Source organism: Callionymus lyra, chromosome 10, assembly GCF_982586985.1.
Source record: "Callionymus lyra chromosome 10, fCalLyr1.hap1.1, whole genome shotgun sequence".
In the NCBI taxonomy this organism is placed as follows: domain Eukaryota; kingdom Metazoa; phylum Chordata; class Actinopteri; order Syngnathiformes; family Callionymidae; genus Callionymus; species Callionymus lyra.
In genome coordinates this window covers 9,050,011-9,323,550 of record NC_141827.1, presented here as the reverse complement: position 1 = coordinate 9,323,550, position 273,540 = coordinate 9,050,011, and the positions used below count along the sequence as shown (strand labels likewise).

Sequence of the window (273,540 nt, the reverse complement as noted above, 5' to 3'; positions counted from 1 at the left end):
CAGGTGAAAAAAACAAAGACAGAAGCAACTTTACGCCATAATTGATTTATTGTATTTTCATATTGATGAAAATATTGACTTGTGACCAAAAAAAAAGTTTTATTTTTAGCCTCTGCAAACAAGGCTGCGTTCAATAAATGATTCAAATGACTTTTTGAATAAAGACGGTTAGTGTTTCTACTCAGAACATGTCGCTGTGAAGACGTTCATGCAGACGCTGGGAAGACTTGAACCCTGTGTGTGTGTGTGTGTGGGTGTGTGTGTGTGTGTGTGTGTGTCTGTGTGTGTGTGTCGGCAATCAAGATTTAATCAGCACATTTAATTAATGAGGATTTTCTGCTTGTTGGACACAACTCGTCTTCACTAAGTGAAAATGTGAAGGACTTACGCAGGATTTTCTTTTTCTCTCACTGGACCGACGGAAGAATCTCCAGTTTGACCGGGAATGAAAAGAGGAAACTTGTTTTTAAACACACATCATTGTGAGGACTAGAGGACTAGAGCGACGCTAAACTAATAATAAGCATCTAGTTTGTATTAAAAATAAATAAAATTAACTTGCAAAAGCTGCCAAAATGCATCTGAAAATATGTAATATTATATTTGAACAAAGATGATGATGGTCTTGAGTTTTAAGTGGTTCTGACTTTAAATTAAAAAGAAGAAAAAACACAAAAGAAAAGAGAACTTTTTTTGCGGAAAACATGTTTATCTGTAATAAAAATAATGATCTATATGTACATAGCATTATATTAAATGTCTATAAAGGGTTCAGTTAGACGCAAGGTTAAACAAGTTTGGAATTTATTTTTCAAAATAAGAGCGAACCTCTTGGACAACCATGACCTTGATGAGTGATTTACGGACAAACATAAAATGTTGAATTCTTTACGGCGTTGTTTTTTTCTGTGTAGCATCAATACATTGACTTGTATTTACAGAATAAAAATATCAAAGTTAAACAGACAAAAATGTCATATTAAACAAGAATAATGTGACTCGGTGAGTCTAATGAGGGAGAGCATCTGATTTTATTTTGAAACTTTCTTTTTGATTGTCCATCCTTAGTTCCACGGCGCCTGTTGCTCTGACAGTGCAATCACCACCTCGGCAGCAGAGCTTAAAGCCGCCTTTCCTGCAGCAACAGGCGCCCGATTATGATTGTCAGGTTTTTTGGTGTCTGAGCTCACTTTTTGTCGTTTTATCCAGTTGTGTGTTATTTCTTATCACCATCCTTTTTGTTTTTTTCACTCTCCTCATGTTTTTTCTTCGCAAGACTTGTGGTCGATTTGAGTTTCCTTTGGACAGTGATATGGACACTTAAGAATTGTGTTCTTTTTTAAAAATTAACTACTGTGATGAAACATTTTTTGGATTCTTTGTGTTGTTTGTGTTGTTTTGCATCTGCACTTGTGTCTGAACCTCACAGAGTTTCTACTTTGTATCATAATTTAGTTTATTAATAAATCTAACTGAGAATAAACTCACACATCATCTTCATACGATATGATCCGGAACACTCGACATGTCGGTGTGTGTGTGGAAACATTTGTGTTCATGTGTGAGTATTTGAGAAAGTGTGAGTCACGTCATGTTTTGGTGAATTTTCAAGAACGTCGGTGGAATCCTAAACGTAGCAGCTGTCAGTGACTTCAGCAGCGTAACCAGACTTCTGCGGCGTCTGAGCAGCGTCTTAAGACTGTCAGAGGACATTTGAGGATAAGAACTGAGAGTGCGTGTCCTTGTGTGTGTCTGTGTGTTAGTGTGTGCGTGCCAACTTGTATTTATATGCAACAAGGGCAGCTGTAATAACCACAACTAATTTGATATTCACTCTGCTACCTTGAGGGCTTCTGAGGGCTCCTTAGACACACACTCACACACACTCACCATTACACACTCACAACCTTACACACACACCCTTACACACACACACTCACACACACTCACCCTTACACACTCACCCTTACACACTCACAACCTTACACACACACCCTTACACACACACACTCACACACACTCACCCTTACACACTCACAACCTTACACACACACCATTACACACACACACTCACACACACTCACCCTTACACACTCACAACCTCACACACACACCCTTACACACACACACTCACACACACTCACCCTTACACACTCACAACCTTACACACACACCCTTACACACACACACTCACACACAGTCACCCTTACACACACACAACCTCACACACACACCCTTACACACACTCACACACACTCACCCTTACACACACACAACCTCACACACACACCCTTACACACACACACTCACACACACTCACCCTTACACACACACAACCTCACACACACACCCTTACACACAAACACACACACACACTCACCCTTACACACACACAACCTCACACACATACACCCACTCACCCTTACACACACACACTCACCCTTACACACTCACAACCTTACACACACACCCTTACACACACTCACACACACTCACCCTTACACAAACACAACCTCACACACACACCCTTACACACAAACACACACACACTCACCCTTACACCCACACAACCTCACACACATACACCCACTCACCCTTACACACACACACACACACACACACACACACACACACACACACACAACCTCACACACACAACCTCACACACTCACCCTTACACACACAACCTCACACACACACCCTTACACACACAACCTCACACACATACACACACCCTCACTCACACATACACACAACCGCACACACCCTCACACACACACACCATCATATACACGCAACCTCACACACACACACCCTCACACACACGTACACACAACCTCACACACACACATGTTCACACACCCTCACACACATACTTCCACATCTTCACCCACATACACACACACTCACTCACACACACACACACCCTTACCCACATACACACACCCTCACACCACACATACACACAACCGCACACACACACTCACACACACACCCTCACACACACATACACACATACACACATGCTCACACACCCTCACACACACACACACAAAACCTTACACAAACACCCTCACACACACCCACACCCGCTCTCACACCTGCACCCACATACACACACCCATATACACACACACTCACACACACTCACCCTTACACACTCACAACCTTACACACACACCCTTACACACACTCACACACACTCACACACACTCACAACCTTACACACACACCCTTACACACACTCACACACACTCACCCTTACACACACACAACCTCACACACACACCCTTACACACACACACTCACACACACTCACCCTTACACACACACAACCTCACACACACACCCTTACACACAAACACACACACACACTCACCCTTACACACACACAACCTCACACACATACACCCACTCACCCTTACACACACACACTCACCCTTACACACTCACAACCTTACACACACACCCTTACACACACTCACACACACTCACCCTTACACAAACACAACCTCACACACACACCCTTACACACAAACACACACACACTCACCCTTACACCCACACAACCTCACACACATACACCCTCTCACCCTTACACACACACACACACACACACACACACACACACACACACACACAACCTCACACACACAACCTCACACACTCACCCTTACACACACAACCTCACACACACACCCTTACACACACAACCTCACACACATACACACACCCTCACTCACACATACACACAACCGCACACACCCTCACACACACACACCATCATATACACGCAACCTCACACACACACACCCTCACACACACGTACACACAACCTCACACACACACATGTTCACACACCCTCACACACATACTTCCACATCTTCACCCACATACACACACACTCACTCACACACACACACACCCTTACCCACATACACACACCCTCACACCACACATACACACAACCGCACACACACACTCACACACACACCCTCACACACACATACACACATACACACATGCTCACACACCCTCACACACACACACACAAAACCTTACACAAACACCCTCACACACACCCACACCCGCTCTCACACCTGCACCCACATACACACACCCATATACACACATCCTCACATATATACACACCCTCACAATCATACCCACTTACACACACACAAACACACACAAACACACACAAACACACACACCCTCACAATCATACTCAGTTACACAAACACACACAAACGCTCACACCCTCACAATCATACCCACTTACACACACCCTCACACACACACCAACATACACCCACACACACACAACGCCACACAGACACACACACACACAACATCACAAACACACACACAACGTCACACACCTACCCTCACACACACACACACACACAACGTCACAGACACACACACAACGTCACACACCTACCCTCACACACAGACACACACACAACGTCACACAAACACAGACATAAACACACACACCCCGACAAAGACACACCTACACCCATATACACACACATGTGTCATTGGAGGATGTCCTTGAGCAACCTTGACTGATGTGTGTCTACAAGTGATTGTGGTTTCATTGGACTTAAGTTGTGCGACTACATCCGTGCATCATCTCGGTGACGTCGGCCATCTTGGTCTGAAGAGAAGCAACATGATCTCGTGGTCATGAAGGCGGAGCTTAAGTTCACCTGAGATCAGTCGTGACTCTATTTTTAGAGACTTTATTTATTTTCGATGTCATTTTATAATGTTTTTCCTTCAGATTCACGAAACCTTCGGACAAACATTTTTTAACGTCAACATGACTCGTGTCACAGAAGGAATCTTGTGAAGATTTAGATTCGAAGATGTTACACAATAGTGTCACATGACGAGGCGTTCGCTGACCTCCGAGGGTTCAGAGGTCAGCGGGGCCTGCGGCTGCTGCTGCTGCTCTCAGGTCACATGACGTCTCTTTACTTCTGTCCCTCTTTCGTTCTTTCACTCGTTCATTTCTGCCTCCACTTCCCTGCACATGTAGACATGCTGTTGCCATAGCAACCACAACATGCTCGACTTCACTTTTACCCTCAGCAACATTAGCATATGATGCGTTCACTTACTCTCGTCTTCTGCTCATGCTGCTCATCAACACTGCTGCTAGCCTGTGTCGGCGTGTGTGGGTGTGTGTGTGGGCGGGTGTGTGTGTGTGTGTTTGTGTGAGTTTGTGTGTGTCTGTGCGCCTGTGTGTTTATGTGTGTTTGTTGTGCGTCTGTGTGTGCGTTTCTGTGAGTCTTTGTGTCTGTGTGTGTGTGTGTTTGTGTGAATCTTTGTCTCTCTGTGGGTACGTGTGTTTGTTGTGCGTCTGTGTATGTTTGTGCGAGTCTTTGTTTCTGTGTGTCTGTTGTGTGTCTGTGTGTGTTTGTTTGAATCTGTGCATCTGTGTATGTTTGTGTGAGTCTTTGGGTCTCTGTGTCTATGTGTGTGTGTTTCTCTGAGTCTGTGTATGTTTGTGTGAGTTTTTGTGTGTGTGAGTCTTTGTGTCTCTGTGTGTACGTGTGTTTGTTGTGCGTCTGTGTGTGTTTGAGTCTGTGCTTCTTGTATGTTTGTGCAACTCTTTGTGTCTCTGTTTGTATGTGTGTGTTTTTTTGAGTTTGTGTATGTTTGTTTGAGTCTTTGTGTCTCTGTGTGTATGTGTGTTTGTTTCTCTGAGTCTGTGCGTCTGTGTATGTTTGTGTGAGTCTTTATGGCTGTGTGTGTTTGTCTGAGTCTGTGCATTGTGCATCTGTGTGTGTGTGTGTGTGTGTGTGTGTGTGTGTGTGTGTGTGTGTGTGTGTGTGTGTGTGTGTGTGTGTGTGTGTGTGTGTGTGTGTGTGTGTGTGTGTGTCTGTGTGGGTGTTTGTGTTCATAAGTCTGTGTGAGTGTATGTCTGTCTATTTAAACCTGTGTGTGCATTTGTGTCTCTGTGTGTACGTGTGTTTGTTGTTTGCTGTGTGTGTTTGAGTCTGTGCGTCTGTGTATGCTTATGTGAGTCTTTGGGTCTCTGTGTCTATGTGTGTGTGTTTCTCTGAGTCTGTGTAGGTTTGTGTGAGTCTTTGAGTCTCTGTGTCTATGTGTGTTTGTTTCTCTGAGTCTGTGTATGTTTGTGTGAGTGTTTGTGTGTGTGAGTCTTTGTGTCTCTGTGTGTATGTGTGTTTGTTGTGCGTCTGTGTGTGTTTGAGTCTGTGCTTCTTGTATGTTTGTGCAAGTCTTTGTGTCTCTGTTTGTATGTGTGTGTTTTTTTGAGTTTGTGTATGTTTGTTTGAGTCTTTGTGTCTCTGTGTGTACGTGTGTTTGTTGTGCGTCTGTGTGTGTTTGAGTCTGTGCTTCTTGTATGTTTGTGCGAGTCTTTGTGTCTCTGTGTGTATGTGTGTGTGTTTCTCTGAGTCTGTGCGTCTGTGTATGTTTGTGTGAGTCTTTATGTCTGTGTGTGTTAGTCTGAGTCTGTGCATCTGTGTGTGTGTGTGTGTGTGTTATGTGTCGGTGTGGGTGTTTGTGTTCATAAGTCTGTGTGAGTGAATGTCTGTCTATTTAAACCTGTGTGTGCATTTGTGAATCTGTGCGTAATGGTGTGTGTTTCTTGCTTGTGTGTGTTAGTGTTTCTGTCTTTGTGTGCTCGTTTGATTGTGTATTTGTGTGTGTACATGTGGTTGTGCGTGTGTGTGTGCGTGCAATTGTTCGCATGTGCCCGTCTCTGCTAGTGTCTGTGCTGCGTGTGCATGAGTGGCCCGGCGTTTGTGGTAGAGCAGTGCATGATGGGACGCCGGTCGATCACGTGGACGCTGCAGCAGACGTGCTAGAGGTTGGTCTTCATCTGAGGTTGGTCTGGTCCAGTCAAGTCTCTCACGACGGCTCAGAAGTTCCTCCTCAGAACGTCCATGGACCCAGACGACCTGAGCTCACACCTGGCGCTCCTCACGCTCCTCGTCCTCCTCTGACGAGAACCTGTCGCGGCGTTGACTTGACGACGTCCATTAGCATATCCCCGTCATTAGCGGCGTGATGAGCTCGGACCACCTGAGTGTCACAATGTCTCGGCATCATTAACAATGTCTCCCGGGATCGTCTCCGCCGCAGGAATTTAAATCAGCGTCGGTGTCAGTCCTCATCTTCTCTTTGGCCGGGAAAAAAACAAAAAACTTCTCTTCATTCTTTCGCTCTCCTCCGCTATCTGCCTTTTCATTCTCCCGACCTCCCCTCGTTTATCTACTTCCATACTTGACTCCGAGCAAATCTGTCATTTGGCGAACGACGACGACGGGGAGCGAGGGAGGAAATTGCTGGAAAGGAGAGCTGATGGTGACGCGATAGGAGCTCCTGAGTCCGAGTCCAGGAGTGACAGAAGTTCAGAGACGTTTACGCTCAATTATATGGAATATTATTCATCGTTTTGATTGATTTATAGTTTAAAAAAATGGTTTTAATATTTCGGAATTTTGTTCACCAGAGCTGTGTCTCAAATACTTCTCTTAGTATACTAGAAGTTAGTATGCATCAGGATAGTGTACGTACTAACTAGTATGCAAATTCTCCACAGATAGTATGTCTCAAATCAAACTCTGCTGCTACACACTAACAGGAAATGAGGCGACAGCTTCTTCTTCTACTACTATTTAACGATGATTTCAACCAGCTGTAGGAACACTATCGACACCTGCTGGCAGCTCGTTTTGCAAGTTTGGAAAAATAAATAAAGAAAAAATATGAGGAACAAAATATTGGCGAGAGATTTACGCTGGTATCAGCAGTGAAGGCGTCATCCTTTTACTTCTGCTGAAAATGCACCTGTAAGTATATATAATATATATATATATATATATATATATATATATATATATATATATATATATATATATGACGTAACTTCCGTTTACAACGTCACTAAGATGGCGGCTGTTTAGAGTAGATAGTGTCCATCAAACCATGCTCAGTTTTGTGAGCATTTTAGTACGACAATTTAGTGTGCATGGCGCACTAAATTTTGCATACTAAGAATTGAGACGCACTTACGCACTAAAAATACTAACTTTGAGTATGCGATTTGAGACACAGTACAAGTTGTTAATCCATGCATCAAACTAGCAGCGCGATAGCATTCTTTGGAACCGCCATTTTGTGCCCAGACTGCTGATACCGAGACAAAAACTAAGACCAGAGATGTGTCTCAAACCGCATACTTTCTCTTAGTGCACTGGTGGTTAGTATGCATCAGTTTAGTGTACATACTAACTAGTAACAAATTCTCCACAGATAGTATGTCTCGAATCAAACACTGCTGCTACGAACTAACAGGAAATGGCGCAACAGCTTCTTCTTCTACTACTATTTAACGATGAACAACCAGCTGTTGGAACACTATCGCCACCTGCTGGCAGAATGTTTGGCTTGGATCAAGAAATATGAGAAACAAAATATTGGCGAGATATTTAAGCTGGTATCAGCACCGAAGACGTGTCGTCCTCCTACTGCTGCTGCAAATGCACCTGTAAATATATATACTGTATATATATATATATATATATATATATATATATATATATATATATATATACAGAATATATGACGTAACTTCCGTTAACAACGTCAACATAACTAAGATGGAGTCGTTTAGGGTAGAAAGTGTCCATCAATCCATACTCCGTTCTGTGGGCGTTTTAGTGACAATTTAGTGTGCACGGAGCACTACATTTCGTATACTAGGGATTGAGACGCACTTATGCACTAAAAATACTAAGTTTGAGTACGCAAGTATGTGATTTGAGACACAGCTCAGGAAAAGTTGTCCAGTCGTCCCTTTGGATTTGGTGCCATCAGACCATAATCTAATCCCAGAGACCTGAACCCAAAGGGTCTGTGTTCTCCTCCGACCCACTGAGTAATGAAATATTGATGTTTGCGTGAAAACGGCCACTACTGGCCAAAGAAAGGAATGCTACGATGTGTCCAGAGATTCATGTGATGAAATGATTCAGTGAGTTTCTGGGCTGCAGAGCCTCCTTTATTCATGACCAGCTGTACCATCATCCGTCAGAACCGGGCCCCGAGGCTCTGGTGCAGAGAAGGAAATGCTGATATTAGCTTGAAGTCAAGGAGGCTTGTTCAACGTGAGCGATGGAAGGTCTCGGGTCGTTTCGTCACAGTTCCTGCAGGACGCTCGGGCGAGGACGGCGGGGAAGTGGCCAGGAACCCGACCCGAGGCCCGGAATGGGAAGTGGGTTTCACAGATGAGTGCGGGAGCAGATGTGACAGGTCAGCGCTCATCTCCGCTTCCGTCCGTCACGGCGTCCCTTTTGTGGATCAATCAAATCAGAAGCGTCTGGACCCAACCACGAGCCGCCGGAGCGAACGGGTGAATGTGAAGCCGTGCAGATGATCGCACGTCCAGAACCAGAAGACCCGATCGATAGTGACTCACTCGATGGAGAGACTGTTGTGGAGTCGCTGCTCCGTGAAGTTTGCACCGATCTTGACTGTGACAGATCGTTGTTGAGGGAAATACTTTAGATAAATGTTCAAACACATGGAACTGCTCACATGACACCCATCAATGATCACATGACACCCATCAATGATCACATGACACCCATCAATGATCACATGACACCCATCAATGATCACCTGACACCCATCAATGATCACATGACACCCATCAATGATCACATTACACACATCAATGATCACATGACACCCATCAATGATCACATGACACCCATTAATGATCACATGACACCCATCGATGATCACATAACACCCATCAATGATCACATGACACACATCAATGATTATATGACACCCATCAATGATCACATGACACCCATCAATGATCACCTGACACCCATCAATGATCACAAGACACCCATCAATGATCACATGACACCCATCAATGATCACATAACACCCATCAATGATCACATGACACACATCAATGATCACATGACACCCATCAATGATCACATGACACCCATCAATGATCACATAACACCCATCAATGATCACATGACACACATCAATGATCACATGACACCCATCAATGATCACATGACACCCATCAATGATCACATGACACCCATCAATGATCACATTACACTCATCAATGATCACATGACACACATCAATGATCACATGACACCCATCAATGATCACATGACACCCATCAATGATCACATAACACCCATCAATGATCACATGACACACATCAATGATCACATGACACCCATCAATGATCACATAACACACATCAATGATCACATGACACCCATCAATGATCACATGACACCCATCAATGATCACATGACACCCATCAATGATCACATGACACACATAATGTTCACACGCTGTAACTCATTAATCATCACATGAGATCAATAATGATCACATGACATACTGTTCATATGATAAACATCATGTTCACATGACATCTATAAATGATCACATGACACACATAATGTGCACATAATAGGTTCACACGCTGTAACTAAATCATCACAATGCAAAATAATGATCACATGACATACTTTACATAATGTTAATATGCTAAACATCATGTTCATATGACACTCATAAATGATCACATGACACATATAATATGCTCACATGATATAAATAAACACATGATGAAGATAGTTTTCATTTAATTAATACATGAATCACATGACATTAATAACACACACATATTAATAAATAAATGATCACATGACACAATGTGCACATTAGACATACATTTCCACATTATATAAATACATGATTACATGACATACATGCAAGGTCATGTGACTAACAGTTTAATCACATGACACACATAGTGTTCATATAATAAGCATTTTAATGACATGACACATAAAATGTGAACATAACACATAAATGTTCAAATGATGTAAATAAAAGATCACATAACATACATAATGTAAACATGATTAAAAAAATCCATGACATACATAATAATCATATGATAAACACATAATGTTCACATGACACGTAAATTGTGCACATTACATAAATAAACAATCGCATGACATACATGCACATGATACACAATGATTATATGACACACATCATCTTAATATACTACACACTTGAATCACAAAACACACACAATTTGCACATTACACATACATGTTCAAATGATTTAAAGCAAAGATCACATGACATACATAACATTAACATGATAGAAAAATAATTCCATGACATACATAATAATCATATGATAAACACATAACATGTTCACTTTACACATAACATGTTCACATGACATAAATAAACAATCGCATGACATACATACACAGGATACACAATGATAACATGACACACATCATCTTAATATACTACACACTTGAATCACATGACACACACAATGTGCACATAACACATAAATGTTCAAATGAGATGAACAAATGATCACATGACATACTTAATTATGATAAACACAATAATGACATGATACACACAATGTACACATGTTCATGACATGAATACATGATCACATGACATGTATAATGTTTTAATGATATGCATAATGATCACATGACTAACATAAATGATAAAATGTCATAAAAAAATGATTTAGATAAAGACAACATAATGTAACGTCAATAGTAAACGAACAAAAGAATATCATCCAAGTATGAAGTTCATTGTATTTTCCTCGAAACAGAAAAGTACCAGCGAGTATTTGTAAAAGTTCTTCCTGGTGAGGAGCGAGTACTGAAGGGAGTAATGAGGAGGAGGCGTTTTATAGTGTGTACTTAGGTTGTGAAACCGACTCTGACCCCTCCTGGCTCCAGAGATCACTTGTTAAAAACAACCCAAAACATTTTCTAATCCCATCGTTTCGAGCCCGTAACCACGGCAACCTGCACACGCAGTCGAAAAGAATCAGTGGGTTTGGATCACGAGTGAGGGGAGAGCGAAGCGTGACTGTGTTGGCGAAGAGTCAAGCACCGAGTAAGTGGAGGACGAAAGACTTTTTCCCTTTTTTAATAAAAAAAAAACAACAAACATGTCAGGTTTCGGAGTAAATGTCGCGTCAGGATGAAGATCGTATTACACGAACCAATCCGCCGCAGTCCCAAGTTATGACGCCGGCTTTCCAGGGTGGCCATCATTGTTTGGCAGCCGCGTAAAAGGGAAGAGATAAAAAGTAATTTCACAGACCATTAGACATGTTTGAAAAACGGGCGCTCGGGTCGACTCGCGGCTCGTGTCAGGCGACGGCGCCACCAGAACCTCCCTCAGAACCTTCCTCGGAGGAAGTCGGACCCGCGAGGAGGTTCTGGCGGCGCCGGCGGTCGACATCGTCTCACACGGACTTTCGGTGCGACTGCTCGGTGGAGCACTTCACGGGTTCTTTAGCCCCTCACCCCACCGTGTTTAGCTCCTTTATTGCTTGTCTTTCACACTCAAGCTCTCCCATAATCCTCTGCCCTCGGCTGTTCGCCTCCCACCGACGTCTTCGTCTCAAGGTCACAGTCATGAACCTCGCATGCAAATATTAGCCTCCAGGGTTCCCCTTTTTTTTTTCTTTTTTTTTTAATGGCCATACAGAAGCTTCCATTGGGCTGCAGCGTTTGTTCCACCGTTCCATCTCGGAGACGCAACATCTTCCCACTTTGTTGACGTCATTGGAGGAGTTGAAGAAGCTCGTGGAACATCGTGGTCGAGGTCATTACTTCACGCCCACACAGTCGTACATGGAGAACGAAAGCTGGGGGGAAAAAAAGGACAAGTGCAGAAAAGAATGATAGAATTGAGTTTGTTTCGTGAAGGTTCTCGTTCGTCCAGGTCATGGTCGTCAGAGTCTAGGAAGTTCTAGTTCCAGGAAATGTTGTCGTTTGTCAAGTTTCTTCCTTGGTACTAACACATTGGGCAAGTTTAGCTAATGATAAAAAGCTATGATGAAAAAAAAGTACAAATGGTTTAATTAGATGATTTAGTTATTTAAGTTATTTGCTATAATCTTGTCTTTTTCTTTACATCAGTTTCGTAATTATTATTGTTTTGTTAAAAATAATAATAATCAAATCATTTTCAACTTAAATAAAAAAAAATTCAACTATAATCAAAAGATATTATACGTTATGTATGTATAATTTAAAAAATGTAACTATAATCAAACAATTTTAAACGTTAATCAAACAATTTTCAACTGTAATTAAACCATTTTTAACTATAGTCAAACCATTTTTAAATAAAATCAAACGATTTTTTAACTGTAATCAAAAATAATTTAACTGAAATTAAACAATTTTCAACTATAATCAAACAATTGTATTTAAAATAAAACCATTTTCAACTGAAATTAAACAATTTTCAACTGTAATTTAATAATTTCTAACTATAATCAAACAATTTTCAACTTTAATCCAACAAATTTCAACTATAATCTAACAATTTTCAACTTTAATCCAACAATTTTCAAATTTAATCCAACAATTTTCAACTATAGCCAAACAATTTTAAACTGAAATCAAACAATTTTTTTATTTAATCAATTTTCAACTATAATCGAACAATTTTATCTAAAATAAAACAATTTTCAACCAAAATCAAACCATTTTCAACTGTAACTAAATGATTTCTAACATAAATAAATAAGAAATGCAACTTTAATTAAAGAATTTTCAACTGAAATAAAAATATTTTTAACTGTCATTTTTACTTCCTGAAATATTCATCTTCCTCATAATAATTCCAACATGTGGTGGAACATTTCTACACGATCATCCTGTAGATCAGGCTGTATTTTCTCAGTCCAAGGGACGTTCATTGGCTCCGGGGCCACACCAGACACCACAGATAAAACTAGATATGAGTAAATCTGAAGTTGAGGAGAACATTACGACCACAGTAACACATTTTCAACCACTAAACATGGCTATTTCTCTGAAATACTAGCTTAAGTATTCCGAGCAACTCTCACTCATTCCTCGGAATAGTCGGAGGGATCAGAACCAGGTCCTGACCCACATTACAGGTCCATCTCGGAGGAGTGAAGCTGTCTGACACTATCAAATACTGACAGAGGCGAGAAAGCTGCTGGTATCACTCTGTGCTCGGATACATCAGATAAACATGTCCTGAGGAGAAGATAGTGTTTGCACCGACGAGCAGGAGACAGATGATGCTGGAACACCTGTGGGACCAAATGAAGGAGATATCTATGGACGTCAATGTTTGCCATCAGACCTGGAATAGGATTTTTTTTACAGCATCAAAATCCGACTTTTAATTTTTTTAAAACATCAAATTTCAAGCATTGTTTTTTTGGAATTTTCTTCTGGAAAATCAGTGTAAAATTTATGGGGAAAAAAAATCTAATAAAAAAATTCACTATAAAAAATTAAATTAAATGCAAAAAATCGGGGATTTAATGTAAGAAAAGTCTGTGAATATCAACTTTGAATGATTTTTTACAAGATCAATATAAAATTGAAAAGTTTTTTGTCGTTTAAATAGTTAAACAGAATGATTTTTAACAATTTTACACCAATTTCTTCTTTACATTGAAACCAATGTATGGCAAAATAAACACAACAGTGCTTTAAATATGATGATTCTGATTTAACAATGAATTTTGGATTATGGCAACATTTTTTTTTGATGGTTTTGATTTTGATGCTGTAGAAATCACAAACAATCAAAAATGTAGAGGAAGTGAAATACTTGGATGTCGTTTTGGACCCTACAGTTAATTTTAAAACAAGTTAAAAAAGGTGCTGAAATGTAACATGGCCAACACTAACAAATCAGGAGCTCCTAATCCATGGAAGCATCAAAATGTTATTTTTATGCAATGATAATGTCACATTTTTTGTACTTCTTGTCTTCATGATCCGAAGCAAAACCCACAGTTTTAAACTCGCTTAGATCTTTTCACAGCCAGACCTTCAAAATCCTTGATCAAAAACCTTGGTGTTACCACCGTTTGCTTCATCCTTGAAAAACATCATTGACTACATCTGTGTTGACCTTGAACGTCTCAAAAGAAAAGTTTGATTTAGTCAGTAGACAAACCTATACATGTTTTTAATGTGAACCTCAATTTCAGGATAGGCTCCACCCCCTGTGACCCCAAATTTTCTTTTTGATTTTTTTTAATTGAAATTTTACTATATCTTGTTCTTAACTATATTTATAGGTGAATACTACACTATACTGAAAGAGTAAAGTGTCATGTTCCACTTTTATTTTGGTTTTATTTTGTAGCCTCACTTCCTCTTCCTGATTCCCCTGAACCGACGAACAGTCACAGCTGAGCCTCATCCCTGATCAAGACACACCTTCAACCGCCGGAGTTCTGACCTCAAACATGTTCCTGTGCTGGTAAATATTACTGTTTTGAACCTTTTGTATTTTTAACTTTTTAGCTTCAATGTCTTAGTGTTTCTCTTCTTTACTCATGACGGTTCCCACTTCTTTCCTCTTTTTTTCCTGTTTTATTCACTGGTTCTGTGGACGCCTTTGGTTTTTTTTGCATATGTAGAGATATTGGACTCTTTGTATTGCACTGATTTAACTTTTGTTATTTATTGTACTTTTCTATTGTGTCCGTTTATCAATCTCACTTGATACCGACTGTGACGCCGAACTCCAGCCAATCATGTGACACGCAGACGATCATGTGACCACGTAGAAGCACCATCTGTTCTATTTTGGTGTTTTTTATATTGAATTTAGACGTTTATTTTTGAGGTAATGGAATTTGATTTAGTAAATCCTTTTATTAAAACAAAAAAATTCGATATATAATTAATAAATTAGATAATTCAATTAAAAATGTATTTGTTATGACATAAAAACTGCATCCATCCCTAAATAAAACGACCATGTCATCCGACCCAGACTTGAATTCCGCTGCAGACGTTTCAATATCTGGACAAAACGGCGACTCTTGTCGAGCCTGGAAGGGAAACTGAAGGTTACGAGCAGGACTGGTGTTGGAGATGATGAGGTCGTGTGCGTCGCACACAGCATCACACACAGCTACACACACAGCTACACACACAGCTACACCATCTCTTTCGGCCGGAGGTGCTTCGGATGTTTGGATCCTTACATACGTTTGAAATGAGCGCCGGAGCTCCCTGGAGGTGAAGCTACACCGACTCACTGACGGTGTTCCATCTTCTGTGATGGACATGATCTGAGCTGTCAATGTCACAGTATATCAAGGTCATCGTTGTTTTATTGAAGTGCATTCATTGAACACACTTTTTACACATTTTATATAATGTTGACTCATCATGCTTTAACTTTGTCACTCTTTATTTATCGAGTCTTCCACTTATCCAGGGTCTGTTTAAATCTATATATATATATATATATATATATATCATCTATTTACCCAATGGTCATATTTGTGTTGCAATTAAAATTCTTTACTTTCTCTGTAGCTAAAGGAACAATAAAATCCCACGAGATCTTGGTGATGACTGAGGATGAGAGGATACTTGAATCAACTATAGTAGCTTTTTAAGCTGATGTTTGGACGTATTTTGGTTTGAAAACAAATGAAATCAGTTACGACTTCGTCAAGAGTCATGTGGTCTGTAAAGTATGCAACACCAGAGTCAAGTACTCGACAATACTACGAATATATATCGCAATATATTTGATCATTGTCCCTTAATCGTGATACCTATCATATATATATACATTATTGACTATTATTGTCGTTGTTCTCAGTTTTATCTTGATCTTTAAAGTATATACTTTATTGAATTTTGTTTTGTTTGTTTAAGCGCTTTGTGAACCTGGTCTGAAAAAGTGCAATATAAATACAAATGACTTACTTATAAAATGGATATCATGCATACATTTTTTTTTTTTTTTCCTGAATGCAAAAGTAAACCACTACAGTACGGATAGTTAAATATCATTGGAAAATGTTTAATGTCTCCCTTTTATTTTGGTTTAACAATCACCGTTTTCTCTCTCTTTAATCTCAGAGTTGGTGGACTTTTTTGTCATTTCCTGTGACATTGGACAATTTTTTATATATATATATATATATATATATATATATATATATATATATATATTCTGGACTCTTATGAGATTTAGAAAACTTGTTTTTCGCTCATTATGTTAATATTAAATTGTTCATTTATCAGATCATGACAAAATAAAAAGGGGAAAGTTAAACGTATGATTTACCTAAACTTCTTCTATTCTTGCTTTCCACTCTCCCTCATGTCCACTAAGAGTTTGTCTTTTTTTTTTTTAATTACAGGGACACATTTGTCCCTGTGTTGTGTTTATAACAATACATTTTTTCTGATCTTTACTCATCTGAACTCATCAGGGCTGGATAAATGAAGACCCCGGGGCCACACTGTGGGAGGAAACTCCAGGAAAAACAAATCAAGCAGAGACAAAAAAGACACACAAAAAGACAAACTTGAAAACATCCAAATACCTCCATACTGCTCGTCTATGACGTCCATCTTGTATTGAAGCCTGGACATGAGGAATTTTTGGAGTAATACAATTTAAAAAGTCTTTATTTTAAGCTTGTTTGTAGCAGAAGCTAAAGGCTAACATGCTACACAAACAGGAAACATCAAGTGTAGAGTAAACACTGGCTTTTTAGACGACGAGGACAAATACAAAGTGCGCGATTTGTTAACATTTCTACCTTTAACGAATAAGGATGACGCAAAAATAAAAAACATGGAACCTTGCGTATAACACCGTTTGACTAAAATTGACCACAAACTATTATCACCCTAAAAATAAACTCCAGTGCTGTTTCTCAAATCGCATACTTGCGTACTCAAACTTAGTATTTTTAGTGCGTAAGTGCATCTCAATTCTTATTATGCCATGCACACTAAATTGGCGTACTAAAACGCCCACAAAACTGAGCATGGTTCGATGGACACTAACCACCCTAAACGGCCGCCATCTTAGTGACGTTTTAAACAGAAGTTACGTAGTAAAAAAAATGCATATATATGTAAGTAAGTAAGTAATATTTATTTATATAGCGCTTTTCGAGACCAGGGTCACAAAGCGCTTAAACAATCAAAACAATACTCAAAAAAAAGTACATACTTTAAAGATCAAGATAATACTGAGAACAACACAGGAGTTCGAGAAATTCAAGGAAAAGCCCGAACAAATAAAAACATCTTAAGATGTTTCTTAAAGGAGTCAGTAGATCCATCAAGCGCAAAGAGAGAGGAAGATCGTTCCAAAGCTTAGGAGCAACAGCCTGAAAAGATTTCTCTCCTCTGGTCCTGAACCGTGTGCGTGGAACCATAAGTAGATTCTGATCCACAGACCTCAGAGCCCGAGCTGGGGTGTAAGGCTGGATCAGATCAGTGATGTAAGGAGGAGCCTGACCATGAATAGATCTGAAAGTAAGAACCAGAATTTTAAAGTTGATCCTGAAAGAAACTGGAAGCCAGTGAAGAGTTTTAAGGATCGGAGAAATGTGAGTTCTTCTACTAGAGCGAGTCAGAATTCTCGCTGCAGAGTTTTGTATCAACTGCAGACGAGACAACTCCTTCTTGTTAAGACATGAAAACAAACTGTTACAATAGTCCAGACGAGAAGAAACAAACGCATGGATTACAAGCTCCTGATCATGTTCCGACAACATTTTCCTAAGTTTAGAGATTTTTCTCAGTTGAAGGAAACAGTTTCTGGTCAGTTTTCTGCAGTGTTGATATACTTACAGGTGCATTTTCAGCAGCAGTAGGAGGATGACACGTCTTCGCTGCTGATACCAGCTTAAATATCTCGTGAATATTTTGATTCTCATATTTTTTCTTTCTTTCTTTTTCCAAACTTGCAAAACGTGCTGCCAGCAGGTGGCGATAGCGTTCCAACAGTTGGTTGCAACATCGTTAAATAGTAGTAGAAGAAGAAGCTGTCGCGTCATTTCCTGTTAGTGTGTAGCGACAGTGTTTTATTTGAGGCGTACTATCTGTTGAGAATTTTTTACTAGTTAGTACGTACACTATTCTGATGCATACTAACTTCTAGTATACTAAGAGAAGTATGCAATTTGAGACACAGCACATATCTGAAAAGGCATTTCTGTTCTCTTTCTGTATGAAATAGTCTATCATGTACTTCTTCTTTTTTGCCATACATTCAATTGTATTTATTGCACATCCATGACAACAGGGTCGCGTGTGAACGTCTCAATCCCGACCACGTTGGCTGTCGTCAGACATATGGTAAGTGGGAGTTGGCAGCTGCCGGCTAGACTTATGAATTCATGTGACACTTTCGGCACAAACAGCGAGGTTTGGTCCAACGTATTTCGGTCGCTGCTGCTCATTAACGGAGAGGACGTGCGGAGGTGGAGATCCATGAGACGAGTGACGGGAAATATGTATAACAAACACTTGTGACGGTGGATCAACCCACTCGCTCCACTTTCATGAGGACTGACGTGTTTTTAAAATATGTTTGGAAAGGTCTGAAGGATCAGGAGCAACATTTCACTCGCTCCACTCTTTCTACATGTTTCCTTCTCAACAACTGTTTTCTCAGGTTGATAATAGTTGATAAAACGTTTTTTTAAAGGGCCTTTATTAAAAAAGTAAAAATATTCAAATGAAAAACAGAACTGCAAGAAAATCATCATCGGTTGTCTATTTGAAATGGTAATGCTGACGTGTACTGTGGCTGGGAAGTGCTTAACCCTTGTGTTATCTCCGGGTCAATGTGACACATGTGACACTACAAACCCATTTGTTTCCAGGCCTTCGGGTCAACTTGACCCTGAGATAACACAAAAGGGTTAAGGATGAAAAACGAGCAATTATGCTGGAGCATCATCGACTATCTTAAGAAGAATGTTGCGTATTAGGGGCGTGTATCGCCAAGAATCTGGCGATACGATGGTTATTACGATGAAACGGCAATGATCAAATATATTGCAATATATTTGTAGTATTGTCCAGTACTTGACTCTGGTGTTGCAGTATTTACAGACCACATGACTCTTGACGAAGTCGTAACTACTTTCATTTGTTTTGAAACCAAAATATGTCCAAACACCGGCTTTAAAAGCTGCTGGAGGTTACAGTCTACTGACTGTATCCTCTCGTCCTCAGTCATCGCCAGGATCTCGATTTCATTGTTCCTTTAGTGACACAGGACGTAATGACTGCTGCCATCTATCGGCTGGAATTTTAATTGCAAAACAAAAATGAACATGGGTTAAATAAATGTGTATATGTGTTAGTTTTAAATAATATATATATAATTATTTTATTTATTATACTATTAACCAAAAGATGACTATTTTTAACACTTTGAGTATGATTTAAAAGTCAAATATTAAAAAAAAAAAGAAAAAATAGAATTATTTAATCGATATTGTTTTCAGATTTTTTTAAATGTATTTATTTAAAAGATAAAGTTCTGTAAAATATCGATACATAATGGTGCAGTATCGCTATATACTGTATCGCCATATCTTTATTTTCTTACACCCCTAGAAGAGAAACATTTTTTAAGATGGAGGTTTAGTCCTTCAGTTTCATAAGACACTATTGAAAATTAAAATACTTAAAAGATGTACATCATATTTAATAAGTATTAAATAAGAACATTTCCCATAATTTCCTTAAGCGTAAGACCCATAATGCACCTGTACTTACTCTTCCTTTTATTTTTAATGTCAAATGAATCTCAAAGAGATTAAAGCGTGAAAAAAGATCATCATAAAAGTGACACTGAGGTAGTTTTTCCTGCTGCCAGTGTGGAGTAAATAAAAGCTGGTGATGAAAGAAGCTGCAGTTTGTCCTCCTGCTGCTTCAGTTCCACTGCAGACTGATCAAATGAGAGGTGAAGCAGAGTCACGGCTGGATGAAGAGAACAGCAGGAGAGCAGACGAGCTCCAGGAAGTTGTGCAGATCAAGGGACAGTGAACGCATCTTGACAGCGATGGATGGAAGTCAGAAGGAGTGGATTCACTGAACTCTCGCTGACGACATATGGATCGATCGCGAGAACATGCATCCGCGTGAATCACCCATAAATAAATGCAGCTCAGAATGTGCCAAAGTCGTGGGTTCAATTCCAGTTTGACGCAACTCTTGGATAGAACTTTTCTACGTAGAGTTTTTGACTCTGCTTGAGTAGATTTTCCTGTAGTTTCCTCCCACAGTGTGGCCCCTTCAGGGCCTTCATTTATCAGATCAGAAAACATTTATTGTTATAAACACAACACAGGGATTTGTTGTGGTGGCATTACAGGATATAACCATGTAATAATACGATCAAAATAAATAAGAGCATTCACTAAAATATATAACATATTTAAATCAACAATATTTTAATAACTGTCAATTCTGTTTTCAGAATGAAACAAAAAAAAAAATTCATAACTGCTTTCATTTGTTTCAGAACCAAAATATGTCCAAACATCTGCTTAAAAGCTGCTAGAGTCCACTGTATCCTCTCGTCCTCAGTCATCGCCAGGACCTCGCAGAATTTGATTGTTCCTTTAGCTGCGGAGGACGTAATGACTTCTGCCATATAGCGGTCGATTTTTTAAATTACAACACAAAAATGAACATTGGGTAAATATGTGAATACACAGCGCTTCACCTTCACATATTTTAATAACTGTCGACTTTGTTTTGTTTATTTGTTTTCGAAAAGGAAACAATAAACAAGTCATAACTTTTTTAATTTGTTTTGAAACCAAAATATGTCCAAACATCAGCTTTAAAAGTTGCTGCGGTCCACTGTATCCTCTCATCCTCAGTCATCGCCAGGATCTCGCAGAATTTGATTGTTCCTTTAGCTGCGGAGGACGAGATGACTGCTGCCATCTAGCGGCCGGAATTTTAATTGCAACACAAAAAAAGAACACTGGTTAACTATGTGAATATACAGCGCTTCCCATATTTTAACAACTGTCGATTTTTTGTTTTATTAGTTTTCAAAAAGGAAACAAAAAAATAAGTCATAACTGCATTAATTTGTTCTGAAACCAAAATATGTCCAATCATCAGCTTTAAAAGCTGCTGGAATCACTGTATCCTCTCGTCCTCAGTCATCGCCAGGTTCTCGCAGATTTTAATTGTTCCTTTAGCTGCGGAGGATGTAATGACTGCTGCCATCTAGCTGCCGGAATTTGAATTGCAACACCAAAATGTACATTGGGTAAATATGTGAATACACAGCGCTTCACCTTCACATATTTTAATAACCATCGACTTTGTTTTGTTTATTTGTTTTCGAAAGGAAACAATAAACAAGTCGTAACTGTTCTTGTTTGTTTTGAAACCAAAATATGTCCAAACATCAGCTTCAAAAGCTGCTGGAGTCGACTGTATCCTCTCGTCCTCAGTCATCGCCAGAATCTCGCAAAATTTGACTGTTCCTTTAGCTGCGGAGGACGAGATGACTGCTGCCATCTAGCGGCCAGAATTTTAATTGCAACACAAAAAAAGAACACTGGTTAACTATATGAATATATACAGCGCTTCACATATTTTAACTGTTGATTTTTGTTTTATTAGTTTTCAAAAAGTAAACAAAACACAAGTGGTAACTGCTTTCATTTGTTTTGAACTAAAATAGGTTAAAAAAAAAGACATTTTAAACAAAAAAACAGGAATCATGGCGGTGATTTAAATCAGATATTAATGTTTTAAGAACATATATTAATACAAAAACCATTTGATCATTTGACTACTGTTGAAAAACAGTATTTAAATATTATTGCAAAAAAAAGGTTTGTACACATGTTTCATGGAAGTCTTGGAATTCAATTTAAATATTTTGAACTCAGACCCACTGTAACCTTTTTACTACTGGATTATTTTTACATCCCTAGGAATACGACATGTCACCGCAGGGGGGTTTAATCACAGACCTGCTGACACTCCTCTCCTCAGAGACCCCCCCAAACCCCCCCCCCTCACCTCCATGTGTTCCCACCTTTTATCTAAACCTCCACATGCACACTTTACTTCGCCGGCACTTTTCGTTTTGCAGCTCTAACAAGGGTCTGCTCCGGCGGCGAGGACGGGGGCCTCATATTTCCCAGCGAGGTCAGACGTTGTTTTTTTTTCATCATCGTTGACCTCAAGGCCTTTGCAAAGTGACGGGCAGCAAGGAGGCTCTCGCCTTGAGTGATGGCGCCCCCACAAACACACTTGGTTTAGAGCCGCGGAACTAAAGAGCGGCTGGGATCAGACGGCGCTCGGCGTGAAGACGCTTCTTGGACTTCACCTTTGATGTGACGCTGAGGAGGAGCGAGAGGAAATGAAAATGGACAGAGAACAAAAAAGAAGAGAGGAACAATGATAATCCTCTACTGGCCAGATTAAATTCAACATTGCCACAAAAAAAAAGGCTCTGGGGGTACAAAGTGGGATTCAGACCCTCGGTCGAGGAAGACGCTCGGTGTTACTTTGAGGTGTTCAAGACCGTCTTGACCTCTAGTGACCCCTGAAATCTTTGACCCTTTATCAGTAAAGCTGCACTCAAGCGTTAGAATAGCAGCGAATGTTTGAGCCACATTTAAGTCACTACTGATTATACTACTAATGATTCAGGCTTATCTTTTAGGGCCACATTTGAACTCTGGTGGTATTTTCACGACCCTCGTGAGGTCAAAAAATATATGAATTCTCCTAGTACTATTTTATGTATTTTTAATAAATAATATAATAAATATAGCAGGTTAAAGTGAAGGACTCAATACTTTTACTGATGTATTTTTCTTGTTAAATGAAAAAAATATATATATATTTGACATTTGTACATGTTTTGTCCACAATTCTTTGTTGTAATTCGGAAAATATGTATTTAAGTAATACTGTTTTCAAACAACATTTTATAAAGTTATAAAGTAATAATAGAGCAGTTATAGTAATGAGTAATGAGAAAACATAATGAAAAATTAAATAAATTTGAAAAAATGGACTTAAAAACAATGTAAATAACAAAATGAATTTAAGTGTTTTTATGTAATAAGTTAAAATGGTTGTTTAATTTTACAGGATTTAAATGTAAATCATTACATAATTATGGGAAAAGCATGATATATTTGATTTTGAGAAGCAAGAAATACTCAAACCGAAAAACAAAAAGCAAAGATTAAATGGATGAAAATACTTTTAGAGGTGAATCTGTAGCGACTTGTGAACAAGTAAGAAATACAATTGTCAGTTTACTCTAAAAGTGATGCATGAACAGTCAAAGAGCCGCTCGTTGCACTTCGTCCAGGTCTGATCCAGCAGGTATTTCAGCTGACGCAACATTTTTCTTTTTTCCTATTTTGTTCTCCGGATTCGTCCAGAAACACCGATGTTGATTGATGACCCTCAGCTGTCCGTCACAGTGAGTGGTCTCACTCCGGTACCATGTTTGGATAAACAACGTTCGCACAACCCGAGCTCATCCAGTCACACACTGCAAGACGGGAACCTATTGATCATCGTTTATATCCGTCTGTTCATACACAGACCTGGCTCTCCACGACTAACTGCAGCTCTGTTCTGGGACCTGGTGGTCCGGGGGGGGGGGGGGGGGGGGGGGGGGCGGCAGTGACGTGACAAGACAGGATAATGGCTGTTTGTATTTTTTTCCTTCTATTTTTAGCCGGCGTATGGATTTTGCCATTAATACTGTCGTGGCTCCCACATGAACCGCGTTGACAGGCAGCTAACCGCCTGAACCCGAGGTGTCCTTCGGTATTATCAGTCCTGCTCTTCAAAACTGTCCTCGTAGATAAATGTGCGACAGAATAAAAAAATTTGATTTTATATTTTACTGTACGGAGCTGCTCTCTTCGTGTTTATCATGAGCCAGTGGAGCCGTCGACATCAGAACCTGTTGGTTTACGTGGGTTTGAGAGAAGAACGGAGGAAGAAAGGAAAGTTCTAGACGTTGAATTCTGAAAGATGCTTTTAGTAATTGTAATTGTAATTGAAATGTTATCGTCAGAAAACGAGATCGAACTATATAAAATGATGATGAAGTTGTGCATGAAAGAGAATATTGAACTGTTTCATTTAGCATTTCAAATGTTGAAATTTATATTATTTTATTGAAATGTTGTTGTTTTTTAAGCAAGAATATATATATATATATATTTTTTTTCAATAATTATATTGTGTCTACACATTGAAAAGTAAACATTTTTTTAATTTATATATTCTTTATTAAAAAACTTTAATATTTTCAAACTGAATGATTTTGATATACTAATAACACTAATTAAAAATTAACTTTTTTTGTTTCCTATTAAATTCAATATAATATGGCCACACTAGTATGGCAACATTTCGATGTTGAATTTAAAACTTTTACGAATTTAAAATTTTTTAAATTAAAACAATGAGAATATCAAACTATGAAAATATTCAAAAGGTTTTCTCTCGGTCAAAGTGACCCGGTGGCCTGAAAACAAATTGTGAGGGAGGGCGTTCACCTTGACCCCGGGGCAAACACAAGGGATCCCTCAAACACATTTGTTTTCCAATCTCAGTCACTTTGACCTTGAGGTAAAACAAGGGTTAACCTCGGCAAATGAGAGGTTACGAGAGCGGAGTCCATTATAACGGAATAATGGCTTCACCTCTCCTTGCCCCGCTTTGTTTATACGACGAGTTACTTGGAGGTGGACACTTTGTGGTGACAACACCTTGTTGTTTGACCAATCACAGCAGAGTGGGCGGGGTTATGGTAAACAAGATTTGATCTCCAGAAAAACAGTGTTTTCAGTGCTTAAGCACATTTTCTATCGTAAATATTTTACACTGATGATACAATAGAGTCCAACATGTATTTAAGACACACTTAAATCAACACATTAGTAAAAACAAAACCAAAGATACATTTTTAAAAAATCAAAGTTTCTACTGGACCATATAAACGGCTGATATGTACGATAAGAACAAATCTTCAACGGTTCAATTACAACACAATCTTAGACCTGAAGTCCTTCCGTCGGTTCAGCAGCGAACAAACGTGATTATAAAAATGAAAAAGTAGCTCAGTTTGAAACAAGCGTATTATTATTATTTGTGTTTGTCTTCTATTTTGCCGCCGGACAGATTTAGCCACGATTACTGTGGCCCCTGAAGGGTAAACAACCATCAGAAAAACAAAAATACAACCACAGTGTTTGTGTAGTCATTCGCCCTTGGGGGGTGCGAGGGGGGGGGGGGGCACCGTACATTCTAATTGTATTACCCTGACACGAGGCACAGCAGCACCACAATCCCCCCCTTTTCTCTTTTTTTTTGGTTTCAAGAGGTTCCCGGGCGTCGTAAATCCTCCTCCGGAGCGATACCATCTCGCCTGTTCTTAAAAGATAATTCTGTTTCTTCTACAGGGAAAGGGACGCCGAGGTGTTTTGTTTTTTTGTGTTTTTTGAGAGGAGCCGGCGATTGTCAAAACTGCTTGAATTTCAACAGCGTTCACCCTTGAGGAATCTCAGGTCGTCCTTGTGAGAGCTTCCCCATCCCCTTCCCTCCCCGCACTCCTGCAGCCCTGTCTCCTCCCCTTCCCACACACACACACACACACACACACACACACACACACACACCCCTCTGCAGATCAGCGTATCGGCGGCTGGGATGGAGCGACAGTCCGGTCCGGTGTGTGGGATGCAGTACAAGTGTCTTCAGGAGAAGATGGAAACAACTACCTGTGATCCGCCCGCTGTCTCCGCAGCCCTTTAAGGTGTACCTCCCCCTCCTTTTTTTCTCACCCCCCCCCCCTCCACCACCACCACCACCACACATACTGCTGTAATATTGATGGGGGGAAAAAAAAAAACGGAGGGGAATTATTCTGGTCACGTTTTTTATTTTTTGGGGCTGACAGGCGGCCGTCCTGAAGGAGCTGCCGGAGTGGATCCACGGCACCTGCAGTGGGATGTTCAAGGGAATTTCCCACTTTGCAACTGGTAAGTTCAACACTTTCTCCCATCAGACCTTCGGTTCTTTTAACGGCTCGCTCGGGCTCCTCGACCAAAAAAAAACACGCTTCAATAGTTTATTCTGGAACGATCCGGTCCTGTGAATAGAACACGTGGAAACAATCGCTGGCATCTAGACTTGTCTTTGCCCGAAATAGCCCATTCTTTTCTCCCGTCGGTTGTTGATGTGCTGCTGTCACATGGGCGCGACACACGAGTGTAACCCCCCCCCCCCTCCACCCCCCTTTGATCATCTCAATAACGGGGTTCACCAAAAAAAAACTCATGCATTTCAAATCCTCCATTTTTTTTCCTCCAAGTTCACGCGTGTTTTTTAATCAGGGAATTAACATATCTGGTGAATTCTTCAGTCATTTACATGTGAATGGACAGATTGCGTGCCTGACTTCTGCTCAATGAAGGATTATAAATGACTTTTCTTCTCTTTCGCTCAATCGTGTTGTTTCTTTTTTTCGGGGCGACCGCGCTGCTCTCGTGTTTAATAAGATGCTAATGAAAGTAGCTCCACGATGGATTTTCTCCGCCGAGCGCCGGAGCGAAAACATCGTCAGTTCCCCCCCCCCTCCATCCTCGTGTCCCGTCAAAGTCACTCAACACCTTCCTGAGTTCTCCTCGCAGATTCATAGAGAGCGTTTGGACTCGAACAATTCGAAACATCTGCCGACGGTAAATCACTTTTAAGTCGTAACGTTAGCTCATAAATGGCGCGATGATGACAACATTTCGTCTCCCAGAATCAGCTGTTTTGATTGACAGCTGGCCGATCCGATGGGATCTTTGAGTGCTCCGACTCAATAGGTGGACCTTATGACGAAGAAAGTAGTCCATCGGTTAATTTCCTAACTTGTCGTCTGGACCTTCACGAAAGTTGTTTTCAGTGACTGTGTGGGGTCAATATAGATAGAAAATGTACTTATTTTATAACAACAAAATGTCAAGGTTAAAGATCAACAGATACAAGTGTTATATTTCAAAAAAAGAATGTGAATAGTGTGAAGTCTTTAAACTCTCTCTGGACAGAAAACATGTTTTATTCCGGCGTTAAAAGGAGTTTTTGAAGTTATAACTATATACAATTCTCTGCTGTTGAAATCTGGGCGAATGAGAGGCTACGAGAGTTTATATTGACGTAATAATGGGTTGACTCCTCCTCCAGCCAGCCAGTAATCCTGCCCCTGCTTTGTTTATACAACGAGTCCCTTGGAGGCGGTGACGGCCCGGGATTAATGACGCGTGGTGATAAACAATCAATGCTTGACCAGCCACAGCAGAGTGGGTGTGATTATTGTAAAGAAGATTTAATCTCCAGAAAGAGAGTTTAAGATAATTTTTTATGTAAATATTTCAATGAAAAGAGAGTTTTGTACAAACAGACACTGATGACACAATAGAGAAGTTTAAGACGCACTTAAATCAACAACAGCAAAAAAATAAATTTTTCACATTTCATTTTGCTGGCCATATAAAATCCATTTGTGGGCCATAATCTGCCCCCGGACCTTGCGTCAAACTGTCAAGTTCTGTCACGAGACAAAAGCAGGACGAGATAAAGAAACGAGGAACCTTGATCTTCTTAGATCAACATCTGAGGCTTGGAGACCTTCTGAGTGACCTTCAGGAAAGCAGTTTATCTATGAGTCGACGGGCACCGTTACACAATAATTACAGCATAATTGAGTCACAGGAAGTCGTTACACTGATGAACAGACTCAAACGTCTACAGCAATATGCGGTGGAAGAAAAAGATCACATGGGCTGTTAAAGTTCTCGTCGCGCTGCATTAATCACTTTTCTATTTTTAGATGGACAATTCTATAGTGTGGAGGGCTCATCCCGTCTTCTTCTAATCCCTAAAATTTAATTTTCTTTACACCGTAATCCTGCTTTTCGTTATTTCATTTTCGCCTTCAAATGAATCACGTATCAGATCATAGACGCTCGTAAAGAGACGTTCTTTAAATATATATGAACGATGGTAACACGTCACTGTTGACGGACGGAGAGAAAGTAGGAGGAAGAGGAGGAGGAAGAGATGGAGGGAAAATAAATCAGAAAAGCAAAGAGCGCAGATAAAAGAAAATGATGGTCAGAAAGATATGAAGATGAAGTAAAAGAGAAAAATGGGAGCAGAAGAAGAAGAAGAAGAAGAAGAAGAAGAAAACAGGAGGAGAAAGAAGGCAGAGCAACCAGAAAGAATGAGTTGAAAAGTGGTGGATCGAGAAAAAGAAGAGCTGGGAGAGGAGGAGGCTGAGGTCGAGGGAGCAGTGATGAAAAAGAAAAAAGATGGTGAGGAGGAGGATAAGAATTAGTTGTAGAAAAAAATATAAAAGTAAAAAGAGGGAGAAAATAAGGAAATGTTTAAGGGGAAGAAATGACAGAAGAAGATGAGAAAAAACAACAAGAAGAATAAAAAGAAGTAAAAGAAGAAGTGTAAGAGTGGGAAATGGTAGAAAGGGATGAGGGAAAGGAAGTGGAGGAAGAATAAGGAGAAGTAGTCAAGAAGAAGAATAAAAAGGAGGAACAGAAGACAACTTGTAAGAGGAAGAAAAAAGAGAAGAGGAAGATGAAAATAGAATTAGGGAGAAAAGGGACTAGTTGTGAAGAGATGAATAAAAAGGAGATAAAGAAGGAGTGATAGGTAAAACAAATGGAAGAGGGAGAGAGAAAATAGAAGTAGGATGAATAAGTAGAAGCGTAGGGGGAAGAAGAAAAGGAGAAGGAGGAGTAAAGAAGAAGAGTGAAGAGGAGGTGAAGAAGTGTAAGAGGAAGAGAAGAAGATGAGGGCATGGAAATGAAGAGATAGAACAGGTAAATAGAAGAAGAGGAGGAGAAGGAGGAGAGTGAGTAAAAGACATGGTAGATGAGGCAGAAGAAACTGAGGACGAGAAGGAAGAAAGGAAGAAGAAAAATTGTTTTGAAGCTCCTTGTTATGACTATTTTTCATCCTCTTACATACTTACATATGTTAGCATCACTACACAGCTACACAACTACACAATTGCACAACAACACAACTGCACTTAAGGTAACAGTGTTTTGCTCATGAGACGTAGAGAAGCAACTTTTGTGACTTGAATGGATTCATGAACATATACATTATTTTGATGTTATTTAATTAGCAAAATAGGCATTAGGATTAGCATAACGATTAGCAGTAGCATTAGCTCCAACTCCAGATCCTCTCTTTTTTCTTTCTTTCTTCCGAGTTCCCACACATGTGGGTCACGCGTGTTTCAGTCGGCGAGTATTTTTAGAGACGCTTTGAAGCCGTTTGTGGGAGAAAATGAAGTGTCAGCGTCAAACTCTGACGACTCCGGAGCTGGTGTTTGGTTTCATGAGCAGGAGCCGCGGTGATGGATGGCCGCGAGTCTGCTCGCTGTCACACACGCGTCACGTTTCAAGTGTGTATCCAAGAAAATATCGATCACACCTCACACACACACACACACACACACACACTTCACACACACGTGTTTCAAGAGCGACTCTTAGAATGTCATATTTATGGTCGTCGGGTCATCGACAAGGCCGATGTTTTTCAAAAAGTCATTTTGTTTATTCATTCTTATGTATTATTTATTCATTTTTTTCGGGATCATGTGGGAGAAAATGGAGGGAACTCGCTTTGGCACATAAATAGAAATGAAAGTCAGCTAAAAGTGCTTCAAATGCTCTATTTTTGTGACGATAACCTATTTTTTTCTGTAAATAAAGATTAAATTCTGACTCTGATCCGCCATTTTGAATCACCAGCTCCAGCGTCTTTACATGTGACTTCGGACACGACAGGAAGTTGCTATAAAAACCAACCGACCAATCGGGTGCGAGCAGCGCAAACGTCAACCAAATAGCGTTTGGTGTGAACGAACACTGCTGCGCCACATAATGGAATCGTAAATACTGACGCAGTGCATTATGGGACATTGTATATCATGGGTTAAGGAGTGCTTCGAAGTTATGCTACATGTATGCTTTAATATAGTTTGGGTCATAGGTGTCGTACATAAGTGTGTGTGTCCATGCTTTTTTGTGTGTGTATTGTGTGTATATTTGTGTGGTGCTTGTGTGTGAATGCTTGTGTGTGTGTGTGTGTTTGCGCTTGTGTGGTGCGTGTGTATGTATTTGAGTGTGTTTGTTTGTGTTGTGTTTTTGAATGCTTGCGTGTGTATTGTACAGGTGTACGTTGTGCATGGATGTGTGTGTGTACTTGTGTACTTGTGTAAGTGTGTAAGGGTCTGGATTCCATTCATCCTTCCTCACCGTCCACTCGTACAAAGTACACAACTTAAGCACGAGCTCTCAACGGGAAGTGGCAACATCTTCATCACAAAACATTTTATTGAGTTCAGTGAAGGATGTTGTGTGTGTAATGTGTAGTGTGTAGACAACAACGACCTGTTTGTTAAGTGTGTCTTTGTGAAGACGAGCCACAGGTCTTTTGTAACGATGCTTAGAAGGAAACTTTTTATACTCAGCAGTTTTCAGATCTTAATTTAATACAAAAATAGTTGTATTATTAGTAGTAGTATTATGTTGTCATTTTTCACTGGTTTAACTTGTCTGGGCTGGAGTCTGTCCCAGCTACTTGGGGCAATAGCTGGAGGACACAGGGGTGTTTCCGTGTGTGTGTTTTGGGTTGTGTGTGTGTCTGTGTTGTGCCCATGTGTTTTTGTGTTTTGTGTGAGCCTCTTTATGTTTGAAGCTTGTGTTTTTTGCATGTTTATATTTGTGTTTGCATGTTTGTGTGTGTTCTTGTGGGTTGTGCATGTTTGAATGAGTGTGCATTTGTGTGCCTTTATTCGATTTTTACGCTTTTGTGTGTGTGTGTGCTTTTGTTCATTTGCCAGTGTGTTTGTGTGCCTCTTTGCGTGTTGTGCCTGTGTATTTTGTGTTGTGTGTGCAAATTAATATGTGTTACTTTGTTTGTGCATGTGTGCGCGCTTGTGTGTCGTGTTGTGCCCATGTGTTGTGTGTGTGAGCCTCTTTGTGTTTGTAACTTGTGTTTTTTCATGTTTATGTGTTTGTGTGCATTTGTGTGTGCATGTTTATGTGTTTTTTGCGTTGTTTGTGTCTTTGTGGGTTGTGCATGTTTGAATGAGTGTGAAAATGCATACTAGTGTGAGTTTGTGTAACTCTATTTGATTTTTACGCTTGTGTATGTGTGCTTTCATTCATTTGCAAGTGTGTGTGGTGTGTGTGTGTGTTTTGTGTTTGTGCAAATTAATGTGTGTTACTTTGTTTGTGCATGTGTGCATGCTTGTGTGTCTCTGTCTCTGTTCTGCCCATGTGTTGTGTGTGTGAGCCTCTTTGTGTTTGTAGCTTGTGTGTTTTAAATGTCTATGTGTGTGTGTGTGCATTTGTGTGTGTTTTGCGTTGTGTGTGTCTTCGTGGGTTTACATGTTTGAATGAGTGTGCATCTGCATACGAGTGTGCGTTTGTGTGCCTCTATTTGATTTTTACGCTTGTGCGAGTGTGCTTTCATTCATTTGTGAATGTGTGTGCCTCTTTGTGTGTTGTGTTTGTGCAAATTAATTTGTGTTACTTTGTTTGTGCGTGCTTGTGTGTCTCTGTCTCTGTTCTGCCCATGTGTTGTGTGTGAGTCTCTTTGTGTTTGAAGCTTGTGAGTTTTACATGTTTACATTTGTGTGTGTTTTGCGTTGTGTGTGTGTTTTTGGGTTGTGCATGTTTGAGTGAGTGTGCATCTGCATACGAGTGTGAGTTTGTGTGCCTTTATTTGTGTAGTGCCTGTGTGTTTTGTGTTGTGTGTGCAAATTAATGTGTTTTTTTGTTTGTCTCTGTGTGTGTTGTGCCTGTGTGACAATGTGTTGTGCGTGTTTTTGCTCTTTTCCGTACTTGTGTGTATTCGTGTGTTTGTGTGTGCATGTATATTGTGAGGTCTCCGGACCCGGAGTACCCGGAGTAAACCCAGCGGAGAACACAGGTTTCTATCATTGTAACAAACTGTTGTTCGCGGTAAAGACGCAGAAGCTCAGAGAGACTCACCAGGACGCAGGAGATCAATGGCAGGACAATCAAGTGCGATAACGAGAAGCCGGAGCTAAAATCATCTTAATCGCTTCATCAGCTCGTATTGTTTCAAACTAAACAATTAAGCCATGATTGTCGTGTCCAGAAGGAAGCGTCTCTCGCCGTGATTGTGCCGCGTGATCAGCGGGTATTGAACGCCGGCGAGATGTTCCCAGAGAGAGACGTCAGAGCGTCTTGAAGGATGGTATCGACGGAGGGAGCTGCTGTCACACGGTGATGATGTCACACACCCGGCGGACACGTGCATCACACGGACGCCATGATCTGATGATAACTCACCTCTGGTTCGATGGAGATCCTCTTCCAACCCATCATTTTTTTAATCACTCGTTCAACCTTTTTTTTTTTCCACTTTATTCAACCGGTTATTTTAGTTTCTTTAGTCCTGCTGCTCTATGTTGACACTTATGGTGGATTCAGTTCGATTAATCGCGATTAAATAATGTTTCATTTAATCATCTCGTAAATATAGTTGTGACGGTGCCTCTGATTGGACGAGCCCCTCTTAGGTTTGAACCAATGGTTTCTTTCTCGTGGGACAAGAGTGTGAGGCCAGGGTTGGTGGACACAAACGCACAAAAGATCTTCTAGTTGATATGTTTTTTTCTTCCTTGAAGCCTCGAGCTGCTCGACATGAGAACAATCGTCACAGGAAATGTTGTATAAATGTCGTACGGAGCTGCTTTTAGACGAACTTGAGTCACGTAATGAGTTTCTGAGAAGAAGATGTTTGAGTGTGTTGTGCTAATGTGTGTGTATGTGTTGTGCTTATGTGTTTTGATTATATGTGTGTATGTGTTGTGCTTATGTGTATTGATTATATGTGTGTATGTGTTGTGCTTATGTGTTTTGATTATATGTGTGTATGTGTTGTGCTTATGTGTTTTGATTATATGTGTGTATGTGTTGTGCTTATGTGTTTTGATTATATGTGTGTATGTGTTGTGCTTATGTGTATTGATTATATGTGTGTATGTGTTTTGCTTATGTGTGTGTGTATGTGTTGTGCTTATGTGTATTGATTATATGTGTGTATGTGTTTTGATTATATGTGTGTATGTCTTTTGCTTATGTGTGTGTATGTGTTGTGCTTATAATTGTTGCTTATGTGTGTATGTGTTGTGCCTATGTGTGTTTGTGTTGGGGTTTTGTGTGCTTTGTATTTTGTTTTTTGGTGTTGCGCTTTTGTTTTTTTGCATTGTGTTTTTGTGTAGCGATTTTATTTTGTGTGTTTTGCTTAATGTTCGTTTGTGTGTTAACGTGTAGGCTTGGATGTTTTTTCATGCGTTTTGCATTGTGCGTCACTAAAGTTTTATCCATCCATCCGTCCGTCCGTCCATCCGTCCATCCGTCCATCCATCCATCCGTCCGTCCGTCCGTCCATCCTTCCATCCATCCATCCGTCCGTCCGTCCGTCCGTCCGTCCATCCTTCCATCCATCTGTCCGTCCGTCCGTCCGTCCGTCCATCCATCCATCCATCCATCCTTCCGTCCGTCCGTCCGTCCGTCCGTCCGTCCGTCCATCCATCCATCCATCCATCCATCCATCCATCCATCCATCCATCCATCCATCTAATGTGTGTCTGTGTGTGCTTGTGGCATTCTACATGCAATATGTGTGTTTTTTTGTATATGTGTGTTGCACATTGTTTGTGTGCGTTGTGTTTGTGTGCTTTGCATTGTGCGCGAATGTGCTCGTGTGTCACTTTTTCTGTGTGTTTGTGCATTGTTTGTGTGTGTGGGCATATGTGTGTGTGTTTGTGTGTGCATCAATAAAGTTGTATCCATCCATCCATGTTTGCTTGTAACTGGTGTAAGTGTGTGTATGTTTGCCTGTATGTTTGTGTGTGTGCATGCATGCTTATGTGTGTCTGTGTGTGCTTGTGGCATTTTGCATGCAATATGTGTATGTTTTTGTATGTGTGAACATGTCTAAATAATCTATCTCACTGCTAGTATCATGCCATCACATGATGGAGTCAACAGCTTGTAGCTCACACACAAATACATGGTCGTAGATGTACGTGGTGAGCGCGCGCCAGAGTGTGTAGGACGGCTCATCACAGAGATGCTTCATAATCATCAACGCACAACTCTTTACTGTCGTCCAACATCCATCTTTCTCTCCAGATCCTTCCATTTTGAAGTCCACCTCCTCACAGTCCACGGCTGGTGCAGCAGCAGCAGCGAGCATATGGAAGCAGGAGCGACGTGGGCTGCTGTGTGGGCGTGTGGACATCATGAGGTTCATGTTTGTTCATGTCGGTAAATCACCCTGACGATCGCTCCTCTGCCTTATGTAAGCGAGGAGGTTTATTTGCGTCGGAATCACAAAACTGTCGCCGCAGACGACGGAGACGTTGCGCTCGCCCGGGCCCGTGGCGTGTGTTGCCGGGAAGACGCCGGCGGCGCCGCTTCGCTCACCTGCTGTCGCCAGAATATAAGGCTTGGATTGATTGCGTCGCTGCGGACATCAGCGAGTGAGTCAGAGTCGCTGCTGCGTCCACGCTTCACGCCTCCAAATGCCATGATCCCTGTCTTTCTGAATATCACATCCCAGCGTCGGGATGTTGACGACGGTTTCTTTCTCGTCCTGACATTTTGACATTTTAACTGTTTGACAAGGAATCGATCAAAGTCGAGATGTTTTGTGTCCAGAGAGTGATGAGACGTCATCGGTTCACTCAGTCGAACATTTTTATATTAATATTTGATTCCGTTAAGTACATTCACAACTTTATTGAAACGACACGGTCACAGAAAACAACGGAAAATGAACCAATTCTCCACTTTCTTAGTCATAAGCTCCCTTTGACAAAGCAGCGAGCTGTCAATCAAAACAGCTGATCTGGTTTTTAAAAGATGGCTGGATATTAAACTAATTAAATGTTGTGAACAAGTAAAGTGAAGTTGTTGTTTTTTAAATGGAACGTTTAAATGCACGTTCTTCATTCCTTAAGCAAAGTTTTTTAAAGCGCCAGCCATTTGTTTTTATTGAATAATTGAATAAAGTAATTTGTACATGGAATGTGTTAATTGTTTTCAAATAATTTACTTTTAACATAATTTCCTTTACATATAGTTGTACATTTCTTGTTGCTATTCTTATTCCGATAATTCAAAAATACATTTTCCGAATTTAATTTTAACTTTTAACCCTTGTGTTATCTCTGGGTCAAGGTGACCCGAAGGCCCGAAAACCATTATTCCTGAGATAACACAAGGGTTAAATTAAAAAAAAATGGTGGCACTGTTATTCCAGAAGGTTTTATATTGGTTTTAAAGGCCCACCAAAATCTAAATTTTACAATTTTGGAACGTTTGTTAAATTGGAATCAGAATAACAAACTCTATGTGTAAAAAAGCAAATTATTAAAATGATTTAATTTTAAATGATTGAAGTCAATAATCCTCGAAAATAATTTAATATTTAAAAAAACATCAATTTTATTTAAGTACAAAATCGAATATCATCTAAATATTTTAAATGTTAAATTAAACCGGTGTCCGCGCCTCTCACCCGGAGTAGCTGGGATAGGTCACCCCCATTAACCCCACTACTACGACCTGATCATTTAGTGGTAGAAAATAGAGAATTACAGTAGAATTTTTGTTGTTTGTTTGTTTTTGAATAAACTATTATTGACTAATATAATAAATAGTTTACTGTGAATATTTATTTATAGGGGAAACAATTAAAACCACCCAAAATCAAGCTTTTCTTTTGTTCCTTCATGTAAAAACATTTTCTTTTTTAATAATGGTTTGAGATGCTTTGTGACCAGCGGAAAAAGACCGAATGCCGTTTTTAAAAGCTGCAGCTTTCTTCCCATCTGGAGTCAGGAGGGCTCAGAAACAAACACTTTCCAGCGAGTCTCAACAGTCTGCCAGATTTAATAAAAGGTTTCTGCTTCATTTCCCACCTGCTCCGCCGACAGCTCCGATGGTCTGGAAGTTACACGTGTTAGAACTCCTGTCGAGTGAGGGGCATCATTTTCTTTAACAAGTCCAGTGTCGGTTACAGGAGGATCTGTGTGTGTGTGTGTGCGTGTGCATTTGTGTGTGTGCGTGCATGTGCATATGTGTGTGTGTTCCTTTTTAATATAAAATGGTTTACTGACTTTAAATTTGACATTTTATCCTGTTAATATAAGTAAATTCTCAACTTTATTTACCAGGCACGGTCACAGAAAACAATGTTCAGGGAGGTCTGTCTTATTGGACCAGACCCCCCATTTGTGTTAGGAAACGAACCAATGGTACACTTTCTTTGTCATAAGATCCGCCCATTGAGTTGGAGCGCCTAAAGGTTGAATAGGTTCAGCCAGCTGTCAATCAAAACAGCTGATTGTTTGACATCTGGCCGGATTAATCTACCGTATTTTCCGCACTATAAGGCGCACTTAAAAGCCTTTCATTTTCTAAAAAGCAACAGTGCACCTTAGAATCCAGAGAGCCTTATATAGAATAGAATAGAATAGAAAATGTTTATTCATCCCCAGAGGGGAAACACACTTTTACAACAGCACAGTTGAAAAAAATAAAGTGCAAGGAAAAAATAAATAATAAAAGCGATAATAAAAAAAATAAAAAATATATATATATATATATACATACAGTATATATGAACATTACCTGGTGGGTGACTTGTTTACAAACAATTTCATGACTCTGTGCCGACTGAGCGACACGCAGGCGGGATGACGTCATTGCGTCATCACGGGGTGGGATTTACGACGCACTTCACATCATGCCGGTCGTCTATGGAGTGATGTTACTGCCACCGTTTTGAGCGAGTGTGTCTTGGTGGTTGTACACTCAAAATCACTCTGCTGCGCGCTCAACCAGTCATACACGTGCGTTCAACATGTCATATACGTGCGCTCTAGCTGTCATACACGCGCTCAACTTCACTGCTGCTCACTCAACATTTGTCTGCTCACAACACCAGTCTCACGCGCTGCTGCTTGAAGCCTTTTAAACAACATTTGAACATCGTTACAATGGTAGTGAACGGAGTTGTTAGAACACTTAATAAAGTTTGACTTTATCTGACTGTTTTGTTGACATTCCCTTTAGCACAGCTTTATCTAGTGGATGCACAACGTAACCCCAGTCAAACGTTTTACTGGATCTTTTATTCTATGCGCCTTATAATCTATTTATGAAAACACTACTAAAATAGGCCATTCACATTGAAGGTGCGCCTTATAATCCGGTGCCTAATAGTGCGGAAAATTCGGTAATTAAACGTTGTGCAGAACTGAGACCGTCCTGTGGGGAAAACATTTTACACACTTTACTGAGACGTTCATCTTCCTCGTAGTAGTTTCAAGATACGTGTGTTATGATCTTCATCAGATGTGTAGTTTACACAGCTTTTAAAGATTTTCAGGTAACTCTTTATTTCTTGCTCCCTGCAAAAGCAAACGGACATGAAAAGAAAAGATCTAAAAACAGTGTGTCCCTGCTGTTTCCCCCCTAAAATCTGGCTGACAGGCTGTCAACGAGCAGCCAGCAGAGAAAAATATCTCGGGCAGCAGGATCTGTAAAGTGTCAGCAGCACAAAACAACATGTTTTCATAAAACCTCCGTCAAGTCCGTGACAGCCGTCAGTTGGTCGCGCCCTGTGCTTGTTGATGATAAACTTGATGAATAAAGGAAGGGCTGCAGGAACAGAGGAATTATTTAGATGATGTTATTCTAAAAATGTTAAAAAACTTCAACATTGTTTAGTTCGAATGTGGCTCCTGAACATTCTCCGGTTCACACGACAAAGGACTGAGTGTTCGCAGCGACTCAAGTGTCTGATTGTGTCACTTATTCATAACTTACGCTGAATAATATTTATTAAGCTGCAACAAACAATAGCTTGTGACTGGGTGACATTTTAAAAACAGACACTTTCTTCGGTCTGAGCAAGAACCACTGAGCAGGAACCTTTCAATAGAACATTGCATTTCCTCAGGGGCCACATTTTCTCTTTGCGCTTGATGGATCTACTGACTCCTTTAAGAAACATCTTAAGACGTTTCTATTTGTTCAGGCTTTTCCTTGAATTTCTCGGACTCCTTTGTTGTTCTCAGTATTATCTTGATCTTTAGAGTATGTACTTTTTTGAGTATTGTTTTGATTGTTTAAGCGCTTTGTGACCCTGGTCTCGAAAAGCACTATATAAATAAATATTACTTACTTACTTACTTACTTACTTACATTTTAAACTGTGGCTGTTGTCACTGTTTAATAACTTTTGTTTCTGACACGACTGATGTCGGATAAACGCTTATTTAATGACTCAATCGTGAGAAAAATAAAGTTAACTGTAAAGAGAAAGCGCTAAACACAACATAGTAAACAAGCTAGGCCTGTTTATGTTTTTTTTTAACGCTCCAAACAAAAACAAACTAAATGTATTGCAGATCCTTCATCTTTGAAAGTCGGCCTAGCGTAATGTTGTTTTTGACGCCTGGAGGACTCACTCGAAAAGCGTCAATGCACTTTTGTGGTCATTTTTAAGAGACATAGTACAAGGAGTTACCTGGAAAGAAAATCTTATCTTTGATTTTTTGCATTTTATAATACAAATTCTATGTTATTAATACTTTATATTTACACAAGCGAGAATGTTGAGTGACAAAGGGAAGGAGAAAAGATTATAAATTCAGGTGAATTATGGATCTTCTACTTGCTGATTGGTTCTGGAAAATAATGTATATTAAATATGGTTTAAATAGCATCAAGAGTAGACATAGTCGACCCTATTTGTTGAAGGGGTATTCAGCCCCTTACAATAAAAAAAAAAGTAGTTTACATTCTTGAAAACAACCTCCAGTTTGTATTTAATATGGTTTATTCTCACAAAATTGGACAATTTCTTAATTTTCATGGGTGTCTTCTGCTGCCCCCTTTCCCTTGACTGAATAGAGTTGACCTTCACCCTTCAATATATATATACAGCTTATATTAATTTATATATGAAGAGCTGCAGATGATGAATAAGAGTATTTGTGGTTTCTCGCCTCGACTACTTAGATTGGCGTGGAGATTTGAATCGATACTGCAGCTTCAGCTCGAACACATGAAAACCATTAGTGGATTAAAGGCAGATCCTGAAGAATCGGGGGGTCCTGACATATAGAGGGGGGCCTATATAGAGAGGCTGAAATGTAAAGAGAAAAGTAAATAAAGCAGGTGATGGATCTGAAGTGGGGTGGATGAAAGCCATCAGGGCCACGGAGAAAACACATGTGTGCTTTTGTGTCGCGGATTATGTCGGAGTGGAACAAACAAAACCAGCAGGAACAGATAGGAAAGAAAGAACAACCATGTGAGGGATGAAGCGGAGAAAAGACGAGGGAGGGAGGGGTTTCTGAGAAGCTTCTCTTTTTCTGATTGCTTTGTCTTTTCTCTGCCACTGTCCGCGTATCATTGATCCATTCATCTTCATTACGTCTCCCAGTGAGAACTATTAACTGCTGCCACCCTCAGCATGCGATGTTGACAATCCCCCCACGGTCTCCCGGGCAGCCCGGCCACGTCTTTGACACGTCTTCTGCTGTCGTTGCACGGGATGAACAGCAGTTGACGTTTATATTGGGATGTGAAGGAATCAGTTACCAAAAAAAACAAACAGTTGCATCTGCTTTCCAGAAGCATCTTCATCACATCTTGAAACAAATCGGCTATAACGGCTTGGCTTTTGTTTTAAAATGTGTCTACAACTGAAACGGTTAGAAATATTGTTTTTTTTGCACACACACTCGGCTGCTCTTTCGTGTTCTCTCACCCCCGTAAATAGGTAGGTAGGTATGTATGAACAGTAGGTAGGTAGGCAGGTAGGTAGGTACGTAGGTAGGTAGGTACGTAGGTAGGTAGGTAGGTAGGTAGGTACGTAGGTAGGTAGATACGTAGGTAGGTAGATAGGTAGATAGGTAGGTAAGTTGGTAGGTTGGTAGGTAGGTACGTAGGTAGGTAGATACGTAGGTAGGTAGATAGGTAGATAGGTAGGTAGGTAGGTACGTAGGTAGGTAGGTAGGTACGTAGGTAGGCAGGCAGGTAGGCAGGCAGGCAGGCAGGCAGGCAGGCAGGCAGGCAGGCAGGTAGCTAGGACAGGCAGGTAGGACAGATGGATAGTACTTTATTAATTTCTTGAGAGGGTTTCATTGGGAAAAAAAGATTACAAACGTTGCACAGAGGCCGACACATACAGATCAATGAAAGGATTAAATAAGACTGTAAAGTGCAGTTCACACTAAAGTCGAATCAAAGTTGTTAACAGGAAGTGCTTAGTTTGATAATCTAACCTACATTGATTTCTAAGCCGGTGTATCTCTGTATCAATTCGCTTTAAATAATGTTTTGGCTGAGGATTCATGACACCAGGGTCAGGAACAGCTTGCAGATATTTGACAACATCCATCTGTTATCACACAAAACTGTTTCACCTGTTCCTCTTGTTTCCTGTGTTAATAGATTTTTCTTTTGTTTCTCTTTTTCAGATTTCCTAGCCGTCATCGGTGTTGTACGTCTGAAGGTCAGGGGAAGACAGAGCATGGTGTGGCATCGCTGCCTCTGTTGCTATGTGTGACGGAGCACGTTGGTGTCAATGGAGACCGAAGGCTATCGTGACCTCCTGGAGACCAGCGATGGTCAGGGGGTAAGCCTGCAAGATGGAGGGGGCGGGGGCGGGATGGAGGAGGGCTGGAGCACACCCTACCCGCTGGGATTCCAGATTTCTTTGACCACTGTGCTGATACTAGAGTTGGTTTTGGGTTTCAGTAGCAATCTGACTGTGCTCGTGCTATACTGTGCCCAGTCCAATTTGGTGGATTCTGTCAGCAACTTGGTCACAGTCAACCTTCATGTGCTGGACATATTAGTCTGTGTTCTCTGCCTGCCTCTGACAGTAGCTGTGATCTTGTTACCGGCTAATGGAAGTGGACTTGGCAGCCTTGCTACGCTGTGCTGCTTTCACGAGGCCTGCGTCACCTTCACAAGTGTGGCTACTGCGGTCAACGTACTGGTAATCAGTTTGGACAGATACGACATCTCGGTACGTCCAGCCAGTCGCCTCTTGACCCCTCGGCGGGCAGCACTACTCCTGGCAGCTGTGTGGGCCGTGTCCCTGGCCGTTTTCTTTCTGCCCTTTCTAGAGGGTGACTTCTTTTCATCGACTTCTGAGGAGAGTTGGGACGATGACCAGGAGGGACAGAATCATGACTCTGGCGTTACAACTGGAGCGACAGCCTATTTTTCTTCTTTATCTCCCACTTTTTTACCTTCTACATCTCCGTCGCCTGAATCCCACAACATTCCACCAGTGTGGCAGAACAGGACCCTCCTCTGCGTTGGCGGTCAGGGATATTATACAGGCCTGGCCATGTATTACCACTTGTTACTTCAAGTCCCATGCTTCTTTATCGCTGTCGTCGTCATGCTCTTCACGTACTCCAAGATTTTGCAGGCTCTCAATATCCGCATCGGCTCCCACATGATGAGAGGTTCTCGCAAAAAGGACTCCACATGCAGGATACGCTGTAAAAGGTGGAAGCGAAAGGACCTCACCTTGCCGACAGACATTGCTCCCTCCAACCAAAACCAGAGCCACCCTCCCCTGATGCCCCCCTCTACCCCGACGCCAACATCCGCCCCAGCCCTCTCCCCATTGCCACAGACAATGTCCGACAGCGGCGCGACCGTCACCACCGTCAGCACGGCAGCTACCACCCCAATCGCCACAACACCGGCTACTCCGGCGTCTCCAACCCCGGCATCAACCTCAAATCCCACCCACGCCACCTCACCCCTGCCAGCCTCCTCTATGGGAGTCCAAGCCTCCGTCTCTGCAATCATCGCCCTGAGGCGAGCCGTGCGACGCCACAGGGACCGGAGGGAACGTCAGCGCCGCGTCTTAAAAATGTCTCTCATCATCATATCCACCTTCCTGGGATGCTGGGCCCCCTTGTCAGCAGTAAATGTACTGATTCTGTGTTTGGGTCCGAGCGATGGCCTCGTGCGAATCCGCATGTGGTTTTTGGCAATGGCTTACGGAACTACCATATTCCATCCTCTCCTCTATGCTTTCACGAGACAGAAATTGCGACGGGCACTGAAAACACGTGTGAAGAAGCGGGTGGTGTCTCTCTTGCAGGTGGACCCCACTCCCAGCGGGGGTACGGTAATTCACAACTCCTGGGTGGACGGCGGGGGCAAGAGGAAGAGCCGCAAGCAGCGCGTGGAGGCGAGCGACGGCACCGATCGATGTCTCACCGAGGCGGTGAGGGAGTGAGAAGTGGTTCTTCGTTTTTTTGCCGACGATCTGGGATGCATTTAGCCGTAAATTGGAACACGAGGTTTATTCTCAAGTGTGAAGAAAATGACGAGAAGCAAATGTCACTACGAATCCCCGTGTCCTCTGCTTCCATGCAGATGTGACGACAGGTGAGTCCCGGGCTCCTATTAAAGCAGCTTTTCTGTACAAAGACCTTTATTATTCCACTTCCTGACACACTTTCCACGGATTGGAATCTACAAACTCATTAGCGGCGCAGCAGGATCGCCTCCGTATCCTACGGCCGGTAACGATAATGCGCCACACGTCCATAACAAATGTATACACAGCCGCTCCCGTGTGCACTTTAGTCTAGCATGTGCATGCCCGTATGCACAGACCACACTTCCCACAAGTGCGACTGGCCGGCACTATCGTCATCTCCTGTGAAAGCACATCCACGTCTACCTGCACAGATATTCTCAGCGTGAACTCTCTTGACTAGTTTGTATCGTCTTTTAGGTGTTAATTTACGGCCTTAATTGATTTAGTAATATATTCTTATGGTGCTGAATGTGCGTTTACAAGATGCGTCAGAAGAGGAAGCTTTCGCACACGTGTGTGTGTTTGCAAACCGACGATGATGATGATAGAAGAAGTTTACAGCATTTTTCAAAGAAGAAACTTTACCAGGAAGTAAACATTTCATCTTCTTGACTTGCAGGATCAGGTTGGAGAGCGAAGGGTTGGTTGGTTTTGCAGGAGAGGCTTTTTTTTTTTGGTGTGTGTGAGAAAGAAGATATATTTGTTGTTATAAATATGTGCAATAACTTTCAAGCAATGATCAAAGCAATGACCCGAGGATGTGAGCAAAGAGAATGTGAAACACAGAATTGTCGCTTTTTTTTTTTTCTATTTGTACTTGACGGAAGGGGGGAGACTTTTCGAATCGGCGAGTGACGGCCGAAAGCTGAAAAACGAAAGCGTTGTATCTATATGTAAAAAATACCTACTTCATCTTTTTAAACGGACGTAAAAAGGGCAATATTTTGTAAGGAACGACTCACTCGATGTTTTCACTGCAGGTCCACGACGAGTGTGGTTTCGCCTCAACACTGGCGAGGATGTGTGTCAGACACGCAGGGAACACCTCAGAGTAGGAACCACTTCTGGACGTTGAATCAATCCGTGTCTCTCTGTCTCCTCAGGGCGTCTCATGTCTCACCTGAAATCTTACCGTTCTTTACCAACGACTCACTGTTGTCCTTTTCAATGTTGTGTTCGGATTTACACCTCTAGATATTTACGCTACACTTTTTGTAACGACTCGAAATATACGCGGAGAGCTATTTTGGCCCCTGGGGCTCCTCGTCCTCGGCCCCCTTTTACACACTCCCCCGGAAAAACGGAAGTCGATATTTTCCCGTTTGTTCGTGTGCATTTTTTCAGGGATGTATATATTAACTTATGGTCTCGTTTGAATGTGAATTTAATTTATTCTCACTACATCTGCAGGACAGACGAACAGCCATCGTGACATTTGAGTTCATGTTACAAAGATGTGTGTAATCCTATTTGTGTGATCCGTGTATTCTGTAACGTACATGAACGACCCTGTGAATAGAGGAATATTAGCGCTGGCATAGCTTTATATAACGTGTTATTGTATAGAACAAGGATCTGTATTAAAAAGACACTTATCTCAGACGAACTCTCTTGGTGTTTGCTTGACCTCACAGGAAGTGAAGTGAGCGTTCAGTGTCGTAATTATTGTTTGTTTGATGAGCGTGAATAACAAAAGCACCTTTTTTTTTACACAGTTGGACTCACCACACTGAGAATACAAATATTCCCATTTTTATAACTATACAACTATAATCAAACAATTTTCAACTGTAATCAAACAATTTTCAACTATAATCAAACAATTTTCAACTATAATCAAACCATTTTCAACTGTAATCAAACAATTTTCAACTGAAATCAAACAATTTTCAACTTTAATCAAACAATTTCAACTAATCAAACAATTTTCAACTATAATCAACCATTTTTCAACTGTAATCAAACAATTTTAAACTATAATCAAACAATTTTCAACTGTAATCAAACAATTTTCAACTGAAATCAAACAATTTTCAACTATAATCAACATTTCTAAACTATAATCCAATAATTTTCAACTAAAAACAAACAATTTTTAACGATAATCAAACAGTTTTCAACTAATTACAAATTACAAATTATGGTATTTTCTTCATTTTTTATCAATGTTATACAATGTTATTTATGTGTTGGGTAAACATTATGTTTATAATATGAACAGTCTTTTATTTTTTTAAATAAAATAATATAAATAATAAAAATAAAAATAATGGGCACATCAAATTTCAGTCAAACTACTTTTTTGCACATTATATTGAGTAACTCGCATCAAAGTAAAACTCAACGCGCACAACATATCTATTTATAATTGATCTGGTTCAGTCTGGTTCTCGTGAGATCAGTTGAGCAAATCATCCTGAGTGTGTTTCTGCACTGAATCCCAAAGTGCATTCGTCTCCATCATCTTATCTCGTCCACCTTGTCTCTCATCTCCTCGTCCTTCTGCAGCTCATCTGCATCCTTCTCATCTTCTCCATCCCAACTCCGGCCTTCCACGGCAGCGTCTGGGAAGGAAGAAAAGTCACCTTGCAGGGAAGCAGGAGAACAAAAAAAAAGAAAAACCTGAGTGAAGAATAAATAGAGAGATAGATGTGGAGGAGAGCGTCGGGCGGAGAGATGGAAGCTGGCAGCGCTACAGTATGACTAATAGAAGGACAGCACTGCATCACTGCAGAACTTCATCGGGGGGGAGACAAACATGGAGACGATTGGCTGACGGGTGGGTGGTGTTGTATTGTTCGGGTTTAATCCGGAGCTGCCGTCGTAATCTGTGGGAAACACGAGTGATACTGGCTGAGACAGATGAAGGTTTCTGCTCGTGAACTCACTCAAATCAGGATCTTAGCTCCGTCCATGGTCTTTAAAACCCTCAATGACTTAAGTCACCTTTTTTTTTACCAGTGAAAATGTTTTATAATATGAATCGATATTGTATGAATATAACGCAACTTTATCTTATTGGCTTTATTATATGATTCAATTGTGTATTAGATTAATGCTGTTGTCGTTATGAAATACAAGAAATATAATAATGTCATTATTCTTAAGGATATTTAAATACAAATCAAATTACATCTAAATCTTTTTATTTTTTTAATATCCTTTTTATTATTATTATACATTGCATTTTTTGCAAAGTTTTCCCTTTTGTCTTTCTATTTTGCTTGGTGGCCCCGTACAGAAGTAACAGTTATATAACGTGGCCCCTGAGGGACCCACGAACGAATCAGTGGGTGGTTTTTACATGGATGTATGTAGAGATTAAATAAAATGAAACTCGCGTCTATTCTTATTCGTACTATAATTTAATTTGCCTTTCGGGACGATTTTGACCTTCCACTTATTTTAGACCCGCATCCAGCAGATTGACCAATCAGACGCAAGTAAACGACATCCTAATAGATAGATAGATGGATAGATAGATAGATAAATAGAGAGAGAGAGAGAGAGAGAGAGAGAGAGAGAGAGAGAAATGGATAGATAGAGAGATAGATAGATAGATAGATAGATAGATAGATAGATAGATAGATAGATAGATAGATAGATAGATAGATAGATAGATAGATAGATAGATAGATAGATAGATAGATAGATAGATAGATAGATAGATAGATAGATAGATAGATAGATAGATAGATAGATAGATAGATAGATAGATAGATAGATAGATAGATGGATAAGAAAAATGTATATTACAGCAAGTACACTGATTTAATATAAAAAAAACTCTAAAAAAAAAAAACAACAAGAAGAGATGTTTATAAACCAGTGAGTGAATGATGACGTTTATGGTTAAAGAATGAACCGCAGCCAATAATAAAACACGGCTGCGCTTCTACTGCCATCTAGTGGTGATACAGACACACGTCTGGGATTCTTGTTCGGGTAAAGTTGAATGACTTGCTGAGGTTTACGGTGTTTATTTTATTTTATTAAAGTAACTTCGCCATGTGACGTATATGACGTTTGATATTGATAACGTTTTGTATATTGAAAGGTCGACCATAGTCATTACATCTATCTTGCAGACACATGTATGTATGTGACTGACCCTGGTCTAGAAAGCTTTACAAATAACTATTACTAACTTAACTCAAATTTAAGACGTCTCAGTCGCGAACTATAAAATGATTATTTCCATGCCCAGATCTCATCCGCCGAAATAGCTCAGTTGGGAGAGCGTCAGACTGAAGATCTGAAGGTCCCTGGTTCGATCCCGGGTTTCGGCAGGTGACACATTTCTTTTCTCGACGATCAAAAGAAAGTCTTTACTTATTTTTTAAACACAAGTTTGTGTCTTTTTTATTTCTTATATTACTTACTATTATTAAGTTTTACAACTGACTTTTGAAAATAATAAATACGAATTTAAGGTTTGTTCTTTTCCTTTTTTTAATCGATTGACTACGTTTTATTCGTCATTAAAATAAACTGCCTACATTTACAAAACAGGACTTTATTACCAGCCAAATATATATTGAAAATATTTTAAAGGCTCATTGAACTGTATTGTTTGTGTATTTTCTCTATTCAAAATGGAAGCGATGTATTTTTACTGACCCTTTAAGGGTTATTTAATATAACTTCAAAAGAAAGTTGTGATTGATATATAATGACGGTACATAATAATAGATAATAATACAAATAAATTTCTTCTGTAAAATATCTCCAAATCTACTGCGATAGTATCATGTCAAGTGTCAAGTGGAATATTTCATCAACCTCTTAAAAGTTGTGTCACATGATATTTTTTAGTCTTTTTTTTATATATATTATAATCATAATGCTACTTAAATTTTCCCTCAAAAACAGATTTTAAGATACATTTTCCGCTATAGCCCTATTATTATTATTTTAATTAATTTACCATATTTTCAGCAGTTTGTAGTTTTGGTTGAAATCAATAAATAAATCATTATTTTTTAAATTATTTACTTCAACGAAAGCGGAATAGAACTGTTACGAAGTCGAATAAAATAAAAAAATATATATAATTTATTTCGTGACAAAACTTTTTTCCTGGAAGCGTTCACCGTCTTTACCGTAAGTTTAGCAATAGACGCGAAAATATTTTCTCTGTGCGGTCTCACGTGAAAGAAGTACATGGACATGTATTCGAAAAAAACAAAAAAAAAACAGAAAGACCAAGAATTCTACACGTCACTTCCGACATTTTCTTCACGGATTCTAAAGGACTCACGTCAACTTCCGGCTGTTCTCACCTGCAGCAGAGACAGGTAAGTAAGTAATATTGGTATAAAGGTGAGCTAATGCTAGCATATTAGCTTAGCACCTCTTAGCTCTTAGCTTAGCTTGTTATTTTCTTCAAAGTCTGACCAAACATCGTCTATCGTGTTTTTTTATGTTTAAATCAGTCATTCTCTACATACACGATATGATAGAGTTGTTTCTTTATTTTTTTTTAATTTACTTCTATCAAGAACATGTCAATTTGGAATAAAAGTTCCTTTAATAAAAAAAAAATATATATTTAAACGGTTTTATTTGATTTAAGTTATCTTGTGTGAACAGGTTGATCAAATCAATTTAAGAGAGTAGAATTCTTTATTATTTTTTTAAATGGAGTGATACAAGTCTTTTGTTATTATTTTTATTGAAGTTACTTTTTATATTAAAGTAGCTTTTATTTTCTATGAAAGTAATTTTATTTAATAGTAAAGACACATAGACATAATTATGCTTTTTGAAATATAATCCCAATTAAAATGGAATATTATAGTCCCTTTTTTAATTTGTATTCATTTAGAAAACTGATCCATCTTGAAAAGCTATTCATGAAAGCTATAAAAAAAAAAAGTTATTTCTTCCCTGCATGTATCCCAAACTCTCGTAAGGGGGCGCTCTTTGCCCAGTAATGAAGCGCTCACATATGTTGGGTGAAAGATGGTAAACAACTTCAGAGTTTATCAGACTAAGCCTCACCAAATGAAGGTGTTTATTTCAAGCATTCTGCTGTTTATTTGATCCCTTTTTGACCCTTTTTTTTTTTAATTGTCTTTTGACTTGATGGAGCAACATTTCCTGTTTATTTCCAATTTCAAGTCACATTTTCATGACTTTTTAGACAAGATTGTCAAATCCCTTTCAAGTTCAAGTTCTTTTATTGTCAAATATGCGTGTATCTTTTGTGTATCAACTATAGTAGGAACGGGCTTCTTCGTGCCCTTGATCCGTCACGTTCAGAAAAGAGTGTTTAGTGCCTCAACTCGGTGCGATGCTTTCTCACAACACTTGTTCAACTTTGCAGCTGTTCAACACATTCCTGAAGGCAAACTGTCCAGAAACAAGTGGCGTATCTGTGAGTCGTGTCAGCAGCCAAACTGATAATGACTGTAAGCAGTGCAGAGTACAGCTGACAACAGAGATAACGGGTGAAGTAGTGTGTGTGTGTGTTGTTTACAAGCAGTTTGAGATCATGCCTGTGTGGAACCTAACATTTAAATGATTCTTACGTTATATGGTAAACATCTGACTGCACTCACTAACCTAATGTTGACAGTGTTCACTTTAACTCAGAGCCATTATTTATTCACCTCACAGGCAGACTGCAGTGTTTGCATGAAAGCGAGAACATGCTTTGTTTTTGCAGAGCAGACACTCACGAATAGTCTCATTTCCTGTATTTACCGGCCCACTCCCACTTGCACTTCCTCCTCCCTCCACCAGCAGTGAATGCCCCTTTGTAGCCCCAGTAGTTCTCTCTTGTCATGGAGGACCATGGTGACATGAAAGCACAGGAAACTGAATTATTGTTACCTTTGTCGGACCAAGAGTTGTCCTTTGAAACGTTTCCAACTATGGAATAAGGTTGAGTTTTCACTTGTAGGTACTGGCATACTTGGATAAACCAATTAAAATCTACATTAACCTTGCATTGAACCATTAGCGCGTTAAAGATCAGACTGGTTTAAACCTGCGTTTGCTTCTTCTAAAAGATGAAGAACTGACAATCTAATAACGTTATTTATAGAAAAGGAGTTAGCTTTCTCTGCAATTTCACAACATAAACTTCCAACCACCTTCCTTTAGTCCAGTTTTTAGTCTCAAAAGAAATATTATTTGAAAACATGTTTGTGTTTATTCCATTAACCTAACTTTCCATCATCTTTTTGATCGCTTAAGTTTAATTCAGTCATTTTCCAAACAGCAAATCAGCTGTTTTTTTTATTGACAGCTGGCTAATCCAATTAAATCTTTTAGTGCTTTGACTGGGGAAAAAATATAAATATTGCGATATTGGCACGTGCAATATGCATATCCAAGTCATGTGCGATAATTTATAATTTTCGTCCGATCAGTGTCACGTTCTGTACTGTTCTGTTCTGTTGTCAATTTGTACTTCTATGTCTCGTTGTCGTTTACGTCTCGGTCTGTCTGTGAGCTGTGTGGCGCAGTTTGCTATGGTGTTTTTATAAGACTGCGAAACTTCCAAACAAGTGTAAACCTGTCCTTCTTCTCAGTATGCTAATGAGCTAAGTTATAAGCGTCAGGTCATTTATAAACTGTTATGTGTGTGTGTGTACAAGGAAGTGGATTTATTATTGATTTGGTGATATCGCGACACGCCGGCGGCTCCTCTCTGATGTCGCTCTGTTTCGGGAAACCGATGCAAGTCCCGCGAAACTGAACATTATAAGTTATGTTTTTCTCAGATCAAGTCGGCACCCAAACGCGAGAATAAAAGAAAGGGATTGAAGACACCGATATCGAATATCTTGACCTTTTAGATATATATTTTTTGAGTTTTGTTTTGATTGTTTTAGCGCTTTGTGACCCTGGTCTGGAAAAGCGCTCTATAAATATAAATTACTTAATACTTACTTATTTTCCAATATCGTGCAGCCCTAGCTAGGATTCAATGGGCGGAGCTTATAAGGAAAAAAAAGCAACCCATTGGTTGAGTTTATAACTTGTGGGGAGTCTTGTCCAATCAGTTGAAGCTTCACAAACATCATTATCTATGACCTTGTGCTGTCAATAAAGTTGTAAATGTACTTATATCTACAGAATTAAATATACAATTAAGAGAATCCCTCAAAATAAATAATGCTAACCAGTCCCAGAAGCTTAACTTTTTAAAAGAAAAAACAACTTTGTTGTCGTGATAAAAGGAGGCAGCGATTTCCATTCTACATATAGATGAGTCATGATGCAAGTATTCCCCCGACAGAAAGTAGAAGGCTGGAGTCGATGAGCGTTTTTCATTCTGCCAGCACACTTTCACGACCGCATACCACGGATGCCTCATCGTCAACGTTCCATTTCACGAGAGGCGCTAATACCCGGCGAGGATAGAGTTCATCTTTCTTCTGAAGTGACATTGCATAATCCTTTAGGACAGACTCTCGTCAAAGAAAATATCGCAACATTTGTTTTTCACAATAGCATAGAAATATTTAACAGCATTGTTTCAGTTTCTTTTATCCTTACGTATATTCACTTGATTTCTCTTGTATTTCCATGTATTTCCAGTTGTATTTAAGTATTGACAGTGCTGTGTCAGTTTCCATGCAATTCAATTACTTGAAAGAAACCCAATATACATTGTAATATATCGTAACATTGCCAACTGTATCGTGATAAGTATACACTAATCCTATAAGTATACTAATCTGACAATGAGATTCCATATGGTATATTCAACTCATGATACGCTATATTTCGATACACTTGCATACATTTCTCTTTTGGTTTAATCTAATTTGGTAAATCTTAAAACAAAAATATGTCCAAACTTCAAGTCAGATTCGACTGTATCCTCTCATCCTCAGTCGTCGCTGGAATCTTGCAAGATTTCAAAGTACAGGAAGTAACGTATTCTGGCCAAACTTTAATTGCAACACAAAATTGAACAAATGCTGGTAATGTTTGCACTTTACTTTAAATGATATACGTTTTTTATTTGACACAAACTTTATTTAAATATAAACCATGAAATAACTATGTAAAATAATAAGTAACGTGGTGAAAAAAGAGAGATAAACTATATCAAAAAGATGAATTAAAAAGGTTGGGGTTTTTGTTCAGATAAAGAGGGAAGACCCCAAAGTAATCTAACCTTAACCTGTTTAGTGTAACTGACTGACCATAACCCCACCTAAAAGTGGACGTCCTTCCATGACACCAGAACACAACAACGTAAAATAAAAAAACCTCTTCACTAATACTCAGATCAAGTCCAGAGCTTAAGAAGAAAGTTTATGATTCCTTTTCAAATCCTTCTCTTTAATGACCAGGCAGCATCTGCTTCATGTTTACAGATTCATTTCTATTTTTATTTTAGGGCCTTATTAGTTTAAGGCATATTTTGTGCAGGCTCGTGTGTCATTTCGGGAAAAAAAAGTTAACCCAATTAAACCAGGCCCGCCGTGTCGTTGATTGACAGCTGCGTAACAGGATCCCAGTGGGGGTACGTGCCGCCATAGTGACTCCTTACCAATGAGAACTTCTATATCGGGGTCAGAATTCCCATTGACCGGAGCGTTGGGAAGGATTATTAATAGTCCAGGAGTGAACCCTAGATGAGCATTGGGCTGGGGTGCGTCAGGGGTCGGCGTTTGCCGCGACCCCTGGATCAACATGTTCTCGTCGCCGCTGCATCCTCTCGCCTCGCTGCACAAACACCTGCAGGAGGAACGTCTGATGATAGGTGACTATTGTCTGGAGGAAGAAGTCTTATCTGGTCAGCAGAGTTGAGATGCTATAAACACTAGTTAAACCGACCAAAGTGCCCATCATCACACCTGTGTTTATGTTATTCTGCTGCCCTGGACGACAGGAAGATGACGAGTGCTGCGTCTGCACAAGTATATTTAGAAGACTTTTCTTTATGCTTATCTTGTTTAAGTACGAGTCCACTCGCTTTTATCTCGACTCCACTCCACCTGAGGGTGGTCGTAATGTTTCAGGCTTGTTGCTGGAGGGCGTTGATAAACATAAACATGATGACATCAGACTCCAGAGCTGCCCGAGGTTCTGACCCTGACTGTTTTCAACTGTAGGTAATACCCATTTTAATAGAGATACAATGATATTTCAGCCACGGAAGATCTACGAACCAAAGTGCATTTTTATAATATGTAGGAAGGAAAGGCTGTGCAAAAAAAAACATTTAAATATTGAAACTTTTTTTTTATAAATTAATACAATAATTTCTATATAAAAAAAAGGTTTAAAAATTATAATATTTCCAAAATAATGCTTGCATTTTTACCCATAAAGTTTGATATTACAATTCTAATAATTAATTTTTGTTTTTTTTTAATTGTTGATTACATATTTTGTTTAATTTAAAGCATTTTGAATAAAATAAGATGCTATATAAGTGCCAGTTTTAAATATTGAATTGAAAAGACTATAAATAAATATATAATAAATAATAAAAATATAAAATTAATAACTGGATAAATAATTTAACATAACTGGAATTTAAATCTGAAACTCTTTGTGTAAAAATGCATTCATTCAATTGGTAAATATTACATTAGTTTAAATTAGTTACTTTAACAAAATAGGAGATTCAATCTTTCAATATACATATTTAATTAGATTATTAAATAATGACTAATTCAATAATTGAATATAAAAGTTATTAAGTTGATGGCTCTGATATACTTCTATACGATCAGCAAAGAGGTGGAAACAAAAATACACCCTTGGTCTGTCAACACACGTATCACTGAGATCTATTCTATATTTATCCAATCATAGTTGAAAACAAATGCCATAAGTTTTTTTCTGCGTTGGTTTCAATTCCTTATCATTTATTTAAACATAAGCATCCATTCCAATACCAATTTTCCATGCTTTTCCTCAGTTATGTAGAAGTTACTGTCAACAACCACAGTGCATTATGTAATGTGAGTTCAAGCAGATGTTATTTGTTCAGAGAGTTTTCGACATCAGGAACCTTTGATACTCAATAACTGTCCTGGTGACGATTATATGATTCTTCACTCGGACAAACGACATGAAAAACCTTCTGGTTTCACGACCACAGCGACGTCAGGAGCATCAACGTATCTTGGTGTTCATGCTGACTGATGCCAAACCATGAATTCATTATTGTTGTCAATAAAGCTGCTCAGCTCTCTGGAACACAACTGATACATATGGTGACGCAGTCTGTGTGTGTGTGTGTGTCCACGATACACACACTTCAACATCGTGAAGATAACAAGAGCTACTTCACTCTCCAGCGTCGTCTCTGGTTTCACACGTGTTGTTCACGCATGAGGTCAGCGGACGAGCAGATTGTTTTTACTCGCGTGTTCATTGACCTCAAGGAAAGGTTCAAGAAACACTTGAGTGATGAGGAACTTGTTTTGTTCACACATTCGCCTACGAGCGTTTGGTGATAAAAAATCATTTTTATGGATGTGGCTTTTCTTCGTTGACACATCTCAGAACACGAGATGGAAACTGACACATCCTGGCCCGAGGCTTGAGACCTCATATGCGTGTCATGTGACACCAGGAGAATTCCCATGAGTACACTGGTTGATCACGTGGATGGAATGTTCCTAAAGAATACAGGTAGATATAATGATCCTGACAGGCTTAGATTTCCTCTCCTTTCACCGGCTCATTGACTTTGTTGAGGAATGATGTCGGCATGAACCGAGTCATATTAAACAGTTTTGTATCAGGTGAGAAAACTGAACAGAATTAGGATTAAAAAGATGATTATGTTTTAAAAGAAAACTCCATCACAGGATTAGCTTGATGTAAAGCAGTGTTTTAACAACCGAAAGTGACACCAGTCTGCCTATTGGTCGTATCTTTTCTTTGGAAATAAATCTTGAGTTACCTTATCTCAAAATGGTACCTTGGTCTCAAAATGTAGTACTCCAATAGCGACACTGAATCACAAAATACTTATGTATTAATTTAAGTTTGTGTTAAATAGATCTTGGACTCTATTGTATCATCTGTTTGTACAAAACTCTCTTTTCCTTGAAATATTGACATTAGAAAATGTACTTAAGCCCAGCCCACTGAAAACATTCTTTTTCTGGAGATGAAATCTTGTTTACCTTAACCACACCCACTCTGGTGTGATTGGTCAAACATTGAGGTTTGTCACCACACATCATCAATCCCTGAAGTCTCCACCTTCTAGGGACTCGTTGTATAAACAAAGTGGGGCGTGATAACAGCTGGCTGGAGGAGGAGAGAAGCCATTATTATGTCACAATGGACTTCGCTCTCGTAACCTCTCGTTCGCCCAGATTTCAGACGGGAGAGAACTTTATAAAGTAATAAGTTCAAAACATGGTCATGATGACTTACTGCATCTTGGAGAGAAAGACTTCAACATTTGAAACATGAGAGTACTACATTAAATAAGTAAATAAAGTTATTTTTTTATTTTTTCCTTTTTATATGTATGTTTCAGTATATTTTTAGACTGTGCATAGACTTGCATGCCTCTTTGTTTCTATCTATATTCTCGAGCTGCTGAACCGTGAATTTCTCTGTGAGATGAATAAAGTATCTATCTATCTATCTATCTATCTAAATTATTCAACTCATTATGTTGATAATAGTCGTGAAATAAACTAGTTGGCCATTCGTCATACGTGAAATATCATAGTTTCTTTTGTGTATTTTTGAGCGAATAAGTGATTATTGAACTATCCGTATCTGCAGAAGTAATTAGAATTAACCTTTCAACACAAACATATATTCTTCTTCAACATGTACATGGTAGAGCTTTAAACAATTTAAAGATCTCACTCTCGCTGGCCATGTGAAAACAAATTTACACATTTATTTGTATATATTATTTGTACTATTTGCTAGAAACACAACTTTTAAACAGAGATGGACACTGTCATGCATTTGTTGTATGTACTTTGATGTACTGTAAGACAGTTCTTTGATGCTTTATATTAAATATATATATATATATATATATATATATATATATTGAGAAAGTGGAAGCCAGGATGTGAGCGAAGCTTAATAAGTAAGTCAGTCATTTATATTTGTAGAGCGCTTTTCCAGACCAGGTCACTGTAGAAGTGTTAATACTCATATGGCTCTTTATCAGATCATAAAACACGTATTTGTGTAACTAACGCGCTCACAGCCTCAGTGCCAGAATGCAAGATTTTTAAAGAACCTTCACGTCTTCTAGAGCTTCAGCACGATTAAAAGGTTAAAAAGTTATCTAGTATTTTGTCTCTCAAAATGGATGTATTTGGTCTTTCTCAGCGTAGAGTTCCTTAAACAAAACAGCCTCAGCGTCAGCAGAGCTTGTTCAGCGCCTTTAAAAACATGCAGATGTCGTGAAATTCCCAGAAAACCTCCGTCAAGTAGGTGAAAGGTCTGTGTGGGAAGAGCCGGCAGTGCCGCTGACCCTGGTGATGCTTGTCGAGTTCAGATCACGAAATTCTCGGCCCACACAGTACAAATAATCAGGCCATAGATAAATGACTCGGTATATTGTCGTTTTTTTTTCATCAGTCTGCAAACAATCCTTGAGATCTTCAATCCCAACAGTGTGATATCGAAGTGAGGTTTCAAAGCGCTGTAGACGAGTTCACTCTCTTATGTAACACTTTTGAGAACTCACACAGCAGGCGGACGCGAGTGTACTTTTCACCCACTGATCGATGTCTTCGTCGGCCTAGTGTTGGTTGTTGAAATCGCAACAACAACTTCAGGCTCTCACGTTTTGAGCTCAGCTTTGACTCTTGAGATTTGCTGGCTTGTAAAACGGGTGTGAAGCGATACTGTTGTCGCACTCTGGAACTGGTGACCTGACAGAAACTGTTTCCCCACTTTTATCTAATTTGAAAACAATACAATATATATATTTATCATAGTCTTTCTTATCTATGACCTTGAAAGCATAGAGCCATATATTAATACAACATACTACATTTAGTATTGATAATACAAACTATACACTTTAATACTATTTGTTTTATGAAAGTAAGATTATCAGAGGATAATTAAGAAAACAGTGATTAAGTATAAATAATGAAAATGTGTCTTTTAATGTTAATATCAAGCTCATATAACTTACTATTGACCTCAACTTGTTATCTTCAGATTGAAAAAATGTTAAGTCATACATGAACGCTCTAATTACAGATTCTGTGATACAGAATAAATGGAATAGAATCACCTGCTAGCAAAATGTGTTTATTTTCTTGGGATTATTAATGTTTACAGCATCTTGCTTACTTTCCACTGCAACAATGGTCGTGTATATTACCTGTGACAGAGTATCGTACACCAGCGTACCGCAATTCTACCCTTTTAAATTTATATTTTATCATTATTATAGTTATTTTATGGTTAATATTTTTTAAAAGTGAGTAATATAATATGGATTTTAACTTACAATTAATTAGATGGCAGTAGTCATTACGTCCTCTGCAGCTAAAGGAACACCCGGCCATGACTGAGGACAAGAGGATACACAAGCTGATGTTTGGTTTCAAAACAATTGAAGCCAGTTATGACTTCATCAAGAGTCATGTGGTCTGTAAATTCTGCAACACAAAAGACTGGTACTTGGTCAATACTACAAATATACCTTGGTACCTGTAGTCCTCAAAATCATAATAATATCAAGTATTGTTTCCTGTATGGTGATATGTATCGTATCCACAGAATCTAATATTTAAATGTGATAAATACCATGAGAGAAACCAAATGTTTGGTCACTTGCAAACCTGTAAGGTTCCACTCCGACATCTTTCAGCGACGTTTCGCTCCTTATATTGGACTGATTCTTAGGTCGGTCCTTAAGATAGCCAACTATATTTAAACTGTTCCACTTAGAGGGATGTTCTATTATCCTCTGGCACACACTGTAGGTTATCCTCTCTCTATCCTGTTTTTAGTATCTTGATTGAAGCTTTCGCACGCCTCTTATCCACCGACCCACTTTTTCAAAGTCACCCGTTAAACAGAAACTTGCACTTGTTCGGAATCCTGCTTTCTTGGACTTACAACTCCCCTGCCATGATCCTGAAGTTTGAGTTTGTGTTGGCACCGGCGTGGGCTACGTAAACACTCTCACTCTCCGGCAGTGGCCAGTCATCTGCCCGGTGTTCTCGCCCAGTATGTGTTCTTGGCATAAAGGGCCCGAGTGACCTTTCCCTGCCTGCCAGCCCCCATCCCTTCCCTCTGTTTCATCTGGCGTCTACGTTGTTCTTTCTGTCCTCCTTTTGTCTGATCCCTCACTTGATCTGAGGGATTTACTTCTGCTCGTCGTGATGGTTGGCCGAAGGGTCAGTGTTACGCAACCCCGGGATTACGATCATACAAATCAAGTCAGACAGGCTGAAACTTCCCAGGCCAGAGGTGACAATCTGACACACATTCTCGCTGAATTTTCGCCAACTGTAAAGATCAACTCATGTAAGAACCCAACTCACCTGACTCACTCGCATGTTTTCAAATTTTGAATCTTCCTCTCCAAGATGCAGTTAGTCCGTCATCATGACCATGTTTTGAATTTACGACTTTATAAAGTTCTCCCCCATCTGAAATCTTGGCGAACAAGAGGTTACGAGAGTCCATTATGACGTAATAATGGCTTCACTCCTCCTCAAGCCAGCTATAATCAAGCCCTGCTTTGTTTATACAATGAGTTCCGGGATTAATGGCGCCCGGTGACAAACCTCAATATTTGACACAGCAGAATGGGTTGTGGTTATAATAAACAAGATTTAATCTCCAGTGTTTTCAGTGGGCGGAGCTTAAGCACATTTAATAAACGAGGGTTTTGTACAAACGGACACTGATGATACAATAGAGTCAGTTAAGATGTTGCATGGATTCTAATCCAGGGTAAGATCAGGTTCTGGGATTCTCATAAAACCTCTTTTGGGCATCAAGGCTCACTGGGTCCAGTTTCGTTTGGCAGCCAGAGTTAATAGAAAAATAGCGACAAAGACACTAGAGAAGGAAGAGAGTGAGCGTGAACTATCCATGCACCATAAATAAATCAGCCTTCATAACAACTATTGTAACTATATTGAAGTGTAGAGACAAGTTTATTTAAGGTGAGGAAAAGAACTGTGCAAAGGCTAATATTTGTGAACATAAAGAGTAATGGACGAAGAATGAGGAAGGTAAAGAGGAGAGTGCAGTCAGAGTGGATGCAACTGTCAGAGTCGATCTGACAGAAGAGTCTCAGCAAGAGTAAAAGACAGAATGTTTATTTTTGTATAATACTTTATTCAGGCAATTCACATACTTGATAATTTTACCTGATTATTTGTAAATTGTTTTGTTTAAACTCATACTTTCAGTTTGTCTGTCATCAGCTTTAGTTTAAACTTTAAAAAATATGAACTCCCATGTATTTATCTTATCGTTTACCCAGAAAAGAAACTTGTCAAGGTCATTTGACGTCCTCCTGCTCGTGCGACACACCCGTAACTTTATTGACTGCGTTTATCAGCAACTGCCGTCTTCCTGTTCGCTGGGCCGGACGTTCTTTTCTTCCCCTCGACGAATCATTAGAAATCGTGTTAAATCTCCTGTTTTTGTTTTCAAATAACTCGAATCTAATAATCATCTTAAATTAATAATTAAGGCCTTCATACATTATGTAACGTTCTCACTGTATTTTCCGCTCGTAACTCGATTCGGGGGCGACGTCGCCGGCGCTGATCTTATTAGACGAAGGTCGTCCAGTGGTGAGCGGTGATCTACGGCAGCTCGCACCGCAGCCATTAGCGCCGCCGTGCCGCAGCAGTAAAACACGGCCACGATCCAGACGTCGTGCCAGCCTTTGTCGGTCGTCACCATGACTGGATGTCTTTAGCACATTTCCAGTCGCCTCCGCCTCTCTAGCGGGATCTCACAGTGCCTGAGATCATTCTCTGTGGCTGGGAAACGCTTTGAACAGATCCAAGGACATCTTTATAATTATCATTTGTAAAACTTTATTATTTGGATTTTCACATTCAGTTTTAATAGACGTTTTTACCCCAATTATTGGTCTGTATAGAATTAAGTATCTCAGGATTTTTTTAAGTCAGGATTAGAGGCTGTAAGTCAATATCAATACATTTGAATATTGCAATATTTCTTTCACGATACTACTGTCTACTACTACTATCTCAATATTTAACAGCAATAGATTGATTTCTGTTTTGTGTTGGTGGGTTTTTAAATTAAAAATGTTTTACTTCTATCACAGTTATTTTATAGTTTATATTTCAATAAATAAAATAATAAAAATGTGTTTTTATTTACAACCAACATGCAAAATATAAATAAACATGACTTTTTTCTTGTTTTGCAAATAAACTAACGCTGGATTTTCAGCAGTCGTAACATCCTCCGTTACTAAAGGACATTAAAATCCAGTGAGATCCTGGCGATTAACTGAGGACGAGAGGATACAGTCCAATAGCCTTCAAAGCTGATGTTTGAACATATTTTAGTTTCAAAACAAACGAAAGCAGTTACGACTTCGTCGAGAGTCATGTGGTCTGTAAATCCTGCAACACCAGAGTCAAGTACTCGACAATACTACAAAAACATCTATGTTACTACGGTATCGCAATATGTCGTATCACGGCCACGGTAATATTAATCTTTTCACCACATCCTTTCCAAAACACACCCCTATTCATGACCACAAGTGGGTCAGTAAACAACTCGTCTGATATTTAGGTCAACATGTGTGTGTGTTATAAAATATTTAATCGTTATTGTGTACTTTTTGATTCTCTTAGTGTCTATCCCAGCTACTTTTGGGAAAAACATGACACCTATGGACAATTCAGTTTTTAATCAGCTTCTGAATGTTTTTGTACTGTCAGGGAGAAAACCAGAGTACCTGGAGTAAACCTTTCCTGCTGCTTTCCTGTGTCAAGTTTGAAAACTTTCTCACACAACCTCGGAATCAGTGGTACCAAATGATTCAATTGTTGCCATCAATGAAGTATTTTAAGGTGGTTAATTTCCAATCATTAAAAGTGTGATTAAGTATTCCTGATGCCTTCAATGAACGTGGTCGGAAAATCCCCGAATTGATCCTGTATGTTTCCCACGTTGGTTGTCGTGCCGCTGGAGAGCATCAGCACCACCAGCTCTGACGCTGCAGCACGAGCTTGGAAAATTCCACACTGCAGCAAAGAGGCGTCCGTCAGTGAGGGAGAGAGAGATTACAGACCGATGCTCCAGAAATGTGATCAATGATGTGGAGCCTGGTGTGGATGAGAAAGTCATCCCAGTGATGCAGGAAGTGATGGACATGTGTCGGTTTTATTAAGACTGACCAGCAAATAGAAATGGAGATGATTCATTTCTTCAGATTTATACACGGGAAAATTCATTTTGTGTGACATTCAGTCAAGCAAAGGACACCCTGGACCATGTACAGGGGATTTAAACAAGGAGAAAGAAGAGCAGCTCTTGGGGTCACCTCTGCGAAAAAAACGTGCCGACGCGCCTCACGTGAGGTGAAAATAAGCCTGGAAATGCTGCAGAACCTTCCACAGAGCTGACACCCACACTACAAACACTGCAACACTGGGTCAGTGCAGTGAGTCAGACTATCTGCAGGTTTGGTCTCAGGTTAGACCTGTTTATCAAACGTCTCCTGGAGAGACAACATGTCTGACACAGATGGAGGTCGATTATCTCCTTGTTGTTGGTCAGGCAAGATCTTGGCTCGGGGGCCACATACGGTCATTTGTATTTAATCATGGGTCCCCCACGAGGTTGGTGTTAATTCTTATTTGTGTTTTTATTTTTTTATCAATTTTGTTCTGGCTTATTGTTTATATATATATATATATATATATATATATATATACGTGAAAAGTATTTTTAACTGATCACTTAATCGCACCAAAATCGGTCACAGCGCTGTGTTTTGGGTTTTTTTGGCCCCAGGTAAATAAAGTAATACAAAAATACTCGTGGCAGGCTATTACCCACGAGCTTTGCGTGACTAACATCGGAAGGGTTTTCCACTTCATCTGCGTCAAGTTGCGGCGTAACTTTTAAAAGCATTAAGATAAGAAACCAGTGATAAAAGGCATTCACTTACTTTTTATTCATTGAATTATTTCATTCCCAGAACAAGTGCAATAACATGCTCGTCTCACTTCACCTCTTCAAAGCATTTTATTAGTTTAATCCAGGCATCCTTCTAACACTAAATCAGCTGTTTTGATTGACAGCTGGATGATCCAATGAAATCTGCTAGTGCTCTGACTCGATGGGCGGAGTTTATGACAGCAACCCATTTGTTCCATTAAGCTTCGCGGATGCTTTTAGTCCAGGGTCGGGGGTGCGCATGTTAATTATTAAGTTGTGTTTCGATACTTGAACAAAGACGCTCTTGTTACAAAAAAAACAACATTTTGCACATCACACAACTGAAATCGTCTTCTGGGTAAAATCTTAAAATAATAATAACGTTAACTAGGATACAAAAAAAACACATGGCAAAAATCTCTCATTTTGTTCAACTTGTTTGTGTCGAACCAGCTGCTGGATCCTAGGACACGTAACTGAAAACACTCTTGTTGACACAATGTCTGAATCTGAACCAGACGTTTCGAGGAATTCTAGGAAACTCAGGAACTTGGCAACTCTAAAACTTCACTTTCAATTGACTATAAACCTCACACCCCGACTTTTTATGGCGAACCGAGTGTGGAAAGTCCCGTCGTAGTATTCATGTTCACTTGTTGATCACAAGATAGTTGTTTAGGTAGATTTCTTTAAGTTCAATTTAGGATGAAATAGTGGTTATTTATTGGCCACTTCCGTTGTGTTGGCAGTAAATCTTCTGGGACATATTACCAGATCCTTCACCCCCTTTCACTCTGCAGGTCTGATATACTTGTGTTTCTACCCTGATGCTGATATCACTGTTATCTACTTTCTCCATGAGCAGCAGCAGCAGTCAATTTCCACTTAGAAGATCCAACCGCTGTGAGATATTGATGTTTCTACAACAGTGATAAGACCAATCAGAGAATCTTTGACTGACAAGAGCAGGTCATGTTTACCAGGAGAAGCAACTCCCTTCATCCTTTCTTCAACCTTTTCTCTTCTGACTTGAAAAAGAATGCTAATCTGTTTACTTTAGACTTGTAGTTACCTTCGGGCATAATACAATTCATTTTGTTTGAATCAGAGTAAAGGATTTTTTTGGAGCCAAAATCCCTGCAGCCATCAATGCTTAATTACGAATGGTTTGTAGCAATAAAGCTAAAATATGTATTTCTGCCAGTAAAACTGTGCTCATGTTTGATGGATATGTATGTGGCAAATAGAGTCATTAATGTAACCAGTCCAAATAGCATATTTTTGCAGAAAACACAATTTTGCAGCATTTAAAATATGCAGAACTTGTTGTGTTGTTGTCTTGTGAATTATATTTTCTTGGTGGTTACACACAGTGAACACAAGTGAAAACAAGGATCCATTATGTCAAGAGGTAAACATTAAACTCCTGGGTGGTTGTGTTAGGTTAGTCAAGTGTAAAAAATAATAGATTGACTTTGTTGCACTCGGCTTGTTTGTGGGAGATTGGTGTGATGGGTTTGATTGGACTTCAGTGTACCTTTAACCTTAAGAGTAAACAATGTTGGCTAATATCTTCTAAATTGAGTTCTATGTTTATTGTTTGTTTGTTTTTTTGTTTGTGTTTTTCTGTGTTTTGAATTATTTAATTTTTAATGATTACTATCCATTTTGAATGTTTAAACATTTGTTTGTTTTTTTTAAAAAGATGTTGTACAAATGATTCTTATATGTTGATGTATATGTGTGTGGAAATAAATGTCATAAATATAAAGTTGTAAAACATAACTATTAAGTACGCTACAGAATTTTCCATTCAAAAAATAACTTGAATTAGTTGTATAAAATACTAGAGACCAGACTGTGCAGCTTGTAATGCGCACCATCATACACGGTGACTGTGGTTCCAGCTAAAACACTTCAGGGGAAAGAAAATGTGGCAGGAAAACATGTGTAACAGTGTCAAGCTTTACTCTTTTTAAAAGAATACATTACAGAATAATTACATTAAACATAAGTGTGTTAAGGTTGAGGCAGATACACAATGTAATAGTACTTGACTATAAAACTAAACTAAAAACAATCATTTTGAATGAGTTATAGAATTTAAAAAGTAATAAAATAACAAGTCTTTTTGTGAGAAACCCTGTCATGTAAGAGCCTACACTGGTACATCAAGGAGGAACAAAGACATGATCCGTGTGAATCATTAATTGACGAAGTCAATTAATGCTTAAAACTAACCGTTCTAACAAACACTTTTCTCTCTGTTCTTGAGGATCCACTGTCACAAACCACTTCTAATGCGATCAAAACCATCCGACCCAGCAGTGGAACTGATAAACATCACTTTCTTTGTAATCCATAAATGGTAAAAGTCTGCTTTGTTTGCCTTCGGGCCTGAATCTCGTCGGAGCATGAAAGCGGAGGGTCTGTGTGAGCGCACGCTTGAATATGTGCGTGAAAATCATAATATTATGGCTCAACGCTCTGGCAGTCTTGAGCTGCATGTGACTTCCTTCGTAGCACGTGGAAGGGAGTGGTGTGTTTGTCCAAAAAAAGTGGGTCTCGTGCGCAGGCTCGGCCCGCCGGACTCGTGTGGGACTCATTACTCTTCCACCGTTAAACAGAACCAGCCGATAAGATACGACAGAACTCCCGGCTGTTGTGTTTGAGGCGAGATCTTTTTCTCTGCGTTTCTTCTAAAGCGGTGACAAAAGATCAACGTTTTAAAGTGACGTTGTTGATATGCGAGGTGGTGATGAGGTTCATCCGAAGATGATGTTTACTCGACCTCGTTCACCGTAAAGAAAGCTCCGGGGAAGATGTCAGAAAAAAAAAAAGCTTCTCATGTTTCATCCTGACAGAAAAACAACCTCGAATGCAACACGTCAGGCTCCGCCCACTTTAAGATACTGGCCAGCATTCTCTACTGCTCTCATGTTATGAAGCTTAACAACTCTTTAGCTTTTCAGATAGTTATAGTTTGAATGAATTGGCTACTAAAGACATTTTAAGAAATGTAGTTAAGCACTTTTCTGCTTTTTACTAAGTTGTGTATTGGCAAGAATCTGGTAAAAGGATATTTATCACAATACACAGGCAGCGATATGATATGTATTGAAACTAAAATATGTCCAAACGTCCGCTTTAAAAGCTGCTCCAGTCGACTGTATCCTCTAGTCCTCAGTCATCGCTCCTGCGGGATTTCATTGATCCATTGGTGTCGACGAGATCATGACTGCTGCCATCTGAGGGCAGATTCGGCGCCATGTGGTGCAGCCTACTCCCATCAGTATGTGTGAATGGCTGTCAAAGCGCTTTGTGACCCTGGTCTAGAAAGGCGCTATATAAATAGAGATTATTATTATTATTATTATTATTATTATCTATAGGCTGGAAGTCTAATTGCATACAAAAATGAGCTGCCTGATTTGCATGTTTAATGTAAATTAAAGAAAATTGATAAAGTGCCTTTGAATAACGACACAGGGAAAAAAAAATTAATAATATATGATAATAAATATCGCAACATTAAAGTGTATGGATGTTTTTTAAAACTACTTAATGTTTGTTTGCTTTCAAGTAACCATGTGTTCAAAACTTCATGGTAGATTTATCTCAGCTCGTATATGTCAGTCGCTCACAGGAAACCACGAGAACAGTCTGTTCCTCAGTCAGGCAGGTGCGAACGGGTAGTTGGCCTTAAAGAGAGTTAAAAACAAGCCCACATACAACAGCAGTATCTTGGATGGCGCGTTCCATGTATTGACAGCAAACCAGACTTACTGGACTAATGTGTTTTTATCTTATCGTAGATTTATTCATGTGGAAAAGTATTCAGGAACATGCGAGTCCTGTTGAAGTTGCCTGCCAGGTTTTCAGAACGTTATGACGGGTGGGAGAAGATTCGGGGCACAGAAAGGGGGTGTCACCCTGAAAGTGGTGCACGTGAGGCTCCGTTGGATTCAAATATAGGGTGAAACACGAAACGTATCTTGATTTGTGATTTGGCGCGTCATTAAAGTAGGTGAGATGAGTGTCGAAATACACTGACACCTAAATATAACCTGATCTCAAGCCATCACTTCACCTAATTCTGGTTCCAAAAAGAATAGTCCACGTCCAAGATGTACCGCGCTCATTTCTACACCAATTAACCTTAAATTACTCTCCCACGCTGCTTTCAAAGCGCTTCATCGTCGGCATGGCAACCGGCGCACGCACCAACTATCACTTGGTAGAATCTGGGCCTGAGATAAAAGTGAAAAACATAATTTTAAAGTAAGACCGGAAACCCGTCGATCAATGTTCTCCCACATATTGCCTCGCATTTCTGTCGCTCTGTTTACAAACAGAACCGCCAACCGGACTCGCTGCCAGCTGATTTTGGGACCTCAAAGTGGGTCAAGGTCCCCCCGCTTGTTATTGAGTGACAAGCTTTCAACGCCGATGGGGCGCCGATGCCTCCGACACTGTGCATCTGCAGCCGTGCACGTGTTGTTAGCTGGTGTGTGTAGCATTCTTGCGTTCATGACATACAGCGAGCATATAGTTGTTGTTGGCTCTGAGCCATAAAGCTGCTCAAGTTCTCAACTCTCAGCGCCGCACGTGATCCACGGGAACGACACGTTCCGAACCCACATTCTGCAGGCTCTGCCCCTCGAACTTCATTTTGCTAACATCCAGTAAATGGTTGGACCGGGGTCGTCTTTGCCCTGAAGACCATATGTCATTCAAACACAAACCCTCTGCGTGGTTTGTGTTGCAGTTTGATGGACTGTTCAGCGCCAGTGATGAACGCTAGACACGTGAGGTTTCTGTTGAGTAACTGTGATCTCGCTACAAAAAAAAGAGAAAGAAAAAACATATTGTTAAGACTAGCAGAAGTCGTTGTTGAGTTCTCTTCAATCGTGACTTGTGCTTTGCTAAAAGAAAATATGCATTTTACCCCAAAATTCTGGATCGTTTTTCCGAGAATTCAGGGACAATCTGACTTGTGTAGGCATGTACAGTTTAGCTGTTTTCAGTGACAAGTCTTGCCAAATGGCTATACTTTGTGAGGATTCCTTCGAGGTAGACCAGGAACAGAATCTTGATCGTGTCTGTAAGCTTAACGGTCAAAAGTCGTGACCAACTAAATAACTTCAATGCCTGAAAGTGTTAGTTAAGCAATTATTTTGAAGACGCAGTAATAAAAATAATGCAAGTCCACCAAAGGATTGGCACGAAAAACAGGGAAAGCATAAAACATCTGGTTGATCCAATTAAATCTTTAAGTACAATTTATATAGTCAGAATGCAACACTAATAGACTCAGGGACCGTGCGATTACAGTGTATAATTCTGAGTTTGGGGGCAGAATCAAAGTGAAAGTATGTTATTCTATTCAATGTTAATCTTTTTATCCTTTTTCATTTGAATCATTCTCTTTGCAATATTCCTTTTGACCTATGTTCTTTTATTTTGCCCTATGTTCTTTATACTTTTACTTTGTTTTGCACTTTGTTCTTGTCTTCATGAGGTCTGCTGTGAACTGAACCCAATTTCCCAAAGGAGATCTCCAGAGGGATTAATAGGTAGATAGATGGAACTTTATTGATCCCTCAAGAGATCTTCCTCTGGAAAAGTTTTTTCCAATTAGCACACAGCAATACAGACGATAATTCATAAAAATAAAAAAAGAAGTCCAGTCAACCAGACCTTCACAAACGTCGTTTTTTGTGACTATCTAGTCTCAATAAAGACCAGTTTAGGGCTAGAGTGGAATAGACCAGTGGCAAGACCTGTGATGTATATCAACCATAGTTAGTTTTGGGACTAATAGTACTTGTTTTGAACCTCCGAATGGGAAGACCTTTCTGGAAAAATCAGGACGGAAACATTTCCTCCTCACTGGCTGTCAGACGTGTCGAGAGAGCTTGTTAATGTTTTTTTTTAGATTGGACTGAAATTTCACCCAGGACAGGTCGCCGGCCCTTCATAGACCACCGCTGCTCATAACCAGACACACGCATAGAGACTTTATTTTAGTAATTATTTTAAACTTTGTAAGATTTGAGATTTCAGAAGAAACTATTGTGCCTGGAAATAACTCCAAGTATGTTCAAAGCCCATAAATAAGCTGTTTTATTTACAGTAATTCAAATTGATAAAGAGGTTTTATTGTAAAAAGGTACGTGTTGTGATCAACACGTGTCGCTTATTAAAGATAAAAATAGCTCCTTCTCTCTTTCCCTGATCGTATATTTTTCCTCTTTTCTCACTGTTGGCAGCTGATAACCCTCCATCTGAGAATCATAGTTCAGGCTCCCGGCTGATAGCTACCCACCGTTTATCGCTGGCGAGACTCGTGCTGATAAGGAAGCGTCTATTGTCATGAGTGACAAGTGTATTTATTATATTTGCTCACGTTTTACAATATGTGACGGTTGACCACCCCCAACATCCTTATTGCTCCGCATGATGAGAAATCGGAACTTCCGGATAGTAACGTTGCTGGAAAAGTCGTAAAGTATTACACGAAAAATATGTACCTTTTCACATCATATTATGAAAGTATATCCTAAGATATGACTCGACATTGATACATGAGAAATCACTGGAGTTTGGCCATTGACGTAAATGGGGGGAATAAAAAAAGAAATAATAAAACAAAATCTTATCTTATTGTTATATTTGAAGAATTCTAAACCAAAAAAAGGTGAAATCCAACATCGCATTTGGTGATATTGATGAATCTTAACCAAGAACTTTTAGAGAAATACACATTGGTTGTGTTTAAACGTTTTTATTATGGCCCCTTCAAACAAAAGGATGATGAAACTCTTTTGGTAATCTTGGATAATTTCCTTTTTTACAATCTCCGGGGAGATCTAGACGACAATAAAAGCTTTTGTTTTACGTTTTTACTGTCCAGTCGTTTTCCTCACGTGAACTCACGAGTCATGTTTCCTCTGTAAACAATGTGAAAGTGACGCGGCTGGACTGGTGCGATAAACTTGTCCTTGACTTAACGTTGTTTACTTGAGTGGCACTTTGTAAAAGAGGGGGTCCAGTCCAGGCTGTCAGCGCCTCGGTCACGTTTCCTGGAGCACATGGCTGGCAACGGGGCGACGATCACCACCTGATGGAGACCTTTTTCGGAAGGTGGCAATTTCAATGATACAACTGAGGCCGGAGCACTGATGTAGCCACGATGGCTAGCTGGACTGCTAGCTTGACTGTACTACTAGATAATCTGGGTCAAGCCTCTAAGAGTCCGGTGACGATTGAGACTCTTTAAGCTCTTGGGGCAAGTTGATCAGACGACACAGTTGTGCTTTTAGGTCACACGGCTTACAATCCAATGTAACCCCGGCGCCTGTTCTGAATAACATGGAATTCAAAGTTCATCAAATATCGCATATTTACGATGACAGCTGTCTTAAAAAAAAACCTCAGTTCACGATCACATGATAGCACATCTAAGAAAATGTTAAGCTAATTTGAAGCCAACATGACAGTAGTGCTCAGTGTGTGGACGTAAGACTTTTTTTTTCCACGGTCACATTTTGCACAATGTGCTCCAAGAGGATGTTGATCGTGCGACCCCGGCGTGTCTCTTCCGACTGAGGGCCCCGGGGCTGCAGAGCCCACGCTCTTTTGTCCAAAAGCATGAACCCATTAAAAGGGAGACCCAACTAATCTGACAGAACACTGACTCACCAGTGAGGCCACAGTGACTCAGCTAGAAGCTGAAATCACACTAATGAATAAGACAAGATAAAAAATGATTACAAAAAATGACAGTATATAGAATTAAGTAAGTCATTTATATTTATAGAGCGCTTTTCCAGACCAGGGTCACAAAGCAGAGATTGAAATGTTTCAATATATGTCTTTTGATTCATATTCTCAAAATTCTTGAATTTACAATAGAGGATAATTTTTAATTTATATTTGGTTTAGTGTATTTGAGTCAGTATTTGGGCGAACATAGAACTAGGAAACTTTGAAGAGATTATTGACTCACTGGTCTTTCAGAAGAACATGAGCAAACCTGTTAATTACGCTAAATAAAATGGACATGACTTTGTCTTAATTCAGAACATCGTGAAGTTTTGCTGCAGGATATATCGAAGAAATATTGATATTGGCACGTGCGATATGCATATTGAAAACATGTGTGATAATTTATCATTGCATATTGTATAAATCAACCATTTCTTAAATGCGCACTTCGACCAATCAGTGTCATGTTCTGTAAAGTTGTCAATTTGTACTTCTATGTCTCGTTGTTGTTTACGTCTCTGTCTGTCTGTGAGATGTGCAGCGCAGCTTGCGAGACTCGGTTGCTATGGCGATTCGTCTTGGCGACACGTCTTGCCGACACGCTGACTTGGAGCAGCTCAGTATACACGAAAGTTAATCTAACTTATGAGCTACTCCAACGCGAGTGATCCAGTCACTCATCTCTTTCAACCTCCTTTGCTTAAGCAACATATTTTCGGTACTTTTCATCTCGTCTCAGTTGTTTTCTTATAAGATCGTGAACTTCCAAATGAGTGTAAACTTGTCCGTCTTCTCCGTATGAAAATGAGCTAAGTTGTTAGCGTCAGGTGATTTATAAACTGTTATCTGTTTGTGTACAAGGAAGTTGATTCATTATTGATTTGGTGATATCGTGACATGCTGGCGGCTCCTCTCTGATGTCGCTCTGTTTCGCGGGAAACCGATGCAAGTCCCGCGAAACTGAGCGTTTTAAGTGATATTTTTCTCCGATCATGTCGGCACCGAAACGCGGAAATAAAATAAAGGGAAAAAACTCATTGTTTTTCTTCTCTAAACCCCCGGACCTCCCCTACAATACTCAAGTTTTCGTGTGGCAACTTTTTAGATGAAAGAAAAAAATATTGCATTAATATCGATATCGCACTTAAAGACACCAAAATCGCACATATTTCCAATATCGTGCAGCCCTATCGAGGAAGGTTAAAGCAATCATTTACTAACCGTGCCCTAGTGACAAACGTTATAGTCAGGATGGATGATTGCCAGACCCCATTTTAAATATCATCTGAGAAATTATGTTTAATGATTAATGTTTAATGTTTAAGTTTAACATTAAAAATGGTCGTGAATTGGTTCTTCTTTATTTTTATGATTTATACACTTCTAAATAATACTTTTAGGACACTGAAGTTTAGCCAGTGTTGGTACAGAAAGTGTCTGACATAAGGAAAGTGATACTTCCTGCTTGATGACATCACATCCTGTGGTTGTCAACTGATTTTAAAATGCTCTTTGTACGAGTGAAGTATTTGAGAGCACTTTGTACTACACATTAAACATTTATATTGACAAAAAGTGGTAGTAAATAACCGTTTTTTTCAAGCTACAATGTTTTACAGTATTGTGCTGTTTGTAAACACGATGTTCGACAACGTGCTTCCTCTGAAAGTTGTTAAAATGACAACATGTAATGTGTACCCGTTCACATGGTAACAAGAGGCTTCAAGAGTTCAATTGAAAGCATCTGGTGCGTCACCACAGTGCTGGGAAAAGTCAGTTCCGCATATTCTTTTGTTATAACACACTTTTCCCAGCAGACCACCAGACAGGCCCCACCTGTGTAAGTACAGCAGGAGAGAAGACTGGCTGAACTGTTCGAGGTCTGATCATTTAATCCTCCCCCGCTGAGGTCTGGGATCCCTTATTCATAATCCTTCTGTGGAACTGGAACATCAGAGATTAGCGGGGGAAAAAAAAGCGTCTACTAACCTCTTATGTGGTGAAACTAACCTGGAGTGTCTGACACAAATGTGCCACTCATCAGGTAGTCTGTCCTACATTTTGATAAATGAAACTTATTTCTATGGGCGGCATTTACCAGAAGATAGGAAAACGAAACTAGACTGGTTGAACCATGACCAGCCATCAGGTCATACTGACACAGCAATCTCTAGTTTATTACACTTGAGACCAAATATTAATTATTATATTTGTATGACCTGAATAATGACACTGATAAAGCTCCTTGTGGCGGGTTATGATTGAAGAAACCTCACATTTTAAAGATAATTCTGTTCCAAATGTTTAATTTCTCCCTTGTCTGAAATCTCAGCGAACAAGAGGTTACGAGAGTGGGGTCCATTATGGCGTAGTAATGGCGTCACTCCTCCTCCAGCCAGCTGTAATCACGCCCCGCTTCGTTTATACAATGAGTCCCTAGGAGGTGGAGACTTCCAGGATTGATGACGCACGGTGACAAACCTCCATGCTTGACCAATCACAGTAGAGTGGGTGTGGTTATCGGAAACAATATGTGATCTTCAGAAAAGTGTTTTCAGTGGACGTGGTTTAACACATTTTTTTGTACATATTTCAATGAAAATAGAGTTTTGTACAAATGCATACGAGTACAATAGAGTCACACATCTATTTAATACACACATAAATCAACACTTTAGTTGCCCTTGAATGCACAAGCCTGGTAGGAAAACTCAACTGTATCAGATGTGACGTATGGAGGTCATAATCACTCGCTGAAACACGAGTCTTACACCAAGTACTCACACAAACTGTATGCTGAGGATTATAGTTTCAAAGAGCTGTGTTTTGTCACATGAACCTACACATTTACTCCGGCTGTGGCGCTTATTTGTGTTCTTCAGTCATCTTACCCCTCCGGAGAAAACATCCCACATGGATACTTTACAATGTAGAGCGCCGGGTTTAGTTACACGTCCGTCATAGTCCGTTATTTAAGTACTGACCTCAAAAAATTGGAAACAGAATGTCATAAAACATGTATACACATGAGTGTGATACTTAATAAACCTGTTGTATTCGCCCGAAATGCCAGTAGCTGAACAAATAAACACATTTATTTAGGTATAATTTGATTATGATTTTGAAAATATTTTAACAGCAAGTATTTTAATACACAAAATATATCAAAACAACATAATAGGAGCTTATGGATACTAATTGTACAATGTACACAAGTTTCTACTGAAATGTAATATAATATAATAAAAAATAAAGAAAATAAAATATTGGTTTAGTTTATTTCATCTTGATTAAATATTTCCATATAATCATTTAAATTCACTTTGTTATTTTGACGAATATCGTTCAAAAATGTTTGTTTTTTTTAGTTGTTGATGGACATTCCTAAGTGTAACTTGTTTAAGTTTATTGATGACTTGTTTTTTACTTTTCTCCTTCAATTAATTACATTTTTTTGCATAATCATTTGAAAGGAAACTCAAATATATAGTAAAGTGACTTTATATTATATTTTCAAAAGGTAGAAATGTATTTAAAAATCTTTAGGGATATACTTCTCGGCTTTCCCCATTATATTCAATCTCTCGTTCTCTCTTCCTTCCTTTGTTCGGCTTCTTCGCCCTCACGACAGCAAATATTTAGGGGGTTTTTTTTCGGAAGTTTGACGTCTCACTCTTGCTATAGGTGATGGGCTGGTAGTCAATGGGCTTTTCTGAAAACTTCCCCAGCAAACCACTTAACAACATACCATAAAGAACAAACCATCCCCCAAAGAATCCTCAAGAGCATTCCTAAGGGAGGTACTGACCACTGCAGATACGCTAAAAGAGCTTTGGCTTTTGAAGGAAAGCAGGAAGCTTCCTGAAGGAGATAAAGATAAATCATTGGTGTATGAATCAGACACTTATATTGACAACACCGGAATTTGTTATGGTGTCATTACAGAGTAAAAATAATATAAAAATTAAACATAAAAATCAAATAAAAGGAGATAAATAAAAAACCCAAATTACACAATAGACATAAATAGAATGAACAAAATAAAAATAATAAAATACAACAAATTAAAATGACCATGAAATTGCATAGAAATAATTCATAAAAAAAAGAATATATAATGTGCATGTGTGATTCAAATTACTGTGCATCAATTTATCAGCATTTCATATTTTTATTTTCTGTTTTAAAAACATGATATTGATAAATATACAATCATGATTACATTTGCACAGTGATACTGCTTTTTTTAACAAACAAAAGTTATAAAAAAAAAAAAAAAAATAAGATGAAATAAACGTGATATTGTAAATGTAGAAATATTAACAATAATAAAAATGAATAAATAACGGAGAGAAGACATGAAATAATAACAATTGAACTCCTATATATACATTTAAATTCAAATATACAGTGTGTTGTGTAGAAGAAGTAAACATCTCCTCCACCTACAGTGTGTTGTGTAGAAGTAAACATCTCCTCCACCTACAGTGTGTTGTGTAGAAGTAAACATCTCCTCCACCTACAGTGTGTTGTGTAGAAGTAAACATCTCCTCCACCTACAGTGTGTTGTGTAGAAGTAAACATCTCCTCCACCTACAGTGTGTTGTGTAGAAGTAAACATCTCCTCCTACAGTGTGTTGTGTAGAAGTAAACATCTCCTCCTACAGTGTGTTGTGTAGAAGTAAACATCTCCTCCACCTACAGTGTGTTGTGTAGAAGAAGTAAACATCTCCTCCACCTACAGTGTGTTGTGTAGAAGAAGTAAACATCTCCTCCACCTACAGTGTGTAGAAGAAGTAAACATCTCCTCCACCTACAGTGTGTTGTGTAGAAGTAAACATCTCCTCCACCTACAGTGTGTTGTGTAGAAGTAAACATCTCCTCCACCTACAGTGTGTTGTGTAGAAGTAAACATCTCCTCCACCTACAGTGTGTTGTGTAGAAGAAGTAAACATCTCCTCCTACAGTGTGTTGTGTAGAAGTAAACATCTCCTCCACCTACAGTGTGTTGTGTAGAAGAAGTAAACATCTCCTCCACCTACAGTGTGTTGTGTAGAAGAAGTAAGCATCTCCTCCACCTACAGTGTGTTGTGTAGAAGAAGTAAACATCTCCTCCACCTACAGTGTGTTGTGTAGAAGTAAACATCTCCTCCACCTACAGTGTGTTGTGTAGAAGTAAACATCTCCTCCACCTACAGTGTGTTGTGTAGAAGAAGTAAACATCTCCTCCACCTATAGTGTGTTGTGTAGAAGAAGTAAACATCTCCTCCACCTACAGTTTGTTGTGTAGAAGAAGTAAACATCTCCTCCACCTACAGTGTGTTGTGTAGAAGAAGTAAACATCTCCTCCACCTACAGTGTGTTGTGTAGAAGAAGTAAACATCTCCTCCACCTACAGTGTGTTGTGTAGAAGAAGTAAACATCTCCTCCACCTATAGTGTGTTGTGTAGAAGAAGTAAACATCTCCTCCACCTACAGTGTGTTGTGTAGAAGAAGTAAACATCTCCTCCACCTACAGTGTGTTGTGTAGAAGAAGTAAACATCTCCTCCACCTATAGTGTGTTGTGTAGAAGAAGTAAACATCTCCTCCACCTACAGTGTGTTGTGTAGAAGAAGTAAACATCTCCTCCACCTACAGTGTGTTGTGTAGAAGAAGTAAACATCTCCTCCACCTACAGTGTGTTGTGCAGAAGAAGTAAACATCTCCTCCACCTACAGTGTGTTGTGTAGAAGAAGTAAACATCTCCTCCACCTACAGTGTGTTGTGTAGAAGAAGTAAACATCTCCTCCACCTACAGTGTGTTGTGCAGAAGAAGTAAACATCTCCTCCACCTACAGTGTGTTGTGCAGAAGAAGTAAACATCTCCTCCACCTACAGTGTGTTGTGTAGAAGAAGTAAACATCTCCTCCACCTACAGTGTGTTGTGTAGAAGAAGTAAACATCTCCTCCACCTACAGTGTGTTGTGCAGAAGAAGTAAACATCTCCTCCACCTACAGTGTGTTGTGCAGAAGAAGTAAACATCTCCTCCACCTACAGTGTGTTGTGTAGAAGAAGTAAACATCTCCTCCACCTACAGTGTGTTGTGTAGAAGAAGTAAACATCTCCTCCACCTACAGTGTGTTGTGTAGAAGAAGTAAACATCTCCTCCACCTACAGTGTGTTGTGTAGAAGAAGTAAACATCTCCTCCACCTACAGTGTGTTGTGTAGAAGAAGTAAACATCTCCTCCACCTACAGTGTGTTGTGTAGAAGAAGTAAACATCTCCTCCACCTATAGTGTCGCAAACGTACATCTCGTGCTGGTGCTGCTCACCCCTCCCCCTCCTCGTTCCTCTCCTTCCTCTTTGTTTGCATGATCCGCTTCAAGGTGCCGTGGCTCCTCCCAGCGACAGCGGAGCGTCCTCTGATTGGTCGCCGGGCCAGCGGAGGGGCGGAGCTCTCTGTCTGCTTCGCCTGTTTTTCTGCGCCGCTCGAGCTGCTCCAGCGTCAGTTTCCGTAAAGACCCCGAAGACGAACGACCTCGTTTCCTCCTTTTTCCTTAAAGAAAGGAAACATATATTTTATCTACTAATACACGTATAAACACGGAGTCTATTTGAACACGACGGGATTTGACGTGTGGTTTTGTTCAAGGGCAACGAGGATTTTTTTGAAGCTGCTTCCTGTTCAGCCTTTTGTTTTTTTTTTCGCTGCCGTGCAACAGCGCCCCCTGTGGCACGACAGGGACACAGGATAGGGAGCCACGCGAGTGGCCGAGCCTCCCGTCTGGTGTACGAGGTGGGTCCACCCAGCGCAGCTGTCCGATGCGGAGTGAGGATGAGTCCGGCTCTGGAGGCGCTCATGCAGGCGGACGGGACTCCGTACCCCGGTAAAGGAGTGATGCTGGAGCCGTTCGTGCACCAGGTGGGGGGGCACTCGTGCGTGCTGCGGTTCGGGGAGCAGACCATCTGCAAGCCGCTCATTCCCCGCGAGCACCAGTTCTACAAAAGTCTGCCCCCCGAGATGAGGAAGTTCACCCCCCAATATAAAGGTGAGAGGAACCCCTTTAATAAAAAAAAATGTCGTCTTCTTGTTGCGCATGCGCGGGGTTGTTTTGACGGGCTTTCAGTTTTTTTTCTCGTTCCCCATCATGGCTTCCTCTGACGTCATCATCGCGCTAGCTGCTGCATGCTAACGGTTCAGCGACTACAGAGATGAAATAAGTGCGAATAAAATTAAGGAAATCTTACCAAAAATATGTATTTACAACATAAATCCCACTTGTATTCATATATATGATTCTGTAATAATAAAAAAAACGAAGATTCTCAATACTTGATACGTTGATTTCCTCGAGCAAAAAGAAAATACTTGTAATTGTTTTTATTAAGATAAATATTCATGTTACTCTAAAACATATTGTAGTTTTAATAATGCCAATATAATTCGCTTCTTATACATGTTTTCATCAACCTCGGGAAATGTCAAATTCTGAAATCTAAAAAAAAATCTAACATTAGCAAATTTAAATGGGTCTTAAATACATTGTTTCTATATTATCATTTATTTTTATGTTTCTATCAAGCATTACTGTTATTCTTATATGAAGTAAGAGTACATCTAATCTAAAACAAGACCAATGTATGTTTTTATTTATTGTTTAAAAAAAAGATTGATTCGATCTTCACAAAAACGTCAGTTGTCAAATATATTTGGATGTTGCAAAATAAATAAAAAGGATAAACATTTGTGTAATATGTCGTCAACAAGCATATCCTTCATTTATCTTTATCTCTTGTCTTATCATGTGATTATGCAAGGTTAAGGTTTAGCAAATTGCTTTGACCCCCGCACAAGTTCATCTGTTACACATTTGCGAAAATAGTCCTCAATCGTACCATACTGAGGGATCAATAAAGTTCCATCTATCTTTTAATAGGTTTCTAGATGTAGATTCTTGGTAGTCATTTTGGGTTTCAGTGGAATCCACCCATGCCTGGTGCTTGAATGTCAAGATTAGCATTCAAATGATGGTTTCAGGTGTTGCCTTTAAAGAGAGCACAAGGCCTCTGGTAACCAAAATAAATAGGACAGGTAAGGGAAGTCGAGGTTGCCGATCTAGTTTCCGGGCGACCACGGAGGTTGGTGTGTTATAGGGACACGCATGTCGCATATGTACTGTATCAGGTTTTGGGGCTAAACTGGCTCCACCACAAACATTGTCGGCCCGGTACAAACTGATCCAGACATCGTGTGGCGACGCAAAGCGAGTGTCTGACCCCGAAGATATGCGGTACTATAAAAAGACCGTGGATGAGGGGGATAGACTTGTCACATTGGAAGAATCTCAGGGTCTCCTGCTCTTGCAAACCACCACACAATGTGAGGTTGGCTCGAGGTTAGTCATGATCTCATGTGGAAGGATTGCATATTTCTTCTGAATGTTTGAAGAACTTTGCACGTGGATTCTGACTTGAGTTAAATAAATAAATATAAGGGGTATTTTATTGCCAGCATACAAATAACTTCAATATTTGTTGAGTAAAAATACCTCTATTACATTAGGGATTGAAGAGGGATTTGCACTGTGCAGATAAAAGCAGTGACGGAACGTGGATGAGATTCTTTTAAGGCCTTTCGGTTTGACAACTTGAGACTCGCACATTCCCACGCACACCGTGTAGCGAGATGACGCCGCAGGTTTTCAGTGACCCGTAGTTTCCATCGGCTCGGGCCAGGAAGACTTTGTCCGAGACGATGACGTCAGCGCACACGCCGTCAGACACGTCTCAAGGTTTAAACGACGGCGTGGATCGATGATTACTCTTGATAGGGGATTTAATCTCCATTATTTTTATTAGGGGGTGTAGTCTCGGGCCTGTGTGTGTGTTCTTGGTGTGTGATAGTGAGTTTGGATGTGATCTAATCAACACTATTTGTGATCTTTTCAATCAGCTGATGTTTATTCTCAGTGTGCCCCTCCCCACACACACTACCTTCTAGGGGCTTTTACCAGACAGACAGGAGTGTGTGTGTGTACATGTGTGGTGGGGGTTGTCTTTACAGGCCTGCTCTAGTACATGACATAATGCACCGTTCCATTACACACTTTAGGTTACTCATTAAGCGCACACATAAACCCCCGGCACGAGGCCCGTATCTTGTTTGTTTTTTTCACTTTCACATAAACCTGCTCATATACTGGTTTGCAGCTGAAATATTTAAACATTAACTCAAGCAGTCATAACTTTCTGTCTAGAACTCCACGTGGATGTTGTCTAAGGGAGTGTATTGGCAAGAATCGGGCGTTATGATATGTATCACGATACAGGGGCAACAATATATTGTGAGGCTGTAGGAACAAAGATATATATGTGGTAGTCGAGTACTTTAATTGAATTTACAGACCAAGTGACTCTTGACGAAGTTGTAACTGGATTCATTTGTTTTGAAACCAAAATATGTCCAAACATCAGCTTTTAAAAGCTTCTGGGGTCCACTGTATCCTCTCATCCCCAGTCATCTCTGTGCTCTTGTAGTGTTTCATTATTCCTGACGTGCGGAGGAAGTAATGGCTGCTGCCATCTAGAGGCTAGGTGTTACATTTCAACACAAAAATAAACAAACATTGTGACTATTTTCATGGCAATTTTAATTAAAAAAAATCGATTAATTCCATTTTATTCACAATTTATTGAAATATTTACCACAAAAGTAAAATGGAAATCAATACAGTGCGGTTGAAAATCGATACAGTATCGTGGAAAACATTTTTTCAATCTTTAAGTTTATTGATTCGTTGTCTTACACCCTTCAAGTTCTCACAATTGGACATTTTCTGCCCAGACTTTCCTCTCCCCAACTACCTTATCTAGTTCTTCTAGGGTACCCGGGCGTTTAGATCAGGTTTGCATGTGATTGTGTTTTAACATTTAACCTGTTTATTTTTGCCCAGACGTCTCCACCACATTCCCTTCATGTTCTCAATGCCTCTTCCCAGGTGTCGTGTCGGTCAGTTTCGAGGAGGACGACGAGGGGAACCTGTGCCTCATCGCCTACCCACTCCACAGCGAGTCGGGCGACGCCGAAAACAAGGACCCCTCGTCCGACTGCGAGCCCAAGAGCAAGATGGTGAAGTGGAGCCACAAGAAGAACTCTTCCCTGCTGACGGAGAACGACAACTACAGCAAGGAAAGAAGTCGACAGAGTCGCAAAGAGGACAAGATCAAGAGGTAGGAACGCTTCGATCCCGATCCTAGCAGAACCGGCGCTGACGGCCGATTGTCGTTTGCAGCTACCGGGAGGAGATGCAGTCCCAGAAGCAGGCGGATGTTCTTTACTTGAGTCTGGAGAAGAGCAACATGGTGCCACAGATCAAACATAACCCCTGGAGTCTCAAATGTCACCAGCAGCATCTACAGAGGATGAAGGAGAACTCCAAGCACCGCAATCAATACAGTATCCTTTCCCTCGACGGGACGCTTTGAAATTTGGCTCGACTTGTGAATTTTTTTTTTCCATGGCGTCGTTGCGATTCTTAACCCAGCTCCCTCAGAATTCATCCTCCTGGAAAACTTGACGTGGCGCTACACGATGCCGTGCGTCCTCGACTTGAAGATGGGAACCCGGCAACATGGGGACGACGCGTCGGAGGAGAAGAAAGCCAACCAGATCCGCAAGTGTCAGCAGAGCACGTCCGCCTCCATCGGCGTGAGACTCTGTGGAATGCAGGTAAAGTGTTTTTACGACGAAGCGAAACGCGTCCGATCTCGTCACACTCAGGTGTTTATCATACGTTGGCTTTTTTTCCCCACAGGTGTACCAGTCCGACTCCGGCCAGCTGATGTTCATGAACAAGTACCACGGGCGCAAGTTGACGCTCGCCGGTTTCAAGGAGGCGCTCTACCAGTTCTTTCACGACGGCCGCCGCCTGCGCCAAGAGCTGCTCTCCCCGGTCCTGCGCCGGCTCCGGGAGATGCAGGCGGCCCTGGAGGCCTGCGAGTCCTACCGCTTCTACTCCAGCTCCCTCCTGATCATCTACGACGGAGACCCTCCCCGGACGCCCTCCAGACCCCGCCACCGGGGCGGGGAGGAGGGCGACGAAGACGAGCCGTCGGACGAGGACGAGGAGGAAGGGGGCGCGTACGGGTTCCCTCACGGCGTGGCCGGCGGCAGCAGCAACGGCGGGCGCTCCTCGCACGGCGCCGGCGAGGCGAGCGGCCCCGCCGTGGACCTGAGGATGATCGACTTTGCACACACCACCTGCCGCCACTACGGGGAGGACAGCGTGGTGCACGAGGGCCAGGACAGCGGCTTCATCTTCGGCCTCCAGAACCTGATCACCATCATTTCCGAGCTGGAGGATCACAGCACAGATTGACGTTGGACACGAGCCGCCGCCGGCTGATGCCGCACACGCCCTGGAGCTTTGGCTCCGTTTAAGGTGCTTCGTCCTTACAGAGGCGAGCCCTCCTTTGCTCGGAGGGTACCCCAGGCCGCCTCAGGTGTCGGTGAGGGGTCCGGCTAGCTCGGCCCCCCCTGACTCAGTTACCTGCCAGAGGACAGAGCTGATTGTGCCCACATTTGCACTTGATTTCAGTCTCAGACTTGACTCCTGAGCTCGTCGTTGACTGGGGTCATGAGATTAGTGGGTTGTTGACAAACACAGGGACTCTTGTAGCTTCCTCTCGCCCCCCCCACTCCCACCATCCTTCTCCGCAGAGGCCCCCCCCAGTGTGGCCCTACTGAGGTTCTCTCTGAGAGAGACGGGTCAAGATGACTGAAACTCAAGTGTGATGCTCGGAGCATGACATGGTGCTTTACCTTTCTGACAAACAACTTTTTTTCGGGGGTGGGATCGTCGGTGGACTCGAGCGCACAACAGTAGACTTTAGAAGCTGACCTTGTAGCATCTGAGATCTCTTAGTGATCCATTTGGTGTGTCCGATGTGCCACGTGGGGTGCGGAGTCTGCGACAGGAGAACCGATGATTCTGGGGGTTCAGAAGAAGGGAATCTTCTCTTTTTCTTTAGCAGTTGTTCCCCTTGTTGTACATCAAACCTTTCTTTGGGATATTGACCTTTTTGTTTTCTTACGTTTTTTCCTCTTATTTTCTTGTCATTCCTGATTTGTCGTATAAGAGAAGATATTGATTTAAAAACACTAGCAGGAGCCTCTATAAAGAATATTTATTTGAAAGGGTTTTGGAAAATGAAACATTCCTCGTGACCACTTTAAATGTTTGTTCCGATACTGAATTTGATTTATTTTTGTTATTACAACAACATTTGTGTACTTGTGTGTTCAGTGTCTTGAAAAATAAAGGCATTCATTTGTGGTAAAACATATTGTCCATTGCTTTATTTATGAGGTTCTACTCATCTTTTGATCTTTTTGGCCATTTTGGAAAAGGGGAAGATGATCTTGGAAACGATATTTTGCCTCCTATAAGTTCAACTGTACCTGGAGCACAACCGGAACATTTTCTGCTCATTAAAACGTCAGTCGTGACATTGTAGCAAGTAGACGATAATAATAAATTAATAAATATAATAATAAAACTCTACCCAGACCGATATGTTCTCAGTCCAGGAAGTGATGAGACTTTAGTACATTAACACCGTTGCTGTGTCTCAAATCGCATTCTAGCGTACTAAAAGTTAGTATTTTTAGTGCGTCTCAATTCTTAGTATGCGAAATTTAGTGCGCCATGCACACTAAATTGGCGTACTAACACGCCCACAATACTGAGCATGGTTCGATGGACACTAAACACACTAAACGGCCGCCATCTTAGTGACGTTTTAAACAGAAGTTACGTCATATATAAATGCATATATATTCATATACTTACAGGTGCATTTTCCGCAGCAGTAGGAGGATAAACACGTCTTCAGTGCTGATACCAGCTTAAATATCTCGCGATAATTTATATTCTCATATTTTTTCTTTATTTCTTTTTGCCAAACTTGCAAAACGTGCTGCCAGCAGGTGTCGATAGCGTTCAAACAGCTGGTTGAAACATCATTAAATAGAAGTAGAAGAAGAAGCTGTCATGTGATCTCCGGTTAGTGTGTAGCAGCAGTGTTTGATTTGAGACATACTATCTGTGGAGAATTTGCGTACTAGTTAGTATGTACACTAAACTGATGCATACTAACTTCTAGCATACTAAGAGTAGTATGCGATTTGAGACACAGCAATGTATTGACACCACACGGTCACAGAAACAATGTCTGTTGAATAGTCTTTTGAATTAAACTTTAACCTACGTTATTTTATCTTGTAACTTCACTTTACTTTTATAACTCATTTCCTGCCTGAAGCATCCGATCAAAATCATCTACGCAGATGAAATGGAAACCAATCCTATTTTAGCAATGCCAACCTTTGTGTCGTCTTCAGAGTACTAACATAAATAACAGCTTTATTTTATATAATTTGAGAAAATTTCAAAATTCATCGTTGTGTACTTTTACGCTCGAATAGTAAACAAACCTTTTTGGTGCCTTTTAATGTTGCAAATATCTTCCTTGGCTTTGTGTCGACCTCTTCCAAAAACTTTTTTTCGTTTGCGTCCTCGGTGAACCTTAACCTTAATTGAACAGAGTTGGATCAGGACAGAAAAATAAGATTAACCTTATCTCTATCCTGATCCAACAACACTGGACCTCAAGGACCTTTTATTTATTTCCACTTTCACCACATTAAGGAAGACGAGCCGCACCATCTTGTGGTGAAATCGCGACAAAACAATCATTTCAGGGATGTCGGCAAAAGACTTCTACAGCAGCTACCAAATGTTTGTTTTTTGTCAGTTCAACCTTTCATTTTTAATCCGTACCAGTCTCCCCCCAGTCTTCTGAAACTATAGAACAAATTGTGTGTTCAAGAGGTTTAAAAGAACCTCCACCGGGATACTTTTTGCCCGTTTACATAACTCCGGCAATCTTTCGCCAAACCAGGTTCTTGGCCAAGAGAATTCCCTGACTCAGGCTTTCCTGTTTGTATTATGGTTGGAAGGCGTAATCCAAGAGCTCGGCACACATCGCCGTCTGCGTCATCGATAATCTGTTTAACAGAGATTTCAAAGCCGGCCTTGGTTCCGGGGTGACATCGGCGACCGCCCCGCATAGTGCGGTGTCGGATTACACCCTAAGAAAAGAAAAACACGGAGAACCTCGACGCGTTACTCGGCCGGATCAGGGCGGGGAACCTTGGACGACCGAAGATAACTTCGTGTTCCTGTTTTTCAAGACTGTGTCTCTGAACACCACATGTCCACTGACGCGTCTTATGTAACAACGTTGTCCTCAGCATCAGTAATAATAGTGTCACGACACACCCCGACATGTGGTGAACCCCCATCTTGACTTTTATTTTGGACCCAGGACCTGACCTCAGAACTTGAACTGCAACTTCAGACGTCAATCAATATGTGTATTTCTTAATAGAACGTTTAATAAATAAAACGAAAACACTGTTCAAAATGAGTCATCTGTTAAGATTCCTTTGATCTACTGACAAAAGTTGATCAAAGTACTTCTAGTTTAAGTAAGTAAGTAAGTAAGTAATATTTATTTATATAGCGCTTTTCGAGACCAGGGTCACAAAGCGCTTAAACAATCAAAACAATACTACAAAAAAGTACATACTTTAAAGATCAAGATAATACTGAGAACAACACAGGAGTTCGAGAAATTCAAGGAAAAGCCTGAACAAATAGAAACGTCTTAAGATGTTTCTTAAAGGAGTCAGTAGATCATCAAGCGCAAAGAGAGAGGAAGATCGTTCCAAAGCTGAGGAGCAAGTGTATTTTTAATTACAATCCAAGAGTCTTCTGAGGTCCTCGATGCTACATAGCTGGTGTTGACAAGGTGAGGAATCCATGTCTTCATATGGTCGTCTACGGTCAGAGGTGTCACCGTTAAGGAACCTCTAGGAATCAGCGGGAGACCAGATGGATGACATATCTTCATAGTTCCCAGAACTAAGTGAGACGTTTCCACACTGATGTCCCTCACGATCTTCAACCCTATTCAGTCTTTTGACTCGACATACGTGTCGTTTAGAGGGAAATACATGAAGTAGTTTCAAGTTTAAGGCGAAGATTAAAGTCCCTTGTTATGAGCAAAACGGCTAAAACGAAGGAATTATTCTATTGGTCGGCGTGTAATCGTTCACTCATGACATTCATAGATGACTTTATGGACTTATTGGAAAATTAAAGCATAATTTGATTTACTGGAACATGTTGTTTTTCTAGAACAGCTTTCCTTCTCTAACTGAAATGTTTTTCTTCTTCTGTGTCGTCATCATCGTCTTTAAGTCTTAGTTTGACTATTATTCAACTCCTTCATTCCTTATCTACTTGTTCAGTTATCTGAGTTACAGGGAGAGCCTATCCCAGCTACCTAGGGTGAGAGTCTCTACAGTTCATTTCTATAACCTTTCTTTGATCAACACTTTTTGTTCTCCATCATTGGTGCTGTCGTTCAAAAGTATAGAAGTTGTTTTTTCAAACGCAACTCAAACTAAATATTTCTTAAAACTGGTCTTGACTCATCAGAAGGTATTTCTAAGTTTGTTCCATAGTTGATCTGACGTTTGTTTTTGCTCCAGGTCTGGAAACTTTGACGGGATTTAAATACACATTTGTTAGACAAATAAAGTTTTATTCAAAGAGGAACACAACACTTCCTTTCGTATCTGCCGATTGTCAATAACACTTTTACAGTTGAATCGATGGTGGAAATGTTGCGTGCGTGCTTGTGTGCGTGCGTGTAGAACACAGTTGTTTAATTCACGTTTTAAAAACACATTTTTAATTTATATCGAATTCAAGAAAATAGTACTTTATCCAAAAATGTTTTCGAATTGTAGTTGAAAACAGCAGATGAAAAGATATCAAAACAACAGATGAGACTTTACGATTCTTAATTTAGGTTTTTCAAAACCGCTGGATCGTTTCCTGTTTCCTGTTTTCAAAATAAGAGTTGTGTTCCCGCGTAGTACGCTGACTATGGTTGGAGCGGCTGCTCTTGACAATGACGTCATGTGGAGCCAAAGATAAGAATTGATCATTAATATTTACTTGAACCTGTTGTTTAAGTTGCTCACAAATCTTTAAAATTAAATTGATCATTTTGAGAATTCTTTTGTCTACTATTTAATATCCCATTTTATTAATTTAGTCACTCATCGCTACTTACATGATTATTTAAGGTTTTTCTGGTTAATAAAGTTATAATTATTCATTATTACCTCGTGCACATGTTGTTGTTGAGCCTCAGCTGTTCAGTTTATTTTCTAAATGTATTTAAACTTCAGCTCTGAAATCCTCTCGTACGCCTGCTCAGCACCTCCTGGAGCCGATGAGTTCCTGAGAGACGTCCCTCAGGAGCCTCGTCTCACGTATCCGTGGCGACGCTTATGTAACCATGAACTCTGCTCCTGGGATCAATAACTACACTCAGGTTGCTGCAGACACACACCAAACACACACATAGGTTTACTCGAACTAACTTGTCCTTAGATGTGAGAGTGTGTGTACACATTCGTGTGTCTGGTGACCTTTTCACCGTGTCCCCCGCCTCTCACCCCGAGGAGCTGGGACAGCCCTCCCTCCCTGTCTGCTGGTTGACCTTCTTTCCAGATAACCCAGATTCAAGCAGATATGGAACTAAATGGTTGCGTGACTCGGATGTTTGTTCCGCGTTAATTCGAGAAAGTGACTCTTTGTGTAGAAAATAACTTTCTTCCTCGCTCGTTGTTGCTGCTTCATGACCTTGATCACTTTTAGACTTAGAAGTTACATTCAACTGTATTAATGTTGTCTGTGAAATGTGTAATAATGTGTTTTATGTAAGAGTGTAGTTAAGAATGTCAAAACGCTTACTTAGTAACAAAGTAACAAACAATAAAAAAAACTACACACAAAAATACACAAACATATACCCACACACACCTACAGACAAACATACACACACCTACACAAACATAAACCCACACACACTTACAGACAAACACACACAAACATACACAAACTCACACAAACATATACCCACAAACACCTACACACAAACATTTTCACACCTACACAAACATAAACCCACACACACCTACAGACAAACATACACAAACACCTACACAAACATAAATCCACACACAAACATATACAAACACACACGCACACAAACATAAACCCACACACAAACATACACAAACACACACACACACAAACATATACCCACACAGAAACATACACAAACACACACACACACAAACATATGCCTACACACAGACATACACAAACACACACACACACAAACATATACCCACACAGAAACATACACAAACACACACACACAAACATATACCTACACACAGACATACACAAACACACACACACAAAAATATACCCACACACAAACATACACAAACACACACAAACAAACATATACCCACACACAAACATACACAAACACACACACACAAACATATACCCACACACAAACATACACAAACACACACACACACAAACATATACCTACACACAGACATACACAAACACACACAAACAAACATATACCCACACACAAACATACACAGACACACACACACACAATCATATACCCACACACAAACATACACAAACACACACACACACAACCATATACCCACACACAAACATACACAAACACACACACACACAAACATATACCCACACACAAACATACACAAACCCACACACACGCACAAACATATACCAGCACACAAACATACACAAACACACACACACACAAACATATACCCACACACAAACACACACACACACACACACACACAAACATATACCCACACACAAACATACACAAACACACAAACATATACCCACACACAAACATACACAAACACACACACACCTACACAAACATATACCCACACACAAACATACACAAACACACACACACCTACACATACATATACCCACACACAAACGTACACAAACACACACACACAAACATAAACCCACACACAAACATACACAAACACACACACACAAACATAAACCCACACACAAACAAACACAAACACACACACAAGCTAAAATACAGTTTACATGTATTCAAGTCTTCTAAGTCCTTCATGTGTAAAACTATAATGTAAATATAAAACATAAATGTTCAATATTGCGACGGCTCTGACTTCCATCTGGATCAAGCGACTCATAACTGGACGTACGTTGTTGTTGTTGCTCAAAGGTTCTGTGTCGGTTCAACTGCTGCCGATGAACTGACGGTTCTTCATTAACTCTCCAGAAACTGGACCATGTGCTGGTCTTTGGCCTGTTTATGTAACTCAGGTCAGGAACAGGCTGTTCCTCCCTTCGCCGCGGTGGATTATGGGAGATTAAATGCACCTATCCAGGTCCTCCAGACCTGACCTTTGACCTCTCAGGGACAGTAGAGTGTGTGCGACGGTAAAAAGATTCCCCTCAGCTGTTTCTCTCAGTGATCCAGTGATAAGAGCAGCTCGTCTCCTGCTGATCTCGTGACTTTTCTTCGTCATCTGCTAGTGAAGCAGAGACAAGAACAACCAACGTCACACAATCACGTTTTTGTCTGGAACATTAGTTGTATCTACAAATGTAACTTTCATATTTATTTTGGTAAAGTTTGAGCTAAAATAAAGATACTTTTTATTGTTTGTCATGTTGTTTTGTTTTCATAACAATTACATCACAAACAATATGAAGATAAGAAAACTTGATTGACTTCTGAGGAACAAACTATGTATATCTGTATATGTATATATATATATTATTCACAATTACTATCAAAATATTATCATAAATGTTATTTTAATTCATGTAAAGCACAAGTTTTCTTAATTATGTTTGTTCCAAGAGTTAAAGTGAGTAAGTAATATTTGTAGTATTGTCATATATTGAGATACTGTAGGTACAAGGATATATTTGTAGTATTGTCATATATTGAGATACTGCAGTAACAAGTATATATTTGTAGTATTGTCGTATATTGAGATACTGCAGTAATAAGTATATATTTGTAGGATTGTCGTATATCCCAATACTGTAGTAACAAGGATATATTTGTAGTAGTGTCATATACTGAGATACTGCTGTAACAAGTATATATTTGTAGTATTGTTGTATATAAAGATACTGCAGTAACAAGTATATATTTGTAGTATTCTCGTATATCGCAATACTGTAGTAACAAGTATATATTTGTAGTATTGTCGTATATTAAGATACTGCAGTAACAAGTATATATTTGTAGTATTGTCGTATATCGAAATACTGTAGTAACAAGTATATGTTTGTAGTATTGTCATATATTGAGATATGTAGTAACAAGTCTATATTTTCAGTATTGTCGTATATTGAGATACTGTAGTAACAAGTATATGTTTGTAGTATTGTCGTATATCGCAATACTGTAGTAACAAGGATATATTTTCAGTATTGTCGTATATTGAGATACTGTAGGTACAAGGATATATTTGTAGTATTGTCGTATATTGAGATACTGTAGGTACAAGGATATATTTGTAGTATTGTCTAATATTGAGATACTGTAGTAACAGGGATATATTTGTATTATTGTTGTATATTGAGATACTGTAGGTACAAGGATATATTTGTAGTATTGTTGTATATTGAGATACTGTAGTAACAAGGATATATTTGTAGTATTGTCGTATATTGAGATACTGTAGGTACAAGGATATATTTGTAGTATTATCATGTACAGTGATTCTGTAGTAACAAGGATATATTTATAGTATTGTCAAGTACTTGACTCTGGTGTTGAAGTATTTACAGACCACATGACTCTTGACGAAGTCGTAAAATATGTCCAAACATCAGCTTTCAAAGCTGCTGGAGTCGACTGTATCCTCTCGTCCTCAGTCATCACAGGGATCTTGCAAGATTTGAAAGAAGAAAACAAATGCTGTGAATATATGTACGATAATTGTAAATTAAAAAAATTGAATTATTTTATTTTGTGATCAAAACTAAATATGATGGACAAGCAGTGGTTCTACTCTCTCGAGTCTCTCCTGAGTGACGGAGGTCAGAGGTCGCAGTTGAGTTTCTTCTTCTATGCTGTGACCGGATGAGGGGCCATCAGGACAAAAGACAGCATTGAAAGAATTAAGAAAACAACAAAAAAATAAAAAATAAAAATAAATAAATAAATAAAAACATTAACAAATAAAGAATAAATGAGAAAATAAATCTAAATTTGCCAATAAAATATTTATAAATATTTGTTTAAAAAAAAAGAAGTGTTTTTATACGATCTCAAGATTAAATTTAATTATTTTTATTTTCACATCATCACATAGAGAAAGAAAAAGTCACTCTTATGTCAGAAGTGGAAGAAGAATGTTGTCGCTCTGGTGTCTTTGTTATTCACAGCTGAAGACAAATGGACCTTTAAGTCTGAGCGGAACATTCTCAGAACTGAGTCTCTTTCTTCCAGTGATCCGGCTCAGAGCTGGTGAAGACTGAGGTCTTTGTGTTCTGGTCCTTCACACCCGACTGTCAGATGCTGTCCTGACATCCTGTTGAAGTTTTCAAAAACACCAGCTGCTGTGATGAAGGACTTTCAACTGTTGCAGTACCGGCTGGTGAAGCTGTGGTTCTACTGGTCCGTCTACATTCTCAGGCTCAGATAAGTTCAGTTCGTGCTGGACCATGACAGTGACCTTGAGATTCTTACTGGAATACAAGTAGATTGATAAGATTCTTTCTACACGTGGACACACGTTCAGACTGAACGATCTTCGGTTCGCGACTTCCCTCTAGTGGCCGTTGACTGTCATTGTTTGTCTGTGACACATTCGTCTTAAATAAACAAACATTTCTTTTAAATCAATCTGTGAGTCATAATCCTGCACAAATATGGAGCAACTTTAAGAGGTTTTACCTGCAGAGACTTTCATTTCTTCCAGGATACGAGGAAGAAAACACAATATTTAAATCTGACTCGTAATAAATATTTTAGAGATTGAATAGAAGAAAGAAAATGTTGTGTAAAAAAATCACTTTAGAGATAAATAGAGGTTTATTGATGGCTTGATGGCTTGATGGATGGATGGATGGATGGATGGATGGATGGATGGATGGATGGATGGATGGATGGATGGATGGATGGATGGATGGATGGATGGATGGATGATGGATGGATGGGTGGATGGATGGATGGATGGATGGATGGATGGATGGATGGATGGATGGATGGATGGATGGATGGATGGATGGATGGATGGATGGATGGATGGATGGATGGATGGATGGATGGATGATGGATGGATGATGGATGGATGGATGATGGATGGATGGATGGATGGATGGATGGATGGATGGATGGATGGATGGATGGATGGATGGATGGATGGATGGATGGATGGATGAGTGGATGGATGGATGGATGGATGGATGGATGGATGGATGGATGGATGGATGGATGGATGGATGGATGGATGGATGGATGGATGGATGGATGGATGGATGGATGGATGGTTGGATGGATGGATGGATGGATGGATGGATGGATGGATGGATGGATGGATGGATGGATGGATGGATGGATGGATCGATGGATGGATGGATGGATGGTTGGATCGATGGATGGATCGATGGATGGATGGATGGATGGTTGGATGGATTAAATGTTTATAAACAAACAACTTAGAGAATATTTTCAAAACTTTATAAACAAACAAGAGAATATTTTCAAAAGGTCGTAAACAAACAAGAGAATATTTTCAAAAGGTCGTAAACAAACAAGAGAATATTTTCAAAAGGTCATAAACAAACAAGAGAATATTTTCAAAAGGTCATAAACAAACAAGAGAATATTTTCAAAAGGTCATAAACAAACAAGAGAATATTTTCAAAAGGTCGTAAACAAACAAGAGAATATTTTCAAAAGGTCGTAAACAAACAAGAGAATATTTTCAAAAGGTCATAAACAAACAAGAGAATATTTTCAAAAGGTCATAAACAAACAAGAGAACATAATAAATGTTCATAAACAAGCTCAAAGCTGACTTTCTGACCTTGACAAACTTTCACTCACCTTTGTGTAACATCCTTCTTTCATGAGAGGTCAGAGGTCACGGCCGCCGTCAGTCAACCGGAGCAAGTTCCACTTTAAACTCTCCCGTCGATCGATCATCATCGAACTTCCTTTTCCAATGCTGGGCCGTGATTGGTGGATGAGGAGGGGCACGGAGACCGACACTAAAACAAACAAACCGTGACCCGTCGAAGGCTCACTCAGTGTCAGCAGCTCTCTCTGCTCCAGCATGTCCTCCCTGAAGGAGCTCGTCCACGGTCTACCTCTGGACCCTCTGCCCACCAACCCGGGCCGAGACCCCGACCTGCCTCACGCTCCGGTGCGGACCCCCAACCTGACGGCGGACGAGGAGCGGGTGAGTCCGACTGTCGGTCACTTCATGTAGAACAAGACTCCAGACTATTAGTGTGGCTTTAATGTTCTGCAGGTCAATTGAATAAAGTTTTTTTTTTTATTAATTTAAGTTCTTTATAACTGTATATGAATATAAAAGACACACTAAAGAAAATATGTAATACATTATTTAATTAAAATACATGATAACCTGAAATAAAGTTCATATACTCTAATATTTATATACAATTAATGAATTGAAGTTACTTCCTGTTGTTACTGTTTAAAAACCTGCTAATAAAATGTGTAAAATATTATTTTTTAATAATAAGAAATTATATATGAAGATTTTTATTCAATGGTTGAATTTAACATTTCAAACGTTCAAACTTTTTTTAATTTAAAAAATAATCATTTTTAAGCATTAACCAAAATTAATTTAATGAAAAAAAAAGTAATATTTTCCAAATGAATGCATTTTTTTAAGACACAGTTTTATATCATAACTCCGATAATGAAAAATACATTTTCAAATGTATTTATTTTCACGTCAAGGACCCGAAGGCCTGAAAACAAACGTGTTTGTGGTATCCCTTGTGTTATCTCAGGGTCAAGGGGACCCGAGGGCCCGAAAACAAACGTGTTTGTGGTATCCCTTGTGTTATCTCAGGGTCAAGGTGACCCGAGGGCCCGAAAACAAACGTGTTTGTGGTATCCCTTGTGTTATCTCAGGGTCAAGGGGACCCGAGGGCCCAAAAACAAATGTGTTTGTGGTATCTCTTGTGAAATCTCAGGGTCAAGGTGACCCAAAGGCCCGGAAATAAATGTGTTTGTGGTATCCCTTGTGTTATCTCAGGGTCAAGGTGACTCGTAAGCCAGAAAATAAATATGTTTGTGGTATCCCTTGTGTTATCTCAGGGTCAAGTTGACAGAAAGGCCTGAAAAGAAATGTGTTTGTGGTATCCCTTGTGTTGTTTCTAGGTCAAGTTGACACAAAGGCATGACAATCAATGTGTTTGTGGTATCCCTTGTGTTGTCTCTAGGTCCAGGTGAACAACCTCCCTGGCTTCCATAAATACATATGCAGTGGTGGAGGTCATTCACTTTGACACAGAGACAACACAAGGAATGCCACAAACACATTTGCCTTCGGGTCACCTTGACCCTGAGCTAACACAAGAGTTAAAACCCACAACATTTAAATACAAAAATAAAAATAAAAACATTTTATAACCTTGATAAAAAAACTAAACTTATCTTTCGTCTTCTAGTTGGCGCTCAAGAATGCGCTCCGGTATTTCCCTCCTTCCCATCATGCAACGCTGGCACCAGAGTTTGCTCAAGAGCTGAGGCAGTACGGACACATCTACATGTATCGCTTCTGTCCCGCTCTACGGATGAGGTGAGACATGGATTCAACTTTAGCTAATATAGAGGGATTAATCTAATCTAATCTAATCTAATCTGATCTAATCTAATCTAACGTGTACTACTCCAGAGCGTATCCCATCCATGAGTATCCGAGTCGCTCGCGTCAGGCGGCCTCCATCATGCTGATGATCATGAACAATCTGGATCCCGACGTTGCTCAGGTGAGTCTGCAGAAGCTATGCTACGAGCTAACGGGGCTTTTTTTTAAATCAGCTGTTTTGATTGACAGCTGACTCAATGGGCGGAGCTAATGATAAAATAAATTGTTCTCTGTGACCGAGCGGTGTCGATAAAGTTGTAAACGTACTTAGATTAAGAAAGTCGGATTCTAAAGTCGAGGGTTGTGGTGTCAGTTCCCGCAGGAGCTGGTGACGTACGGCGGGAACGGTCAGGTGTTCAGTAACTGGGCTCAGGTGAGTCGGACTCACAGCAAGTGGTTGAAACTGTCGCGACAACCTCGTGATTGTGTGACTTCAGTTCCGCCTGGTGATGCGTTACCTGAGCCAGATGACGGAGGAGCAGACCCTGGTCATGTACAGCGGTCACCCCTTGGGCCTGTTCCCCAGCCTGCCCTCGTCCCCCCGCGCCATCATCACCAACGGAATGGTAGCTCCCGGCGTCACCGGCTCATCGATGATCTTCACCGACGTTTTTTGTCCACACAGGTGATTCCAAACTACTCGTCCAGGGAACAGTACGAGAAGATGTTCGCTCTGGGGACGTCCATGTAGGTTTCATAGTTTCATCCACATGTTCGGTGTCGTGATGTTGACGTGTCGTGACCACAGGTACGGTCAGATGACGGCGGGAAGCTACTGCTACATCGGCCCTCAGGGCATCGTTCACGGTACAATGGTACGACCCGTCATCGCAGTACTAATGGAGGTTTGATGGTGATCTACGGTGGCCCAGAAGTTACACACAGATGAACAAACGCTAAAACTAAATTATGATTTTGTTTAACACATTTACAGACTCTCAAGAAAACAATTTTTTTACATTTGTTTTAGAGAATGCTCATTTTGTGTCACTTTTCTGAGAATAGTTTACAAACTATTAAATGCATTTTCAAACAAAATTACAAAACATTAGGAAAAAATTATTAACAAAATCTGAAACCAAATTACAAAACATTAGGAAAGAAATTTGAGAAATTCTTGATGAGTTTACAAACACTGAGACAAATTTTAAATTTCCTGAAAACATTTGCAAAATTTGAGAAATATTTGCAATTTCCTGAAACACATTTACAAAATTTGAGAAATATTTACAATTTCCTGAAACACATTTGTAAAATTTGAGAAATATTTACAATTTACTGAAACACATTTGTAAAATTTTAGAAATATTTGCAATTTCCTGAAACACATTTACAAAATTTGAGAAATATTTACAATTTCCTGAAACACATTTGCAAAATTTGAGAAATATTTGCAATTTCCTGAAACACATTTACAAATTTTGAGAAATATTTACAATTTCCTGAAACACATTTACAAATTTTGAGAAATATTTACAATTTCCTGAAACACATTTACAAATTTTGAGACAAATTTACAGTTTACCGGGGGGAAAAAATCAAAATTTCCTGAAGGAATTTCCAAACTTCGAATTTGTTACAGGAAATTGTAAATCTTTCAAATTTTGCAAATGTGTTTCAGGCAAATTTTTAATTTGTCTCAGTGTTTGTAAATGCGTTTCAGGCAACTTTACATTTGTCTCAGAGTTTGTAAATGTCTTTCATGAAATTGTAAATTTTACTTGGGGTTTGTAAATGTGTTTCAGGACATTTATTATTTGTTTTAGAGTTTGTAAATGTGTTTCAGGAAATTGTTAATGTATCCTAGAGTTTGTAAATGTGTTTCAGGACATTTTTTATTTGTCTTGGAGTTTGTAAATGTGTTTCAGAAAATTGTAAATTTGTTTCAGAGTTCGTAAATGTGTTTCAGAAAATTGTAAATTTGTTTTAGAGTTTGCAACTTTGTTTTGCATTTCTGGGCCACCTTATGAAATGGTTAAATTTAACATTTTTATTTTTCATTTATTTTTCAAATGCTGCTGTTTTTTGAAGCATAGAATATAAATGTATTTTTGTTGTCACTGAGATGCTTCCATAAATCAACGTCCTCCATGTCTCAGCTGACCGTCTTGAACGCTGGCCGGAGGTACTTGGGCACCAGCGACCTCAGGGGTCGTGTGTTCGTGACCTCTGGCCTGGGCGGTATGAGCGGGGCACAGGCTAAAGCGGCTGTCATCGCCGGCTGTATCGGCGTGATCGCAGAGGTCAGGAGGTCACCTGCTCTACTGCAGTGGAAGCCGAGAGTCCACTGATGGTTCTGATGTGAGCAGGTGGACGAGGCTCCGCTCAGGAAGAGACACGAGCAGGGCTGGTTGATGGAGGTGACGGACAGTCTGGACCAGTGCGTCCAACGCATCAGGTGAAGCATCAATTATCATTAGCAGCTATTATTATTATTAATTAAAAATATTACATTTTTAAGTTAAACACATTTTTTATACATCACTCATGTCTAATTGAAGGATTTTTAACCACAATCAAACAATTTTCAACTGTAATCAAACCATTTTTAACTATAATCAAACATTTTTCAACTATAAACAAACAATTTTTTTCACTATAATCCAACAATTTTCAACTATAATCAAACAATTTTTAACTATAATCAAACAATTTTCAACTATAAACAAACAATTTTTTTCACTATAATCCAACAATTTTCAATTATAATCAAACAATTTTTTCACTATAATCCAACAATTTTCAACTATAATCAAACAATTTTCAACTATAATCAAACAATTTTCAACTATAATCAAACAATTTAAAATTATAATCAAACCATTTTCAATTATAATCAAACATTTTTCAACCATAATCAAACAATTTAAAATTATAATCAAACTATTTTCAACTATAATCAAACAATTTTTAACTATAAACAAACAATTTTTTTCACTATAATCCAACAATTTTCAATTATAATCAAACAATTTTTTCACTATAATCCAACAATTTTCAACTATAATCAAACAATTTTCAACTGTAATCAAACAATTTTCAACTATAATCAAACAATTTAAAATTATAATCAAACCATTTTCAACTATAATCAAACATTTTTCAACTATAATCAAACAATTTAAAATTATAATCAAACTATTTTCAACTATAATCAAACAATTTTTAACTATAAACAAACAATTTTTTTCACTATAATCCAACAATTTTCAACTATAATCAAACAATTTTTAACTATAATCAAACAATTTTCAACTATAAACAAACAATTTTTTTCACTATAATCCAACAATTTTCAATTATAATCAAACAATTTTTTCACTATAATCCAACAATTTTCAACTATAATCAAACAATTTTCAACTGTAATCAAACAATTTTCAACTATAAACAAACAATTTTTAACTATAAACAAACAATTTTCAACTATAATCCAACAATTTTCAACTATAATCAAACAATTTTTAACTATAATCAAACAATTTTCAACTATAAACAAACAATTTTCAACTATAATCAAACAATTTTCAACTATAAACAAACAATTTTTAACTATAAACAAACAATTTTCAACTATAATCCAACAATTTTCAACTATAATCAGACAATTTTCAACCATAAACAAACAATTTTTAACTATAATCAAACAATTTTCAACCATAAACAAACAATTTTTAACTATAAACAAACAATTTCCAACTGATATCGAACAATTTTCAAAACATATTTTAAAGAAAGGTTCAGAGGGAATAAAGTTGTTATCATTATTCATATTTTCTTAACTTCACGGAACAAAATATTTACTCTATACTCTAATTGTTGTTTATTGTTGATTTATAGTTGACGTCATTTATCTGTGTTTTAGTGTAAAGTTATTTATTTAACCTGCCATCACTGATCTGAACTTCAATTTATTCTATATCTCTTGTCTCTCAGAGAGAGCCGGAGGTCAAAGACTCCTCTAAGTCTGGGTTTCCATGGCAACATCGTCGACCTGTGGTGAGTGAACCAACACTCAACACTCAGGAATAGTTTCATCTCCAGTGTTGAGACTCGACGATCTCCCACCAGGGAGCGTCTGGTCCTGGAGTACGTCCGGACCGGGGAGCTGCTGGTGGACCTGGGTTCCGACCAGACCTCTCTTCACAACCCCTTCAACGGCGGCTACTATCCCGTTCAGCTCAGCTTCCGACAGGCCAACCAGCTCATGACCTCTGACCCCGGGCGATTCCGCACCGCGGTCCAGGACAGGTGACGACGAGCGAATGAAACGAAAGAGATGAACGAACGAACGAACGGTTGATCTTTGTTGACACTCACAGCCTCAAGAGACACATACAGGCCATAAACCAGCTGGCGGACATCGGGATGTTTTTCTGGGATTATGGGAACGCCTTCTTGCTGGAAGCTCAGCGAGCTGGTGGGTTACACACACACACACACACACACACACACACACATATAGATAAGTACACACTGAGGTCATTGTGTACCTCTGAGCAGGTGCAGAAGTCAACAAAGATGGCGGAGGAGCTACAGAGTTCCGCTACCCTTCCTACGTGCAGCACATCATGGGGTGAGATCCTCGTCATCTAGGGTATCAATAAAGTTTTATCCATCAGATGGGTGCGGCCACCATTAGATCCAACTTATTTTATACATTCATTTTGTATTGATATGTTGTAACTTCATTTTATAGTTTATTTTGAGTGTTTGAAAATGTTATATAAATAAAGTGCCTTTAAAATCGTCAATCGTTATTTCAACATTTTTAAATAAAGTTTTATTGAACGATGTGATCTTTTGTAGTTTTTTCCCCATTTTTCCGCTACAGTTTCCTGTCTTCTCCGCAGTGATATCTTCTCTCTGGGTTTCGGGCCGTTCCGGTGGGTGTGCACGTCCGGTGACCCCGCCGACCTGGAGGTGACCGACGACATCGCGGCGTCGGTGCTGGACGAGGTCGGGTCCCGGGCGAGCGACAAGATCCGACAGCAGTACGACGACAACATTCGCTGGATCAGGGAGGCCGGGAAACACAAGATGGTTGGTTTTTAATTCAATATTATATGATTCATGATATTTATTCATGATATAATGTCGTGTGGAAGTGTTTAATAGTTGAAGCTCACGTGGATGTTTGTTCCAGGTTGTTGGGTCTCAGGCCAGGATTCTCTACTCGGACCAGAAAGGAAGGGTCACCATAGCTCTGGCCATCAACAAGGCCATCGCAGACGGACGAGTTTCAGTGAGTCGACCGGTTTTGCGTCTGGTTTTCAGTGAGAATGAGGGGGAAAGGTTCTATTTGTGTTCAGGCTCCGGTGGTGATCAGCAGAGACCACCATGATGTCAGCGGCACCGACAGCCCCTTCAGAGAAACATCCAACATCTACGACGGCTCGGCTTTCTGTGCAGGTACAGTTGAGAAGATGCCTTCATGGACCGTAGTTAAAATAACTGTGTTCCATTTTTTTATTTTGGGGAGTGAAAAGAGTGGAACACAGAGTTTATAATGGATGGATGGATGGATGGATGGATGGATGGATGGATGGATGGATGGATGGATGGATGGATGATGGATGGATGGATGGATGGATGGCTAAATACCTAAATGGATGGATGGATGGATGGATGGATGGATGATGGATGGATGGATGGATGGATGGATGGATGGATGGATGGATGGATGGATGGATGGATGGATGGATGGATGGATGGATGGATGGATGGATGGATGGCTAAATACCTAAATGGATGGATGGATGGATGGATGGCTAAATACCTAAATGGATGGATGGATGGATGGATGGATGGATGGATGGATGGCTAAATACCTAAATGGATGGATGGATGGATGGATGGATGGATGGATGGATGGATGGATGGATGGATGGATGGATGGATGGATGGATGGATGGATGGATGGATGGATGGATGGATGGATGGATGGATGGATGGCTAAATACCTAAATGGATGGATGGATGGCTAAATACCTAAATGGATGGATGGATGGATGGATGGCTAAATACCTAAATGGATGGATGGATGGATGGATGGATGGATGGATGGATGGATGGATGGATGGATGGATGGATGGATGGATGGATGGATGGATGGATGGATGGATGGATGGATGGATGGATGGATTGTCAAAGCAGTTTACCAAAAATATCGACCATAGAAACATATTATAGACATACATTAAATATAAACAATATATAATAATAACAATAATTAATTCATAATAACAATAACAATAGGATAAAACAATGAAATACATATTATAAAATAAAAACAAGTCTCTTAACTGTATTCAACATGTATTTATATATTAGTTGTAAAACATAAAGTTGTTGTTTTAACCCTAAACTGCCGTGTCTTCTGGTTCCGGGACAGACATGGCGGTCCAGAACTTTGTGGGCGATGCGTTCAGGGGCGCGACGTGGGTCTCCCTGCACAACGGCGGAGGCGTCGGCTGGTAAACACACCTGTGACCCTCCTCACCTGTCCATGATATCACATGACCGGCTCCTCTCGTCTCCCCCCAGGGGTGAGGTGATGAACGGAGGCTTCGGTCTGTTGCTGGACGGTTCTGAGGAAGCAGCCAAGCGTGCGGCGCTCATGCTGAACTGGGACGTGTCCAACGGGGTGAGAGAGAGAACGAAGACATTTGAACGAAGTCCTGAATCCGACTCTTCTGGTCTCAGGTGGCTCGTCGCTGCTGGTCCGGAAACTCAAACGCTGACGAGACCATTCGCCGGACCATGGAGGAGAACCAGCAGCTGCAGGTCACGCTGCCGTTCCACGTCCAGGACCAGCTCCTCATAGACCGGGCTCTGAACCCATGATGAAACCAATAATGTTTATTAAAGTGGTTCATATAAAACTAACGTTTGAATACATTTAAATGTTTAATTAAATACATTAAATTCAATCTAAATCACATTAAAAAATAATCAACAAAAATGAAACCCCCTATAAAAGCGTAAACCCCGGGTTACTTAATGTAACCTCGGTTCTACGAATGAATGCATGGCTTCGCTAATGGTTTAGTCCTCTGGGCTGTGAGGACCGAGCATCAATGAAGTAGAACCTCCACTCTACCTTTCTTTTTTTCCTTTATTGGAGCTATCCAAGCTACCAAGGGCGAGAGGCAGGGGGGACACCCGGGTCGAGTCGACTCCTGTTACAAGGTTCCAAAATGCAGTTTGTGCACTCGATCGACTTGTCAATGTTTCTGGACCGTCGGGGAGAAAACCTGGAGTACCCTGAGTAAATCCATGCCAGCGTAAGGAGGACAAACTCTACTCCGAGCTGGAATTGAACCAACAACCCCTTCCATCACCTCCATATGCAAAGATTCAAGTCCTTCGCGGACAACATTAAATTGTGTTTAAATTTTATATGATTATAAAACGATGAATAAAAGAACATTCTTAAACAAATCTTTTCTCTTAATTTAATTGTTTTAAAGACTTAATTTAATGTTTTACAATTTAAATTCAAAAAATCAAATACTTTAAATTCAAAGAAAAGTGTTATTTTGCAATAAAATAATAAAAACACTGCGAGAAATATAAAACAAATACCTATACAAAAAAAGACAAACAAAATGAAAAAAAGATCTTTGAAAAAATATCTTTATCTTGTTGTATTTTTCAGGCCGCAAACATGAAGACAGAGGGCCATGTTTGGCCCCCAGGCCGGGGTCTGGTATATGATGACTATAGTGCATTTGTCGAATAAAGTTTTTTTTTTGTTTTTTTTGACTAAATTCTAAGAAATCAAAGAAGACTTTATTAACACTCTATTGTGTGGTTATTTACGCGTGCCTGTCCCTTTAAGAGCCGAGGGTGAGTCTGATCTGCTGCACTGTGACGTCAGCCTGGAGATGTTGCTCCAGCAGGACTGATCAAATAAAGACCAGACGGGATTCCAGAAGAACTTCCCCCCTCGTAGTCAGAGCCGCATGACGCTCGACGGGCTTCATTGTGGGCCGGATCTGGACTCTGGGGTCAGACCAGGATGCTGGCCAGAGCGACGCTAAGATGAATGACAACGGAGGAGAAGAAGAAGTGAAGCTCTGCAGCCTCGCTCAGCAGCAACTTCCTGTTTACAGTAAAGTGGACTTCAAGAGGAACGCCGTCACGGACGACTACCAGATCACCACGCAGGTTCTGGGCCTCGGCATCACCGGGCAGGTTCTGGAGTGTTTCTGCAAGAAGACCGGGGAAAAGTGTGCCCTGAAGGTCTGTGTGAGGAGGCTCTTGTCGGGTCAAAGGTCAGACAGCTAGCAAGTACAAAAGTGCAACTTGAGGGTTAAAGATGATCCATGGACTGCATCTCATAGACTTCACAGTCATACGACTATTATAATGTATTTATTTGATCTTTTTTGGGTTATTGTCGCCTTGTTTTTCTTTACTTACTTTTATGTTTTATGTTGTTTTTTTCAGTCTCAATATTCTTTTTTTAGCCAATTTAAGCCAGTACTCTTCCGAGTGCATACATACTGTACGCCCCAAATTAATTCACTTACTTTTCCTACGTTCAAAATATTTTTTAAATGACACAATATTGTGTTTTCAACACGTTTCCAAACACTGTAGCAGGTGATATATACTTACAAATTAGTGGTGGGTTTATGAAGCTTCATGAAACTTATTTTCCAGAGTTTTTTTGCCTTATACATGACACAAAAGTTTGACCATCTTTTGAATAATATGAGGCGCCATCTATTGTGTTTTGAGACTTCACGAAGCTTCATGAAGCTTCATTTCCAGAGTTCAAACTTAAAATGTAAACAGGAAAAATAAAGTGGGTTTTAATTCAATAGTTTTAACATCCATCGAAAATTATAATGTGCCAAATTTTGTGCTTCGAGACTTCACGAAGCTTCATGAAGCTTCATATTCATAGTTAAAAAGTAAGAATGTTTACGATGTAAAAAGTGATGTCAGGTTTAATCAAATACTTTTTACATCCATTGAAAGTTATACTAGGCCCCTCTAGTGGTGTTTGAGGCTTCATGAAGCTTCATATTCGTAGTTCAAAATTAAAATGTAAACGATGTAAAAATAATGTGAGTTTTAATTCAATGGTTTTCACATCCATCGGAAATTATAATGTGCCATATTTTGTACTTTGAGACTTCACGAAGCTTCATGAAGCTTCATATTCTGAGTTTAATATTAAAATGTTTACAATGTAAAAAGTGATGTGAGGTTTAATTTAATAGTTTTAACATCCATTGAAAATTATACCAGGCCCCTCTAGTGGTGTTTGAGGCTTCATGAAGCTTCATATTCAGAGTTCAAAATGAAACATTGTCAGAATTACATGAGGTTTAATTCAATAGTTTTTAACAGCTATCAAAGAATTAAGAGCGACATCTGGTCAGGCTTCACGAAGCTTCATGTGGCTCAATTTCCAGAGTTCAAATTTAAAATGTAAAGAATTAAAACAATGATGTGAGATTTAATTGAGTGTGTCGTCATTATTTTTCCTTTTCAAACAAGCAGGTAAAGGTTTGACGATTTAAATTATGGATTTAATTTTTGATCTGGTGCAGATTTTGTACGACACCGCTAAGGCCAGGCGTGAAGTGGAGCTGCACTGGAAGGTCTCCGGGGGTCCACATGTGGTCCGGATCCTCAGCCTTTACGAGAACACGCACCAAGGGAAGAAGTGGCTGCTGATCGTCATGGAGTGGTGAGTGTGTCGTTTACCAGTCTTTGCTGAACGTTATACTTTTATTTCGGACGCATCAAAATGTCACAGACAGGCATTATGTGTCGAGCCAAGATACAATGATTGACAGCAAAATGAGTTGATAAAACAGTATAAATCATGCACTTTTCGAGTATAGTATGAGTCTGAACTATTATGATTAATTTTATATTTTAACTATTGAGTCCTTGTTTCAAAAACAATAATTTGACTGTCATTGTTTAAGAAGCCAGTAGGTGGCGCTCGGGTATATGTCAGTTAATCAGGATACAATTGTTGACAGGTGTGATGAGAACTGGAACAGTTTTTGACCGTCATGTCTCTATACATTATTATAGGTATAAGTTTCTATTATGTTGACTTAATAAACTTTTAATACCTTTTGTTTATACTTCAGTTTTTAACAGCCCGGTCACCACTTCAACATTATTTGATTAGTTTTGGTTTTTATTGGAAGGAACACGTCAGTGGAACAATTTTTAAACAGACAATATCATTATGAAAACAAAATGCAGTGAGAAAAGGAAACCTATTATATAAATGCTTGTTTGTATTTTTTAGAATTTTTAATATGGGTTTTAATCTTGTATTGTAATGATAAGAACGTTTTATTTTTTCGTTTTTGTTTCGATTTTTGTTTCTTTGATTAAATTCTGCAATAATAAGATGTTTTTTATTCAGATTTAATTAAGATGTAGTCTCTTATTTTGTAGTTAATTTGAGAAATCAAATTAAGGAAATGATGTCACACATTTGAATATAACAGTTTTATTTATTGAGACCGTAATTGAGACACTTTGCTGACTTGATATATTGATTCCTAGCAATTATTAGCCACGAGTATTACTTCATCCATCACTTCAAAAATCCATGTGGTTCCATTAGTGCTAGGTTTGACTTCTCAGCGTCTTCTGAGCTTCGAAAACCGTCTTGTCTGTGGAAAAAACTGTCTCGGATGTCTTGTGTTGTCCAAGCATGGAGGGCGGGGAGCTGTTCTCTCGCATCCAGGCCCGCGGGAACCAGGCCTTCACCGAGCGAGGTGGGTCAGGGTCGGCTCCGAATGTGACTCAAAAATGTATCTCAAACGCTCGAACTCTTCGGTCAGAGGCGTCCGAGATCATGCGCGACATCGGCGCCGCCATAGAGTTCCTGCACCAGGTGGACATCGCTCACCGGGACATCAAGGTGAGGGCGAGCTAGAACCCCCGGTTCCAGAACGTCCCCCCTCGTCTCATTTGTTCCCCCGTCAGCCGGAGAACCTGCTCTACACGACCGGGGAGACGAACGCGACCCTCAAGCTGACCGACTTCGGGTTCGCCAAAGAGACGACTCAGCACAACTCGCTCCAGACGCCCTGTTTCACCCCGTATTACGCCGGTGAGTCCCCCGAGGTCAAAGTTCATTCAGAGAGTCCTCACCTGTCGTGTCGTTGTCCGTGTAGCGCCTGAGGTTCTGGGCCCGGAGAAATATGACAAGTCATGTGACATGTGGTCTCTCGGTGTGATCATGTACATCCTGTGAGTACTTGTCCGTCCACGGATGGGGTTAGCATGATGCTAGCTGCCGCTCTCTGCTTCAGGTTGTGCGGGTTTCCTCCGTTCTACTCCAAGACCGGGCAGGCCATCTCTCCGGGCATGAAGCAGAGGATCAGGATGGGTCAGTACGAGTTCCCTGACCGGGAGTGGGAGGACGTGTCGGAGGAAGGTGAAGAGAAACTAGTTGTGTATTATTGTCAAGAATAGTAAGTAAGTAAGTAAGTAATATTTATTTATATAGCGCTTTTCGAGACCAGGGTCACAAAGCGCTTTAACAATCAAAACAATACTCAAAACAGTACATACTTCAAAGATCAAGACAACACCGAGAACAACACAGGAGTTCGAGAAATTCAAGGAAAAGCCTGAACAAATAGAAACGTCTTAAGATGTTTCTTAAAGGAGTCAGTAGATCCATCAAGCGCAAAGAGAGAGGAAGATTGTTCCAAAGCTTAGGAGCAACAGCCTGAAAAGATTTCTCTCCTCTGGTCCTGAGCCGTGTGCGTGGAACCATAAGTAGATTCTGATCCACAGACCTCAGAGACCGAGCTGGGGTGTAAGGCTGGATCAGATCAGTGATGTAAGGAGGAGCCTGACCATGAATAGATCTGAAAGTAAGAATCTGGTGATACGTCGCATATCGCTAACGATACAATGTATTGCGATACTGTAGTCACAAGGATATATTTGTAGTATTATTGTAGTATTATCATATACAGTGATACTGTAGTAACAAGGATATATTTGTAGTATTGTCGAGTACTTGACTCTGGTGTTGCAGAATTTACAGACCTCATGATTCTTGACGAAGTCGTAACTGCTTTAATTTGTTTTTAAACCATAATATGTCCAAACATCAGCTTTAAAAGCTGCTGGAGTCGACTGCATCCTCTCGTCCTCAGTCATCAAGGACGTAATGACTTCTGCCATCTAGTGGGTAGATGTTAACAAATAAACAGAGTCATTACTTTCATGTTTATTTCAAAAATGAACATACACTTTGTTGAAATATAAAATAACTAATAATAATATATAGTGTATTGTTTTTTAAAAGCCCGCCACCAAAAACTTAAATGAATAAAATTTACAAAATGTAATTGATACAGTGCTGTTAAATATTGATGCCTGAAAAAATAAATGAATGTTCATGAATCGATATTACTTCAATGTTCTATTCACAAACAAACTCTAAATGAGCCGAAGGTGGTCTACGCCAAGTCTGGTTCTGCTTGAGGTTTCTGCCGAGACCCTTTTTTCTCTTTCGTAATATCTAGTTAAAACGGTAAGGTGTCTTTAGACAACTGTTATGATTTGATACTTGAATAGGTTTCCTTGGGTATTTTTATTTTACTTCTGACTTTTTGCTATAATTGAAAGAGGCTCAATGGTTTTTATTACTTCATAGTCGTGGATATTTTTAAGCAGTTTTCGTCTCATCTCTGCTTCAGCTAAACAGCTGATCGTTCGTTTACTGAAGACTGAACCCACTGAGAGAATGACGATCGTACAGTTCATGAACCATCCGTGGATCAGTGTAAGTCACACATGTCTTCTCTTCATACATCTTTGGTTGTATATCCGTATTTTCCAATGACTTGCTTGTCTTTTGAAAGATCTCCGAGCTTCGAAGGAGGTTCGAAATGTGTTTTTTTTTCTGATATGTATGTATTCGGTTGATTGACAAATGTTTTAATGTGTGTTACATAAAATGACATTTATTTTTTAGTTATTAAAGATTTTAATTTAAGTTTACATCAGCTTTAAAAAGGTGCTGGAGTCGACTGTATCCTCTCGTCCCCAGTCATCAAGGACGTAATGACTTCTGCCCTCTAGTGGGCGGATGTTAAGAAAATAAACAGAGTAATTACTTTCATGTTTATTTTTATTTTTTAAATCAATTTATTTTACATACACTTTATTGAAATATAAAATAACCCTAAAACCACTAATAATAATATAATATATAATGTAATATAGGAATAAGGTAATATTAGAGATCAGAGGTAAAGGCTCAACAGGGGTCTTCAGGGGTATAAGGCCCTCAGAGTCAAGGCCTGATGGAAAAGTTAAGGTGTGTGCGGAAGCTATAGAAAATAAAGTAATATCACTTATTGACCTAAGAGGGGCTGAAAATACACTTTACAGTACTGACGATGAAAATAGTATTGGCAGCAATGTGGTTGCTGGTTCACTTCCAGCTCTTGGTCCTTCATGACCTCCTGGTTGTGCTCTCTCTCCTCCACAGCAGTCCATGGTGGTTCCTCAGACTCCACTCCACACCTCCAGGGTTCTGACGGAAGAGAAGGAGCTGTGGGACGACGTGAAGGTGAGCCTCGCCTTTCCGTGTTTCGTCCACTAGGTGGCGCCTCAAACGACACCTGTTACTTCCAGGAGGAGATGACCAGCGCACTGGCCACCATGAGGGTGGACTATGACCAGGTGAAGATTAAGGACCTGGACACGTCCAACAACCCGCTGCTCAAGAGACGCAAGAGGCCTGCAGCAGCAGAAGCCGATCGCTCGAATAGTAACGCTGAGCTTTGTCTGGAATGAATTATATTAGATTCTCTTCAATCATATCAATTTATAAATCTTTTTGTCTTCCAGCCTCAGTATTACAGACAGGAATGTTTTCTCTAATTCACTTTACTAACATCTTTTACTGATTTTATTTTAATTTCCTGGTTTGTTACACATGAGAACAAAAAAAAGTAGTTTAAGCCATGAAAAAACTTCTTGGTTCGTACTCTGATTTCCTCTCGCAGTCCAAAAACATACTGCACTCTGAGGTGTGTTGTTCACGGTTGTGTTTCCTGTAACAGACTATGCGATATGTTCAGGGTGTCCTATGCCTCTCATCCCGAGTAGCTGGGATAGGCCCCGCCCGCTGTGAAGCGGTGGTGGAAAGTAATTAAAAATGGATGAGTTTGTCGTTTTGTTACGAGAGTTTATTCATTTGTTTTATAACAGGATAGACAGTTTCATATGAACCAAACTATAATAATGTCAAACAAGTGTAATGTTGCGATTTAAACCAGTAACTATTGGATTATTCCCGTCTCATATACTGCATATTCCGCTCAAAAGTGTACCGTTGCTGTTTTGTTTTTCTGTTCCTTATCAAGCCTTTATATTTGATTGTTTTTTTTTTGTTTTTTTTTATAGTTATGAACAATGAAAACGTTAAACAACTCTAACTTTCTTTGAAGCTTGTATGTCAGTTATCAGACTGAACTTCAATATTGAACCTTGAATTCAAAATGCATCTTCTTATAACTGAAACTATGAATTATGATATTGTTTATATGTAACACTGTGCATTAAAGTGGGCTGTTTAAAGGACATGACTCTTTCTTTTCCTACGAAACAATTGAATTGGTACGAGTGCAGGATCATCTATCCAAACACCATCCACTACTTGTTAACTATCTATCATCAGCTCTATTGCAGAACTTGCAGCGACTAGAATTTAAACATTATGAATTTGCACACAATTTACACATTTTAAATAGCAAAATATTAGATTTTAAAGAATGTTGTGTTCCAATTATATTCTTAGCCATCAAAATGAAAACTGTCAATCAGGGAATATTTTTGTTGATGTTGAAAATGATGAATAATAGACGATTCAAAATAATGTCATCAGGCCCACTAAGTTTTTGCATTAGGTTTTATTCTTTGTAATGTTAAATATATATTTTTTTTTATTTGTTTTTGGAAGTTTTTTTTATGAAGATTCAAGGATAGAGAAATGTCAGAAAAATCACCCGTGGCCCTTTTAAAAAAAATGTTTTATAGTAATAATAAAACGGACACAAATGTATATACAAATCATTTAAAAGTATTTAATAAACACATCAATCTACACGTGACAATTATTTCACATATCACAATTGAAGAGACTAGTTTGTGTCCAGGGGATCCGTAATGTTTACCTATAAATGGATAATAAAATCAATATTTATATAGTAAAAGATTAATACAAATATTTGGATTTATGTATCCAACATTTGTATTTCCTCAGATTATTAGTTATATATATTAGGTATTAACAAACCATGCATCCCTGTTTTTTAGCTACATTTTAAACAAAATATTTATGAAATACTATGAAATTAAATACACTTTATTGTTTTATTTCTGCCTCCTTCTTCCTGCAACACAGTGACGCGCACACGTCGCTGGAAGGCGGAAGTGCGCGTCCCCGCGATAATAACAGTGTGTGCCGCGCGCGCGCCTCCATTCATCGGCGCCCGTGTGTGTGTTTGTTGCTGCTCCGCCTCGAGACCCCCCTGGACCGAGACCCCCAACCCGCAGCATGAGGGGCTCCTGCCGGCCGAGGAACCCCCGGGACCGCACAGGTGAGGAGGCTCGACGCTCGACGCTCAAGTAAACAAGTCTGTGGCACGTAGACGTGCTCGCGCGGAGGCGGGACTGCGACACTTCTGAGCGAAAAACATGCTTTTATTTCAACACAAACGTGTTTTTTTTGTGTTTGTGTCGCTGTTGTTGTGTTTGTGCCTCGACGGCAGTGACATGTGTCGGGTGACAGTGTTGCCAAGTTACGACGGTAGCTTTAGCTTCAGATGCTACAACTTCCAGCGAACAAAACTGCTCGAGATTCCATTATTTTCTGCCGTAAATGTGCAACTTTGTGTCAGCTGTCAATCAAACGGCTGTGGAGGAGGTCAAGGTGCGAGGGTCAAGAGGTCACGACAGTACTGTGGAAGTGAGCGAGGAGAAATGTTCGGATTGTTGTGTAACAGTTTAGTGCAACTCTGCATAGAACTTGTTCAATGTATTTGTTTTTAAAAACCCTTTTCCTTCTTTTATTCATACTTTTTAGGGGTATTTATAAGAATATTTTTCAGAAATAAAGTTAGATATGTATGTGAGATCCTTAAAAAAAACTATTAAATAATTTTTATTTTATTTTTTTACAATGTGCACACATGATGAGTAAGATTTAGTGTTTGTTTCAAATATTCGGCAACACTTAAATCACGTTAAACCAGCACAATAGTGTGTTATAAGAGATATATAGATGTGTTATTTTTTATTTTTCAGTTGCAATTGATGGTCGAGTCGGTCTTTAATTTAATTTCAAATGGTATGTTGTAAAAGTATTTTTTTTTAAACTTACCAGAATCTGAAAGAACTGCTATAAAATGAGCTATTACTCACTTTTTGTGCATTTTATTTTCAATTTTGAAACATACTATTATCTTTACTGTAGAATCTTTAAATTATATATATAAATAATGACATTAAGATAATATCTCATTTCATATCGTTCATTTGTATCTGTTTTTTAAATATTTAACAACATATTAAGGTGCTTGTTTTTGTCCCTTCTTTTCTATCTATTAGCTTGACATCTGCATATAATTGCAATTTAGTGTTTATTGATGACTTTTATTTACATATTAAATCACTTGTTAAAAAACACACTTTATGTGCTGCTAAATATAACAACCGATAATTGTTAATTGATTGATTAAATATCTGTTTTGTAGCTTTTTTTTAAACGTGCATATATATCTAGTTTTAAAAGTAGCCATGTGCGTCACTCAGACATGCGGCAGACGGACAGGACATGGTGGCCGAGGATCCAAACATGTCCAGCAGGTCAGAGTCTCACATCCGAGTGTTTCCTCCACGAGAACATGAATAATAACAAGTCGTGTTTAAGGTAATAATAGCAGCTGCAAGAACCAGTTTGGCGACAGTGAAAACCATCACGAGGGAACATTGTTGTTGTGAACGTCTGGTCGTGTCGCAGACGAACTTCCTGTCTCGATATCAAGGTCTAGTTAATGTGGATCCCTCGGAGAGTTACCCTAGTTTCCCTCGGTCCACATACAGATCTCACTGCAGCAGGAGGAAACCAGTTTCAAATGGTCGCTCCGGGGTTTGTTTACAGAAGAGAAACAAGACTTGTTTTCTCCTCGGATGACGTCGTTTTGACTTCTTTATTGTGAGGATGAGGATGTTTTTCAGGTTGAGCTTCATCTGGAGCGTAGACAGAAATATCTCAATACGACTGTGATGCTGGTTCTTCTCTCTGCTCCGCCCTCCCCTCCTGGTTCTGCTCTCGATCTGGGGGAAAGTTCACCCGCTCGGCTGAGAATCTCATTAAAGGCTTCAGGCAGAACTGCAGCTTGTGTGTATCACTGTGGGTTTGTGTGTATCACTGTGGGTTTGTGTGTTTGCAGGGTTACTGTTTTTTTTTTTTTATCTTCTTCTTTTTTAAATCCATCAGACTAAAACGTATGAATGCTCGGTTCAGTGGGTGTGATGTTACTGGGTTTAGCGTTTAAAGACCTCGATCATCCTGTTTTTTAAACACCAGATCAAAAATAGAAACCGTCGGTGACATGGTGAATTTTCAGCCTTCCATTAGAAATGAAGTCATGAAAGATTGTCAACGTTTTTGTTTACCTAGTGTCAGAACTGTCTTATCTTCAATCGCCCACAATGCTCTTAAGCACCGCCCACTGAGGATACTTGGCTTTTCTGGAGGTGAAATCGTGTTTACCTTAACCACGCCCCCTCTGCTGTGATTGGTCAAACATCGAGGTGTGTCGCCGTGCGTCATTAATCCTGGTAGTCTCCTCCTCCAAGGGAATCGTTGTAGAAACAAAGCTGGGGTGGTGAAGCCCTCATTCAGTCATAATTGATTCTGCTCTTGTAACCTCTCGTTCGTCCAGATTTCAGACGGGGAAGAACTTTATAAAGTAAAAACTTGAAAACATGGTCATGATGAGGAACTTACTGCATCTTGGAGAGGAATACTTCATCATTTGAGTCAGTAGAGTTGTTTATCATAAGACATTTTTATTCCTGCAGGCTTTTCCTTGATTTTCTGAGACTCCTTTGTTGGTCTCGGTGGTGTCTTGACCTTTAAGTTTATATTTTATTGAGTATTGTTTTTGTGACCCTGGTCTGGAAAAGCACTTTACAAATATAAATGACTTACTTACTTATTTACGTACGTATTTACGTCATTTTGTTATCAATTGCACGTGCAGACTCTTGCAGTGCGGGTAGAGACGCTTCAGTTTTTACGACAGTTTAACACTGTTGCAATTACACTGTTTTGACAGCGGGGGAGCCAGAAACAAATGTGTTTGATCTGCCATAGTGTTGCTTTAAATGAAGAACATTTGTCAAAAATAGAGAATATCATTTAATGACGGTTCATCTAAGCTTCAAAGCTTCAAAGTGCTATCAAATACTCACATTTTCAGACTAGTTCTGGAGGCTGGTCACTCACCTGTACACATTAAAACACCGCTGAGACCTGTCAGTCATATTGACCTATGACCCCGCCTCCTCATGCAAGACGTTCAGTAATGCCTCCCAACATGTCGGTAGACTTCTGCTTCTGTGAGTGTCGACAAGGATCATGAATATAAGTTATGATGACACGCAGGAACAAGAAGAATTAGCCACGTTGATGCTAACAAATTCTGCTGATGTTAAGTGGTTTATGAAGTCTAGAACCTGAGCTGTGTCTCGAATCGCATACTTGCAGACCCAAGTTAGTATTTTTAGTGCAAAAGTGCATTTCAATTCTTAGTATGCGAAATTTAGTATGCCATGCACACACAGACGTAAACGGAAGTCACGTCATATATATATATATATATATATATATATGCATATACTTACAGGTGCATTTTCAGCAGCAGTAAAAGGATGAGACATCTTCGGTGCTGATACCAGCGTAAATATCTCGCAAATATTTTGTTTCTCATATTTTTTCTTTATTTCTTCTTCCAAAGTTGCAAAACGTGCTGCCAGCAGGTGTCGATAGCGCTTCAACAGCTGTGCTGTGTCTCAAATCGCATACTAATCTTAGTATGCATCAGTTTAGTATGCATACTAACTAGTACGCAAATTCTCCGCAGATAGTATGTCTCAAATCAAACCCTGAAGCTACACACTAACCGGAAATCACATGACAGCTTCTTCTTCTACTTCTATTTAACGATGTTTCAAGCAGCTGTTTGAACGCTATCGCCGCCACCTGCTGGCAGCATGTATTGCAACTTTGGAAAAAGAAATAAAGAAAAAATATGAGAATCTAAATAATCGCGAGATATTTAAGCTGGTATCAGCAGCAAAGACGTGTTTATCCTCCTACTGCTGCTGAAAATACACATTTAAGTATATATATATATAATATATATATAAGTATATGCATATATATGCATTTATATATGACGTAACTTCCGTTTAAAACGTCACTAAAATGGCGGCTGTTTAGTATGGTTAGTGTCCATCGAACCATGCTAGTTTTGTGGGCGTGTTAGTACGCCAATTTAGTGTGCATGGCGCACTAAATTTCGCATACTAAGAATTGAGACACACTAACGTACTAAAAATACTAACTTTTAGTACGCTAGTATGCGATTTGAGAAACAGCACTGGTTGCAACCATCGTCAAATAGTAGTAGAAGAAGAAGCTGTTCGAGTTCCGAAATAATTCGCTTATATACACATAACCAAAATATTTACTGAGGTGTTTATGAGCCGAACTACAGACTAGGTAGAATGAGTTATAGAAAGAAGAATATTCTCACATTTTTGTTATTTGAAAAAATAAATTATTTCTTAACTCGAATGTTTGTATTTCATTGTACAGTTGTGCGTTATTATTAGTAAAACAGCTTCAGTCAATCAGCAGCTTCGTCACATGTAGCGCGAACACTTCCTGTTGGTGTCAAAGTCACATGTATCGTCAGACCAGGAAATGAAAGAACGGAAAGTGATTATGTTGACGAAGATCGTCTTTTTGTCAATATACAGTAAATGTTTTATTTGTGTTAAAAAGTATCATGTTAACGTTCTGTTGACGTTTCTTTAGCCCATAAAAAATATTTTAAAGAGACGTTCGCATATGCAGCGGGTGACGTCGTAGGAAGTGGGGGGTCCGATATTGTAGGGGGGACCGAAATTGTACCTACACTGGTTAGTGTGTAGCGGCAGTATTTGATTAGAGACATACCATCTGTCGAGAATTTGTTACTAGTTAGTACGTACACTATCCTGTTGAATACTAACTTCTAGTATACTAAGAGACTTATGCGATTTGAGACACAGCTATGGACTGGGAGCTTGGATCAAGTAGTTCTCTAGTAGTATCTCAGGTTATTTACTAGAAGAGCAGCTGGTTTGACAAGTGACTTCGTCATCCGATCCAGATCTTAAATACTTCGAACGAGAGGAAGATCTCATACATATTTTACAGCTAATAAAATCGGGTTGGTTTCGTCTACAAAGAAACTGGTGAAGGGTTGGTGACGTGTGTGACTTGAGTGTGAATCATATTTGAACCGGTGTTGGATCGGTTCAGGTGTTGGATTCACTGGACTGGGCTGAGCCTCGCGGTGTCGCGGTGATGAGATTAGTCCTGCTGACATGTTGACTGACATGTTGGCTGATCTCCGGCTCTGCTCTTCCCTGGCACTCACTGACAGTGGGTTGAAGATGGAATCTGAGTTGAAATTCAAAATGTTAGTCTACAGCGACACCCGGTGGCAATAATGCATAATAAGAAAGGATTATGACGTCAGAATATATTATGTAATTCTTTAAACTCCAGCCTCACGTTGTTATCTGAAATCTTTTGAATACACAACCAATAGGAAACCACTAGTTTCAAACGTGAATCCACTTTAAAAAACGGTCTAAATACATTTTGTTCATCCTGTGGACTTTTAGATCTTAAATATACATGTTCTTTTTTTTTTAATGAGAAATGTATAGTTTTAACCAAAATTCAGTTTTTACATTTTTACTGTGTTATCTCTTATTTTCCCCGTGGAGCCCTTTGAGATGTAAAAACAAATAATTGTATTTGTATTATAAGTATTCATATTATAACATGTATGTGGATTGTGTAAAAAAAAAAAAGTGTTTCCTGAAGATTATGTAAGTAAGTAATTTTTATTTGTATAGCGCTTTTCCAGACCAGGGTCACAAAGTGCTTAAACAATCAAAACAATATTCAATAAAGTATATACTTTAAAGATCAAGATAAAACTGAGAACACAACAGGAGTTCCAGGAAATCAAGGAAAAGCCTGAACAAATAAAAACATCTTAAGATGTTTCTTGATTCCATCAAGCGCAAAGAGAGAGGAAGATCGTTCCATATGTAAGGCAAATTATTAAAAAGCAATACCCTTAATGAATATTAGAATAAACAGAGAAAACATTTAATTTAATATTATTTAATTTCATATCTCCTGATGATTAGTTCCATTAAAAAGAATTGTGTTAAAAGTGCATAATACACTTGATTTACTTTTGCTTTCATTTACTCGTTTGATTTAATATATATATATATATATATATATATATATATATATATATTCCTGTAGACGGGACAACAGACATGAGTACATTTATATATTATATTTCCTATGTTTGATTTGGATTATTTAGGTTTTTCAGAATCAGTTCAAATAAATATACTGTATATATATATTAATTATAACCTGAATGGGGACGTTTTTAATAATAAATAAGTTGATATGTTTGAATTATATACATAAAATAATTGAGGTGTTTTGATCGTTTGGTTATATCTGTAGTAGTTCAACGTTAAAGAATACGGATTTTTTTTTAAAATCCAAAATATACATTTGTTTGACAATAATTATTTAGAATGTTGTTGACAAATGAGGAAACGGTCCTAGTATATAATCCATAGCTGTCGGGTCTCGTGAGACCCCCACCATGAGACCCCCCTCCCCATGGTTCCTGGACGGGTGTTTGTTTTTGTCGCAGCACGTCTGCCACGTCTCGAGTCCTGCTCTCTGATTGGCTGCATCTCCAGCTGGCTGCTCTCTGATTGGCTGAGCGGCTTGTTTCACTCTCTGCCCATGTGCTCTGCATGTGAGTTTTATTATTCTGTCGCTGTCCGTTATCTTTCTCTTGCGCATCGCGCTGTCTTTACGGTAACCATTTTCATCATTTAAATAAGTTTACGTTTTTGTTTTTTTTATTTAATTTAGAGAAAATACCTATAAGGTAACAACGTGTTATGTATGTATTTTATTTTATATTATTTTATTAGTTTTTGGTTTTGACAGGTGAGTGACATTTGGGTCCAAAAACATGGTTTTCAGGGACCGTGTGGTGTCAATACTTAAGACGTATCTATCAAAAATCGTGTTTCCTTTATTTTCTACACACACAACATAATTATTGACGTCTTTAAAATAGTAAATTAATTCATATATAACACGTGATGCAGTGAAAAAAATGTGTAAAAAAATAAAAGATGCTTGTGGTGAGACAAAAAGTGAAAAACAAAAACAACCACAGCTATTTTAATCCACTAAAATAACACGCGAGGAACTAAAGTAGGAACAGAAATTATTTGTATTCTGTTTGTTTACGAGCTTCTCTCGCGCGCTGCGCACCCTCTCCAGTGGTTACGGTAAAAGGGAACGCGCTGCTTCTCAGCTGATGGCGCGACTGACGTCCTGAAGACTGACGTCCTGAAGACTGACGTCCTGAAGACTGACGTCCTGAAGAGCGTAAATACCGAGGACCAGCGTCTCTGCGACTCCAGAGCTCGGGGGGGTCTGGACGCGCCGGCAACCATGTTGGACCACGACGAGTGTTTGCTGGAACCCGGTCCCCGGGACCAGCTGACTCAGAACCCGCTCCGCAAGATCTGGATGTCGCGCAAAAACGGACACATCGCGCCGCGACGCGGTAAGATGCGGCAGAGACACGACTGACGACAAACGCATCTTTTTATTTTTATTTATATTTTATATTTTTAAATGGAAATGTTTCCGCGCGACACGTGATCCGGGGGTTTTGGACCCACTTGTCTGCACCGCGGGTTTTGCTGAGTCAAGCTTCGAACCTGCTGTTCAAAAAAACAAACCACATCCACTGCTTTTTACTCTCAACAAACACTAGCTTTAACTTTACATCCTTGTTTTTAAACATGTGTGTTAGAGGTTATTATGGTGTGTCCTTCATTCTCTGTTCATTATCGTTGAGTCAAACCGCTTTACAATTAAAATATATATATATTTAAATGTTTTTGCAGGCTTTTTTTTTTTTATTGTAAATTAATGGTCATTTATTTTTTCTGTCATTGTGTTTTTTATGTTGTTTTAGGATTACGTTTTCAAAAAACGTGTTTTTAATGACTCTCTTCAATGTTAGCAAGTGAAGGTTAAATAAGAAAGATATAGGATTATTTTTGGATATTATCTTCCTTCCTCTTTGCGCTTCAAGAAATATCTTAAGACGTTTTTATTTGTTCAGGCTTTTCCTTGATTTTCTGGAACTCCTGTGTTGTTCTCAGAATTATCTTGACCTTTAAAGTATATATTTTTTTGAATATTGTTTTGATTGTTTAAGCGCTTTGTGACCCTGGTCTGGAGAAGCGCTATATAAATACAAATTACTTACTTACTTACTTACAATACATTTAGTCTAAAATAAGGTCAAATGTGAAAAAAAGAGAAAAATATATATATTTGGTGAAGGTAGGAATGTATAAATAATGTAAATAACTATGTATTGCAATTTTTCGGTATATTTTTGAATGCAAATCGACATTCGACACCAATCTAATTTTGTTGTTTTTTTTGCTTTGAGATCATTTTTCAAACTGTAATTTAACTTCTGGACACTGGATATCAGCCGTCATAAAGTCCTCTGCAACTACAGGAACAATGAAATCCCTGGGTTGACTGAGGACGAGAGGATACAGTCGACTCCAGCAGCTTTTAAAGCTGATGTTTGGACATATTTTGGTTTCAAAACAAATGAAAGCAGTTACGGCTTTGTCGAGAGTCATGTGGTCTGTAAATTCTGCAACACCAGAGTCAAGTACTGGACAATACTACACATATATACGTGTTAGTACAGTATCACTATATATTGTATCGTGATATTGCCAGATTCTAGCCAATACACATTTACAATGTTGGATGTTGGTCATCATTTCTGCTGCTTTGGATGTTTTTTTAATATAAATATAATGGTTTAAGGTACATATTGATGAACTAAGACATATTGTTTAACCTTCACAGTCTGCACAACGAACTGTCCGACCCTCATCGTGACTGTGGGACTTCCCGCCCGAGGAAAGACCTACATCTCAAAGAAGCTGACCCGCTACTTGAACTGGATCGGCGTTCCAACCAAAGGTGAGTCATTCTCAGCCGCCGACATTTACTTCTACACCAGAGATATTCAACGTTTTTCCCACCATCGGTCGTCCTGCCAGAGTTCAACGTGGGCCAGTATCGCAGAGAGTGTGTGAAGATCTACAAATCCTTCGAGTTCTTCCGTCCAGATAACGAAGAAGGCCTCAAGATCAGACGGTGAGTGAATGTAAAATAATAATATGAGACGAACCAGAGCAAAGTGCAGGTGTTTTACTGCAATCGTTGTCCTTTATAAGGTCAGAGTCAAGAGTTATTTCAAGTGAAGAATCAAGCTGGTAATTATTTGCAAATATAATATAATTTGACAATCTTGTCACTGGAATTTGAATCCATTTAGAGTTAATTATCCATATTTGCTTCCTTTTTTTATCCTACTTTTAATATATAGCTTTTTTAAATATAAATATTTGTGTATTTCTTTATTTTAATGTGGTTTTCTAATACTTCATGTCCTCCATTTTCATTTATATTAAATAAAATCCTCTATATTTTAGATTGACTCTAATCCGAATCAATAATAGTTTCTTCTTTTTTTTTTTTGTAGCGTATTTTCCGCACTATAAGGCGCCACTTAAAAGCCTCTCATTTTGTAGACTGCTGCCATCTTGTGACTGGAATTTGTTTTGCGACACAAAAATGGACAAACGGTGAACTCGCATGTTAATTGTAAATTTAAAACATTAAATCATTTAAAAAACGAATCTATTTTTGAATAGCAATCAATACTGTTGAATATGAAAACAGTATCCTGAAGGAAAAACAAATCTAATGGTGTAAAGATATTTTCTCACACCTCCTGCTGTCGACAGTCACTGCGCCACCGCCGCTCTGAACGACGTCCGTCAGTACCTGAGCGTGGAAGGAGGACAGGTGGCGGTGAGTCCTTCGAATAATCTAAGAAGCCGACGAAGATGCTGACGCTTCTGTCGGTCTCAGGTGTTCGACGCCACAAACACGACGCGGGAAAGAAGGGGAACCATCGTCAAATTTGCAGAGCAAAATGGCTTCAAGGTGTGTTAGTGGATTTAATTAAAAAAAACAACTGACTTGATGAGCTGCCGTTTCTTGACTCCAGGTGTTCTTCGTGGAGTCGGTGTGCGAGGACCCGGATGTCATCGCGCAGAACATAGTCGTACGTTTATCTTTTATTATTTTCGTGTCAAAAGGAAGGATTTTTCTGACACTTTTTCTTTCTTTTGGCATCAGCAAGTGAAGTTAGGAAGTCCCGACTACATCCACTGCAACACGGAAGAGGCCGTCGACGACTTCATGAAGAGGATCAAGTGCTACGAGTCGTCTTACCAGCCACTGGATGAAGTCCTGGACCGGTAAACGTCCCCCCTCACTCCACCTAACCTCTCGTCGCTGAACCCCCCCCGTGTGTCCACCCTCTAGGGATCTGTCCTACATCAAGATCATGGACGTGGGCCGGCGATACCTGGTCAACAGAGTTCAAGACCACATCCAGAGTCGCATCGTTTACTACCTGATGAACATCCACATCAGCCCTCGCTCCATCTACCTGTCCCGCCACGGAGAGAGCGACCTCAACATCAAGGGGCGCATCGGCGGAGACGCCGGGCTGTCGGCGCGCGGCAAAGAGGTGCGTCCATAGAAGTAGACCTTTTCATTATATATTATGTCTCCGGATTAACCGGGACTGTTATGTTAATATGAGTATTGACTCCACACGGTCCCTGAAAAAGTGAGCTGCTTTCTCTGTCATAAGCTCCGCCCATTGAGTCTGAGCCCTGAAATATTTAATTGGATCAGCCAGCTGTCAATCAAAACAGCTGATTTGGCATTGGGAAGATGTTTGGATTGAACAAATAAGCGTTCCCATAAAACAATTGCTGTCTTTCCTCTGATTGTGTCAAGAGTAAAAGCCTCCATGAAGGCTTTTAGAAAAAACAACAAAACTGGCATAAAATAAAATGGAGATATTCTTCTCTGAACTTGAGTAAAATCCGTTAATTGACACTTTGGAACCACCAACGACAACTGTAGACCTTTGCCGTGCAGATCAACCCCTCATTTGTCGTCAACATCTTATAGAAACATTAGAAAATAGTCCCTTAAAATAAAGAGTTAATTGAAGGTTTTGATGTCTGCACCTCTAGTATGCCAAAAGCCTGAGGAAGTACATCCAAGACCAGAACATCCAAGACCTGAAAGTCTGGACCAGCCAGATGCAGAGGACCATCCAGACGGCCGAGTGTCTGGAGGTGCCGTACGAGCAGTGGAAGGCTCTCAACGAAATCGACGCAGTGAGTTGAGAAAAAAAACAAATGTTCCTGGTCTGTGACTCTGTAGACTTGAACGTGTCCTTGACTCCGGTGAAGGGCGTGTGCGAGGAGATGAGGTACGAGGAGATCCAGGAGCACTTCCCGCTGGAGTTCGCCCTCAGAGACCAAGACAAGTACAGATACAGATACCCCAAAGGAGAGGTGAGGATCTCGACTTCATCCCGAGTGTGTGTAACCGTGTGTTTGTGTGGGTCTGTAACCACGTGTGCGATCTCGTCCTCCAGTCGTACGAAGACCTGGTTCAGAGGCTGGAGCCGGTCATCATGGAGCTGGAGAGACAAGAGAATGTTCTGGTCGTCTGTCACCAGGCCGTGATGCGCTGCCTCCTCGCCTACTTCCTGGACAAGACTGCAGGTGAATTACACAATCCAGACCCTTGGACTGTATTAATGTGGCCCTTGTGAGGTCAAAGGTCATGCAGAAACTGTTTTTAATTCTATTACCCATTACTGTCTCTAAATATGTCTACAGGGTTTTTGTTTCAGGACTTTATTTCCACTTAAAAGACGTGAATATAGTGAAGATGTTTAGACTAAAAGTGATTTTATATTGTATTTAAAATGTAAAAAAGTTATTTAATAAACAATAAAATCATAATTTTAGAATATTTAGCTTGATTTTAATTCTTCACTTAACACTGTATATAAAAAGTGGCCCCTGATGAAGTTTAATTTCCAAACGCTACGATAAACCATCAATCAATGTCTGAACCATTGATCTGTGTTGTTAAATTTTGATCTAAATCAGGGATTGAACCCACAATCCTGGTGTTATTGGCGACACGCTCTTACCTGCTGGAAATGATCCTTATTTATGTTATAAATATGATATATAGGTCTTTGAAATTTGACATTTTAAATAAGATCCGTTGAAACTCGGGCCCCTGATTAGAATCTCACAATCTTAAGTTGACAAAAACCCTTGTGTCGTCTCTGGGTGAAGGTGACCTGAAGGCCCGAAAACAAATGTAATTGTTTAATCCCTTGTGTCGTCTCGGGTCAAGGTGAACGACCTCCCTTCTGGCTTCCAGAAGTTGAGTGGTGGAGGCCTTCGGGTCACCTTGACCCTAAGATAACACAAGGGTCAAAACAAAATTACACCCTTGTTACATATACGTTTCAACAGCAGATTTTATTTTCCTGAATACATTTATTTGAAAAATCACAGTCTCTCATGAAAGAGTGATGAAGGGTCTAAAGACAACGAAATAACTTCAGATTTGATGGTTTAAACGTGGCGGAGTTTTCTCTGTAGTTTTGTATCCGACACTAGAGGTTGTCAATCAAAATCTGAAGCGATAAGAAGCTATAAAACTTCCAAGAGAGGCTCAAACCGTCCCAGCTATCTCGGGTGAGTGTCAAGGGAGACCCTGGACAGGTCACCAGAGTATCATGACACACTGAGACTATATGTAACTTCATAAAATGGAGCCTTTGTTTCGTTTGCCTGATGAAGTTTGTTGTTCCACAGATGAGTTGCCTTATCTCAAGTGTCCGCTGCACACCGTGTTGAAACTGACGCCGCTGGCCTACGGTGGGTTTTTGCACTTTTGACCAAACATTATATTTCAACACTTCTTGTTGAGTTACCTAGTGATGCTGTGATGAAGCTTCACGAAGCAGTGTCATTATCTTCAGAGTCCACTAGATGGCGGTGTCTGCACTATTTTCCTTTTATTTTGAACAACTGTTCTAATGAAACATACTTTTTAAACTTATGGCGCCCCCTACTGACCTCTGGACAACATGACATTGTTTCATGAAGCTTCATCACCACATCCCTAGTGCATAGAGACCTTTTAATCTCAAGACTAAAACTTTTGTTGCCTTCATGTACGTCTGGATTGTCACTTTTCTCGCTTATATTGGTTTCTTGTTGTTGACCACAACCTGGTTAACCTCTTAACAACAACACTCTGTTAACTCTAGTAAAACTCACTGCAAATGACTTGTTCAACTCGGACATCAGCGTCTGGTTCTGAAACCGCTGGTCCGAAAGTAACACTCCGGCTCTCCTAGAACGCCGAGTTGTTCCTGGGTCAGACGGGAGACGTCGTCTCTCCAACATGTCCCGGGTCGGTCCCGGGGTCTCCTCCCAGTAGTACGAACTATGAACTACACACCAATATAACCGTGATCATGATATTGATATTCAGCAGCACTGTATTGATTGATTTTGATTTTATCATAGTTTTTTAACGGTTTATATTTCAATAAAGTTTGTATAAAACAAAACATTACTTATTTACAATGACTATGAAAATCAGAGTTTGTTAATTTTTGTGTCGCAATTAAACTTCCGGCCGATAGATGGCAGCAGTCGGTACGTCCTCCGCAGCTAAAGGAAGAATGAAATCCCGAGTGATCCCGGAGATGACTGAGGACGAGAGGATACAGTCGACTAAAGCAGATTTTAAAGCTGATGTTTGGACATATTTCTGTTTCAAAGCAAATGAAAGCAGTTACGACTTCTTCAAGAGTCATGTGGTCTGTAAATACTGCAACACCAGAGTCAAGTACTGGACAATACTACGAATATATACTTGTTACTACAGTATCGCGATATATCGTATTGTTGACCCTGTATCGTGATAAGTTTCTTATTGCCCATTTATATATATATTTTTCAACAGGAAGTGAAACTACTGGTCTGTGGTTCAGTCACACTTCTTTTTTCAAACTTGTTCTATTTCCTTCGCTCTCTTGCTTCAGCGATGCTTCCTGTTTTTCAGGGTGCAAAGTGGAGTCGGTGTACCTGGGCGTGGACGCCGTGAACACGCACAGGGAGCGACCCGGGGTAGGTGTCAGCCACTCGCTCGGACACGCCGCGAAAGACCCGTGAGCCTCGTCTCACGTCGGCAGAAACGATCGATTTCCGTCTGGAAAACTCTCAGGAAAAAAATAGTCGTGAAAAAAAAGCGTGTCGGTCGCAAGGAAGCCACGTCCGACCGGAGAAACGATTTCTGTCCGCTCAGCTCTTTCTGCGTTTCCAGGAAAAGGACGAGCGCGTCACATGACAGCGTCAAGTTTTTTTTTTAAGCTCCACTGAATGTCGAATGAAAACCATTTGTTTTTATATTTGAGTGTTTCTCACGTTTGTACTTCGAAACCAAAGTGGCCTCGTCTCACGCTGTCGCTCCAAATAAACGTTTCTTCTTCTTCACCGGGATCCCAATGCCTTAATTCTTCAGGTCCACTCCAGCGGAACTTTCTTTGAGTGGATTGATACCTTGAACCGATCATGAGCTGCGGTTTTTGGCGGCGAAATCTTCTCAATATCAAGTGGTCGTAATGTTATTGTCCGTGTTCTACCTATACTTTAGTTCAGACCTGGGTAATGGGTCATCATGGGGTCAAGATAATACTATGAAACTGATCATTTAGAAAGGTTTCTAACAATACTTTAACTAGTTCTACTCTACTTTTAACTTGTTCAATATCTTAATTTGAAGTCTTTATTCTCCTTTTTATTTATTTTATATTTCTCAAATTAAATATTAGATTATGGCACAACCTTTTTAAAATATATGAAACATTTATTTAGAATATTTAAATTAAATTAAATTATAAACAGTCAAGATTGGACTGAAGCTTCATTTAGAATTTACTTATTTTTAAGTTTTTAAATCATATTAGAAAGCTTTATGTGTCTCCTGCTTTAGTGGTTTCCTCCCACGCGTTGTCAAACTGTGTTTACGGACTGGCCAGCTTTCCAGGGTGTCCCGTGTTTATGGACCAAATGATCGACCCTATGGTGGCGGGACGAAGCGTCACGAAGTGTCATTTTCAAAGCTGCGGAGGTGGAACGTTTGGATTGACCATGAAAGCATGTAGTAATGTAGTCGCTCTAAGACTATAGCGCCATCTAGTGGGCTTTGAAAAAACGAGGCTTCATGAAGCTTCATCAAATGAATGACTTCGTCGTAATCTTAACTAAAGATAATTGGATTTCTGATAAGAAAACATCGGAATATTTAAAGTAATGGATCCACTGAATAAACTTTGTTCTTCATCAGCTCCAGGAAGTCAATTAATTTGTCCAAATAAACGATAATTAATAATCGGATTAATAATGTTGAATGTTTGCCCATAAACGGGTCAATATTTGACCTCAAATTTAATTAACTTTTTTTTATTTTCGCACACATTCTTCCACTCGCTCGTTCACGTTCTCTCTACGCTCTCGTTGCAGAACGTGCAGGTCCAGCGCAGCACCGAGGACGCTCTGCAGACGGTTCCGGATCACTTCTGATGTCACTTCCTGTCTGGACGACTCTCACTTAAAAAAACACTGTAAAGCACTTTGACCTGAGCCAACGTTCTTCGTGAAGCTTCGTTGTGAATGTAATGTACCCTCGTCGTAGCTCCGCCCCCCAAATCAGAGTTTAAAAAAAAAACAAAAAAATATTTTTCATTCGTGACTCCACTGTTACCATGGCAACCCTCAAAGTCACTAACTCTGTGTCCTCTATAATGTGTCTCTTTATTGCCTGTGATGTTCAGAAGAAGTTGGGTTTAAAAAAAAAAAAAAAGGAAGTTTTATGTTTACACGTCACTGTTACTTTTACATTCCAGAACTTTTTTAAAAACCAAAAAAAAAACATCTGTTTTTTCGTCTAACGATGGACGGTTCCTCGTTTGTTTGTCGGTGATTCTGTCCTGGAGATATTTAACTTCACTTCTGCGTCTTGACGGGTCCTGACGTTGTAAAGTTGCCTTTGATGAGAATCAATAAACCTTGAAAAGGTGCAGTTCTGTGTTTTTATGGTCTGGGAATGTGACGCACAACTGTCGTGTCGTGAGTTCGGTTTGTTTTCTTCGCTCTTTCTTTCTCTCTCTCTCTCTGGAAGACTTTGATCGGTCAAAGGAACAGTTGACACACAACACACACACAACAGTAACACACCAACACAGAGAACAACACAACATGTTCAGTCAATCAAAGGCAGTAGGTAAAAAAACCCCTCAAAATTTCCCAAGTTCTGTTTCCTTAAAAATCCATTTGAAAATATCTTTCGATAGTTTCCAGTAGATTTATCACAAGTTTTATTTTGTCATTTCTTGTTTATGTTAAAATGTTGGATTAAATTACCAAAAGAAATCATTTTGAGCTCAATATTCCAGTCACAGATGAGTAAAAATATCAAGTACGTCAAATAACATTTTCCTAAAATACTTCACACTTTGAATTCACCAGGACTTTTCTCTGCCTTCAAATAAGTTACGCACCAAATTTATTCTTTAATTTTTTACCGCTTTATCCCTTATGGGGGTCGTGGAGAGACTGGAGTCTATCCCAGTATCATAGGGCAAGAGGCAGGGGACACCCTGGACAGGACGCCAGTCTGTCATAGGACAGACAAAGACAGACAACCATTCACACACACACTCATACATATGGACAATTTCCCCAAGTTCTCGATCAACCTCTGCTTGTGTTTGGACTGTGGGAGGAAACCAGAGTTACCGGAGTAAACCCACAGAACACTGGGAGAACATACAAACTCCACAAAAAAAAATGACCAAAGAGTAACATCTTTACTAAACCTTTGATGAATTATTGTCTAAAAAACATTTCAGTGTGATTTTTTTCAGAGAAGAAGAATCAGATCACATTCCTTCTGGAGCTGACGCCGCATCACACTCACAAGAATCAACTTGTCATTTCTATTTTAGTAAAGTTTATCATGTTGATCTGAACTACATCAAATCTAACTTCATATGACACCCCAGGATCACACACACACACACACACATCAACACAACACGCTTCGTGTTCAGGCGGCAGTTAAAAAAAAGACGACAAGATCCAATCTTTACTTTCATCAGATTTAATTAAATGTATAATCTGACAACGGTGAGTCTAATCCGAAGGTAAGAATGTTTAAATGTGCACCAACGATCGCCTCAGAAAAGACCCTTAAATCCATTTCTTTCCATATATATTATATATCCTTTGAACAAAACCTCTCGTCAGAGTCCAATACAAAAACACAAACACACCAGCGGAAGAAACGATCACAATAATTCAAAGATGTTTGGAGTTCAACACCGACGATGTTGTACCTCATGGTCAGCGATCGCCTCCTCGACAGTAAACCGACACACTCTTGTCTTTGCTGCTCCTCTTGTTACGGCGCCGCCTGGTCACGGCGCTCCGGGTCGGGAGACGGAATGTCTTCCAGGATCTTTTTTAGAACTGCGGGAGTGAAAACGTGGTGTGAGTACTGAAGGTAAGGTAAGGTAAGGTAAAACTTTATTGATTATTGATATTGTTTTTTCCAATAGCCACAGAAAATACAGCAATTTTTCATAAAAAAATAAATCAAAATAAAATAAGAACAAGAACATAAAGAACAAGATGATACAATCTAAGTCTAAAGATAAAGATAAAGAACATAGATCAAAGAAGAACAACAAAGACAAAGGATACAAAGACTAACATTGAACAGAACATAATAATAATAATAATAATAATCTCTATTTATATAGCGCCTTTCTAGACCAGGGTCATCCAGATACTTTCACTCCACTCCTGCCCCCGAACTCAGAATTGTTACAATTTAATAGCCCGAGGAATGAATGAGTCCTTTGCTGTGTCTCAAATCGCATACTAGCGTACTAAAAGTTAGTATTTTTAGTGCGTTAGTGCGTCTCAATTCTTAGTATGCGAAATTTAGTGCGCCATGCACACTAAATTGGCGTACTAACACGCCCACAAAACTGAGCATGGTTCGATGGACACTAACCACACTAAACAGCCGCCATCTACGTCATATATATAATAATAATAATAATAATGATAATAATAATGTCTATTTATATAGCGCCTTTATAGACCAGGGTCACAAAGCGCTTTGACAGCCATTCACACATATACAGCATAAATGCATTTATATTCATATACTTACAGGTGCATTTTCAGCAGCAGTAGAAGGATAAACACGTCTTCGCTGCTGATACCAGCTTAAATATCTCGTGAATATTTCGATTCTCATATTTTTTCTTTATTTCTTTTTCCAAAGTTGCAAAACGTGCTGCCAGCAGGTGGCGATAGCGTTCAAACAGCTGGTTGCAACATCGTTAAATAGAAGTAGAAGAAGAAGCTGTCATGTGATCTCCGGTTAGTGTGTAGCAGCAGTGTTTGATTTGAGACATACTATCTGTGGAGATTTCTTACTAGTTAGTACGTACACTAAACTGATGCATACTAACTTCTAGTATACTAAGAGTAGTATGCCATTTGAGACACAGCACTTGAGTCTATTAGTGTTGCACCTGGGTAGGAGCATTCATGCTCTCATTCTGCTTCTCTGCTCACTGATGACAGTGTTCAGAGGATGACTGTCATCATCCATGATGGACAGTAGTTTGTTCAATGATCTCCTCTCAGCAACTGTCACCAGTGAGTCCAGCTTCAACCACAGAGTCCTCCTGATCAACCTGTCCCAACTGTTGACCTCCTCTTGGACACATTTCCACAACACGTGTAGGTTCAGACAGTGTCCGGTCAGCGAATACTGATGACGTCATCACCTGCAGGGACGTTTTGGATTTTTTTAAAACTTCAATTGAAGGTTTTTAAATGGATTTTCTTTTGTACTTTAATTTAAATCACTTTACTGGTGCTTGGTTCTGTTTTTCTACTGCTTTAGAATCCCTTATTTGTCCCGCGAGGGGAAATTCGGTAGTGCTTTTTACAGCCATTCACACATACTGATGGGAGTAGGCTGCACACCTGCGCCAAGTCTACCATCAGGAGCAGTTTGTGTGTTATATTTTTTGTTATTTTATTCTGTCTTGACAAAACAGCAACAAGCATATGTTGTGTTAAAACTTTTGATTCTGAAAAATCAATTCAATGATGTGTTCTGTTGCTTTTGTTGCGTAAAACTGTGTCTTATATTATTGTTTCTTATCTTTTACATATCTTCAAAGTTATTGTTGCTTTAAAAACATATTTTAAATATCTTAACTTTAAAAAATAAAAGTTATTATCGTCATTAAAATACCTTAAAGTCTCTTAAGGCACTGTTTTCTTAAGAGACTTTAAGATATTAAACATCTTTTAAAGTAAGTAAGTAAGTAATTTTTATTTGTATAGCGCTTTTCCAGACCAGGGTCACAAAGCGCTTAAACAATCAAAACAATATCCAATAAAGTATATATTTTAAAGATCAAGATAAAACTGATAACACAACAGGAGTTCCAGAAAATCAAGGTCTTAAAAACCTGTTTAATATCTTAATGTCATCACACTCACAAGGTTCACCTTTTCATTTATTTTGCGGCAACAATTTGAATCTAAAGTCAAACTTCATTCACAAATAAATAACGGTCATCGTCAAACTCTCGAGTAAATCCTCAGCCTGATGCGGCCCTCGGCCCATCTTGATGACATCATCACAAAGAGACTCTATTCGTCAAACTCCTCCAGAAATCAACTCAAACACTTGGATCGTGGACTCACGTTTTTGAGGAACTCTTCGGCGACGATGCGAGCTCTGGCGTTGACCGACAGCTTCATCTCACTGATCTCTTTGTCGATCTCCTCCATGAAGTGGATGACGAAGTCCACCAGCTTGTGTTTGTACATCTGCTCCGTGTGGAAGTTGGTGATGAGGAAGCTGATGTCGTAGCCCTGGTGACGGAGAGACGGAGGAGCATCGGGTGAATCCAGTCTCGTGATCGATGGACACACTTTGACGAGTTCTTCCTTCATTAAGACTCGAACAGAACATTCACTAACAAATTTTATCAGTGGCAACAGATATACATAACATATTGATTAAATTTAACATTTTTAATTGATTTTTATATTGAAATGTTGTTTTTTAAAGCACTGAATTATTTATCAAGTAATTGAATTCAATTATTTGTATATTTTCATAATGATTTCATGTTTTACTTTTATAGTTTGATATTCTTAATCCAATGATTCAATTAAACATTTTCTAAGTTTAATATTTTTGTAGCACTCTAATACTAAGGTAAGGTAAATTGTTTTAAGTTTATTTGTTTATTGTTTTATTGTTTGTATACTAACATTTTGTATTGAATTTAAAGTTCTACAAATAAAAAAAAAAATTATTTAGAATTATTGTATTTAGAAAAATCAAACTATGTGTAAAAGAACATCCATTAATTTAAACATCATTAAATTCAATTATTTAAAAAATGTAAACATTTCAAAATACAAAATAAATTACAATTATTCATTAAAACAAATGTAACTTGTGCATATAGAAAAAAAATCTACTTTTCATAAAATAAATGATTGAATTAAATTATTTTATAAATGAATAAAAATATATATCAATAAAATAATGAAATGCTTTAAAAGACACGACGACCTTTCCAAATTAAATTCAACCGTTCAATATTCTGATGTCACTAATAGACTTTGATACAATGACTCCAGGAGAAGAAAAACTTCGAGGTCTATTTGGGAATTGACCCGACAGCCTGGAGTCTCACTGACCTCCACCGGTTTTCTCCTCAGGATGAAGAAGTTCTCCGCTCTCATCATCATGAAACGCATGAACTTGTGACACAGGATCTTCTCGATCTCGTCGGCCTGAAGAGTGACGAGAAAGAAACAACGACTTGGTCAAACTTGGTTCCAAGGGTTCGACTCGACCCCGGCTCTCCAACGGACCTGCTTCACGGCGATGCTGACCCGGACCGAGTTGATGGAACCCTCGATCAGAACCTTCTCCTTGTCGTTTCGACTGACGATGACCGGCTGCAGGAGAAGCTCTTTGCTGCTCCTGTGAAGTGGACGAAGATCAACGGGATCAAGTCTCAACAGTCACGCGACCCTAGTGGCCGGTCGCCGTACCTCACTTCCACCTCCGGCTTGTTGTGTCGCTCCACCACTTGCGAGGAGAAGTTCTCCAGGCAAAGCGCCGCCTGCAGCGTGGCGCGCACGGCGTTGAGGTACGGACGCAGAGTCGCCGTCTGAGGGTTCGTGAAGAAAGTATCAGTTCGTGTCGAGGAATTCCTTCAGAGTCACAAGTCATTTACGACAAAAAAAAGTGACACGTATTCATGTCTGTGACACCAGAACTGAGATTCAACCCACGATACATAGATGTGTTTATTTGCCACTTCCTGTATATCAACCAATCAGTGGGTTTCACACTTGATCGTGCATCTGATCTGCTGTTCAACTGGTTGTCGTCACCACGACACAACACAACTGATGACGTAGAACACATTTATCAAGAACATCCAAACTTTCAGATTGATCAAGTAAACGTGCCACTGATCTCTGAAGTTCCAACTTGGAACAAAACTCCCTTGCAAAACATCTAACCAAGTAAAATGTTCAATGGAATCCATATTATATGATAAGTTCTACACTCATGTGTGAGTCTGACAAATACTTTTAAAATTGATCGAATCACACACTCATTTTTTGGACGCGTCGATTTCCTGGTCGAGTCCAACCGTCTATGTTCACTGAAATTTCACTTCCACTAATTTCACAAATTGAATCAATAAAAATAAACAGAAGCTGTGTTTTAGGACTCGTTTGCTGTATATGTAAACAAAATATGGCGTTTTTGTTTAATCTGGGCTATTAATTTGCTTCTTCTATGCATATTTTGATTGTTTTTTAATTGATCATTATTACATAATGAAACCTCTGTTTCTTAGTTTAAGCTTTTTTTGAATGGGGTAAATATCAAGTAAATTATGACATTTTGAAAGGTCACACCTGAAATATTGAAAATATTAGTATTACGGAGGTCGACCACAAACTAGTTTATTTCACCATCAATAACTTTCTTAATATTTATCAGAGGAAAGTTATGTTTATATCACTGGAAACAAGACCCGTGTGATAATAAAAGTTTTATAGAAATCCATTTATCTTTAAAAGTGTTACACACATGTCTACACTAGACAACAGAACATTACATCCCTGTAGTAAGTAAGTAAGTAAGTAATTTATATTTATATAGCGCTTTTCCAGACAAGGGTCACAAAGCGCTTAAACAATCAAAACAATATTCAATAAAGTACATACTTTAAAGATCAAGATAAAACTGATAACACAACAGGAGTTCCAGAAAATCAAGGAAAAGCCTGAACAAATAGAAACGTCTTAAAATATAAGATAATAAACCACTGTAGGTGGAAAAGATACATCAGCTGAATATAAAAAAAATCACATTTGCATTTACAGATAACTTTTACACAATATCAAAACACAAACGTAAGGTAATATCGAACCATATCTTTTCATCCTGAATGACAAGTCTGCACGTTTGGACATAAAAAATGATGTAATAACTTTACATCACAACGACAGCATCTCCAAGAATTATATACACCTTTCAATAGTTGTCCTTTATTATTAGACCTTAAAACAGCATTTGTTTATGGAAGTTCTAATCGTAATGTTTCATTCTGGCTCAAGTTAAACTACGATTTATTATTATTATTTATTTCATGTCGAGTGACGTTGATGTTTGACAGCTGTTACAACACCCAGTGGTTTTACATCATTTAATAGCTACAGGGCGGACATTCAAACTGAAAAATAACAAAGATGGAATAAACTGAATTTCTTAAAAGATGGAATTTACGGTAAATTTGGAGAAACACAGAAAGATGTGCAGCTAATATTAGCATGTATGCTAACTACCTGACTCGAAACACAACAAAACATAACGATGAACACGTAAGATTGAAAGATGACGATATTTAATTTTTAAATACTATGTTTTGCGTGGTATGTTGTAATAAATCAACTACACATCAGACTTGAGAGATTCTTCCTACCATTTCTGGTCTGGAGGCGGCGGCTGTAAAGCGGAAGTAGCCGGAGCGACGGTCGCCCAAACTTCCGGAAGTGGTTTCTCTGTCAAAGTAAAGACATCTCGGATCTGTTTGTCTTCTTCTTTGTCGTTAATAACGTTAATAAACTAATGATTTAAGAACACAATCAATGTATGCAGTATTTTAGTTCTTCAAATTCAAATTGCTGTAATATTATAACCCATTGGTTAAATATATATAAAAATATATATTGTGCAATCTACAATCCCGTTTTTCCTCGCGAGATCTCAGCCGTATCTGGGAGTGCAGTGTAGTTCACTGTATTGTGTTTACAGTGACACCTACTGGCGTTTATGTGTAACAATTATTATATATAGTGTTTCCGTCATTTTTTTGGAAAATAAAAATCGTTTTAACGTTAAAATGACGCAACCACCACATATATGGACGCACATTTTTGCCGTTGGACTTAAGAATATACATTTCTAACACTGAATTTCAACAGCATTGACTTTGAATTTGAAAACCCCTTAAATTATTATGTTCCCAGTCTGTTTAGCTATTTTAAATTCAGTGAAAAAAGATTCGGTTTCAATAAATTCAGCGTTAGAAATTCATATTCAAAGTCCAAGGGTACACATTTGCTTCCATAGATTAGTTTCTCTTTGCTATAAATTATTTCCACTATGTTTTATATGAGCAAAATAGAATCGAGTCATTCTATAGCATTACCGTTTGTTAAATTGCTTCAAAATGTGTTTAAAAAAAGTAATCTTTTTAGTTATTTAGACCAATTTCCCTATTTTCCATTTCAAACCAAAATATCTTTTAATTCAGATTATTAAAATTACGTTTTTGATAATATAGCAGCACATCATTGGTTTGCATTTTGGTTAGAAAGCAAACAAGTAGAAACATTTAAAAGCAAAATCCAGACATTTTCTTTAAACCAGCCCAAGAAAACAGCTTGAAAACTATTCCTACAAGAAATATAAATGTACACGTGATTATTTTAATTATCTTTTTAAAACTTTGTGGAGTGTAAAACAACTAAACGAGCTTAGATGGATTTAAAAATGTCCTCGTTAACCTCGACCAGCTTCTGTGAAAGAAAAACAGACGTGTTTCTATTCAAGATTTTCTTTTATTATCATTTGATGTCCCAATTTCCAGTCACAATATTATTGGCATTGCAGTGATTTTCTATAAGGAGAAGGAATAATACAGAGGCAGAAAAGTCGGATCCTTTGATCGAATGGAAAAAACAGAACATCCATTTCAGTTCAATCCCGTCGCCTTGACCATCTATACACTGTAATACACAATTTGTTAAAAATATTAAGTACTTAGCCAACCTGAGCTACAAGCAGATAGAGAGAAGAGCGATAACAAGGACAGATGACGGCGTGATGGAGGTGCATATTGTTGTGTCGGACGAAGGACAGGAACACACGGCAGAAATCCAAGCAGAATGATACAATAAAGGCAGATATTTAAGTTAAGTTGTTCACGGCTACACCGAAAAAACTGCGTCCGGAGTTTGCTTTCGTCTACATGGGAATATTTCTTCAGCAGTGTGAGGCAGTTTGAGCACACGTACTTGAAGGGAAAAGGCAATACAATCAAGAGTGTTTGGATTCTTCCAGGATGAGTGAGGAGGACTCGTTTGCTCGCCAGACGGCATGTTAGTCGCAGATGTTGCCCCAAAAACCAGTCACCCCTCTATGTGATAACACTCAAAGGCAAAAAAAGAAAAGTGCAACAACAGAAAAAAAAAAAAAAAAAAAAAAATCAGATTGGCTACAGAGAAAACACCAGCCAATTAAAATAGAAGCATATATATCTATATATTTGATTACACTTAGAATTTGTAGACAGAAAGAAAAACAACGCAACGCAAAGAGCCAAAATGTTAATTGGGATGCTGAACTTGGCCAACATGGAGCATCAACAAGTCCAGCAGATCACGTCTCAAGCCAGGAGGGACGTGACCTTCAGTTTTTTTTTTGTTTTTTGTTTTACACTAGTGGGTTGTGCACCAAGTGATTAGGGGGACACATCCATGTGTGACGCATGTGTGGAGGAAGCAATGATTGGCGTGAAGGAGGAAGACCGGAAAGGAAAGCGCTTTCCCTGGGGAGCGAGGTGCAGGTGGAGAACAGATGACGGGGGGGGGGGGTGAATCAGTTAGCCATGAGAGAGAGAGATGGTCCGAGTTGTCTCTTAGCAGCTGCAGCTTTCTGCCGATTGTTTCGCTCTGTCGTTCCTATCCAGTTTGATGGGCTCTGGGAATTCGTTATACAGCTCCACCTCCGTCTCCTGCGTCAAGACAATGTGTGTTAAGAGAGCGTTTATCACTCGCTCCGGTTTCAGGGGGGATGGAGAGACAACTCTACCTGTTTGAGGGCGTTGCGGGCAATCGTCTGGAACGCTTGTTCTACGTTGATGGCTTCCTTGGCGCTGGTCTCGAAGTAGGGAATGTTGTTCTTACTCTGACACCAAGCCTGGGCCCGTTTGGTGGTGACCTGCGAGGTGACGAGGACACAAGTGTTACCTTTAGTCTCAAACTCATCTGGAACCATTTTCTGATTTATTTACATTTTACATTTGACAAGGGTTCAACACTAGGGGCGTGAGATGAAAAAAACAATAAATTAAAATCAACACACGGATAAATATCAACACCAACATAACTGTATCAACGACGTTCATTTTGTTTTTAATCGTAGCTCTGTTGTGTTTTACATTTCAATAAAGTTTACAATAAATATGTATTTTTATTTACTATTAACATGAAATATTCATGTTACAAATATTGGTGTTGCAGTTACATTTCCAGTTTAAGGAACAATAAAATCCTGCGAGATCTGGGCGATTACTGAGGACAAGAGGATACACCTGACTTTGACTTTCAGTTTCATAAAATCAACAAAAAGGAGTTAAAAAAGTCATAAGATTGTTCCGAAAATTATGCAATTCTGTGTCAAAATAAAAACGAATGGTATTTTTTCTATCACAACATCATCATTGAAATCTTTGTCAAGGCGCAGTGAGAGAAAAACAAGATCTACTCAGTACTGTAAGCGAATTGAAGGAAACGGTGGATACAAAACACATTAGTGTTAGTTATTTCCCCCGAATTCTTTTAGACATTTAACATTGATTTAAACATTAAAATGTGATTGTCTTCACACCTTCACATACAGAAGTATGTCAGTGTTGTGTTTCAGGAGGAATTTGCTGTGTTGAGTATCTTGAGAACCAACTGTGTACAACAGCGTTCCAACAGAAATCAAAGTAGTTTTTGCTTAATTCTGGTCTTTTCATTGGTTCAGTTGTTTTAATATCGTATCAATAATGAAATAAATGGAATATGGTTTGATCACAGTTGGACATTCCACACGATGACCAGGGGTTTCATCTCTGCATACTTGACACCTACCTGTCTATTTTCCAAGTCGATCTTGTTGCCCAGCACCACAAACGGGAAGTTCTCTGGATCTCTGGGACTGGCCTGAATCAAGAACTCATCCCTCCAGCTGTCCAGGGTCTTGAACGTATTGGGAGCCGTCACGTCAAACACCAGCACGCAGCAGTCGGCGCCTCGGTAGAACGCCACGCCCAAGGACTGGAACCTCTCTTGGCCAGCCGTGTCCCAGATCTGCATCGCGACGGGGTGCAAGTGAGTGACGGCACATTGACGACCAGCCCCGGAGAAGACCTCTGATCTGTACTTCACCTGCATTGTTACGAGTCGGTCGTCCACCATCACCTCCTTGGTCAGGAAGTCTGCTCCTATTGTGGCTTTGTACTGGTTGCTGAACTTCTTGTTGACATACTGATTCATGAGGGAGGTTTTCCCCACTCTAAAGGTGGAAGCAGACAGAATTAGACACTGTTGCAGTACAGTCAGGGAATGAAGTTAGGAAGGAAACAAAAAGATCGAGGATCAGACAAAGTCACAACATTACGAAAATGTTTTATATGAGGCATGTTTATTTTATGGAATAATCTCAATTCATAAACAAGTGTTCACTATAATGAAGCACCTTTGTGTCTCCAATGACTGTCCAGTGTTTTAGAAAATGGACGAGTTCAATCCTGTGTATCAAACGGCGTAAGATTGACTCAGTATCTCAGTCAGTCCAACTTTTTCTTCTTCAAACTCTCACTAAAAAACAAATCCTGACCTTTATCCATTTTCTAGTGAAACATTGACCCAGTTACTGAAAGATAACATGTTTGGAAACGTCCTTTAAATCAGAGCGACTAACACTTTTCTGCATGTTAGCTATTTATGAAATATATTTATAGATGTATTGTGAAGCCATTATTATACAACACAATTAACCAGGTTCATTTTCTGCCTCTACTTTAATTGACTGAAAAAATCGTGACTAATTTGAGTCGATGAATCACAACACATAATGAGTTTAGTCAAGACACCTTCTAAAGATCCAATTAAGCCGTTTTAATTGCCAGCCGGCTGATCCAATAAAAACAATACTCTGACTCAATGAAAAAGAAGGCGTCCCACGGGTTGATTTTTTTATGTCTTTTGTGACGGTTTAGTGTCAATAAAGTTGTAAATGTACCTCCCTTAAGAGATTAAAATGCCAAAGTAAAATCTGAAACTGAGCAAGCTATACAAGAATGATTTTGGCAGTTATTGTCATAAAAAGTCAGATGTCATCTGATCCGTTGTTCTGAATTACAATCAATGACGGAATGGACAAAAGGCGGATTTCTATTTTTGTTATGTCATGTAATCTACACACTGCCCATCCTAATATAGTACATTGTAAATAGGAGGCAATATAATCCATCCTGATGTTGTAACGTATAAAACAAAAGAGTTTTATCATCGACCTTCTAGTTGTAAAACATTAAACGCCAAGTATGCAACATTTCTTTCAAAAAGAATATGCAAAATTCTGCTTTTTCTTTTAAACAGAATAAGGAACTTGAATTGTGCATCAGGCGAAGAGCAACTTTTACATAAGTCGATTTTAATGTTGGATAACGTAGAATTGTCAGTGAGCCCGAACACGCTCAGAGGGAAAAAATTAAAAACCTAATCTAGTTTAAAGCAAATATATATTTATGCATATATGGGGAAAATAACAGAGTTCAGACTCCTAAGTTGGTGTCATCTTCATCAGATGTTCTAAGTATTTATCAGAAATTATCTAAATAATTGAGCGTGACACTGAGGAGTTGCGGTTTTGTTCCCTTGATTAAGAAAAAGTGAAGTAGCATAACCACTTATGTACTCAGCTTAAATAAACAACTGCTTGTCAAGCAGGTTCGTTTCTGCAGATTGTGACCTCATACGATTGATCTGCCTCTGTGAAGACATTAAAGGTAACATGGAGGTATGATAGTGACTCACCCCGAATCTCCGAGGATGATGACCTTCAGGAGGACTTTCTTCCTGGACGTCATTCTTCCACAACTGTCAAGAGACAACCCTTAAAGCATTAGCAGGCACATGGAAGAAGCTAAGCAACAGGAGGTGCTACTGTTCATTGTCTAATAGAGTAAAAAGCATCACTTCTATGAGGAAAAAGTTGTTTATGCGACTTCATGCCACTGCCCCAATTATATTGGACTTCCATTCACTCCAGTCATGTGCTTTCCTAAGCGCTTGAACAAATCACGAGGATCACATCATTCCTCCTTCTCACTCATAAATCACAGGAAGCCACCTCGGCCAACTCCTCCTCTGACCCAACCCAGTGCAGAGAAGCCAAGACACTCGAAACGCTCGTCATGATTCCCATTAGTTACGCAAAACAAAACTCCAACGTGAACATCATTGTGTGTGTGTGTGTGTGTTCTTTAAATTCCTCATATCAAAGCAAAAATAAATAAAAATGTTCAACACATCAGCTGAGCCAGTGACGGTCAGTTTTCATGCCGGGAATGTTTCAACAGGGTAAAGGAACGTGACACAGAAGACGATTGCACAACAGTGATTAAGCAAAGCAAGTCATTTTTACGGTTTCGACATTGATGAACTTATTGTAAATGACTGTGAATCTAAAGTTGAATTGCTTTGAAACTGGAGCGAATGAAACCAGGAGAAGATGTCATCATTTCAGTATTAAGTATTAATAAAATAAAAAGTACATTTCTAAAATCGAAACAGAATTTAGATCAGACTAAAAGAGCCTAGCTTGTGGAGTATTTAATTTAGTTTTTCGGTGTATTTAATACTCAGATATATTCTCTGGCAAGGATTTATGGAAAATATCTAAATAATGGACCATCTGATTGCTTTAATAAAAACATGTATCGTTTTCTTCGAGTATTTGACTCAAAAGATCAAGAATAAAGGATATGATAGACAAACAAATAAAAAAAACACCAGCAACTACAAACCACAAAAGAACAGCTAAATAATTAATCTTCATAAATGTCTGGAAGACGCATTAAAAAAAAGCAGATACTAAACCATTATCCTAGGAAATGTCTTGAGTTTTAGTTTGATTTAGTTCAGCTAAATAGAAGATGGTGGTAGGTAAGCAGTTGCGGAGGATAACTATAAATTAAAAGAATAACAATGACGGCAATGACAATGACCTTTCTGGAAGTCAGCTGTGTTCAAGCTGTATGAATCATTGCTGGCAGTGAGGTTGACCAAACCTGTTTGACAATGTTTAAACGTCACATGGACTTGTTTCAACTTGGAAGTAAACATGTCGTTGATTATTAAGATATATTTGTGCGATGATGAGATGTGGTCCGGTAACCAAACTGTTTTTTTTAATGCGAAAACCCTCAGCAGGTGGAAAACACTTGAACAATGCTTGAACGGGACAAGTACTCTCAAGCGTCTGCTCGCTTGTAAAGTAGACTCGCTGACACGGAAACATGAACCCTGTCAAAGTGCGCTGGGATCAGCTGAGTCACATGACATCTGAAGAAAAGCCCATCGAAAAAGTGATATTTGACGTCCCCTAAGATACAGATTAGCTTTGAACCGAGTGAATGAAACTTGAAGAAGTCAGATGTTTACCAGCCTCCGTTGAGGTCTGACCTCAAGGAAAAGATTGAACTAGAAATACAATTTATAACTTAAATAACCTTAAGGTAAACATTTTGACAACAAAAATGTCCTCACAGGTGAGCTAAAGTAAAAAACCCAACATTAAGTGTCCTGCTCACATATTGACACACCACCTGTGAATGGGTTGTGTACAGCACACCCATAAACAAACTCAAGATTAAATAAAACTTTCGGTAACTTTGACAACATTCAAACAGATTTGACAACGTGTCACATTTTAGGCAATGAACCTGACCAAAGGTTACCTTCGGATTCAGTAGATAATAAATCTATCATCCAGCAATGAACCCCTCACATGATCGAAACCAAAATGAAACAAAAAGTAAACTATTGAACCAGTTGCATAAACAATTTTTATGTTCACTTTTAAAGATTATATTCTTATATTATATAAATTGTATTAACATCCTAATGTCTGGTGTTAACTGGCATCAACTCGTTTCCATTATATTACAATATAATCCCAATATATCACAACACACCCAAAGAAATTACGAAACATTGACACACAAAATATTATTGTTAAATCTTAACATGGTCTCCACTGTGAGATCATTCAATATATAGATAAATAGATAGATATAATATGTGGACGTTTATGCATTATCTTACACATTAGATCATGAATCTGACATTAAAATCATTATTGTGTGTTCCTCAGTGTTACAAACGTATTTAATAATATATATACTCTGGGATTTGGAGTGTAGGTCAGACACTTAAAACGTTCCTAGATCTTGGAGGAACCATATAGAAAAGGATCAACGTTGTTTCTGCGTATTAACACAGAAACAAAGATGTAGATTTATTTATTTAAACACTGTTATGTGACCCACTCTAGTTCCCTTCACAGACATTGATATGACGGATAAAAGCTAATCAATTAAATAAATTAATGATACTCGGTGTGATCGGGGCAGCCTAGTCTCACATCTAAATAGCCATCAAATGTAAAAACATGTTTTTCAAATCCCTCCTGAGAGTGCAGGACTGACCCGTCTGTGCTCCGGCCCAGTGCGGCTACAGAACGGCCTTGTTTTGCCAACTAGTTCCTCGTTAAAAAAAAAACCCATTGCGCCATTAGCATTCAAGTCACATCGGATCAATTCCCAACACATGCGTTAATAAAGACACATCCACGGTGATGTCATCCTTGCAACTTACTCTGAGGTGCGATCAAAGCAGGAGACTTGTTGACGCGAAGTGCCAGCGAGCTGTTATTGTTCGGCGGCTAACAAGGCGTTAGCACTCGGGGGTGCTAACACGGGAGCTAATGCTAATGTAGCACCGGCGGTTTTGATAATATTAAAAAAAAGGGGCGACCCTCTTAACAATTTCGGGGTTCTACGTTAACGATTAACAAAGCAATACGGTTCCTGACCTGGTCGTTAAATTTGGCACTTGAACGGAAGCCTTCCTTTTTTGCCAGCGAGTTGCCTACTGCTACCTTTTCTACCGAGCTTCCTCTTTCACTTCCTCCTCCACGGCGACGTCACCACGACGTCACATGCCGTGATTTTTATTTTTTTTATTTTTTTTATTTTTAACCTTCCACATATCTACAAATCTCTCATTTTACGTTTCCTGGAAGAAAAAATAAATAAATAAATAAAATAAGAACAAAGAGGCTTCGACTCCATTTGTTATGGGTCGCTTCATTGAAGAAACAACCATTTCTTAACAATTTATTCTTCTAGAAATATACATAATAAATAAAACATTATTAATATGCAATGATGGACATCAAATCTCCCCCTTTTTGTTTATGTTACACTGCCTTCATTACAGGCCTGAACATTTTTTTCAGAGAAAACATTTTTCTGGGTTACCGATGTGAACCACTAGGTGTCAGTGTTGCTTTGTCGTTAAAAGTTAGTCACGTGTGTCAAACCAAAGCCCAAAGGCCAACCCTGTCCGTTCAAGTAATTTTTTTTTAGTCCGAACTCAATTTGTAATGCATTTATATACTTTAATTATTGTAAACTCATTTTGTCAGTATGCATTTACACATATACTGTATCTATGGTTCATATACTATTGAACACAACTTTCTAATGCAATCATACACGACTAAAGAGATTAAAAAGGTACTGTATGTATGTGTGTATATATATATATATATATATATACAGTATTATTATATATTAATGGATGTATTTATCTATGTCAATGCTGTTGTTTTTCAGCATGTTTTTTGTACGTTATTTATTTTGTCTGTAATTTTGCTATTTCTATAAAGGTAAAAAATCAGAACCTGCTTTTGTAGCATGCATAGGAGTATATGTATGTATGTATGTATCTATCTTTAGCATGATGCTCTCCTCCCAAGAACTTCACAATTGTAGAGTTTATCCACGTTTTTCCCTTTTGCACGACTGAAATGCATCCAGAAGATGATGTTTAGAGCCACGCTGGTCATCAAATGGTCTGATCTTCTCCTGTTACAAACAGCTTTTATTCATGATTGTATATTCATCAAGCCCAGGCAGCGATCATATTTCTGAGTCTTCATCACGTGTCGTCCGATTGAACCTGCCGTCAAAATCCAAGATCACACAGAAGCATACACAGAAAAAATGTATTTATATATAAATAGAAGTCGTCCACATGTTTCATTCAATCTAGAATTGGCAACATTTGATGTGGTAATTTGCTTGTCTACACACGTGTTTCCAGAATCATCAATAGTCCAGTGTTGTATGACCAGATTAAATAAACTGTAGCAAACATTGCAAGTTCACACAAGTGTGGGACAAAACACAAAAGAAAAAAAGTTGATTCGATGTCGAGTTTCCTTGCATGAGGGTTCACAGTTTCTACCATTTGCCAAGTTTTCAAGAGTTTTTCGTTGTTGCAAAAGCCTGCGTGGTGCACAGAGATGCTGTGAAGTGGAAAGAAAACTTAAGGAAGGAAATAAACTGAGGATGAGGCTAGTCTAAGGCTGGCAAAGCAATTAATTCACACAAAGCCACAATTTTTTCCTCAAGGGTAACATCTTATACTTTCTTCATGTTGCCTCGATCACTTTTATTTCTAATTTAACAAGGTTTAACCAGTTTATTACACTGCCTTACATGAATATTATTTCGGCTTGTATATGATTGCGTCTTGTATAGGGCTAGTTTGGGTAGTTGTAAGTAAGTAAGTAAGTAAGTAATTGTTATTTCTAAAGCGCTTTTCTAGACCAGGGTCACAAAGTGCTTTAACAATCAAGAACAATACACAGTAAAAACTATATACAATAAAAGGCCAAGACACTTAAGACAAACAGAGGAGTCCCATAAAATCAGGGAAAAGTCTGCACAAATAAAAATGTCTTAAGATGTTTCTTGAAGGAGTCAGTAGATCATCAAACACAGAGAGAGATCGTTCCAAAGCTTAGGAGCAACAGTCTGGAAGGATTTCTCTCCTCTGGTCCTGAACCGTGTTCTGGAACCATCAGTAGATTCTGATCCACAGACCTCAGAGCCCGAGCTGGGGTGTAAGTCTGGATCAGATCACTGATGGAAGGTCTGACCATGAATAGATCTGAAAGTAAGAACCAGAATTTTAAATTTGATCCTGAAAGAAACTGACAGCCAGTGAAGAGTTTTAAGGATCGGAGAAATGTGAGTTCTTCTACTAGAGCGGGTCAGAATTCTTGCTGCAGAGTTTTGCATCAACTGCAGGCGAGACAGCTGCTTCTTGTTTAGTTGTAAAAAAGTTTATGATTCTTGACTTGTCAGTTTTTTTTTTAGATTTATGTTAAACTAAATGATACATCAAATCATGGATGCCTTTCAAAATTAATCACGCCAATCATTTGCATGCTGTGTTTATACATACACGTCGGTGAAATAACCAATATATTTACACCAATACATTTCCTACAGCTAAGTGTACAAACCCTGTCACCAGCAGATACAGTGGATCAGAAAAGAAACAAAACATTTTCAAAATCAAGACCGTGTGTGAGTGTGTTCCTCTCAGCCGCCGCTTCCTGTATGTTCTCATGCCCGTCATAACCTTAAATGAATCATGCAGATTATAATCCTCTGATTTCTCACAGGTGTCATAAATAGGTAAACACTGGACATAAATATGATTCTCTACAAATTAAAATTTAAAAAGCACAGAGTTGGCGATGATTAGTCGGTGGCACCGTCTTTGTCTCTTTTGAAATATTGCATTCGTGTCTGATGAGTAACCCCCGACATTCAGGGTCGAAGTGAAGAAGGCGAGGCATAAAGAGGTTCGGGGGTCAAAGCCAGAGTCATGGAATATCTGCTCCTGGGTGAGTATGTCCACAGCAGACGGTCCTAGTGTCAGCTAAGTGGAGGTGCCGCAGGGTGGGCAGGGGGCGCCATAGGTCGGAAGAGCCTCCATTAATGATCAGCACTGGAAGAAAAAATAAAGAATGACTCTTTAAATCACGTGATTACACTTTTTTTTTTTCAAATTCAATCCATGCTGCAGACTGATAGACATGTGTTCTAGTAAGATTATTTAAATGAAGTTGAGGCGATGTATGTGTTAAGAGCGACTATATTTAAATGTACATCCAATGTATGGTCACAACTTTAACATGTTTAGGTGACATCTGTATTATCAAAGTTTAACAAGCAGCTGAAATATCTGCGACAAATATTACTTTACAATATGCAGAAGGAAAACTCATCAACAAGAAGAAGAAGCTTACAGCAGTGTCCAAATAACATCTTTGATTAAAGAAAAAAAAAATCAAAATTGTATTTGCTTTTGACATACTTCCGAATTAAATAAACTATAAACTAGTACTCAAGCTGTAAATGAACCACATTTTTTCGTTGTGAATAATTTGAATTATAATTTCTCGTCATGAGTTGTTTGTTTGGACACTTTTTTGCCCGATTAATAATTTGTCGAGCGCTTTTATTTTGAAGGGACAATTTCCGGTTCCGCGGCGAATAATATAGTTTAATAGTTAATTTAGTGTCCAGCTGGAAGGAGCAGAGGTTTCACTAAAGATAGCGAGACTTGTGCTGTTAGTAACGTAAAACTTAATTTAATTAAATGAAATTGTTTTTTTCTTTCTTTTATCTTCAGCTCTTACGTTGTAGGTAAGTGTGTAAAATTTGAATTATTAAAATATCAATGTTAAATATTATTAAAGTTATGGACTATAATAACCCTTGAAAAATGTATGGTCAACCTCCTCCATTCTAATCAATTGGGGTCAATATTTAAGTGGTGACCTTTTTGTTAAACCCAATTGTTAAATCAAATTGATCAAACAGAATAAGATATATTTTTATGAGTGTAAACAAGCCAGAATTTGTAAAATAAAAATATAATATAATGTTGTTCTCACCAGCATACACAGAGACAAACACACACAGAGAAAAACACACAGACAGACACACACATTCAACAATCACATACCTTTTCTGCCATGACTGTTATGACATTAAAAAAATCACTAGACATACGTGTTATTTGTGAGATATACTATATATATATATATATATACACACCTGTATATATATATAGTTATATACTTATAACTTAAGTATAAATTGTTTAAATGTCAAATAATGGATACATTAAGAAAATTGAGGTTGTATTGAATTCAATTAGGAAGATATTTGGCAGACTAACAGGTAAATATATACATTATAATATAATGGGGGATCCAAAGAATATTTTACTCACCTAAGAGATTTTGCAAGGGAGTTTTGTCGAGTGAAAAATTGTCAAAAGTTGTCGGCTTATACTGCGGCGTATACTGTTATACTGCTGATGCATTGTGCCTGTGAGCTTCAATTCAATTCAATTCAATTTTATTTAAAGTGTCTTATCATAACAAAGTTATCTCAAGACACTATACAGTTGAAATAAGACTATAGTTGGTTAAGGAAAAATAGATCCGGAGAGGATCAGAGCTTGGTTCATGCAACAAAATAAAGATTTCTCACCTGTGCTTGGTGCCGCAGGTCCTAGCTCGGCAAGTCCGTTTCCCGGATTACTACAGCTTTTGTCACCAGCATGTCTGGGTGTTGTTGTTTGGCCTCCTGGATGGCCATGGCGAGCGCCTGTGGGCGGGAGCATCATTACAATGTGGGGTTTCAAACCATCACTAATGCTCATTTTAAGTTTCTCACTTGATGCTGGTCCACATCCTCGTCTCCTGTGATGATGATCCGCTTCTCAATCCGGGTCTCAGAGTAGCCTCCTTTAACGGTCTGATGGACAAGAGAGTGTTTATGAGTATTATGTGGCATGCCGAGAATGAACGCGTGGAGATGGATGACGGTGGTTAAAAGCTTCTTCCAGTTTAAGGTTACATGGGACCTGAGTCAATAATTGGAAAAAGTTTGACATTGTTGCATAAATAAATAAATTAACTTATTTATTTCGACTTTTTCAAACAAAAAATATGTAAATGATTGGTACATAAAAAATAACGAAAGGTAAATTAAACAAAACACAACAATTAAATAAAAAAAACACAGCAAAATTCTCTTGTTCAAAAAAAGGAGTAGAAAGAAGTAAAGCATCTTCTTTTCTTGTGTTTGTATATTTGTATAATTTGTTTTTGTCTGTGACATACAGAGAAATGCATATTTTTGGTTCTTTTTAATGATGTTAACATTATAAGCTCAATGTTAATAAATTACACACTAAAGCATGAAATATTAGATTCATTGCTCTTGTTAATTTGTGGGAAAAGTTATTTTAGCATTTAAGGTAAGGTAAGGTAAAGCTTTATTGATCCCTCAGGAGGTCTCCTTCAGGAAATTGTTTTTTTTCCAATAGCCAATACATACAGCAATTCTTTATAAAAAATCAAAAATAAATCAAAATAAAATAAGAACAAGAGATTTGTTGTCTTAATAAAACATTGCAGTCATTTTTCATGGTAATGAAAAACAAAAAACTGCTGATATTTCAGGAATACTTGTACCTTGGTGACTTGCGTCGTCGTGGCTGACGTGACGCTTTCTGTTGTGACGGTGAGCGGAGACACACAGGACTCTCTTCCTGTTGGGCTGGCTTTTATCTATCATAGAAATCTGTCATTGTGTGTACACACACACACACACATAGATACACACTCAGACACTTACAGGTGATCCGTTCTCTTTGATCGCAGCCTGTTGAGGACCGACCGCTCCAAAGTTCTGAAAGAAAAAAGAATCCAAGTACAAGAAAGATACTTTTAAGTGGGATTCAACATTTTAAAAAGAAGCAAATGCTCTGTAACCATAGTTTAAGGCAGGGGTGTCAAACTGGTCCAGAACAGGGCAGAGATGGTGCAGATTTTTGTCACAACCAGTCAAGCACACATGAGTTAATGAATCAGGGCCTCATGTACACTAGTTTGTGGATCTTCTACTAAAAAAGGTCGCACACTCATATCCACGTACAAAATATTCAGAGGTACATACTTAGTACCTCCCAATCAAGGTGGAATTAATCGTCGACTTGCTCGTCCGTTTCCACGCCCTCATTTACATATTTCAATCATATTTAAAGGAACCAGATTCCATGATTCCTTTCCTCATGATCAGAAAAAAATAACGAAAATTTAAACTGGATTGACATTCATTTCCAACATTTTTGACGTGGATCACTAATGAAATGTAAATAAGCGCAGACGAGCTCCGGTGTAAATGTTTAAATTTTACATTCAGGATTATTAACGCGAATACTTTATTAACAGAGATGATCAAGGGCTTATTTGAAACATCGTAAAATGGAGTTTTACAAGAATAAAACTGTAAATCAGTGACTTAAAGCACTGAGTAGTGATGATGATGATGATGATGATGATTAAAATGGTCTGATCGTCTGAGCTTCATATGTGTTGCGCAAATTCTTGCCACATATACAAAAATAAAGCATTTTGTTTACAAATAACAAAATAACAAAGTATGTGACGGTGTTTTTTAAGGGGATCGCTTCGATCGCATGAGGGAAACTTCAGCTGCTTTCATTCTGCAGCTTGACTTTGATCAAACTGACGTGATGTTGTTTGACAAGAACTCTCGTAGAGAAAGACTTGAAGCATCAGACGCTGATCATTTTGTTCGTTATATTATAAAAACAAGCTCATAATTCCTTTACATCTTTTCTGAATAGCGTGAAATGGCAGATTAATGTATAAAACAATCGATGTTGACTTAATAAATACAGATCATCCGTTTGGTGAATGAGAACATATTTATACGTTTGTGAATAATTGAATATCCACTCGTGTCACTACAAACACTTGTGTGTATGTGTGTGTGTGTTAGTTTTTGATCAATATTGATCGTCCATGTAACTCTGATGTGAACATCTTAACATGACTAGAGAGGCTGACATGCATCAGAGCAGTAAATAATGACGCACGCCATCTACAAACCTGTCGGGAAGTCCAACCTTTTGGCGCTTTTTTCATTATTTGATACATATGAACTTTGACGTGGATAAGTATGTCCGCACGTTTTTTGTGCGTACGACCTCTTAGTACATGAGGCCCCTGATTGTTCAAATATACGTGGATCCAAGACCTGCATCGTATCAGCCCTTTTCTGGACCAGTTCAAAGGTCAAAGGGAAGCAAATCCTCAAACAAGGGAAAGGAAAGAAACTGAAGATGTTCTCATCACTGCCGTCTATACGTTCATCTTACCTGAGGAGAGACGTTCATGATCTGTGAGTGGACCTCTGAGCAGTTCACGCCAGTCGCCGCTCTGCCGTCGCCGATCTTCAACATATGGGTCGTGGCCATCGCACCGGGTTCTCGGCTTATCAAGGGAGGCTGAGTGCGAGACACACATATGGAGGTTAGAGGTCACATCTACATGTCGGTCATCATCAAAGAACACTAGTGAGGGACACGTCTGAACCTTCATACGTTCATCTTTGAATGTAGATGATGGTGGCAACATATACAAGGAAGCTCGAGCAATGGAAACATATTGTCGAGTTCAACAAATACAAAGATTGTTTAGTCACAACACAAACGGAGTGAGCTCGGGATGAAGCGCTACCTCCATGGTAAGCTGCTCATCCGAGTATCTTTCTGGAGAGCCCATCAGCCGGGACGAGTAGAACCTGGACGTCTCCTCAAAGTCCTCCCGACGCACTTTAGGCTCTCTGGAGAGGTCCTCCATGCAGGGACTGAGGTCGGTGACGACGGTGAAGTCTACCTCGGCTTCCAGGCTGGACGTGGAGCTGACCGTCTTGCTGGAGCACTTACGCTCTATGACTAGCTGAGCTTCTCTCACGGAGGCCACTGAGTCACGCTCCTGCTCCTGGGGTCTCATCTCACTCATCTGACTCTATAGCAGGACACAAGAGCAGCTGGAGGTCACGGCCAGATGGTGAAAATGGCAATGATTATGGTGATGAAAGAACTAACATACTCCATAGTGGACGATGGGATTAGATCTATATGGAGACTCTATTTCTGTCGCAATACATTTAAAACAAGATGTTTTTATTTTTAAGGTTGAATGAAAACACTCATTTATAACAACTATATAATATGTCAAAGTATCTCTGCCTGCGAAGATGAGGAGAGGCATGCAAGTGCAAATAAGAAACCTTAAAATCAGCGTAAGACTCTTCATAGATGGAAGGAGCAGAGACCGGCTCCTGCACAGAAAAGGGAGGATATTCTAGAGTTAGCTTGACATATTTTCAAGCTCAATTGTGTATTATAAACATTCCTTGACCAAGTATATTCTGAATATCTTTCACTTTCATGTGGTCACCGTGGGTTTGGTTCCACATTTGAAAGTGTTAATTGAGAGCACAAAGACACAGGCAGATAACAATGGTTACATAAGCAAACCGGGATGCACTGAATCATTTTGTGAAGTGAAACGAGTACATTTTACAACATTTACAACAAGTTTTAAGATTTTAAGATTGTTTTTCTTTTCAGTCTATATATGTTCAATCCAAATAGGTTACCTTAAGTGGGCTAAAAATGGCCCTTTGTTCACTATGTATGCTCAGTTAAATCCTTCAAACTTAGATCATCTTTCAGTCAGAGACTTTACACAAATGTGAGATAATTCAAAGTCACACTTTAATAGGTCTGACTCGAAGTACTGAGGTACCAGAGTCAGTTTAAACATGTCTAGTGTTATTGGAGATCTCCCAATATCCACTAACTTATCAGTGCATCCCTAAAGCCAAGTTCAATAGAATTTGGCTGAAGCAAAAAAAAAAGGCATGCTGTCACAAAGCTTCTACAAAAAAAGCATTAAAATAAAATTCTCAGCTGTCCAAAAACACGTGTCACTGGCCTTCAAATGACAGAAAAGCGCTTAGTTTTTTTCATTCCACTACCAAACCCGCACAAGCACCTTATGATGGAAAGTATGAAATGAAAGCAGCAAACCAGGACCAGAGTGCTAATCGGCATAAATAAACATTTTATTTTAAGTATTGTTTTTTATCATCCCATGAGTATGACTATTATTGTTCAGTCTAGTCTACCACTCAAAGCTATATACACACACACACACACATATATGTATATGTATATGTATAATGTGCATATATATATATATATATATATATATATATGAACAAAAAACTATATGCAACACTTTTGTTTTTGTTCCCATTTTGTATTAGATGAACATAAGATTTAAAGCATTTTCTACATACACAAAATAACTCTTACATATTGTTCACAAATCTGAGATAGTGAACACATCCCATTTGCTAAGATAATCCATCCCACCTCACAGGTGTGGCATATCAAGTTGCCAGACAGCATGAATATTGCACAGGTGTGTCTTCGACTGGCCACAGAGTAAAAGACCATTCTAAAATGTTCAGCTGTGTCACACGGCACAATGCCAAAGACATCGCAATTTTTGAGGGAGCGTGCGATAGGCATGCAGAGAGCAGGAATGTGTTGCTCGTGAATTGAATGTTTCAGAGAATTTGGCAGTACGTCCAACCAGCCTCACAAACACACACCACTTGTAACCACACCAGCCCAGGACCTCTACATCCAGCACGTTCACCTCTAAGATCGTCTGAGACCAGCCACTCGGACAGATGCTGCAACAATCGGTTCGCATGACCAAAGAATTTCTACACAAAATGTCAGAAACCGCCTCAGGGAAGCTCATCTTCACGCTCGTCGGCCTGACCTGACTCCAGTTCCTCATTGTGTAACCTACTTGAGTGGGCAAATGCTCACATTCAGTGGTGTCTGGCACGTTTGAGAGATGTTCTCTTCACGGATGAATCAAGGTTTTCACTGTTCAGATGGCAGAAAGCGTGTGTGGCATTGTGTGGGTGAGCGGTTTTCTGATGTCAATGATTTGGATCGAGTGGCTTATGGTGGGGTAATGGTATTGGTAGGCGTATGTTATGGACTAGGAGCATTTTATTGATGTCATTGTAAATGCACAGAGATATCATGATGAGATCCTGAGGCCCATTGTTTGCCATAAAACATCCCAGTTCTTGCATGGACACCAAACTCACCGGACATGACAACCATAGAGTATGTTAGGGAGGCTCTGGATCGGCGTATACGACAACAACAACAACTTCGCACAGCCATTGAAGAAAGTGAACCAACATACCACAACAATCAGATCAACTCTATGCCTGACTTCACACATGTGAGGTGGGATGGATTATCTCAGCAAAGGAGAAGTTCATTATCACAGATTTAGACAGATTTGTGAACAATATTGTAGAAAAATGGTTAGTTGGTGTATGTAGAAAATCTTTTAGATCCTTGGGTTCATTGCATTAAAATGTACATAGTAGTATCATAGAAGGAAATGCAATGGCACCGTTTTGAAGAATGACCCATGTACTATTCCTACAATTCTTGAGCACTACTACGAAACTGTCACAGCAACTAGTCAAACTTGAAACATTGAAATTCCACATGTAACACACAAAACCAGAAAAAGTAGGATTATACATGTTGAACCACAACCATTTTGATTAGCAATTATCTTGTGAAATATTAAACTGTAGATGTTGGCAGTTCCAATGTGCAAGATAATATGGTGAACATTGATTGAGATGCCTTGCACACTCTTCCCAAATATGCAATACTGATGCTACGACGCACTAATAGAAAAGAGGGTGGTAAAACTGACATGCAAGTTGACTTGATGCTCATGCTCATGTTATCTTTCCAATGACGGTTTGCCGGGCAAAGTTACCGAGAGTCTCTTCTTGACCGAATCGAGGCTCCTCTCCTTGACGACATTCTGGCTGTTCCGAAGTATGAGCCGGGACTCCCTGGCCCTCTGAGTCTTCACTGGCGGAACAGGCGGCGCCATTTTGGGAAGCACTGACGTTTTGGTAGGAAACGGTCTACTCTCTGAAGCACCTTGAACCGACCGACAGCGGTCCTCAGGATAATCTTGCTTTGGGCTGCTTTCGACTTCGGCCGCAAACCCTGGATTAAATGAGGAGACTTTGGTCCAGTTCGTACATGAAGATCCATTAGGAGAGCCGACTGACCAGCGGTATTCTTTCCTCATGCCCTGTTCTCGTTCGCCCTGCCCTGTACACTCCTCTTTGCATGACGACGGCTCCGGCTTCAAAGGGACGATGCGTGTGATTTCTGACTGATGGCTCCCCGACAAGCGATGTAGTGATGTCCTCTGCCCTCTTTCGCCCAAGAATCCCTCAAAATCCTCTGCTCCGGAGCTAGTGGTCTTTCTCTCGTGCGTCTTCACCTGTCGCAGCTTCACTTCTGCCAGCTCCCTGTTGTCGATGAGGCCCCTTATCTTGATCCCATGTTCTGCCTTAACACTTCCTATTGATTTCTCGAACCTTCCGGGCCCATTCACTGACCCGGCCTCCACTTTTTCTGACCCTTCGTGACTCACTTTCCCATCTTCTATCTGAGCTTTCTGACCCAAGACATCACAGCTTCTTAAAGCGGATCTTTCCTCACACGTGTTGACCCTGAACATGTATCCTTTTCCCGATTCTTGGTCACTCTTTCTTGTTTTACAAGGTTTCTTTTTACTGCTGTCTGAGTTGTCTGAGTTTTCATCTGCAGTGTCATCGCTGTCACTTTGTCTGAGCTCATCAGGGATTCCCATGTTTAAGCTCGGCATTCGCCCCTTTTGTCGAGAGCCGTGCAAGGCATCCGAGATTCCAGATGACGTGCTTTGACATTTGTTGGCGTTCTCGGACAATTGACTAACGGAATTAGTTTTTGCAGGCAGCCAACGTTCAGAGAGTTCATCAACCTCCCTTGGTTGCGTTGATGGAATAAAACCTTCGGATTCTTTCCCATCAGGCTCTGTTACCTCCATGTGTATCATCTTGGTTTTTTCTTTGTCTTTTTTCTCCCACAAGGTATTTATGCTGTTCTGATCTTTGGCAGTCCAGTCTTGATCTTGATAATGTTCTTGTTTTTCAATGAATACCCTCTCTTGAGAACCCTACATGTTGGTATAGATTAACACAATTAGACACCCCGCTTGATTGACATTCCACATATATGTACAAGGGCAGCGATGAGCCATTAAATGGATTTGAAAGTGGAGATCATAATAATTAATGTCAACAATGGCAGATTAATGCTAATAAGAAATTAAAATTGAAAAGTGCAAAATTATCTTTTTTAAACATGCAGCAAGAACAATTCCGACGAAGTTATCAAAGTGAATCCATAATAATTTCCTGTTAGTCATGCAGAAACCACAGAATGAAAATAAACTCCATATTTGAATCCACGTTTTAAATTGCAATTTTAAATTATCGTTAATGTATTTCTGCCCATTATACACAAAATGTCAAAACATATGCATACATAGTATAATACTTAGCATTCGCAACCTCTCTGATTCCCCGACACTCGTTTCCTTTCAGCTTTCATGTCCATATTCACCCGCAGTAAGATCCTTCTACCCCAGCCTTCCAGATAATCAAGTCATCTTCTCATGCAGTCTTGTGCTTTTGAACACATATTTAGCTCATTTTATGTTATTGACTCAACAATTCTGTTGTGATGTATTACACATTTGGTCGAAGTTAATGCATTGTAGTTTTTAATTTATTTTTCATTTAAGTCGTCTCCATTACCATTCATGTAAATGTAGTAAAACGTTTTGTATGTATGTGTCAAAAAGTAGTTATTAATACTCAGGATTTGCAAAGATAAGTATAAAAGTGCCACCTCAGGGGAAGTCATCAAGCTCTTCTGGATGAAACCCTCAAAAGCGAGACTATTAGCTGCATCCTTTCCTGCCAATCGGCCTGCCAACTGGCCCAAACAGAAAAAGAGGATACAAAGCAGACAGAGAAAAAAGGGAGATTAGAGCACTGAGAAGACAAAAGGTAGAATAAGCACAAAAGGGGTATAAAAGGAAAATGATAATCAAAGACAGTCTAGAAAGGTGCTCTAGAAATAACCATTTCTTAATTACAGTTTGTATAGAAAGCAGGAAAAACAAAAATGGAAAGTTTATAATATTTAGAATTTCCCGAAAAATGCTCAAATTTGAATCAAGACATGAAGTTGTAACTGAACCATTTGGTAAATGGAAGACTTACTGTACATCGTTACGATTTTTTTCCACTTTCCTTTCTGCCAATAATTTCCTAAAGCCGTCGTCTCCTTATACGTTACTGTGCGCTTGTCCTACGTCTTGCCCAACTTATCCAATTGTCCCATCTTTCAATTGCAATGTGACAAAATACCTGAGCTTCAAAACCGTACAGTAAACATTCCAACAGAAGGGTTTTACATTTATAACCCTTGTTTTTTTATCGGTAATGTATTAGTACACCCTAATCTACCGTACAACCCAATGTATTTTATTTGCATTAAAAAAAATTATTTCAGGCTTTTTGATTGATTCCTGTTTGATGCGTGATTTGGTAAAACCAAGACGGATACACCACAGATTGACGTAAAATGATGTTACTGTATGAGCGAAGAAAGCAGCCACAGTTGTAGCCACTGACATTTTAGTTTTGTGATGTTACTATAAAGATTTTTTTTCTTCATTTCTGCTTTGCTCAGTTTTGGCTCCATTACAAAGATATCTTGATTCCAGCCAAGTTTTCAGATTTTTCTCTTTTGTGCTAGTTGTGAACAGGGTTGACCAGGTAAGTACAAAAACAAACTAAACCCTGAAGTAACTTCACAACAAATAATCAGTTGTCTTTTCCCATTTTCACGCAGACATACAGATATACACTGATAAAAACACAAGCTTCTTGAAAGAGGTCTGATAGTCTTAAAAAAAAACAACCTGAGACCAGGGCTGTCAAACTGGTCCAGAAAAGGGCCGAAAAAGATCAAAATGGTAGCTGGATATGAACGCCCTTAAAATAAAACCACAGCAGGATTCATGAACACACAACCCCAATCCCAGACTCACAATCTTCTTCTCCGGCGTGCCGGTGGGCGACGTAGCCGACAAGCGCTTTTCCCGGTTCATCAGTTTGCTGTTGGGTTCCTTCAGGGCTCGTTTCAGCTCATTGATACTGGCCTGGTGTTTTAACAACACATCCTGAGACTTATCCAGGAACTACAGGGAGCAGAGAGAAACGGAATGCATTAGTTCAGGGACAACCTTTTGTTGCACCGCAGACCCGTTTTAATGTCTGCATAATGTTCTCACACCAACAGTAAAAATGGAGCATGTATAGTTTGTGTTTAACTAGTTTCCACTATTTTATAGTTCTTTCTCATTTTTCAAGTACACTTGACTAAAGCAAGCTTTATGACTTTTCAGGGGCCAATGTTATTTCAAATAAAATACAATCTTTAAAAAGACAGGAATACTCAAAACAGAAAATAAATAAATAAATAATTTCTGTGTGGCCCGGTTGAAAATGTCTCACTCCAGGGATGGGGACCACATTAGTAGACTGAACATTAATTCTAATTGTTTGAAATCAGCAGCGATTGCATAACTGGACACTGGATACACATGACAAGAAAACATAACAAGATTGCTTTGTAAATGGTTGAAAATAATTATCTACACAGTCTTATTAAAATAGTATTTTTAAGAGGAAAATGCAAAATGAATTAAATTAACCAGTGTACGTACAAACTAGTAACAAATTCTCGACAGATAGTATGTCTCAAATCAAACACTGCTGCTACACACTAACAGGAAATGACGCGACAGCTTCTTCTTCTACTACTATCTAACAATGATTATAACCAGCTGTAAGATGTAACTTCCATTAACAACGTCAACGTCACTAAGATGGCAGCCGTTTAGGGTAGAAAGCGTCCATCGATCATTCATCAGTGTTGTGGGTGTTTTAGTGACAATTTAGTGTGCATGGAGCACTACAGCGAGAATTCTGACCCGCTCTAGTAGAAGAACTCACATTTCTCCGATCCTTAAAACTCTTCACTGGCTTCCAGTTTCTTTCAGGATCAACTTTAAAATTCTGGTTCTTACTTTCAGATCTATTCATGGTCAGGCTCCTCCTTACATCACTGATCTGATCCAGCCTTACACCCCAGCTCGGGCTCTGAGGTCTGTGGATCAGAATCTACTTATGGTTCCACGCACACGGTTCAGGACCAGAGGAGAGAAATCTTTTCAGGCTGTTGCTCCTAAGCTTTGGAACGATGTTCCTCTCTCTTTGCGCTTGATGGATCTACTGACTCCTTTAAGAAACATCTTAAGACGTTTCTATTTGTTCAGGCTTTTCCTTGAATTTCTCGAACTCATGTGTTGTTCTCAGTATTATCTTGATCTTTAAAGTATGTACTTTTTTGAGTACTGTTTTGATTGTCTAAGCGCTTTGTGACCCTGGTCTCGAAAAGCGCTATATAAATAAATATTACTTACTTACTTACTTACATTTCACATACTAAGAATTGAGACGCACTTATGCACTAAAAATACTAAGTTTAAGTACACAAGTATGCGATTTGTAACACTTCGGTCCACCTCACAGTTGGTGAGCCAGTGGGAAGGGGGTCCAACAGATGTTCAGAAGCAAGAAGGTGAGCCTAATGAGTTCAACTTTATTCCCTCATTACCATTTTTGCACTGTAAAAATGTGGTTGAAAATAATAATACTGACTATTAAATTACATGAGTTGGTCTCGATGCGGTTAAATCTTTTAGGCGTTTTGTTCAGGAATTATATAATAATAGGTATCATGAGTTCATGCATCCTGGAAGAAACATGAGCAGTGTTGTGTTTCACACGGACAAACTTATCTTATCACGGGCACAGAGCACAGGATACGTTCATGCAAACGTGTTGAAATGTGTAGAAGCAGAGACACAGCAAATACCTCATGTGTTGACTCGGACTCCTCCTTTGTGCAAGCAGGTTAAACAGAAGTTGAGAATGTTAGGAAAAGATAGATTCATCTTTAGTTAATAATGTTGCTCGAGATAGAGCCAAGTCAGAAACCAGCTGGTTATACTGAATTTCAAAGTAAATCCAGCCTCTTCATGGCCAAAGTTAGGTTCTTCAGTAGCTAAAAAAGCCTTCTCGTACCTTGAATTCCTTTCTCTTGCTTGGAGAGACGTTTTCATCACTGTTGCCTTCGTTCGCCGTCTCCTGCTCCTTGTCTTCTTCATCCTGTTCCGTGCTGGGCTCCAGTTCCGTGTCCTGTTCGTCCATGGAGGGACTGCGGGGACGTCTCTGGCCCCTGATGCTGTGGTGAGAGAGGCCATCATGGTTCTCGCACATGGACGATAGAGGGTGGGAAAACTCTGCTGAGAAAGTTAAGTCATCATTGGTTGGGTTCTTCATGTGATTTCCATCCATCCATTCATCCATTGAAGGCATTTAAAAAAGGTAATTGGATTTTCTGAGGTCAGTGTTGAGCTAGAACAAAAGAGGCTCTAGGGCTAAGAAGAGCATCATTGTTGCACTTACCTCCATCCAAACTCCTCGACATCAGAAGCCTCTTGCTTGTGGATCGCTCAAAGTGCGGAGCTGGACGATCTATAAGGGCACTTGCGTTCCGCGTCTGAGCCTGTGTCCTGCCACTGTATCGAAACTTAGAACCCATCACCAAGAAGCCCTTGGGAGGAGGTTCTGGAGAAACCAATCTAGGGAGGACCACAGGAATCATTGGCAATGGAAAACAAATGCTTGGTGATTTAGCACAGAAAGACCTTCTTGTATTTTAAGCAGCTGTATCGTACTCTTACTGCAGACGTGTTTTTTTTTTAACAAGGATCATTAAATCTGAAGTGCCTCTTAAAGAAAAGCAATTTGAATGAACATCTACTCCACAATATAATAGAACTCTTCTATTTGTATCTATATTTTTAGGAATTGATTCCAATGTTACCTGAAAAAGGTGTGATGCTCAATGCAGACCTTCCAAAGCCTCTTTGCTGCTCTGTGGTTGGGGAGTTTAAAGCCGATAGTGCTTTCGAACTGCTCATACTAGAGACGGAAGACAGACAACGGAAAACAATGACAGTTAAAAAAAAAGAAAGTTTAGGATCAGAATCATTTTATTTGAATTTTGATAAAACAGTCTTCAAAACTGAGCCAACATGATGACAGATCCACTGTCGAGCAAACCAAAAGTCTGGGTACCCCTGCTCTTAGACCCCCAACAAACATCCTGTTTAACAAGTGCATATCTTGACTCATGCTATGAAATCCATCTGACATAATTTCAGAAAATGTCAAAATCTTATCAACTTAAAGAAGCTTCATTTCTCATCAAATGCTAAAAGACGCAGTCCTGCCAGCAGGTGGCAGATTAACCTTGGTTGGATGAACTAAGATGGACAGAGAAACCTATCTATCCATCCATCCATCCATCCATCCATCCATCCATGACTGTTGCATAAGATGTGTGCAGAGAGTGCCGTTTTTCTTTTTTACTGGTCAGTGTTGACATTAAAAAAGTGGCCAGTGTGTGAGATTTGTGTATATCTATCATAAATTACACACTTACATATTGGATTAAGCATTTCAAAATGTAGTGATGCATTTGGGGATCACAGTACACATACTCGTGTATATATTGTCACACATTTCTAAAGGCATAGCAACAATAATACCTTCAAAGTCCTTCACAAGAAGAGGCAACATCTGCATGGATCTAATAATCAAATAATAATCTAATAATGATCATTTTGTTGTGTTTTTTCTCTTTTAACTTTTGTTATGTGTTCTACTTCGGCATAAAGAAAGTCAGTTACACTGTTGATGACATCGTTTTGGAAAACAAGTTATGTATAGCAACTTATAATACAAATAAAATACATTTTAAATATTGAAAAGGTAATATAAGTGGTGAACTTTTATACCATTAAGTAATGTGGGAGCACCCTCTCATTATTACAATGTAATTACAAATAACTTTGATTTAAACAAATAATAATTAATTAATTTAATACATTCAATCATTAAAATATTGTTATCTGCAATTACAAGACAAGGTCTTAACGTCCACCACTTATAATAAAGGATATAAATGTCATCGGTAAAAGGTTAATTCTTGCTAGCATTTGGTAGTTTGCACAAAACAAAAACAATCTTCAGATTAATAGATCAATGTCACAGATTCAAATTTGATTAATAAATAAAGAAACCAACACGACCTGCCCTGTTTTGGAACTCTTGCTATATCCATTTGGAAAACCCTTTACCAGCGACATGTCTCTCAAACAGCCCAACAATCCCAAAATAGATGCTTGAACATATCTCTGAAAATAACTCTTAAAAACGCAGTCATTTCACCCTTATTTTCAAGACGTCATGACTTATTCTCCAGAACCCCGTGCCTGGACTGAACTATAGTTATAAAGCAGGAGACGCAGATATTCAGTCTCTATAATTAAACCAATATATACTGTATATATTGTTGCTGTGTATAAAAACTAATCCCCAGGGACCGTTGGTTTAGGTGACAGTACACATAGTACCTCGCCTGGACGTATTTTGATGTAAAAGTTGCTCCTCTTGTAGGAAATCTTGAGTATCTTAGGCCAAGCAAAGCGGTTGATCCTTAGCCTGTCGCGGTAGATCAGAAGACCGTTCGCACAGACGCCAAGCATTATTTCAATCCCTTCAGAGTCCTGCAGCAGTGGGAGAGAACGACATATTAGCGTGCTGAAGATGACTTTGTATATAAATAGTGTACCTTAGCGTGGTGAAGGTCGACGCCATACATGGACAACTTCTTGGCGTTCTCCAAGAAGTTCATTTCAGCCTCTGCCGGAGTCATTCCCCTGCAGGCAGAGCAGCAAACTCACTCATCCAAGTCTGTGATGAGGTTAAAACGATAACAAAAACGATTGAAAAGTGTGACATAACCCCTTTTTTTTCTAAAATAATATGTTTAGAGATCTTCCTCTCTCTTTGCGCTTGATGGAGTCTATTGACTCCTTTAAGAAATATCTTAAGACGTTTTTATTTGTTCAGGCTTTTCCTTGATTTTCTGTAACTCCTGTTGTGTTATCAGTATTATCTTGACCTTTAAAGTATATACTTTATTGAATATTGTTTTGATTGTTTAAGCGCTTTGTGACCCTGGTCTGGAAAAGCGCTATATAAATACAAATTACTTACTGACTTACATTTAGCAATAACAAAAACTCTGCTCATCCGGCCAATCATGGAGTGACTTAACTTCATAGAAGTGTTACCGATGGACTTAAACAATCCAGCCCTTCTGTTAAACTTAAAATTAAGTGATTATTATTTGTAAAGCGATTTTCACAAGGTGCTTAAACAACAAAAATAATTTGGGCTAAATCTCCAACCCCTAAAAAAGTCCAACTTCCAACAAAACAAAATCTTAATTCTTTAAAAATCTGATGTTTCTCCATTTCATTACATACATTGTCCTCTTTCAAAACAGACCTAAGCTCATGACACAACAGTATTATTTTCTACTTCTTTTTTTGAAAGTTTCCAGGTTGATTGTGGAAAATCTTTGCTTACTGGGGGAAAACCTACACACCGTTATCTCTATATTTAAGGTAAGTTTATACATAATTCATTGTTAATTCAAGTCTAGTAGGGATGAATCGCAACATCATATGGAATAAAAATATGCATTCAGATAGTAAAACCGGCCATTGAATCATTTTTTAAATTCACTCCATCATCTCAGACGTTCATCGTGGACTCCTCTAGGAACACTGATCAGCTGCTGATGGTTTTAAGAGAGAGGAAAAGACCGAAAGAGGCGGCGCAGGTAGAAGTACTTGTAGTTCCGATGGAGCTCCATCACCCTCTCCTCCAGCTCGTGGCTCTGATTCGGGGCGAAGTGGAAATCGCTGACGTAGTCGGACGCGTGCTCCTCGTGGTCGTAGTCGCCCAGCTCGGCTTGAACGGTGTAGGAGCCCAGCAGGGCGTGGGTGACAAAAGAGCAGGGCAGATGGCCCGACAGCATGTCGTCTCTCAGCTGAAGACACAGGTAGTATCTGTCAGGCCAAACAAGTGAGAAAAAGGGGGGGGGGGGGGAAAGTTGAGTAGCACATGTTTGCGAAAAGCTGCGACATTCCTAGGGTAACCCTAGCTGCGGATCACGCCTGCAGTTACAGGGGTTAAGATAAAGGGTTTCAAAATAAGCATCTGCAGTCTACCTGGTAATGTCTTCTGTTAGCTGGGATGGGTCAGGCGGATAAAACTTGACAGCAAAAGTAAAGTTCCATGCAGAGTCTGGGTAGGAAAGAGACCCCAGTGTTTTGTATTTAACAGGAGAGAAGGGTTTCATGTCAAGGTAAGCATTGATCGTCAACGATTCTCGGCTTCAACACTCACTGCGCATCTGCTTCTTGATCTCCTTAGATGGGTCCAGCCAGTTCTGAAAGACAGGAGGTCTCTTCATAAGGTGCATTAAACAACTCAATTGTAGAGATCAGATAGAATCATGCTTGATGTCTCTTTCACTGCTGAGAAGATGAAATACTTTTCTTTCAAACACGAACTTTACTCCCGAATATAAGTCTTCTTTTCCTCGTTTGTCACACGTGAATGTTTCGGATCATCGAACCTAAGTCTAATATTATCAAAAGACAACACAAGGAAACACGATTTTTTAACGGAGGTTTTAATTATTAGGGCATACGTGTCCACACGTTTGCGAAAACAAACGAATATTGTTGTTATTCAGCCACATTCAAAGGTTTTTCCAGCATGAACCACCTCTTTAAGGTCATGACGCCGCATATCAATAGGATTCAGGGCCTCGTGTACAAACAAGTTTTGGGATTTCCTACTAAAAAACGGTCACAGACTCAAATCCAGAAAATGGTGAACGTACAGAAATATTCAGATGTATGAATCTGCGCGTGTACATGAATACTAGGACTTTTCCTCTGTACATCCCAATCAACATAGAATTCATCGCTGACTTGTTCCATGCCCTCATTTACATATTTAAATTATATTTAAATTAACCAGAGTCTGTGATTTTTCTCTCTGCGATCAGAAATAACTAATGAATGAATTGAAACTGGATTAACAGTTTATATTCATTCATTTAAACATTTCTGACTTGGATCATTAATTCAATTTAATTGAGTGCAGACGAGCTCCGATGTAAATGTTTATATTTTACATCCACAGTTATTAACGCGTATAGTTTATTTACAGAGACGATCAGGGGCTTATTTGAAACTTAAAATTAAGTTTTATTTTATTTTTATTAAACATTACATAGTAAATTTCTTTATTTGAGGACTTCACATATCTTATTTGTATCTTATTTGTAAGTATATCTTGCCCTGAAGTACAATTTAATTACTTTCAAGTGTCAAATCATAACAAAGTTAGGATAAGTTTCGTAATGATGTGATAAAAGGTCGGATTCCTGTGCCTGGATCTTGACAATCAGACGGAACAACACACAGATTTAGCAGAAACTGCAACTGTTCAAAAGGGACTCACATAATTGTAAAGACTCATTTGTATTTGCAAATAATAAAACAAATAGTAACTCAAAATATTGCAGAAATGGATCAGTCTGCTTATTCACTTCCTTTAAAGATGGTTTACTGTCAACTTAAAGCTGTTGTTTGTGTCGTTGTGCTTGTATTTACATGTTTGTTCTATTGAATACAACCTTCAGCAAGGCTAATAAGACAACGAATAGAAAGATGTTTGTGGTTTTCTGTTGTTTAACTTGGACAAAAGTGCGTTTTGTGTTGCCTTCTATGTGCCTCTAATCACGTACGGCAGTAGGTTCTGAGCCAGTTTAAAATGACGTTTAATTACAAATGAGTTTTACAAAGTGGATTGTGAGGCCAATACCAGCCTTAACCTGTTTAACCAAAGCAGTCTAGTGTCATTTTTCATCACTTCTCATCCCAGTGTTCGAGTCTTTCCATTTCCTGCTGTCAAAACATTGGTCTCTGGATGATGGATGGTGTTTCCCCGAGAAAGCTGATTGAGCCGAAGCAGGGCGGAGAATACAGATTGGATTCCGGACCTGGTGTGTATGGCCTGAAACATCCCCCGGGGATTAATGCACATGTCACTGACCTTCTGGGTGTCGGCGTCTGCAAAAGTGAGCCCGAAGTAGTCCTTCTCCAGCAGGTTGAGGTGCTCGCATACTAGGTCCATCAAAGCTTGTCCTTTGGAGTGTTTCTGAGAAGGGGGGGTACAAAGCAAAACTGTTGAGACATGATACTATTATTATACTATGTGCTTCAAATATGATAATACAGCAAAAACAGCATCATGTGATGGAGTTTACAATATGTTAATATTAAGGCATCAAGAGAGGAATGAGAGCATTGGCAGTTGTCATAAAAACGACATTATATTCTGTTAAATTTATAAATTATATTCATTTATCAAAACAAACAAACGATCAAGTCTCACAGACAATGTACTTCCTGCAAGCGTTTAAATGGTCAATAAATGGAGCCTTTGTTCGGCCTAGTCTGTAGTGCAGGGAATATCAAGTATCTTTTTTGAAATGTAACACAAGGAATCTATCGGTACATTTGTTTGTTGCTTTGTCGGGCAAAACAAAACACCAGCAGCAGTCAAACATTGTCAGGTAATCGATCAAGTTTTGCGGTTACACAGTGAGTGGGTGATTTAAAGACGCCACCAGGGGTCGCCCCTCGCCCATTTATATTGTGGCTGGTGTTTCGAGATGAATATTTGGCGAACAATCTACAACGTCATCCTGTATCTGGAGGGAAGATTGTTGGAAAAATGTCATTAGATCGTCAGATCAACCGTGTTGGAGGAAATGTAAAGCTGTCAATGTTCATTATGGTCACATTTTTTTGGGGTACTGCGCTGAAATTGTAAAATACTGGCAGTAATTGAACATATCTTTGGCTATAATATTCCACCTTCAAGTTCTGTTTTGTATTCGGGGATTGAGATGCATAACTTTAATCAGATATTGTATATAAGGAAGACAAATATTTGTTTTAAATAGTTTTGGCAGCAAATACTGTTATGCAGCACCTGTTTAGAAGTGACTCACAGCAGCGACTCTGCTGCAGACTGGATGTCTGCGGATGTTTGGAAGGAGAAGACATTCCACAAGAGTCTAAACAAGTTAAGTTAAGTAAGCATCTAAAGAAGCATCACGTCAAATACAATGGAATAAACAAGAAATAGAGACGAAAAAAAGCAGTTGACATCAATTCAGAGACGAGAGAAACTTGCAATCGGTTGTATAAATGTAAAACACAACAGGAAAAGTTATGGTTCCCTTGTTTATTTATTGGAATCCCGTGTTGATCAGGTAGAGATGTTGATCCAAGTTTAACAAATTGATCAAGTATGTTTTTAACCAACTTGTCTTGCACAGAGCATCTTGTTTTTTTGCAGGTAGTAGAGAAAACAAAGTTTATAATTTAACTGTCATTTTTGCTTTCTATCAAAAGCATGACCAGTGTTATTCCACAGAAGTGTAATCAATATTAGTCGATGCTTAAAAGCACATTGATTGAGTGTTTCCTCACATGTAAATCATGTGACTGAACCTGTAAATTGTTTTTTCAAGGACATAGCTCTAATCATATGAAGGGAAAAAAAAGCTAAAATCTGGTATAACTGGCAGACACGTTGGTGATCCCGTCCTAAGAGACTGGCTTTGGTCGGCTCAGGATCCATTGGCAGAGACTCCGTCATCTCAGCTCTCTCTAGACTGTCGTGGGCGCACTTAGTGTTACACTTTGAAAACTGTCAGATTCCACTTCAATTAATAAATGTTGCGTGTTCATGTTTGTCTGATGTGCTTAACATCACCAGCATGTGCTGCCAAAGCACCAGAGTAGCCAACAGAGCGAGAATCCTCCACATATTCACGCTCTTCTAATTCTTTATACACACATTTACTTCACTGAGGAAAAGTAAGTGAACATACTTTCTAACACACATTTGTTTCTGTTATTGTTTTTAGTCTTCAAGAGTTCTAGCTTTAAAGAAAAACTGTTTTAACCATTGTCTTATCTCAGGGTCAAGGTGACCCAAAGGCCGGGAAACAAATGTGTTTGTGGTATCCCTTGTGTCGTCTCAGGGTCAAGGTGACCCAAAGGCCGGGAAACAAATGTGTTTGTGGTATCCCTTGTGTTGTCTCAGGGTCAAGGTGACCCAAAGGCCGGAAAACAAATGTTTTTTTGGTGTCCCTTGTTTCATCTCAGGGTCAACGTGACGCAAAGGCCAGAAAACAAATGTGTTTATGGTATCACTTGTGTTGTCTCAGGGTCAAGGTGACCCAAAGGCCGGAAAACAAATGTGTTTGAGGTATCCCTTGTGTCATCTCAGGGTCAAGGTGAACCATAGGCCAGAAAACAAATGTGTTTGTGGTATATCTTGTGTTGTCTCTGACCCTGAGACAACACAAGGTTTAAGAACTTCACTCAAGAGATTGCACTGGGTTTTCCAACCTGTAGGGTGGAATCGTCGTAAGCAGAGTTGACCATAAGATTCTAAACATTTTACATTTGACCAGCTGTACATCAAAGGTTTGGAAAGGTTTGCAGCTGTTGTGAAGCGTCAGGATTGAGAATCAGCGCCTAAAAAATCGTTGAGAGGAGCAAGTAGAGGTGGCTCGGGCATCAGTTTAAGAGGCCTCCTGGACTGGGCATGTCCTAGGGCAAGTTAGGAGACCACGGAAGAGAACACATTAGAGAAACTATGTTGCTTAGCTGGCCTGGGAATGCCTCTGGGTTCCACAGGAAGAGCTAGACGGTGTAGCTGAGGAGAGGAGAGTCTGGGCCTCTTTGCTGAAGCTGCAGCCCCCACAGCCTGACCACGGATGAGCGAAAAAGACCAAGAAGAAGCTTTCAGTTCTTTTTCTTCACCGGCGGATAGTGAGGTGTTCACGTTGTTATGGCAACGGTTCATATCGTGAGTATAACAAGGTCAAAGTTGAGCTTCCGAAATCCATTTTTTTTGTGTTGTGTTTTTTGATAGTCGTCTGCATGGCAGGAACAAACTCTGTGACTTATATTACGCCAAGAACACTCATTAAAACTCCGTCTACCTTGTGAGTCCCTCGCACAACAACAGCGGACATAACGGTATATATTACTACGACAACGTTTCGGACCAAGGTAGCCTTAATGCTGTGTGGTTTACCAAGGTCGTACTAAAAGATCTCGACAGTGACGGTTGAGCGCAGTGAACTACACAAAAATGTCCAGGTACAGACCTTGAAACAATACAGGCCAGAATTTTATTCTCCGCCTTTATCGTAGACCTTCAGCATATTTAAATGCTTCTTGGCCACTGTTCATACTGCAGGTCCAGCAATGCAACAACCTTCACAAGAGCTAATCCGTTACCTCAAGGTTGCATTTCAAGTACATGTTGAGTTGCCCTCGCCCCGAGCCCTTACTATGATGTCGCATGCGTGATCGTGTTTCAACACAAACCTCGATCTCCCCTTCGAAGCTCGTGATGTCCAGCAGAGTCACTTTGAAGGGGGAAGTTCTCAATCTTTTCGAGCCCTTTTGGGGAGATTTGAGGTTCTTGTTCGGTGACGTTTTGTCGGACATATCCTCATGTTCCCTTGGTTCATCCTGGTTCTTGGCATTCTGGTGGTCAAAGTAGTTCATATTAATATAGTTACAAATGCAAATTGCCTGACGAAGTTTCAAAAAAGATGTATTGTTCTTCACAGAAATGAGATTGGCTTCATGCAACAGATTGTTTCTCCATATTTAGAACGACAAACAGCCTCTTACCTGTTTGCTGTCCACGTCCACGTCTTTCATGTCTGGTCCGACTCAGAGATGTTCTTTGGTTACTTGGTGAAGTAAAACCAACCTAAAAGATGAGAACAAGGAAAAGATTATCCTTTTATACAGTAGACGGAATTCACCTTTATTCTTGAATCGGTCATTAAAGGTCGACTACTTTACATCGTCAGTAACAAGTAACAACTACATAACACACTAGATGAGTAAAATGAACAGCATGAATAAATATTTTCATGACTATAAACTTTGGGTCTAGTTTGTTGAAAATGGTAAACTATTGCCAAGTATTAGCCAGACTGTAAATAACCTTTGGACTTGTTTCGACAGCCAAAAGGTATTAAAAACCTGAGGAGCTAAGCTAGTTAGCCAAGCTAAACCACGGTCTATGAGACAAAAAAACCTGACAGCCTCTATATTTTGTTTGGAACATTACTTGTAAAGTAAGTCGTACTTTAATAGCAGTGGTTCTGAGCTAACAACTGAGCTAAAGTCTGATTGTGAAGAGGGGTGTATGATGTAAGATGTGTGTATGATGTAAGATGTGTTGTGGAGGAGCTCCTTGGAATATCACATTCTTTTTCCAATACCTATACGCCCTAGTGTTTTTATCCTCGACATTTTTGTGAATATGGCAACTTCCCGGCAACAAACCCAACACCAGCAAACAGACTTGTACTTATGCAACCATTCTGGATTTGGAGCAAATCGTCTTCTGAGCCTGATGAACAGATCGCGAGCCTGGAGGGAACCGTGTGGGAGCTAGAAGCCAGTGAGGATTCCATGAATACAAAATGTAAGGACTCGAAGGCTCGTTCTCGAAGGAAGTAATGTTCCGGTCACGGGGTTGCCAGAGGGTTCATCTGGACACGCCTGCGTTTTTCTCCCTCGTCCTTGAAGCACTGTGCTGATACACCGTTTCCTGTGTTCATGGAAATCTTCAAAGCCTCATTGAAAACCTGCCATGTGCCAGCATACGCTTGAAGTCCTCCACAATTTCCGCAGCTAAAAAGCACAGGAACCATCAGAAGTGAAGGACTACAGACCTGTTGCCCTGACTTCTGTGCTCGGGAAGTGTTTGAGCGTCTTGTGCTGTCCCACCTAAAATGATTACAGAGCCCCTCATGGATCCAAAGCAGTTTGAATACAAGGCCAACAGATTGACAATGCTCTGAACTTGGGTCTGCACCTGGACCAAGCATGAACCTACGCCAGGGTCCTGTATGTGGACTATTCTTTAGCGTTGAACACAGTCGTCCCTGACCTCCCGCAGGACAAACTCTCCCAGCTAGATTTGGCCAAACATCTAACAAGGGGGGGAAACATCTAACAGACTCCCGGAGTCTGTGTTCTCTCACCACTGCTATTCTCCCTGCAGCCAATAAACGTTCTACTGTATAGAATGCATTTAAAAATACAATAATGTATACAAATACATTTCCTTGACCTTTTAAGCATCTATTTTATTGGGTATTGTATTGATTGTTTAAGTGCTTTGTGACCCTGGTCTATAAAAGCGCGCTACAAATATTACTTACTTACGGATGTTTGTTTTAAATATTTATAGGGATCTCCGATGTATGAGTCGCTGTAAAACACAACTTAAAACCGTCGTGTCACTTAAGTTACGGGGTTGATAATCAATAAATAATTTCCCCTTTTCCTCAGAGAATGATGCGAGGAGTTCAACATATAGTTCAGGTGAAACACGACCTATTTAAGCGTCATGAAACATCCAAATTCATCTATCTATCTGTGAAAGTATTTAGGTCTCGACTGCAGGCCCTGTTATTGAAAGTCATCCGAGGTCAAAGGTTATAGTGAGGAACAAAGAAATTCATATAATCCCCAACTGGGTTGCAGTAAATGTATTAAGTACCAAATAGCACGGGTTATTCCTGTTGAGATGTCCTTTGAATCATTCGTCTTCGGACTATCACCCATAATTGCCGCCACCAAGCCAGTAATAACATTCCGTACCATGTGATACGTATTGTATCAACTTCACCGACAGTAACAACTTAGCACACAAGAAGCTGAGAATCCTCAAATCCTTTGTTTTAACCAAACAACTTTCACCGTTTCTTTATGTTTGTCACCTTTAATCAAGTGTAGGCATTAATCTCCGTGGCCCGGCTCAGAGCAATGGTTGCCATGGCAACGGTATACTATCCTTTTTATCCAGCACGCTTGATCTTCTCTCCCAATAATAGATTGAACAACGAGAGGAACAGAAGTGGGAGAGACGCGAGAGCTTCGGGACGAGCAGGGAGAAATAAACCGTCGTGATAAAAAGGAATACCACGAGGGAACGAGCCAATATGGCGGAGCGGTTGAGAGAAAATGTCAGCAGCGGTGGAATCGGTGAAGAGGCAGCATCTGTTTTCATCAAGAGAAGTCAATTTGAAGTGAATGTTCTTCAACTGCTGTACCTACGTTTCATCTCGCCTCCTCTTAAAGCTTCAACAGATGTGCTTTTTAATATTTGTAAAGTTGGAATACTTTAATTTAAAATGAAGGCTATGAAGAAATAAAGACTACTCGTCCCAATACCAATATCTGGATTTACTTACTGTAAATGTTTACTTTCTTCCATATTGTGAAATAAAACTGCTCATGCTTTTAATACAAAAGCAAAAACTACTACATTTATTGGTATTTTTTCAAATACAGCATGTACACATGAATACTTGAAAAAAGATAAATACTCTTGTTGTGTCAGTTTCTGGTTTATTCTTTCTGGTAGCTCGAAAAAGTATCTCTGCTGTCAAGCATTGTAAGTAAGTAAGTAAGTAATATTTATTTATATAGCGCTTTTCCAGACAAGGGTCACAAAGCGCTTAAACAAACAAAACAATACTCAAAAAAGTATATACACTTTAAAGATCAAGATAATACTGAGAACAACACAGGAGTTCCAGAAAATCAAGGAAAAGCCTGAACAAATAGAAACGTCTTAAGATGTTTCTTAAAGGAGTCAGTAGATCCATCAAGCGCAAAGAGAGAGGAAGATCGTTCCAAAGCAACAGCCTGAAAAGATTTCTCTCCTCTGGTCCCGAGCCGTGTGCGTGGAACCATAAGTAGATTCTGATCCACAGACCTCAGAGCCCGAGCTGGGGTGTAAGGCTGGATCAGATCAGTGATGTAAGGAGGAGCCTGACCATGAATAGATCTGAAAGTAAGATTGTAGTGGTCTTGGGACACGAACAGACCTTAGTCATGAATATCCAAAATCAAAATGTAAAAAAAAAAGAGCCAAAATGTAATAGCTTTAATATTGAATAGAATGAATGGGATCATCTAAAACATTTACATGATCAAAAAAACAACCCAGCAGCACTCGACACAGCAATAGAACAGAAGGTCTCGGGCTCAATTATTTAACAGATATACAGCAGCCAGGAAAAGTTTGGCTTCAAGCTAACAAGACAAATACCAGACATTATGTCAGCGTGTGGAGAGTGATGTTAACCTGAAAAATCATTTTCCCTCTCTCTTTCTTATAGTACACAGTGTCTGTCTACAGTAAACGTATGTATTATTATTAACAAAGCTGTTTGGTATTCTTCAAAGACGTGTTACCACCGACTGATCCAGCAAAACTATACCAGATCCATCACTTTTGAATTAACCTAAACCCTGTAACGACCCACTACATTTTTCTTTCTTTTAAATATTGCACAAAATAACTCACACACCCTTTTAAGATTTATTGTAAACATATTGTTATCAGTATTACGATTTCTGGGCTTATAATATTGACTTTCATTGTCATTGCACAGAAGAACACAGCAGTGAAAACTGGCAACAAAATGTTGTTGCTTGGCAACCATTTAAAAAACCCAGCATAGGGTGATTCTAACCAAATCACATGGAAAATGTACAAACTGAGGAACACATCTTAAGATGTAACATATATCATGAATAACCCCTTATTTTGCATTAAGAACATTGTTTTGAACATCTTCAACGCCATTTAAACTAACGCCAAATAAAGAACAAAGCAGAAAAGTTTGTTTGTGAACTGTGATTGCGAAAGGGGGAAAACCTCAACCTCAAGAATACTCTAGAGAAGAATAAATGACTTCATAGGGGGACAAGGGGCATCACAAATTGGGTAGTAAGTCAAGTATTAAGAAATTAGAAGGATCCTGTCCAGCTGTGAGTGGATTTTGGAAAAAAAGATCTGTTAGTAGTGGAGTGTAGCGCAGGGCCGGGTCTAGGCAGGGGCAAGAGGGGGCCTGGCACAATGCCCCCTCAAGATTTGTGGCTGCCCCCTCATACATGCCTGTCTAGACCGGGCTCTGGTGCAGCGTGAAAATGTAATAATACGACACTGTCTGAAACAAGGTGAAAGGTCATAAAACAACTGCAGGGAAAAGCAGAAATTTGAGGGACGACACTAATTCAGAACGAGCTAGCATTGCTAAGCTAATGAAGGAGTCGCACGGCGAGTGTGAAGAGGCAAAGTGACAATGACAAACCTCAGAAAGCACAGAACATTTCCACAAACACAGCATCTGCGGCAAGTTCTGTCTGCGCTGAGTCAGACAAAATAAGCTCCGACATTGCCGCCATTTACTGCCCCCTCAGAGACATATCCAGCGGACAAAAACAGTAAGTTGGTGGAAATCCACAAAGCTGCCACGTCAAAGAAATTAAAACTTACAACCATCACCACACGTTTGCCACAAGTTTCTGGAGGATGCTGATAAGCACCTGAAAAGCGATCTCTCCGCCGATGGGGGGGATGACTTGGAGTCTAAAAGCCGCCGTGATAATATGATCTTGTGGGCTTACCCAAATCATGTGAGGGTACTTTGTGTCCTAAAATTCTTAACAGGTGTGATCCCGGAACTTCCGGATATTGATTTTACATCGGGTCTTGAAATAGACATGCACCGGGCATCAGTCATGATGGAAGGATTGATATCATTGAGGAAAGTAAGTTACAACTTACGTTGAGCAAGTTTCATGAAGGTAGATATTTTTGGTCATTTTAACAGTAGCTTAGGAAAAGTGTGTCACCAGTGGTCTTTAGGGAATACTTTTTTTTTTTTACCTTTTTTACAGGTGGTGTGTCTCGTGATTTTCTGCAATGGAAAAAGATGATCTTGGCTCAAAAAATGTTGAAAAACACTGCTCTAGAGGATTTGGAAAATGGTTTAAAAAATGACAACATTGACCCATATTTGAAATTTTCCTCATGCATCTGGATGAACCCCTAAATTAAAAATCGATTTTATTTTGGAAACAATGGGCAGAAAAGAGAATAGATACATTGGGGGACATGTATTGAGAAGACACTCTAAAATCATTCACATCCCGGGTACAACAATTTCACCTCCCACAGCAACAGTTTAGGAGATAATCCTCAAATACGACTCTTCTCTGCCAGACCATTGGTTCCACATCAACGGTACCACCGGTGCCAAATCTTCTCTCCATGGTGCTGAAAGTGTTCGAAACTGATCGTGAAGCTTCGAAATACGACTTCATTCTGCTGAGGAACTTGATGCCAAAGGGACTGATTCTCATAGTTACTCATTGGAAAACAGAATCTTTATCTTTAGCAGCCTATGAACGTCTTTCGTACAGACTCATCAACCAGTTCATTGTTAAATACAGTCGAGTGTCATCAGCATAACGGTGGAAGTTTATGGAGTGTCTTCTAATCAAGTTGTCTAGTGGAAGCAGATAGATAGTGAATAGTGTTGGACCAAGAACAGAACCTTGTGGGACACCATACCCGACCTTAGTGTATGTCAATGAGACAAAGTGAGTACAAAATTTTAAATTCCTTTACATTCATTAATAACCCCCATCCATCTAACTCAGGTACCTAAATTAATTGAATAATATTGCCTGAAATATAAGTAGTATAATAATATAAGTAACTGTATCAACATCTGCCTGCTATTATTATTACTATTATATTTTATGGTTATCCGTCAGTATAACTATCATTCCATGTATTTTCATTTTATTTTGTTCTTTATTTTGTTCTACTTCTTTTCATTTCTATTTCTTTATGCAAAACTTTACTAGACTATGTGCCTCAATCTTGATTTTCTTTCACTTACTCTCCCCTATTTGTTTTACCGTCCGTCATCATTATTCTGTTGAACATTTATTAAACTACTGATTACAACTAAAATGACATTGCGTGGACGCTTTTAATTCATATTTCACGTATATACACTGCAGCACCAAAGATCCAACATAACATAGACTGGAAAAAAAGTTTGTTTGGCATAAAAGGGGCTATAAACTGAATATATTCTTAATGGTGAGTGATTACTATTTTGAACAGATTTGGAGTAATTTACTAGATTAAAAAAAGGATTGAAGAAATAGACAGACAGACAGATAATTATATATTTTACATTTTTAAGTAGGTTGTGGATATTTTTATTCGCTCATTCATGAGTAGCTCACATGCTAAAAAAGTGTAAGCGCCCCAGGCTAGATCATCTAAAACACATGCTATAATGACACTAGGTGACAGTGTTTCGGCCTCAAAGTGAAGCAGGGTATTTACCCTGTTTGTTGTGATCCTTAACAAATAATACCACTATTTGTGCCGAACAAAGCAGAGAATGTGCATTTTGCATATAGTCACAACCCCATCTGTATAATTTGCAACACATTTTTCAGACCTATTGTATACATGGTTGGCTCATTGTTTTGTTTTTTTCATAATCATCATCTGTAACAAATACAGTGCCATTAATGAACCAATGATATATAAACGTAGATTCACTTTAGCCTCTTTCCATCATTGAAAATACAGCAACGAATTCTGATGATCCAAGTGTTTTAATAGTCATGGTCAAGACCAAGTCATGAGCAATTCATTGGCAGCAGACTATAAAAAAAAGCTCATTTTTGTAGCTCATGTGCAAGTCGTGATGTTGTTTTATATTAAAATGTAAAGATGTTATAATGCTATAGCTATAGGCTTAAGGGAGATCAATATCCTCCATGAAGGAACCGATGCAAGTTCTATCATTGATCTCCTGGTGGTTACCCGGATCTTCACATGGATTTTCATTCTGATTAAGGTAATAGCATTAACTTCTTACATCCAAATGGGCTTCTCAGTAACATTCAGGTAATATCATTGTGCAAACATCATTACGCATCACATGCTCCCTCAAGGGCTTGAGTAATGGACTGCTGGAGCTGTAGCCAGACGGACTCACCGTCACGATACAGTTGCGACTCACAGGGAGGAGCAGCTGAACGAGCTGAGACATATGTTCTCACCCTCACGCAAAAGCTCTTACATGCTGAATACTGTTGTGGTGCTGCCTCGGCGTCAGATGAGGATAAGATGCGAAGCGCTCTACAAATATAAATTACTTACTTACATGATGTCTCTCCTGGGATTTCACATAAAAATGACTCACGGCGTATCATTCACCCCAGAGTCTGTTACGTGGCCCATTTAAAGTACAGTAAGTAAAGAAAGGGTTATTTGTAAAGCGCCTTTTCCAGACCAGAGTCACAAAGTACTTTAACAATCAAAAACAATATACAGTTAAAATATATACTTTAAAAGGCTAAGACAACATAAGACAAACACAGGAGTCCCAGAAAAAAAGCCTGCAAAAATAAGAATATCTTAAGATGTTTCTTGAAGGAGTCAGTAGATCATCAAACACAGAGATCGTTCCAAAGCTTAGGAGCAACAGTTTGGAATGATTTCTCTCCTCTGGTCCTGAACCGTGTTCAGGAACCATCAGTAGATTCTGATCCACAGACCTCAGAGCCCGAGCTGGGGTGTAAGTCTGGATCAGATCACTGATGTAAAGTCTGACCATGAATAGATCTGAAAGTAAGAACCAGAATTTTAAAGTTGATCCTGAAAGAAAGAGCCAATGAAGAGTTTTAAGGATCGGAGAAATGTGAGTTCTTCTACTAGAGCAGCTCAGAATTCTTGCTGCAGAGTTTTGTATTAACTGCAGGCGAGACAGATCCTTGTTGAAAATAAATGAAAATAAACTGTTACAATAGTCTACACAACAAGACAGAAACGCATGGATTATAAGCTCCACTGTAAAAACTGGCACTTATGGCCCCTTAGCAGCAGATCATTGCGGAGATAGCAGATGTCTTATCAATAGTCTTAGTGACTCATATAAACCAAGTCAGCTCTGATCCCAGTTTCTTTTCACCCTCACTGCATCCACCGTGGTGCAGTTTCTAATCTAATGCGACTGGTTTAACAAGCAGTTATCATCTTCTCTGCTTACTATGTCATTACAGTCAGAGGGTGAACAGCACAGATCGCAGCAGGTGCAACACAACCCCGAAGAACACTGGTGAGTCAAGATGCTTTGCTCATATTAGTGTTGAGATGCATTTCAGAATTCACAGACTATACTACCTCTGACGAGAACGAATCTTATCTGATTATTGAGTGTATTGCAGCAAAGTGTGCATTGTGGTCTTGGTCCAACACCTGTTGTCAATAGATGCAAAACTATCATCCAACATGCCTGGTTTTCCTGCTGTTAAGACCAGCCAGAAAGGACTTCCTATATTCTTTGTCTACATAACACGACACTGTACAAATTGACACTTTCTGTGGTGCAGCCTTTTCTTTTCTTATTCATCTTTTGTATCAGAATCAGAATGAAAAACGTTTATTTCCAGTGATGTGATCACAATACAGGATCACAGACAATAGTATAGATAAAATAAAAAGATAGTAATGATTAAAAATCAATTCATACATTAACGCTGATCATAAAGTATTCATTCAGGAGGTAGATGAGTGGAAGGTTTAATCGATGTGTGTTTAATCACATTCTTATCAACACAGTGTTCTGTGACATGCCGAACTGGTTTGTCTACGTCTATCTGGACGATGTTTTATTTTGCTCCAAGTCACTGAGTAACATTCCAGACATCTTTGGCCTTTAAAAAACTATATTTTTGATAAAAAAAAACGAGGTTACTATTTGTGAAGTGTTTTAATGTATTCCCCTCCTATTGTGCTCATCTCAAGAATAGTTACTCTCAAGTGAGCGTCTATCAGGGGTTAACTTGCGGAGACCGTTTTAGAATTGGAAAACGTTTCCGTTTTCACCTGAATTTTATCCGCCTCGTCAAACATCATGTGTGTTTGTGTTGATTTATTCAGAGGCAGCTGCGCTTATTATCCCAGATTAAATGATCGGTGAAGCTGTCTTCTCTTAAGGGGAGACGAGCGCGTCTTCCATAAATGAATAATAGATCTGAAGTCATTCTCCAAAGCGCAGTTTCTGTCATTATTTGCCATATATGTGATAGTTTTTGCGCTAATCCCTTTGTATTTGATAAACATTTAATTTAATTTCAGTCGTCGTACTTGATTATCTATGACTATTGGGTCACATTACACAACAATTGTCTTGTATCATTTCCTCCGTTAAATCCACAACTTGTCTCTTGGATCCTATTCACACAGGGCTGCTTAAAGAAGTGTTCCCCTTACTCAGCACATTCATACTCGACATGATTAATTTGTTACATTAGGTTATGTCCCTCAGGGTTCTAAAGTTGCTGTAATTATTCTTGTGCTTAAAATGCCTTCTCTTGATCCAGGGGTACTTCCGAACTGCAGGCCCATCTCTAATCTTGTCTTCATTTCAAAAGGAAAGCAACAGAAAGCATTATGTTCGTGTCATTCATGTCTTGTTGACGCACACTAAAGGTCAGGTATGGTGTCCCACAAGGTTCTGTTCTTGGTCCAAAGAAGAAAAGTGTACGACAACTGTAAGGCTAAAATGGTTACAACAACATGGAACAACATGTAGTATCACAACCGAACTCTTCAAACCTCTGTATGACCACAACGACTTCATTTGTATTTGATATAACTAATGTCACATTAAACTGAATTGAGCCCGCATTCTGTTATTTGAGAAAGAGATACTTCACTGTAGCTTCACTCACTACAGACGTCCGTTTACAATAGAACGCTACGAGATGCTTTTGTGCCGCTGAGCTCATGTTATTTGAAAAGAAATCCTTTACAGTATCAGTTCAATAACACTGACCAAGAGCAAAAGAGACACAGAAATCTTTGAAAGGCAAAGAAAAAGTGAAAACGCTTGGTTTTTATACTTGAACGCTGCTCATCTGCACTGTTTGGATTAATAATAGTTGAAGGATTTGTTATTTATTTCCACAGTTATAAGACAAAATATTTCTCATTTTTTATCTGTGCTCATCACCAGCGTTTGAATGTCTAATATCTGTCGATTTTCTTATTTAGTTGCACATTTATAAGAGAAATGTTAAGGTTTGTTTTTATACTTGAAGGCTGCTCAACACTGTTGATATATAACAGATGTTTATTTTTGCATCTTACACATTTTCCCATCACCCCTCTTGGAATGTAAAAATGACAGTTGAGTTCTTAATATATAAATCAGTGTTCTTCAAAGTAAGTATTGCAAAAAAAATGTCCCGGTATTGGTATCGACTGCTGAAATTTCGGTATCGAGACAACCCGAACCCGGACACACTGTGTCTGGTTCTGCTCCATGGTTTTTCCTAGTACAGAAAATGTTTTCCCGATCCACTGTTACTCATGGTTATCCACCGATTTCTCTTCTGTTATAAAGTCAAGTGTCTTGAGATGACCTTGTTCTGACTTCCGGTTATGGCCTTGTAGGGAGAACACGCATGTGTTTAAGGCTCTGAACAAAACTCCTTAAAATATTGGGCGAAAGAGTTATTTCTCAAGTCAATGGTGACGCTTAACGAACAGAAATGCCACCGAAGAGCCAGAAATTAAATCAACAGTCACTAAAATTGACGACGCAAACTAAGCTAGCTTACTTGTTAGCCGACGCTTCGAACGCCGAAATCCTCGCTGCTGTCAGATCGCTTCAAGAGGACTTTGAGAAAAAATCTTCTGATATGCTGGAGGGAATTAAAGGTATCAAATCTGAACTACTGTCACAGTCGAAGAGAATTAAAGAAGCGGAGGAGAGGATGACGTCATCGTTCTTCGCAAAACACAGTCGGCAAACTTGAGCGGCTGGCGTTGAAGCCAAAAAGTGCAGGAACAAGAAGATCGCGGAAGACGTTCTAACTTGAAACGGGTTGGTCTACCTGAATTGACCTTGTTCTCCCATCTCATCTAGTTTATATTCACAGTTATGATAAATATTATACTGCATCATTCCTGTTCAGGTCATACAGTAGTGCAGTGATGCAAATTAAAACCACGATAACAAACATGGTCCTCGGAGAACGGTGGTTGTGAGGCCGAGCTACACAAATGGCTTGAAGATGCGTACACACAATCACTTTACCATCTGTTTATAGTGTCAAGCCGCAGTCATGAGTGCTCTCCGAGCTGCTGGACCAGTTTCAAAGTCACATGGGATTGAGTTCAGCTTGTGTGTCTAGTTTGGTTAAAGCAAACGCACATCAACCTCACCACTGGTATATATCGACGAGCAAACACAACCTTCAAGCCTCCCGTGACCTTTGGGACACGACACATGTCAGGATAATATCCATGAGATGTTTTAAAAGTGCGAGAGTGGCGTAATCCCGGTGCCGTCTTCCAATATTGAATGTGTGTTCACCTTCTGGCACTCGCCGCTCCCACGCAGCCAGCATCTCACTTTGAACGCCCTGTTGACACCGATAATTAGCGGCTGGAGCTCTTCAGTTAATCCACCCGCAATGATGGCAAGCGTGTTCGAGTCGTTCACTTCACATTGTTATGGTCATGGCTGACAGAAAGGACCTTGAATCGATATGGCAACGATACCTGCTATACTACAAATGATAGCAAAGCAAACTGAATTAATGCAGTTTTTAAAAAACGTATTATTCAATGAAATTGTATCAACGATAACTGATTTCTCAAGACAGTTTACCGTCACCATCTAATCTGTTAGATGGCAACTGCAATCATTGGAGCCTTAGCAGCTGTCAAATGAATAACCATCTGTTTCACAAGTCTTTACTTTATTATTCAGTTGCATGGACAAGCAAGGGTCAACAGCACAGCGTTGTTGTTTTGACGAGAGCCCACTTGGAGTAACTAATAATTTAAAATACCTTTAGTCAGGGGTGACACACCTTTTCGGTTCGCAAGCTACTTTTAAAATGATGAAGTCTGAAAGATCTACCTTAGTAATTAAGTAAGTACATACTTTTCTCAGATGACTTGCACTGGATGGACTGATGATCAGTCAAGATGGAAGGATGTGTGGATTTAATAGTATTTATAGAAAAAGGCCGACTTGCATAAATAAATACGGTTAAACAGTGCAGTCAAAAGAGTACAATATTTCCTCATTTTGATACTTTTCATCTGTGAGTAACTTCCAAAAGCCTTGAGGTTGATTATAGCCAGAGTAATGTCCAAATCTCATCCTCCACTACAGCAAGTTCAGGAGCCTCATGTACTAAGAAATGCATTGATTTCCTACTAAAAAATGACATACACTCAAACTCCCCAAAAAATGGTGCACAAAAATATTCATATGCATGAATCTTTGTTCATCCAAATCACCGTAGAATTCAGACGGTTTCATCCCTTTCCACACCTCCATTTTAATATGTCAATCATATTAAAATCAGCCACGAGCCCCGAGATTCAGAAAAAAAACTAATAAAAAGATGAATTTCAAGTGGATAAACAGTTTATATTCGTTCATTTTAAACGTCACTGACATGGATCACACTTGTAAACGAGCTCCGGTGTAAATATTTATATCGCATATACACGGTTATCAACACGAACACTGTATTTACAGAGACGATCAGTGGCTTATTCAACAGTTTGAGTCTCATTTAACTTCATGTGAAGATTCTTTAATCTGTATTTTAAAGCATTGAATGATGATGATGATGAAGATTGTATGATCGTCTCTGAGCTTCACTAGAATTCGTGACTCACCTGCACAACACGTGCGCTTATTCTTATTATGTTCATAAGTAGTTTTTTTTTCCCAAAACTCATCATGTAAATCTGTATTTATCCAAGTGTGGTTTTCAAGGAGACTCCGATCACATGATCACGTGAGGGAAACTGGCTTTTGCTGCGCCTTTATTTGAGCCTACAGCTGAGTTCGATAAAACCGACCTCATGTCGTTTCTGTAGCTCGATAAAACCCTCCTTATATTATTAAAAAACAAGCCTATACTTCCTCCAAATTTGTGCAGGACGGTCAGTCCGAGATCTCAATCATATTTTATATCATATTTTATTATGTCACATGATCTACTCGCAACAGCTGGAGATCTATGTATTGGACACCGCTGCCTAAAGTCAATATATGATTTTGAAATAAATCAACAAATAGTAAATGAATACACACTCTCTGGCAACAGTATCGGAGACACCCGGGAGAAATCAATGAATCAAGTAGATGTTTCAACTTGTTATTTATATTATGGTCTGAATAAAGGTTTAAAAAAACAATTACAGTTCCCAGTTGCTATTTGTTCGTTGTAAGGTCACCCCACCTGTCCGACCAAATCCTCCGAAACAATAATGTCATGATGCAAGTTAACGGAAAATAAACCATTTATTTCAATTCTCTTCAATTGAACCACAACCTTATATCGAGCTCGGGAGTGATGCAACAGTAACTGAAAGGTCAACCGCTGAAAAAAATATACTTACTACTACTTATCTTAAAGCCATAAAAAAACAGATCTTTTTTAGTTAAAAATCTCCCACTTTAGCCAAAGTTGGCTTAGGTTACACTTCGCTGATGTTACCAAAACGATTGACAGAATGATCTACTCGATTGATACTGCCAAACATGGGTGTGATGGATGCCATTTTGAGAAGGACAAAAGGCCGAATTGCACTTGCAGCTGCCAGGAATAAAAAGGGACGGAGAGATGCCACCACACCCCTGAAGAAATGCCAGTGAAGTAGCAAGTGACAAGAGGCATCTTTCTCTGAGATTCCAGTGGAAAATGTGACTGATCGTCGGCATCTCTGAGACGAAAGTGTTCATTTCAGCATCTTTGCCAGCAATTTAAGCAATATCTGTAATCATGCCCGCTTTGTTTATACAACGAGTCCCTAAGAGGTGGAGACTTTTGGGAAGCTGCGTTACAAACCCTGATGTTTGACCAATCACAACAGAGTGGGCGTGGTTATGCTAAACAAGAGTTAATCTGGAGAGAAAAATCAAGCATTTTAAGTGGGCGGGGCTTACGATCATTTTCTAATGTTCAGCTACTTCATCAACATCTATTCAAGACACACTTAAATCAACACATTAGTTGCTCTTCAAGCTATGATTAACATATTAATGAACTACATTAACAGGATGTTGAAAGTGCCAGAGGAATATGTCAGAGCCAACAAAAAGTTGTATTATTGTTTCTATACTTGCATTAGCAACACCGCTACAAGCTGCATTAAAACAATTAAATAACAAAATATATGCAAATGATTTGCCATAGTACACAATTTTTCGCACCACATGCTGTACCCGTCCCCATGAATAGACCTTTGTATGGAATTACAGGAAGTGTACTTTTTTTTCTTTTTTTTTTAAAGAGTTGGAGGTCATTGATGATTTATTCTTGCCTATTTGAATTGCAAACGATGGTCTGCGGCGCTCTTGAGCAAAGGAATCCCAGCACACCGGACCAGACTTGTACTCACAAGTCGAGCTCAGGTCAATGGCTTTTGAACCTGATGAAACGATAGAGCGAGAAGGTGAAGGAGGATTTTGAGCGAGGCCAGCAAGACAAGCTAATGATGAGCACTTTGTTAGTGGCATCTTATAGGAAATAAATGGGCATTTTATAGGACGAATCAGTTTAAGCTCAAACATTATTGGTGGAAATATCAAATAGTTATTGACCATCTATCAAAATCAGCATTTATTTTGGATATTATTTAGCTTGTTTGTGTTTGTCTCCGTGTTGTCTTGGCCATTAAGAGTTTTTAAATCTGTAGGTATTTTTAAAATGTGTTTTGCTTGTTCAAGCGCTTTGTGACCCTGGTCTAGAAAAGGCACGTCACCAATAACAGTTACTTACTTCCTTATTGAGCTTATTGGGTGATTTGCTGATTTTTATTATGAGGTGGAATAATTCATATTGACCAAGTGTAAGTAAGTAAGTAAGTAATATTTATAGAGCGCTTTTCTAGACCAGGTTCACAAAGCTCTTAAACAATTAAAACAATACCCGATAAAACATATGCTTAAAAGGTCAAGATAACACAGAGAACCACAAAGGAGTCTCAGAGAATCAAGGAAAAGCCTGAACAAATAAGAAGGTCATAAGATGTTTCTTGAAGGAGTCAGTAGATCATCAAGCGCAAAGGAAGATCATTACAAAGCTAAGGAGCAACAGCCTGGAAGGATTTATCTCTCACGGAAGCGTGTCCAGGAACCATCAGCAGATTCTGATCCACAGACCTCAGAGCCCGAGCTGGGGTGTAAGTCTGGATCAGATCACTGATGGAAGGTCTGACCATGAATAGATCTGAAGGTAAGAACCAGAATTTTAAAGTTTATCCTGAAAGAAACTGGCAGCCAGTGAACAGTTTTAAGGATCGGAGAAATGTGAGTTCTTCTACTAGAGCGGCTCAGAATTCTCTCTGCAGAGTTCTGAATCAACTGCAGGCGAGTGTGATGTCAATGATGTACTCATGGAGGAAACCGCAAAGCCCGCCACTGCATTTTGTAATAAACTTTTTTCCCACCATATTCTTGTTATATACGATTAGAAATGTCTAAATTGTTACGTGTTCAACATTTAGATTATCGTCATTCATCATGGGCCGGATGTTAAATGATCCCCCCTTCAAACTATTTTCTTTTTTCCTAAGCTTTGGAACGATCTTCCTCTCCCTCTGTGTTTGATGATCTACTGACTCATGAAGAAACATCTTAAGACCTTTTTATTCGTGCAGACTTTTCCTTGATTCTCTTAGACTCCTGTGTTGTTCTCAGTGTTATCTTGACCTTTTAAAGTATATATTTTATTGAGTATTGTTTTGATTGTTTAAGCGCTTTGGGACCCTGGTCTGGAAAAGCGCTGTATAAATATAAATTACTTACTTATCTGATCCAGCCTTACACCCCAGCTCGGGCTCTGAGGTCTGTGGATCAGAATCGACTGATGGTTCCTGAACACGCTTCAGCTTTCAGGACCAGAGGAGAGAAATCCTTCCAGACTGTTGCTCCTAAGCTTTGGAACGATCTTCCTCTCTCTGTGTGTTTGATGATCTACTGACTCCTTCAAGAAACATCTTAAGACCTTTTTATTCATGCAGACTTTTCCTTGATTCTCTTAGACTCCTGTGTTGTTCTCAGTGTTATCTTGATCTTTTAAGTATATATTTTATTGAGTATTGTTTTGATTGTTTAAGCGCTTTGTGACCCTGGTCTGGAAAAGCGCTATATAAACATAAATTACTTATTTACTTACTTACTTTTTTTAAACACAGATTTAGAGCACTAAGTTTCAACACCTTCACAAAACATTCTTTCAACCAAACAATATCAATAAAGGTAAAGTGTCGAAATAGCATCCAACATTGTAAACAAATGGGGTCTTATTTATATAAATTATACACAGTGATTCCTTTTTTTTTGGAGAGGGGGATGGGGGGGGGGGGTATGTAAAGTATGTGGAGGTGAAAATATTCGCTGTCACTGTAAAGAAGAAGCTTTAGAGGTCAGAAGTGGAGGCACTTCCCTCCAGCAGCCTGCCTGAACATGCTGCCCACGTCCTCCCTTCAACCAGGAGAGATATTTGCTTTAAGCCAATTTTCAAGTGCGTGCGTCTGTGTTTATGTCGGCCTGTGTGCGTGTGCGTGTGTGGGTGTGTGTGTGTGTATTGCATAATAAGCCATGGGTGTGTGAGCAACAGCAGAACCAGTTTTGCTTGGCCAGGCCGGGGCAACAATTGAAGCAGCTGATCCCTGACAATGCGCACACGGATGACAACAAAAGCGAGAAAGCAGCTGAAAAACATGACATGATGGCAACGTGTGCATCATCTTCATCATCATCTTCATCATCATCATCATCATCCACCTTCTCAAACACACGAAGCGTAGGAATAAAAGCGACATTCAACACATAGATGAAGGAGACTCACCCTCGAGTCAGATGAACATCCAGAGGATCGTGGATGAACCCGCGGGGATCGTCCTCCTGCTCACGCCGATGTCGCGCTCCTATTCCCGGGGTAAAAAGCACACGGAGTGACTCGGTGTTTTTTTTTTTGTTTTTTTTTTGTGCCGTTGAAACGCGTAGCGAGGGATCGAAGAGGAGGAGGAGGAGGAGGAAGGGAGGGACGCTGTCAGGAGGAGGAGAAGAAGAAGAAGAAGAAGAAGGGCAGGAGGGAGGAACACACACGTCCAACCCACCTCCAGTTCCTACACTGAGTCACGCGTGTGTGACAAGACAAAAGGTTGGATGAACGACGTTTTTTAGTTTTTTTTAAATTTATATATTCATTTGTTTCCATCTTAGCTTGTGCTTTACATCATTTGCAACCAAATTTTGATTTTATCTTTTTTCAACAATCGGTGGAAAATTCAAGAAACATCTTAAGACATGTTTTATTTGCTTTTCCTGGATTTTCTGTGTTATTCTCAGTGTTATCTTGACCCTTTAAGTATATATTTTATTGAGTATTATTTTTGATTGTTTAAGCGAATTGTGACCCTAGTCTGGAAAAGAACTCTATACATATAAATTACTTACTTTCTATGTGAACTACTGTAGTTCAGTTCACCAAATAATAATAAAAAATAAACAAATTCAGCTCAGAGTTGGTAATTCAAAATTGTCAAAATGTGTCCATTCCAAGAATGAACTAGTTCATAGTTCTTTTTTTATATATAGGTAAAGGTGATTTTTAAATGCTTGGCTTCCAACACTTCACTCAAGTATTTCCTTTGTTCTATTTTCAAAAGGTGTAGACGAAGGTGGAAAAACCTTTAAACAATAGAAATGAACAATTATAAACACATGCTTTTACTTATGCTTAAAACATATGTATATTCTCTATAAACATAATCAATCATTGAATACAGAACTCTCAGGTTCTACATGAATAGAAACGTTGTCTTACATCTTGTTTTGAATTAACTCATTTTCAACTGAATAGTTCTATAAAGATTTGAACAGTTTCTATGCTTAGCCCTTTGCATTTCATCCACAACTATATATAATATAAACAAAGGTTTTAGTAAACATTGCAATTGCACTTAAGCAAAAAACACAAACACAAATAATAATATTGTACATTTTAGCTCAGCCCAATTTAAACAAATCACTTACACACCCAGAAAGAAAACTTAAAACCAGTCCACCGAGTCACACAAGCCTCTTTGGTTTAAGTCCCTTTTTCCATGTGTTTTATTCATTGTTTCTTTTATTCAGTATTCTAAACACAACACATGACTTGTATGTATTGTTGTGATACACAATATACAAGAGAATGAGTGAAATACACACACATCACAGTCGCAACAAAGCTTTAAATATCGTCATTTTCTTATTCTTGCTTCCAGATCTACACAGAACTGGACTAGAGGACCGGACGCTGGACTGATGCTGCAGGACTTGTGCCTCACATGTTCCACCTAGACCCAGAGCCTGAGTCAGTCCTGACTATTTATTGAAAGGAAAGTTTTTAACATGACTCTTAAACATAGGAGGATGTCTGCCCTTCAGACACTGGTAGTTAGTTCCACAGCAGAGGGGCTTGAATACTTATGACCATGTGATATTTCCGTTTTCCTTTTTTTAATAAATTTGCAAAAATCTCTACATTTCATTTTTTTTTCGGTCAAGATGGGCTGAGTGAACAAGAAGTTATGTTTAAAGTTTAATGAGTAAACAACACAAGTGAGGGAAAAAAATGAACTTCAATGATTTTAGTGATTGACTGCAATGAAACAAAGAGTGAAAAAAACAAAAAAGGGTCTGATTACTTTCTGTACCCACTGTACATTTAGAGATTTGTGGTATAACTAACAGATCTGAGCCTAAGGATCGTGACGTCCTAGAAGGTTGATAAGGGTAAGAAGTAGCACAAAACTCCCGTCTGACCCTCCCTTCTCTGGCATTTTAGAGTTCATTTTACGATTCTTTTATTAGTTTTTAAAATCTTTAAATGGCCTCGTACCTCTTCGAGCTGCTCCACCATCATGCTCCTGCACGCTGCCTCGGGTCGGCTGATCAACTGCTCCTGGAAGTGCCGAGGTCCAAGAAGAAACTTAGAGAGGACAGAACTTCCTCAGTTGCTGCCCCCCCTCCCCCCGGCTCTGGAACAACTTGCCACTTGCCTCATTTTTAAAACTCGTCTCAAAACCCACTTTTATTCGCAGGCTTTTATCACAGCGTGAGACTCTGTAGCTGTTCTTCGTGCCTTTTACTTGTTTTATTGTTTTAGTGTTTTTAACTGATGTTATATTAGATTATATTTTATGTTCTTGTACAGCACTTTATGATTATAAAACTATATTATATAGCTTTTTTTTTTTTTTAATTTACTGTATTTGCTGGGGCTAGTTGGAAAAAAACAATTATCAATAAAGTTCTACCTACCTATCTACCTACTTTGTCTGCTATTGTTATAAAGTGCTTTATGAATAAAGTTAAGTTAAGTTGAGTGGATATGTGTGGATTAGATATTTGATGCATGTTGGTGTTAGACCATGTAAAGCTTTGTAGGTTAAGAGAAGGATTTTACATTTTATTCTTAGTCACATCACAGGCTGAAGAGTTCTGAGAGACTTCTTAGAACATCCTGACAGAAGAGAGTTACAGTAGACCAGCCTGGAGGTAACAAAAGCATGGATGAGCTTCTCAGCAGCATCTAAAGGAAGGAAGTGCCTGATTTTGAAATGTTACGAAGGTGAAAGTAGGCAGTCCGTGGGATTTGTACTATGTGTGAGTTTAATGATGAGTCCTGATCAAAGCAAACACCCAGATTCTTTACAGTAGCAGCAGGAGCAAGTCCATTTTGAAAAGCTAGATCATTAAATAGGGATTGTCTAAGTTGTTGTGGACCAACTAGTAGAACCTCCAGCCTTTGGTTGAGTTCAGTAAAAGGAAGTAGTTGTTTTAGCTGATTTCTTTCATCTGGCTTCATCGACAAATACAGTTGAGTGTCATCAGCATAACAGTGAAAGTTTAATGAGTGTCTTCTTATCAAGTTGCCTAGTGGAAGCATATAGATAGTGAAGAGGATTAGACCAAGAACAGAACCTTGTGGGACACCACAGCTGACCTTGGCTCTTACTGTATGTGGCTCTTACTGAGCCATTTCTCTGTTAGGAAGCATCACTTTGGCTTCCCTAGTGACCAAACTGGTTTCATCAAAAATGGACAATCTTTTTTTAATATTCGGCATATAATATCCTTTATGATTCTACTCCACGTGATGTCTTGGACGTTTTCTTCTCCTTGGATGCTTAAAGGTTGTTTGACAGGGTGGAGTAGGATTCTCTTTTTATACTCTGAATAGATAAGGATTTTATTTCATGGATTAAGCCTCTCCATAATTCCCCAATTGCCGTGGTCCACACAAATAATGATGTTTCTTCTTTCTTCAGTATTTAAAGATGATTCAAGATGCTGGAAGTTAATCCCTCTCTCATTTAGGGCAGGAGGATAAACAGTGACAAAATGAACATATTTCCTAATTTTCTGTATTTATTTCAATTTTTACCTATTTTTTTGACAAATACTTTCTTCCAAAATGGACAAATTAATTTCCTCTTTTATATGGCAAAATAAGAACCAAAGAGTTTACAAAGAACTTTACAGAAACATGGTCAGCAGGTTGGAATTGGACTTCCTAATCTGAGATGTTATCATTGGGCAGCAAATGATGTTTTGGATGAATACACAATTGTAAAGAGCTCCCGCATGGTTGAAACTTGAAACTTCTTCATGTCATCAAGTTTCTTTATTATGTACCAAAATACAACTTACAAATGCTTTATTTAAAAATATTCTACCAACCCGGTAATTAAACAATCCTTTTTAATTTGGATGCAGTTGAGACGTTCTTTAAAGATCAATGATTTGTCAATTGAAATTTTACCTCTTTTATCAACCTAGGGTTTTAGATGTCGAAGGGAATCTGTTGCTTCAAAGATTTGTTTGAAAATGTCACATTCATGTCATGTCAACTTCAACAAAGGCTTGATATACCAAGAAAACATTTTTCCTTCAGCTGCGCAACATGATATCATCTCCCTTTGCACGCTTCCCCTCATTACCTACTTAAAACCTTCTTGATTTGATTCTGAAAATCGATCCCCATCAGGAAAAGTGAACTCCCTTCTTAACACACGATACAAAGATGGATATTCTCAGGCAAAATGATCGAAATATTTTATTTACAGACAAAATGTGGCAGAATATTCTGGACAACATTCAAATATCGTCGATTTGTTTAAGACGTTAATTTAAGATTCAATTTTAGTTGTTTTTTTCTTACCCTGGTGGGGGTCCCGATGATCCCAGGAGCCATGTTGATGTCCGAGTTACCCAAAGATGGAGCTTGTGTGACGTCGCTAAAGAAGTTATTCCCGAAAATAATTGTGACATTGTTCATTACTACCTATGTTTGCACAATAATAGTTGGTCAAGTAGCAAAAAAAGCACATTGTGCACAAGCAACCGTAACAATGAAGTAATTGAAGACTTACCAACAGTTGCTTCATCAGGGATATTCCAGCAACAAAACTTTCTGATGGTGTTAGTGAATCTAAGGCCACGACACTCTGTTTAAAAAAGTACTTGAAAAAACAAACAACCTTATAATAAATAAATATGTAACCCAGTTTCCTTCGTCCGGACGTCATCACCCGTGGAACCAGGTCCTGGAAATGAGGAATTGCAGGATAGTTTAGAACCTTTAGTACCTTTAGAAATAGGGATCTTGTCAGAAGCAGTGTGTAGCTGTTGCGCAATAATTGCTGTGTAGCTCAATGGAATTATAACATTATTACACAATGATTCGTCAGGTGTATCATCATTTAAGAGGGGATTTGATATGCAAGTGTGTGCGAGAGAAATTTCTTATTTTTTTTAATTAAGGGGAAAGCATAGTTCATTGCTTGTCTGATGTGATGATGTAGTAGCAGTAAATCGCCAGTGGGTGGCAGTGACGATGCGCGAGCAGAATAGACATTAGAATCCTGCGTAGAAAGACAGTGAAGCTCTGTATCAGAAGAAAATGGAAAACTCTGTGTAGCGAATTGAAACTGACGTTACTTAAGTTTGCAGGAAACATTCATTAAACGTGTGGCACCAGATGTACAACTAGAAAGATTAATTTAAAAAAAAAAAAAAGGATTATTTTATTACTATTGCACAACGTCGAAGCCACATTTTCACAACATATTACACATGCACGATGACAGTTGTTCTGTACGCATTCGAAGAGACTTCCCCAGAGTTGCTTCATCTGGGATTTTTCAGACGTCGAGCTTCCTGATCGAGTTAGTGAATTTAAGGCCACGTGCAAGATCTGATTCCTTCACTCGCCACTGGACTGCTGCACTGGACGGACAGGTTTGACGCTGTGAAGATCTGATCCAGGTACGCACTTTTGATTTTGTGAGCTTCACATGTCAATGCTTCCAAAACTTTATGGAAAAAAGCTCTTGAAAAGTGTTTTTTATTTTATTTTTTTGTAACCAGTGTCATCATCTGATGTATTTGTTTCTTGTAAGTTTATTTTATTCATATCTTGTTTCAACTTAGAGAACAAAGAATTTAAGACTGACCCCACAGAAGGTTTGACCTCATACTTAGCCTATACTTACTTATAACCTCATACTTAGCCTATACTTAGCTTATACTTCAGCCTTACACCCCAGCTCGGGCTCTGAGGTCTGTGGATCAGAATCTACTTATGGTTCCACGCACACGGCTCAGGACCAGAGGAGAGAAATCTTTTCAGGCTGTTGCTCCTAAGCTTCGGAACGATCTTCCTCTCTCTTTGCGCTTGATGGAGTCTACTGACTCCTTTAAGAAACATCTTAAGACGTTTCTATTTGTTCAGGCTTTTCCTTGAATTTCTCGAACTCATGTGTTGTTCTCAGTATTATCTTGATCTTTAAAGTATGTACTTTTTTGAGTATTGTTTTGATTGTTTAAGCGCTTTGTGACCCTGGTCTCGAAAAGAGCTATATAAATAAATATTACTTACTTACTTACTTACTTGAGCTTGTCACACGCTTTCAATTTGAGCTGTAGTTTTTTTTTTTTTTTTTCTCATGATAGACTTAAGTTTCTCAAGTTGAAAAAACTTGAGAAATGAGCATTTATGTCCCGCACACAGTCAATAATAACTGTGATTCCAAAATGAAGTTAACAGGAGTCATGTGGCTTCATCCAACACACTGCAGCATAGGGAGACTTTGTAACTGAACTGGAGGAAGAAGATCAGTTGTGCATCAGTGCTGATCTTTCAAGGAGGGAAAGCTCATTATATCATAACATTTTTATTTATACTTGTGTATATTCAGGTATTAAGACCTTGATCCCGTACCATTATTTGACATTTTTGTAAAGTTTCTTTTCTATGCATTTTATAAATTTTAAAGGTAAGACGTAGTTAATCTCAATGTTACCATCTTTACATTTACATTTTTACATTACATTTATCAAACACTACATTGTAGGCGGCTTTGGAGGCGACCACTTGTTAAGCCATTAGACAAAACATGACAAAAATGAACATACCTTACCACTGGAGAATGGGCTCGTAGTTCTTTTGAACAAATTGGACTTCACTACCAAACACATTTTAGGTATAAAATACATGTATTTTAATTCTCTTATAAACAGCATGACTTCTGAATGCTTATGATGAAACAATTAAAGCCCTCACAGACAAACAAGATAGGAACTGTCACTCTTGAGCGTGAAGTGAAAGACCTTTGGTAGAAAGAAGCCCATCATGCTTTGTTTCTGATGCGTAAAAGAGGAAGTTATATATAAAAAAGTGAACCACTCGGATTGAAGGTTTGATTACTTCCAGGCAAGATGTTTCTGTGTGGCTGGCTGGTTTTGGTGGCTCTCGCCCACATCGCCTCGAGCACCGAACCCGGAGTTAAGGTCAAGATGACGAAAAAGGGACTGGAATATGGTAATGTGTCATTATTTTATATCTGATAAATGGTGCTAGTCTGAACTGCATTGTTTTTTCCGCTCCATACTACGTTAGATACGATCCTTTGTGAATGAAATTTAACTATTTCGCAGTGGAACTGCCTTTTTTAAATACGCATAGTGTGAATATAAATATAATTTATCATCATTTTATTCATTTTCTTTCTGTAAAACGAGCAGACACCAGGGGCTCTATTCCTAAAGATCCTGAGAGATATCTCCGATAGCTCCAAACGTATCCTAATAAAAACATCCAAGATGTCTTGTCTTAGGAGTAATTCCAGAACACTCCGAGTTAGGAATGTACAGAAACTACTATCCTAGTAAGGAGGTGTAGTTTGAGTCTTATACTCAAAAAGCTGTGATTGGTTATTCCTAATAGCAAGATAAAAATATACTTTCTGCCATAATGGGCAGAACCTACAGATTGACCTTGAAATCGATAAACTCTACCGAAGAATATAATCTTATAAAGACTGTTTATCTGTAAATATTACTCTATCATCATATATCCATCTATCTATCCATCTATTTATCTATCCATCTATCCATCTATCCATCCATCTAGCTATAAGGGAAAATTCTATGATACTCATGTAACTATGATTTTTTACACTAAGAATGTTTAGGAATACAACCCGTAGACTGAAAATGTATTTTTATTTTCTATATTTCATGGACACCGACAGGCCGACAACTCGGGATGGCGAAGCTCAAGGAGAAAATTAATTCCATCCGAATTCCAGATATTTCTGGGAAAGAACGGGTTTCTCCAATCGGAAAAGTCAAATACAGTCTGTCGAAGTAAGAGACAAGAGTGCAACAGATTAAAAAGTTACTGCTTTACTAACTTGTGGAGTTCTTTTCCAGCATGCAGATCAATAATGTTGTATTACCGACATCAGCTGTGGACCTGGTGAAAAATGTTGGCGTCAAACTGACCATCACAGGGGCCTCCATGAGTATGAAGGGCAACTGGAGGGTCAAGTACCTGCGAGTAGTGTGGGTAACAATATCCTCGGAACTTTCCATTAAACGAATACAATAACATTTAAAAAATACAATCTACAGTAAAAACAGCGGCTCTTTCGATTTGAGCGTTAGTGGCCTGATGATCACGAGCAGCATCGCCATGACGACTGATGCTACGGGCCACCCTCAGGTCAGCAGTGTCAATTGCCAGGCCAAAATAGACAGAGTGAGAGTAAAATTCCATGGTGGAGGAAGGTGAGGCCGTTAGTATGAGGGCACAAACTGGAAAGAAGAAAATTCACTGACACGGTTTACTTTCTTTCAGCTGGCTCTACAATCTGTTCAGCAAGTTTGTTGAAAAGGCTTTGCTTCGTAAGATGGAGAGTCAGGTGAGATGTTTGCGAGTGTATTTTTGTCTGTTCCCAAATATATACCGTATTTTCTGCACTTTTAGACGCACCAGATTATAAGGCGCACCTTCAATGAATGGCCTATTTTCAAACTGTTTTCTTAAACCTTTCACCGGATTATAAGGTGCATAGATTAAAAGATACAGTCAAACGTTTGACTGGGGTTGTGTTATTCATCCACTAGATAAAGCTGTTCTAAAGGGAATGTTAATAAAACAGTCAGATAAAGTCAAACTTTATGGTCCATGGTAACGATGTTCAAATGATGTTTAAAAGGTTTCAAGCAGCAGCGCATGAGACTGGTGTTGTAGGCAGACAAATGTTGAGCGAGCAGCTGTGAAGTTGAGCGCGTTTATGACAGCTAGAGTTCGCGTGTTTGGCTGTTTGAGCTCGCAGCAGAGTGATTTTGCACAAAAAAAAATGTTTTGAGTGTACAACAACCAAGGTGAGGTAAGGTAAGGTAAGGTAAGGTAAAACTTTATTGATCCCTCAGGAGGTCTCCTTTGGGAAATTGTTTATTCCAGTAGCCAGCTATTTTTCATAAACAATAAAAAATAATACATAAAAAATAAAATAAGAAAAAAACATAAAGAGGAAGAACAAGATGATACAATCTAAGTCTAAAGATAAAGACGAAGAACATAGATCAAAGAAAAACAACAAAGACAAAGGATACTAAGACTAACATGGAACAGAACATCCAGATACTTTCACTGCACTCCTGTCCCCGAACTCAGAATTGTACAATTTAATAGCCCGAGGAATGAATGAGTCCTTGAGTCTATTAGTGTTGCACCTGGGAAGGAGCATTCTTGCACTCATTCTGCTTCTCAGCTCACTGATGACAGTGTTGAGAGGATGACTGTCATCATCCATGATGGACAGTAGTTTGTTCAATGATCTCCTCTCAGCAACTGTCACCAGTGAGTCCAGCTTCATTCCAACCACAGAACCTCCTGATCAACCTGTCCAACCTGTTGACACTCCTCTTGGACACATTCCCACCCCAACACACCACAGCATAGAACAGGACACTGGCCACCACAGACTGGTAGAACATGCAGAGGAGCTTCTTGCAGATGTTAAATGATCGAAGCCTCCTCAGAAAGTACAGTCTACTCTGAACCTTCTTATATACAGTGTAATATATAGAGTGTCTATAATATGCAGTAATTATCACCAGTTACACTCAATCGTTCCCGTCAAATCTAATACTACTGCCCCACAAAATATCGTAGCCTTTCAATGTAAACTCTTGGAGAAATTGATCATTTAATCATCTTAACCATCTCCGTTGTGTGACGTTGTCTTAGATGAGAGGTTAATGGCACTATAGGTTCCCTATATATACTTCCGACCTCAGCCATTTTGTTTCATTAACCCGTGTAAACAGGAAACAAACTGACGTATTCTTCTGCTTTTTAAGAAAAAACAAACACATTACATGATTGTAAAATAAATGACTTTCTCGTTTCAGATGTGCCCTCGCGTGGCAGATGCCGTGTCAGGCATGAACCCTCAACTCCAAACCCTCAACGGTAAGTGGTGAAACGAAGTCACTGTCGACAGGTGAACACATGAATAATCACCTATATTTTTTTCCCCTACAGTCTTGGCTAAAGTGGATGCGTTCTCCGAGATCGACTACTCCATGGTGTCGGCGCCCTCCGTCTCCGACTCTGCGATCAGCTTCAATTTGAAGGTAAACTTTAACCATTTAAAATCAAATGAAACTATGTTTACCCTTTCTGTCCTTTATTCAGGGGGAATTTTACAACATCGGGAAACACCAGGAGCCGCCTTTCTCCCCGGCACCTCTAACTCTGGCCCCTGAACAAAACAACATGCTGTACCTGGGCCTCTCCGCCTTCACCAGCAACAGTGCTGCGTTCGTGTACAACAGAGCCGGAGCGCTCAGCATCTACATCACCGATGACATGGTACATGACATAGTCCTCAATTCTGTGCCGTCTGAATTGTTTGGGGGCATGACGTGACTTATTTGTGCCTCCTTATACATAATATCTTGACCTTTTAATCGTTATTTTATTGGGTATTGTATTGGTTGTTTAAGCGCTTTGTGACCCTGGTCTAGAAAAGCGCTCTACAAATATTACTTACTTACTTATTGAAGCCAATTTTAATTGTGCAAAACTCTTATCTCTTGGGAAAACACACCTGGTGCTGGGCGGCAAAGCATCAGTGGACTTTCTAGGTGCATTTTTAGATAAGTGACTTATCAAGGTCAGCACTCGGATAACACTTTGTTTCGGAGACAGGTTGGATTTTCCTAAGCTGAAAGGGGCCTAAAAAGGCGATTCTCCAATTGGCCGAATCATCTTCTAAGTCAGGGGTGTCAAACTGGTCCAGAAAAGGGCCAGGGTGGTGCAGGTTTTTGTTCCAACCAGTCAAGCACCCATGAGTTAACCAATCAGGCGTCTGAAGACAGTAATCAATTAATTGTCAGTCAGGTGTTGCTTGTTTAAGCCGACCACCCTGGCCCTTTTCTGGACCAGTTTGACACCTTTAAGTTGGTATCCATTGAGGGGACAAGGTCATGAACCGCACGAGGCCGAACTTTGCAATGTACGATAAAATCCACCAGAGGTCTTCCACGTCCACATCAGACAAAAGCATGGTTGGTAGCGTGGGATGGGAAAATCTAGCATCTATGTTCCATACAGAAACCAGTGACTTGCTAGAATCTAAGCTGGACGACACTGACAGACACGTTCACCTACAGATTCCATCAAGTTCTCCTTTCCGACTCACCACCGGGACTTTCGGCACGTTCATTCCTGAGGTGACCAGCTTTTTTTTTTTTTCCTACCGATTGGATTCTTCCAAACCTTTTCACAGGAACTCACGTGCTTCCATTTCAGGTGGCCAAACGCTTCCCAGGTCTCATGGTCAAACTTTTGGTAAAGAACGAAAAAACACCCAACGTCATTTTCAACAACGACAACGTGACGGTTCAGACGGCGGGGGCGGTGACGGCCTACGCCATCCAGCCCAACGGCAAGCTGTCTCCACTGTTTGTGTTGAATCTGGTGAGTTGGCGAGACGTGTGTGTGTGTGTGTAAGTAAGTAAGTAAGTAAGTAATATATATTTATATAGCGCTTTTCGAGACCAGGGTCACAAAGCGCTTTAACAATCAAAACAATACTCAAAACAGTACATACTTCAAAGATCAAGACAACACCGAGAACAACACAGGAGTTCGAGAAATTCAAGGAAAAGCCTGAACAAATAGAAACGTCTTAAGATGTTTCTTAAAGGAGTCAGTAGACTCCATCAAGCGCAAAGAGAGAGGAAGATTGTTCCAAAGCTTAGGAGCAACAGTCTGGAAGGATTTCTCTCCTCTGGTCCTGAGCCGTGTGCGTGGAACCATAAGTAGATTCTGATACACAGACCTCAGAGACCGAGCTGGGGTGTAAGGCTGGATCAGATCAGTGATGTAAGGAGGAGCCTGACCATGAATAGCTCTGAAAGTAAGAACCAGAATTTTAAAGTTGATCCTGAAAGAAACTGGAAGCCAGTGAAGAGTTTTAAGGACCGGAGAAATGTGAGTTCTTCTACTAGAGCGGCTCAGAATTCTCGCTGCAGAGTTCTGAATCAACTGCAGGCGATTCAGCTCCTTCTTGTTAAGACATGAAAACAAACTGTTACAATAGTCCAGACGAGAAGAAACAAACGCATGTGTGTTTGTGTGTAAGCAAGAGTCATGATCGTTAGTTTGTCGTCATCCGTTTGGTACATTTGTATGTGTGCGAGTTAAAATAAACGTGTGCTTGTGCCGAGTCAGCGATTCAAGCCTTGACCTCTGTGCAGGACACCAGCGTCAGCGCCAAAATGTCCATCAATGGGATGAAGCTGGCTGGGAAAGTCATCCTCAACAGGTAAGAAAAGCAAAAGGGGAAGGGAAAAAAACAAACGATATGGTGTTAAAGTCATTTTTTTAACTTGACCTTGTTTGCACAGTATGACCTTGAGCCTCAGGACCAGTTACGTGGGAGACTTTCAGGTGAGTTGACCTATGATGGACGTCCATTTTAGTAACGCGTTTTCATGTTTAGATTTAATTAACCTGGAGTGAGTGGTGCGATTTCATCGACATCAAAAGTCGTATCTTTAATACTACATGACAGTTTACGCCAAATAAAGAAGAGAAAAATAACTTGTGTGGACAAATATGGTAGCAATGTTCAATGGAAGTATAAACATGTATATATAAATGTATATTATGTAATACTTTCTCAACATACAAATGAGCCTGCACACGTTGAAGGCGAGGTAACAAGATATGTTGCATATTAAACCTTACATTCTTAACCTTAATGACATTTTTATTTACATTTATCAAATTGATTTCAGTCATTCATTTCATTAGTTCAAAAGAAGAACGAACATGAATATTGAAATAACACAAGAAAGACATTCATTTGCAGAAAACCTTAAAAAAAAAAGCTTTCATTATTTTATTATTATTTTAATTTCGAGTTCTGGTCTCCCGGACATTTCTTTATATATATATATCTATATATATAGATATAGATATATCTATATCTATATATATATAAGCCACTTCCATAAGTTAAAGGTAGAGCTTTCTTGTTGAACATTTAAAAATAATCTTAAATAAAAAGTTGAATAATTCAACTGTATTGTATGGTTGACATTCTTCCTGAAAAGACGTTTGACAGTTCTTGTTACCATGGTTACAGATCCAGTCCTTTAACAACATCCTGAGCCTGGTGCTGAGGTGGGTGGTGATACCGAGGATGAACGGTGAGTTCAAGAGTCGTTTTTCTTTACGAACCAATGCCGTTACTTAAACGGTCCGATCCAAACTACAGTGGAGAAGCTCAGTTGGATGATTTGATTTGAAAAATCAATCACTTTGTTTGTATGAATTTGTTGATTGTATTTTACAGCCAAGCTCGCAGAAGGATACCCGCTTCCTACGCTCGGCAAGATGAAACTGGTCAACACTCAACTCAGAGTTCTGAGGGTCAGGAAATGAACTTTTGTCAAATCAAAACTATGGAAAAACACTTTTGAGTTCTTTGAAATGATAACTGACTTTTGTGCTTTTCAGGGTTACCTTCTGATCGGCACCGACGTGCAGTTCAGCGGCTGAAACCGACTCTACCGGGATGTTCCGGCGTCCGTCAAGAACGCCATCGCTATGTAATGGTGTCTCCGTCTCAAGCAGTGATCCTCATCCCACTTCTGTCCTGGATCCTCATGGAGGAAATCACTTTTTATACTTGGAGCTGATTTGTAGCCAGTCGCTTTGTTCATTTTGTTTTCATTTTCAACAACTTGTTCTTGTTTGAAAACATTAAAACTAAAGCCTGTCACATGCTTATTCATGTCAGCTTCTTCTTTTTTTGAAAGCAGATCAATAATGTTTAATCAAAATGATTAGGCTTGTGATTATTTTGAAAACCTCATCATTTGTATGCATGTGCTCTAAATCCAAGCAGTAAACATTTATCTGAATTTTAATTTAAGCTTATCATGGGATGTGTATTTGTGTTACAAGGGAAGTTGTGGCCTAAACTAACACCCCATATCCGGGTGTGCGTAAAGATGTAAATAATCAACACACAAATTTGTGGTCGGTGAGGCACTGACTCCTTTAGTGTGAGATTTACAAGTATTTAAACCCAAAAGAGAAGCTGATTCAATTGACGACTGGTTATTTCATATACAACAACATTCTTCACACACATATGAAGTTTAAAAATGATATGATTTATTAATAATTTCTCAACAAGTCTATATTGAATTGTTGAGCGACATTAGTCTACATACAGGATTAGCAAACGTGGATTTAAACAGTATGACCGCGAAAAGTAAAGGATTACAAGGAAGACGCAACTGATTCAATGCTATTCATTTGAAAGCCGGTCGTTTATTTCCTCATAATAAATGGCGTTTAGGTGAACTTCCCGTAAAATTTGGCTCAAGGGGGAAGAATCTCGAGCGACTCGTTAGACAAGTGGTGCTGTAATGACAGGTAGACCCGCCTTTTGTTGCTTCTGATTGGTTAATATTGCGTCAACCCTTCCGTGTTCGGCTAGATCTAGGTCTAAATATAGGTTTTAAATATTCTACTGTATTTTTCTTAGTCTTGTCTCTTTTTTATACGATTGAAATTAAAACCGTTTCTTGTTTTAATTTTATCTATAAATAAAGTCCATATGTTTTCCTTTGTCATACAAACCTGCGTTACTTTGTTGTAAAAGTCCACCTTATTTCCTTTAGTTTTAAAAGTCCTCAATGGAGATGTGACTAGTTTGTGGAGCTCATTAGCATGTGCCTCAAACTTTACCTTCTCACCACGGTTGTGTTTACAGGGAAATTAAATAAGACCCTTACAAACATTAAACTTTTTGCTTATTTCAAGCATTTGATTTTAATGTAAACCATCAATTCCAATTGACAGAACACGAGAGCACTGCTGGTTCTCACCGAGGATATAAATAAAATCTACTTACAAACATAGCTGCCCACAGTGAAAACTCTGAGTTGGGTTTCATGAATACACAGCTCATTGTCAGACAAAAGAAGTCCAGTGGAGCGATCACGAGGTGCAGAGTGTCAGAGGAATCCCCTCAGGAGGGTCGGGTCCTCCGAGTGAGCCGCGACATGTCATCAGTCCTCTTAAACTTTGGGAGTTGGCCGACTCGATCTGTTCGCCCGCCAGAAAAGAAAAGCATCACAGAGATGATCAGATGCGAATGACGAGAGTGAAGAGCTCACCTTCACCGAGACGTAGTCTCCAGCGGCGACTGAATCTTCTTTTGGGAAAATCACTTTCATGTTTCCGTCTGTCCTCCCGCACAAGTCCATGTCGGACCTTTTACTTTCCTGCGACCAACAGAAGACCCCCACATAAGCTGCATTCATAGTGTTCGGGACAAGATGTTTGCAGTGAAACTACATTCAGATGAAACAAGTCTTCTGTGCAGTTATGAGTCAAACCAGGGTTTTTTTTTGACACCATTGTGGGAAACTTTGCTACGACATGATCTCCAGCGTGAAAGACGAAATCACTTCGGTTGATATGTGACATGGATGTGAGCAAGACAAATGTGTGAGACCAAAAAGTCATTTCCACCGTGGAGTTATGATGAATACAAAATAAATGTCAGATTCAGACTAAACTTGACAGCAGTATCAAATAAACTGCTACAGCATCAATGGCTCCGAATTCTCCCCCTTGTGGATAAACTTGTTAAGACTTAAACCTGCCATCACTTTTATTTCCTGCAAAATCTGATTCAAAAGCCACCTCAAAATTCCTAAAGAGTCCTCTGGGTGACAGGATTTTGGAACGATGTTTGTTAAGGTTTCAGCTGCGACCTTCAGGTAACCCTGTAACCTACATGTCTGCCATGTGAGCCATTATTCTTTCACTTTAGAATCTTCTACCAACCTGCAGAGTGTGATTTTGAACGGAGACAAATTTAACTGTGCTACATGATAATAATCTTACAAGCTCCCTTTACTCATTTGACCCTTGACCCTCGCCTACAACTCTGGATATTACTCTGTGCCATTCTATGAATTATTTTGGTGGAACTTTAACAGGGAGACATTAAAAAAGATGTGGAAGAACGTTCATCCTGCTGGAGTCTATCCTTGAGTGAAGGTTTAAATACGATACGGAGGCCCATGTTTGTAAATCCAACTCAATTATTTCGCTCAAAGGGTCCATAGTTCATGACCTTTACGTCCCAATTGTAGATGCACACGATTTTTGGTGGTGGGTCATAGTAAGTAAGTAAGTAAGTAAGTAATATTTATTTATATAGCGCTTTTCGAGACCAGTTCAGTGTTATAAATGATGCGTTACCCTGATAAAACACTTTATTCTTTTAGTATCTTCATCAATGAGGAGTGTCTGAGTTGGCTGTGTTAGGGTCAACATTAATACATCTGCAAATAACCCCCCCGGGAGACATGATGAACCCTTTAATGTCCGAGTGGCGACTCACAACACCCCTGTCTTGTTTCTCCCTCAAGTATAAATTATTTTGCTTTGGCTTAGCATCAGGTTTCCATTATGTTTTAATTTCTGTTTGTCCATTTTGAATTCTGGTCATAATGGGTTAGTTAAGGTTGTATTAGTTAAATTATTTTTTCAAGTATGGAGGCAAACAATTTATAATAAATTGGGAAACTGAATGCATTAAATAGAATGGAATACAGAGAACACCGTCATCGGAAAACATATATGAAGTAAACTATAAGAGGCTGTCAAACAAAGTATCAGCAAGCTTGGTGTCCCGGGGTATCGATCATGAAAAAATGAATTTTGTAAATGGTGTAATACTCACTCCCTCCACCAGGACGAGCTGTGTGCTGTTGATCAGAGCGGTGTTGACTCTCTTCGCCTCTTCTCTAAACACGCCGATGACCTCTGCCAACCTGCGCCCTTTGACCTCTGCAGGCACGTCGTCTTGCAGACGGTGAGACGCGTGCGTCTTCTGAACGCAGCAAAAGATCGCCTTGAGTTAGGACTTTGTAAAGCAGCGGTTTTAACGCACCAGGTTGAAAACACTCACTGCTCTCATGCTGTAGGCAAACAAGAACCCTATGTTGTAGCCCACTTCTCTGATGAGGGACAACGTCTCCTGGTGGTCCTGCTCCGTCTCACCACAGAACCCCGAGATGAAGTCGCTGCTGAGACTTACATCTGACAAAAGAACAGAAGTCAAAATTTCACTGGGAAATGGACGAGGCAGGTTTTTTAAGCGCATCATTTTTGGGATGTTCGAAGACAAACGGACGATTAGATCCACAACTGCCAACCTGGAATAATCCTTTTGATGTTGTGCACGAGCTCCAGGTAGGCGTCTCTTGAGTATCTGGAATTTTATCATGACAGACAACAGATTTAATAAAGACTCTTGAACGTCCCTGTTCCATCTTCAGCGGTCAGTTACCCTCGCCGCATGGCGGTCAGGACTTTCGTGCTCCCACTTTGAGCCGGAAGGTGGATTTGACTGCAGATGTTCCGGCGCTCGGCAATTAAATGTAAAACCTGCAACATACCACAGTTCCATTATTGCCATCAGTTCTTTCAACAAAAACAAAAAAACAATTCGACTGAATATGGTCGTAGTAAAAGTCAAGGTGGATGGCAGACCTCATCGGGGAAGTCTTTCGGGTGCGGAGAAGTGAATCTGATCCTCATGTCTGGGTTGATCAGTGAAACAGCGTCCAGGAGGTCGGAGAAGCGAAGTCCTCCCCGTTTGCTGCGGTAGATTGTATTGAAGCCACGGCTCAGATTCGTCGGATCGGGACCGAAGAACTTTTCTTCTGACGTGTCCCTGTAGCTGTTGACGTTCTGACCCAGCAGAGTCACCTCCTTCACGCCCTACGCAGACACAAGGAATTGAACACTGGATTCTACACTGACATCCAGCTCTACTGCTCTTTTGATCCAACTGAGCCCAGCTTAGTTAATTGGTTGCTAGAAATCAAACAATGAGTGAAAACACTCAGATAAATGTGGACAAAACTGAAACTGGTTATTGCTCCTGATGATAAGATTCCAGGGTTGAGTCAGTACTTGGGTGACTTAGGTCAGTCTGTCAAACTGAGCCTGAGAAACCTGGGTGTTGTATTTGATAAAGACATGTCTCTTGTTCGGAACTGCAGAAAACTGACCAGAAACGGTTTCCTTCAACTGAGAAAAATCTCTAAACTTAGGAAAATGTTGTCGGAACATGATCTGGAGCTTGTAATCCATGCGTTTGTTTCTTCTCGTCTGGACTATTGTAACAGTTTGTTTTCATGTCTTAACAAGAAGGATCAGTCTCGCCTGCAGTTGATTCAGAACTCTGCAGCGAGAATTCTGACCCGCTCTAGTAGAAGAACTCACATTTCTCCGATCCTTAAAACTCTTCACTGGCTCTTTCTCTCTTTGCGCTTCATGGATCTACTGACTCCTTCAAGAATCATCTTAAGACGTTTTTATTTGTTCAGGCTTTTCCTTGATTTTCTGGAACTCCTGTTGTGTTATCAGTTTAACTTGCCCTTTAAAGTATATACTTTATTGAATATTGTTTTGATTGTTTTAGCGCTTTGTGACCCTGGTCTGGAAAAGCACTATATAAATAAAAATTACTTACTTACAATCGGTTCATTACTCTAATGAATAGTACGATGAATAGCATAATTGAGGATCACGTTTCCTTATTCATTTAACAAAATAATGAATCAAAATTATTCAAGATTAGATTAGATAAACTTTATTGATCCCTCTGGAGGTCTCCTTCGGGAAATTGGGAATGTGAGGAAAACCATTTTCTCGTTTGTTTGATTTTCATTAAACTGTTATAGCTTCCAATGGAAATTGAAACTTGAAATGAAAAGACATGATAAGAGAATGATAAACAACCACCATGCGCAGATGCCCGTTCGACTGCGCAAAAAAAAAGACAACTGGCTAAACACGAAATTTAGAAAAAACATAACAGATAGAATAGGAAGGAAGCCTGCAGACCAGTTCCTCCTGGAACACTGGATTATAGTAATACAGGGCCAGAGCGACGGAGCGACGCACATGTCAACAATCCAAATTTCACACCATGAAATTGGCGAGCAGACATCGCCACCCTCCACTCAAAGTTCTCCGCTGTTGCTATGGCAACCCGGAAGAGTCAACGGCGTCTAATGACGTGCTGGGTAGTGTACGCTAGACGTAGAGAACATGCCATATGTAACTTATTCAGAGAATGTTGAATAAGAACGAGCAGGTTATGGATGTTCAGAACTTGATTGTTGACCATTTTAATGAGTGTTAACTTAAAGGGCACCTAATGTACAGAGTGTCTCTTAAATTTTTCTCGGACCTCTAGTTTTACCTTACCTTACCTTATTATTCTCATCAGTATGTTTCTTTTTGCACAAAACTCTCATTTAATTGGGATATTTACATTACAAAATACGCTTAAGTCCCGCCCACTTGTAATGCGCTGTTTTGGCCGAGAAGAAGTCTCGTCCCAGCAACCACGCCCACTCTGCGCCGATTGGTCACAAAAACATGAGTTGCATTCAAGGACTCACGTCAATTTCAAACTCACCCCTGAAACTTCCGTTTTGTACATTAAAAACGAATAATAAAAATAAGATTTGCTGCTTAATGTACACATTACAAAAACACCTAAAAGGCGGAAATAACTCTCACCATGTTTACATAAATATTTATTTTGTTTCACAATGAACATGTAGGTACTTCACTGATTTGGGGCTTCTAGGGGAGGACATTTTCACCAGAGTGACGTCACAATGATTAGTTTAAGCCGTAATCTCGTTTGCCGAGATTTCAGACGGGAGAGAACTTTATTAAGTAATAACTTCAAAACGGAGCAACGTCATGATGAATGAACTACTGCATTTTGAAGAGGAAGACTTCAACATTTACAAAATAATATAATATAAATAATAAGTCAGGAGAGTAAGGTTTATAACATTAGGTGCGCTTTAAGAATAAAACCACAGTCATTTCTGTTGTTGCCATTAATAACTGGAAAAGTCATTTTTATTTTTCAAGCCCTAAAATGTACAGATAGAAACATAAAAATACTGAAAAAAAAAAGTAATTGCTCAGATATGGCTCTAAAATACACCAGAGAGCCACTTGTTTTTTAAAAAAGCTCCTGGGAGAGGCCAAGTCAAATGGCGTAAGCCCAAATGTTCCATTTTATTTTTTATTGTATGATCTAAGGCCCCCCTGACCAGTTTCAGGCAGTGGGGTGACATTTTTTCTACCCTCCATTTAATGTCCAGATTTAGTGTCAGCAACGTACTGGCTCTTATACCCAATGTCAGTCGGTTAAGGAAGAATCAATTGTATCGATTATACACTTAACCTGAAACATTTGTAAGAAGAAAATTAACAAAAACCATTACATCATTTTGTATGCTTTAGATAACGGCAAGAATCCACAAGATCAACACAAGATACAATAAAAAAAATAATGCAACTATTATTCTTGCCTGGTCAGAGAGTTTGAGAACTTCCTCTAGAATGGACCCGACGGGTCGACTTCGCTCTCGTCCGCGGGTGAAGGGAACGATGCAGTAGCTGCACATGTTGTCACAGCCGCGCATGATGGACCTGGTGGATGAAGCGATCCAGTCAAACATCTGTAGAAGGTTGCGACAGAACTTCTCTCAATACTTGCACGAAGGCACTGAATCCGCCGGACGTGCGATGCACGGGCATGATGTCGGCGTACGTCTCCTCCAGCGACAGCAGCAGGTTACTCGCCTGCAGACCTTCGTCCGCCACCGTCAGCAGGCGAGGAAGGTCGCGGTAAGCATCGGGACCGGCGAGAATGTCGACGAGCTTTTCCCTTTCCAAAAGCTTGGTCTTGAGCCGCTCTGCCATGCAGCCTATGAGATAAACCACACGTCGTCAGATCGACAGAGAGGAAGCCTGTCTTGAGTGACTGTTAGAAGAATTATGTTGCTTTTATAGTCTTATCACAATGAGCTGGAAGGAATGTGCCGGGTTAGAGTTTAGTTTCTCAAGAAATGACAGTTTGTGCGTTTAGATACAGTGACCTCACCAGTGCTGTGTCTCAAATCGCATACTTGCGTAATTAAAATGAGTATTTTTAGTGCGTTAGTGCGTCTCAATTCTTAGTATGCGAAATTTAGTGCGCCATGCACACTAAATTGGCGTACTAAAACGCCCACAAAACTGAGTACGGTTCGATGGACACTAACCACACTAAACAGCCGCCATCTTAGTGACGTTTTAAACGGAAGTTACGTCATATATAAATGCATATATATGTATATACTTACAAGTGCATTTTCAGCAGCAGAAGGATGACACGTCTTCGGTGCTGATACCAGCTTAAATATTTCGATTCTCATATATTTATTTTATTTATTTTTCCAAACTTGCAAAACGTGCTGCCAGCAGGTGGCGATAGCGTTCAAACCGCTGGTCTAAATCATCATTAAATAGAAGTAGAAGAAGAAGCTGTCACCTCAATACCGGTAAGTGTGTAGCATCAGTGTTTGATTTGAGACATACTATCTGTGGAGGATTTGCGCAATAGTTAGTATGTACACTATCCTTATGCATACTAACTTCTAGTATACTAAGAGAAGTATGCGATTTGAGACACAGCACAAGATACGCTCGCTGATCTCCCAGTGCAGGCCGTTATGCCGCGTTCACTGTACGTACAGAAAAAAATCTGCAAAAAGAACAAACTGTTTGTGTCTGAAGTTTGTAATCTTCTGAGCTATGGAATAAAAAGCCAGTAAGGAGAGAGGAACATCAGTGAGAAGCGACTCCACTCCTTGCTGGGGGTAAAATCTGGATTCTGACTCTTGTTTGTTATTCTTACACTTGTCTCTGTTCTCATTCCGATTGTCCGGGAGAAAAATCCCTGACAAGTAACTCACCTAAGATTCCGATTTTTAACGGCGTTTGAGATTTGAGTCGCTTTTTCTTCATCGCCGTGAGCTGCTGTAGCCTATTCCAAATGGTCTGCTCTGCCTTGTCTCTGTTGGGAAATAGTCATGTAAGCCGTCAATCAAAGATGATGGAGACAAGAGATGAAGTTAAAAACTACCTGATGGAGCACGTGACGAGAAGAATGACGTCAGCCTGCTTCAGGTCCAGGGTGCGTTGGTATCCGCTCTTCTGGAGGATGGACCAGGCGATCTCAGTGTCGTTCACGTTCATCTGACAGCCGTACGTCTCGAAATAAACTGCAAAACACCGCTTGTTTACTCGATATTCAGCGTCACACTCCAGCTTTTTAAGGTAAGGTAAGGTAAAACTTTATTTGAAATTGTTTTTTTCCAATAGCCACAGAAAATAGAGCAATTTTTCATTAAGGTATAAAAAATAAATCAAAATAAAATAAGAAGAAGAACATAAAGAGAAAGAACAAGATGACACAATCTAAGTCTAAAGATAAAGATAAAGAACATAGGTCAAAGAAAAACAACAAATACAAAGGATTGCTGATCCAGGGATCCACCTCCAGAGCTGCTGCTGATCCAGGATCTTCACCACGTCATCAGATCCCGATCCCGTTCTCTCCAGCACCCCCATGGACCCTCCTACACTCTCCTCTTTTCTCTCACTATATCCTCCCTCACTCCTCTCCTTATCCATCTGTCTACCCCCCCATCCTTCCTCCCAGCCGGTCAAAGCGGCAGGCCGTCAACAATGAGTCGGGTTCCGCTCGAGGTTTCTGCCTTCTAAAAGGAAGTTTTTCCTCGCCATTGCTCACTGTACAGCTCACTGTACAGTGTTTTGTTTCTTGCTCTTTGTTGAATTGCTGGGATCTATTTTTCCTTAATCAACTGTAGTCTTATTTCAACTGTATAGTGTCTTGAGATAACTTTGTTATGATAAGACACTTTAAATAAAATCGAATTGAAAGGATACAAAGACTAACATGGAACAGAACATCCAGATACTCTCACTCCACTCCTGTACCCGAACTCAGAATTGTACAATTTAATAGCCCGAGGAATGAATGAGTCCCTGAGTCTATTTGTTTTGCACCTGGGTAGGAGCATTCGTGCATTATTGAACTGACCTTTGCGTAAGTGTCCGGCCACAGCGTCCTCGGCTATGTAAGGATGCTTCTCCTCGCCTGGAGGAACTTTGGTTTCCGTACCAGCCGCTCCTTTCATGAAGTCCAACAAACTGGGCCCAGATGATGAAAACCTGGTTTTTGGACTTTCTTTCACGTCACCGTAGTGACGCCGTAACCTTGCTTGTAGGGACCTAAGAGCGCTCCAATGACTGGACGCGAGGAGAGGTTTCAAGGCCCTCAGTCGGTCCATGGTCTGGTGGTAGGAAGAGTTTCTTTAAAATTTAAACGAGAAGTAACGGAAACATGTGTTATTTTTTTTTGCTTCAACACTTGTTTCTACGCGTGTAGCAGGCTAGCGCCGAGCCAAAGAGGTCTTGTGAAATCAAGATGACAACCGGACACACATACGGGTAAATTTAAAAGCCACCTAAACTGAAAATAAAAAATCAAGTAAGTTGTTATGTTGAAAGAAAAAAAACATTTTTGAATGGATCTTGTATTATTTAACCCCAAATAATGCTTGTTACATCGCGACGCTTTTTGTTGGCAAACGTAGATAGCAACACCGGAAGTGTGAACTTATAAGTATCTCGCGTTGGAGTTTGACTTTTCGGGTCGTACCATTTCGGTTCCGGGGTCACTTCCTGCGCGATGACGTCACACGCTGAACGTCTTTTTTCAAAAACTTTTTCGAGTGACGTGTGTCGCTACAGGATGAACGCAGTTCTAGTATTCACATCCTTTCAATAGGATCCTTTTGCAAGATTATCTTCCGCTTGATTTTCTGGAACTCCTGTGTTGTTCTCACTGTTATCTTGATCTTTTTAAGTATATATTTTAGTCATTTTTGTAAACAAACAACATTATGAAATGCATTAAAATCAGGGTCGATTGCTCTATACTTGCATTTAAGGATGAGAATGTGGTTAACTATAAATTAATATTAATTGTTCTCTGACACAAAACCATAAATAATGTCTTTCATAACCAAAGGCTCCAGTCTTCCATTTGTATGTAGTCAGTTATAAATGTCTAACCACAGAGAGATCACAATGAATAAACAAATTAATCGTAGTTTCACAACAAAATAATACACAGTTAAAAATACATACAGATTTAGAAGGGCAAGAAAACACAGTGGCAAACATAGCAGCCCCAAGGTCATTAAGAAAAAAACATGCACGAATAAAAATGTCTTAAGATGTTTCTTGAAGGAGTCAGTAGATCATCAAACACAGAGATCGTTCCAAAGCTTAGGAGCAACAGTCTGGAAGGATTTCTCTCCTCTGGTCCAGAACCGTGTTCAGGAACCATCAGTCGATTCTGATCCACGGACCTCAGAGCCCGAGCTGGGGTGTAAGTCTGGATCAGATCACTGATGGAAGGTCTGACCATGAATAGATCTGAAAGTAAGAACCAGAATTTTAAAATCGATCCTGAAAGAAACGGCAAGTAAAGAGTGTTAAGGATCGGAGAAATGTGAGTTCTTCTACTAGAGCTGCTCAGAACTTTTGCTGCAGAGCTTTGTATCAACTGCAGACGAGACAGATCCTCGTTTAAACACGAAAATAAACTGTTAGAATACTCTGAACGAGAAGACACAAACGCATGGATTATAAGCTCCATGTTGTGACACCAGTTTAGTGATTTTCCTCAGTTGATAAAATTCAGTTTTGTGGCAGCGTCGTAAATGTTGTCACTCCCAGCAGCGTGACGCTCCTGTGCAGTGCACTCATGCCGACTCACTGGGGGACAAGGACAGACACAGCAAGCTCCGTGCAACATGAAGGACCGTTATCAACAGAACCACTTTTGTGGACAATTTACCGTGTTTTGCAGACTACGATGCACACTTTAAAGTGTTTAGTTTATAATCCGGAGCGTCATATATAGATTCATTCAGGTTGTGTGGATCACGGTGCTCAACATCCTCTTTCAAAAGCTTTGTACGAATCTGGTAAACCAGTAGAAGAGCTTTTTTTGACCAGTGAGCTAAAACGAAGAGGGTAAAATTGTTGTGTGAAGTACTCAAGACGTAGAGTTAAGAGTGTTCTTGGCCTATTACAACTCAGTTTGTTCCTGCCATGCAGTTCACTTTCGAAACACACAACACAATACATTGGATCTGAAAGCTGAACTTTGACCTTGACCTTTGAGCTATTCTCAAGATACTAATTGTTAGTGTAACAATCAGCACGAACACGGTTGCCATCATTCTGGGTGGATTAACTAAAGAACTACAGCCGCCAGATATTGGCGTCACCAGGACGTTCAGAGTTCGACTAAGCTGTGGATGACAACTTTTAAACTTGAAAGAAACTTGAAAAAAACCCAAAACAAGTGTCGTATTTTACGTTTTATAATTTACACTTTTGAAAGTTAGTTTGAAAATGCCAATGTTCTACTTAGCAGTATCAGACCGTTTGACTGACTTTCATTTTCCTTAATGCGCCTTGTTTCGTAAAATACACGAGTTCTACATCCTGTCACAGACTCTTTAAAAGCAATGTGGGGGAAAAAAAAAAAGGGCGACAACAAAAAGCTCTGTCCATTTCTTTATTTCCTCTTTAATACAAAATCGTCTTCACTTTGCCCTCCTTTTTTCAAAAGTGTTTTGGTGAAACGGTATCAAATACAGGAGACACTCCCGGGTGCGAGCGCTCGCGTGTTGCAGTAACCAGTGTGAGATAAGGATGGATTCACGCCCGCTTGGTTCGAGGCGTGAAACGGAGACCGAAGGACGACACAGAAAAATATACAAAACACCGTGAAAGCAAATCTTAAACCACTTCTTTTTTTTCTGAGGAAATCTTGACTGAATTGTTAGAAAAACAGAATCTCACAGGACAACGAAGTGCAATGATGAGTCGCTCCTGGAAAAAACAAAAAAAAACGCTTCAGTGTCTGGTCTCTTTGTAATGCAGTGATTTGTTGCCATGGTAACAAACTGCTGGTAGATCATTTAAAGTCCAATTTCTTTTACTTTCACTTCTTCTCAGTCCTAGAAGAGAAAAAAAAAAAGACACGTCAGTTATAGACGCCTGGTGATGTTCATCCTGACACATGCATCTGCATTTGACACGTATGAGACACTGACAGATGTTTGGGGGCACATGGGGGGGGCACACAGTCCAGAGGAAGAACCAAACAGCCATGCACACTGGCAGCCATGATGGAGATGCAACCGATCTGTGAAGGTGCCCTTACTTCATTCTGGAATCAATTTGTTTAAGATGTTTTATCGGAGGCTCCTATACCTTTCCAACCTACTACTCTGTTCTGCTGCGATCCTGGGAGAGGACAGAGTACAGAGAAAGGCATGCGAGGAGGAGGTTAAACGGCAGGAAACGCTGCATCAAGAAACAAGTACTAGAAAGGACAATACTTCAGTAATTGCACCTTGAAGATGTTAAAAGTGTCAGAAGCAAGGGTTAAAGTGTCTCATCACCAGTCTCTAAATTTCTTTAATTCAAAATATATTTTCTTTTCTCATCACACTTGCCAGGTCAAAGTGGCACTGATGGAACTCGGTGTCATCCAATAATTGTAACCCGTTATAGATCCTGTTTTCAATGGTCAACCATCTTTATCAATAAAAAATGCATTCATACCTTTTCACCGCTTTTTGAGCCAACATCCGGTTCCCGGCGAGGAATGTGACCCCTCCGATAATCGCCAGGTACTTCAAGGTCTGGAACATGTTCAGGTGGGTCCAGTAGACGTACATGAGTCCCAGCAAGGCTACAAACCAACACATGGACATTCATGTCAGACCACAGTAGAGCCTTTGGGGCAAATTTGCAAATGTGTTCTTGCCGCCACCATGAGAACAAGACTCGCTAAAGATCAAGATTTGACATTTACCATTTCAAATGTATCGTTTGTGAGAAGATCTCATGGAAATCAGTCTTCTATGTACAGCATTGATGTACACAGATGCTTATTTTGAGAGAAAGTGGTCAAACTATTTTCTGTAGTCAACGTTCGACTAGTCAGAGTCAACGGTGGAAAATGAATATTCTGTGAGAGCAGATCAATTTAATAATCTTGCCTCAGTTTCTGTATGAAGCATTTTTCAACCCAAACACATACATTATGTTTAATCTCAGGGAGAATCAAAAATTTCCAACTAAACCCGTTGATTGCTGTGGGTTGTTAGTATGCTTTTTCCTGGTAAGAAATAGAAATCATTTTTATCCAATTTAACTACAATGAGATTGAAATATATTTTTAAACAAACTAAAGTAAAATAGTGCGACGGCCTGTGTCGGGGGGGGGGGGGGCATGTGGTGCGAGGAGTCGGTAGAGTTTGGCGTTTATGATCATGAAAGAGGAACTGATGCGGTCGTGAAGGGCTTGTTACCTAATACAGTAACAGCTTTTTTTTTTTAAATATAAGGGAAAATGAAAGAGAGCTCCACGTTTTTTCATGCATGATTGGAAAATTAATTTAAAAACATTTAAATTAAATAACCACATTTATACAACTGCTTATTTTCAAAAACCTCAGGGAGCCGCACCATTAACTACTGAGCTGCAGGTTGCCGTTCCCTCGCATAAAGAGTACTAAAAACACAAGCTATATTACAATATACAATATGTAATACAAGTATGAAAATACCTTAATACCACAGTCGCTATGCAGTTTTTTTGCCTAAGTCTTCCAAGTGGTCGCGGCTGGCCTATAGAGGGCGCCAACCTCCTGCTTACCAGGCGGTTTGTTTAGTGATTTTTTCTTTATTCTTATTTTTCTTTAGTTTAAAAATAATTATGAACAGTAATGGTTTCGATTAAAATGTGGGTACTCTTCCTACTGATGAAGCTTATTGAAACACAAAGAAAAATAGAATATAAGAAAATACGAACACTAGTTTACATCATTAAACAATAGAAAAAACTGCAATACAGTACATTTCGATTTAATTAATTCTTAGCTAGATGGAAAATGAGTTGTGACAAACTAAGACAGCGGCACAAACCTGCGTGTCCGATGTGGAACAGGAGGGTGCTGGGAGAGAAGCTGAAGTTGGACATGTTGGCTCCAAGCTTGATCCACTAGATGAGAGAAAGGGACGATAAACACATTGTTCTTCTCTTCCATGCATACACAGTAAAGACAAAAACACAAAGAGGTAGAACATTATCATTACTTCATAATGTTCCTAAACTACTTTATATCGGAGACTCGTCCTCTCAACACCTCACAACATAAGCGTTTATGAGAATGTCCATGTTGTTCAAGATCCAAAATGAGCTGATGGTTTTACTGCAGTTCAATGCGTTCAATAATTCAGAGAAACTGAAAGAATATTTTCATTTTACCAGTATGAGGAGCAGCAGAAGCGGAGACAGCACGAGGGCGGTGAAGGCGTTAGAAACCATCGTGGGAGGCTTCTTCTCTGGTTCCCTGAACAAGTGCTGTGAAGCAGAAGTTTCAGATCAGGATTTCAATTTCCTTCAGCCTTACCTCAGCGAAGGTAATATAGACGTACCTGGATCTCTGGCTTGGGAACATAAAGAGTCTTCGGCGAAATGATCATCGGGGCCTCCTCGTCCACAAACTTCAACATGACGTCAGCCTGGAAATGGAGTTGAAGTGAGGATTTGCTCCAATTCTCGATCTCAATCACACCGACACTCACCACGTTCCATAAAATGGGGTTTTCCAAGGTTGCGTCTCCAACCATGAGATGCAGGGAGTATGTGCCGGACATCGAGTCGAACTCGGATTTGTTTTCGGCGGTATCCAACTCAAACTTGTACAGATTCTTGCTGTCAGGTTCGGCCACAAACACGACCTCCTGGCCGGTCTTCTGGTTGTGCAACCGGACAAAAGTCTGGAATGGAAAAGATGCATTTTTGGCACCGTCATCGTTTATTTCTTGCACAATGGTTACGTGAAATGGAAGAAAATATCTGTATTTCTTAATGTCTGACATTCCAGAAAGAGCAAAGGTCACGTTAGACGAGCAGATTTGATATTAACTAAACATTTCTAAGGACTCAAAATGGCCTCAATGAACATAACATCATTCCTTGATCCTCTCATTAACACTATGGTTTACACAAAATGGTCAATATAAAGTGCCCACATGCTAGTTCAACCGTACTTTTGTTCCATCCTGCCAAAAATATTCAACACCGGCTGTTGTACACAACGCTGCAATACTTGGATCTCAGGTTTTTTGTGTAGCCACTATTATTTAGCACTTACTTCCTACATTTTAGTTTCATATAAGCTTCATTTATTTTTACAGAAATCATTATTTGACTTAATTTTTGTATAAAGAGCTCTTTAAACTACTTCAGTATTGAAAGATATACATTTTTCTTTATTCAGTTACATACCTGGTGAGGTGCAAGTTCAACTCCGGTGTTGATGTCGATCAGCTGGAAGGACATGGCAAAGTTCTGGTGGCTGTCGGCTGTGAAAGAGCCCTTAGCTTTGGAAGGATAATCCACTCTGAAAACATGTCGCAGCATTTCCATACATTTAGCATCAGAGTGAAAACATCTCAGACCCAACTGGTCACAGTGACGGGGCTACTGACCGAGTGGTTTTTGTGCCGATGCTCTGGTCTTTGTCCACCACCGACAAGTCCATGTTTGTAATCGCCACCTCGGTGGAGACTTTGACCTTGACCTAAGTTGAAGCACAAGTTGAACGTCTGATGATTAAAAGACACAGAAGACATGGTACTGTGGTAGCACCGACCTCTACGTGATTGGCGACCAGTCTGGTATCTCCGGTCACTTCAACAGTGAACTGGTAATATCCACTGGCTGGTTTGGTGGACATGAAGTTCAGCTCGAAAACACCGCTAAGAAAAAACAAAACAATTTTCAATCATTTACCAAATTTCAACCACAGATTTTTGTTACAGAATATCGATTGTCTGCAATGGAATTCAAACTGAATCATACGTTAAAGCCTCAACTGTTCTTTCAGAAGAAAATAAATCTCCATGTGGTCCGATGTTAAACACAACAAACTATATGTCCTTAACATCCGTTTAAATGAATAGCAGACGAATCATGAACTAAATTAGAGATTTAACTTAATTCAATGTGATATATCAAACTCTGGACCAACATTAATGTCCAGAAAAGAGGGCGACAAAAGCTATTTAAATGTGAAGTGACAAATATTTGTACAATACATGCATGTAAATACATCGAACTCATACAGCGAGTCATACAGTGTTAAAGTCACAACTCCAACGTGGGAATAAAGTAAGGTAAGGTAAAACTTTATTGAAATTGTTTTTTACCAATAGCCAGCAGTTTTTCCTAAACAATAAAAAATGATAAATAAAAAATAAAAGAAGAAGAACATAAAGAAGAAGAACAAGATGACACAATCTAAGTCTAAAGATAAAGATAAAGAAGATAGGTGAAAGAAAAATAACAAAGACAAAGGATACAAAGACTAACATGGAACAGAACATCCAGATACTCTCACTCCACTCCTGCCCCCAAACTCAGAACCTCAGCCCGAGGAATGAATGAGTCCCTGAGTCTATTTGTTTTGCACCTGGGTAGGAGCATTCGTGCACTCATTCTGCTTCTCTGCTCACTGATGACAGTAATCAGAGGATGACTGTCATCATCCATGATGGACAGTAGTTTGTTCAATGATCTCCTCTCAGCAACTGTCACCAGTGAGTCCAGCTTCATTCCAACCACAGAGCCAGCCCTCCTGATCAACCTGTTGACACTCCTCTTGGACACGGAGTGTCAACAGGTTGGACAGGTTGATATTAAATATATATATATATATATAAATATATATATGTTGTCTATAAGTAAATATAGAAATAAAAATAAAGTCATCAACCAATCAAATCAGGACTCGTTGGAAAACGTACTCGTTGAGTGTGAAGGGCTCCTTGCTGAGGATGACACTCTTGGATGCGACGGCATACGCAGACTCCACCAGCACGTTGGCAGAAGCCAGAGGCTGAGACATGACGTCAGTCACAAGGAGCTGTTTAAGAAACAGAGGAACAAAGAAAGAAATTAAACCAAAAAGGTGGAATTCATCAAGGTTTGTTTTTTGAAAGTGACATAAAACCAAATCCATCTCGATACCTGGTAACCATTTCTAAGTAAACTTGATCAATCAGAACTATTAAACTAGTTCACTTTTTCTGCACTTACTATAAAGAATATATACATTCAGAATGACTAAATAAATTGTGATGTCATTTATGAAACGTGAGCGGAGCTCAATCGTTTGTAAAACTTTAGCTTTTGGAAATGTAAGGGATTTTGGTGATCATAAATAAGTGAGAGCTCAGACGTACAGTAGATCGACAGGCATAATAAAAAGCTCTAGCTTTTGGCTTAGGTCTCCATTTACCACCACAGATCGATGTAATGTCTAAATAACGGCACCAAGGCTCCCTCAAAAACGCCATCACAATGTTAACAGTGCAATGCTTAGACCCAAGATATCTGATGGTGGTTCTACATTAGCTTTGGAACGATCTTCCTCTCTCTTTGTTCTTGATGGATCTACTGACTCCTTTAAGAAACATCTTAAGACGTTTCTATTTGTTCAGGCTTTTCCTTGATTTTCTGGAACTCCTGTGTTGTTCTCAGTATTATCTTGATCTTTAAAGTATGTACTTTTTTGAGTATTGTTTTGATTGTTTAAGCGCTTTGTGACCCTGGTCTGGAAAAGCGCTATATAAATAAATATTACTTACTTACATAGCCAGACCAAACTCTTCCCCTTTGCCTCAGCTACTGCTCACTTGGCCTTTACAGTAGCATTTCACACACTGCATATAAAAACGACTTTATAAAAGCTTTTTTATACAACAACTGAACGTTTTTGAAAAATGAATTTCACCACAAAAAGGAATAATGCACTGAACCGATCCCCATGGCCCTTTTTCAAACTAACAATCAGTACATTTCAACATTTTTCCATTTAAAATGTTATCCATTTAGTAATACCTACAGTGACTTGAAGGTTTGTATTGCATCGTACAGTTACAGGTGAATTATTTTTAGTCCAACACATTTCAGGAAGTGACTGAATAGACAGATGCTTGGAATATGATCTAACTGACAAAGGTTGACATAAAATAAGTAGTTTTAAGAAGTATTACATCTTTGCAGAACGTGACATCATCACGTAGGAAGTGCCAATCCAACATCAATCCACACCCCCAGGACAGGTGCCAACAAAAAAGTTTTATTTTTCTTAGTAATCCTCAGGGTTTAGCCTAGTAAATCGAAGGCCTTTTGTTTGACATCTTAACTAGCTGGTGTACCTGCAGGGTGGGCTGGCGGTGAGACACAGTTCCTGGTCCCTGGGCAGTGACGACTACAGGAACATGGAAACGGTTGCTGGAGAGAGCAGCGGCAGCACAGGCTACACTGAAGGCCTCGGCCAGGGAGTCCCAGGACTTCTTGCTAAAGATGGAGTTCACAAGTTGGATGACTTGATCCTGTAGAAGAACAAAAACACTCTTGATGGGTAAGAACTACAAACGATACAAGGTAACGTCAAGAACATGCATGTTCAGAGCAATTGAATCGAGACACTTCGGTGTCATTCATGAAACTTGAGCAGTGGGGAACTTAAGGGATTTTGACAATCATAAATATTCACCAAGATCTTTTTCATGCTCCTGACCATTTTAAATTCATGAACGCAAATGCCTTTGAAATATGTGATTTGAACATTACAAATACATATCACATCTGGGCTAAATTAGTTAGCGTTGCAAAAGTTTTTAAATGTTCATGGTTGTGAATTATCTATTAAAATCGACTCAATCGATTAAATATATACATCTTCATGGTTAATGGTAATAAAAATAAAGGAAAAACTTGACTAATTACAAAAGAAAATGAAGTTGTTTTTTTTCTAAACTCCACTTGACCAAAAACATTTTCGATCTTCGCTTCAGAAAAGTTCTCTCTCTGACAGTGTTTGACAGTTGAAAGAATCATCTGCATCATCTAATATGGCGATCATCGTCCATTTGTTTGAAGGGCGCCATCAGAAATTAAGCACTTTTTCCAATGAACTAGAAATACATGAAGTCCAACTTTCAGCCAAGCTTTTCTTTGCATCAAGTAAATAACCAACCTCTTTCAGTGGGGGCTCCATGTCCAAATGATCCGACAGAGCATAAGCAGCCGTCACAAACAAGGCAGTCGCCTCAAGTCCTTCCTCAAACTGCAGGTAGATTCCTCCGAGATCATCGAGGCGGGCGGTCAGATCCTGCAAATCAATTGAAGAAATCCTTAGTGTGAATACGAGTCTAAGAGCAACACGAGGTGGACACAAGAGAGCACAATAAGTTGTATTTATTAAGCGCTTTTTAGGAAACATAAAGATGCTTACCTCAATTTCCTCCAAGATTCCTCCGAGTTCCACCTGTTTGGAGAGGCGGGCGGCTGTTTGCAGAGCTGATGTGATACTGTTCGGAAGCAAATGTGTTAGTTGTGAACAGTTTTTTTCCTAAACATGCTCGCCCATATGTAGGGCTGTGTTTAGGCAAGAGTCTGGCGATACGATACGAATCACTATACAAGTGTGTTAGTAAAGCATTTAACGGTGTTATGACTAAACTAAACTTGTTGAATGTAGATTTGTGTCATTATTTGATCGTCCTGGAGTTTGTCAAATGTAAATTTAGCACCGACATCACCCGAAATGAAGCGCTGTCAGCCTTTATTCAACCCATTTTTCTTTGTTTTTTATGAAAAATAGCTGTATTTGCTGTGGATAATTTGGGAAAAAAAAAGTTCTACCTACCTACCTATTAAACACAAACTCCATTTATTGGATCGAGGTAGATTCCAATGATGAAGTCAACATTAACAAGAACGTTTGTTATTGTTGACTTTCATACGTTCGACTGATAGTTTCTCTCATCTCTACTGAACAGCAAAGTTAACAGCTTCGTTTTGCTGCTCATGTTCTTTGTCGTTATGCGTCTTTAGATGCTAATAAAGTTAGTGTTGTTGAAGCTCCGCTCACATCTTCACTGCAGCAGAGCTGCTGCATCACCGCAAGTGACATCAGCGCAAATATAGGTCGTTTTTAAATATGACGAATATTAATACAGGAATAAAAATATTGTGATATATTGTTATATCAATATTCTCTTACACCCCTACCCATATGTGAGATATTAAATGATGCTTCTACTTACGCCACAACATTATCTTCCTTATTAATCCTTGCAGTTAAGGCACCCACAACTTCCTGAGATGCCAAGGGAAGCCCCAGAGAGTTGAGCGCACCGACGGCGCGATAAATCTGATTCATGGTCGAATCTTCACTAACTGCTGCCAGGAGAAGGTCACGAGTTTCATTTGAAACTGGAATCTGGGGGCAAATAAAGTTAGTCATGATTAAAGAACTGTGGCATTCATCGCAATTTGAAGCCATCAAATGTACATTAAATGACCATCATCTAGGTAATCATTTTGTTTCTGGCGTCTTACCTCACAACCAGAGATGGCTTGACTGGTTTCAGCAGCAAAGAAAAGAGAGTCTATGCTTGTTGCATCCAGCTGGGAATTAAGGAACTGGCAGACGGCCTGAAATTAACAAAAACAAAGACATGACCTTATTTATAGACATATTTTTATAAAAATAAAAACAAAAACTACTGCCACGCACACACAAACATGCACATATTAATTTAACATTTTATTTTAAAATATCAATTTAACTACATTATTGCTTTTTTATTTGCAGTGTCTGTGTCTGTGTTTTAATGAGGGGGTAGAAAGTGTCAAGAGAACAGGTTAATAATTTGAGTTTATGCATGTCTTAGTATAATTAAATGTACTATAATTTAAAGAATATTTACCAACCAATCAGCCAAGTAAAGAGAATTGAGTGGACATCATTACTTTAAGAAATTAAAGTCCAAAGAAATTGCAAAAACTTTGAATGAGCCACGAGGGTGTGTCTAAAATTTAGGCTCTATACACACACGTATACACACTGCCGAGTGTGTGAGCATTTGATCTTACATTGACAGAAAATTCCCATTTCATATTCTACAGTTTAAATGTTACATTTTAGCTTTATACAAAATATATGAAACATAAATACCAAATCAATTGTTGTGCAATATTGTGGCAAGTACGAAACAAAGGGAGCCATACACACAAGCATCAACGATAACTGTTTAGGTTTTTAAATGATTGCATTTAAAAAAAATTGAAAAAGTGTTTAAAAAGGATTTGTCAACGCCCGTCATACTCAAACATCCTCTGTGCCATGCAAAGCTTTTTTCCAAAACTTTCACTTATATTTTAATAATATCCATTATTTTATTTTAGTTTTACATTTGTTTAAATATAAATACATTGATCTGAGTCAACCTCAAACCCCAGCTCGGGCTCTGAGGTCTGTGGACAGAATCTACTGATGGTTCCACGCACACGGTTCAGGACCAGAGGAGAGAAATCCTTCCAGGCTGTTGCTCCTAAGCTTTGGAACGATCTCCCTCGATCTCCACATCTTAAGACACTTTTATTTCTTCAGACTTTTCCTTGATTTTCTGGAACTCCTGTGTTGTTCTCTGGGTTATCTCGATCTTTTTAAGTATATATTTTATTGAGTATTGTATTGATTGTATAAGCGCTTTGTGACCCTGTTCTGGAAAAGCGCTCTATATAAATATAAATTACTTACTTAATTGAGTTTAATTACCTGCAATAACGCTAGTCGTCCAGCAGGTGTCGGTATTTAGTAGCAGTAATAGTACCGGTGTAGCTGTACAGTTGGGTCACGAAACGAGGCCTCATAAACTAGCTTCTAATTCAGTAGGTATTTTGTTTATTTCTTTTTTTACCTTGTGGTCCGGCACAGCGGCTCCGAGTTTACTCAACCCCACCACCGAATAGTAGGCCGACTGCACGTCCGCGAAAGGCTGGCTGAGGAGGCTCTGAAGCCGGGCCACATCCGGGAGAGACAGGTAGTGAGTCGGCGTCAGCGCCTGAGCTCCCGTCAGAACCAGCCAGAGCAGGAAGAACTTGAACGATCCTAGGATCGAAGAGTAAAAACATAAATACATGATAATGATTTAAATAATGCAACAGGATCAAGATCTGCTAGAAAACACAGCGTATTCATTCATCGACGTCCTTAGTTCGCGACAAAAAGGAATAGCTCTTAAAAATCCATCGTTTAGACATGTAGGTCCATTTTTGTTTTGGGGTCACCACGAATAACGTGTTCTGCAAGTGAATTCGACACTTGGAATGCATTCACGCTTTCATTCGAATACAACAGTCAGCGTGACTTACCGTAGCGCTCCATTCTTGCAGCCTTATGCAGCGTCACCAAAGACGAACTCTTCCGGGATCTCGAGCTCGGCGGAAGAACGAGGTGTCATATCCGGTGTGTTTAAAAGAATAAAAGTCCGGTGTTTTACAACAAACATAAAAAAAAGTTTCTAAATCTGAATTAAAGTCATCAAAGTAAAGTTTCGAGGCCAACATTATTCCTTTAAGAATTGAAAACATTTTTTTTTAAACGTGTGCCAAAATCAACACATTTCATAAATCAAATCAGCGAAAATTCTAACCCGCTCAAGTAGAAGAACTCACATCTCTCCGGTCCTTAAAACTCTTCACTGGCTTCCAGTTTCTTTCAGGATCAGCTTCAAAATTCTGGTTCTTACTTTCAGATCTATTCATGGTCAGACTCCTCCTTACATCACTGATCTGATCCAGACTTACACCCCAGCTCGGGCTCTGAGGTCTGTGGATCAGAATCTACTGATGGTTCCTGAACACGGCTCAGGACCAGAGGAGAGAAATCTCTTCAGGCTGTTGCTCCTAAGCTTTGGAACGATCTTCCTCTCTCTTTGTTCTTGATGGAGTCTACTAACTGCTTTAAGAAACATCTTAAGACGTTTCTATTTGTTCAGGCTTTTCCTTGATTTTCTGGAACTCCTGTTGTGTTATCAGTTTTATCTTCATCTTTAAAGTATATACTTTATTGAATATTGTTTTGATTGTTTAAGCGCTTTGTGACCCTGGTCTGGAAAAGCGCTATACAAATAAAAATTACTTACTTACTTACTTTATTACAGTGGCGTTTCTACGTCAGAGGCAGACTGGGCTGTGCCTCCAGCAGGTGGCGCTGTAGAACACTATGCAGTGCTCAAACATGAGCGTGAACATAATTTGTCTTCGTTACAAAGCAATAACCAACCCGACTTGCTGCCATCCGTGTTTATCTCAACAAGTTAATACAAACCAAGAAAATCACAATAATGGAATCGTGGATGGTTAAAATACGGTCTTGTCGCGTCACACCAGACAAACAAATGGAAGTCAAAAAATGTCTGGAGGAAGGTGTCGTGGAAGAGAGCAGTGATGTGCTGGTGAAGCTTCATGAAACAGTGTCATGTCGTTTAGAGGTCAGTAGGTGGCGCCATCAGTTTAAAAATGATGTTTCATTAGAACAGTTGTTCAAAACAAAGGGAAATAGTGCAGACAACGCCATCTAGTGGACTGTGAAAATATTGACACTGCTTCATAAAGCTTCATTAGACCATCACTAGAAGAGTTTTTTTTAAATATAAATATATATTTTTTAATTTCACTGAAGGCCAAAGCAACATCTCCTCGACTCCAGTCGAGTCGGCAGTGGGTTGCAGTGAATTCAAACACAATTTCTTTCAGATACTTCCCTCAGGTGTCGTGGAAATTTCTCAAGAAGTTACAGAAACTACAAAGACATCTCTGGGCCAACTCGGGGACTTCTGTGCGAGCTGGTTGTCCTCTGACCACTGTCATCAGTGAGAACAAATGGCAACACTAATAGACTCAGGGACTCATTCATTTCTTATTAGATTGTTTAATTCTGAGTTTGGATGCAGGAGTGGAGTGAAAGTATGTTATTCTATTCCATTTTAATCTTTGTATCCCTTTTCTTTTGTTATTCCTTTGATCCTTATTCTTTATACTTGCACTTTCTGATCCCTTGCATTTGTTCACTCTTTGTTCTTGTTTTTATGAAACTTGCTGTACCTTCTATTGTCGTCTTTGAACTGGAAACCCAATTTCCCGAAAGATTAATAAAGTCAATGTAGACATCTCTTGGAGGTTGTTCGCCTCTCTAGAACTGCCCCTGAACATAGCATGCCATCGTGAAAAGCAAGACTCCATGTAAATTGCCGATTGGCGTTTTAATACTTTGCACAAGAAGACCAAAACACACATCATGATTTGGGCATAACCATCAAAAGAGTTGTGAAAATCTTTCAAATGAATGATGTAAAACAATTCTGAATAAACACACACAATGCCATCTAAGCCCTCTCTTGGACATGAACAATACTCGCTCAAATTTTAAATATGGCACATAAAACGTGTCTAGAAGGTTTTTAAATTGCATATTTTTTTTCTATTCATACTTCATTCTTCTACATTGCAACATCTACCCTTTACTCTCAAAAAAAAATAAAAAAAATGTACAGCATGCTTTTTTTTTTTATCAAGTTTACATTTAAAACAATATTTACCATCAAAGTACAACATCTTTTTTACAGGAATCGTTAAGAAGCTTTCAAAGTTTCTGGGGAGAAAGTTATTATTCTAGGTATGCCGAGAAAAGGCATGGACAGGATGGACAGTAACAACATCCAGAGATTGGTCTGTACACTCGAAGTAGTAAAACGTCATCTCAAGACAACAACAGAGCTCTGTTGATAGAGTGGGATTTCAGACACCGAAGGTAGTTTCGTGCTCGCTCCGTCATGATCTGCTGGTCTTTAGTTTTCCCACACACCACCATTTCCCATTCTTTGGACATCTACGAAGAGGAAAGCACAAAAGAGAGTCAGAACAGAAAACGTCAAGGCCAAGTGTCGGAGTGCTTCTTGAATTTTTACCAGAGTTGGGGCCATGGTAGGAAACATGGCGCTGTCGCTGGGACTCAAAAGGAAGCCCTGATCCAAGATGTTCTCGTGCTCTTTGTAGCCAATAGAAATGAACTCTGGTTCTTCCTGTTGAAGCGAGAAGACACGAGCATAAACACGTGAAGTCTAAAGAAAATTAAAGATTGCAGTCTTTCTTTTTTTCCCCCACCTTAAGGTTGTTTCTAGCCACGCTCTTGGATTTACGTCTGGAGGTAGCGACTGCCTTACAGTCCACCACATCGAGAGCCAAGGACTTTCGCACTTTCTTCATTGGAGGTCGGTGCTGACGAAAGAACGATAGAAATGTTAATGGCTTTGAAACGGAACACTAACAGCTTTCATTTAAATTCTCCGCTCTCTACATGGATCCATTTAGAGTAGTAATGTGTGAATAAATACTCCATACATGGTGTACTCACTTTCATGTTAATGAAAATGCACCAAGTTTTCATTTAGCTGGAGGTTACACGAGTTTAATCAGTATAAACAAGACTCAACAATCAATCGCACATGAAGGAGATCGTCATCGATTATGAACCAAAGGAGATAAAAACAAAAACGCAGCATTCAAATACATCTTGCATGTTCTATGCTGGCTATTCTTAAAGTGTAGCTATATTTTTTCCCCTAAACATTCCCCTGGTAATTACGTCTCTATGTAAGTAAGTAAGTCATTTTTATTTGTATAGCGCTTTTCCAGACCAGGGTCACAAAGCGCTTAAACAATCAAAACAATATTCAATAAAGTATATACTTTAAAGATAAAGATAAAACTGATAGCACAACAGGAGTTCCAGAAAATCAAGGAAAAGCCTGAACAAATAGAAACGTCTTAAGATGTTTCTTAAAGGAGTCAGTAGATCCATCAAGAACAAAGAGAGAGGAAGATCGTTCCAAAGCTTAGGAGCAACAGCCTGGAAAGATTTCTCTCCTCTGGTCCTGAATCTATGCACTTCTTTTGGTTCCACTGGTTTAAACAGTGAAACACCACAATCCCTAATACTGGTCAAGATTAAATTTTGCATAAAATCAACAGACATTTGCAAAAAAAACAACAACAAGTGGACAAGTACTGTTGATTTGCGCCGTTGTTCTGGCAGTGTAGGCCGATCCTCCAACAAATTGATTCCTGCATCTCGGAGGATCACTTCGTTGATGTCATCTTCTAGGTTAGGAGTCTGTGGCTGGAAAAACAAAAGAAGAAAAAACTAATGTAAAAGAATGACGTTGACAAATGCATGATAACGAGAAGGAAACGACACTCACCAAAGGATGCAGGGGGCCATACTTCTCCATGGCGTTTTTAAATGGCGTGGGGGTACGAGGAGTTCTGTGACTCTCCGACTTGTGATTCGGTGTCACGAAGCTGGAAAAGACACAACTTCTTAATTGCGATTCCTAACTTTGAAGACCTGTTGAGTACACACCCTGATTTGTCCTTCTGGGTGAGAGGCGTCTTGTCTCGTTGTAGAGGAGTGCTCACCAGGGCCTTCTGACTGCACACGGGTGTCGACGTTAAAGAAGGGTTCTCCAGGTCATGACTGTCCTGCTTGGTCCACATGTTGAGGAACTGCAGATGCATAACTCGGGTTATTAAATGGAAAAAGGGTAACTCGTCGCTGCTGCTGGCTTCACCTGAGAGGGAGAAAAGGGTAGGCTCTTCACTGGGGTGCTCTTGGGAGTCGAGTTGTTGGCGTCGGGAGAGAGTGTGATGAGCCTCCGGCTCTGCCGGTGTAATGCCGAGGTCGGTGTGACGCCGCCGGGAGAGATGGGGATGAGTTCGCCCTTGTTGCCCTTGCTTAGCTCCTGCAAGGCACTGCCTTCTAGGCGGAACCGGTGGCGCTCGGGACTCGGCGTGTCGGTGGGGAGATCGAAAGCTGCCAAGTTGCACCAGACATCGATGTCCTAAGAATTCAGAGAGATGAAGTCGGTGAGACACTTCTGATGGTTTCTGTGATGGATAAATCAGCATGATTTATTTTTTGAAAAGCTACTGTGACACTAGTTTCATTTTGAACAGCCATGGCTTGATCATACTCTATGCAATTTTAAGTGGGTGACCCGGCTGGCCGCCACCAAACTGCCTCAAAGAAGTGTCTGATACAGTGTTTGCATCAATTTCCATGACACCTGAAGAGCCGAGAGAACTTCTTCCAAGTTTCCAGGAAGATAAAATATGGGAAACTAACCTAACAAGAGCCTTTATATAGTTTTGTACAAAAGAATGCACACGTGCAATTACACCTTTCTAAGATCTGAGCAAGAAACACTGATCTAGAAACTGTGTCTTATCAAAACAACAACTGAATGAAACCCGCCAGCTCCTTCAAATCTTATGCTACATAAATGTTAGCATCCTTGCATAATGACCTAGATTTTTTCTGACACTTCGGGTCAAAATGAAGCACCGCAATCCCGAATGGTGATCACATAGAACTGTCTCGGTTCAACTGTGGTGATTTAAAAGGTCATGTGCGGAGTCCTCAACACTTACAACGTCCACCAAGTCCAGCACTTCTTTCAGTGCCTGACTGTTGGGGGAGAGAATCCCGGTGCTGTCCACCGACCATGCAGGTGAATTAGCTGAAGTCTTTGGACTTTCAACATCCTTGGAAGATGACGGCCCGGGGACGGGCGACCTCCCGGACGACTGCACAGACGATTCCTGTTTTAATAGACAAGAACGCATGTTATCTGATGGCAAAACGAAGGCAATCGTTGGTCAGAGTTTTCTTTCAGGCTTAAGTAGGAGAAGACGTTTTTTTTCCTTTTCTTTTGGGTCGATCGCTTTTGATCATTTGTTAATTAAATAACGCACTGAAAACTTCGTGTCAGAGGGACTGCAGATGCTGGTTCAAACTGAGAATGAATGAGTTTGTTACAAGTCTCTTCTCCAGGGTTGGACGTAATGTTTACGTTTAGGTCTGTCTCGAGCGTGATCCAATTCAATGTTATTCTGCCGGTTGAGTTTTATTTTTTAAAATTGATTCCATAATTTTTACCCGAACAAAATAATTTATCATCATTTGACATGGTGGGGGGATATATTCCCGTTTTAGGGGATCTAGCAAATCTCATAGCAAACTGCCCCCCCCCCATGCTTGGTGCTTGGCCGGGGTAAGAGGACATTTACTGTATGCTGCAACCAGGCATTACACTACAGCCAATCACAAACGGCATGATCAGATCAGAAATGTTTAGCCTTGTGCCATAGAAAATACTACGACTAATCCAGTACTTCAGCCCAACTGAATAAATATGTAATAGCAGTGTAGCTCCAAAACAATTACAGCATAAAGTCATAGATAAAGCTGAACCTGAAACACTGATCAGACATTAAATCAAAAAACAAAAAGAATCACAGACGGTGTTCATTTGTATCGTATTTTTCATTTACTTACAAAAGATCTGCATTTCTGCTCTGGCTCCTTGTCAGCGCCATCTTGTGAGCTACTGGGCACCTTTGAAAAACAGAGGATCCAGATCAGGGAACTGTGCAACACATGTCTACCATGGGTGGCTGCCTCACCTGTATGTCCTTGACACGAGCCAAAACCTCTTCTAGTTCATTTGGTGCAAAGGCCTCTCCTGCAAAAAAACCCATGTCCATTTTCCGTTTGATGGTGGAATTCCAGTGATTCTTCACCGCGTTGTCGGTCCTACGAGTCAAAATGGTTGAGATTGTGCACAGTACACCGTCGTTTATTCAAAGTGTTTACCTTCCCGGCAGCAGCTTTGCTATTTCAGCCCAACGGTTTCCCAGTAGGCAGTGGGCTTTATATATGACAAGGTCCTCTTCCGCTGTCCAGGACGACTTTTTCACGTTGGGGTTGAGGTGGTTGTGCCAGCGTTCTCTGCACTGCTTCCCGAGCCTGCCTTTCAGGTGCTTGGCTATCTCCGCCCACTGTTTGTTGCCGTAGAGATTTACCAGCTCGATCACCTGAGAAACACAGTCAGCAATGATCAAAAGTGCTGGAACGTTTAATGATTTTAAAAGAAATTATTGATTTTACTTGACTAAGCCATACGAGGTCAATCATGCAGTGAAGAGAGTTGTTGGCAGTAAATGGCATCTCAAGAATTGTTTACAATTTGTTTGTTATTTGCATGTAGTTGGTCTAGACCAGGAGTCACCCACTATTTTGATATCGCGAACTAGACCAAGGAGTGTTTTGAAGGCCTACTACCAGTTTGATGTTTCTTTTGAAGGTTGCTTTTCAACACATATATAATTCTAAATGAAATGTAGTGAAGACTTGAGTTTTATTTTTTTTATTTTACAATGACTAAAAATGATTTAATCTGATGAGTAACATGACATTATGCATTATAAGAAGGCTAATTTAAGAAAGAAGAAAATTCAAGGATCAGTCCTGTGGGATACTCTCATAGTCCCTGTGGCTACTATGTTGGATGCATACATTGTTTCATAGTGACTGACAGTCGTTGGAAATACATTTATGGATTTCGATAGTCACAACTCTAAGGCTTTTCCTTGGAAATTATTCATCCAATGACCGTTCACCATTGTGTGGATACATAGGGAGAAAAAAAACTTGAATAAAAAAATACCTTAGTCCGACTTCATTTGGTTGGTTTACGTAAATAAAATCAGCTGATTTTCAATGACATTTACATTGGCTCTTTGTAAAGCGCACTGACCAAAACATTTTCTTTGTGTTATATACACAAGTCTTTAATGAAAGAATATTGCTTTGTCAAAATATATTTGCCTGATTTTAAGCATTAATTATATACGAGTCACATTTCAGTGCTAGTATTTCAACTTCTCAGTAAACATACAAGCGCTAATAAACACTACATGTGAAATTGAACATTTAAGTCAGTATATTTATACTGTATTATCATAAACAACTGGATAGTTACTTTACTCAAGTTAAACGTAAACCAGATCATTCACTTTAGTTGTGGTACTACTTTTTTGTAGACTTAAAAAAATGAATACATTAAACTCGAGCATAGTTATTAACTTATGTTATAACATTCACAATGTTCCTTCTGTTGCATTTTAACAAAAGACACTTTGAAAGCGCTTGAGGTTTCGCCATTAAACAACTCTCTTTTGTTTCTGTATTGGAATAAAGTTTATCAACCTTCTCATCTTCATCTTTTGTCCACGGTCCTTTGACCAACTCTGGATCCAGTACTTTGAACCAACGATGCTGACACTGCTGTTCAGTGTGATTCTATGGAGAGAAGAAAAAAATGAATCACAAGTTTAAAACTAATGAGATTTTGCCATCAAACTAAACTTTTAGATTTAAAAAGGAGTGGGGAACAGGTTACTGGGTTGGAATCAAAACACATTGATATCTACAAGAAAATCATAATGGAAGGAAGAGTATATACTTTATTTAGTATTGTTTTGATTGTTTAAGCGCTTTGAGACCCTGGTCTGGAAAAGCGCTCTATAAATAAAAATGACTTACTTAATATATAGTAGAAAAATGTTAGAATAGATTCAGGCGTTATGGCCCCTTTTTCTGGTCCATAGTTTTATTTCAGTGCCCCACACTAAAAAAAAACACCTACATTTTTAGTTTTTTTGGAAATAACGGGCACAAGTTTAATGATTTGCCTAGCATATCTGGATTAACTCCTCCTAAATTGATTACAAATTGATAGCACACATAGTCCATCTCCATACGTCTGCTGTAGACGTACAATCATAAAATAAAAAAATATAAATTGGTCGACATCTGAATATGAAAACAAATCATTGTGTAACTACATGCGTTCTTCATCGCCTAAGGAACACTATTTGAAGCAACTTTTGCCAGTGCCAGAAACCCACAAATGTGGACACTGTGTGAACTAACCTTAAAGTCATACATGCGTGTCTTTAATCTACACTCTCACCGGTATGCAGCCGACGATGGCTTTCCACTCATTGGGCCCTAGTTTCTGAACCAGAGTCTTGAGTTTCTCGTCCTGAAAGCAGCAGAACAAACATGAGTTTGGGATTTTTTGAGTTATTGGGGCGAGTCGGGGCACATCTCTACCTCTTCTTGTGTCCATTTCACTTTCATTTTGCCACCATCCTTGGGCTCTGCGACATCTGAATCCGTGTCCTGCAACATGGCTTCCTCCCCATCGTCCCTGAGCAACAAAAACAAGAGTCAACCATGGGATCTGAAAGGACACCAAAACCGGATTGACCGGGTTTTTGGCTACAGAAAGAGCATTTTCCATTTCATGACTATTTCATGTATCAATAAAACAATAACTTTATACAAAGTATCTTCAAATAGATGATATAAATACGATGCTGACAAGGATGATTTTTATAATAAGATTTTGGCTGGCAAGTTAAAATGCGATCTATAATAAACCGTCGTCAACAATGTTATTTTTTTGTTATAAATGTTCTTAAACCACAATATAAAGTCAATAAATGTCTAGTTTATTCTGAAAATCTATTCATTTGATCGTTATACCGTCACAATGAATAGTGTCTTCAAAAAGCGCGCAACAAGGAAGGAACTACTGCCTTTACAAAAACCAAAGCCCATAGAAATCGTGATAAAAAACATCTATATCAATATAACAAGAAATTTACGTGAGTAAAACTTCGTGAAATTGTATTGAAAAGGCTAAAAAAAAATGAGCTCTTACCCTCGCGGCCACCAGGACATTTTCGTCTGTTTTGTTGAGAATTAAATGGTGACTCGTCCCGCTGCTGACACCAAGAGAGTTAAAATCGAAAATACTCCACCGGTTCCTTGTCTTTATTTTTAAAATCCAGTTTACAAGTAGCAGCTGGAGCAGAGAGGCTACTTCTCCGCGCCTAACAAGTTCCTAACTCCCGCCCGGAACCAACAGACTGTGCGGTGTCTGACGTAGATGCGCGCTACAGCTGCGCAGTAAACGTTTTCCGGTACCATTTTGGTCAGCAGCGGGTACAATTTCTGTCGGTCCCTTCCTGATGACGTCAGCGTCATTTTCCATTTGTTTTTTTTTTAAATAAATGAACGAAAATGCAACCGAACGACTGAATGATTATTTTTTTAAAACTACATCTAAAAATGGTAATTAACAGAATCGATAACTTTCCGTTCTTTCGTGATTTCTTGGTCTGACGACGCAAAGCGACATTGACCCCAACGGAAGCTCCGAACGAACCAACTTCCGCTATATTTATAAAAGTAAAAAATAATAAACTAATTGCTAACATTTCAATAACAAACTTAAGTAAACTAATACCATGTATACAGTATGTCTTAAAAATATTTATATCGAACAGCACCTACGATTAAAAGTCCAAACACACTCCTGATGATCTGACTCTCATCACCTGTTCCAATTAGCAAACTTATTAAACACACCGTGCAGTAGGTTCTTCCCACAGACCCACACCAACAATGGAGGCTCCAGCAAAGGGTATGTTTACATGACATGTACTTTGAACGCTATCGTTTCTAATTGAATAATCGTGTTCCTTCAGACCAGAGCATGTCCAATCTGACCTCCCCATCTGAATTTGACAAGAATTTCTTCGGGGAGCAGAGCTTGCTGTCTGCACTGTCCTCGGAGCAATTCTCCATGTCAAAATCCAGCAACTGTGCGGCGAATGGATCGGACCTCAAGATACCCGTTTTCACTTCTCTGTGCACATCTGTGGGCCCGGTCTCTCCCGCTGGGTTTTTGATGCCGGACGCCAAAGCTCAAGAGCCTTCGAAGTGGAATCTGAACCTCCCAGAACTTTGTAAATCTTCCACACCAAATGTGTTGGAGCTGAAGCCGAAGAGCACTGCACGTTTGGGCGAAGCGAGCGAGAACTTGACCAACTCTCGGGAGTTTCTGGACGTTTCCAGGATTCGATCGGATGGCAATGCCCCCCAATTTTTCATGGAGTCTACTACTCTTGATGGTTCGTGGAGTCCAAAAATCCAGACTCCGCAACGCCTGCAGCCAGACTGTTCCCCCTGATTCGACCTGGTTGGAAGACCTCTTCTTCATGGAAATGTTTCAGTCACCAGGATTAAATCACTTTTAATATCGTACAATAAAGAATACAGGCTTATGAATAGCGTTTATTTGTAAAGTGTGCAACTTAAAAGAATGTACTTGTGTCTTCTGTTTTAAAAATGTATTGTTTGAGGGGAAAATGAGTCAAGTTGGAGAAAATTGGGCCTGAACCTCCATGTCGTGCTCCTGGGGAAAGAAATTCGATTAACTTTCAGCATTTAACAAACGTAGACTAGAGTTCCAACCTGATTCAGTTTCTTGAATTCAACAATCTGAAAGAAAACATTCTCCATAATATGCTTGGCATCTCGATGGTCCTTTTCCAACTTCGGGGTCACCTGCAATATCTCTCCACATTTTCGTATGTAGAATTCAAGATCGTCGTCCGTACCTGTGGGCGAACGCACATGTTTATGGTATGTCATGTCAGGACGATTATGTCGCCTCAAACATGCTGCTTACATTTGTTGGTGAGCTGCGAAAGTCTGACTTTCTCTGAAGAAAATGTTTCATCCAGATCAAATAGGTCCAGCATGGGAGGAGACAGCTCACTGAACGCCGGAAGGAAGACCTGAGCACAAAAGGTGGATTTTAAATCATTACATCATTAAAACTGTATTTGCCAAAGTTCTCTAATTCCATTGGCAGTCCGCTTAACACCTTGCACATCCTGCCTAGTGACACCTAGCCCTATAATCTTATTAATACTTCATTGTGTCTTCAACTATGACACTTTGTCCCTCACTTTGTATCCCTGCCACCCCCACAAAAAAACAAATTTTCACTACATCTACTTCATCTTCAGTCCATTCTGACTCCTTCTCATTCACACACATGGCAACCATATCTAACTAATCACCAAAAAATGGTTATAGTTATCACCAATTATAAAACTAATAAAATGCATTTCCAGAAGAAAATGCAGTGTGAATGCCGACTCTGCTTCGCTGTGGAAGTAGTAGTTAAAGTAGAAGTAGTAGTAGTCTTAGAAGTAGCAGTGGCATTAGTAGTTAAAGTAGTAGTAGTATTAGTAGTGGAATAAGTAGTAAACATAGAAGTGGAATTAGTAGTAAAATTAGAAGTAAAAAAAATTAATAGTACTGGAATTAGTAGTAAAAGTATAAGTAGTAGGTCAAAGTGGAAGAAGTTGAAGATATTCCCCATTGAAATGAATGGGGTAGAAAAGAGGAATAAAAGAAAGAGTGGAAGAGATAAAAGAAAGCTAGAACATAGCCCACATTTTGGGAAACGAGCTGAAATGATAAAAATTTGAACGGTTCCCAACATTCACACAAAATATAAACGTACAGCAGGTTGAAGTTGAGGCAGGGGCGTCTCAAACTGTGGCGTGATCAACTGCAGGGGTTCCTCTTTAACATTTAGCTGTTTGTATGAACTGCAGAAAAAAATGAGTCAGATTTAGAATATTTATATAATTATAATCGCACAATCATGTATTTGCACCTGATGACTTGGGGTAAGGAGTCTGTGGTCAAATTAAACAGAGACATATCAAAGAGGGAGGTAAAGTCTCTGGGGGTTTCTTCGCCTTCTTGCAAGCACACCCGGAGCTGTTCGGACAAACACTCCATGTCCGGCAACATGTTGTAATCTGTGATCTGGACGACAGGGAATGAGTGTCAACCACTTCTGGTCCTTTGAGAACTGTCCTTACCTCTGGGTCTTCAGCATCAATTTGATTTAGCTGTATGTTATTGGTCAAAAGCCATTGGAGGACAACGTCCTGTAACCAATCAAAGTAGAAAACAATTAATTAAACTTTCACTTTCTTTGTCGTTGAAAACGCATCCGAAAAGTACGTGCCATGATTTTACAGTTCTCTTCCTTATCGACGTACTGGTCACAGAACATGTGGCAAGAGCCCAGAACAGCGAGTTTCCCTGATTCCTAATAAAAGAGGAAACACGATTGATCTTCTTACCACGATGGCTATTCTTTTTTTTTTTTTTTTTTTAGACATGAATGTGAGTTTCTGACCTTTCCGTGATGAAAGGCTAAGACGGGCCTGTTGAGAGGGAAGCATACGGAGCCGGTGGAGAGAACTGCTATGGCTGGTTTCATCACGCTCAGAGTCGCCCCGTACGGAAACACAAACTTCAGAGCCCTGCAAAGTACAACAAATATTTATGGAAAGACACAATACCACTTATTAGTCGTAAAAATGGTGCCGCTTACTGTGCATTGTTGGAATTATTCTCCTCTTCAGATATTGCGCTGGTCACTTTTCCTGCTGCACAACTGATGGCTCTGGATAAGGGACGAATTCGGTTACGAATGATACGTTTCATTTGATTTGAAAAAGGCTGAAAGTAACCAAATAGATAAAAGGTAAATAACAAGATCAATTATATTATATTATGATTATATATATTATCCAAAGTGGCAACTTGCTTCTCACACATCACTAACTGACATTTTCATCACAAAAAAAAAGAAGGTATTTTTGGAGTTGGATCAGGATGTACAATTAAGGCTAAAATTTAAAAATTAATCTAATTTGAACCTTGACTATGTTTTTGGCCTCCACACTTAAAAGACTCAGATCATCTGCAGTTAATACTTTATTATTATTTTTTTAGCATTTCATTATTCTTTACAGGAAATTGATTTGACCATTTATCTGCAAGTTTATTCTTGTGTATATATATATATATATATATATATATATATATATATGAGTTTTTTTCAAAACATTTCTTCAACTCACTTAAAAAAAAAACGTTTTGAGGGATTAATATATACTCGAAAAATGACACACAAGAAAGTAAATAAGTGTGAAAATGTAAATTAATAATAAATACACCGGCGCGTCAATTTAGGTATTTTACAGACAATCTGTCGACTTTGGTTTGATGTCTCAAAAAGTTTACATTACATTCAATTTGTGGTTCACATTTATAAAGCAAACCAATGGTATTAGGAAGCTGTCAAGTATACATAGATTTTTAAATGTAAAACAATAGAAAGACAATTATGGAATTCAAATAAATCGGATGTAACCCCTGTCAAACTTTATAATCCATACACACAAGTTTAACCTGCCACTAGTGCTGGGGTTGGGCAATTAAAATTCTTTAAGGGCCACATTAAATCCTGTGAATGTTGTTAGGGGCCGTCAAGCAAAAAGAAAGACGAAAAAATCCCTTTAAAAAAATGGACAGTAGTGATTAGGCCGTGACATGTATTAATCTAAATAAGCTGCAATTTTATTCTTGTATAGATGAGTTTTTTTCAAAACATTTATACAATTAACTTGTTAAAATGTTTTTGAGGGATTAATATATACTCGAAAAATTACACACAAAAAAGGAGGGAAGTGTTATGTGAAAATGTAAATTACTAATGTATTACGAGGGCTGATAAATACAGTCAAAGGGCCGCACTTTGCCCAGGTCTGCACTAGTGCAACTAAAGAGGTTTCATCATTTTAAGGTGGTGCTCATGAGCTGATCTGAAGACTATTCTATATCCAGTCCATGATCTTTACAAACCAATAAGAAGACAGTCCAGGATCAAGTCATTAATATAGATGATATGAATATAAGGGGAAAAAAACACTGCAGAATGAGAGACAGACCTGTTCAACACACCATTGGAAACGAGTGCCTCTTTTGGATGAAAGTACTTGTAATAAACATTCCTTATTACGGCATCTGTGTCGGACAATAAAAACACAATTATGTATATCTTTAATCATAAAAATGATTTATCGATTAAACAAACAACTGTTATACACACCAGTGTTTACCATAATTCCAAATTCTTCCAGAAGAAAGTTGATGTTTGTATCGTATTTCCCTTCACCACCTTCACCAAGCAGGACAAAAACATTTCCTCCACTTTCCAGGTAATGCTTTAACACCTCCAACTGAATTGACAGATAAATAAAAAACAACATCATTTCACTTTGTTGAATAGTCAGCTTCACACATTTTTCATCACAAGTTGGGTCCAAAATATAAGGTAAGGTAAGGTAAAACTTTATTGACAAATTGTTTTTATGTTATAATATAATTAATATTATATTATGTTATATCCTTCTTTTTTTTTTAAAAACAAAACAACAATACAACTTGGTGTCCTCTGATGAATACCAGGCCAACAGAGGTTGGTTGTATTGTTGGACATTCAGGATTGAAAACATCACCTCTGAGGCTGTGAACTTCTCCCTCGGTCCAGCAGTGATCCACAACTTGACACCTTTCAATTTTTCCGTCGATAGTTCATCCTTCATGCTGTCGAGAGTCGACAGGTCTTCACAACGTGTAACGATTTTATTAAAAAGCACATATTTAACGTGTTTTTCTTACCTTTGGATTTTGTACTGAGCCCTAAGACGCTTCTGCATGGTTTTGTATCCATTATTGTTTGTAAAAAGCTCACCTTTAGACGCGTTAAAAAACACTGTGTTGTGCGACCCCTTTTCCATTTTTTTTTCGGGGAAATTTAGTGACAATGTGACGGTATTAACACCCGTAAGCCGAGGATACCTGTTGTGGTTACGAGCTCGTTAGCTAGTTAGCTTACGATGCTAGTAGACGAGCCTTGTTTTTGCAGCGGTGGATTGTGGGAGAATGGGGCTTACCTAGCAACGAGCCGCGTTCCAGGTCCAGTTTGAGGATGGACACAAGAACTTTATTCACACCCGCAAAAATACTGTGGTTCCATGTACCAAATATAGCCCATGTTCCACACTCAGATGAGTCCAAGACCGAGAATATTAATTGTCAATGTTTTTTTTAATTTGTTACGTCGACAAACGTCCACAATGTTTTATTACTGCACTTGAACGCACCATGACAGTTCTCTCAACCCCACAGTCATTTATATAATTCTATACCGGATATTGTTAAATTCCCTTTTTTTTCTGGAGACGTGAAATCATTGCCCCTTTTAACCTTACCACGTAATATATTTATTGGGTTATTAAATCGTTTATATTCTAATAACAGTACAACGTTTATTCACAAAGTTCAGTGTCATAATTTCCTTTTTTAGCACTATAAATATTATTCAATTTTAAATTTGCCTGTATTTACTGGTATTTTCTATATATATGAATACTTTAAGTAAGTAAGTAAGTAATTTTTAATTTGCATAGCGCTTTTCCAGACCAGGGTCTTTTTTTTCTTTTCTGGAGACGTGAAATCATTGCCCCTTTTAACCTTACCACGTAATATATTTGTTTGGTTATTAAATCGTTTATATTCTAATAACAGTGCAATGTTTATTCACAAAGTTCAGTTTCATAATTTCCTTTTTTAGCACTATAAATATTATTCAATTTTAAATTTGCCTGTATTTACTGGTATTTTCTATATATATGAATACTTTAAGTAAGTAAGTAAGTAATTTTGAATTTGCATAGCGCTTTTCCAGAACAAAGGTCTTTTTTTTCTTTTCCGGAGAAGTGAAATCATTGCCCCTTTTAACCTTACCACGTAATATATTTGTTGGGTTATTAAATCGTTTATATTCTAATAACAGTACAAAGTTTATTCACAAAGTTCAGTGTCATAATTTCCTTTTTTAGCACTATAAATATTATTCAATTTTAAATTTGCCTGTATTTACTGGTATTTTCTATATATATGAATACTTTAAGTAAGTAAGTAAGTAATTTTTAATTTGCATAGCGCTTTTCCAGAACAAAGGTCTTTTTTTTCTTTTCCGGAGAAGTGAAATCATTGCCCCTTTTAACCTTACCACGTAATATATTTGTTGGGTTATTAAATCGTTTATATTCTAATAACAGTACAAAGTTTATTCACAAAGTTCAGTGTCATAATTTCCTTTTTTAGCACTATAAATATTATTCAATTTTAAATTTGCCTGTATTTACTGGTATTTTCTATATCTATGAATACTTTAAGTAAGTAAGTAAGTAATTTTTATTTGCATAGCGCTTTTCCAGACCAGGGTCTTTTTTTTCTTTTCTGGAGACGTGAAATCATTGCCCCTTTTAACCTTACCACGTAATATATTTGTTTGGTTATTAAATCGTTTATATTCTAATAACAGTACAATGTTTATTCACAAAGTTCAGTTTCATAATTTCCTTTTTTAGCACTATAAATATTATTCAATTTTAAATGTGCCTGTATTTACTGGTATTTTCTATATCTATAAATACTTACAAGCTTACAAGTTTAAGAATGGGTGAGATTCCAAATAAGGAAGAACTCGATTTTATATTTGCCCCTTATGCAATATAACGGTGAGAGTTACAGGAAAATATGTGTTTGTTGATTTTGTTTTATTCAACCATAGGTCTTACTCATGCCACAGGGCTAAAGCAAAACATGTTAAACAACTCTGGAGTTTGTTTTGATGGTAAAATGATTGATATTCGGTGAACAACTAATATTTGGGTTGTTGTTAGTAAGTAAGTAAATGTTATAGCGAGTATATGTAAAGCGCCTTTCTAGACCAGGGTCACAAAGTGCTTAAACAATAATAAAAAAAAAACAATACACAGTGAAAATACATACTTTAAAAGGCCAAGACAACATAAGACAAACGCAGGAGTCCCAGAAAATCAGTGAAAAGCCTGCACAAATAAAAATGTCTTAAGATGCTTAACGTGAAACGTCAAACGCAGAAGTAAATTAATTTTTTTTTTTTTATTTCCTTATTTTAAGACAGTCCGCTTTGACAGGCTTGTTATCTGAAAGACGAAAATATTTATTTTTAAAACAAAAATAATAGTCAACTAAATTGAATATGAAGTTATATAATTTACCCACAAGATGGTGCCATTAACGACGTATACGTTAAATGCGTTTATTGCGATCGATTCTGTTAGAATAATATTACAATTATTTTTAAAACTATATTCTTCGGAATAATTGATGTCGACTAAATAAAGGGTTGATGTTAATATACATTTTGGAAACTTTTTTTTCTTCCCTTCTTGCCTGTCTATTAAGCATGTATTATTATTCTTGAAGTGGGTCTGGCTCAACGAGGGGAAGTTCTTTAGTCTTCAGCCAGGGGTACTTGAATCACGGGATGAACAGGACGCATTAGTTTCTATTGCTATTTACATACACTTGTGGGTTGTTAGATAATCAAAATATAAAGTATAAATTACTCGCTTCATCTAAGAGCTTAAACATTTGAATACACATTCACAATCAACATTTCACTCCAGACTGATCATGGCATCTGAAGAAAACTGCAGAAAACTGACCAGAAACTGTTTCCTCCAACTGAGAACAATCTCTAAACTTGGGAAATGTGTGTCACGACACAAGGCTTCTCATTTAGACCATCGTAACAGTTTATTTTCGTGTCAAAACAGGAAGGAGCTGTCTCGCTGTCTCGCTGTCTCGCTTGCAGTTAACACAAAACTCTGCAGCAAGAATTCAGACCCGCTCTAGTAGAAGAACTCACATTTCCAGTTTCTTTCAGAATCCACTTTAAAATTCTGGTTCTTACTTTCAGATCTATTCATGATCAGACCTAACATCAGTGATCTGATCCAGCCTTACACCCCAGCTCGGGCTCTGAATCAGAATCTACTGATGGTTCCTGAACAAGCTTCAGGACCAGAGGAGAGAAATCCTTCCAGACTGTTGCTCCTAAGATTTGGAACGATCATCCTCTCCCTCTACGTTTGATGGATCTACTGACTCATCTTAAGACATTTTTATTTGTGCAGGCCTTTCCCTGATTTTCTGAGAGTTTTAACTGTGTATTGTTTTTTGACTGTCAAAGCTCTTTGTGACCCTGGTCTAGACCCTGGTCTCGCTTTAGAAATAACCATTACTTACTTACTTACTTATGTGACCACTGTTTTTTGCTTCTGACTTCGTGATGATCTACAAGACGATAAGATAGGACCAGATAATCACCCCCTCCACCTGCAGTGGCCACAGGGGGCCACACATTTGTGGAGGGCCTGGGAGCAAGGGAGCAGTCCAACCGAAGCCACCGAAACCTCCATTAGATTCGATAAGATAGACTTTATTAAAATATAAAAATTAGCATAGATCAAATATTTAAAACATAAAGGATACAAAGATTAACATAGAATACATCATCCCTTAACTCTACACCTATCCCCAAACTCAGAGTTATAAACGCTAATAGCACAAGCAATCAAGTAAGTTATTATTGTTTGTAAAGCGCCTTTATCAGAACAGGGTCACAAAGCGCTTAAACCAGGGGTAGGGAACCTATGGCTCGCGAGCCAGGTGTGGCTCTTTTGATGATTGCATCTGGCTCGCAGATTTCGGCTTTTTTTTTTAATTTTTTTTTTTAGAATCCCTTATTAGTCCCGCAAGGGGAAATTCGGTAGTGCTTTTTACAGCCATTCACACATACTGATGGGAGTAGGCTGCACACTTGCGCCAAGTTCACCATCAGGAGCATAAAATATTATCACTTGTTTTAATCCATCCATCGATTTTCCACTGCTCATGTCCTGTTCAGGGCTGCAGTTGGCTGGATGATAACAGCTGACGTTGGCCGTTGCTGGGTAAACAGGTAAACGCCCCCTTTTGACTCAGTGTTCTCGGTTGTTAGCTCAAAGCTAACCCTTCGACGAAGAAGATGGCGAAAAGAAAAAAGTAGTATCGTACATTTCAGGACGAATGGACATAAGAATTTGCCTTTGTGGAGAGAGCAGGTTCTGCGGTGTGCTTAATTTGCAATGACAAAATTGCATCGATGAAACGGTCGAATGTAAAGCGGCACTTCGACACACGCCATGCTAGCTTTGCATCAAAATACCCTGCGGGAGACAGCAGGAAGAAAGCGTGCCAAGAGCTAGTGAGCAGAGTGCAAGCTAGCCAGCAGCAACTCCGCGTATGGACCCGGCAAGGTTACTATAATTCCGCTAGTTTTGCTGGAACTTTAGCAATAGTGAGGAACGGAAAACCATTCACAGATGGCGAGTATGCTAAAACGTTCATGCTGGATGTAGCCAATGAACTTTTTGATGATCTTCCGAACAAAGACAAGATAATCAAATGGATACAAGACATGCCTCTGTCGGCAAGAACTGTTCATGATCGTAGCATCATGATGGCAAACCAAGTGGACGAAACGCAAGTGAAGGACATAAATGCAGCGCCGTTCTTTTCCCTCGCTTTGGATGAGTCAACAGATGTGTGTTCACTGAACACAGCCGACCTGAGTTACATTCCTGATGTCTCCCTCAGAGATTTTGAAGCAGAATTGGCTGACCTGAAGGCCTCAGACATGTGGGTGAATAAGTTCAAGTCACTGAATGAAGATTTGGAAAGAATCGTACGACAGAAAGCGGAGTTGGCGAGCAAGCACATGTGGACAGAAATGAAAAAACTTCAACCCGAAGACCAGCTGATCATCAAAACTTGGAACGCGCTTCCTGTCACATACGACACACTGAAGCGTGTGAGTACTGCTGTATTGACCATGTTTGGATCTACATATTCATGTGAGCAGTCATTTTCACATCTTAAAAACATCAAGTCCAACCTACGATCACGTTTAACGGATGAAAGCCTCAACGCCTGCATGAAGCTTAACCTCAAGTACCAACCAGACTACAAAGCCATCAGCAAATCCATGCAGCACCAGAAGTCGCATTAATTGTGAGTATTACAACAACATTATTTAAAACAATAAATTAAGAGGCTTATTATACTCACATTTAGTTGAATTCAGTCTTAAAATATATTATATGGCTCTCACTGAAATAAATTTCCAAATATTTTGCTTTCATGGCTCTCTGAGTCAAAAAGGTTCCCGACCCCTGGCTTAAACAATCAAAAAGAATGTTCACACCATCCCCAAGAACTTTAACAGTGAAAATAAAAATCACACAAAACACCTCAAGTCACAGTATATGAGTCATTCAAATAGGTTTGTGTCATCACAAGATATTTTAGTACAAAAATATTAAGGTACCTAAACTACCCAGTGCTGCCCAGAGATAATAAAAAAAAAGCCTGCACAAATAAAAAGGTCTTAAGATGTTTCTTGAAGGAGTCAGTAGATCATAAAACACAGAGGAAGATCATTCCAAAGCTTAGGAGCAACAGCCTGGAAGGATTTCTCTCCTCTGGTCTGGAAATGTGTTCAGGAACCATCAGTAGATTCTGATCCACAGACCTCAGAGCCCGAGCTGGGGTGTAAGGCTGGATCAGATCACTGAAGTATTGTGGAGCCTGACCATGAATAGCTCTGAAAGTAAGAACCAGAATTTAAAAATTGATCCTGGAAGCAACTGGCAGACAGTGAAGAATTGGAGATTCGGGGAAATGCAAGTTCTCCTACTAGAGCGAGGAGAAACAGCTCCTTCTTGTTTAGAAACGAAAAAATGGTTGCTATAGTCTTAACGAGAAGACACAAACGCATGGATAATAATCTATGACCATATTCACAAGGAGTGAATGAGTCCCTGAGTCTATTAGTTTTGCATCATGGGAGAAGCATTTATGCTCCATCTGCTTCTCTGTTCACGGATGACAGTGTTCTCAGGATGACTGTCATCATCCAAGATGGACAGTAGTTTGTTCAATGATCTCCTCTTAGCAACTGTCACCAGTGAGTCCAGCTTCAACCACAGAGCCAGCCCTTCTGATCAACCTGTCCAAGACCACATACTGTGGTCCATTAGTGAGGTTGTCCGAGATCCAGGAGACAAGGCTCGGGTCCACATGCATCCGTGTCATTATGGTCAATCATTGTTTTTATCATAAAAAAAAGTCTGGCTCAATGAATCATTATGACTTGACACTTTATTTATGTTACATGCAGAGAATGATTTATTCAAGAAAAAATCAAATCGCTTAAAACAGTTGAATCATTTGGATTATGATTTAAATGACACAAGTTTACTTTAGGCTTAACCTTAATAAATATAAATAAACAATTATCTCAGTTTAGAAAACAGTATAGCATTTATTAAGTATATGTAGATTCTTAAATATAAATCAATCAAAGGTAATATTTATTTAAAATACTTTGAAGGCAACATCAATTTCTGCTGTGAACCCGTTTGATTGAAAAGGCTACGGGCTTCAGTGACTCATAACCATATAGTCCTGAAAACAAAAAAAAAGATGGATGGAGAGGCCTTGTACTGCAGCTGAGGATGTCCCACGTACTTATTTGTCTGCTTATTAAGACAAAAACAAAATGAGGGTTACATTCACAGAAATAGTTGCAGTAATGTCTGATTGAAACTTACCCTAAAACGGCCCTTGGGTGAGCGTTGAAAATTCCTCTTCAATTTCTGCTGAGCGAGCAGTTCTTTCACTGCAGTCCTGTGGAGTTTTCATGAAAAGCATATTTAATAAAAACAATTGGCAGACAAATGCTGCTGTATAATCAATTAATGTTTAACGTACTGGAACACAGTGAGGGGCATTTGGTTCACATATGGCCACACTGCAGCGAAGATACACATGTTGGCTGGTCTTGCTTTTTATCACTCCAGTGATTGTAACCCGTTGTGTCCCACTTTTATTTATTTTGACCCCTTGCCATTGACCAGTCGGACACCTTTAATTATTATTAAGGATTGTTTAAGTTACACGTACCATCAAAATCATGTGAGTTTAACGAGTGAGACAGACCTGGAGGTGATGAAGGAGTCTTCATGCACATCAATGTCTGGGTATAAAGTTGTATACAAGTCGTTCACAACAACAATGTAGCCTTCATGAACGTCGTGCATTTTTACTTCAATGCAAACTTTTGTATCAGCACTCAGCTTTTGAGAGCCAGAGGTCAAGGGTTGACCTTCACATTTCTCTTTGTACAGATTGAGCTCAACTTTAGGCACACTTCCATGCCCTTTTACTTCTTGTCCAGAACTATAAGGACATAATTCAGATCAGGATTAGGATTTCATAATTTGTACATAGCTTTTCTTCAACTATATCCAAACAAAGAAAAAAAAAGAAGACCGAGGTCCTACCTTTTTGGAAATTGGACAGGATTTTTTATAGAAACTATAGTGTCCAAAGGATAAGCACAGCTGAACGGTATACTCTGTACCCGTGACCCACTTTTTGCTTTGAAGACCAGAATGTTTGAGAAAATAAGATGTGTGCCGTTGTTCTGAAAGAGACAAAATCACAACATTTACAACAACTGGATATATGTAAAATGTGCTTACCCACTCATATATCATATTAGCTCATCAGATATCTATACATTAGATGTGTTGTTTAGTTAAGTTTAGTTAGTTTTAATATAACATCTATGAATATATAAATTACATTATAATTCAAACAGTCAGCATCAAGCACAAGAAATACGACATTTTTCCATGTAAAATTGTAAATAAAAACTGTATTCTCACCTTAACTTTAGTTCCACAAACACCCTTCTTTGGTGCGGAATATGTAACATGAGCACCAGAAACAGAATGGTGGTCACATTTGGAGTCTGACATGTGACCAGAATCAATGTCTAAACCAGCATTCACTAGACTGCTCTTTGAAACCTTGACTTGGAGGGTACTTGTTTGGCAAGAAACCTCGGAATCCTGGGATACATAACGCTTTTCTATAAAACCAGTTAAAAAAGAAGTTAGGAAAGGAGTAAACATTAAAATGATACTGAGAGAGAGAGCTTGTAGAACTTGTAGATAATGGTAATATTAATAAGTTACCTGTACATACGACGGCAGCGGCTTCCGTACGACGGCAGTTGTGGACTCCAAACCCAAGATGTTTACAGTCACTTAATTTATTTTCATTTCCTTCACAACGAACATTATCCAACCAGATTGGCCCAGGGCTAGGAACCCCATCCCAGTCTTTTATTGCAGTGATGGCGTTACCACAGCCCAACTGATGACAAACCACTTGAGCATCCTTCATTCCCCATAAATCATTGCATACTGTTCCCCATTCATTATCGTAAAAAACCTCAACTTTGCCAGAACATTCTTTATCCATGCCAACCACTCTCAAGGTTGCTGTGGTTGGGGATTCATCTGGAAAAGTGATGGTCAAACATGTCAATAGTCACACGAATACGAAACTTTCAGCTGTCAAGCGGTGGATCGGTAAAACATGACTGATAGTTACCTTCACATATCACACTGGCATCTTCTCTGTGATTGCAATTCATTCCTGAAACAGCATCATGTTCACAGTCTGTTAAAGATGATTCTGTTCCTTTACACTTAACATTATCTAAAATGATGGGTCCAGATCCCTCTCCAAAGTGTGCCTTTAGTGGTGCGCCTTTTGCAGCGCCACAGCCCATCTGCCGACAGACTACCTTCGCGTCCTCCATTCCCCAATAGTCATCACACACAGTTCCCCATTCGATTTCATTATGGATCTCCACTCTGCCTTCACACTTATGGTTGCCTCCGACTAACCTAATTTTTGCCCCAGGGGATAGCTCGGCTGTAAAAACAAAGTGTTGTAGATTTGAGTCAAAAGAACATTGTTGTAGGTACATGAATGTAACATCATGGAATGGTTTTTATCATGTTTGTGTCGACGTATTGAGTCTTTCACAATGCTAATTTAACACATGTGAGGTAACCTTGACAGACAAACATGGTTAGCTTTAACACAGGTTGAAATGCTGTCTTCTTGCTTCAATGACACATTTATGGGATATACTTTTGAAAACAATGTATCATATTTTCCTTAGAAACATCTATTTGTGAAATCATTTCTGTTGTCAAAATAAACAAGTTACCCAAGATTGGCTTGGGGCCATCAATTCTTCATGTTAGCAATGTACTGTGGTACTTTGGGTCTCCATATAGAGCTGATTCAAAGTGTAGAAACTATAATTAAAATCAGTGAATTAATAAATTGTATCTCGCTTTCTAGAGATGAGCATTCATTTCAAAATATTTGGCTTTGGATGATATTGATTTGTTTTTGGCAAAAAATAGGAATGTAAAAGGTATTTGCAGAAAAGGAAAATAGAGGAAGTGAGATATAAAGTTACCTTCACAAATCACACCGGCATCTTCTCTGTGATTGCAATTCATTCCTGAAACAGCATCATGTTCACACTCTGTTAAAGATGATTCTGTTCCTTTACACTTAACATTATCTAAGATGATGCGTCCAGTTCCCTCTCCAAAGTATGCCTTTTGTGGTGCGCCTTTTGCAGCGCCACAGCCCAACTGCCGACAGACTACCCTAGCGTCCTCCATTCCCCAATAGTCATCACACACAGTTCCCCATTCGATTTCATTATGGATCTCCACTCTGCCTTCACACTTATGGTTGCCTCCGATTAACCTAATTTTTGCCCCAGGGGATAGCTTGGCTGTAAAAACACAAAGCGTAGATTTCAGTTAACATCAAAGTTGATGCCCTTACATTTTATAAACTGAATGTGAGTGTACCCATGACAGGAAGAGCCATGTCAACCTTCATTTATGACTGTTATCAGCCATTACTGTTGTTGGCTTCATATGCAGAGAACCTATTGTAAACCATGTAACAATCTACTAGGACAACTAGGCAAGGATAGTATAATTGTTTGTTTTTCAAGAAACGCCTAGAAAGCCAACTTTTATTTTTTATATAGTAGAATAAGTATGGTGTCTTGCATTTTAGTTTTCATCTTCGTCTATATAATCTCTAATGATGATTGTGGTTTGACAATTTAACATGAAAGGGCAGCAAATATAGGATTTCTTTGCAATTGTAAAATACAAAGTACAAAATTACCTGCACATGTGACACTGGCTTCTTCACCCGGTTTGCAGTTGTGTGTTCCATCATGACTTTGTTTGCATTGTGCTATGGATTGTTCACTTCCTGAACACACAATTTTATCCAGCAAGATCGATCCAGTGCTTTTTTGTAGACTGAATTGTGAAGATGTTTCATGACTTGTTGCTTTGCCACAGCCCAACTGACGACAGACCACCTCTGCTTCGTTCGCTCCCCAGTAGTCGTCGCAAACAGTTCCCCAACTGTCATACTGTTGGATCTCTACTATGCCTTCACATTCATTACTGCCTCCAACCAGCCTGACTTTTGAGACTGGGGTTGACTCGACTGTGAAAACATAAAGGGTTGTACATGTGAGAACAATAGCTTTAACACAGGTTGACATGTTGTGTTCTTGCTTCAATGACACATTTATGGGATTAACTTTTGAAAAGAATATATAATATTTTCCTTGGAAACATCTATTTGTGAAATCATTTCTGTTGTCAAAATAAACAAGTTACCCAAGATTGGCTTGGGGCCATCAATTATTCATGTTAGCAATGTACTGTGGTATGTTTGGGTCTCCATATAGAGCTGATTCAAAGTGTAGAAATTATAATTAAAATCAGTGAATTAATAAATTGTATCTCGCTTTCTAGAGATGAGCATTCATTTCAAAATATTTGGCTTAGGATGATATTGATTTGTTTTTGACAAAAAATAGGAATATAAAAAGTTTATGCAGAAAAGGAAAATAGAGGAAGTGAGATATATAGTTACCTTCACAAATCACACTGGCATCTTCTCTGTGATTGCAATTGATTCCTGAAACAGCATCATGTTCACACTCTGTTAAAGATGATTCTGTTCCTTTACACTTAACATTATCTAAGATGATGCGTCCAGATCCCTCTCCAAAGTGTGCCTTTAGTGGTGCGCCTTTTGCAGCGCCACAGCCCATCTGCCGACAGACTACCTTCGCGTCCTCCATTCCCCAATAGTCATCACACACAGTTCCCCATTCGATTTCATTATGGATCTCCACTCTGCCTTCACACTTATGGTTGCCTCCGACTAACCTAATTTTTGCCCCAGGGGATAGCGTGGCTGTAAAAACAAAGTGTTGTAGATTTGAGTCAAAAGAACATTGTTGTAGGTACATGAATGTAACATCATGGAATGGTTTTTATCATGTTTGTGTCGACGTATTGAGTCTTTCACAATGCTAATTTAACACATGTGAGGTAACCTTGACAGACAAACATGGTTAGCTTTAACACAGGTTGAAATGCTGTCTTCTTGCTTGAATGACACATTTATGAGATATACTGTTGAAAAGAATATATAATATTTTCCTTGGAAACATCTATTTGTGAAATCATTTCTGTTGTCAAAATAAACAAGTTACCCAAGATTGGCCATAAATTCTTCATGTTAGCAATGTACTGTGGTACGTTTGGGTCTCCATATAGAGCTGATTCAAAAGTGTAGAAACTATAATTAAAATCAGTGAATTAATAAATTGTATCTCGCTTCCTAGAGATGAGCATTCATTTCAAAATATTTGGCTTCAGATGATATTGATTTGTTTTTGGTAAAAAGTAGGAATATAAAAAGTATTTGCACAAATGTAAAATGGAGAAAGTGAGATATAAAGTTACCTTCACAAATCACACCGGCATCTTCTCTGTGATTGCAATTCATTCCTGAAACAGCATCATATTCACACTCTGTTAAAGATGATTCTGTTCCTTTACACTTAACATTATCTAAAATGATGGGTCCAGTTCCCTCTCCAAAGTATGCCTTTAGTGGTGCGCCTTTTGCAGCGCCACAGCCCAACTGCCGACAGACTACAGTAGCGTCATCCATTCCCCAATAGTCATCACACACAGTTCCCCATTCGATTTCATTATGGATCTCCACTCTGCCTTCACACTTATGGTTGCCTCCGATTAACCTAATTTTTGCCCCAGGGGATAGCTTGGCTGTAAAAACACAAAGTGTAGATGTCAGTTAACATCAAAATTGATACCCTGACATTTTATAAACTGAATGTGAGTGTACCCATGACAGGAAGAGCCATGTCAACCTTCATTTATGACTGTTATCAGCCATTACTGTTGTTGGCTTCATATGCAGAGAACCTATTGTAAACCATGTAACAATCTACTAGGACAACTAGGCAAGGATAGTACAATTGTTTGTTTTTCAAGAAATGCCTTGAAAGCCAACTTTTATTTTTTATATAGTAAAATAAGCATGGTGTCTTGCATTTTAGTTTTCATCTTCGTCTATATAATCTCTATTGATGATTGTGGTTTGACAATTTAACATGAAAGGGCAGCAAATATAGGATTTCTTTGCAATTGTAAAATACAAAGTACAAAATTACCTCCACATGTGACACTGGCTTCTTCACCCGGTTTGCAGTTGTGTGTTCCATCATGACTTTGTTCGCATTGTGCTATGGATTGTTCAGTTCCTGAACACACAATTTTATCCAGCAAGATCGATCCAGTGTTTTTTTGTAGACTGAATTGTGAAGATGTTTCATGACTTGTTGCTTTGCCACAGCCCAACTGACGACAGACCACCTCTGCTTCGTTCGCTCCCCAGTAGTCGTCGCAAACAGTTCCCCAACTGTCATACTTTTGGATCTCTACTATGCCTTCACATTCATTACTGCCTCCGACCAGCCTGACTTTTGAGACTGGGGTTGACTCGACTGTGAAAACATAAAGGGTTGTACATGTGAGAACAATAGCTTTAACACAGGTTGAAATGTTGTGTTCTTGCTTCAATGACACATTTATGGGATGAACTTTTGAAAAGAATATATAATATTTTCCTTGGAAACATCTATTTGTGAAATCATTTCTGTTGTCAAAATAAACAAGTTACCCAAGATTGGCTTGGGGCCATCAATTATTCATGTTAGCAATGTACTGTGGTATGTTTGGGTCTCCATATAGAGCTGATTCAAAGTGTAGAAATTATAATTAAAATCAGTGAATTAATAAATTGTATCTAGCTTTCTAGAGATGAGCATTCATTTCAAAATATTTGGCTTCGGATGATATTGATTTGTTTTTGGCAAAAAATAGGAATATAAAAAGTTGATGCAGAAAAGTAAAATAGAGGAAGTGAGATATAAAGTTACCTTCACAAATCACACCGGCATCTTCTCTGTGATTGCAATTCATTCCTGAAACAGCATCATGTTCACACTCTGTTAAAGAGGATTCTGTTCCTTTACACTTAACATTATCTAAGATGATGGGTCCAGTTCCCTCTCCAAAGTGTGCCTTTAGTGGTGCGCCTTTTGCAGCGCCACAGCCCATCTGCCGACAGACTACCTTAGCGTCCTCCATTCCCCAATAGTCATCACACACAGTTCCCCATTCGATTTCATTATGGATCTCCACTCTGCCTTCACACTTATGGTTGCCTCCGATTAACCTAATTTTTGCCCCAGGGGATAGCTTGGCTGTAAAAACACAAAGCGTAGATTTCAGTTAACATCAAAGTTGATGCCCTTACATTTTATAAACTGAATGTGAGTGTACCCATGACAGGAAGAGCCATGTCGACCTTCATTTATGACTGTTATAAGCCATTACTGTTGTTGGGCTTCATATGCAGAGAACCTATTGTAAATCATGTAACAATCTACTAGGACAACTAGGCAAGGATAGTACAATTGTTCGTTTTTCAAGAAATGCCTAGAAAGCCAACTTTTATTTTTTATATAGTAGAATAAGTATGGTGTCTTGCATTTTAGTTTTCATCATTGTCTATATAATCTCTAATGATGATCGTGGTTTGACAATTTAACATGGAATGGCAGCAAATACAGATTTTCTTTGCAATTGTAAAATACAAAGTACAAATTACCTCCACATGTGACACTGGCATCTTCACCCGGTTTGCAGTTGTGTGTTCCATCATGACTTTGTTTGCATTTAACTATGGATTGTTCAGTTCCTGAACACTGAATGTTATCCAGCAAGATCGATCCAGTGCTTTGACTGAATTGTGAAGATGTTTCATGACTTGTTGCTTTGCCACAGCCCAACTGTCGACAGACCACCTCTGCTTCGTTCGCTCCCCAGTAGTGGTCGCAAACAGTTCCCCAACTGTCATCCAGTTGGATCTCCACTTTGCCTTCACATTCATTACTGCCTCCGACCAGCCTGACTTTTGAGACTGGGGTTGACTCGACTGTGAAAACATAAAGCGTTGTGCATGTGAGAACAATGATTTTAAAATGTCAATCAAGTACTTATTTCAACATTGTCTCCTGGTAATATATATAAAAAAAGAAAATGTTTGATTCAAGTGCAAATGTCTTGACAGAATTCATGGCTGATGCCATTTGTAAACTGAATGTGAGTGTACCCATGACAGGAAGAGCCATGTCGACCTTCATTTATGACTGTTATCATCCATTAATGTTGTTGGCATCATATGCAGAGAATCTATTCTAAATCATGTAACAATCTACTAGGAAAACTAGGCAAGGATAGTACAATTGTTCCTTTCTTTAAAAAATGCCTCAAAATTCAAACTTTTATTTTTTATATAGTAAAATAAACATGGTGTCTTGCATTTTAGTTTTCATCTTTGTCTATATAATCTCTATTGATGATCATGGTTTGACAATTTAACATGGAAGGGCAGCACATATAGGATTTCTTTGCCCTTTAAAAAAAAGAAATGAGTACGAAACTACCTCCACATGTGACACTGGCACCGTCACCAGGTTTGCAGTTGTGTGTTCCATCATGACTTTGTTTGCATTGTGCTATGGATTGTTCAGTTCCTGAACACTGAATGTTATCCAGCAAGATCAATCCAGTGCTTTGTAGTGTATTGAATTCTGAAGATGCTTCATGACTTGTTGCTTTGCCACAGCCCAACTGTCGACAGACCACCTCTGCTTCGTTTGCTCCCCAGTAGTCGTCGCAAACAGTTCCCCAACTGTCATCCAGTTGAATCTCTACTATGCCTTTACATTCATTACTGCCTCCGACCAGCCTGACTTTTGAGACTGGGGTTGACTTGACTGTGGAAACATAAAGCGTTGTACATGTGAGAACAATGATTTTAAAATGTCAATCAAGTACTTATTTCAACATTGTGTCCTGGTGACATATTAAAAAAAAATCTTGTGGTTAAAAATGTCTTGACAGAATTCATGGTTGATGCCACTTTTAATCTGAATATGAGTGTACCCATGACAGGAAGAGCCATGTCGACCTTCATTTATGACTATTATCATCCATTACTGTTGTTGGGCTTTATATACAGAGAACCTATTCTAAATCATATAACAATCTACTAGGACAACTAGTAATGATGATCGTGGTTCAACAATTTAACATGGAAGGGCAGCAAATATAGGATTTCTTTGCAATTGTAAAATACAAAGTACAAAATTACCTGCACATGTGACACTGGCATCTTGACCCGGTTTGCAGTTGTGTGTTCCACCATGACTTTGTTTGCATTGTTCTATGGATTGTTCAGTTCCTGAACACTCAATGTTATCCAGCAAGATCGATCCAGTGCTTTGACTGAATTGTGAAGATGTTTCATGACTTGTTGCTTTGCCACAGCCCAACTGTCGACAGACCACCTCTGCTTCGTTCGCTCCCCAGTAGTGGTCGCAAACAGTTCCCCAACTGTCATCCAGTTGGATCTCCACTTTGCCTTCACATTCATTACTGCCTCCAACCAGCCTTATATTTGAGCCTGGGGTTGGCTTGACTGTGAAAACATAAAGTTTTGTGCATGTGAGAACAATGATTTTAAAATGTGAATCAAGTACTTATTACACGTTGTCTACTGGTAATATATATATATAAAAAAAGAAAATGTTTGCTTCAAGTGGAAATGTCTTGACATAATTCATTGCTGATGCTATTTGTGAACTGAATGTGAGTCTACCCATGACAGGAAGAGCCATGTCGACCTTCATTTATGACTATTATCATCCATTACTATTGTTGGGCTTTATATACAGAGAACCTATTCTAAATCATATAACAATATACTAGGACAACTAGTAATGATGATTGTGGTTCAACAATTTAACATGGAAGGGCAGCAAATATAGGATTTCTTTGCAATTGTAAAATACAAAGTACAAAATTACCTGCACATGTGACACTGGCATCTTGACCCGGTTTGCAGTTGTGTGTTCCATCATGACTTTGTTTGCATTTTACTATGGATTGTTCAGTTCCTGAACACTGAATGTTATCCAGCAAGATCGATCCAGTGCTTTGACTGAATTGTGAAGATGTTTCATGACTTGTTGCTTTGCCACAGCCCAACTGTCGACAGACCACCTCTGCTTCGTTCGCTCCCCAGTAGTGGTCGCAAACAGTTCCCCAACTGTCATCCAGTTGGATCTCCACTTTGCCTTCACATTCATTACTGCCTCCAACCAGCCTTATATTTGAGCCTGGGGTTGGCTTGACTGTGAAAACATAAAGGGTTGTGCATGTGAGAACAATGATTTAAAAATGTCAATCAAGTACTTATTTCAACATTGTCTCCTGGTAATATATATATAAAAAAAGAAAATGTTTGATTCAAGTGCAAATGTCTTGACAGAATTCATGGCTGATGCCATTTGTAAACTGAATGTGAGTGTACCCATGACAGGAAGAGCCATGTCGACCTTCATTTATGACTGTTATCATCCATTAATGTTGTTGGCTTCATATGCAGAGAACCTATTCTAAATCATGTAACAATCTACTAGGAAAACTAGGCAAGGATAGTACAATTGTTCCTTTCTTTAAAAAATGCCTCAAAATTCAAACTTTTATTTTTTATATAGTAAAATAAGCATGGTGTCTTGCATTTTAGTTTTCATCTTTGTCTATATAATCTCTATTGATGATCATGGTTTGATAATTTAACATGGAAGGGCAGCACATATAGGATTTCTTTGCCCTTTAAAAAAAAGAAATGAGTACAAAATTACCTCCACATGTGACACTGGCACCGTCACCAGGTTTGCAGTTGTGTGTTCCATCATGACTTTGTTTGCATTGTGCTATGGATTGTTCAGTTCCTGAACACTGAATGTTATCCAGCAAGATCGATCCAGTGCTTTTAAGTGGATTGAATTCTGAAGATGCTTCATGACTTGTTGCTTTGCCACAGCCCAACTGTCGACAGACCACCTCTGCTTCGTTCGCTCCCCAGTAGTCGTCGCAAACAGTTCCCCAACTGTCATCCAGTTGGATCTCCACTATGCCTTTACATTCATTACTGCCTCCGACCAGCCTGACTTTTGAGACTGGGGTTGACTTGACTGTGGAAACATAAAGCGTTGTACATGTGAGAACAATGATTTTAAAATGTCAATCAAGTACTTATTTCAACATTGTGTCCTGGTGACATATTAAAAAAAAATCTTGTGGTTAAAAATGTCTTGACAGAATTCATGGTTGATGCCACTTTTGATCTGAATATGAGTGTACCCATGACAGGAAGAGCCATGTCGACCTTCATTAATGACTATTATCATCCATTACTGTTGTTGGGCTTTATATACAGAGAACCTATTCTAAATCATATAACAATCTACTAGGACAACTAGTAATGATGATCATGGTTCAACAATTTAACATGAAAGGGCAGCAAATAAAGGATTTCTTTGCAATTGTAAAATACAAAGTACAAAATTACCTGCACATGTGACACTGGCATCTTGACCCGGTTTGCAGTTGTGTGTTCCATCGTAACTTTGTTTGCATTGTTCTATGGATTGTTCAGTTCCTGAACACTCAATGTTATCCAGCAAGATCGATCCAGTGCTTTGACTGAATTGTAAAGATGTTTCATGACTTGTTGCTTTGCCACAGCCCAACTGTCGACAGACCACCTCTGCTTCGTTCGCTCCCCAGTAGTGGTCGCAAACAGTTCCCCAACTGTCCTCCAGTTGGATCTCCACTTTGCCTTCACATTCATTACTGCCTCCAACCAGCCTTATATTTGAGCCTGGGGTTGACTTGACTGTGAAAACATAAAGTTTTGTGCATGTGAGAACAATGATTTTAAAATGTGAATCAAGTACTTATTACACGTTGTCTACTGGTAATATATATATAAAAAAAGAAAATGTTTGCTTCAAGTGGAAATGTCTTGACAGAATTCATTGCTGATGCCATTTGTAAACTGAATGTGAGTCTACCCATGACAGGAAGAGCCATGTCGATCTTCATTTATGACTTTTATCATCCATTACTGTTGTTGGCTTCATATGCAGAGAACCTATACTAAATCATGTAACAATCTACAAGGAAAACTAGGCAAGGATAGTACAATTGTTCCTTTCTTTAAAAAATGCCTCAAAATTCAAACTTTCATTTTTTATATAGTAAAATAAACATGGTGTCTTGCATTTTAGTTTTCATCTTTGTCTGTAGAATCTCTATTGATGATCATTGTTTGACAATTTAACATGGAAGGGCAGCACATATAGGATTTCTTTGCCCTTTAAAAAAAGAAATGAGTACGAAACTACCTCCACATGTGACACTGGCACCGTCACCCGGTTTGCAGTTGTGTGTTCCATCATGACTTTGTTTGCATTGTGCTATGGATTGTTCAGTTCCTGAACACTGAATGTTATCCAGCAAGATCGATCCAGTGCTTTTACTGAATTGTAAAGATGTTTCATGACTTGTTGCTTTGCCACAGCCCAACTGTCGACAGACCACCTCTGCTTCGTTTGCTCCCCAGTAGTGGTCGCAAACAGTTCCCCAACTGTTATCCAGTTGGATCTCCACTATGCCTTCACATTCATTACTGCCTCCGACCAGCCTGACTTTTGAGACTGGGGTTGACTTGACTGTGAAAACATAAAGCGTTGTACATGTGAGAACAATGATTTTAAAATGTCAATCAAGTACTTATTTCAACATTGTGTCCTGGTGACATATTAAAAAAAAATCTTGTGGTTAAAAATGTCTTGACAGAATTCATGGTTGATGCAACTTTTAATCTGAATGTGAGTGCACCCATGACAGGAAGAGCCATGTCGACCTTCATTTATGACTATTATCATCCATTACTGTTGTTGGCTTCATATGCAGAGAACCTATTCTAAATCATATAACAATCTACTAGGACAACTAGCAATGATGATCGTGGTTCAACAATTTAACATGGAAGGGCAGCAAATATAGGATTTCTTTGCAATTGTAAAATACAAAGTACAAAATTACCTGCACATGTGACACTGGCATCGTGACCCTGTTTGCAGTTGTGTGTTCCACCATGACTTTGTTTGCATTGTGCTATTGATTGTTCAGTTCCTGAACACTCAATGTTATCCAGCAAGATCGATCCAGTGCTTTGACTGAATTGTGAAGATGTTTCATGACTTGTTGCTTTGCCACAGCCCAACTGTCGACAGACCACCTCTGCTTCGTTCGCTCCCCAGTAGTGGTCGCAAACAGTTCCCCAACTGTCATCCAGTTGGATCTCCACTTTGCCTTCACATTCATTACTGCCTCCAACCAGCCTTATATTTGAGCCTGGGGTTGACTTGACTGTGAAAACATAAAGCGTTGTGCATGTGAGAACAATGATTTTAAAATGTCAATCAAGTACTTATTTCAACATTGTCTCCCGGTGACATTTACATTTTTTTTTGTGGTTTAAAATGTCTTGACAGAATTCATGGTTGATGCCACTTTTAATCTGAATATGAGTGTACCCATGACAGGAAGAGCCATGTCGACCTTCATTTATGACTATTATCATCCATTACTGTTGTTGGCTTCATATGCAGAAAACTTATTCTAAATCATGTAACAATCTACGAGGACAACTAGTAATGATAATTGTGGTTTAACAAGTTAACATGGAAGGGCAGCAAATATAGGATTTCTTTGCAACAGTAAAATACAAAGTACAAAATTACCTCCACATGTGACACTGGCATCGTGACCCGGTTTGCAGTTGTGTGTTCCATCATGACTTTGTTTGCATTGTTCTATGGATTGTTCAGTTCCTGAACACTCAATGTTATCCACCAAGATTGATCCAGTGCTTTGACTGAAATGTGAAGATGTTTCATGACTTGTTGCTTTGCCACAGCCCAACTGTCGACAGACCACCTCTGCTTCGTTCGCTCCCCAGTAGTGGTCGCAAACAGTTCCCCAACTGTGATCCAGTTGGATCTCCACTTTGCCTTCACATTCATTACTGCCTCCTACCAGCCTTATATTTGAGCCTTGGGTTGACTTGCCTGTGAAAACATAAAGCGTTGTGCATGTGAGAACAATGATTTTAAAATATGAATCAAGTACTTATTACAACATTGTCTTCTGGTAATATATATATAAAAAAGAAAATGTTTGCTTCAAGTGGAAATGTCTTGACAGAATTCATGGCTGATGCCATTTGTAAACTGAATGGGAGTGCACCCATGACAGGAAGAGCCATGTCGACCTTCATTTATGACTGTTATCATCCATTACTGTTGTTGGCTATATATATGCAGAGTACCTATTCTAAATCATGTAACAATCTACTAGGACAACTAGGCAAGGATAGTACAATTGTTCCTTCCTTTAAAAATGCCTGAAAACGCTAACTATCTATTTTCTATATAGTAAAATAAGCATGGTGTCTTGCATTTTAGTTTTCATCTTAGTCTATATAATCTCTATTGATGATCGTGGTTTGACAATTTAACATGGAAGGGCAGCACATATAGGATTTGATTATATTAGTGTTTTTAATATTTTTTTAGTATTTGTCTTGTGATGTTCTTGTACAGCACTTGTTGCCAACTGCTGTTGTTTTAAAGTGCCATATAAAAAGTTTGGATTGAGTTTTGTTATTTGAAAAGACAATGAGGAATAAAGTTTAATTTAAAAATCACTAATTTTTCAACAACATTAGACAACCAAACAATGCAAGAACACAATATAAATTACCCTTGCAAATGACGCTGGCATCTTCACTGTGTTTGCAGTTGTGGCGTCCAACTCCAGGATGTTTACATTCTGTTAAAGCTGATTCTGTTCCTTCACACTGAATATTATCCAGCAAGATCATACCATGGCCTGGACCAAAGTGTGAAGATATAGGTGCTTCTATTGCTTCACCACAGCCCAACTGTTTACAGACCACCATAGCTTCCTCCATTCCCCAGTAATCGTCACAAACAGTTCCCCATGTGTCTCCATATGGGAGCTCAACTCTTCCTTCACACTCTTTGCTTCCACCCATCAACCTCAGAGTTGAACTAAGGGTTGGCTTGGCTGTAAAATTAAAACACAGTTTAGACATAAAATAACATAATGCTGATATACAATGGAGAATATTTACCTTCACATATGACACCGGCATCCTCCCTATGTGTGCAGTAGTGTTTCTTGGGACCAAGACTTTTACATTTACCCAAACATGACTCTTCCCCTTGGCACTCTACTTTGTTCAGCCAGATTTCTCCTGTTCCCTCACCAAAGTGTGCATTGATTGGTGAAGCTACAGCTTTGCCACAGCTCAACTGGCGACAGACCACCATAGCTTCCTCTAGTCCCCAGTGTTCTCCACAAACAGTTCCCCAATTACCATTGATGGAGACTTCAACTCTGCCTTGACATGGATTGTTACCATTTACTAACCGTAATTCTGTAATTCCAAGTGTTGGTTCGTCTGGTAAGAGAGAGAGAGAAAAATCTGACATAAGCAAATAAATCTCACATCCAAATGTAAGTCATCTCGAAACATTTATATAAAATAATAAGAAACACTAATAGAACACAATTACCATGACAAATAACACTGGCATCTTCAGTGTGTTTGCAGTCATTGACTCCCAGCTGTTTAGGGCATTCCATTAAAGATGACTCTGTTCCTACACAACGGACCTCATCCAGCCAAATCTCTCCAGTTCCCTTGCCAAACCACATAGAAATTGGTGCTTTTACAGCAGGGCCACATGCCAACTGTCGGCAGACGACCTGAGCATCCGCCATTGACCAGCTGTCGTCACACACTGTGCCCCATTGACCATTTAGAAAAATCTCCACTCTGCCTTGACAGCTATTGCCACCATCCTTCAGCCTCAGAGTTCCAGGTGTGATTGGATCTGGTTAAAGAGTAAAGCAAACTATAATCAATCCAATTTGAAATTAAGAGCAGGGCATCAGTCAATGTTCCGTCTGCCTGCATTACATCGGATATTCTCTGTACTGATACAAATGCATGTTTGTTATTAATCAATTCATTATTTGTTATTAATAATATACTTGTGACAATAACCCATTTATTAAAATATGACCACACTTAAGATTACATAGACTTTCAATATATTAAGAAATAATTTACCGTGACAGATGACGCTGGCATCATTGCTGTGCATACAGTTGTGGGACCCAATACCTTCTCGACAGAGTGATAGAGATGTTTCTGCTCCATTGCACTCAACATTATGCAGCGAGATTTGTCCAGTGCCTTGACCAAAATGTGCTGCTCTAGGGGCCTCTTTTGCCACACCACAGCTTAATTCACGGCAAACGACATTAGCTTCTTTCAAATCCCAGTGGTTGTCACACACGGTTCCCCACTTCCCATCTAGGTAGATCTCCACTCTGCCTTGACAGGAACTTCCTCCATTCACCAGCCTTACTTTATTAGTTGGGGCTGGTGTCGCATGAACTGTTAAGAGAGAAGAAGATACACAATGCTAGAACAGACGACACAATTTCAAGATAACAAATGTAATTGATGTCATGAATACAAAAGTTGTAGTCAGCGGATGGTGGGGTCGGATTTGTTGATGCAAAGAAGCGAACTACAGTGAATACATTTTTTCATGTTGATTTCTCTATCTCATCGTTCTCTGATTGTCAACTCATAGCCAGTAATCCATATTTAAATAGATTTTGTTCTCCTAACACTTGCAGTAGATGTGTTTAAACATATTGGCATTGCCCCCTTGCACAATTTAAGTGGACTGCCCAAGGACATCAGTCCAATAAAACTAGTGAATGATAAAAGAGAACTTTCTTAATAAATGTAGTTTCACACAATTGTATGTGGTGCAGTTTTTCCTGGTAATAACTTTGGTACTTTTGATGTTAATCTAGCCCATCACAGAAGGCATCAAATAATATTGACCAATGAGAAGCAACATAAGCCGGTGTTGGCGTCTATCTTTCATTACAGCACCACTATACACACAAATATAGACAACAGCTCATGGTTGGGCCAACTGCTTCAAATTCATGTTTGTTATTAATTTATTATTTATTTGTTATTAATGGTATACTTGTGACAATAACCCATTATTTCAAATATGACCACACTTAAGATGACATAAACATTCAATATATTAGGAAAGAATTTACCTTGACAGATGACGCTGGCATCATTGCTGTGCATACAGTTGTGGGACCCAATACCTTCTCGACAGAGTGATAGAGATGTTTCTGCTCCATTGCACTCAACATTATGCAGCGAGATTTGTCCAGTGCCTTGACCAAAATGTGCTGCTCTAGGGGCCTCTTTTGCCACACCACAGCTTAATTCACGGCAAACGACATTGGCTTCTTTCAAATCCCAGTGGTTGTCACACACGGTTCCCCACTTCCCATCTAGGTAGATCTCCACTCTGCCTTGACAGGAACTTCCTCCATTCACCAGCCTTACTTTATTAGTTGGGGCTGGTGTCGTAGGAACTGTTAAGAGAGAAGAAGATACACAATGCTAGAACAGAAGACACAATTTCAAGATACCAAATGTAATTGATGTCATGAATGCAAAAGTTGTAGTCAGCGGATGGTGGGGTCGGATTTGTTGATGCAAAGAAGTGTACTACAGTGAATATATTTTTTCCTGTTGATTTCTCTATCTCATCGTTCTCTGATTGTCAACTCATAGCCAGTAATCCATATTAAAATAGCTTTTGTTCTCCTAACACTTGCAGTAGATGTGTTTAAACATATTGGCATTGCCCCCTTGCACAATTTAAGTAGACTGCCCAAGGACATCAGTCCAATAACACTAGTGAATGATAAAAGAGAACCTCCTGAATAAATGTAGTTTCACACAATTGTATGTGGTGCAGTTTTATCCTGGTATTAACTTTGGTAATTTTGACGTTAATCTAGCCCATCACGGAAGGCACCAAATAATATTGACCAATGAGAAGCAACATAAGCCGGTGTTGGCGTCTATCTTTCATTACAGCACCACTATACACACAAATATAGACAACAGCTCATGGTTGGGCCAACTTAAATATGTAGAATTCTCGTTAAACTTTAAAGTAAATTCCAGAAACGCCATTCAAAATGAGGAAGTAAGCCTCTGGTTTTCAAATTAAGAGCAGGGCATCAGTCAATGTTCTGTCTGCCTTCATTGCATCAGTCATTCTCCGTACTGCTTCAAATTCATGTTTGTTATTAATTATTAATTCTTTGTTATTAATGGTATACTTGTGACAATAACCCATTATTTCAAATATGACCACACTTAAGATGACATAAACATTCAATATATTAGGAAAGAATTTACCTTGACAGATGACGCTGGCATCATTGCTGTGCATACAGTTGTGGGACCCAATACCTTCTCGACAGAGTGATAGAGATGTTTCTGCTCCATTGCACTCAACATTATGCAGCGAGATTTGTCCAGTGCCTTGACCAAAATGTGCTGCTCTAGGGGCCTCTTTTGCCACACCACAGCTTAATTCCCGGCAAACGACATTAGCTTCTTTCAAATCCCAGTGGTTGTCACACACCGTTCCCCACTTCCCATCTAGGTAGATCTCCACTCTGCCTTGACAGGAACTTCCTCCATTCACCAGCCTTACTTTATTAGTTGGGGCTGGTGTCGTAGGAACTGTTAAGAGAGAAGAAGATACACAATGCTAGAACAGAAGACACAATTTCAAGATAACAAATGTAATTGATGTCATGAATGCAAAAGTTGTAGTCAGGGACTGGTGGGGTCGGATTTGTTGATGCAAAGAAGCGAACTACAGTGAATACATTTTTTCATGTTGATTTCTCTATCTCATCGTTCTCTGATTGTCAACTCATAGCCAGTAATCCATATTAAAATAGCTTTTGTTCTCCTAACACTTCCAGTAGATTTGTTTAAACATATTGGCATTGCCCCCTTTCACAATTTAAGTAGACTGCCCAAGGACATTGGTCCAATAACCCTAGTGAATGATAAAACCGAACTTTCTGAATAAATGTAGTTTCACACAATTATATGTGGTGCAGTTTTATCCTGGTATTAACTTTGGTACTTTTGACGTTAATCTAGCCCATCACGGAAGGCACCAAATAATATTGACCAATGAGAAGCAACATAAGCCGGTGTTGGCGTCTATCTTTCATTACAGCACCACTATACACACAAATATAGACAACAGCTCATGGTTGGGCCATCTTAAATATGTAGAATTCTCGTTAAACTTTAAAGTAAATTCCAGAAACGCCATTCAAAATGAGGAAATAAGCCTTTGGTTTTCAAATTAAGAGCAGGGCATCAGTCAATGTTCTGTCTGCCTTCATTACATCAGTCATTCTCTGTACTGCTTCAAATTCATGTTTGTTATTAATTTATTAATTCTTTGTTGTTAATGGTATACTTGTGACAGTAACCCATTATCTCAAATATGACCACACTTAAGATGACATAAACATTCAATATATTAGGAAAGAATTTACCTTGACAGATGACGCTGGCATCATTGCTGTGCATACAGTTGTGGGACCCGATACCTTCTCGACAGTGTGATAGAGATGTTTCTGCTCCATTGCACTCAACATTATGCAGCGAGATTTGTCCAGTGCCTTGACCAAAATGTGCTGCTCTAGGGGCCTCTTTTGCCACACCACAGCTTAATTCACGGCAAACGACATTGGCTTCTTTCAAATCCCAGTGGTTGTCACACACGGTTCCCCACTTCCCATCTAGGTAGATCTCCACTCTGCCTTGACAGGAACTTCCTCCATTCACCAGCCTTACTTTATTAGTTGGGGCTGGTGTCGTAGGAACTGTTAAGAGAGAAGAAGATACACAATGCTAGAACAGAAGACACAATTTCAAGATACCAAATGTAATTGATGTCATGAATGCAAAAGTTGTAGTCAGCGGATGGTGGGGTCGGATTTGTTGATGCAAAGAAGCGAACTACAGTGAATACATTTTTTCATGTTGATTTCTCTATCTCATCGTTCTCTGATTGTCAACTCATAGCCAATAATCCATATTAAAATAGCTTTTGTTCTCCTAACACTTGCAGTAGATGTGTTTAAACATATTGGCATTGCCCCCTTGCACAATTTAAGTGGACTGCCCAAGGACATCAGTCCAATAACCCTAGTGAATGATAAAAGAGAACTTTCTGAATAAATGTAGTTTCACACAATTGTATGTGGTGCAGTTTTTCCTGGTATTAACTTTGGTACTTTTGACGTTAATCTAGCCCATCACGGAAGGCACCAAATAATATTGACCAATGAGAAGCAACATAAGCCGGTGTTGGCGTCTATCTTTCATTACAGCACCACTATACACACAAATATAGACAACAGCTCATGGTTGGGCCAACTTAAATATGTAGAATTCTCGTTAAACTTTAAAGTAAATTCCAGAAACGCCATTCAAAATGAGGAAATAAGCCTTTGGTTTTCAAATTAAGAGCAGGGCATCAGTCAATGTTCTGTCTGCCTTCATTACATCAGTCATTCTCTGTACTTCTTCAAATTCATGTTTGTTATTAATTTATTAATTCTTTGTTGTTAATGGTATACTTGTGACAGTAACCCATTATTTCAAATATGACCACACTTAAGATGACATAAACATTCAATATATTAGGAAAGAATTTACCTTGACAGATGACGCTGGCATCATTGCTGTGCATACAGTTGTGGGACCCAATACCTTCTCGACAGTGTGATAGAGATGTTTCTGCTCCATTGCACTCAACATTATGCAGCGAGATTTGTCCAGTGCCTTGACCAAAATGTGCTGCTCTAGGGGCCTCTTTTGCCACACCACAGCTTAATTCACGGCAAACGACATTGGCTTCTTTCAAATCCCAGTGGTTGTCACACACGGTTCCCCACTTCCCATCTAGGTAGATCTCCACTCTGCCTTGACAGGAACTTCCTCCATTCACCAGCCTTACTTTATTAGTTGGGGCTGGTGTCGTAGGAACTGTTAAGAGAGAAGAAGATACACAATGCTAGAACAGAAGACACAATTTCAAGATACCAAATGTAATTGATGTCATGAATGCAAAAGTTGTAGTCAGCGGATGGTGGGGTCGGATTTGTTGATGCAAAGAAGCGAACTACAGTGAATACATTTTTTCATGTTGGTTTCTCTATCTCATCGTTCTCTAATTGTCAACTCATAGCCAGTAATCCATATTAAAATAGTTTTTGTTCTCCTAACACTTGCAGTAGATGTGTTTAAACATATTGGCATTGCCCCCTTGCACAATTTAAGTGGACTGCCCAAGGACATTGGTCCAATAACCCTAGTGAATGATAAAACAGAACTTTCTGAATAAATGTAGTTTCACACAATTGTATGTGGTGCAGTTTTATCCTGGTATTAACTTTGGTACTTTTGACGTTAATCTAGCCCATCACGGAAGGCACCAAATAATATTGACCAATGAGAAGCAACATAAGCCGGTGTTGGCGTCTATCTTTCATCACAGCACCACTATACACACAAATATAGACAACAGCTCAAGGTTGGGCCAACTTAAATCTGTAGAATTCTCGTTAAACTTTAAAGTAAATTCCAGAAACGCCATTCAAAATGAGGAAATAAGCCTCTGGTTTTCAAATTAAGAGCAGGGCATCAGTCAATGTTCTGTCTGCCTTTATTGCATCAATCATTCTCTGTACTGCTTCAAATTCATGTTTGTTATTAATTTATTAATTCTTTGTTATTAATGGTATACTTGTGACAGTAACCCATTATCTCAAATATGACCACACTTAAGATGACATAAACATTCAATATATTAGGAAAGATTTTACCTTGACAGATGACGCTGGCATCATTGCTGTGCATACAGTTGTGGGACCCGATACCTTCTCGACAGTGTGATAGAGATGTTTCTGCTCCATTGCACTCAACATTATGCAGCGAGATTTGTCCAGTGCCTTGACCAAAATGTGCTGCTCTAGGTGCCTCTTTTGCCACACCACAGCTTAATTCACGGCAAACGACATTAGCTTCTTTCAAATCCCAGTGGTTGTCACACACGGTTCCCCACTTCCCATCTAGGTAGATCTCCACTCTGCCTTGACAGGAACTTCCTCCATTCACCAGCCTTACTTTATTAGTTGGGGCTGGTGTCGTAGGAACTGTTAAGAGAGAAGAAGATACACAATGCTAGAACAGACGACACAATTTCAAGATAACAAATGTAATTGATGTCATGAATACAAAAGTTGTAGTCAGCGGATGGTGGGGTCGGATTTGTTGATGCAAAGAAGCGAACTACAGTGAATACATTTTTTCATGTTGATTTCTCTATCTCATCGTTCTCTGATTGTCAACTCATAGCCAGTAATCCATATTAAAATAGCTTTTGTTCTCCTAACACTTGCAGTAGATGTGTTTAATACATTGTCTTGCTCTGAATATCAACTAATGACTACTCATTAAGTCTAAAAGGACAGTTGCTTCCCCTAAAATAATCCGTTCATGGAGAAAGATACTTTTTATACAGCAGTTCATTCTGAGTAGATTATTTAAAAAGACTACACATAGGAAAGCATTAAAAAGACAAGATAATGTAAACAAGGCTAGAATAAAGGAAAAATATTTACCATGACATATAACACTTGCATCTCTATTGTGAATACAGTTAGGATTTTTCCCAATAGCATGTCGACAGCCTGATAGAGATTGTTCTGTCCCGTCACACTCAGTATCATGAAGCCAGATGTCTCCAGTGCCTCCACCAAAGTATGCCGATTTCAGTGACAGTATTGCAGGGCCACAGCCTACTTCTCGGCAAACAACTTCAGCTTCTTTCATATCCCAGTGGTCGTCACACACTGTACCCCACTTGTTATTTAAGAAGATCTCCACTCTTCCTTGACAACTGTCACTGCCATCCGCCAGCCGCACCTGGGTTTCGGAGGCGGACCAGACAGGAGCTGTTGGAAAGGAGTTAATCACAGTCATTGAAGGAAACACATGCAACTACATCTGTGTATAGAAATATTTTAAGTTCTATCTGTGATCACTTATACTTATTAAGACCCTAATATATTACTTCCTGTCATAAATATAAATATATATATATTGATCAAGTGGAGACAAATTATATAGGTTATTGTTGTTTTAGAAATGCATTATTTTTTAAATGTAGTTTTATTAAGAACACATTGTGACAAACAACGCCTAAAATGTTTTATAACTTCACAACTCCACCCAAGAGTGTTTCAATTGTTTTGACCGCTATTATTAAAACACACCCTAGAATAGAAAGAACACCTATCCCGCTTTCATTACATTCCAGTTTCTCATATTATGTCAACACAATTTATGACTTGTTGAGACATGCAAATTTACGTATGAGCTTCACCTGAGCCCAAAGATCCTGGTAAATATATAGAAACGAATATCATATTTATTTTTGGATTACTTGTTGTCTAATCCGATATGTAAACAAAAATATGAATTATTTGGTTCATTATCTTTAATTTTTTATTTTTTACAAATTTCTTTAAGTGTTGGAACATTGCTAAATACATTTTTATTACATTAGACAAATAATAAAATCATATTTACCTATTGAGTGTGCCAGGAAGAGCAGCAATGCCCCCCAACATTCCTTCATGACGGTCCAGTTGCAAGGGCTCTGATGAATAATTTAGGTTGTGTAGAAGTACAATCCAAGAATAAGTAGTAATAACTGTGAACCAGAGTTAGGAAAGAAGAACATATGAAACAGGAAAATTGTACAAGTCGTATTGTCTATTAGGATATTAAACCAAAATAATACATTTCCTTATAAAAACTGTTTCTTGCCATTTTTAGAAATACAAATGGGTTTATGTTGCTTAATGTAAAACCCTCAGTTAAATTAAAGCAGTTGGATAAAAAGTAATTAAAAATTGTTAAAAATATGAGACAGGTAGGCAGAAGATGTTATAGATGTTAGATGATAATGATTTGTTGACCTTAAGTCCATTAATATTTCAAAGTTTTATATTGATCTATGGAGTATGTAGTATGTATAATATTTATGCTGGTCTCTCTAACTAAACTAGTCAGACACTAGGCACAAGAACTGGTTTATTTACTCGGACGTGATTTAATGCTGAATAATTTGCATAGGTGGAATCATTATCTTTATTCATCATCTTTTAAACTCACCACATTTTAAACAACTGATGCTGAAATTTACGTTACTAAAAGGCTATCTATTGAATTAATTAAGATATCACGTAAAATTTAAAAGTAGCATGAATGTGTGGTCGATAAAAAGGGGGTGAAATTCTGTCTCTTTTTCAAAAAGCCTAGTTAAAAAAACAAAACAAGTAAAGACATCAAATAATTTAATAAAAATAAAAAAACTGACTTGTGAATAACTTTAATTACAATGCGCATTTATATCTGTATATAAATCATACATTGAAAAAAAAATCATACATTTTAAATTTAAAAGCCAAATCTAATTCAGTCAATCAAACTGAGTGTTCAAGAGCTGCACAAAATTCAAAGCGACCTACCTGCTCTTGATTAAGCGTCAGAAGTGTGATCGTGTTGGATGAAATCCTTTTTAAATCAATAGGCGGGACCGGTACAACAAGAAACAAAAATGTCTACGTCCTAACCTTCAGTCTTCCTGCCTGTTAGCATCAATACAATTCAAACAGTCCTGCGGGTTAATTAAGTGTATTATTATTCATTTGAGTAATATGTTGTCAAACGTCTCTAACCAGTTTGGCAAAGCTTCAATGGTACATTGTTCTTTGCTCATCATAGCATCTTGTGTTTTCCTTCAGGCTGAACATTATGACAATTGAAATTCCATAAAACTATTCATCTTAGATCGTCATTGGTATCCAAACCTAATACGTATTTATCAAAAAACGTACTGGGTGTGTCGGACTTAAATAGAATCAACAAGTACTCACATCATCTGAACGATGTTAACAGTAGAATGAGATCCTAATGCTGAAAAATATACTATATACTATATACTATATAATATACTTTTGTTCAAAATAGTCTGTCCATTTCCTTCCACTTAGCCCAGGTAAGCGTCTACAGTCAGCATTCTTTGCAATTAAGTCAAGACTATGTTAAAAACCTACATTCTGTTTCACGAACAGCATATAAACATATCATCGTTAGAATTGATCTCTGTCAGTCCTGGGGCCTCTTCTCATTTGGTCTTTGTCAAATTTATTTATTTGTTCAATTACTTACATATGCAGTAATTAATCGCTATTATGAGTTTTACTTTTCAAAGATTTAATTTGTGTGACTAGTCTGTACATGTCTCAAACTTTTCATTATATTTAGGGTTTTGCAAATAGTTAGGGTTTTGCACATAGGGTTTTTGCGCATGCTGTGATTGTGCCACTATTCCTTGTTTCGTGGTTTGACAGTATTATTTGTTTGAAATTTGTTCAGCAGCCGCTCTTCAATTCAATGTTTTTTAAAGTGTCTTATCATTACAAAGTTATCTTAAGACATTTTACAGCCGGGGTGGCCAACCCTGGGTGTATAATGAGTGTAATCAGTTGACTGTCAGTCTGCTGTTGCTTGTTTCAGCTGAAACCTCATCGGTTGAACTGTGTATGTTTGATCGATGGAACAGAAACCTGAACCCACTGCGGCTCTTTCAGGACCGGGTTGGACATCCCTGCTTTACAGTTTAGGTAAAACTATATTGGAAAAAAGAAAAACAGATCCCAGCAACTCAACAATGAGTGAATCACAGCGCGGTAATAGCGAGGAAAAATGTCCTTTTAGAAGGCAGAATCCTCAAGCAGAACCAGACTCAGTGTTGACCTCCTGCTCCGACTCTTGTTTCGCAATGTAGTAAGTAATTTATATTTATAGAGCGCTTTTCTTGGACACTGACTCCTTCAAGAAACATCTTTAGACTTTCTTATTCGTGCAGGTATTTCCATGATTTTCTGGGACACCTGTGTTTTTATCTGTGTTATCTCGATCTTTTTAGTATATATTTTATGAGTATTTTTTTTTATTGTAGATTCTGATCCACAGACCTCAGAGCCCGAGCTGGGGTGTGAAATGTATTTTGATAGGGGATACCTATAAAGTATTGAGATAAGGCCAATTTTTTTTAAGAAGTTGTCTCACCAATGTTGTGCAACATCAACAAGTGATCAACCTGTTTATGTATTTAACATGACAATGAGATCTTGTCATTCTTCAGAATGAAAACCAACACACCCATCTTATTGTGTGTTGGTAAGCTGATGACGTGTTTGCAATAAAAAAAAAAAGGGCAGACTATTTGCGTAAGATTATTATTTGGCTGAACATAACTAGCTCTCCTCCTTAAATTGTTTCCATATACTTAATTTTTGTGGAGATGTGATTATTCAAAACTTATACCGTCACCAAAACCAACCTATAAATAACTGCCGCCAACTTTAATTAAAAACAACTTCAACTTGCACTGTGAGACAGATAAAGGCGTGTGGTTGTAACATCACTGAGAGGACGTCAAATTGTTGTCAACAACAATTGAATATTAGAGTTGATGCTGACACTAAATAAAAACCCATATAGACTTTCAATAATGACACTGAATTTAGCTTGTCTCAACCCAGTGATCAGTATGTAAGTAAGTAAGTAAGTAATATATATTTATATAGCGCTTTTCGAGACCAGGGTCACAAAGCGCTTTAACAATCAAAACAATACTCAAAACAGTACATACTTCAAAGATCAAGACAACACCGAGAACAACACAGGAGTTCGAGAAATTCAAGGAAAAGCCTGCACAAATAGAAACGTCTTAAGATGTTTCTTAAAGGAGTCAGTAGACTCCATCAAGCGCAAAGAGAGAGGAAGATTGTTCCAAAGCTTAGGAGCAACAGCCTGAAAAGATTTCTCTCCTCTGGTCCTGAGCCATGTGCGTGGAACCATAAGTAGATTCTGATCCACAGACCTCAGAGCCCGATGTATGCATGGTGTGTGTGTGTGTGTGTGTGTGTGTGTGTGTGTGTATGTGTGTGAGCTGATAAGTTTCCCCCTAACATCATACACAATATATTTTACTACCCTCTAACTTTAGCGTCTAGAATAAATAAATATAGAAGTTTTAATATGACAATATACTTAATTACACTTTACCATTAATTTAACATGGCGTATATAAATATAACAGTGGTATTCTCGATTAATCTTGTATGTCTACTTTCCATTCGTGGGGCAAAAATCCAAACCCACGCTTGCTTCCACAAAGACGTTATCCTTCTGCCGACACCATCAAGTGATGTTGTTGTAAAGCACAAATCCAGACAGAAGCTACAAGAAAATGGGTATATTCTGGAAGGATTTCAATTTAATTGAAAAAAAATGAATAAGAGGAGCCTTTGGGGAAAAACTGCCTGTTGATGTTAGGTGAACACATGTAGTTCACACACTTTTATTTGTGTGTGCGTGTCCGTGTGTTCTTTTTGTTTTTTATATTTTGAATGCAATGTGTTTATGCGCAAATGGATCGCGGATTTCCCAGATTGTATACTGATACCCCCTCCTCTGTGTTATGCATTAGCAAAGCTGCGAGACACCTCACTCAAATTCATTCCACCCAGGGCCGGGTCTAGACAGGCATGTATGAGGGGGCAGCCACAAATCTTGAGGGGGCATTGTGCTCCAGCACCTTTTACCATGTCTAATTGACAGTTTAGTTTGAGGGGGCACAACATTTATTTGACCCCCTGCCTAGACCCGGCCCTGATTCCACCCCTCACGGAAAATGGCCAAACAAAAGGGAGAAAACCCGAGCGTTTGAGACACGTGGGAGGCAGAATATATGTCCATCATCGTAAAAGACAAACCTGTTTGTCTCGTGTGTGGAGCAAACGTGTCTATAACGAAAGAATATAACATACGATGACCCTGTGAAACAAAACACCAGGACAAGTATAAGGATCTGGACGAAAAAGCAAAAGCTCCAGAAGGTGGAGGAGATAAAAAGAAGTCTGGCTTGACGGCAAACTATGTTTACCAAAGCAAAATCCCAAAGTGAGGCTGCTGTAAAGGCTTGTTTCGTTGTGACAGCAGAGATTGCCAAAGCTGCCCGGTCCTTCAATGAGGGTTTACAAAGATGTGTATGGGCAAAGTTTGCGATATCGTATGCCCAGATAAAAAGCAAGTATTTTTAAATGTGAGTCTGAGCAGAAACACCGTGGCTGAGCGGGCATGTGAGCTTGCCACCAATCTAAAAGAACAGCTGATGGAAAAGGGAAGAGATTTTGTGGTATATTTACTTGCTGTGGACAAGAGCAGTGACACATCAGATATTGCCCAGTTGTCAATTTTCATACGTGGAGTCGACTCAAAACTTTGCGTTACAGAGGAAATAAATTAAAATCCATGCATGGCACAACCACTGGAAAAGACATCTTTGAGGAGCTATCCAAATGTGTTGCCTTAGGATAAACTTGTGGGACTGATGGCGGATGTCTTGTGGGACTGATGATGTGTGGTCAGAAGAGTGGATTGGTGGGCAGGATTCGGGAGAAGATGCGGGAGAATCATGGAGGTGAGCCTCGCATCCTGAAGTCCTGAAAATGGATCATATTACGAACAGGGCCGGGTCTAGACAGGCATGTATGAGGGGGCAGCCACAAATCTTGAGGGGGCATTGTGCTGTTACCTACTTACTTACATGTAAGTTTGAGGGGGCACAACATTTATTTGAGGGGGCCAGGCCTTGCCCCTGCCTAGACCCGGCCCTGATTACGAACACCATAGCACGAGTAGTTACCCATATTAGAGCCAAAGAGCCAAACACACTGACGTGCCCTATCACACAGACACACAGAGGTGAGATGGCTTAGCCGGGGAAAAGTACAGAAGATGTTTATGGAAATAAGTTAGTAAGTAATTTATATTTATAGAGCGCTTTTCCAGACCTGGGTCACAAAGGCACAACAGAGCTCAGGGATGCAGCTTGAGGGATGGGGGCACGTCATTACAGACATGTACAGTGAGCTGCAGGCTTTAAGAACCAAGTTGCGCTCGTGGTTATGAAGGATGATAAAAGACTTATGTATGAATAAATGTATAAAAAAAGACGTAACAAAATGTATAAATAAATGTTTGGAAAATATCAATATGTCAAAATAAATAAATGACCTCTGATTAAATTATTGTCAAAGAATGGAGCTATTTTACGTATAAATACACATTTCATCATTTATACATTTTAACATTTATTTATAGATTTTGATTTCTATTTATTTAGGTATTTATACATTTTGACATTTTGTCATTTTTGCATTTCGTTGCCCGTATGCCAATTAAGTGGGCAGGTCGAAAATCAGTCTTAGGCAGTGATTGGTTACAGAAAATCCTGGGAAGATGGATCGTGTTCATGCTATTGCTAATAATTGACACCAGTTCATTCACATCCATCTTTGTAGGGAACGCCTCCCTCATGGCCCTCCATATAATCGTTTTGAATGATGAGAAAAAAGTGCTTGATATGGCTCCCTACAAGTTCCTTCTATTTCCTCTATTTTTAACAAATTATGAAAACCCACACATGCCATAACAATTTGTCTCCAATATCTAATGGCCAAAACAAACCCTTCCATTTTCTTGATGTAGACCTGTATCCATAGGCTTGCTCCTATTTCTATCTGCGGAAGTTCTTCATTCAAATATTGCGCGTTTATCGCACTCGCTGAGATGTAATCAGAAGAATCCCTCTTTCTTCCACTCTTCACCACTAGAGGAAACTGTCCATAAAGGCCTGTTTCCAATCCACTGTCTACTAATCTCCCTTTCAGTGTCCCTTTCTCCCCTTTTCTAGTTTTAACTTTATGTTTAGAGGGTTTCAGTGGCGTGCCTGGGTCAAGTCTATAATTACAATGTTTGTCTTGTACCTCATTCTTACTGCTGCTTCCTTCGTCGCTGTAATTTTTCTTTTTCAATTTTTCTGATTTGTAAGTAAGTAAGTAAGTAATATTTATTTATATAGCGCTTTTCCAGACCAGGGTCACAAAGCGCTTAAACAATCAAAACAATACTTAAAAAAGTATATACTTTAAAGATCAAGATAATACTGAGAACAACACAGGAGTTCCAGAAAATCAAGGAAAAGCCTGAACAAATAGAAACGTCTTAAGATGTTTTTTAAAGGAGTCAGTAGATCCATCAAGCGCAAAGAGAGAGGAAGATTGTTCCAAAGCTTAGGAGCAACAGCCTGAAAAGATTTCTCTCCTCTGGTCCTGAGCTGTGTGCGTGGAACCATCAGTAGATTCTGATCCACAGACCTCAGAGCCCGAGCTGGGGTGTAAGGCTGGATCAGATCAGTGATGTAAGGAGGAGCCTGACCATGAATAGATCTGAAAGTAAGAACCAGAATTTTAAAGTTGAGAGAAATGTGAGTTCTTCTACTAGAGCGGCTCAGAATTCTCGCTGCAGAGTTCTGAATCAACTGCAGACGAGACTCAAGTGTATTTGTCATGGCTGTACTCACATCTTTATCTTCTTTTTCTTGTCGTTGTCTTATTGCTATCTCAAATGATCTGTTAAGTGTTTTTTCTGCTGTGTCTAACAGATCTCTTGTGAGAATTTCTTGCCTGTGTGTTATTATTGCTAAATTATCGATTATCTCTTTTAAATTGATCATTTTTGTTTTGTCTTTTTCTTTACCATCTTGATCCATCATCAGCTGCCCTCCTGTAACATTGAACACTGGTGCCTGGGTTCTTACTTTCTCTTTTATTACCATTTCTTGCAAAAACAGTTGGGCATAAAGTTCAAAATATTTTTTGTCTGACAGTTGTAGATCTAGTCTTTGGTTTCCACCTTCTAGAGAAGGTGGTGGTGAATCTGTTTTTTCAGTAACATTATTTTCATCAACAACTTCCTTTTTAGCAGCTTTCACTGGTGCCATCACTTCAGTATTCGACTTTATCATTTTTCAATCAGCATAGAAAATCTGTCTTTATCAGTTTTTGTTTTTTCTAAAAGAGCCAGTTTGCGTTTTTCACTAAACAACATGCTTGTTCTTCTCCCCCTAATGACTTCAAGTTCTATGGTAATGTTTTTCACAGTTTCGTTAAGAATATCTTCTTCAGGCATCTCCATGTCCCAGTCAGGCAGACTTCCAACCTTTCGCTGCTTTTTAGCCCAATCATTCCAGTTTTTCACAACCTTTTTCCGATCCAACAGACTCATTCTTTCCACATATAAACTTACAGAGCGAAACAATACAGCACCACATGATGATCCTATTTCACGAGACTGCCGTTTTACCCGCAGTTCAGATAAATCCATTTCTTATTTTATTTTTTCCCTTAAATAAATTGTTTTTTACCAATATAACATTATATTATAACGGTTAAAATTCCACATAAAAAACGTATATGTAAAATGAAATTCACAAGCAAAAAACGCCTTTTTCAACCAATAGAAGTCTACGGTAGTTGACCATAAAACTACTTTTACATATAACTTGGTAAAGACCAAGTAAGCCGTTTTTACTCTTTTTAAAAAAAAATAAACTCGCAGCATAAAACTTACAAGAAAAAAACTCTCCTTTTTAGCCAATAGAAATTCAAGAAAGCTTATCTATAAATTTCTTTATTTAAAACTTGAAAAACCCACATTAGCGTTAATGTTGCATTAATCAAGAAAGTTTTT

At 39.2% G+C, this 273,540-nt stretch overlaps 15 protein-coding genes and 1 non-coding gene across 20 annotated transcripts; 8 read left to right on the top strand and 8 right to left on the bottom strand.

Annotated features, from left to right (window-relative positions):
* Positions 1 to 26,626: 26,626 nt before the first annotated feature.
* On the top strand, positions 26,627 to 44,910 carry LOC148070186 (G protein-coupled receptor 22). Its single transcript, XM_087800057.1, has 2 exons — positions 26,627 to 26,941; positions 41,521 to 44,910. The coding sequence occupies exon 2, from the start codon at positions 41,628 to 41,630 to the stop codon at positions 43,308 to 43,310; it is 1,683 nt and encodes a 560-aa protein (XP_087656183.1). The 5' UTR covers positions 26,627 to 26,941; positions 41,521 to 41,627; the 3' UTR covers positions 43,311 to 44,910.
* A 2,703-nt stretch (positions 44,911 to 47,613) lies between these two features.
* Positions 47,614 to 47,686, top strand: trnaf-gaa (transfer RNA phenylalanine (anticodon GAA)). The gene has a single exon. It is a non-coding gene; the product is annotated as a tRNA-Phe (tRNA).
* Positions 47,687 to 76,755: 29,069 nt separating this feature from the next.
* On the top strand, positions 76,756 to 82,597 carry LOC148070184 (inositol hexakisphosphate kinase 2-like). The gene is made up of 5 exons (XM_087799987.1): positions 76,756 to 77,305; positions 80,255 to 80,486; positions 80,549 to 80,712; positions 80,810 to 80,985; positions 81,071 to 82,597. The coding sequence occupies exons 1-5, from the start codon at positions 77,092 to 77,094 to the stop codon at positions 81,632 to 81,634; spliced, it is 1,350 nt and encodes a 449-aa protein (XP_087656113.1). The 5' UTR covers positions 76,756 to 77,091; the 3' UTR covers positions 81,635 to 82,597.
* A 10,000-nt stretch (positions 82,598 to 92,597) lies between these two features.
* On the top strand, positions 92,598 to 101,616 carry uroc1 (urocanate hydratase 1). Its single transcript, XM_087800410.1, has 19 exons — positions 92,598 to 92,724; positions 93,974 to 94,104; positions 94,201 to 94,294; positions 94,487 to 94,546; positions 94,611 to 94,739; positions 94,799 to 94,860; positions 94,922 to 94,988; positions 96,273 to 96,416; positions 96,483 to 96,571; positions 98,110 to 98,172; positions 98,245 to 98,424; positions 98,496 to 98,593; positions 98,677 to 98,749; positions 99,027 to 99,216; positions 99,320 to 99,418; positions 99,486 to 99,585; positions 100,568 to 100,649; positions 100,720 to 100,819; positions 100,879 to 101,616. Exons 1-19 carry the CDS (start codon positions 92,599 to 92,601, stop codon positions 101,017 to 101,019), a joined length of 2,028 nt encoding a protein of 675 aa, XP_087656536.1. The 5' UTR covers position 92,598; the 3' UTR covers positions 101,020 to 101,616.
* A 448-nt stretch (positions 101,617 to 102,064) lies between these two features.
* LOC148070182 (MAP kinase-activated protein kinase 2-like) lies at positions 102,065 to 108,764 on the top strand. Of its 2 annotated transcripts, XM_087801191.1 has the most exons (10): positions 102,065 to 102,420; positions 103,743 to 103,882; positions 104,875 to 104,939; positions 105,006 to 105,085; positions 105,151 to 105,277; positions 105,342 to 105,417; positions 105,480 to 105,604; positions 106,884 to 106,969; positions 107,681 to 107,761; positions 107,827 to 108,764. In XM_087801191.1, exons 1-10 carry the CDS (start codon positions 102,220 to 102,222, stop codon positions 107,986 to 107,988), a joined length of 1,143 nt encoding a protein of 380 aa, XP_087657317.1. In that variant the 5' UTR covers positions 102,065 to 102,219; the 3' UTR covers positions 107,989 to 108,764. The 2 variants fall into 2 exon arrangements, with proteins under 2 accessions (XP_087657317.1, XP_087657316.1); XM_087801190.1 differs by having other exon boundaries at positions 104,875 to 105,085.
* An 870-nt stretch (positions 108,765 to 109,634) lies between these two features.
* On the top strand, positions 109,635 to 125,704 carry pfkfb4b (6-phosphofructo-2-kinase/fructose-2,6-biphosphatase 4b). Of its 2 annotated transcripts, none has more exons than XM_087800256.1 (14): positions 109,635 to 109,796; positions 118,511 to 118,627; positions 118,708 to 118,804; positions 119,458 to 119,524; positions 119,585 to 119,659; positions 119,724 to 119,780; positions 119,855 to 119,976; positions 120,044 to 120,251; positions 120,769 to 120,915; positions 120,991 to 121,095; positions 121,179 to 121,308; positions 122,425 to 122,487; positions 123,686 to 123,750; positions 125,146 to 125,704. In XM_087800256.1, exons 1-14 carry the CDS (start codon positions 109,754 to 109,756, stop codon positions 125,203 to 125,205), a joined length of 1,356 nt encoding a protein of 451 aa, XP_087656382.1. In that variant the 5' UTR covers positions 109,635 to 109,753; the 3' UTR covers positions 125,206 to 125,704. The 2 variants fall into 2 exon arrangements, with proteins under 2 accessions (XP_087656382.1, XP_087656379.1); XM_087800253.1 differs by lacking the exon at positions 109,635 to 109,796 and adding an exon at positions 116,939 to 117,170.
* A 1,064-nt stretch (positions 125,705 to 126,768) lies between these two features.
* Positions 126,769 to 132,808, bottom strand: LOC148070180 (actin-related protein 2/3 complex subunit 4). The gene is made up of 6 exons (XM_087801271.1): positions 132,747 to 132,808; positions 130,795 to 130,913; positions 130,612 to 130,723; positions 130,435 to 130,530; positions 129,424 to 129,594; positions 126,769 to 127,152 (listed from the first exon to the last, which is right to left on the bottom strand). Exons 1-6 carry the CDS (start codon positions 132,747 to 132,749, stop codon positions 127,147 to 127,149), a joined length of 507 nt encoding a protein of 168 aa, XP_087657397.1. The 5' UTR covers positions 132,750 to 132,808; the 3' UTR covers positions 126,769 to 127,146.
* Positions 132,809 to 133,867: 1,059 nt separating this feature from the next.
* On the bottom strand, positions 133,868 to 141,293 carry LOC148070179 (ras-related protein rab7-like). Of its 2 annotated transcripts, none has more exons than XM_087800252.1 (6): positions 141,197 to 141,293; positions 138,136 to 138,198; positions 136,483 to 136,609; positions 136,186 to 136,404; positions 135,140 to 135,268; positions 133,868 to 135,062 (listed from the first exon to the last, which is right to left on the bottom strand). In XM_087800252.1, exons 2-6 carry the CDS (start codon positions 138,186 to 138,188, stop codon positions 134,967 to 134,969), a joined length of 624 nt encoding a protein of 207 aa, XP_087656378.1. In that variant the 5' UTR covers positions 138,189 to 138,198; positions 141,197 to 141,293; the 3' UTR covers positions 133,868 to 134,966. The 2 variants fall into 2 exon arrangements, with proteins under 2 accessions (XP_087656378.1, XP_087656377.1); XM_087800251.1 differs by having other exon boundaries at positions 140,980 to 141,287.
* A 955-nt stretch (positions 141,294 to 142,248) lies between these two features.
* Positions 142,249 to 184,206, bottom strand: LOC148070178 (uncharacterized). Its single transcript, XM_087800940.1, has 24 exons — positions 184,022 to 184,206; positions 166,907 to 166,988; positions 166,595 to 166,756; positions 163,230 to 163,334; positions 161,508 to 161,550; positions 161,330 to 161,405; positions 160,949 to 161,167; positions 159,880 to 159,967; positions 159,662 to 159,814; positions 158,068 to 158,165; positions 157,647 to 157,822; positions 157,263 to 157,483; positions 157,054 to 157,077; positions 155,162 to 155,311; positions 153,952 to 154,038; positions 151,976 to 153,214; positions 149,367 to 149,417; positions 148,811 to 149,101; positions 148,450 to 148,578; positions 146,901 to 146,954; positions 146,738 to 146,833; positions 145,935 to 146,015; positions 145,749 to 145,865; positions 142,249 to 144,192 (listed from the first exon to the last, which is right to left on the bottom strand). The coding sequence occupies exons 2-23, from the start codon at positions 166,934 to 166,936 to the stop codon at positions 145,770 to 145,772; spliced, it is 3,669 nt and encodes a 1,222-aa protein (XP_087657066.1). The 5' UTR covers positions 166,937 to 166,988; positions 184,022 to 184,206; the 3' UTR covers positions 142,249 to 144,192; positions 145,749 to 145,769.
* Positions 184,207 to 189,343: 5,137 nt separating this feature from the next.
* On the top strand, positions 189,344 to 197,824 carry LOC148070177 (bactericidal permeability-increasing protein-like). The gene is made up of 16 exons (XM_087800939.1): positions 189,344 to 189,492; positions 190,940 to 191,047; positions 191,760 to 191,874; positions 191,941 to 192,072; positions 192,142 to 192,297; positions 192,368 to 192,431; positions 193,930 to 193,990; positions 194,063 to 194,154; positions 194,216 to 194,392; positions 195,196 to 195,255; positions 195,335 to 195,502; positions 196,285 to 196,352; positions 196,435 to 196,477; positions 197,178 to 197,241; positions 197,388 to 197,464; positions 197,552 to 197,824. The coding sequence occupies exons 2-16, from the start codon at positions 190,945 to 190,947 to the stop codon at positions 197,591 to 197,593; spliced, it is 1,422 nt and encodes a 473-aa protein (XP_087657065.1). The 5' UTR covers positions 189,344 to 189,492; positions 190,940 to 190,944; the 3' UTR covers positions 197,594 to 197,824.
* Positions 197,825 to 198,845: 1,021 nt separating this feature from the next.
* On the bottom strand, positions 198,846 to 207,415 carry cdk5rap1 (CDK5 regulatory subunit associated protein 1). Its single transcript, XM_087800938.1, has 12 exons — positions 207,054 to 207,415; positions 206,073 to 206,211; positions 205,903 to 206,003; positions 204,663 to 204,873; positions 204,475 to 204,595; positions 201,617 to 201,847; positions 201,414 to 201,511; positions 201,280 to 201,335; positions 201,033 to 201,163; positions 200,805 to 200,954; positions 199,225 to 199,332; positions 198,846 to 199,153 (listed from the first exon to the last, which is right to left on the bottom strand). The coding sequence occupies exons 1-12, from the start codon at positions 207,301 to 207,303 to the stop codon at positions 199,046 to 199,048; spliced, it is 1,704 nt and encodes a 567-aa protein (XP_087657064.1). The 5' UTR covers positions 207,304 to 207,415; the 3' UTR covers positions 198,846 to 199,045.
* Positions 207,416 to 209,595: 2,180 nt separating this feature from the next.
* rpn2 (ribophorin II) lies at positions 209,596 to 220,404 on the bottom strand. 2 transcript variants are annotated; one of them, XM_087800937.1, is made up of 17 exons: positions 220,347 to 220,404; positions 219,893 to 220,083; positions 218,529 to 218,624; positions 218,234 to 218,409; positions 217,420 to 217,495; positions 217,162 to 217,296; positions 216,338 to 216,514; positions 214,922 to 215,040; positions 213,769 to 213,874; positions 213,605 to 213,696; positions 213,402 to 213,516; positions 212,696 to 212,890; positions 212,546 to 212,632; positions 212,376 to 212,471; positions 212,033 to 212,108; positions 210,665 to 210,794; positions 209,596 to 210,054 (listed from the first exon to the last, which is right to left on the bottom strand). In XM_087800937.1, the coding sequence occupies exons 1-17, from the start codon at positions 220,357 to 220,359 to the stop codon at positions 210,039 to 210,041; spliced, it is 1,896 nt and encodes a 631-aa protein (XP_087657063.1). In that variant the 5' UTR covers positions 220,360 to 220,404; the 3' UTR covers positions 209,596 to 210,038. The 2 variants fall into 2 exon arrangements, with proteins under 2 accessions (XP_087657063.1, XP_087657060.1); XM_087800934.1 differs by lacking the exon at positions 209,596 to 210,054 and adding an exon at positions 210,127 to 210,343.
* Positions 220,405 to 222,225: 1,821 nt separating this feature from the next.
* mybl2b (MYB proto-oncogene like 2b) lies at positions 222,226 to 229,784 on the bottom strand. The gene is made up of 15 exons (XM_087800933.1): positions 229,607 to 229,784; positions 228,994 to 229,090; positions 228,851 to 228,922; positions 228,085 to 228,177; positions 226,690 to 226,910; positions 226,500 to 226,629; positions 226,372 to 226,431; positions 225,465 to 225,635; positions 224,606 to 224,875; positions 224,398 to 224,540; positions 224,237 to 224,336; positions 224,044 to 224,154; positions 223,140 to 223,253; positions 222,944 to 223,057; positions 222,226 to 222,864 (listed from the first exon to the last, which is right to left on the bottom strand). The coding sequence occupies exons 1-15, from the start codon at positions 229,624 to 229,626 to the stop codon at positions 222,736 to 222,738; spliced, it is 1,845 nt and encodes a 614-aa protein (XP_087657059.1). The 5' UTR covers positions 229,627 to 229,784; the 3' UTR covers positions 222,226 to 222,735.
* Positions 229,785 to 230,173: 389 nt separating this feature from the next.
* On the top strand, positions 230,174 to 230,920 carry LOC148070173 (uncharacterized). The gene is made up of 2 exons (XM_087800549.1): positions 230,174 to 230,371; positions 230,436 to 230,920. The coding sequence occupies exons 1-2, from the start codon at positions 230,353 to 230,355 to the stop codon at positions 230,918 to 230,920; spliced, it is 504 nt and encodes a 167-aa protein (XP_087656675.1). The 5' UTR covers positions 230,174 to 230,352.
* Positions 230,921 to 231,011: 91 nt separating this feature from the next.
* Positions 231,012 to 235,548, bottom strand: ift52 (intraflagellar transport 52 homolog (Chlamydomonas)). The gene is made up of 13 exons (XM_087800548.1): positions 235,291 to 235,548; positions 235,128 to 235,215; positions 234,719 to 234,848; positions 234,558 to 234,633; positions 233,156 to 233,227; positions 232,958 to 233,084; positions 232,784 to 232,867; positions 232,635 to 232,703; positions 232,424 to 232,578; positions 232,268 to 232,355; positions 231,422 to 231,530; positions 231,205 to 231,350; positions 231,012 to 231,145 (listed from the first exon to the last, which is right to left on the bottom strand). Exons 1-13 carry the CDS (start codon positions 235,407 to 235,409, stop codon positions 231,104 to 231,106), a joined length of 1,305 nt encoding a protein of 434 aa, XP_087656674.1. The 5' UTR covers positions 235,410 to 235,548; the 3' UTR covers positions 231,012 to 231,103.
* A 6,426-nt stretch (positions 235,549 to 241,974) lies between these two features.
* LOC148070171 (scavenger receptor cysteine-rich domain-containing protein DMBT1-like) lies at positions 241,975 to 265,507 on the bottom strand. Its single transcript, XM_087800437.1, is given in 28 exon segments — positions 241,975 to 242,087; positions 242,163 to 242,238; positions 242,323 to 242,476; positions 242,551 to 242,790; positions 242,895 to 243,037; positions 243,282 to 243,487; positions 243,594 to 243,902; positions 244,000 to 244,341; positions 244,901 to 245,227; positions 246,403 to 246,729; positions 247,284 to 247,610; positions 248,018 to 248,350; positions 249,520 to 249,846; positions 251,068 to 251,394; positions 251,783 to 252,109; positions 252,623 to 252,955; positions 253,333 to 253,659; positions 254,171 to 254,497; positions 254,874 to 255,200; positions 255,575 to 255,901; positions 256,596 to 256,960; positions 256,962 to 257,319; positions 257,435 to 257,755; positions 260,185 to 260,514; positions 261,354 to 261,683; positions 262,522 to 262,851; positions 263,691 to 264,020; positions 265,459 to 265,507. Coding segments are annotated over 27 exon segments (7,818 nt in total). The 3' UTR covers positions 241,975 to 242,087; position 242,163.
* Positions 265,508 to 273,540: the final 8,033 nt, after the last annotated feature.

Bases quoted from the DNA above. Each gene is read 5' to 3' on its own strand.
- LOC148070180 (XM_087801271.1), bottom strand. The intron at 130,724-130,794 runs GTACGGCGACCG...TCCACTTCACAG, and splicing joins AAGCCGGAGGTGGAAGTGAG to GAGCAGCAAAGAGCTTCTCC. The intron at 130,531-130,611 runs GTCCGTTGGAGA...GTCACTCTTCAG, and splicing joins TCAGCATCGCCGTGAAGCAG to GCCGACGAGATCGAGAAGAT.
- rpn2 (XM_087800934.1), bottom strand. The intron at 213,697-213,768 runs GTCGGTGCTACC...GCTTCAACTTAG, and splicing joins TGGTCGCCAATCACGTAGAG to GTCAAGGTCAAAGTCTCCAC. The intron at 212,472-212,545 runs GTACGTCTATAT...TCTGCTTCACAG, and splicing joins TTCCCAAGCCAGAGATCCAG to CACTTGTTCAGGGAACCAGA.
- LOC148070178 (XM_087800940.1), bottom strand. From the start codon at position 166,936: ATGAAAGACGTGGACGTGGACAGCAAACAG. The intron at 157,823-158,067 runs GTAACATTGGAA...GGTCCTCCCTAG, and splicing joins GAGCATCACACCTTTTTCAG to ATTGGTTTCTCCAGAACCTC. The intron at 149,418-151,975 runs GTAACTTTGCCC...TTTTCTGTGCAG, and splicing joins CGGTCAAGAAGAGACTCTCG to GAGCCGGTCTCTGCTCCTTC.
- mybl2b (XM_087800933.1), bottom strand. From the start codon at position 229,626: ATGTCCTGGTGGCCGCGAGG. The intron at 225,636-226,371 runs GTAAGTAAATGA...CTATTAAAACAG, and splicing joins AGCAGAAATGCAGATCTTTT to GAATCGTCTGTGCAGTCGTC. The intron at 223,058-223,139 runs GTGGGGGAAAAA...TCGCTTCAACAG, and splicing joins TGGCTAGAAACAACCTTAAG to GAAGAACCAGAGTTCATTTC.
- cdk5rap1 (XM_087800938.1), bottom strand. From the start codon at position 207,303: ATGGACCGACTGAGGGCCTTGAAACCTCTCCTCGCGTCCAGTCATTGG. The intron at 201,336-201,413 runs GTAACTGACCGC...ATAAAATTCCAG, and splicing joins CTGACCGCCATGCGGCGAGG to ATACTCAAGAGACGCCTACC. The intron at 201,164-201,279 runs GTTGGCAGTTGT...TTCTTTTGTCAG, and splicing joins CATCAAAAGGATTATTCCAG to ATGTAAGTCTCAGCAGCGAC.
- ift52 (XM_087800548.1), bottom strand. From the start codon at position 235,409: ATGGAAAAGGGGTCGCACAACACAGTGTTTTTTAACGCGTCTAAAGGT. The intron at 234,634-234,718 runs GTGTGTATAACA...TGTCCGACACAG, and splicing joins TGGAATTATGGTAAACACTG to ATGCCGTAATAAGGAATGTT. The intron at 232,579-232,634 runs GTAAGGACAGTT...CCTGTCGTCCAG, and splicing joins TTGATGCTGAAGACCCAGAG to ATCACAGATTACAACATGTT.
- uroc1 (XM_087800410.1), top strand. From the start codon at position 92,599: ATGTCCTCCCTGAAGGAGCTCGTCCACGGTCTACCTCTGGACCCTCTG. The intron at 94,861-94,921 runs GTAGGTTTCATA...TCGTGACCACAG, and splicing joins TTCGCTCTGGGGACGTCCAT to GTACGGTCAGATGACGGCGG. The intron at 98,594-98,676 runs GTGGGTTACACA...ACCTCTGAGCAG, and splicing joins GCTGGAAGCTCAGCGAGCTG to GTGCAGAAGTCAACAAAGAT.
- pfkfb4b (XM_087800253.1), top strand. From the start codon at position 117,056: ATGTTGGACCACGACGAGTGTTTGCTGGAACCCGGTCCCCGGGACCAG. The intron at 119,977-120,043 runs GTAAACGTCCCC...TCCACCCTCTAG, and splicing joins CTGGATGAAGTCCTGGACCG to GGATCTGTCCTACATCAAGA. The intron at 123,751-125,145 runs GTAGGTGTCAGC...CTCTCGTTGCAG, and splicing joins CGCACAGGGAGCGACCCGGG to AACGTGCAGGTCCAGCGCAG.
- LOC148070186 (XM_087800057.1), top strand. From the start codon at position 41,628: ATGGAGACCGAAGGCTATCGTGACCTCCTGGAGACCAGCGATGGTCAG.
- LOC148070177 (XM_087800939.1), top strand. From the start codon at position 190,945: ATGTTTCTGTGTGGCTGGCTGGTTTTGGTGGCTCTCGCCCACATCGCC. The intron at 191,875-191,940 runs GTAAGAGACAAG...GTTCTTTTCCAG, and splicing joins GTCAAATACAGTCTGTCGAA to CATGCAGATCAATAATGTTG. The intron at 195,503-196,284 runs GTGAGTTGGCGA...ACCTCTGTGCAG, and splicing joins CACTGTTTGTGTTGAATCTG to GACACCAGCGTCAGCGCCAA.
- LOC148070184 (XM_087799987.1), top strand. From the start codon at position 77,092: ATGAGTCCGGCTCTGGAGGCGCTCATGCAGGCGGACGGGACTCCGTAC. The intron at 80,713-80,809 runs GTATCCTTTCCC...CAGCTCCCTCAG, and splicing joins CAAGCACCGCAATCAATACA to AATTCATCCTCCTGGAAAAC. The intron at 80,986-81,070 runs GTAAAGTGTTTT...TTTTCCCCACAG, and splicing joins TGAGACTCTGTGGAATGCAG to GTGTACCAGTCCGACTCCGG.
- LOC148070179 (XM_087800252.1), bottom strand. From the start codon at position 138,188: ATGACGTCCAGGAAGAAAGTCCTCCTGAAGGTCATCATCCTCGGAGAT. The intron at 136,405-136,482 runs GTGAAGTACAGA...GTCGCGATGCAG, and splicing joins ACCGACTCGTAACAATGCAG to ATCTGGGACACGGCTGGCCA. The intron at 135,269-136,185 runs GTAGGTGTCAAG...GTCACCTCGCAG, and splicing joins TCGACTTGGAAAATAGACAG to GTCACCACCAAACGGGCCCA.
- LOC148070182 (XM_087801190.1), top strand. From the start codon at position 102,220: ATGAATGACAACGGAGGAGAAGAAGAAGTGAAGCTCTGCAGCCTCGCT. The intron at 105,086-105,150 runs GTGAGGGCGAGC...TTCCCCCGTCAG, and splicing joins TCGCTCACCGGGACATCAAG to CCGGAGAACCTGCTCTACAC. The intron at 105,278-105,341 runs GTGAGTCCCCCG...TTGTCCGTGTAG, and splicing joins TTTCACCCCGTATTACGCCG to CGCCTGAGGTTCTGGGCCCG.